At 48.5% G+C, this 241,845-nt stretch overlaps 9 protein-coding genes and 1 non-coding gene across 18 annotated transcripts; 6 read left to right on the forward strand and 4 right to left on the reverse strand.

The window, feature by feature from the left end:
• The first annotated feature begins 13,037 nt into the window (after positions 1 to 13,037).
• TMCC1 (transmembrane and coiled-coil domain family 1) lies at positions 13,038 to 85,913 on the forward strand. 3 transcript variants are annotated; one of them, XM_058031886.1, is made up of 7 exons: positions 13,038 to 13,112; positions 16,635 to 16,881; positions 26,690 to 26,746; positions 29,834 to 30,078; positions 71,974 to 72,908; positions 79,331 to 79,466; positions 81,773 to 85,913. In XM_058031886.1, the coding sequence occupies exons 4-7, from the start codon at positions 29,875 to 29,877 to the stop codon at positions 82,085 to 82,087; spliced, it is 1,590 nt and encodes a 529-aa protein (XP_057887869.1). In that variant the 5' UTR covers positions 13,038 to 13,112; positions 16,635 to 16,881; positions 26,690 to 26,746; positions 29,834 to 29,874; the 3' UTR covers positions 82,088 to 85,913. The 3 variants fall into 3 exon arrangements, with proteins under 3 accessions (XP_057887869.1, XP_057887868.1, XP_057887870.1); XM_058031885.1 differs by lacking the exons at positions 13,038 to 13,112; positions 16,635 to 16,881; positions 26,690 to 26,746 and having other exon boundaries at positions 26,758 to 30,078; XM_058031887.1 differs by lacking the exons at positions 13,038 to 13,112; positions 16,635 to 16,881; positions 26,690 to 26,746; positions 29,834 to 30,078 and adding an exon at positions 62,846 to 62,908.
• Positions 85,914 to 105,233: 19,320 nt separating this feature from the next.
• Positions 105,234 to 171,949, forward strand: PLXND1 (plexin D1). The gene is made up of 36 exons (XM_058031938.1): positions 105,234 to 106,583; positions 119,785 to 119,961; positions 122,838 to 122,969; positions 125,999 to 126,099; positions 126,754 to 126,883; positions 127,409 to 127,583; positions 129,016 to 129,124; positions 129,986 to 130,088; positions 131,978 to 132,085; positions 133,874 to 133,963; positions 134,781 to 134,874; positions 137,341 to 137,504; positions 138,265 to 138,416; positions 138,524 to 138,623; positions 141,632 to 141,771; positions 142,097 to 142,264; positions 144,142 to 144,232; positions 145,103 to 145,378; positions 146,280 to 146,429; positions 149,574 to 149,688; positions 150,685 to 150,792; positions 151,459 to 151,571; positions 152,721 to 152,828; positions 153,368 to 153,498; positions 153,782 to 153,980; positions 159,528 to 159,674; positions 160,392 to 160,548; positions 160,752 to 160,855; positions 161,828 to 161,891; positions 162,734 to 162,768; positions 163,843 to 163,947; positions 164,697 to 164,860; positions 165,444 to 165,591; positions 167,779 to 167,919; positions 168,724 to 168,798; positions 169,441 to 171,949. Exons 1-36 carry the CDS (start codon positions 105,234 to 105,236, stop codon positions 169,555 to 169,557), a joined length of 5,841 nt encoding a protein of 1,946 aa, XP_057887921.1. The 3' UTR covers positions 169,558 to 171,949.
• A 1,696-nt stretch (positions 171,950 to 173,645) lies between these two features.
• LOC131088281 (histone H1.8) lies at positions 173,646 to 174,750 on the reverse strand. Its single transcript, XM_058032203.1, has 5 exons — positions 174,449 to 174,750; positions 174,239 to 174,371; positions 174,123 to 174,160; positions 173,973 to 174,044; positions 173,646 to 173,921 (listed from the first exon to the last, which is right to left on the reverse strand). The coding sequence occupies exons 1-5, from the start codon at positions 174,728 to 174,730 to the stop codon at positions 173,646 to 173,648; spliced, it is 801 nt and encodes a 266-aa protein (XP_057888186.1). The 5' UTR covers positions 174,731 to 174,750.
• A 2,971-nt stretch (positions 174,751 to 177,721) lies between these two features.
• RHO (rhodopsin) lies at positions 177,722 to 180,421 on the reverse strand. The gene is made up of 5 exons (XM_058031904.1): positions 180,061 to 180,421; positions 178,980 to 179,148; positions 178,701 to 178,866; positions 178,241 to 178,480; positions 177,722 to 177,841 (listed from the first exon to the last, which is right to left on the reverse strand). The coding sequence occupies exons 1-5, from the start codon at positions 180,419 to 180,421 to the stop codon at positions 177,722 to 177,724; spliced, it is 1,056 nt and encodes a 351-aa protein (XP_057887887.1).
• Positions 180,422 to 184,040: 3,619 nt separating this feature from the next.
• On the reverse strand, positions 184,041 to 214,034 carry IFT122 (intraflagellar transport 122). 4 transcript variants are annotated; one of them, XM_058031830.1, is made up of 29 exons: positions 213,952 to 214,034; positions 213,648 to 213,714; positions 212,435 to 212,519; positions 211,549 to 211,627; positions 210,732 to 210,808; positions 210,237 to 210,303; positions 209,310 to 209,456; positions 208,576 to 208,651; positions 207,856 to 208,047; positions 207,024 to 207,162; positions 206,224 to 206,426; positions 205,612 to 205,749; positions 204,743 to 204,907; positions 203,701 to 203,898; positions 201,998 to 202,138; positions 200,311 to 200,364; positions 197,881 to 198,042; positions 195,049 to 195,215; positions 194,029 to 194,200; positions 193,366 to 193,468; positions 191,728 to 191,868; positions 190,671 to 190,768; positions 189,693 to 189,793; positions 188,388 to 188,553; positions 187,305 to 187,416; positions 186,775 to 186,903; positions 185,873 to 185,952; positions 185,076 to 185,237; positions 184,041 to 184,457 (listed from the first exon to the last, which is right to left on the reverse strand). In XM_058031830.1, the coding sequence occupies exons 1-29, from the start codon at positions 213,990 to 213,992 to the stop codon at positions 184,368 to 184,370; spliced, it is 3,552 nt and encodes a 1,183-aa protein (XP_057887813.1). In that variant the 5' UTR covers positions 213,993 to 214,034; the 3' UTR covers positions 184,041 to 184,367. The 4 variants fall into 4 exon arrangements, with proteins under 4 accessions (XP_057887813.1, XP_057887812.1, XP_057887816.1 ...); XM_058031829.1 differs by having other exon boundaries at positions 185,076 to 185,240; XM_058031833.1 differs by lacking the exon at positions 212,435 to 212,519 and having other exon boundaries at positions 185,076 to 185,240.
• Positions 214,035 to 214,218: 184 nt separating this feature from the next.
• On the forward strand, positions 214,219 to 217,782 carry MBD4 (methyl-CpG binding domain 4, DNA glycosylase). Its single transcript, XM_058032204.1, has 8 exons — positions 214,219 to 214,244; positions 214,354 to 214,503; positions 214,688 to 215,460; positions 215,813 to 215,887; positions 216,171 to 216,305; positions 216,539 to 216,688; positions 217,341 to 217,444; positions 217,578 to 217,782. The coding sequence occupies exons 1-8, from the start codon at positions 214,219 to 214,221 to the stop codon at positions 217,653 to 217,655; spliced, it is 1,491 nt and encodes a 496-aa protein (XP_057888187.1). The 3' UTR covers positions 217,656 to 217,782.
• A 653-nt stretch (positions 217,783 to 218,435) lies between these two features.
• Positions 218,436 to 220,285, forward strand: RPL32 (ribosomal protein L32). Its single transcript, XM_058031671.1, has 4 exons — positions 218,436 to 218,543; positions 219,095 to 219,195; positions 219,376 to 219,557; positions 220,113 to 220,285. The coding sequence occupies exons 2-4, from the start codon at positions 219,100 to 219,102 to the stop codon at positions 220,240 to 220,242; spliced, it is 408 nt and encodes a 135-aa protein (XP_057887654.1). The 5' UTR covers positions 218,436 to 218,543; positions 219,095 to 219,099; the 3' UTR covers positions 220,243 to 220,285.
• LOC131088340 (small nucleolar RNA SNORA7) lies at positions 218,895 to 219,031 on the forward strand. Its single transcript, XR_009115087.1, has one exon. It is a non-coding gene; the product is annotated as a small nucleolar RNA SNORA7 (small nucleolar RNA).
• A 116-nt stretch (positions 220,286 to 220,401) lies between the features above and the next one.
• Positions 220,402 to 234,253, reverse strand: LOC131087943 (cullin-associated NEDD8-dissociated protein 1-like). Of its 3 annotated transcripts, XM_058031660.1 has the most exons (15): positions 234,116 to 234,253; positions 231,761 to 231,904; positions 230,384 to 230,538; positions 229,852 to 229,975; positions 228,959 to 229,215; positions 228,240 to 228,345; positions 226,970 to 227,115; positions 226,518 to 226,810; positions 225,989 to 226,130; positions 223,895 to 225,400; positions 223,445 to 223,540; positions 222,597 to 222,766; positions 222,321 to 222,485; positions 221,931 to 222,038; positions 220,402 to 221,736 (listed from the first exon to the last, which is right to left on the reverse strand). In XM_058031660.1, the coding sequence occupies exons 1-15, from the start codon at positions 234,181 to 234,183 to the stop codon at positions 221,509 to 221,511; spliced, it is 3,708 nt and encodes a 1,235-aa protein (XP_057887643.1). In that variant the 5' UTR covers positions 234,184 to 234,253; the 3' UTR covers positions 220,402 to 221,508. The 3 variants fall into 3 exon arrangements, with proteins under 3 accessions (XP_057887643.1, XP_057887645.1, XP_057887646.1); XM_058031662.1 differs by lacking the exon at positions 221,931 to 222,038; XM_058031663.1 differs by lacking the exons at positions 231,761 to 231,904; positions 234,116 to 234,253 and adding an exon at positions 231,039 to 231,110.
• Positions 234,254 to 234,551: 298 nt separating this feature from the next.
• On the forward strand, positions 234,552 to 241,052 carry SEC13 (SEC13 homolog, nuclear pore and COPII coat complex component). 2 transcript variants are annotated; one of them, XM_058031669.1, is made up of 9 exons: positions 234,552 to 234,557; positions 235,007 to 235,051; positions 236,017 to 236,132; positions 236,558 to 236,709; positions 237,266 to 237,399; positions 238,181 to 238,314; positions 238,786 to 238,906; positions 239,691 to 239,837; positions 240,203 to 241,052. In XM_058031669.1, exons 1-9 carry the CDS (start codon positions 234,555 to 234,557, stop codon positions 240,311 to 240,313), a joined length of 963 nt encoding a protein of 320 aa, XP_057887652.1. In that variant the 5' UTR covers positions 234,552 to 234,554; the 3' UTR covers positions 240,314 to 241,052. The 2 variants fall into 2 exon arrangements, with proteins under 2 accessions (XP_057887652.1, XP_057887653.1); XM_058031670.1 differs by lacking the exon at positions 234,552 to 234,557 and adding an exon at positions 234,769 to 234,786.
• Positions 241,053 to 241,845: the final 793 nt, after the last annotated feature.

Raw genomic sequence — 241,845 nt, forward strand, 5'->3', positions numbered from 1 at the left:
AGTGTTCCAAGCTATACTTTTTTGTCCTGTCACAAATACATTAACAACCCAGACTTGCCCAGAGCTTCTGTCAGCACAGGGTTTGGCTCCCAGTCCACATCTAAGTCTGTGGTAGGTTCTAGAATTGCAGAGATGTTGAACTACCACATTTCACACCTAAATACAGCATTTCAGCATCACTGTGATCCTCAATCCTTTGTCCAGCTGCTGTATTTTGTCACAAGTGCATCAAGTCCCTTGATCTTTTGTGTCAGCTCAGTTGAGGAAGTTCCTGAATTTTCTTTTAAACATTCTCAAGGGCGCCCCAGCTTCTCAAGGTGCTTCTAAATGAAGAAACTGGGAGGCAGACAACTCCTCCAGAACCAGAGTCAGACCCATACACGTGCTCTGTGAGGACTGAGGTCTGTGTTGCTCCCCTCTCCAGCTTGCGTGTTGCATGTGTTGCTGACTGCAGTCACTCGCCATGTGGCACCAGGACCCTGGTGCCTCCATTTGTGCTGAGCACTTGTCCAGCTCAGTGCTGGTGTTCATAGCAGTGGGGCCTTCACATTGGGGCCGTCACTGGGCACAGAGTTGGTCCCTAAAAAGATCTCAAAGGGGAATAATGAGAAAATCTGCTGCTAACCCTAGTCTCAGCTCTATTTTAAAGAATATAGACATGTTTTGTACAGTTAGTCAGCCATGAGTTGGGCAGAAAGTTCTCCTTGGCAGATTTTTGAATTTCTACATCTTATTTTGACTGCCTTGCTCTTGTCACTGTCAGAGATAAGTAACTGAAGTACATTGCTCATTTTTAGTATAGTCATCCCTCCAGGAATCCTGAAATATAGAAGTTGTTATGGGAACTGCTTTTCTTTACCTATAGGAATAAAAAATACTCTTGTTTGGAATCTATGGCTCATTGCATTTGTTACCAGTTTCACTAGGAGATGCTGAATTTTAAGTGGTTTGCCCTTTGTCACAGATCCGGAATTTTAGAATTCGGAAGTGAGACCAGAATCTGTTCTGGTCTAAAGTTAGCCTTCCTTTATAGAAAATAGGTTTGGTTTCTGGTAGAACCTCACAAGACACACATCTTTCCCATTTAAAAGGTTACCTACATGGCATTGCTTCTGTGTGCAAGAATGAGAGAAATACCTTCACTGACTACTTAAGGCATCCCATTAATTTTTATTAACTGTACACTGTCACTAGGATTGTAATTTTGATCTTCTCATCTCTTTAAATAACTTTAACCTCTTGGATATTTCCTGAATTGTATTTCTTGCAATGACTGCAAATCTAAGCTGTTCTGTCTGAACTTCCTCTTGTTGAAAGTGCTGGGAATTAGTAATGACATGTTTGCTAACAGAAATGAGAGTCAAATCAACTATTTTGTTTTCTCTGGAAAATGTAAAAGCACAGTTTCTTTATATCACTCCTCCCAGTTTGTTCCTTGATTGAACTATTCAGGCAGAAAATTAGGGAGATGGATATCAGTAATAGGTGGACAATTCTCTCTTTCCATGTGATTTCTTAACATGATCCTTCCTGAATAAGAACAGGTAAATAGTTTGCCCTGGAGGAGGATGTATTGTATTTTTGTGAGAGGTATAATTCCAGCTTTTCTTCATTTTGATTTTAATGACATCGGAGTGCCAGAGTATGTACAGCCACAATGATCTTTAGATGGTATATTTTTAGACGCATAATATAGTTTTACAAGGGAGTCAAGCCTTCAGGAGTACAAACCTTTTTTAGGCCCAAGGAAATGCATTAATGTCTGAAAGTTTGTCTCTCCTCTTAGAATTAAAAAAGGACTTGTGATCTCCCAGAACTGTCAGCTTTTCGTGGCAGTAGATGTCACTGCAATAGAAGATATTATACCTAATCTACAAACCTTGTATTAAATATTAATAATTAATGAAGGGAGAGTTTTAAGCAACTTCTATCTGCTAGTCCCCAAAATTCATTTGCTAGGTAAATGGACCTAGACAGTTCTGAGTGGATGTAATGACACATGAAGGAGGTTTCTGAAATGCAGCCTACTGGGGTCACCACCAGTATTAGCAAAAGCGATCCCTTTGTGTAAACGTACCCAGCCAGGGGGGCTTCACTATGGGCAGCAGATCAGCTTATCATAGCCCAGCTGGTTTTGCTGCAAGGCATCACAAAACCAAAACCCTTGAGGAATAATAAGGACAGCTTTCCTATTTGTTTTCATTAGCTGTGAATATAAAATCTAGGAAGGGAAACAAAGGTAACTAGTCTATCATGTTCTCCTTCTTCCAGCACTGAGCCCCCACCACAGTACTTCTCTTGTTGCCTAGTGCAAGAATCTCTAGTGGTAAACACTTGTTTGTGATGTAAGCTCTGCGGCCTTTTAGGGGTGAGCTTTAGTTACAGCCAGATGAAGGAATTGGGCTGGAGAATCTGGTGAAATTATTAGAAGCTCTGCTGGCTGATGTTGAATGACACTTGAAGCATGACCTGAACATGGTAAGGACATGTAAAGGATTCCTTTTGAAGGCTGTGTAACCTTCAATTGACACCTCCTTATCAAAAATTCCAGAAATGGCAAAACCTTTTGCTCTGACTGTAAGGCCCAGACTTTCATAGTTTTGCAAACATTAAAGTGTTGAAGCCTAATTTTTTGACTTCATTGAAACTAATAGAAAACCCTTTGAGAAAACTTAATATATGGAGAGATTAGGCCTTCTGTTTTAAATAATGAGTAGAATGAGTATTGAAGGAGATTGAGAACATTTATTTCTTTGTGAGGAAGCCCTTAATAGAATTACTGAGTAAATTCCACATGGAACACATACACAGCTCTCCTCATCAATTTCAATCCAAAAAGGGAACTATTATATTAGAAGGAAAGGGCAGTATTCCACATATCATTAAAACTATTGCCAAAAGGTGTATAAATAACATGTTGCTTGTCTCGGCTAAATAGTTGTATTGTTCATGAGGAAGCAAACCCAAAGCATTATGACATTAATGCCACATATTGGTTAACTGATAGATCTTTCAATATTAAACAGCATATTAGGCAGCCAAAACTTGACAGGCTTAATTGTATACTTAAGAGTCAGACTAACTCACAGTTTATTCTTTCTGGGAGGGTGGCAGTTTGGAATTAAAGATCTCAATAGATTCATTGTAGTGATTCTTTATTTTGTAATTATCTCCACAATGTTTATGCAGAATCATTTCTATAGTTTTCTAGTCAAGAGAGCCCTGTGATTTGGGAAGAAAATTGCCATCATCAGAAAGAATATTTCTGTGCTCTGATTCTTATTTCAGGCACAGTCCAGAATCTTTCAAAACAAATGTCACCAAATGAAACAGACATGGCTCTATGCCTCCAAGCACCAAAAAAACCTTCCAGCTGCCCAGCCTGTTGTTTTTTCACAGCTACTGATAACAAGACTCAAGGTCTTGTTCACTTCCAACAGTCATCAGATGAAGCAAATTTACAGCTCAGTTCACCTTGCCAAAATACTATGTTTGAACTGGGGCGAGTTTCATCATATAGCAAGAATAGATTTGGGGAAATTTGATTTAGAATGGTAGAAAACATTCAGCTTACTTTTCAGAAGCAAGTCTGATTCACACTGTGAGGTAAATTGCAAAGTCATTTGGATGGTTGTAGATAGAAGATCACTACTTCCATAGAAATCAAAGAAGTGACATGGTGATGTGCTTGCTCTGTGCCTGTCCCTTACACTCGCTGCTAAGACATACTAATTATGACAGAGAAGCTATAATTTGGTGTGAAGAGATGGAAATTTGTGAGGTAGAGTTGCTAAGAGATTTAGTGTTTGGCACCAAGTGTTTGAAAGTGCTGATTTGGATTTTGAAGTCCACAATCCTCAGCTTGCAGCCAGTACTCCTGTCCAGTTCACTAGAAGCAATCAGCAGAGAGCATATTTGGATAGTCTGCCTGCCAGTCCTGGCTGCTTCAGTTGTCAGGTACAAGGCTCCAAAGCTCCTGAAGGCTTGACACAAATGGTGCATCCCCAGTGACTGGGAATCGGGGAGCACAAGTAAGAATAGGATGTAAAAGCAGAATGAAAAGTTCCAGAACTGTTCCTTGTGCCTCACTGTAGAACATCATCCTCTCAAAATTTAGATATTTCTATAGCAGCTTTTAAAATTAAAGATGTGTATATCTTATTGTTGCATTTGACTGTTGTAAAAGACAATGTTCGAAGTTCATTTAAAATTATTCTGTAAAGTGACCTCAAGCCTGGCTTTAAGGATGCAGCACAAATGTGATTTACCCTTAACTTGTATATGTTGATGTGCTAAGAAAGGGAAATGGGCCCGTGGAAGGACTACCTCAAAAAGGCAGATGTGTTTGTGCCTATCTATACACAACACTTAAGAACTGCTCTTCTACTGGAGGAGCATTCTGGAATCAGACGTAGAGAGGAATTTTGAACAGGAATCTGGTTTAACTAACAAACTTAACTTCTGGTACCAGTCATGTCAGCTGATCTGGTTGAATTAGGTAACAGTTCAGGTATTGCTCCTTCTCCTCAGGTGTTCCTGTCTGCCTGTGATGATGAATCTGTGTAATGCTGGATTTTACTTATGAACAGTTCCTGTCTATTTTGTCTAGTATCTTTGTCTTTCTTAATAGTTACTAAGTTATTTGGTCTACTCATTTTGTGAGGGCTTAAATTTGCTGACCATGTTCCTGCAGTAAGATTAGATATTTTATCTTTTCAGCTACTCATTTTAAGAGTCTTGTAGCACAGCAACAGCGAAGACATAAGTACTATGGTGAAGTAAGATCTGAAACTGGTTTCCCAAGAGAGTTAGAATGAAATCTAGGTGTATATGCATACACCTCTGTGTGCACCTACACCTATCATACATCTACACATGCACCTGAAGGTGTATGAAACGATGAAGCAAGAGGGTGGGGTAATCATGTCAGTTGTGTTGGCCATAAATATGATATTTCAAGAGTTTGGGTAGCTGTAAATCAGCATCAAGCTAATCAGGACCAGGTTACAGTTGATTTGTGATTACAGTTGATTTGTGATTTGTGATTACAGCTTTGCTACAGTGTTGAAAAAGGATGTGAAAGAAAGAAGACAGTCATTTTGTCCTGGCATGGATTTCCTCCCTTTTGTAAGAAAAGGCTTATAAGAAAGTTGGTCACTTGCCATTACCGGAAGGATAAAGACATGCAGGTTTTGCTGTCTAATTCCAGCGCAGGCCATTTATAGGAAGTTCTTAGCAAATATCAATGATATAGTTTACTGTTTCTAGTATTGTCCATTAGTCTCACTGTGTCTGCAGGGCACATGGCTACAGGAATTTTTATTCCTGTCACTTGCAACCATTACTAATGATACCAGTGAAACTGGAAGCTCGTACTTAGAATCCAAGCCTTCACTGTAGCAAATATATGGATTTATGGCACTAGAGGTGTGGCTGGAAGACAACGGGGAAGTGCTACTGCCTGTACTTGACTAACCACAGAAGCCACCAGAGATCTGATATGCTGCCATGTGTGCCTTGTGTAGAGCACAGTAGGTTGGGAGTTCTTTCCTTGGTGGATTGTGTGAACTAACTGGTTAATATGAGGGACGTTTACGGAGTACTCAGTATAGAATTGCTCCCTTGCCCACTGTGCACAGTCATTTAGATGGAGCTTGATGTGCAGCTGAGAGACTTGGAGGGGGAGGAAGGTCTCCACAACCAGTTGCTCAAGACCATTTTCATATTGTAATGTGAGCTACATAACAACAACGACCTTTATCTAATTTGCACCTTTATAACTTTCATACTCATTGTAATAACAATAGACTCTTCCATGGGTGCTTAATGGGTTTGTTTATGAGCAAACAGCATAAAGTGAGAATCAATAGGTATTCAGATGCCATTTTGGGGGCAGGAATCGCAATTATTGAACAAATACTAGGTATTGTTCTTTATGGGGCAATAAAGACACACATGAGGTGATCTGCTGAGACCAGGAGTAGTATTGATTTTTAGAAATAGCTTCTGTGATAGTCTTGTGGATTTCTCTTCTCATTAGTCCAGCTGGCAGACTCTGTGCATGTCAAGGGAAGCTCAGTGAATGAACATGTAGCACTGGAGTAAAAGTTCCTTGAGTCATTTAACACCTGGTTCTGCTGAGAAGACTGTGAGGCACAAAGTCTGTATGCCTCTCAGGTTTTGTGTCATTCTCTTCCCCTGGGTGTTTTCAGCAAAGCCTGAGCATGAACAAAGATACGTTTAAAAGTAGCTGGAGAATGGTTTGCAGATGCAAACTACAGCATGTATGTTGTATTTTTATAAGCACCAAGCTGGGAGACCACATGGTTATTTGATTAGAATGGAGCCTGAGAACTGAGCTGATTTTGTTTCTGTCTCTTACATTGAATTGCTCTGATTTTCAGTGACTCATTGAGGCAAAAATTCAACTAGAGTTAAAATCAGTCAGACTTTTCATAGATGGTAACTGGAATTAAGTAAGCTCTTAAATATCAGAGTTTTGTGTTCCCTGTCCACAAATAAGCTATGAAACAGAGTTTTGATGCTTGTGATATGCTTTAACAGTCACAAATTATGACAAGAGAATTAAAAATTGTTATTTATAGTTCGTTGGGATTTTCCCTAGGGAGCAAGTAGACTTCACCAAGCCCGGTGGGCAGGGCATGCAAATCTTAGTAAAGAAAATGGTGAATACAAAACTCGTGTTTAATCTGACTCTGGTGAAGCTTTGGTGTAGTCAATTGTGACAAAACTGCAATTTTATATCATATATATATTAAATATCAGCAATTTCACAGGATTCTTTCTACAAATTGCTGATGCCTTTAATAAACAGTTTTCTCCTCCAGATTTCTTTCTTTCCTTGTTGAAGCTGCTATCAGATTTGAAATGTTATATGTTGACACCTAAATGGTGTGATGGAATTCTAGAATGCACTCCTGGAATGGCTGGTGATAGTCTTCCTTGAATGTGGTACAAGAGAATGCAGGGTTTGGAATTACTTCCAAAGGATGAAGAAAAAGGACATTTATAAAAGCAATCCTTTTGTTAAATTTCCTCTGTGATTATCTTCAGGTATCCTAGCAAATGATTACACATCTAGAAACTGTAACAAAAGTAAAGCAACTAGAAAAACTAAAAAAACCCAAACCTCTTGGGAGTTGCTTTCACACCTGCATTTCCATGAGTGATTCAGAGATCATCATGGAAAATACAAAGTTAAAATGTTCATAACATTCTATTTTATAGCTTTTAATCAAAAATATGACCCAATATTTTGACATTTGAAATAGCTTATCAAGACATGCAGGCTGCCTGGCACTGGCATTGACTCTGTCCCAGCCAGAGTGGTTACAGAGGAGCTCTGAACTATACACAAAAAGGGCTCTGAGTTAGCTTGTTCTTTCCCTTGTCTGGATAAAGAAGCCAGTTTTACCAGTCAAGACATGTGCAATGTGCTCACTCTGTAGCAAACTTAAATTGCAAAGTTGTTAAGTCCTTTTCAGCCTCAGGTAGCTACAGATTATTTAATTACAGAGTTAGTGATCTACAGTAGTAGAGAGTTTGGGGACCTTATGATGTAAAACAGTACCTGATTACAAGTAGATCATGGTTTATTTAGACTTCTGCTTCAGAATATGGACTCCAAGGTGATATAGTCTGGACCTCCCTACTTAAAAATTTAGCAGACTACAAGTCCTGCAGACTACAAAACTTGTAGTCTGCAGAACTAACTTCTGTTAGTTCTACACTAACAGAACTAACAGAACTTCTTTTTTCTTCTGCACTAACTTCTGTTCTTAGAGTTCTCAGCTTCCTGACAAATTGACAACACAAAAAATTAAAACCAATGTAATGACAGTGAATTTACAATTAAGTGGTGACATTTTCAAAGGGTTATCTTTCCCATTTTAAACACAAAGGAAGTAGCCAGGTTTGCTCAAGTATTTGTTGTCTTGGTTGCTTTGATCCTTTGAAGATCTGACAACATATGGAACAGTGGCAGCTTCTAGGTACCAGGTACTGTCCTCTTTCTCTGGCTGTGAGAGCAGAAGCAGAGCCCTACTATAGCATGTGAATCAACTGCAACCCTTGAAATTGTATAGATGTAGAGTAAGTTTGTGATTCCAGCAGAATTTAACTGCTATCTCCTAGGAGCCCAAGTGAAAAGATTAAGTTAAATGAATGATATTGTGTCATCTGACTTGATATTGCCAGAGGTTGCTAAAAGGTCTTTGCTTATTTAATGTTTATCTACTTCAGGAAATATATTAATGTCTGAGCCATGTAAGGAAACGTGGTCTGACTGTGAGAGTGGGGGTAGAAACTGCCAAGGGGCCTCAGTCCCGGCTCAGGTGATGCAAGTGTGAATGCCAGAGCAGCTCCTGGATGGTCAGACCGAAGTTTCCCTAACTCTGCACAGGCTCTGCTGTGCTGTTCAGAGCCCAATGAACCAAAAGGGAGCTATAGCCATCCTATTATCTTTAACTGTTATAAAGTAATATTGTCCTTGTGTTATTGAATTTTCAGCATCCAAATGATGATGGAAATTTTCCAACCAGATGTGCTTTCTCCAGGATCCTTGCAGATGTTTCTAATTAATGTGACTGTGCCTGAACAAATTTTGTCTCGATAACATGGCAATACTCTTGGTACTCAGGAGTGTAAGAGTTTAGACTTGACTTGTTCAAACTTGTATTCGTCTTATTCCAGTAATATTAACACAAACCCTGTAGCTTGTCTAGCAATGGAAATAGAACACAAATAACAAACAGTTTGTGTTTTTAAAGAGACTTACATATCCAACTACGGAAAAACAATCAATGACCATTTAGGTGCTTCTGACAGAACAAGATGTCTTTAAATTAAGTCTCACATCTCATATGAGACTTGGAAACAAGAACACCCTGACTTCCTAATTGAGCCACTGAAGAGGAAAGAAAAAGTTTGAGTTGTTTGGCCAGGTGACATGTATGCTTCCACCAGGGGTCTTCAGCAGGGGAGCATTTTTCCTTTAGGCATCTGTCACAGGGAAGAACTGCCTTTAGGGGAGCAGAAAGACTAGGGAGAAAACTAAAATACTCACTTGGTGACCCTGAAATTAAGCAGCAGTTGGTGATAATTTTCTTCATTCAAAGAACTCACTAGTTTTAGAATGAATTGGTGGTGCAAGAGTTGGAGCACAGTCACCCAGCTGGAGGTACTGAGAGTAGAATTGGAGCAGCTGGTGTTAGACCAGTGTCATCTGTGTCACTGTAAACCATAATCAGATCTAATTGCACACAAGCACTGAAAAGACACTCTCATTCCTCTTTCTTCCTATCCACACTGCTCCAAATTCATGCTTGCATAAATTGTAGGGACTGCTCAGCCCCAGTTGATTTAATTCAGCATACTGATCAGATGTATCAAGAAGGGTCAAAATTTGGCACAGAGCTAGACATTCCAATGACAAAGGCTGAAATGATACTCTGCTTTCATCCTGATGTAATAAGACCTGCTTCTCAGTGCAACAATAGAATGGCAACAATTGTGTTGTTGATCTTTGCTTATTATGTCAAGGGCAGGCGTGATGTTATCTGCCTTTTATGAAAGACCTGAATAAGCTATATGTATTAGCACTAGGAATTAAAAGCCTCTTGAATCTGCTTACCTGAGCCACAAAAGGGAAGCTGCCAAGTTGCTCTCATAATTATCAAAACGTTAAATCTTGTATGGAAATAAGAGCCAAAGTGATTAAGAATTCATTTGCAAAGGAAGCAAAGATTACAAACTTGTTTGTTTTCTCACACCTGTTCTCCACTTCAGCAGTACAATAAAGCAAGGCATAGTTAATGCACTTTTCCCTAAAATTATTCATGTACTCAGGGGAATATGATCAGCTGAGGCTTTGGAGATCACACCGCCATTTGCCCAATTATACCTAATGACAACACATCGTTCCAGCAAAATGTGTCTATTCTTTGGTAGGTTACATTTCCTCTCGGCCTTTTGCTTATTGATCCAGTAGTACATCATGCAGAACAAACTTCTTTGTTGGCAAGTCGTGTTTATGAGAACAGAAAAATCTTTTATGTTACATTTTTAACATCTGACCAAGTCAGTGAGAGGAAAAGCTTCCTGTATGGAGCATGACAAATTTTTGTGATTTTTGTAAAACACAGCAATAAGTCAAATGTCTGTATGTTTTGGGCTATACAAATAATTCATGTTATGTGTTCAGCATTTCTTTCTGCTTTGATATCATAAAGCATCTTAAATTATGTCTGCATTACATGGCATTTAGAGTAAATGATCACTTTAATCTTTTACTCCAAGCAGCAAGGCATATTAACTTTTTTTTTTTTTGGGGGGGGGGGTGGGTTTTTTTTGGGTTTGTTGTTTTTGTTTGTTTGATTGGGCTTTTTGTTTGTTTGTTGTTGGTTTTTTGGGGGGTTTTTTTGGAAGTGGAAGGGCTTGAAGAAAGCTTGAAGAAATGATGTATCCCTGACTAAAACACTTAAAACATTTTTGTGTCTCCTGTGAGTGTTCATGACAAGTACAAGGTGATGAGTAAGGGCAGGGTTGGATTCTGAATGCTCTTACAAATTGTTTCTCTTGTTACTTTTTTAATAGTTGTAAACTGCAACAAAATAAATTGTTTTTTCAAATGCAGAACCATATCAAGGTAGTTCACTACCATCATTCAGCACTTTCTAGTTGGATTACTTCTGTGGTCTTCAGACCCTTTGGAGTTTAGTTTTTAAAATTTTCAGCCTCATCATTATTGCTCTCCCTCCTTCCAGCATTTTTCCTGAAGTTCTCTCTTGTATGCTGGCGTCCTTCTTGTAAGAACCTCCAGTTTTGTTCTCACAAAGGTTCCCACCAGTATTATGAGCTGGGAGAATATACATGGGCTTTATATTCCCCTTGTGAAGCCTGAAAGCACTGAGTCTGAGAAATGAAGCTGAGTGCACTGGCCACTGCTTGAATCCATTTTGTCTCCCTCACAGCCTTCATTTTCTGAATGCATCCTCAGAAAGACGGCAAACCTGGCAGTTTTTACTTAGAGGAAAATATGAAAACATGTTTCTTCTCTCCCAGTGTATAAGAACTGGGAGTTTATCATTCAGTGTCACAGAGAAACTTACTATGCCACCAAAGCATTCCTCCCAAGCTAAGTATTGATCCTTTGTTCTTAAGCAAACCCTGCAGTAAATCATAACTCTGAGACATCTCATTCCAGTGACTGGATCAATAATGTCTTTGATGGTGTCCCGCAGTGTTTTCCTGTCATTCCTGGGGACCTCTCTGTCACCTACGGTTCTTCCAGATCTCAGGGCATTAACCAGCCCGCTGCCAGCCCCGCTCCGCTGCCTGGGGCGCTGCTGCCCCCTGCCGGACGGACCCGCCATCGCGGGGCGCGGGGCTCCGCGCGGCCTGTCCCCCGCTGCCCCGCGTCCCCTTGTGTCTCCCCACGGCCCCCGCTGCCCTGTGCTCAGCCTACATGAGTGCAGCCGACACGCGTGTGACATGTCTGCCCTCACGTCTGACTGCTGGGCACCCCCTGGGGTTACACACTGCAAGGTGTGGGTGCCCATAGGCAGCGCAGCGTTCCACTCAGTGCCGCGGGTGCCCAAGGTGCACGGGCCGCTGAAGTGGGACCCAGCGAGCCCAGGTGCTGCGAGGTGCTGACAGCGCTGGGTAGGAGATTGCACACAGTCGGTTTACACTCGCACTGTGCAGTACCTGTGCCTTACCAAGGGGAAAAGCTGTCCAGGCTTTCATTCCAGTGCTCTGCACAGCACCGGGAATCTACGGCAATCCAGTCACACAACAAGGACACATGCTGGTGTATGCAGAGAAATTGTGCAGATCAGCTGTGGGGCCTTGGTGTCCCTTGCTGATGCTGAGCATTATGCTGGGCTGGACCTGTGCCCTCTGAGCATCGGGTGCCCTGTACCCGGGCAGTTGAGAAAGGTGTTTTTAATACAGCACCTCCATCTGCAGTGGGGGTTAATCACATTTATCTAGCTCAAGAGCAATGATATGAGGCTGACTTTCTTGGAAATGCCACATGAAAAAGACTAAATTTTTATTACTATTTGCATTAATTGCTTTTCTTTTACTAATTTCTTTGGCTGCATTGGAGCAGTTACAAGAGACAGAGTATCTTGCAAATGGAAGGGTACTTTTCATTATATTATTGCATTGCACCATTATCTAGAGAGTAAAGTGCATCCTTCAAAGTTATAATGAGCCATAATTTCATTGAAGGCTCTCTAGGATTTCTGGACCGTGAGAGCAAAGCTACAGTAATTTAGTCACGGGGACCAGAAAATTAGATGACAGCCCCTTTAATACTCAGCTGGGAACATGCCATTGATCTGAGATACCTCAGGCTGGAGTGTCTGCTGTGGTGGAAATGCATGGATTTTACCTTTTAAGGACATTTCAAGTCATGGTAACTATTCAGAGCCAACCCTGGCATGACTGTCCTTTCCTGCTCCTTCGACACAGAGGTCAGAGCCAAGGGTGTTTGGCAGGGAGAGGTGGGTTTTCCCTGCTCTTTGGAAGGCTGTGCTTTAGTCAGTGCTGAGGGGGCCGTGACTCACCTGTGCGGGGGTCACACCTGAGGGGGGGTGCCGGGGTCTCAAGGCGAGGAGGCACCCAAGGGAGCTCAGCCATGGCTGCGCCCGAAGGGGCCGGGCCCAGAGGGAAGGGGCTGCGGCAGACGGAAGAGGTGAGTAGAGAAAAACTGTCTGGACTGCGAGTCTGCCGCCACCGCAGCACAGAGACCGAGAGCCGCCCCGGCGCCCGCCGCGGCCGGGAGCGGGCCGAGCAGAGACCCCGCGGCCGGGCCGAGACCCCGCGGAACGGGAACGGGAACGGGCCAAGAGCAGCGGCAGCGGGACCAGGCACTGATATGACTCCGCCCAGCCCACACGTGACCGCGGCGGCGTTGCTGGGGCGGGGCCTCACCGCGCAGGCGCCGTGGGGAGGGCGTGCCCTACCGCAGGGCCCGCCCCCGCAGGTGACGCCACCGCGCGCGCCCGCCCCACCTCTCGCGCGACGTCACGCGGCCGGGCCGGGCGGTGGCGGCGCGCGGGGATGGAGCGGCCGCCGCTCGGCCGGTGAGTGACCGACGGACCGCGGGATCGGGAACGGAGAGGGAACGGGATCGGGAACGGGGCGGGAGAACACCCAGAACCGAGGGACGGGGCGAGGGGACCCCGCCCGACCGGCCCCGCGTGCGCCCATCGCGAGCGCCCATCGCCAGCGCCTCATCCACCCCCAGACCCGTCGCTCGGCCGGGCTGTCTCTCGCCGTCCCCGCTCCTGCGGCCGGTTTAGGACTCTCTGTCCAGGTCGCGGCCCCGCCGGCCCGCTCACCCCGTTCCGGGCCGTCGTCCGGGACGCAGGGCCCGGGCTTCGCGGGGAGATGTCCGGCCTGGCGGTGGCGAGCGGCGCCCTCGGCCCCTGCCGTGGCCCCCGCGATCGCCCCGATCCCCGCGGCCCCCACAGCCCCCCGGGCCTCCCGGGGGCGGCCCCACGCACGTGTGGCCTGTGCCGGAGGTTCGCGAGGCACCGCCTCGGCCCTCGCTCTGGTTTGGGGCGGGCTGAGGCGTGTGTTCGCTTCACTGATTCCTGCTCGCCTTGGCTGTCTGATGAGATGGTTAAGACACGAATTATTTCATGGCGGGCTCAGAATTTGCCGGCTTAAAAGCAGATTGTCAGTGATAGGCCTTTAAAGTAAAGAGCTTAAGGGGTAAAGCAGCAGCTTCGAAGCTTTATGAGTGCCAAAATTCACGAGACTTGGAGCTGACGCTGTGTTTGTGACTTGTGTGCAGCTGCTGTCACTGGAGACACGGAAGTACCTGGTGTGCATTAGTGACAAATGCGGTGGCCAGCAAAACTCCCATGGTGGGTGGAGGCATCGCTTTCACTAAAAAAATCTATCAATAGGGAAACTTAATGAGGCTTCTTGGTGGGTAGGAGGTGTAAAGGTCTGAACTGAAGGTACAAAGATCTGAGTTGAAGGCTAGGGGAAGGGGAGACAGAAGAGGGTAATGGAACTCCCACTGCATCAGTAAAAGTGTCCATCATCCACAAACCTTAAAATCAGGTGTTTCTGCAGATTGGAAACCTTTAGTAACAGCATACTGGTGTGGTCACTGAAGTAGTGATGCCTTGATTTGAGCCAGTGCCACTGGGTTCTCCTCAGCCCAGGGAGTAAGTGCTGCTGTCCCTGTTGTTCACCACTGACTCTGTTTTACTCAAGATTAACGTGTGGCAGGTGACTCCATTTTTGGTCATGATCCTTTTCTTAGGGTAAATTCTTGGTCCATCTGGAAGTGTCTAGAGGCAAGGAAGGCCTGGTGAGTACTCACTGGAAGGGATGTTTTTGTCTTGGTCCTGGGAGAGCTCTTCCCTCTCTTGTCCGGGGACAGTGGTGCTCCCCAGCTTGCAGGGCTTGCGCTGCTCAGCAGCTCTGCAGCCACATAGGGTTCTGGCACCGAATGAACAAGTTTGTTGTAGCTTTGTATACACTGTGTCCAGTTCTTTTGCCTGATAAACCCACCCAGCTGATCTGGAAGCCATCCAAAGTATGGAAGCAAACTGAAGATGGAGAAAGATCTACTTTGTGTGGAATTTGCTTTAGAAAGAAATTGGAACTTCAGGTTTCCATGAAGTCTGGGGTTTCCCTCCTCCATTTACCACATAAAATTTACCACATTTACCACATTGCTGAGTTTGGTTTTCCAAGCAGTACTGTGTCATAGTTTGAGCTGTCTCGCATCTTATTTAATCACAGCTGAAGTTCCTGTAATTAAAGCCTATGTCTAATTCAGATACAAAATGGAAGTCGTTGGAAGTCTACAGATTTTGTTTCCCTGTGTTTAGAGCGGTGCGTTCTGCAGGAAATGGGTTGTATGTAGTGAGTCAGCTCCTCCACTGCATGGGTGAATGGCCTGTGCCTGACTGTGAGCTAGCAACTGTGGCTGCTCTGGAGTCGGGCAAACCTTGTGTAGTGTTTTCTCTGGTCTTTCTGAGAATTGTTTTGAACCATTCAGAAAGACTTGGTGTGATAATATCTTGGGCTTGGTTTCTAGGAATTTTTGCTTAGAGCTCTGGAGGAGGAGTCTTCCCTTTCCACTGGCTTCCCCAGCACGTTTACTGGTGTGGCATGTTCTCCTCAGGTGGTTCTGTAGCTGTCTGTCTGCCAGTGAGAGCTGGGTTTTGGCACCTGAATTCACCAAGTGCAAGGTGTTTCTCAGGTGAGCTGGCTGGTTGGCTGCCTCTTGATAGACCTGGAGTCTCCTCACCCCTGAAATAGAGGGAGTGGGTTTTGCTGTCCCCTAAGGCCTGATGAAGGCTGGTTGCTGTAGCATACTGAATGCTGTTTGGCACAGAGGTTGTGCACTCTCCATGAGGGATGGAGCTCCTGTGGACTTGAGCTCTCTGGCGCCAGGAACAGGATGGTCTCTCAACAGCGAGACTTGTAAAAATGGTGTGTAGGCAATGAACCCTGGGTGGCCCAGGTGACATCAAGAAGTCCCTTCCAAGGTCAGCAAATCTGTGAACTCAGCACAATGTTTCCTAGAGGATAAACTGACATCCCTAGAAAGAGTGAAGATGGCTGAATGAAAAGGAACATGAAGGTGGCAGTCTAAACATGCATTGTCTGCACTTCTAGAAACTCAGTATTCTGCTGTGATTAAATACTGAAAATACTTAACTCCCCTAAGCAGTTGAGACCCTGGATATTGTTACAGGACGATGATAGCTGACCAAGCTGATTGTTTGGTGTTGAATTTAAGCTCCTAATTCTCAAAATTATTCTTCCAGCCAAGCTGTTAAGGAAAAAAGAAAGAAGACAACTAATTGTGTAGAGTTAAATATATTTTTGCAAAATGTAATGTCTTTGTACTTTCAGAAACATTTAATGGTAATGTAGATCTAGTTGACCCTTTTTATTTATAAACTCATGTACCAAAAATACAAAACACTTCTACCAAAATAAGATTGAGAACTTTGATTTGGAAGCTAGATCTGACACACCATGTGAAATGCAAGCACAGAACAGGAGGTCTCTGCCCCAAAAATGTTTACGTTTTATTAACTTAAATCCAGACCTGAAAAATTCAGAAGTTTGCCAACACTCCGGAACATTTATGCCATGCACGTACCCCCCGCCAAGTATGTACTTTATGTGTATGCTGTGTTGGGGCTTCCATCACACTCTGTGTTGGTCCCCATTTTGGACAGTGGCTTAATTCTTTAGTCTGACACTGGTCACACAGGCACTCTTGTGGCAAAATACTCAGTGAACATCAAGGCATTTGGTGAGCTGGGAAAGTTTGTCTGACTCAGGGCAATCTGTGATGTGATATAGTGTTGCGTGCTCTGATATGATCAAACTTTATTTGAATGCTTAGAGGATTTCCCTCCTTGAGATAATTTATTAGGTTAAAATAGTCAGAGTATGAGGTAACTTCAGAGGCTGCTTCTGATTTTAAATACATCAAAGCTAGCAGAAACCCAGTTTTTCAAATGAGTTAATTCTTTCTCTGAAGGGGACTCTGAATATGTGTGCTGTTTTATTGTTTATCAGGTATTAATGGCGTTTCTTATTATGCTTGTTAATTTTGGCAGGTCTTTCTCCTCTACAAAGAAGCTTTGTTGCCAAGACTTACTCTGAAAATGACCCAGAGTACCTACTGCAGATGCCTGCAAGTGTAGAAGCTGATAAATCATATCTTCTTCCCTCCCCTGACTTACCTGTTTCCTCTGGAATTTATACTTCTAAATTTTTTTAAAGTTAAATGTCTGTTGATGGCATTTGAATTACCACTGTGAGCATACTTATGCAAAGAGACAAGCTATCCTGAGCACTTTTGAGGTATGTATGCCTTCTGTGACTTAGAACACATGGAAGAGGAAGCCATCTGATTAGGGCAAAGAGAGTTCTAGGTGTACATATTCTAGATTTAGGCTGATGTGCACTGTTTTGCATGGTTTTAGCAGCAGAATATACATATACATAGTGAGGCTGTAGGAGCACCAGCTGGCATTGTATGGAGGGTGACCTTGGTTGAACCTACTTTGGGAGTACTCAAAAGATTGTATTTAGAAAAGCTATATCCACTGCTACCCATTCAGTTCCTAAATACCACCACGGTCTGCAGAAATTTTCTTCTTCAAAGTGCGTGTGTCGTTGAAATGTGCCTGGGAGGCCATGGTGGTTGCTCTATTTGCCAAGGTAAAGCACTCACATGAAGTTACAGAGTATTTGCCCTGAATTTGGAAGCATCTGGCATGAAGGTTAGGAAAGAAGGATATTTTGCTTGCCTACCTGTGCATAGGTGCTGGCACAGTGGTCTCTGCTCCCAGAAAGAGGCAGTCTCATTAGACAATATGCCTGTGATGTACAAGTTACAAGCAGAGCTGGGTGGGATTTGCCTTGTTGCTGTGCACATTTGTCCCACTCAGGTAACAAGAGATGGACAGCCTTGGCTGTTTCTGCAGCATAGAAAGTAACCAGTATGCGCGGTTTTATTTTCCTTTTCCTAAAGCCTCCTTAACCTGGAATGAGGAAGCTGGCTAACTGCCTCTGTGTGGGCTTAGAAGGGGCTGGTGTGCACTGATAACATCTTTTCCTTCTGTAAACTGCTTGGACTCCTTATCCCTTCTGTGATATAGATGCCAGCGTTCCAGAGCAGTGGCAGTTTTGTCAGTTAATGGTGGGTTAGAGTGAAAGGCAGCCAAACACACACCTCTCTGGCTTCCAGAAGAGACATTCATTAGTGGGTTTAGTTTAAAAAGGAAAACTAGTTGTGCTGAAAGTAGCTACCTGACTGAATCATTCATCATGCACAGTTGCCGTACAGGATATATTTAGCAGACAACATGCATGCTTTTGTTGAAGCTCCAGTGATTCAGGCTAAGATGATGCTGGAGGGACACAAATCTGACCTACCTCCCTGTCTGGCTTAAAACAGCCTGATGGTGTTCCTGTAAGAGGAAGGCAGAATGGGCTGTGTTGCAGTGCAAGTCTGAACTGTAGTGGGCAGCGAAGCACGGTGGTTGGGAAGGGGATCCCTTACATGTGCTGAAGGAACTCATTCACCTGCAAGCAGAGCGGGGCCAGGGATTGGCATCTTGATGAGATTCTTTGTTATGAGTGGACAGAAGTTGGTGTAGCACAGTTAAAATGTGTTTCTCAGTCTGCCTGGACAGTGTTATTTGGCTGTGGCAGTGTGCAAAAGCAGCATTGGGCAGAAAGGAGAGCATTGTTTCATGTAAGCTGCTTTCATAGAAGCTGTAGGAACACACTAGGAGTGGTTTGCTGAGCTGCCCATTGCCACCTTATTGGTGCTTTATGCAGTGTACCAGGGATGTGCATTCTGCAACCCAACTTGGTGCTTTTTTTTGGTGGTATATTAGTTGTGATCTCTGTGATCCTATCAATTAATGGTGCACATTTCCCAAAAAAGCTGCCATTCTGTGAAAATAGAACAAGTCCTGCAGTATCTTTGAATACCTGTAAGAATACATAGACTGCATGTCTCCATGAGTGTATATTCCTAAACAGAGTATTAGTCTTTATTTCCTTAACTGTAAGATAATGTTGACCTACCTTTGTAAAACATTAAGTTTCATGAAAAACATAAGTGCAGTTTAATTATTCAAACTCATATAACTAAAAGTGAATTACTAAAATGTTGGATGACAAGGAGATTGAGTATAAGATAAAGTTTTCTTTTGATTTAAAGAAGTAGTCTGAAAGGTGAAATTGTGTACATTAGAGAAAGTTGCATTAAAACTGTTCTACAGGTTGTCTAAAAAGTTCAAAGAACGTTAGAGGACACTGCAGTGTTGAGATGAATGGTACTGCTGTTCATTCAGCTGGTGGGATGGTTTATGACAGGAAGTTTGCAGATACCTACTTACAGTTTTTTCAGGCATAAATTTGGCGAATTTCAGTAAATTTTGGATTTGTGTTAGCTGATGGTGTCCTTAACAAATCCCATAGTGGCCTTCGATAGTGAAGCTGTTGACTATTATTTTCCTGGAAGCCAGTTGCCATGGTGATTATCCTGAAGGCAAATATATGTGCTTTTTGTGGTTCCCAGCTTCACTAGTTTTGAGCAAAAGGACTGTGGCCTTTTCTGGGATCACTGGAAGTGCTGCACCCATAGCATTCCATGTTTGTAAATTCACTGCCCGCTGAACAAGCATTTCATGCTTTAGTGGGTCGCAGTCATAAGGGGTAGTGTGACTTGTCTGTGAGAAGCAGTGAGTGTCCTTACTGTGATCCTGAGGTTGAATAGCAGTTAAAATGGGAGAAATGAGCACAGAGCAACTTTTGGTCAGAATCTGCTAAGACTGAACTTAGCTCATTCACGCCAGTAATGGCAGACTGACTAGTAAGGCAAAATCTCTATTGGTGAAAGCCAGTCCCTCCTAGGTGCATGGGGCTGTGGTCCTTCCCTGTGGTGGCTTTCAGCTGGGGTAGCCTCTAGCTCTGGTTGCTACTGATTTATATTAAATATCCTTCTTATATTAAGGAAGATATTCTGCATATGTGAGCCTTTGCATAACAGAAGAACTTGGCTATGCATTGGGTACCTGTGAGAAGTTTTACTGCCTGGGCTGCAGAGCATCCTGTGGTAAGAGAGCAGAGACGGGGGCTGAATCGGTGGCTGCTTGCTGCTCTGCAGGGCAGTTCCTGTGCTGGTCATACTTTTGCTGTGGGAGTTAGTTCTCAGCTGGTTTGTTGTGCTGAAAGTTTTGGTTCTGGTTTACTGAAGTCCTTTAAATGCTTCTGGTGTAATTCCAGTCTGTGGGAGAAGTACAGGGTCCAGTACTGTACAATCTGTTTATTAATAATATATTAATAGGGCCAGGTGAAGAATTTTGTAGGTGATGCAAGATGGGAAGTTGATAGACCTGATGATAGTACTGCCATTCAGAGGCACCTGGATAGGCTTGAGGAATAGGCAGGCATGAACCTCATGAGGTTCAATGAAGGGAAAGAAGAAGCTCTGCACCTGGGGAGGACCCACCTGGTATAGCTGGTGTTCTGTAACCACCCGTGTACTGAAATTCCTATCATGTACCTGTACTGGGAGCCTGACCAGCTGCAAAGCTGCTCTGCAGCTAGCAAACGGGTGTTCTGGCAGAAACCCAAGTTGCACAGCAGCTCTGTAAGGAGCCATTAACTTGTGTCTTGCTTTTGGCTCTGATTATAAGCCCACACCTTCTCAGTGGTAGCTGAAATTCAGCCTTATTTAAAATAAGATTGCTCTTTTATGCTGCTTTGAGTGAAGATTTGTGGATTTTTTAATGTGGACTCTACCGTGAATGTGGGAAGAAACATGATTTTGGCTGAGGTTTTAAATGCGTGACTACTTGTTTCCCATTGGCAACAAAGTAGTCAAGCCCAATTGCTTTATACCAGATTATTGCCTCTGTGCAGCTGGATGTGGAGGTGGATATTGAAGAGCAGCATATTTGTGAGTGGCTGCTTTGCTGTGCTGGATTTGTGCAGTTTGTGTGTGTGTGTCTCTAAAATGCATTATAAGATCTAAGAGAAGAAAAGAACCGTAGATATGCACCTGTATTTTTATTGCAAAAGTCCAAAAAGTGAGCAAAGCAGGGAATTCCCAAGTCTGTGTGGTAGCAGTTGATGGATGGCTGACATGGGTCCTGTTCCAAAAGGTGCTGCTCTGAGGGGATAGGGAGTTGTGGCTGTGCTGGGCTGGTTCCTTGGCCCCTGAAAAGAGGCCTGGCAGCGTGTCTGTGTGCTGCAGGGCAGGTGCCCATGGTTCTGCTCACACGGTGTCTGTGAGGTACACAGGCCAGGCTGATGCTGTTCCTACTCGTTAGGGTACATAGGAATGCAATGATATTGTTCCTTGTCGCAAGCTCTGCTTGAGCCTACCTGGGACTAGGAGAAGTGGCTGTAATGAGTCAAGTCAAAAGCACCTTATGGATGTCTCCTGTTTCTGTTGACAGCTGATAGCAGGTTTTTAACATTGAGAACAGGTAAGAAGGTGTGGGTGGTGGTAGTCTTTTACAGATAGGTCCTCCCAGCTTCATGCAAGCTGACTGAAGGACTTCAAGCAGTGTTTGGGTAACCTGAACATCTTGTTTGTAGTCCTGCAGGGAGGAATGTGCTAATGCTTGATTAGAAAAGGCCCCGCAAACAAACTGGCCCCAGATTAAGGCCACTACTGTTATACTAATACAATTTTTTTGAAGAGTCACGCTTAAGTGAAAGCTCCCTAGACTCGCAGTCTTGAAAAAGGATCAGGAAGGAGAGTTTTCTTCTGAAGAGCAGGATGAAGCTGTCAGTGGTTGAGCAGCATCAACAGTCAGAATAGCGATGACTGTTGACTTCTGGTCAGAATTTGTCTTGCCAGATTTGTGTCACATTTTAAACAATACTGGTAGAAAGAGCTGGTTTTGAGTCATCAGGGGGACTATTTTACCACTATGTGTGAGGTTAGTTCTACTTCTTTCACGAGTCATTGTAAATATGATACTTTCCAAGGGCTAAAAGCACATGTTAAAATCACACATAGTGTGGGGTGTGGGTTGATGGTAGATATCTTTCTTTACAAGCCTGCTAATTTAACTTGTTTTAACCTCCTTACAACTGCAAGCCTGGAATAAACCTTTCTTTTAGAACTAGAGTTGCTAAATCTTGCCAGCATCTCTGCTGGCATTATCACAGATAATTCTGCTAGGAATTAAAATGAGAGGCCATCTCTTCTTTTCTTTGTATCACTAGCATGGTTAGACATCTCTCTTTAATGCCAGGAATAGGTGTGGTATAACCTTTTGTCTTCCCTTGGAAATGAAATGAAAATACCTGTATTTCCATTTTATGGTTCACTTGTTCCTGACATTTGAGTCAGCTTTGACACACAGAAGGTGGCACTGTCTCTTGGCAGACAGGCAGTGAGGAGATAAGTGCAGCTTTGATCTCTTCCCTTCGCCCCTTTCTCTCCTGAAAAGATCCTGCCGAAATTCTTGCCATGGCCTAGTACTGTTGCATTTTTCCAGAGACTGAAGAATCAGATCCAGATAATGCAGATCTTAATACGAGAAGTTAAAAGTAGGAGTGCAACTGACGACTAAAATATTTGAGATGCTTCAAGGAATTAAATCCATTCTTTTCTTTGTGGAAGACACATTGTTTTGAATATTTGCTTTACACTTCTTCAGTCTTTTCCTTTGGGGAGGAAGTTTCTCTCTTTGCAAAATGCAGTATTTGAACTGTAGAAGTGAAATCACTTGTATTCTGATGAGTCCTTGCTGAAGCTCATGCGAGTTCCTGTTTCTGCAGCTGTTATAGCCATAGCCATAGCATCAGATAGGAGGTTTTTGATAACGCCATCTGGGAGTAGTTGTGTACCCTGTCTGTCTACTTCCTCTCTTTAACCTTATTCCAAAGTTGTTATAACTGGGTCTATGGTCAGATTTGTCCCTCAGTCCCGTCTTCCTTCAAATAAGAGTTATTTTCTTTTGTATTGGTTCATATCACAGCTGTGGAAATATCTGTGCCTACAAAAGCTAAAATTGAATGCCATGCTGTGGTTCTGAAAATGAGCCCCAGGGGACAAAAGAGGTTGGAAATGTCCTAAATTGCCATTTCTGTTGTACTTCTGGTGTTGTGAAAGGACAGCTTCAGATCCCTGCTTGGACAGTGGCTGGAGATGTCCCTTCAGTGTTCTTCAGTGAAGCCCTGAGTTCAGGGCATGCACTTGGCTGAATTTTAGAACATGGTAATAGGGGTGCAACATTTTTTCCTTTTGCAAAAATCAGAGGTGTTTTAGAGGAAATTCTGCTGTTTGGCTTAACTTCAGTTTGGTTTTGAGGAAGAGTGAGTGAGGATGTCAGTTTTCTGAAACAGGCCACTAAATTAAGTGAAAGTGTCAACTGTCAGCCTTCCTGTGGCAGACCACACAGTTTTGAATTGCAGGTTTCCTCTTGAGCCTAGTAAAGCCAGCTGTCTTTATAATAATTCTTCATCCACTTTGTTTTTCTTCTAAAATCCCTGCAGACTGCACTGTTAGTGTTGTCTCCCAAATTTTAATTATGTTCACAAAAATTTCAAGAAAATATACATGATATATGTAATTGTCAATGTCAACTAATCAGAAGACTCTAGTTAAGTCTTTCTTCAACATTCACTTAGCTTTCTTGAAGCACTGTTTTTATATAATGTGATGGAAAATAGCCTATATGTAGCCTTTTCCAGAAAATAATGTTTTTAAGTGGTTTGAGTAGGTTCCAGTTACACTGCTGTACACTGTTCATAAATGAATCTGAAGCTATCAACAGGAGAAATCACGGAAGTATAGCATTAACCTTATGAGAACAAATTTTAAGTTTGGTTCTCTGCTGTAAAAGTGTCACATGACCTTTAGGCAGCTTCTTGATCTTTCTGTGGTGGGGGGGTTGCCTGAAAACTAGGGAAATAATGATAATTCAACATAATCTAGGAGCATTTGAAGGGTGAATTCACAGGCTGCTCACGTTATGGTAATATAAACCTAGAAATACTTTATGTAGCTAAGGAATTCATCAAGGATGAAATTCTGCTGAGCTGTGGAACCAGCAGCATTGCCTCACAGTCAGACTCCGTGGCACATCAGCTCTAGATGCAGCAGTGCAGTTGGGAAAGGCTTCTGATAAATAGGCAGGTCACCAGCTATAGAAATACAGCTGAAACATTTTGCTTTTGTGTTCACATGAGATTTTAACATATCACAAACACGGAATGATTATGTATTGGTACCTCTGCATAGTTAGTAATTTTGGAGAATCTTGATCTTTACTTTATAGCTTTGATTCAAACAGTGTAACCACTGAGTTACTGAATGTTCAGAGAGTGGTGGAAAAGATGTCAGGAGTAGAAAAGATGTCACTGGCAATTGGTTGTACTCCAAAGCAGCAGAACCATTTCTGAAAACCAGTCACTAAACTTTAGGCCACTTTTGAGTTATTATTACTCAAATAAACATGGAAAATTGCCTCATCTTTGGTGATGTTGTGTATGGTTCTTAGATGTGAACTTCTACTTTGCAGAAGAACCAGCAGTCTTTATTCCGCATTCAGATCAATGAACAAGCAATACTTCCTATAGGGAGGGCATCAGTAGTGTAGTGGTTGCCCACAAGTGTTATTGAAGGTACTTGATTCTGATGTAGGTGTACTCAGGAAGATGTTTATTAAAAAGAAATTGAAAGGAGAAAGGGATCTCTCACTCACTAAGGTAGTGTTTGGTATATGCTCTGTGACAATAAGTGAAGTTTTCTCTTATCTACAGAATTAGTATTTGAGCTTTCAGGAACGTAAACTGTACACATTAGTTCTGATGGCCAGCAGAACTAATAATATATTTATTAAATATAAATAATATATTTATTAAATATAAAGTTATAGGAGCTGTTTCAACAGGATGTGGATCTGAGAAGAGGCTGATGTTGAAAGATCACCTTCTGGTATGTTTGATCTGAGCATGCTGCCCTTGCGCACGTGTACCATTAATGGATATAGTAATAGAAATGGTGAACTCTTTTTGGTGTGCCAAAGCATAAAATCTGCTGATGAAACCTTTGAAGTTGCTATTTGTTAATGTGTATGGAAATGCATGGGAAAAAGTGACTGTCTCCCTCCCCACCCCTGCTTCAGAGAGGAGGGCAATAGGGGATCTGCTCTCACTCCTTTTTCCTTGTAACATACTCACCTCTAACAAACAAGTGCCTGGACTGTGTAGAGCTATTTTAGGCTTGTGAGGATTTTAGGAGAAACATTTCATGTTTCACATGGGATCACACATAATGCCATTTTTGTCCCTGAAGATCTTAAAAATCATGTAATTCATACCTAAACACACTGCCAGTCTTTTCCTCTAACAGTGCTATCAGCCATACTCCCTTTCTGGTCTTGGCCTGGGGAGGGTCTTTGTGTATCTATATCTTGTGTTTCTGGTTTTCCTTTCAGACTTCAGTAGAATTCAAAAAATATTTTCTTGGGTAAATTTTGGAGGAGGAGGATGATAAAGAATTATGTATGTAAAACTGTAGGTATCTTTTCCATTAAAGATAGTATAGTATTGTTTTCTGTTTTCTTTCTGCCTATATTCTACCATTTACCTAAGGTATTTGTATTTAATTAATTCTTGTATGTCTTCTTCCATTCTGGCCCAAATTCTCCACTCAGACTTTCTCAAAATTGTTCTATTGTAATAGCTAAATATATACATTTCTCTAGATATTGGATAGTCATGTTACTATCCTGTTTTCTTGAGTCAAATTACTCTGTTACTGGTGTCTTCCTGTTTAAATATTTTCCAGATGACAGCCCTCTTGAATTTCACACCCATTCCAGTTTCTCATGAGTTCTTTTTTCTGATAGCATTAGTTGTTAACACACCCAGAGCTTTCTCTCCTTATTTGCTCTGCTGAACAATGATGCTTTTAAAATATCTTAATCCTCCTTTGGATATAAATTGCTTGCTAGGGTTCCCAGTTCCTGTAACAGGTGGCTTTCCAGTGTGTGACTGTTGCTTCTTTAGTCTTTCTTGCTAAACTGTTTGCCTGGATACAGACTCCATTTTGGGATGGGTTTCTGAAAATAATCTGGGATTTCTCAAACTAAGCTGGGCTTTTTCTTAGCAAAAATTGCTTCTATTCTGAAACAACTGAAAAGTGCTTTTCTTTTACCAAATAGGATGAGTTGGAAGCATCTCCTTCCTAAGATCCCTGCTAACTATGATGACAAGTCTATAGTGAGCTGTTAAATTGACCTGTTTATGAAATAAAAGGAATGTGAGGATTATATAGCTAATTGTATTTCAGCATCTTTATTATTGAGGGTTCATGGTGTTCTTATGTGGCATAAGAGAAAGGTATTTGAAATACTCTATAAGAAGGTAGAATTTTTCCTGTTTCCTTTGCTTGAAAATAATTTTTCTTCCCCATTTCTTTTGTGCAGAGTTCTTGGGGTGTTCATCTGAAGAATAGTGTGCTCCCTGTTTTCAAGAGCTGGTTGAGTTAATGATCATCTTTAGAAAATCTGGGTGATCTGGCTGTGTTTCAGACTAGTCCTTGTGGCTGCCTGGAGAAGTGTGGTTGGCGTGTCTGGTCTCAGCTGTCCTCTTGTCACCTCCTAGCCAGCACCTGGCCTTTGGGTCTTTTGCAGGAATTGGCAGGCAGGAGCTGCCAGGGGACAGCAGCTGCCTGTGCAGTGAGCTGTGGCAGGTGCAGGTGTGTCCGAGTGCCCACAGCTTTTACCTCCTGTGAGGTGAACACCAGAGCCAGCTGTTTGGCCTGGGCTGGGAGCATGGAGAATGACTAAATAGGAGAGGAAAATAAAATCTACATGGTGCTGGTTGGAGCCCTAGCATCTTCCTCTGCTTTCGGCCTGTGGTGGTGGCCATAAACCCCAACATAAAATGCTCCTTCACAAGAACTTCTTGATTAACTTCATAAGATTCAGTTTTAACTTCAGTCATCCCTTCAGTTATTTGAAAGAGTTTAAAACAGGACAGCTTCCAGGGGCGCTTGCATTTCAATGGAAAAAAAATTGCTAAAAAAAAAATTAAAAGTTGGAACCATGCTCTTTCTTTGCTGTTTATGTATATCTTTCCTCTGGTTTTCAGTATTGTATCTCATACCCAATTTCTTTTGCAGTTCTGTTCAGTGGAGGGACTGCTGTGGGTCAGCCATGCTAAAGGGCATATGATGGAGGCAAGTACAAGTTTATCCTTTCACTATTATCTAATGTTGATTTTGCCAGTTTTTCCTTTTGAACTGTTTTGTTTCCCAGGGCTTCTGGGAAATAATTGCACAAATGAAGGGCTGTATTAGAATGTTCTGGGATATAATAATGTAACATCTGCTCAGTTGGCTGTATATGTAATTGTGAATTTTGTTCCTGATGTAGTGTATTCTTGTACAAATAAGAAATGTATGTTTTTGAACTTTATGGTATAAAGTATTGTTTCCTCCCACTAACAGAATATAAAAGTGGTTGTAAGTAGAGAAAACAAAAGTGGCCACAAAAGTTGAATCCTTATGAAATAAGTGTGCTAATCAATTTTGAAGATTCACAATTCTTCACACTTAGAGTATTTTTTTTTCCTCAGAAGTAGATAGTGGAACAAATAAATACTGGTAAGGACCTTCATACCAGATGTGTAATTTGCAAAGCTCATTTCATCCTATGGAAATAGAAGTAGGAGATGACTACAAAGCTCCCATTAGGAACCTCTGAGATGCTGTATAATTTCAGAAATATGTTGTAGAATACACAGGATGGTCATATCTTGTTTGTAAGCTCACTGTGGGCTGGTTTGTTTCAGGTTGGTTTGTAAACTGCCATAGGGTTAATTTAAGCGGGGTAATTTTTTCTAGCAGATAATGCGTGGAATTCCAGTTAGACTCAGGTGGTGTTCTTTAAGACCACCAGTGATAATGTTCTTTAAGCATTGCCAGTGATAATGTGAATAGAGAGCATGCAGGAGATCAAAGAGATCCTGGCTGGAGAGTTTACCCATCATCTTAGATAAGAACTGCAGTTCTTCAGTGAGTCCTGACTGAAAATAAATGCTGAGTGAATTAGCTAAAATGGAAAAGGCAGTTATGGGTCAGCTCTCAGGTTTGTATTTTATGCGCCAAATAGTTTTGGGACTCTTGCTTTTTTAGATGGTGAGTTTTGTTCACTGAGCCATTTGGTCTGTTGGTTTTTGCAATTTTTTGTCCCAAAACATAAATTGAGTGCAGTCTAACTTTCTGCAAAACCTGTTGCCTGAAGGGGAAAAAAAGATTAAGAAAGAGGAAGCCCAAAAGCCAAAGCACACTACTAGACAGAAAGGCACTTTAATTCATTTAAGATAGTGTTAAGTATGTAGGTATGTTGTTTTCTTCTGCCACACAATTGCTGCATGAATGTGGTAAATATATGTTTCTTGGATGTAGTTTATTCCTTTGCGTTTAATGTGTTATTGATTAAACTGGCCGGTATATCTACACTCAATGCTTATAGCATCTTCAAAGCACAGAGGTAAAATCCTGCATGATTCCAGTGTTCTGCTTTCTGTAAGTACTGAGTTTCTTCTTGCCTCCAACTAATAGCAGTGACACTTGAAAAAAAGAAAGAGAGGCAGCTCTTCTGATATTTTTGGATGGCAATTTGAAAAGCATTTTGGAATATCTGTTTAACCCATTGTGTTAGGTTTCAGATGCCCAGAATCTAGAGCACTTCAGTTGTAAACTCCAATGCATTCTGTTTCTGCAGCTGTTCTTGCATAGAAATGAACACTCTCAAATCCCAAATATGCTGAATTTCAAATAATTCTTTTCTAAAGCACAGACTGCTTTCTGCCAAGATTGAGGTAGACCTTTGTGAGCTGATTTCTATATTTATAGAAGCCTAATCAAAGTTTTCTCTTGCAGAAAACAATGGTCAGCTTCTGAGCATGTGATCTCATGGTGCTGATGTAAAACCCTTTCAGTTACTGTATCCTTCCTTTCTTCCTCCCTTTCTTCCCCATATCTTTGCTGACCTTCTCCCATAGTTGTTGCTATGAGCAAGTGCTGAGCTGCGCTGTTGTATAATCCAGTCCTGCCTCAGCCCAGGGAATGACTCGGGCTGAGATCTCTAAGAACAGCAGTTCCTGTGACAGAGGCTGAACTGCACATACCTGGTGCTGATCCCTTGCAGATTTGGTTGCTTAATCTACTTTTCAAAATGCATTCTTGTTTCCTGTGAGAGCTGTGGAACAAGACTATGCCAACTGAAAGCATTTCACTTGCCTGTTCTTGCTTGAAGATAGATTTTCACATCAAGTTTCCAGTGCCATCAGTGGATGCTGGCTGTAATAAGCCATTTCTCACTGTGTGGAAATGAATAACTTATTTGGAAATGTTCTGGTTTTTTGCATGTATTAAATACTGTTAAGTTAGGGCCTTAGTATCAGATCTTTGTCAAAGAGCAAAATGAATTCTGCCTAAGTGACTAACATGCTTTTCAGAAATTTAACCTCATGTTAGATGTTATTATGGGCTTGTTCTTAATAAACAAAACCCCACTGGTTTCTTCTTGCTTCTCCCCTTTTTGAACAGCATTTGTACCTTTCTTGCTTTCCTACACCCTTTGTGCTGGACTTCTCCCCCCAGGCAATGAATGACTTGTCTCACACAAGCTTGGGCTTCTGCGTACAGCCTAGATGCAACTAATGCCACGTGGAGGGGTGCTCCAAGGACTGCTACATTCTATTTTGTTAATGGCATGTTTTGCACATTGGATTTTTAACCCACACTTGCTGCATGGATGTATAATAATGACTACTCTTTTGTTTAACATTAGATAAGCATGAGATCACCGTGGCACAGCTGCATGTATAGTCACTCTTGAAGCAATTACACACCTAATTGGCTGGCAATCTTGGCATTCTCAAAATAAACACAAGCCTTTTAAAGAAAGGGGACGTATTTATGTATGAATAGTCAAATAAACTTGTTGGGTGTCATCAATGGAGCCGTCTGGCACTGAACAGTTGTCTGATGACCCTGATCCTGGAGGCAAATCCCAAGATCAAGAAACCAAAAAACAACATGAATCAGAGCAAAAATTATCCAAAATAACGCATAATGCTTTGGAGAACATTAATGTCATTGGTCAAGGCTTGAAGCACCTGTTCCAGCATCAGCGCAGGAGGTCGTCTGTTTCTCCACATGATGTCCAGCAAGCTCAGGCTGAGCTGGAGCCTGACCTGGATTTGGAAAGCCAAAGCGTCTGTGCTGAAATTGATGGTGTCTCCACCCACCCCACAGCTCTGAACCGGGTGCTTCAGCAGATCAGAGTGCCACCCAAAATGAAGAGAGGGACCAGCCTGCACAGCAGGTGGGGCAAGGGAGATGCCCCGAAAGGAAGCCCGCAGATCAACCGAAGGTCTGCTCAGGATATTCAGTCGGGTCGGCCCAGATCATCATCCACTACAGATGCTCCCACAAACTTGTCTGTGATGGAGATTGCTTCTTCTATCTATGTAGGTGGAGAAGAGGCCACAGCAGCAGCAGTAAGTTACTCAGATTTACCTTTGATCTTTATCATCTCCTTGTATGTTTTCTTAAGCCCTTTGAAATCTTGTTTTGAAAAGCAGGCTTCTTTCAGCAAATTCAAATGGTGCTGTGTTCAAAAGCTTCTTCAGCGGTGAAGCAAAGAGCTTAAAAGATGCAAGCATTAGTCATTTTCTCACATGGCAGGTGGCTGATTTTATATGTATTTGATCAGTGAAATGAGAGCTACATTTGAAACATATTAGGTTGTTTGGATGGCACACCTCTGTCAAACAAGGAGTGATAGGCTGAGCAGCAGCCAGAGTGGTCCTTCTTAGCAACTTTTAGCTAGTTCCTGCAAGAAAACCTTCCATTTACCTAGATGACTTTTTAAATTCCTCTCTTATTTTCTTTTGTATTTTATAAAAGTAAAGAGTTCTAGTGTGAGTGGATGGTGTTGTTGGTCTTTTAGGCTGTGAGAGGCTCTGGGAACATGGGCTGCAGCCTGCGCTACTGTCCAGCCCCTCAGTGCTGGGTTGCTTGTCTGTGGTTTAGATCATCCTGGCTGCTCTGCTGCTGAGGGATCACTGCTGTCTCCTTCAGTTTGTCCTGCCTGTGTGGGAAAAGCAGTGATGAAATGACAGTCTCCGTTCTGTGACACGTTCTTGCAAAGTTTGCCTATCAGCCTATTGATGATATCAAGAAGCAAACAGCATGTCTTACCATTTCTCCTCTTTCCCAGATCAATTTAGTTGAAGCATTCGTGAAGTTTGATTTTTTTTTTTTTTTGTTTGTTTGCTTTTTGGAAGACTAGCTTTCTGATTAGCTAATTTTAGTCTGTTGAGGAAACTGGTTCAGAGAGTCCTCTGAAAAACAGCCCTTAATAACAAAGGGATCTATGTGTTTCCTCTTGCAAGGAGTCTGCCTGGAGCTGTATCTGAAGCTTTTGCCTCTTGCTGACTGTTACAACAACAGAGATAGTACTGAAGTAGTTGTGAAAAGCACACACTCTCCTGGGCTGGTTAACTTTGCAGTTAGTCAAGCCATTAAAAGTTGAGAGAAAGATACCTCATAACAGCTTCAGGTTTACTTGCCTATTGCCTCTCTCTTCATTGTGAGTGAACTCAGGATCTTTGTTTCAGGAGAATTTTAGGGAAATCTGTTAGTTTTTTGAGTTTGTACCCAAATCCAGCAACAGAAGTTTATAAAGCAAGGTCTGGTTTGTTGATTTCAAACTGTCATCCCTTTACTTCATGTATGAGCAGGGAGATTGAACAGGCTGAAGCATATTAGGTAAGTAATGTGGGAATATGGGGAAAGGCCTTTTCTCCCAACTGTGCAGCTTTGTCTGATGAAATGTTTGCCTGGATTGGTGGTTTCCAAAGTGGAATGTGGGTAGGACATGGACAATGTGGGTAGGACTGGAGTGTAGGAAGGAAATATTTTTTGGTTTGTTTTTATATTTATTTTCCTTTATAGTTTGTGTTTCTATGTATGTTTTAAAATAAGCATATTATAATAGTTGAGTAGTAGATATACATAGTTTATAAATAAGCATACATGTATTGGGAGTCCATGCTCAAACATTTTGTACTGATTGAATGTGCAAAGTTTGGAAACCACTGGGGTCACGTGGCAGGAGTGACAGGAAAAATGAAGACTGTTAATCTGATAGCATTTTGCTACAGCATCTTGCAGGTGTGAGAACAGGTGTAGGAGTCACTTTTTGGCATATAAGGCCTTGTGATTAGGCGAAGCAACCACTTTGACCCTGCAGCTGCCGTTCCTCTGGAGCAGCATGTCGTTCCTGGCCTGTCAGGCCGTCGCCCCCCGGAGCCATCCTTGGTGCTGCTGGCTGTGGCAAAGGGAGAGGGGCTGCACAGGCTTTTGAGAGAGGGGGACTGGAGTCTGACAGAAGAAAACTAAATGAGAGGGGAAAGGCCACCTTTGGGGACTAAACCATGGGAGACCTCTGTGATCAGGTGACCCTTGGTGTAGAGCTTGGTGAATTTCTGGCTGCTTTATAATATTTGCACCATCTTATGACAGACAATAACAATGTATTCTGTAGGTCTAAAGTGGCACGGCCAAGGAAATACTGCTATGGAGAATGAGACATAAAAGGAGAGGGCGATGCGAGTGTCAATCCCTTGTACTGAAATCACGTTGCATGTGCCTGTTTTTCTGTTACTACCTTTTGTCTTTTAGCAGATAGTCTGTAGGAGAGGGAAGAAGGATGGGCGGGAGACTTGGACTCTTTCTTTTCCTGGGAAATTTTCGCAGGTCAGGGTGGTGTACCTCATTTACTCTCTTGAGAGCAGGTAACAGCACTGTCTCACAGTGTGGCACAGAGGTTGGAAGAGTTATTCAGTAGTTTAGTGCCTCTCAAATGTGGGGATCTCTATTTTCTCATGCCTCCAAGAGCCAGAAAGGTCAAGACTGCTGCAACATTGCTATGCAATTTGTATAATGTTGAGAGCTGTAAAAATAACATGAACTATGCTTGACTTAATTTGCACAGGAAACAACAAGTAAAAATTGAAAAATAGAAATGTTGGGGTTTTTTTAGGGAGAACAACAGAATGTTGTCTGATGTTCTGTGAAAGGCACTGTGTGTCTTTGCCATATTAACATAATATCTTGCTATTATTTCAGTCTGAGGCGTACTGTCTTGGTTATGGCATGTGTCTATACATACTGGGTTTAAAGTTTGTTGATGCCAGTTGAAGTTACAGATTAATGGGAGACAGCTTGCAGGTTAAATGCAGATGATTGTACAGCTTTAAATAATATATAGCAGCCTTTACTGAATTTTCAGTATAGAGATGCAATGCATTTGTAAATTAGCTCCATGTAAATTTTAAATCACTGATATAATTATTAGCAGAGCTTCTTGGTTTGTCAAATCAGTAAAGCATAATGCAGTCATTTGGTAAATCACCCTTATAACAGATGTCAGTGCTGTTTTCATTGGAGAAGCCAGCTTAGCATTCAGGCTGCTGTGCTGCTGGAATTTATCACTATAAATTAATGAGTTGTTAAGTTGCAAAAACTAACTCTTCATTCAACAATTTGTATTGGAAAATTATTTACAACACACTTCAAATGAGAATCAGTAAAGAGCCAGGAAAAATCTGAAATCGTTGGAGCAAACTTAAAGTTTGATGTAAATTCAAACTTTAAACACTGTCTTTAAGTTATGAGGTATTGAAGTTGTTTCACACAGTATTAGTTTAACCCTAAGTTCTCCTATTTTATTTAGCCTCACTGAGACTAGATTACATAATGAAGCTTAAGAAATAGAAATCATTTTTTTGAAGTGTCTGGCAGATAATGCTCACTCATCAGGGTTGAGAGTCCTCTGGACCCCCAGGTTCTACCAAGCCTGTATGGATTATCTCTGCATCTAACTTTCACTTAACTTTTTTTGTTGGTTTGTACTCACTTTCTCAACACTTTGCCTCTTTGTCTCCTTCAGCTTTTTGTGATGTTATCTTTTAAATAAAATTTTGACCTTTTCCTTTTAATAAAGCCACAGCAATTTCACTTCCTTGGTTTTGGTGTTTGCTGTTGACAGTGATGCTACACTGACTCACCTTCCCTCAGCAGAGAGTATTTCCTTCAAAATTATTTAAGAATTTCATAAATCCATCTATAATTAGAAAAATGTCACTGAGCTACAGCATTGATCCATCTGTTATGAACATATGGGCTATACAAGCTACAAGGAACAGAGAAACAACTCATAGAATGGAAAAGTTGTGATTTAGTTATGACAAGAACTATGTAACATAGGATTTGTAGTCAAGCAATATAACTGTTTTCTGGTTCCTGTCTTCATCATTGTTTGCTTTGCTGGTACCTCCCCGTGTCGTGACACAGCTTGTTCCCATTGGTGTTGGATGTGTGCCAGTGGTTCTGGGGCTCCTCTGCCCTGTCAGGTACCAGGTGTTGGACTGCACAGGGCTGTGCCCATGCCTTGATGTCACCTGTGTCACTGTGCTGGCGCTGCTCTTGTGGCAGGAATTCCTGCTCTCCTTTCCTTTCTTTCATTATTTTTCTCCCAATATTCAGATCTATTCAGAAAGTCAGGAAGAGTAGTGAACCTTTTGTTTGCTTCACATGCTCTGTACCTGCTCACTAGGCTGTTGTAGTGAGATGTGAAGGTCTCGGGGAGCTGCAGGCACTGCACACCCTTGTGTGCCATGCGCCCTTACTGCTTCTAAGATTTGACTGTGACTGCAGAAGGTTTTGCTATGAGTACATGAAGGAAGTCATCACACTTGGATTGCTGGATTGCCTTCATTTGTATTTTATCAGACGCTTATTTTATCAGAGCATTATTCTATATGCTTTTGTGGGTGGCGGTGAAATTGTCAGTGCTTCTTACTGGAATGACAGGAGCGTTACCTGTTGCAGAACTGTTTTGCAGGCATGGATGAGCAGGAGCCCACGTGCTTCAGTCTTGCTTACTACTGAAGCTTAAAGACCTGTTAAGCACATCTGGGCTATTTCCATATCTACCATGTTTTGTGGATTCAAGCCCTGAGCATCATGCTTCTGTGCAAGGCTGCACAGTGATTAGAGTTTATGCTTAACATTGCCTACATAAATGCTGTGTTGAACTTGGCTAAAGCTTGTGATTTATTTTCTTGTTGGGTTGGTCCTGCTCAATGCTGTTACATTTGCTTTTTAGCAGTAGTGCTATGTCTGAACACAGATACTTTTCTTTTGGAAAAGGAAAGAACCCTTATCAGCTTGGCCACGTCCACGAGGTAAATTGCAAAAGTGCAAAAGGAAATTTTGTAATTAAATTCCATGGTATACTAAGAAACTCAGGCGCCCGTCATGGGGCGGCTGTGGAAGGGCAGGGCTCGGAGCAGGGAAGCTCTAGGAGCTGAGTTTTCCAGCCAGCTCCTCAGAGTCTCCTTCTTCCTGAGTCGCATGCAGAGTACCGTGTGCAAGGAGAAGATGTGTGCAAGATATGGTATTGATATTAGTTTCTCTTGGACTTTTTGAACTTATGAAAGCTCCTATCGCATTACCGTTTTTTCACCCCTTTTTTTCCTGGTGTCTTTGTTCCAGCTAAATGAACCAGATGGAAGTCATCTTTCTTCATGTGCTGGGCACCATTTTGTCATTTATGTTGCATTTTTAAAAATAGGTGTAGCCAATGTGTGTCTTTCACTCCCGATCCTCAGTTTCTGGCATGTGAGATGTCTTCTTAGGCCTCACTTCCTTTTTCAGGAGCTTTCTCTTTCCCCAGCCTGCTTATTTCACATGGCAGGGTCAGTTTCCAGCTGTCTCCTGATTAGATACACCTACACTTTCCTTTTCATGTTTATAACCCCATTACACACACACACACACAACCTCCCCCACTAAACACTGCCAGAAAGCTTAGGAGGGTGATGTCCTCAAAATGTTGTATTGTTAACTGAAGTGGGGGGTTGGGTTGGTTAGGTGTTGGTGCTTCTTTCCCCTGCCAGTGTTTTATGTGTGGATGCTGCAAAGTTTTGGAGAGAGGAGTCTTTATTTCTCGTCAATTCTGCAAAGCCCCTGGGCCAAGGTTAGACCCGGGGTGCAGTGTTACTGCATCGGCACTGGGGCTCACAGAGGCCACAGAGCTGCCTGCTCAGGCTGTTCAGAGAGTTTAGAGGTTCTCTTACCATACAACAGAAGCATGATACAATCTCTGCTTTAAGCACTGGTTTATGTGAAGAACGAGGTTAAGCCTGGAGCAACTGTCAGAGTTTAGAAAGGGCTGTGATAGTGCCTTTCAGGTAAAGGTGGAAAACTCAGGTGGTGTTGTAACTTTGCCTGTAAATAGGTTGACCTTATGTTTGTATGGTTCTTCAGAATAATAAGTTCTGGATGAGCCTAATTTTGTGGTGCTGAGGTCTTCCACTCTTATTGAAGAAATGAAGGACAATTGAGTATTTTGTAGTGTAAAGGAGAATAAATTCTTAATAATCCTCTGCACACAAAATGTTTTCAGTTCACATGATTGTTACATTCTCTGTTTTCTTAGTTTGTTGTTGAAATAGAAGGGCAAATGTTATCCCAAAACAACAGATCAGATTTTTCTGAATACCTCATTTACATATATTTGCATGTGTAATAATCCTGCCACATGTTGTTAGGCTTTGTATAGAAGCTGAGAAATGAGATTGTCATAGCATTGAAAGTGTAATAATTAAAATCTTGCTGAGATACTTCACTTGGGCTTTTATTTCAAGCAGTCTAAATATTTTTGCATAGATCTTTTCTTGTAGAGGCAACCCACTGAGTTGAGAAAATCAGGATTGTGGTTGTTTGAAAATGGCTGAGCCTGCACGGATCTCATTTGGGTCTCATGTACTTACAGAGCTTTTTGTGAGGTAATTAATTACGTGTCAAGACCAGAACAATATTGATGTTTGAGAGATATGACATTATTGGTACTTTGGTGAGCAGTTGTGTCCACATGAACTTTTATCCATGCATGTGACCCACATGCATGGGTCAGCACCTGGCCTTGTGGAACCTCACTGTGATTTTTACCATGGAGATCTCTGTATGGCTTGCTGTCACCTGGGCATGACACCAGTGCTGATGTTGGAGCATGGCTGTAGTGAGGTCAGGTTATTCAGTCTGGATTCTGGACAGGCAATTGGTTTGGAATGTTTGGTGGAAGCCCTTGGCTGACACCTTCTGGCATCACTGAGAAGACAGACCAGCTTGGATTAATTTAGTATGAAGCCATTTGGTGGATTTGCAGCTTTTTGCCTCCATAGGCCCAGACATTTTCTGGTTGCCATTTGTTTGTCTTAGGGCTGCAGGAATGATGAGAGAAAGGATTTACTGTCCTGCAGTGGGATTCTCATAGACCCGCTTTTCAAGACTCCACTCATTTCAGTCCTACTATATCCTGGCAGAACTTCACATGTCCTCATCCACTTGTCAGTTTTGACAATAAGTTTTCATAAATATTTCAAATGTCTTTGGTTTTTGTTATCAACTTAAATCTATATTCTGTTAATGTCCACATTTTAGAAAATTACTGCATATACTTTTGGCATAAGTTTACAGTCTTCAACTTGCAGCTGCATCAATAATTTTCCAGCTAAAGTAGATCCTATGGGTACCACAAACCTACCAGCAATAAGCTTGCTTTTCTTAATTACTTACAGTGACTCCTTCCAAGTTTTCACACTGGTCTGCACACTGCATGATAGCATAAAAAAGACAGCAAGGTGCCATCCGTTCAGTATATGTAGCACAGTTGTGAAAGAATGAACAGTTTCTCTCCAACTGTAAATAGTCTTAGTGGTAACTTATTTGCCAGATATTTTTTGCAAATTCTTCTGTCCTAAACACCATGCAATACACCTAGGAGAACCACCTGTGAAAAGGGAGAAGATAAGAGTTTTTTATAACATTAAAACCATGTGGAAAATCTACTGTGGCTGTGAACAGTATGTCCTGGATCTCTAAAAGATGACTTTGGCTTTAACCCATTTCCCCAAAGAACAAGCAATCTTAGCACCATACTCTAGTGTTGGCTCTCCAGTTCAGCTTGCATTGGTGGTGCGCATTTGGTAATTTTTTTTTTTTTTTTGTAACTGATGGAAGTAAAATATTTGTCGTTTTGGTCGTAAGGGACTGGAAATGCTAAAAATTATTTCACTTTCAGCATCTGCAGCTGAATCATGTCCAGCCAGCACCAACTTGCGCAGTTCCTGTGAAGGGAGAACTTGTACTCTTTTGGGAGGGTGAAGCAGGGGCTACCCTGACAGCCAGGTGTACAAGAACCTCGCTAGACAGTGCACAAAGAGCATTTCAGGACAGCAGGAGTTTATCTCTTTCTTAAAAGGGGCCCTGTACACCCCTGGAGCTGCAGATCCGGGCTCCCAGCATATCCGAACAGGGTTGTGTCATTGTGTCCAGGGCAGCTCTGGCTGCCGTGTGCCTGTGCCGCTCTGCTCCCAGTGGGAAAGTCATTCCAGCGTTTGTGCAGGGTGATAGGGTTGCACTGTTTGTGTCTTGCAGCCAGATAAGATACTGGCAGATCGCTGGGGTGGCTTAATTGCAAGTTGAGACAGGTCAGGAGTAGGCTGAGGGTTATTTCACAAGCTCAGAAATTAGTCTTCAGTTGCTTAATTGCCCCAGAAGCCCGTTCTGCAGTTGGCACTGTTTTCCCTCTCTGGGAGCAGTGACCTTTGTGCAGCAGAGAGGGGCATTAGGCTCAAAGTCTTGTGGGCAAAGGATACACACACACACACTCTCTCTCTCTCTATGGGAAGAGCCAAGAATTTTAGTATAACTGAAATCTGAAGGGTCTCATCATTATTAGTCCAGATCTAATTTTTGCAGAAGGAAAAGTATTATTGGTATTAAAATGTTATGCACACACTTGTTATTTTATAATCTCTCCCCTCAGTTTACAGTCACCCCTCCAGTGTTCCTCAGGTCCTACAGTTGGTGATGTTGTTCTGGGCAGGGTGGAGGTGTTATCACCTCGAGTTGTCAACAACTAGTGTCCTTCACTGGAAGGTTACTTGGTTGCTCATTATAAGGCTAAAAATGTAACCTTCTCTAGGCAGTGCTGTTAAAACTCAGTGCTACATCTTCTGCTGACGTGTTCAGCCATGATAGAGCCAGCTCTGGAGACAGGTGCGTGCTGCAGCAGGTAGCAGAGCCACTGCAGATGTGTCATCGATGTTTTTGACTGGTCTGCATCTTCCACGGTAGAATACCATTCAACATTATCCCCAAATCTCTCTTAGGACTGGGGTCAATTTGAGTAAAATCATGATTTTGAGCCATTGGGAAAGGAGCTGCACCATCTTTATCCCCGTGGTCTTTAACTGCAGGGATGTCACCAAAGTGACAAATGCTTTGTTTGCCTGTTATTCACTGTACCAACACTGTCTATGATAGTTATGGTGCTAGTATCAAATTTCATGGCAAGTCCAAAACATTTTAAGTAATTTCTGTTTGTGGATTTGACTGTGATATATTGTGACGATGTTCACAGGGGTTCTTGGATAAGGGAAGAGACGAGGATCTGACTCTATGTTTCAGAAGGCTTGATTTATTATTTTATGATATATATTACATTAAAACTATACTAAAAGAATAGAAGAAAAGATTTCATCAGGGCTGTGATTGGCCATTAATTATAAACATTTGACGTGGGCTAATCACAGATCCACCTGTTGCATTCCACAGCAGCAGATAATCAATATTTACACTTTGTTCCTGAGGCCTCTCACCTTCTCAGGAGGAAAAATATTAAAGAAAGGATTTTTCATAAAAGATGTCTGTGACAATATATATCTTATTTGTCATCTTTTTTGCAAACTTGTCATGAGTGCTTTCTGAAGCAGTTATGTAGAAATTCTAAGTGTAATTTAGTCGGAAATTAATGTTAAAATAATAAAACCTGGGCTTTTGCTTTGCAGTGGCCCGCCCATATAGGAAGTGGGCGGAAGAGAGGAGAGATGTTGAGTGGTACCATGACACTCTGCCAGGGTGTTAGGATTAGGCAGGGTTGTGGCACTACTGGGTGTGTTTATCTGCCTTGTGCAGTTTGCAGGTGGAAGTCCTGAATAAAAGAGCTAATCTAATCTCCCGGTTCCAAATGGTGTGCAGGAAGGAAGGATATTTTACTGGGGCATGTTCAAATATTTTACAACTATGGGAATGCTGTGACTTTCCTGGTGAGAAGTGGAAATCTGCTGTACTTGAGCAGCAAACCAGTGCTGGCCAGGAACAGAAATATGGTCCCTGAAAAAACGGAAGTAATTTTTACTCTAAGTAGCGCAACGCTATGCCCGTGTCCCACTTTCTGTGAGCGCTGAATGTGGCAGGACAGGTGAGTCTTACCCAAAGTAGGACTGCCTAACCCAAAGCAGACACGGAGGCCTGGGTTAGCAGTGTTCGGGACTGAGAGAGGCAAAGTCGTGCTGATGGTGGCTGCAGCCTGTGCTGCAGTGGGGGACATAGGCTTCTTTTTCCTCTCAATCAACCTAATTTGTGAATTTGCTGAGAATTTCCTTAGGAGTACACGGCATGTTTTAAGTTTGTGAGTTTCTGGTGATTTTTAAATGCAAAGGGTTTTGATATACCCCGAATCTGGAAGTGTTCATGGTAGATTAGATGAGGCTTGGAGCAACCTGTGCTAGTGGAAGGTACCCGTGGCCACAGCAGCAGGGTGGAAGGAGATGGTGTGTGCAGTGCCACGCCAGTCGGTGGCAGGCAGAGGTGCCGGGCCGTTGTGGCGGCGGTGCGGGTGCGGCGGCAGCGCGGTGCTGTGCGCGGCTGCGGCGGCGCCTGCCCTGCCTTGCCCGGGCGCTCGGGCCGCACAGCGCGCTCCGGCCCGCAGGGGGCGCCGCGGGGCCGCGCCGTGCAGCGGCCGCGTCTGATAACGCGGGGGGAGCTCGGCGTGACCTGCGGCGTGCGGGGACCGGCGGCTCACCGCCGTGCCGCCAGAGCGCTGAGGCGTCTTTAAGTGTTTCATTTTGAAATACATATAAAATAATGGGTTTATCGAAAGGGTTTATCCTGAGAACGTGTAGGTTTCAAAATACGAAGTTTTAATCTTCCAAACCTTCTGCAATAAGAAAATGTCTCTCCTGTTGGTTATCTCAAAAGGTCCCTCTGTAAGAGGTTATCAGGAAGATCCCTTCCTGTTCATTTACATGTGTCAAGCATTGATGTAGCATTCATACATACATATTTCTTCTAGCTTTATATGGTTCTAAAAGATAATTTTTTAAAAAACTGCTAAAAACTCTGTATTTGATATACAAGTAAAGAGCTGTAGAAGATCTCCGTGAGAGGGATATTAAAACAAGTAATTATCTTCTTTACTGAGCATTTTAGAAAAGAAAATTATTTACACGATATTTTGTACCAAAGATTAATTCCAATTGTATTTTGTGTTCTCATGAAGGGGTATCAGGCAGAGGCACTATTTCATTATGTCAAGTTCATTTTAAATTTGAAAATAAAATTTTGTGCCTTTTACTGAAATCTTGCTTTTTCTCTATCGTGTTCCTGGATAAAAACAGAAGAATTCACCAATTAAGCTATTGCACAGGAACTAATTGCTGTAGGAAGGTAATATTAGAAAAAAAAGTGACGATAGCCCAGCAACAGGGGACTAAGGCACATGTTCCGAGCAGGAGCCGTTAATTAACTGTGAAGATCATAAGCATCAGTTTGGAAATGCTGAATGTGAGGCCTTGGCTACAGAGACAAAGGAGAATGTTACTACCATCAATTCTGCTAATCTGGCAGTCCCATCTCGGTCTGATGTGGATTATTTCCCAGCCAAGCTGGCTCCATTCCTTATCTGTATCTCTGTGACCCAGACTCTGAGCCACAGGAGCCTGTTGGGGAAGGGAGAGCTGAGTGTCTGTGGAGGAAATGAGGCACTCTGTGTCCCAGGTGCAGGACAGTGGGTAGTCCTCAGCACCTTGGGCACCCAGCCCTGCGGGTGAGAGGCTGATTGATCACCCAGAGCCATTCGGGGTGTATCTGCTGTCAGGCCGCATGGAAGCAGGGAGGTTTGGGTGCAGCAGACAGGGTGCCCTGCTGGCTGTGCAGGCTCCCGTGTTTTACTCCAGTGCTATGGTGGACTCCCACACTGCATCACTGACTGACTGCGTATGTGCACACACTCACACTCTCTCTTACGCTCTCATCTCACACGCACTTGTCCTTTCGGTCTCTGCCGCAGTAGGCACGTGAGCTTTCCCGGGCACACAGCTGTTCAAGGTGTTGGTATGGATTTTCTGAAGTAGGAATTGAACAGTGTGCATGAGGCTTCTGAATATAGCCAAACTGCAGAACAAGAAGTACTGACCCAGTTCAGGGAGGAGGAGGATGCAGCTGCTAGATGCAGAATCCCCATAGCATCTGGTGTCTTCTCTGCCAGTACAAGGAAGTGCTTCTAGTGTCCCAGTCCTTTTTGTTTTCTGTACTGTCAGCTCTCCATGGTCATCACAAAACTGAGGCCTGGTAACTGGGTAATGTACTTTCAGTATATTCCAAAAAAAGGAGGGCATTATGAAAAGGAGTCCAAGTTCTGTCAGAGAATACTTTCCCTGTACAGAACATGTCAGAAGTCCAAAACTAAAATGGTGAGACAGGACTACTTCAGAAACAGAATTGTTCCCAGGTATTTTGAGCTCCTCATTGTGTTTGGGGTTTTTGGTTTACCTCCTTTGTGTGTGAACATCCTGGCAGCTGCCTGAGCCCATGGGTTGAGAGCGGGCTCCCTCTGCACAGCGCCGGCTGGCACTGTGTCTGTCCTGCCTGCTGGACTCCTGCCGCCCCTCGGAGCATTGCTGCAAAGCGAGGTTAGAGCCATGCAATCCCCTGTTCTGCAAGATTGTGCTGTGTCCCTCACTCACCAGTGCTGTGAGCAGAGGAAGAATGCTTTCAGGATCCGAAAGCCACTCTTGTCGCGCCATTTGAAGAACTGCAAGTGTACCTGTTTTATCACACATCTTTATTGCATATTTATGGCGGGAGGGAGAAATACTTTCTTGAATTATTTTCTAGTGATTGCAACGGGGTCTTCTGTGCTGATTCCCGGGGCGGAGTTGACACCCCCGTGCCACTGTGCGAATGCAGCAGGAGCTGCGCGGGGGCCGCGTCCGGTGTGGCTCGGCGGGAGCGCTGGGACGGGCTCGCCCTTCAGGGGGGCCCGGGGCGGGCGCGGCGCTCACCCGAGCCCCGCAGGGCCGGGCCGGGCCGGGGCCGGGGCGGGGCCGGGGCGGGGCCGGGTGTGTCCGTGCCCGCCCCCCGCAGCGGCAGGCGGGAGCGCCGCGCCCCGCGCTGCCCTGCCCGCTCCGGTCCCTTCGTGTGCGGCCCGGCCCGGCGCCGGGCTCCTCGGGGCAGCGCTGCGCCAGGACGCGGCGCCAGCCCCGGCGCCCGAGGATGCGCAGCCCCCGCTGAGCGCCGCCGGCTGCCGCCCCTCGCCCGCCGCGCCCCGCGCTGCCCGGCCCCGCGGCGGACCATGGTGCAGCGCTTCAGCCTGCGCAGGCAGCTCTCGAAGGTGGGTGCGAGCCGCGGGTCCCCGCAGAGCCGCGCCCGGGCGAGGAGCCCCTCCGCCTTTGTTGGCGCCGGCGCGGACACAAAGGCTCGGGCGGGCGGGGGTCCGCCGGGGCCGCTGGTGCCGCTGCGGTGCCGGCTGTGGGGCCAGCGCAGCCTCCGCGCTGCGCCGGGGGTACGCGAGAGGGGGCAGCGGAACTAACGGGCGTGCCCGAGAGGTGCCGGTGAGAGCGCTCGCACGTGTGCTTTGTCCTGGGCAGAGGGTCCTCAGCGGTGTGTCAGCGACATACCTGCAGGGACGGGGGGGCACGCCCTGCCCTGTGCAGGCTCAGTAACTCTCACTGGCAACACGGGGCTTCAGAACAAAGGAGCTGCCGTGTATAGCTTTTGCTGTTTATTAATTGAAAGTGTTCGAATTCAGGAATCTGCTTTAAGAGAGAGAATAGTTAATCCAAGTAGTCTTGCAGATTGTCACTGAATCCAATGCATGTAGTTGCAAAAGCATTTGGAAAAATCCATCTGTGAATAAAAGTGAGTCTGTGTAGAACGCTGATTGTATGAACCGTTCTAGAGCTGCCAGCACAGCCCTGTTTGTACACCCTTCCCAATGAGCAGAATTTACTCTGGACATAGGAGTTACAGTATTGGACTCTTAGAAGGCAAGCTGAACTTTCACTTTACATTTAAGCTGTTCTTCTCCATCCCTCCCACTACCTTTTGTGTATTTGTAAAGGTTTTTAAATGCAGTCATCAGAATTCTAAAATGCTGTCATCAGCATTTAAAATGGGTCAGAATTCGCATCCTGCAAACTGTCTTGGGAAATGCTACATACAGCTTTGCAATAATGTGGTATCTTTCTAATTAATTTGTAATTTTTTTTACTACCTCCTCATCTTGATGTGGCCATTTCAGGGAAAAGTGAAACTTGCATCTTCTAAGGGTTTGCCTTTTCACGTGTCAAGCTGTGTCCGCAAGCAGTAGAAGTCTCCACAGACACTTTGGAGTTTAATCTTCCCCTCAAAAGAGACTTGATCTAGTTAGTAATGAACTTTGTATCTAAGTTTTATTTATGTAGGGCAGCCAAAATAGTTTAAAATGAACTCATTTGGATAACTCCATTTTAATCCTTGTTTTTCTAGGTGAGCAGGGTGATTTGGAAAAATGTTTTCACTGATTTTTCACCAGTTTGTTTTTCTGGCTCTGTCCATTTTTGTGTTGTCTGACACAATTGTGTCTTGCACTGCATTAGCTCTTATTGTGTCAAACCTACTTTATACAATTGTCTGTCCCTGATATACTCTTGACTTCTCTGTTTTAATTGTAAAAGTTGCGCAGCTCTTACAGTATAGTGAACTGAAGGAGAAACGAGAGCTTGGTCTGCGTTTACCGAAACAAAAAGCGTAGTTGTGTGAACAATTGGAAGAGATTATGTTTATCTCAGTTTGGATGCAGGACGAGAACTGCATCTCCCTCTCTCCTTACTGTGCCTTAGATGGGACTGGGAAGTCCCTGTGTGTTGGACACCTTGGCGGAAGAGAGGCAAATGGTGCTAAAACCATCTTTTGTCTGCTGGAAGGAAAGCACAGAAAATATGTATGATTTTGCTGATACCTTTATCAGCTGAAATGCAATCACTGCCAGACTGCATAAAAATAAACTGTAACTTTATTACTATTTATTCTGTGAAAATCTCGATTCTTTTATGGATGGTGACTTACACTTCAGAATTGGCAAATCCTTTTGTGGGACCTGGAGCACCTGCTCCCAGGGTGTGTCTGCTTCTTGTGTGAAATTGGGCATTATTATGTGGTGTGCGTGTGTTATGCAGCTGCAAGGTCAAAATTGCAGTTTCTAACCACTTTTAATGGTGGACGCTTCAAACAGAATGTGCAGATTTGAGAGCTGCAAACTGAAAATGCTGCCACCGGTGCTTATAAAACTTGAGCAAAGAAAAAGCAGGACTTCATGCAGGAAGGAGAAATATGGCCTCACGATCTAGGCTTTAATCTCCAAGATCTGGTTTTCCACGGGGCTATTTGCAGTGAATGACTTCCATCAAATCATTTCAGTTTTCCCAATCTCCATCTTCCACCTATGAATGAGGTTAATGCCTTTCTCTTATTTTCATAATGGCTATCCAGTTTTAAAATATTGTTCTGGAAAGGGCTGTATAAGCACTTAACTGTATCTTAATTTATGAAATGTTTGCATTTGATAACCAGTTTCCCCTGGCCAAATTTGGTTTGTTCACTTTGTTATCTTCTGGTTCTGTGGGAGATCTCCATGCCTTTTTTCTTTTCTTTTTTCCTTTTTTTCTTCTTTTTTATGTTTTCCCTTCCTCCTTAAGTATCCAAGGTATTTTCAGAGTATTTTGGTTCAAGCTGCTCTCTATCTTGTACTGTTTGGAAGCCCTTGGAGGCCCTGCAGTTACTGTCATGCAAGTTCTCAAGAAGTGCAGTTGCTGATGTGTTGCATTTGGAGAAATCCCTTACTGTTGGGGTGGTAGTACAAAACTGTGTCTAGCTGTTACACAACTTGAATTTTTTCAGATGTTTTAGATGCGTTTATGAAAAGAGAATAATGGAGACAAATTGAACTCTATTTGAGGATGTTTTCCTAAGTTGTCATGACTCCCCTTTTTTGAAAGGTACTCCTTTCCTGGGAAAGATTCCAGTGAGACAAGTAGTTAGGTTCAATTTAAAGAAAGAAAAAGCCAAAAGAAGTAATTTTTGTGAACTGTGATTGATACTCCATTCATTTATCCAGCACACTAAAATATTAATAATTTCAGGCCAAACTCTTTTGCTGCCAAGTACAATCTGGATTTATCAGCATCTGAACTGTCTCTGTGTTGCCACTGGTGTGTGTGGAGCTTATTTATGGGAGAGGAACTTCAGTGTTTTATGTTGAAATAGCGTCGGAATAGCTGAGCTAAAAGAAGCTCGCCTGTGTGAAAGTGACAGGGGGTGGCTGTGTTTGACAGCCCAGGCTGCATTTCTCCCTGTCACTGACACAGGTAAAAAAACTTCTTCCTGCAGCGTTGCCCCACCTTCCTCAGGTCTCTTAGCTCTTGAGTTGCCTGTGGTGTCGGGCAGATACCACAGGATAGAGTGTGCCTGTGCACTACCAAGTAATAGCTCTCGCGGAGTTCTCAGTAAACCTGTCCTTGGAGAGATATCTGGTGTAGCTTGCCTACACTTAATAATGAGGAAAAGTTAGAAGTAAGAGGAAGATTTGGAAATTTTATGCATCAGCATGATTCTCATGTTTAACAGAGCAGCAGGCATGCAGTTTCCCTGTGGCTCTTCAAATTTGCCCCACTTGTGAAACTGGAATGGCATTGTTGTGCCCGTGGCTGAGCAAGGCCAGTGGGGTAGTTAGATCTAATGAGATCATCTGAGCTACAAGGACATATTTGTTACCACATTGGTAGCTCAGTGGATTACCTTTAAATTAACCTTTTTCTCTTGATAGATGTGATGCAACTTACTGCTGAGGGCGTCTGATAGAAGGTTGCTTACTCTCACTGCAGCCTTTGTAGTGTGCTGCAATTCTGTCCCAGGCACACCTCACCATAACTCAGGTGTGTGCCCTTGCTTGGGTCGTGCAGCGGATGAACTTCTCCCAGTCAGTGCAAGGACAGTTATTCAGAATTTTCCTGTTGCTTCTAAGGGAAAGGTAGCATTAGGTTGGCTTGTGTTGGCCATTTGAGTGCCCTGTTATATACAAGCCAACAAGGCATTGCAGTGTATTGTTCCTCACATTACTTGGGTTTGAATCTGTCCTTGCAGATATTTTGCATGGTCTACAGGGCAAAAGGCTTGTCTACACAAAGCTGAGAGGTGGCGATGTGCAAACAGGTCTCTAAGCATTGCTGGCTGTGCTGGTTTGGAATGAGTGACTGGAAATGCTGTGAACTTTTCTAGGTATAATGGGTTCTTAAGAAGCTTCCACTGCATCATCTTGCTCAGAGGAATATGTGGGAAGATGTTACAGAGATGCTACATTCATCTTACAAAAGGAAAATGGGCTTCTAGTGCTCTGATTGAACAAGTTGGAATATCAGCTTTCCTGAGGAGTTTGTTCTGTGTCGCTGTAACAGCTCCATGAATGCCGTGACAGTGAGGAAGTAAAATAGACTTGAAGCATCTTTCACATTGGTAATTAACAGGGTCTGTAAAACTACACCTGCAGAGATGTTAGAGGTAGGATTTGGGAACTTCTCTTTGTGAAGAAAGCATTACTAACAATAATCCAGAGCCAGCTGGAGGTCTGGCAAATTGCATGTAATGGCTCATTGCCAAATAGACTTAGAATGTATAAAGCTGTAAACACAGACTATAGGGGAATTCAGCTTACATAAAGGCATCTCTCTTTGTAATATTGAAATTCTGCAGCTTATGGCAGTTTACAGAAGATCATCATACTTTGTAATAGGTGCTTACGGGTGGCTGGATGGCAGTAACAATTGGAATTTCCTCCCATCAGGGATCAAAAGAAGCATTACAAGTGTTGGCATCTTTACTCTGAATTAGTTACCTTTAGGAGTTCTTTGTAGAGATTTTGGCTTGTGTAGAATTTTCCCCTTCCCCCTCAATTCCTTGTGACAAACCATTGGCTGTTTCCTCAGCCAGTATTTCTTCAGGGGCAGAGAAAAGTTTGCTGTCATTTTGCAAGTCTTTCTGTTGTGGATGTGACAGTCAGTGATAAAGGTGCACATGTAAACTAGGTCCTTTCCAGAAGGGACAGAAAAACCCTTATGCTAGTGGGGGGCCTTGGAAGTTCAGCGGAAATGCAATAATGGTGCCAGAGGAGTTAGTTCTTAACATTTACATGAATCCAGATTGGGTCTCCCTCTTGTGACAAAGAATGTGACAATGGCTTCCAAAAAATTCTTATCAGAGATTAAATGTGAACAGTTGTGCTTGAGCAGAGATGAGGTTGAGGTTTCATTCACAGGGTTTTGGTTGTTTAAAGATGGGGTTTGCCTGTTCTTTCAGTCATATTTGCTCAGTGTTCCCAAAGTGGAGGGAGCTGACTTGCTCACCTTACAGCAACCTATTCCTATGGACAGGAAGGGTAAAGGAGCAAAATGGTTTTTGATGTGTTTGGGTGTTTGGTTGGTTGGTTTTGTTGTTGGGTTTGTTTGTTTTGATTTTTTCCTAACTTGAGACACAGTTTGGATCTCCCTGAGATCAACTGGTATTCGAATAGGGAGGTCAGCATTCGTTTCTTGAGTTCTCAGCTTTGATACAATTTAAAATAGATAGGAAGAATTGCTAAGGAAGCAGGGTTCTTGTCCTTCAAAGATTTGCTGTGAAGGTTTTAGTATGCATGGAATAGAAAATTGTATTTGGATTTGAAATATGAGTAATAAAATATTTCAGCAGCATATTATAAGTACTGTTGTTTGAGCTTTGTGATAGGGCATTCAAATAGCACACACTTAGCAAGAACCGAATCCAAGACCACCAGAAGGCAAACTGAAGTTTTGCTACAAGAGGGGTTTTGTTGAGTTTTTTTCGTGGAGTGCCCTTGGTAAATGTTCAACTGCAGCAAAATATTTTCTCTGTGTTATCTGCATATTTTGTGGTCTTACTTAACTCTTGGAATCCTGTGAACATTGAAGTTCATGTTCAGAAAGTCTGTAACTTGTAAAAGTCTCCATTCTAGAATCACTAGCTTCTCCCAAAGAAAATGAAATGTTGCAGTGCTTCAGTTAGTACAGGATGGCCTTTGTGCAGGCGCAGTTTGTGCTTGTTCAGGCATGTCTGCCTCGGAAGTGCACTGAAACCCACTGCCTACACTGTGCTGTGAGAGGTCCCACGATCCTGTTGATAGTGGACAAAAACTTAGAGGGGAAAGAAATATTTCTATCATCAGGAAAAAATCATTTCAGCCTGCTGGCATTGGCAGCAGGAGCAGAGGAAATTAGGAATTTCAGGTTGATGGAGAGGTGGTGCTTCACTGGAGCCTGTGGAACTGATGTATTGGAGTGGGACTAAAGTTTCTTTTCTGCCCACCAAGAAGAATATAGGATTTTACTAGCTTGCATGAAAAGTAAAGAGGAAGAAGAAAATACTGTTTTTCATGCCAGAAGAGAGCAAGAAAGCTAAAGACTGCAAAGAAGTCATTGTGCTGATATAGATTTAAATAATTGTGTCACAAACTGCTGGGCAAGGAGCTTTCCTTGGCCACTGAAGTTCAGTCAGAGTGCATGTAGTGTGGCTGAATCTCCTGTCTTTACAGACCCAGATGAAGAATCGCTCGATAGGTGTAACCCTGCAATGCTGCATGGAATACTGGCAGGACTGGGGCACCGCAGAGCTCCGTGGCCTCAGTGCTACAGGTTTCTCCAAGCAAATGCCTGTGGTGTGGCTGGCTAGCGAAACCAGAAAGCTGGTTGCTGCAGGTTTTTGTTTTCAGAGCTCATCAGCTGTTGTTCAGCTGTTTTTCACACTGAATGAATTATAAACATCTGCTTTAAAGGGAGATCCTTCCCATGTAGAGTCTAGTTTGGAGGGGCACTTGTTCTTCTGTTACTAATGTTCTCAAAACAATTGAGGTATGTTGATCTTTTCTTGTTCATCCCTAACTACTTAATTTCTACATAGTCTTTGAGAGTTTTCTTTTGTAAAGTACCATGAGAATGCCTTCATTCATTGTGTGGGAAAAACTGTGGGTAACTGGGAAGGACAGCAGGTCAACTTTAGCAGTTCACTGACAGCCTGTGCCAGAACGGTGAAGATTCAAAGCAAATCCTTTTACATGAGCCTAGACTTAATTATTTTGTTAGATATTTGGAAATCAGGACTGTGCTAGGTTTCATGTTATCCTAATATTGGTAAAATTTGGGAAATATGGAACTTGCTGCTACTGCTCAGAAATGCAGAGAGTGGACCTTGCTGCAGATGTCACTGGAGAGCTGCTGGAATTTAGTCAGCCAAATGTTTATTGTTTAACCGATAAATATTGAAATTGTATCCTTTTAGAATCCAGATTAAATATACATAGTGGTGGAAACAGGGTAATGGAAGGGATAAACTTTCATGCTGTTCTGCTTTTAACTAAGGAGGTGCCTGCACTGCGTACTGTGCAATCTGTGTGTGGTGCTTTGCTGCCGTTGCCCTATGTCTCTGTGGGTTTTTGGGGTGCCCATTACCTGGCCGTGCTGCAGAAGTGTTCGGGTTCATGGGGCTGGCTTACCTGGAGCTGCATGCTGCAGCAGAGGCCAGGGAGCTTGGCTTTCCCTGCTGCTGCCAGGTGCATTGCCATGGGCCCTGGCTGCCTGGGCCTCTCCTGCTGGTGAGGCTGGTTACTGAGCCTGGGGGCAGCTGGGGAGAAGAGACCCGAGTGCCAGTTGAGCTGCTTGTATGCTGCTCTGTGCACAACCTCAGAAGCTCTGACTGATGTGGCATGGAATGAGCACTTGGTGGAGTTTGTGCAGCTTTGCAGTGCCAGGGCTTTATAGTGTTAGCCAGCACACACGTGCTGCAGTGCTCTCAGCCTGACTGCTCAGGCTGTTCAGTAGTTTCTAGAAGTCATGCCTGAATTCTTGTCACAGGAATTCTTGTCTCATGGAAAATTTTTAGTACGCTTGGACATGGCTCAATGATCATCCTCCTCTTACCTGCTCATGTCCTGGCCCAGCATGGCCAGGTTTCCATTTACAGTGTGTGTTACAAAATGTTTTTGTAAATTCATCCATCTGGAGTATGACCTTGTATTTTTTTTAAACTTACAAAATTAATAGTTTTAGCAAAGTAAAGGGAAATTTGACATTAATTAACTTCAAGTTTAGAAAGAAAAAGTGTTTAAGGTTAAGGTGTGTTGAAGGACAGCCTTCCAGTGCCTAAAGGGGCTCCAAGAGACCTGGAGAGGGGCTTTGGACAAGGGAATGAAGTGACAGGACAAGGGGGAAGGGCTACACACTGACAGAGAACAGGCTTAGGTGGGAGATGGGGAAGAAATTCTTGACTGTGAGGGTGATGAGGGCCTGGCACATGGTGCCCTGAGAAGCTGCCCCTGGCAGGGGGGTGGGACTAGATGGTCTTTAATATGCAATTTAACCCAAACCATGCTGTGATTCTATGAAATGCTAAGAAGAGTTGAAACAAAAAACTTGACCCTGTGAAGTGTAAGCAGTTTGGGCAATAATACAGGGTTTGTATTATCATGAAGACTGAATTTTACATATAGCTGTTCAAAAATTGTACGTATACTTTTTAAAAAACTTCACTGTCCATCAGCTGCCCTCTGTCCCTCTGTCTAACTCTGTCTTTCTGGTCGCTGAGGATTCCCGGTCTAGAGTTCTAACTGTTTTCCCCTAAGTAAACCCGATTTCTAGATTAAATTACTTTTCTGTTCCAGGAGGTAATTACCTGAGAGATTAAATTCTGTGTATGAAGAGAATGGTGTTGATATCTTGGCAGCATTTCAGCTAGAGGCTTGCTGCTCTGTGCTGTAAACCTTATTGTTGTCATTTCTATGCTGAAAAATTATCTAACAGTATTTCTATCCTGTTTTTCAGAAAGGGCAGTAAATTACTTTAGCTACTTTGCTATGCCATGGAGAAGGAACACTTAATTACTCAAGTGGCTCAGTGGATATTTTGGCTGAAACTCCCTCTGCCACTGCAGAAATTCGTTCTCTTTTTAACAAATTGAGACACTTTTCAGCAATTATTTGGCTGAGTTGCTTATGAGGGGGTATTTTCATTCACTGCTCTGGACTGTCTTCTGGGTGAGGTTTATGTGTTGTCCTCTGTGGCTACTCTTTATTGTCTTACAACAGCTCTTTTCAGCTAACCAATGACAGTTGTCATTAAACATGTGTGGGAATACTCCAATTAGGAAGCAGAAAACAACTAGATACTATTGGAAAAATTTTATTGCCTACTTTAAGACCAGGTTTTGGGATGGGGAGAGTTGTGGGGCAGTCAGGACAGAGAAGACAGGACAGTGACCGCTGCCTGTCAGTATGTTCCTGCTGTATTTGCGTGTGAGTCCCTCTGTGAGATCGATGCCAAGGATTGCACAGCTGGAAAAGAGGGGTGGTGCTTTTGCTGGGATTTGCTGTGTAACTCCTACTGTACTCTTTAGCTGCCAAACATTAGTTCCAGTGAGCTGGGTTAGTGAAACACACTCTACTGGAACTGTTCACCTACCTTGGGTGATGTTGCTGAAAGCTCAGGGAACAGCTCTGGCAGCAGTTGTAAGCAGGACAGTGATACAGAACTGGGGCAGCTGGAAAGGTGCTGCCTGGGGGAAGGAGCAGCCACGGGCCAAAGAAGATGCTGCCTTTGCCGTTTGTTTCTGAGATATTGATTAGAAGGAATGGAAGCTAATTGTCATAGCAACGAATTTCACTCTTGCCCCACTCTTGTGTGTTAGTTAGTTTGGGTTATGTCCATAGCACTGCCAGGCAGCCACAAAGCCTTTTGGAGCAGCCAGTGCAGAGGGTGTTTGTGTGCACAGGGAGCTGTCGTTGGTGCAGGTGGGGTGTTTGCAGCGTGCTGTCCTGGTGGGCACTTAGTGACCGGTGTCCCAGCCAGGCTGGTGGTGCTCTGGCGGCACTCTGTAGCTGTGAATGCTGTTTAATGGTGATTTGGGGAGGTGACCCAATCTGTGTGGCCCCATTGTGACCCAGGTGGGGACCTTACCATCCATCTGAGTGGTCATCAAGACCAAATATTAGGCAGGGCCTGTGTGGTGAGTTGAGATTAATAATGAATGAATATGTCTTGGGAGCAATGCATTATTACAGTAAACCTTAGAAATGTACCAACCTGAGTTTGACCAGAGCCTCCTGAAATAATTTTTACTAATTTTTTTAGAATATGCTTTGAGTTAACCTAGATTGCGACAGGTGAAAATTTTAAATTTTAGTGAAGAAAAAAAAGAAAAAGTGGTGATCACAAGAAAGGACTTGTCTTCCAAATATTCTGCAGAATAAAAGCTTAAAACAGTGTGAAGGGAAGAAATAATGTGATAATTCTGATGCATTGTAGGGTTATCAGCAAGCTGTCCATTATGGTGACTTCTGCAAAGGTTCACACTCCAAGTATGAATTTAGAGCATGTGAGTCCTGGAACTACCTGTGTTCTTGCTGAGCAAGAAGATAGGAGAAGGTTCCCTTTAAAAACTGGTAATAGTCACTGATCAGCTGATAGGGACTGCTGTCAGAACAAAAGGTATGCTCACTACCTAAACTGGAAGTGCATTTGTTTCCTCAAACTGTAAGCCCAAGCGAGGTAGCAGTTAAGTCAGAAAATCAAGCTCATGTTTTGGCTTTTCAGGAGGGCAGAAGGAGGAGTACAAGATTTGTCCTTTTTAAAACCATCTCTTGTTGTTACCAGTTTTTTGAAGTATTTCTGCAGTTCTTGCGTCTTTTTCATTGTTCTGTCTTTAAAGAAGGCCTTTGCAGATGTTGCTATTTCTCGGGTCTGCTGGGTAGATGTAGGACTCAGCAGTGGGAGTGGTTGGTAGATTGGTGTTGAGGGATGCATCCTGGTGGGCCACCCTTGGGACCGCGTGTGGCAGAGCAGACTGCCCCTGAAACAGCTCTGTGACAATCAGGGTAGATGGCTACTAAACAGATAGTTCCTACAGATCCAGAAAGTATACTCATGTAGCTTTTCCATGTTTGTGACCTACCAACCAGGAGGGAAATACAGCGGGGTGTCCCTTGGACTTGGTTTTCACCTCTGCATTTCTTGAATGACCACAGTAGAGCCAGCCAGGCTGATTAGTAATTAACAGAACACAATCTGTGTGGAAACATGCTCAATGAATAAATTCACATGTCTTTCTTTTTGAGGCTAGATCTGTTATGAATAGATGGTGAACACAGTTGTCTACCTGCAAGGCAGTGTGCTGTGAGAGGACAGTCTCTCACTTCTTCCCTAGAAGAGTACACTGTCTAGACCATCACCCAACAGTTCTCAAAACATACAGGGTCTGTGTGCTGTGCTTACTAGAGGCATGAAATATAAGCCTCATCTTACAGTGTTTTCCCTGTATCTTGCTTGGGATCGGTTCAGCACCTTGTGCTTTGTGGTTCTTCATGTGGTTTCCTCCTGGTCCCTGGGAGAGCCTCGTGTCTGTCCTGCTGGAGGGATGGAGCAGGTGCAGTGTGTTTTTTAGCTCTTTCCAGTCTGACAGCTCTTTTTCTTTTCCTCTGGTCCCTGACTGGTACAAGGCCCCTACTGCAGCAGACCAGCCAGGTGACAGGTGTTCATCTATCTCTCATGGGACTGCACAGTGCACAAGGTGTCTGTGCCCTCTTCAGCAGGGCACAGGTTAGATTTGTCTGCAGTTGACTCCTTAACCTGTAACAGGAGCCTCAACAATCTCCTCTGGCAGGTTGTGGAGGAAGAGATCTTGAGGTTGCACCTTGGCCCAGAGCTCTAGAAGAGGTGTAAAGCATATCCTTCAACTCAGCAGTATTCCTCTTGAAATAAAACATAAGGTGTTTTCTTGTTCAAGAGTATGTTGGGGTTTTGCTTGTTTTTTAAAATAAGCTTCCAAGACAGTTGCTAGCAGAGCTACTTTGCTTTTTTGGTTTTATTATTATTCAGAAAACTTTGTTATTCTTCAGACTCTCACTTGAGATGTGTTTCTGACAGGGGCAGGGAGGAAGTATTTTTAGCAGGCTCAGTGGCTCTGCTTGCAATGTGTTCATGCCTTGCTTGTTCAGGGTTGCAGTTGCTTTTTCAAACACGCATTTGGGGCTCCTGCCAAGACACCCAGGGCACTACAGCGTCGTGTTACAAGGTCCTGCTTTGTGCAGGCAGAGCTCAGCCCGGCAGGCGCAGTGCTGTGGTACAGCGTGTTTGGCCAGTGGAGGGGTGCTGGGCTTCACACTGCGTGCTGCCCTGGCCGCACACTCAGCATGGAGAACTCGCTGCCTGCCTCTGGAACCGTATGTCCTGGGCCTTTCTCCTTTCTTGGATGTCAGCTGTACTGGGGTTGTGGATGTGACTGGTTTGCTGGGCAGAGCCCTGAGTCACCTTTGAACAGCCTGGCTCTGCATGTCTGTTTGCTGTTGCTGATGCTGCTGGAGTTTGCTTTTAAAAAATCAGTCAGCAAGGTGCTGTGTGTTGTGACACCAAAGGAATGAAATCAAGTGTCTCCTGTCCATCCTCTCATCTGAGTGATTTAGTTTTTTCTGCTGCTGTTTTTCTGCTCCACAGCAAGCAATGTTTGTGGCTCATCTTGTGCTCAGCATTAAAATAAGGAAACCCACTTGCGCTGCTGAGATGCTGGTTATGTTTTATATGCTTGATCTCTTCTGGATGTGGCAGTAAAAATTGCTCATTGGGACGTTCCCCATGAATGCAAAGAATCTGTAGTTTGAATGGTTTAGTGATTAAAAAGCTTTGTAATACCAGAAGACTGTTTCAGGAGTATGGTTAATTCTACTCCAGTTACGGTGATTTCTTCCAGGGAGCTTTAAGGTCTGGCTTCCTCATGGGAATCCTTTGCAAAGTCTTCTGGAATTTGTCCCAAACAGCACAGAATGTGGGGAGTTTGTCAGAAAGTGTTATGTACAGATTCAGTGAACAAGAGGGAATATGAACGGCAGAAGAAACATGGCTGAGATATGTTTTAGTAGTGTTTTAAGACTTCTTTAACATATAAAGGCTGCATTTTATCAGGACAGTAAGACAATTCTCGGAAACTCCCTGTTTTTCAGGAGAGAAACGTGCTGGTCTTTGAAAGTCTACCTGCATATTTCAATGGAAATATTTTGGTCAACTAAAATGGGGTGTTTCACAGAGAAAACAGTGGTGAACCCCCCAGGAGCTCCTTCCCCTTGGTGCAGCGGAAATCCAGTCCCTGCTGGAATTGCTGCCGTCACCTGCGCTGGTTGAGCCCTGTGATGTGCCCCTCGTGTGCCTTGGCTCGGCTGGGCGCGGGTCCGGCAGTGCTGGGATGGCCCTGTCCCGGGCTGGGCTGCGGGGGTCCCTGCAGAGCCGGGGCCGTGCCATGCGGCCAGGCTGCTCCCTGGGCATGGCATGGGCAAAATAACGCTCTGTCTTCAGCCTGAGCATGCTCCTTCCCAGAGCACAGAGCTGCATTGTTGGGACAACGAAATGTGAAAATACTAAACGCATTCAAACTATTTTATTTTTATTTGGGAGCCTTTTGTGGAGCTCTGCAAAGCAGCCAGCCCAGTGTGTAAAGCCACTGGCAGAATTCAAAGGTGAGCTGGGAGTAGAAGGAAAATCGTAAGCTTTTTGGATTTTTTGCTGCTTTCAATTAAGGGTTCTTATATTTTTATAGGGGACGTCATCAGTGTCAGGCTAAGATGCCTGGATACATGTTGACTGATCTGTTTAAAAGGAAGAAACATTTTTAGTCAATCTGGTTTCAGGTGGTTTATGGTATGTACTCTATTTCAATGACTAATACTTTGGGTTTAAAAATTCAGCTTTCTTGTGTTGTCATCTTAGCTACAAATATCTGGGACTTCAACACCTCTCCAGCAAAGCCAGAAAGGATCAGATTTTCTGCTCTGCAGATTCCAGCAGTTGAAGGAAACATGGGTTAAAGGGAAGAAGGTTTCACTTTTATGCTGAGAATAGAGCTGTCAAATTCAATGTATCCAAGCCAACTTAGTGAGCATAAGGCCTCAGGTATATTATTAAATTAACAAACAAGCCTGTATCAGCTAAACTGCAGTAACCCATCACGTCCTGTGCTTGCTGCACACTTTGGGCTTATTGCAAAGTAGAAACAAAACCTTGGATCCTGCCTCACACATGTGGTGACCAGGAGGACTCACATTGGCAGGTACGGGGATGGACACACAGCCCGCTCCACATGTCAGCGCAGGCTTGTTAGTTATGTTAGGAACTTCAGTCACTGAATGGCAAAACTCAACCACTAAGACAGTTGCTGAAGAGTGAGATGTTTTTTGTGGGTTTGTACTTTGGTTGGTTTTTTGTGATTTTTTTTTTTTTTCAACTACTTTAATAAAGTGAAAATGTGAAAAGGTGAAGTTTGGTAGCTCAAAAAGCTTTACATGCTAACCAAAAGTAATCAATTTGATATACAGATGTGCAGCAAAACTAAAAACTGGCAAAATAAATTCTGTTTGAAGAAAATTCAAGCAATTTCAACCACAGCTGTGTACCTTCCCAAGTTGTCATTGGAGAAAACAGCATTAAGGCTAAAAGAAATGTAAGTTTTGGGGAGAGTGTGTATTACGTGTCAGTTAGACTTAAATATTAAACACTGTGGTAGAGTTCATGCCAGCAATATGGAGAAATGACTAACCAAGTCTTCTTGAAAATATTCCATGTCATCACTCGGCAGATTTTAGGTTGCTTTATTGATAAACTTAATCCTTTATGCAGACTGGGCATTTTGCCCTGATTGTGGTTTCTGCTGAACTGGAGCCATGTTGGATAGTGTGCTAAAAGTCTTTATTTTTAATCTTCTGTATCATGAAGGAGGAAGATCATGTTTTAAATGCAGATTTGTAACAGATTAACCAATTCATTGCTTATTAAAAAAACAACACTATGCTTTATGGACAAAACAAGCATGGGTTTAAAGCCCATGCTGCAGGTCTCAGGTCTGCTGAAGTTTAAATTTGTTTTCCCCTTACTTTCTCTTGTGGCTGGAAGCAGATCCCAGTGATCATGAAGCAGCAGCCATTGATGTAGGCAATTGTCTTGGACTTGTCAGTTTTTCCTGTACCTGGAGAAATGGAAAGGAGACAGGACCAGAATTTAGTGCAGTTTTGCATGTCCTTTGGACGTAATTCTTTAAAGCTCCATTCTGTATTTGAAACTGGAGCTTAACCATTACTAACAGATTAAAGTGAGGCTTTGGATCATCACATGAGTAGCCAGAATAGACAAACTGTTTAGTCTCCCCTAGAGAGAGGCTGTTATAAATACTGAGAAATCCATTTCTAACTAGACATCATTTAACCATGTATGCAGATCTGGTCTAGTAGCAATCTGGCCGGTAGCAGCTGGATTTGTTTCATTATGACTGTGGGTGAGTCAACTTGATGCAGCAGTGATCACAAGAATGCTGTTGGAAAATGTCCTTGGTGTTGATCCCTCCTGAAGGGGGACCTGCCCATCCCTGCAGCCATTCCCTCTCCAACACGGTCCCTGGGGACATGTGCTGAGTGACAGCTGCTCTGGCTGTGGGCTGCCCTTGTTGGTACCCCGCTCGTGAGCTGCATGATCTCAGCCTGTCATGGTCTTTCCTTCAGACTCACCGTGGTGGTTTTGTGCTGAACTGGTTAGGAAAAGTCCCATCAGTATGGCTGCACTTCACATCAGTGCTATGGGATGTGAGAATTATGAATTAACCTTTCTCTCTCTCATTTCCCCCCCTCCCCACTCCAAGTGCTAATGGAAACATTTCGAGTACTTCTGGAAACAGGTGTGGAGAAAGGGAAGGCTATTTTTCTTCTGGTGATTAAAACTGGGGCAAGAATCTGTGACTAGTAAAAAGAAAGCAAGTTTATGTGCAGAGCATCCTCTGAGGGAAATCTGCAAAAGACAAATATAGTCAAAACTGGCTTTATTCCAATGGGTGTGTACAGAGGAGGGGAAATCCAGCTCTCTGCAGTGACTTTGAAGTCTAGGATCTTAAATTAGAAGATAAATGTTAAATAATGTATTAGCTTAAAGTGCTTCTGGCCCAAATGGTACCTCATACGATTAGGCTATTGCAGCATTTGTAATCACAAACGGGTCCATAATTTGTATATACCAGCAAAATGTTCAGGTGGCTTCAGCCCCTGTCCTGGGCAGTAAGCATGGGAACAGTCTGGAGGGTTTCAGTTTGGGGATTAATATGGATCAAGACCAGGGATTTCTGATTATTGTCTTGCAACTGTGCAGGAATTTAGTAATCACCACAGAATTAAGCAGGAAGCCTTATGCAAGAGGCCTCACATCACTGAGGTTATTGATCCAGGAGTGCCATTGGGATATTAAGTCTTCACTGCCTCTACAACATTCTAGTCCATAAAGGCCACTTGGAACTTGAATTTTCTGCTAATTTCTCACTCTCTCACATAGAATGTTCTGCATTACTTCATATTTGGCAGCACTCAGACTCTTCTTCATAAGTGGATTTAGCCCCTGCTGTATTTTTTTCCAAAACCTTTGGTTTTAAGGGGTCCTGCAAAGAGTTCTCATCTTGTTACAGGGGGTCGTATAAGCATCTAATCTCTGTAAGTTTTTAACCTCTGTCAAAGCTCATTTGCTCCCACCCCTGCAATCAGTCGTCTTTCCAGTTTTACTGAGTAACTTCAGGAAATAAATACTCTAGAATGTAAGCAAGCTACAAGCTGCCCCTGGCTGCATCCCTGTACTGAGAACACTTGTAGCAGGGTGCTTAGTGCCCCATCCCTTCCCTGCCCTTCTCAGTGCTGGCTCAAATTAGGAGACTTGGTTCTTGGCTGAGACACTTGGAATGTCTCTCTTCCCCCACACAGCTGGCTCCAGCTGCAATGGCCTCTGTCTCCTGCTGTGTCAGGCTGTCACAGAAGGGAGGTGAGGAGTTCCTGCAGCAATGAGACCTGCACAGACTTGCTGCAGGATTGCAGCACGCCAGAGCTGTTTGAGTTTTGTTTGCATGGAAGAGTGCCTGTTGGTGCTCTTTGTATGATGTTTTTATTTCTTTGTGCATGTAGATGTCTCTTTTTTACGGCATGGGACACCAGTGCTCTGTTGCCATACAAAGTCACTGAGAAAAGCATGCATTCCTTTTGGATGACTGAGACAGAGTCCTCTTATTGGTGGTGAAATTCCGCCTGGTAGGTTTGGTTTTATTGCTCTGTAGCAATAAAACTTTTGAAGGCTCTCTGATTATATTAAGAAGACTGATTAGCATATTTTAATGGATCTGGTTTATTGCTTTATGTGGTAAAATTATCTATCTGAATAGTAGTAAAATTCATGTGAATCAGACTGGGTTGTACCTAACATCAGCTGCTTCCTAAGTAAGTCTAACGGCATTCTTTCTGCACAAGCAATTTCACCATCCTTCCCTCTCACCTCTGTTAAGTCAGATCTGCTGTTGTTAACGGAAAAAATATCTTGGGCATCTGGAGGTTTCTCAGTATAAATACTGCTTTCTGAGAGGGAAATCTGCCATATGAATTTGAAACAGCTCCTTGAAAAAGAGACTTTCTTCTTTTTTCTCTAAATGTCTTGCTGTTGTATTAGGTTGTGATTCCAAATCCAATATGTGCTCTGAACTTGTACAAGAATAGAAATTATTCCGTGTCTGCATTTAGCCTGGACAGTGGCTTTTTAGTAGGCATTTCTCACTAGACTCTTGCAATGGAGTGGATGCCCCTTGGCCTGTTCTTGCTGCCCGTTGCTCTGCGGCGCCGCGGATGGAGTCAGGTGTGGTCAGGGTGTTTGTGATGAGACCCTGCTGCAGGCCCTGGATGAGTGCGTGATCACAGAGATGGGGCAGATGTGGTCTGGGATCCTCGTTTGGTACAGGTCAGTGACTAATACCAATGTTTCTGTTTAAGAGCCTTTTTTACACCTTGAATGTGTTTGTTAGTGGACTCAATAGTCAGAGAATATTAATATTTAATGCTACCATAGGTTGATACATTTTTAGAGATCCTTTTACCATTTAACCCTGAAAATAGCCACAGAGAAATAGTAATGCAAATGTTAGTTGAATTAAATTTCCTGTAGTTTCTGGAGTTTGCAGTCATTTTCACGTCAGTATGTTGCAGTTTGCAATCCATGGTATTATGATCGGTTGCAGTCGTTTCATTTTCATTTGTGTTCTTTGCACATCTTGGCCTTGGTTACTGCAGTGCTGCTTCCTGGGCTCTTCCCAAGGCATGGAGCTGCTGACAGGTGCAGCTCTGAGGGAGCCGGTGCCGTGGCAGAGCACGACAGAGCCGGGCAGGAGCGGCGTTGCTGGCAGCAGTGCTGCTACCCTGCCGTTCCCCACTGCAGGGCCCAGGTACACCAGGCACCTGTCAGCGATGGCAGGATGGGGACTGCAGGTGACCCAGTTGCAGAATTGCACCACAGACTCTCTTCTGAGAGCCACCTTCCTCTTGCCTTTTCCCTCATCCATTGTCCTTTATGTCTTGTTCTGTGATGTCACAGAAATGACCACAGAAACACTTTTAGGGCTGTATTATTTAACATCTCCACCCCAACGTGGCTTGTCTCCTTCATGAATCAGATGTTACCACTCCTGCCCTGTGGACTGTTTTCATTCTCAGTTCCTGTTTGTTCTAAATGGCCTGTGCAATGCCCTTGCCATTTCATCATAATGCTTTTTCAGAAATGCCACCTGACATACCAATATAATTTGAGACAATGTATTTTCAGCTATTCTTCCTCTGATTTTGGTTCTTACAAAATACATTTTTGGGTTTTAATTCCTCTTCTCTTTTTTCCTAATGAAAACTGAATTTTGCACATAGGAATATTTTCTTTCACATTACCTGTGATCTGAGTCAGTTAGGAGTTTCTTCTCTGTTACATTCGTGAAATTTGTATTTTAGGAGTTAACATTTTGGTGCAGAATTTCTTCACGTTACTTGTGCATTACTGCAAGTGAAGAAAGTTATTGGAAAAAACCACAAACCTACCAAACCCTAGCACTGTGATGTCTGTCAGAGTCTCAAAGAGTCATTGTCTCAAAGGTTCAGACATAAATTAAAATGGGAAAGTTCAGCCCTTGTATTGATACTGGTGGCAGACATGCTGCAGTATACATGCAGTAGGGAGCTCCTAAAAGGCCACTCCATTCCTGTCAGGTTGGGTGGTTCCTGATATTTCAGCCTTGGGAGTACCTTGCATACTCTAAATATAATGGTTCTGAAGATCCCAAACTTAGATTATGTATGGCTTGTCTTCGGATCATCTGGGTGAGTGATAATATTTGCTATGAACAGAATATCAGTGAGACAAAGAAGAGCAAGGGGAGAAATAGCCATGCAGGTGAGGGTGGCGTTTTACAAATGTGTCTGAAGGAGTGGGGCTGGGTGGCATAAGGTGCTGTGAGTCAGAGATGTCAGACAGGGTGATGAGCCTTTGCTTTACCTCTTCAAAATATGATAGTAAAACACATTTTCTTTGACAAAGAAATTGAGGATAGGGGATAAGAGGTGCTGAGGTTTCTTCATGCCCCAAGAAACATGGTCAGCTGTGGTAACAGTGCTGTGCTGGCACTGTTGTGTACTGGAGTCCTTCTATGACAAAATCAGAGCTTCAGCCTTCCAGGAGATCACGTTAATATTCGGAAAATTTTGTTTAGTGAATATTAAATAGCGTTTCAGCACTGCTATAATTAGAGCTTATAGTTTATAGGTGGAATTATGTCCTGCTGTGCATTTTTGAATCTCCAGTGCCAATTCTGCTTGGCCTTTGCTCCCAGGTCTGTTATGTTGTGTTGCTGAGGAGCAGCTGTGTCACTTAGACTCTATTGATCTGCTCTTGATTTGGCTGTCTGTTATCCTGAGCGATTTCTCTGGCTCAAAGTATAGTTTTAAAAATAGTGTCAGGCACTGCAGAGTGGCTGGGAAGGGCTGTAGCTTTAAATGCCGTGTCCTGGCCGTGCTGGAGCGGAGCTCCGCAGCGAGGAGCCGGCTGGGCCTGGCCCGGCACGCAGCCATGCTGGCCCGGCCGCGGCGCTCGGGCGGCGCTCGCTCCGGCCCATGGCCGCGGCACTGCCCGGCCGGTGCCCGGCGCCGCGCCCGCCCATGGCTGCGCGGGGATGTTCATGTGGTGCTGCTGTACCTGCGTGTGCTGTGAAAGCGACTTCTGCCAGCCCGCGAAGGTGAGCACGTTGTACGGGAACAGTTGTAGCTGTCATGTTTGGCTGTTTTATTTAAGTCTCCGGTAGAACTTGACCTCATTTTGTGCATCAGCCTTGGAAGCCCTCCATTTTTCCTCTGGGCAATGCTGTTGAATTTCAGTGGTTGTTTTTTTTTTAATATAGTTTTTCTTTGCTTTTGAAGCTGGGAAGTGCAAAAAGGCTCCTGTCTGAGTGAGTGTTACAATCCATAAACAAGATCAAATGTGGTGCTGCTTTTTGGGATTTTCTGTTTTTGTTGTTTTGCGGTTTGGTTTGTATGATACAGTGAGTGATGAAAGAGATGGGAGATGCAGAAGATGCAGATGCAGCCCAGTGTCAGAGAGAAGTATTTGCATTGGTAGCTTTTTTAATGTGACCTCTTGTTTTGCTGATTTTAGCTGTGCAAAATGTATTTTCAGGAAGTAGTAAACAAACTGCAGAACCATATTCTTTTCCAGATAAAAAAGAGTAAATGTGCTGCCTCCCATAGACCCAGTGACCTTCAGAAATGATTAAGTATTTTTCTTCTGTTTCATTGAGCTGTGTAGCTCAGCATTGCCCTTTTTCAGTCTGCATTAACAGTAAACTGTATCTTCCCCTCCTCCCCCATTTATTAAATACCAAAGAGAGACAGTAAGGTCTTTGATGCTCTGATCTGCAACACAAAATAGAAGCTATTTCTCTTTGAATTGTTGCAGTTAGCTCTCCCATGCTCTGTGGTCCAGTGTTTGAGGAAAAAAGAAACCTGGGATTCAAACTGTTTTTTTGACATAGCTGATGGTTTACCCGGGGTCTGTTACAGTCTGCAGAAGACATGGTTGAAAGGTTGAATAGTATTCCTGTTGTGTTTGAAACACATATGTCTAATATATTTATTCCATTAACTTCGATTTTCCCAAAAGAAAATACCTTCTATATGTGTACTTTGTCTCACTGCATTCATTATTCTTCATAATAAAAGCTACACACAGGTGGCTCTCAGGAAAAATGCCTGTTGTTGAGTTGCAGAGGTGCAGACTGCGGTGGTACAGGGCAGCAGGAAAGCCCAGGGGGTTACAGATGTTCCACATCATAGGTTGATAGATATGCATGCTTTGCATCTTGTCACACCGAACTTGAGGCTACTGCATCACCTCTTGAGAGCTGAAGAGAGGAATAGTGAGCACAGGATACCATGTTCTGTGCTCTCTAGGCCAGGTCAGGGTAGTCTGAACAGCTTTCTACCGTATGTTGAGGAGATGCTGCACTGAGGGCTATCTCTAAATGGAGTTCTCAATGGGGATTTTTAGCTTTTGCAGGAATACTGAAAGCAGCGTAGTGATTTCAGTATTTACCTAATTCAATGTTCCCTGTGGATTTCTGGACAAGTGCCCTGTTGCCTGACCCTGACAGGTGCTCGTCATCCCTTGAATGCGTCTTCCTCTCTGATGTCTCGTTGCTTGCTGTTCTCTTCCAGGTTTCCAAAGGCATCTGTGCCACACGTGAGCGGCTCTGAGGAGGGCATGTTGATGGGCTGAGGGCACTGCCCTTGCTCACGGTGTCTTGTCCTTTACAAGCTGTGTTTGCCATTTGGAGCGATCTTAGAGATTTAGTTGGTGCTAATGCAGGAACGCCTGCAGCACTTGGAGTAAACAAGCTGCTTTTGAACGAAGCAGGAGGCTGAAGCAGCTGTACTGTACGTTTGTAACAAGTATGATCTTATTTGGTACTATGTGTATGTTGTACTACAAAGGCTTTAAATAAGGAAATATGTCAAGAAATGCTCTATGGCAATGGCAAAGCAGTATATTCACAGGAAGCATGAATCTTGTTGCTTTGAATTACTTAATATTGTATTGTTGATTGGATAAACTTCAGGGAGGAGTTTTGGTTATGGTCACAGTATGTGTTGTACCTGCAACAAATACTACAGTTAAAAATAAAGAAATGAAGGAAGTGTATAAGTATAGTTGCTGGAGCCCTTCAGATTAAACACTTGGAGGGGATGTGCATGTTAAAACTCAGCAGAGACACATCCCCTGAAAAAGGGAGAATCTTTGCTCTTGCACACGGCTGTTCTGTGCAGAAGGATCATGCAGAGGCATTTGTCCTTGCAGACTTCAGATCCAGTTTGCTCCAATGCTTTGCAAGTCAAAGTTAACTTGCAACCATAAAATTAATTCTTTACAAATGAATATATAATATGCAATAATAATCTCTGTTCATCAGATAGCAGCTTAAAGCATAAAAGTCTGGGAAGTATTAACAAAAATTTTGTCTCTCAGGTAATGAGATGTGACTCAAACACTGGGGAAAATAGGATGAGATTTTAAAAAAATCAGAACCAAACAAAAATACTACACATCATTTTACATAGTCACTTTCTTATAAAAGCTTGTATAAACTTGTTTCTTAATCCACCCTCTCTGCTGGTTCCTGTACTTAACTTTTGCTCAGCTTTACCTCATTTCCCATCCTTATTTTTGTAACTTCTAGCCTGATTGGCACTCCCCACTAGAAATCAGGAGCTGCTAAAATAAACATCCATGGTTGTTATTTTGGCCGTATCTTTTGCTGTGTCATCCCTTATCACCTCCTACAAGTTCTTGTGTATAATTCAGTTCTTTCCTATTTTTCCGACCAGATTGTTGTGTCCGTTCCCTTGGACGTCCCTCACCCTCAATGTTGCCTTGTTTATTCAGTCAACACTGATGATTTTCTGCTTGACTAGTCTAGCTTTAGGAAACCATTACTGAATTGAGCCATCAAGCCTTACTTTTTTTGCTCAAAAATATATTTTTCTCAGGATTTCAGAAATTTGAGGTCAAGAAGGTGATGTCTTTGGCCGCGATGTTGTTTAAAAGGAATTAAAGGGGCTGTAGACAGCCTCTTAAGGGAGAGTTTACACTGCATTGTGTCAATCCCTTCTGTCTCTGGGATGTCAGTGAGTACTTGTAGGCCAAGCTAGTGCCTGGTCCCACATGTTCCAGTCCTGCTTGAGGGAACAGCTTGTGCAGTGTTCCTTGCCTCAGCCCACCATGCCGGGCTGGTAGGCGTCAGGGATGCATGTGCCTGAGGGGCAGTGGGAAAGAGGGAGGTCAGCTTGTAGCTTCAGCTACCTCTTAACCAGTTAGTAAGTGAAAGATTTGCTTCCCGAGAGGCAGGGGGCCCTGGGCAGGGGGAGTCAAGCAGGGGGAACATGTGGAGCCCCCTGGACCCCCCTGCGCTGACAGCAAGGTGCTGTGGGGGAAGCATCTGTGACCAGCCTTCACTGACAAGGCTGCACTGGAGCTCCCCTGTGGAACAAGTGGTGTTGGTTGTGATAGAAGCTGCCTCTGGGACAGCGAGTATGATGCTATGTGGCAGCAGCATCTTTCATCATTGCTCCCAACACCAGAAAGGGCTGCAGCTGAATATGGGTCTGCTGCTGACAACTCTGAGGAACAGACAGCTGGCTGCTTTACAGCTAAACTATTTTTGGCACTTGATGTGACACATGAAGTCACATCTCCATTTCATACTGAATTAGGTACAAGGCCATGGGCAAGTCGCCCTGCAGCTGGCTTTACAAAATCCCAAGTGAGGGTTTGTTAACGTGCCTCAGGCCATTGCTTGAGGGATGCTGCTCTTGGCACCAGTGCCAAATGATGCAGTCCCAGGTCACCTTTTCCTCCAGTGGTATTTCTGCTGTCTTGGGCCTGATGGTGAACCACGTTTGGGAAAGTAGTAAGAACATCCCCAAGCGCCGTATCACTTGGTTCCCAGTGAACTCACAGATTGGCTCTAGAGGGAGCTGCTGTCCTGTCTGTGCCCAGGCTGTGCCAGTACAGGGTTAGGCAGGGAGCTGCTTGGCTTGGACCCCCCTACAGAAAGGGAATGCCCAATTGCATGCAGCATATGTGAAATGTTTCCCCTTTGTGGTTGCCCACAGCCCTTCTGTCCGGGGCAGGGACATGCCCTCTCCCCTCTTACCAAAGCAGGCCTGTGGGGCTCTGTGTTGGCAGATGTACCATTAGGGCATTCCTGTTGCAGCAATCATCACTCGTGACTGTTTAACTATTGTGAGTAAGGTGTAAAGCCATTTCCTCTTGGTGTCACAGTGTTGGTTTCCTGCTCAAGCTGTTGTCTGAGGCAGGCAAACGCATTGTACTGGAATTTTTTATTGAATATTTTTCAGAGTAATTTTTCTTTTTTTCTCGCTTTTTTTTTTTTAAACCCATAACCATGGTGATCTTCCCATCATTTTGAGGGTTAATTCCTCATAGGCAAAGGCTGTATAACTTTCAGAAATCCCCATTTTATAATCTAAACAATGAGCTGTGCTGTGAAAAACACACAGCAAGACTTCCTTGAGCTGTCCATCTGTTTGTGTGCTTTCCTTAGCCAGGTTTAATTTGGATTTGGATTTAGGAGCATGCTAGAGACACCTCAGTACAGTTGCTGTCAAGGATGACCATAGGTTTCTGTGGGTGAGTAGCTGGAGCCCGTTAAAAAGCAAAGCTGCTGCAGCTTCTGAGGATTCAATCACTCAATACAGTATTTCAGAATAACTGCAGTGTGTCACAAGGAATCACAGAAATACGCAACTAGAAGTAAATAGACCCACAGAGTCGCTGGTATCAGACGTGTGGCAATGTTGCAACAGACAGACAGATCCACAAATGCAGGATGTGGAAGTAGTATCTGGGAGATACTCAAAAGCTTTCTGGACATGGTCCTGGACAACTGCTGGCTCTTGGTGGCCCTGCCTGAGAAGGAGGTTGGACCAGGTAAACTCCAGAGGTCCCTTCCAACCCCAACTGATCTGTGATTCAATAACAACCTTTAAAAAGCAAAGCATCAGAAAAACAGACTCTTAATTCTAGATCAGGTGTAGGTCATAAAGAGCTTATTGCATCACCAAAGTGGGTGAGGCAGGGGAGTTTGTGACACTTTTTCGTTTCCTTTGAGACCTGCGGTAAGTTGTGCCATATACAATGACTGTGTTGGATCCAGAGGAACAGGACACTGGCTGCTCATGAGACAGCAGGGCTGGTGCCACGTTAACCCATGTGTTTCAAGAGTCATGTGCTGCAGGTGGCATGCAGGGAGGTGACTTGTGACCGTTGATGGCACTTAATCTAATGTGTTAAGGGTACCTCATAGTAAGTTGTGAAGTTTAAATATCTCTTTATGGTACCTACTGGGGATTCTGTGTGTGCTTATTCAAATGTGCACTTAGGTAATGCAGATCCAATGAAGTGGGGCCTGGGGGGAGCTTTTACTCTGCAGATGTGGTCGGGCACAAAGAATGGTGGGTTTTTTTCTCCCCTGTGATTTTTATTTCCTCTGAGGCATTGATTAGAGATCTTGCTTACTAACAAACCAACTCCCTTGTAACTGTCATCGGAGATTTTGAGTCTCTGCTCCTGTGCCTGCCTGAGGCTGGCGACCATCTGTCCGCCTAGTGTGGAGGGGTAGGCCAAGTCTCCATGCCCAAGCCTGCACCTGCCATGCACTAATGATGCTGTTGAGTGGTGTTTCCAAACAGGAAGTCTAAAACCTGTGACTTTCTATGAGTCTCATAGATTTTCTGTCTGTATGACTGTATTGCCTTCAGCACAGTGGGAAAAGGAAGCCAAACAAATTCTGAATGTTTTCATGGTTAGTTTTAGCTGCCAGTCAGGTGTGCAGTCACTGGGAAGGTGATTAACCCAGGCACCTCAGGTGCTGTTAGCTTCTTTCCGGGGCTGTGCAGTCTCACTCTGAGCTCCCCTGAATCACTTTGCCCTCCATGTGTTTATTTTAAGTAGCATGACAATTTTCAGTCACACTTGTGAAGCTCCAGGCTTCACAAGGGGAGGGAGGAGGAAGCAGGAGTTGCCCCCTTGCAGCAGGCTTGCTCTGAAAGCTGCTGTTTGCTTAGGCCAGATACTCTGAGTGTTTAAACGCAACAATCCATCTTCTTGATGAATGACCGGTATATGCTTTTACTGAGGAGTTTTAGGAGGGTGAAATACCTTTAAAGGAACTGCTGTATTTAATCTTCAGCAGCACCAAAAGGCAGAATCATGAGGTGCTTTCTGGGCTGTGTGATGCAGAATAGAGACATTGGAAAGCGTTGTCCAGGAGGGAAAGCCTGAGAGCATTAACAGTTGAGAATTTGGTAAGATCTTGAGAGAGAGAAAGCATAAGGCCCTCACATGATTTCATCTGCTTTGTGGCATAATTCCAAAGCAGTTCTCAGTGTACCTCCTGGTGGGAGGGCACACAGCTCCCCTTAACTGGACTGTCAAATATTATGGAAAATTGTATTGCAAGAGAGATTGACTATTGAATTCTAACCCCTATTCTTATACAAACATTGATCATTATAGTACTTAATTTACCAGCATCTTTTCAGGACAGAATGACCATCATCTCAAATTAAATAATATGTCATCAGCATTTCCCAGGGACCCAGTTTGTGCTGAGTCTTCCATTTACAAAGCCTTGTCGATATGGACAAAGTATTTAAATTATCTCAGTTCTGTTCCAGAACTGCACTTATTCAGCCTTTTCCTTTTGAATTGGAAAGAACCCTTTTTGTTATTTCTGAATAATATCCACACAGCTGGTAATTATAAAGCATTATCCCAACTTGGGTTATTCTGTTACTGCTGTTCTAGTTTATTTTCTACCGCAGATGTAAGGAGATAACCTGGGCAGATTTGCTGAAGTCAACTGACTTTAAAAGGGCGGGAAGAGAAAGTTTCTACCAAATTTTTCTCTCACAAAACTTATGTCATGAGAGGAAGAGTGTACTATATTGGTGTAATTTATGGTAATTATCCATACACACATACTAATTATACCAAACCTGGAGTAAATTAAGCTGATAGAAACTCTTTACTGCAAAGTAGTGTTGAAGCCCCTGTAGTTCTGTGGCACTGATCTGTGCAGATTTCAGCTCAGAGCCTCTGGGCTGCAGAAAAACTGGTGATGAGGTGTTGTTTGGTTCTGAGACACTGGGTCATTCCCATGCTCACTCACCCTTACTTACTGCCGAGAAAAAAAAATCAATTATGAAAAGAAAAAGAAAAAAAAAGTTATATTAAATTAAATTGTGGAAGTTTTGCATCAAAACTGTGGATCTTTCTGGTTTTCATCGTCTGTCATTAAATACTAAAATGTCCTGAGTCTGGAGGAGGTAGAGATTGTTAAGGATGGATTGAGAAGCCATTGGTTCATAGGCAGTTAACAGTAATACGATTGTCTTGGTGTGCTGCACAGATGCTCCGTGCTGCTCGTGGGGTGGCGGCTGGTTGGCAGAGCTGCTCTCCGGGTGAGGCACAGACCGGCTGTGCCGTGGGTGCTGGGTGATGCTCCCAGGCCAAGCGTGCCCTGCACAGGCCAAGTCTTTGTGTTTGTCTAGGCCATAGGGAGAAGTCTGATCACTGACAGCCCTAGAGAAATCTTAGTGAAGTTACAAATTCCAAGAAGAGGTGTCTTTACAAATGTGTATTACTTGCAAATGCATGTCCGTACATCTCAGAGACAACATGTGCAGTACTGATATCATGTATAGTGTTGGTCCCACTGATCAATATTAATTCTTAGCACCAATTTTCCATTGATCTCTCCAGAGCTCCAGGGTTTCTACAACTCAACCTTCTTAAGAAAGCAGTTGATATTTCAGGAGTCACAACAGACCAAGAAATTATATTCTATTTATACTAGAAGTTTCCAGCAGCTGAGTTCCTGTAGAAAATGAATCAATTGCTTCCCCGGGTGTCTGGTTTTCCTCTTGATGGGGCAACAGAGAACCTTAGGGTTATGGGAAGGAGCCCGGGTAACCCCCGGCGCCGGCCAGTGTTGCAGCCTGCGGGGTTTTTTGCATTAAATACGGAATGATGAACCTTGAGAGAGGTTACAGTTAAGTGTAACGGCATTTTTGTTTTGTAGAGCGCATATTCCCAATCACGGACATGGTTCTGCGACTGGGCAGTAGCTGTGGGTCGGCTGGCAGCTGTGTCAGTGGAACGAGCCGGGGAGCTGCGGGCTGGTCCCGCCGAGCCGCGGGAGCAGTCGCGGCCGCTCCCCAGCTCCTCGCCGGGACAGGGGCCGCGGGAGCCGCAGGCCGCGCTCGTTGTCGAAGCCGGGATGGAGGCTCCCTGCGGGCCGCGGGCGAGGCCTCCGTGCCGCGAGGGGGCGGGCGGGGCCGGGCGGGGCCGCGGCGCGGCGGGCGGGAGCCATGCACGGACGGGCGGCCGGCGGGAGCCATGCACGGGGAGCGGGCGCTGCTGCCCCGCCGGGACAAGGTACGGGCGGGCCCCCGGGGCGGCCGCTCCTCCGCCGAGGACCCACCGCGGCCGGGCCGGGATGGGGGGCATGCTCGGCTCCAGGGAGGCATGTCCGGGTCAGGAGCCGCCGGTGCGGCCGCACCTGCCCGGTCCTTCGCGGGTTCGCGGCGGGTACTTGGCGGGCTGGATTGCGCTGAAACAGCCTATAACCTTTTTTGGGGTTTTATTTTTTTTTTTTTCCATACGTGGGGTTTGTCTTTTGAAACACTTTTTTCCTCCCACTCGGAGACGCCTGCTCGCAGGGTTTGCCGCGGCAAGGTGTGCATTAGGGTGCCTCTCAGGCTCCATTTTTCTGACCATAGTAGATCGGTTATAGGTTTCACTGTTGCTGCTGTTCAGAGAGGTGAAGCACTAGGAATGATTCGGGTGTGCTGTACTGTACAGTTAAACCGTGTGACTTCTGCTCTCAGTTACCTTCTTGGTCTCTTTGCTCTCTCTTGAGCCCCTGCCCTTGTACTGATATCTTGGAGTGCTCGGTCTGCCAAACTGAGGTGCCCTGTTGCACGTTTGTGCTTGAGTTTTCAATTGTTTGAGGTGATTAAGTGGAGTCAAGTATGAGAGGTTTTGCTTTTTTTAAACTTTTGCTGGATCTCTGTAAAATATATGAAGCTCTCCTGATTGATACTGTCCCCTGGCCAGCTGAAAAAAGGTACAATTTTTCAGAATTGGTTGGCATAAAGAAGGAAAGCTTTTCTGTTGGTGAAGCTGCTGATTAGCACTCATGTTTCTCTCTGTCTCTGTGCTTAGATTGAGCGATTGGAAGTCAGCAGCTTGGCACAGACCTCCAGTGCCGTGGCCTCCAGCACTGATGGCAGCATCAATGCAGACTCCGTTGACGGGACCCCAGATCCGCAGCGGACAAAAGTGGCCATCACACACCTGCAGCAGAAGATACTGAAGCTGACAGAGCAGATCAAAATTGAGCAAACAGCCCGTGATGACAACGTGGCAGAGTACCTGAAATTGGCCAACAATGCAGACAAGCAGCAGAGTGCCCGCATTAAGCAAGTGTTTGAGAAGAAAAATCAAAAGTCAGCCCAGACCATCTTGCAGCTGCAGAAGAAATTGGAACATTACCATCGAAAGCTGCGAGAGATTGAACAGAATGGGATCCCTCGGCAGCCAAAGGATGTCTTCAGGGATATGCATCAAGGTTTGAAAGACGTTGGAGCAAAAGTCACTGGCTTCAGTGAGGGAGTGGTTGACAGTGTAAAAGGCGGACTTTCCAGTTTCTCCCAGGCCACACATTCAGCAGCAGGTGCTGTGGTTTCCAAACCCCGGGAGATTGCCTCCCTCATAAGGAACAAGTTTGGGAGTGCAGACAATATTGCTAATCTGAAGGACTCCTTAGAAGAAGGCCAGGAAGATGGGACAGGTGGCAAGGCTCTAGGTGTTATTCAGAACTTTCAGTCAAGCCCAAAATATGGCAGTGAAGAGGATTGTTCCAGTGCCACATCAGGCTCGGTGGGAGCCAACAGTACAACAGGAGGCCCTGTGGGAGCTTCCAGCTCCAAAACAAACACTCTGGATATGCAGAGCTCAGGGTTTGATGCAATACTGCATGAGATACAAGAAATTCGAGAGACACAGGCAAGACTGGAAGAATCATTTGAGGACCTTAAGGTTCGCTACCAGAGGGATTACACGTTGATAATGCAGACCCTGCAGGAGGAGCGGTACAGGTATGTGCTGTGGTACTTGGTTTGACATTCCAATGCTGTGATTGCAAAGCACCAGAGTTGTGGGTTGTAGTGCTCAGCAGGCTGTTCCCAGCAGCCTGATTGAAGTGGATGGTTCTGAGGTCTTCTCAGGACTATTCCCTCCCAGTTCTGCCTTTTATAAATATTTCTATCTTACTGCTCACCTCCCTCTCTGTACAAGAAAGAGATTGTAAGGAAAAAGGTTATTTCAAAATGTTTTCCAGATAAAAAGTGAAGCTGAAGAGGTCTAATAAGGTGTCCCAAAGCCAGGAGTAGTATGTTGATGCAATTACTGGTATCACACAGTGCTTTTCCCTGCAAAAAATCCTGAAAATATTTGGATCAAAGCAAATGACAGGGAACTAATGCAGACATGACTTGATCCTGCCTTCTCCAACACTCAGATCCATATCTACCAGAGAAAGAAACATTCCAGCTTTCTTCAAGTTCTCTAAAAATACATGATCTTGCCCATGTGCCAAAACTAAGATATCCCTTCCCTTCTTTGCTCAGTCCACAGTGGCAGCACCCAGGGAAATGAAGTTGAATTAAATGTCAGATACTGACAGTGCTCTTGTTGTGATTAGAGGGCACTGGAAGCAGGTGACCTATGTTTCCATGAGTCTTCCCCTCACTGGAAGAGAATGGAAAGGTGGAGCAGTTGCTGCAGTACCGCTGATCCCTGATGAAGTCGCAGGGGAGAGGTGACAGTGGCCTTGAGTAAGGCAGCCTGGCCGGCTGCCCCCACCTCCCTGCTGAGGAAAGCTGCCCATGGAGAGGTACTGAGGGAATACTTCCCTTTGCTTGCTGGGTAGGAGAGGCTCTCTGCAGACTGCCCTGTGCTGTCCTGCCCGACACCTGATGTCCCCCACGCGCATGCTGGGAGCAAGGGCTTGACTCCAGGCTCTGAAGGGAAGAGTTACTAGCTGCCCTTCTGCAGGCATCCCGGACAGGATTCTTAAGCTTTAAATAATGAACGCAAAGCGCAAGCCCTCCTTCTGATGAAGGACAGTACGCTGTTGTCATGAGGTTCTTTATGGCCTTCATTGCTTTGCCAGGATGTGAAACACAACCTGAAAGGCACAGCAGAGCTGCTGGGGGTGTGTACAGGCTTGCTGAAGTGCCCTGTGCCACTTGCTGCACTGGTTTGTGCAGTGTAACATAAGAGTTGCCCTACAGCTCTTTAGACATGCTTATGCCAAATGATTAGAAAAACTCTGGAAAAGGCTAACCTGCTAGGATCTGGTAGAGACAGAAGGCTCTCAGTGTGCTTTGCAGAGCTTGGGCAAACAAAGCCAGACCAACACTACTTTCTAATCCTGCTTTGTAATAATCAGCAGTTTGACTGAAACCGGCAACCAGCACAGCAGCTTTGGTTCCTTGTGCCGCAGTGTCATCAAGTCATCCCAAAGCGATGCAGAGCTGGATCTTCTGCTCCTCAGAGAGGAGAGAGGTGCTGTTGTCTGTTGCTGTGTAGGTTGTTGTTTCACACATACAGCAGCAGCCATTCATGGTGGAACGCTAATGCAAGCACAGCATAGCTGAAGGAGTGGCCTGAAAGTACAATAGCAGACCTTGGGGACTGATGTGTGCTGTCAGCTAAGCGGGCTGCTTACTGCCCAGCACCTCTGAGCAAGGCTCACATAGGTCCCATACTAGCTCACCATGAAGTCATATCTGTTATGTTATGTGCCATTAACCTTTGCAGAGCACTCCCCTGAGGTCAGCCCAGACCCCAAGCACTAACCAGGGCAGCCTGGAGTGAAAAGCAGGGACAATCTGCATTTGGCTTATAAAAGCTTAAGACAGTAATTTAGACCTGTCATTTGGAATGTTGATGCAAATTAATTAAAGGTGTGACCTTTAAAAAGGACCAGTCAAACCACCCTTGTCTGTGTGGGTAACTGCATGATCAGCAAGAGCTCATGGGTTAATCACAGTTAGATGACTACAGGACTCTACAAATGTAGATTCTTGTTTTTATAGCTTCTGTATTTTGAACTATCACAATGATAAAAGCCAACATCACCTTAGAAGTGGACGGTGATGTAATGTGTCCAAGGGCAGAGGGTGCTCCTGCCTTGGCAGGGAGGTGTGGTGCCTGTTCCTCCAACTGGAACCCGTCTTGCTTCTCAGCTCTCTTCAGAAAAAAGCTAAAAGAAGGGAAAAGAAGTTGTGATTTAATGCTGGCAGGCTGAGGATTCAGATTAATCATAATTGGCCTTTAAAGTTGTAAATATCTCCTAACCCTGCTCTGTTTATGGGAAGCTTTCAAAAACAAACACAGAGTTGAGTTGGAGCTTAAAAAAAAGTTTTTGGAGAAGTCTTTTTCTGAGTGCTTGCATTGTACCTGGAAGCTGGAATGAACATGCCATGACATTTTCTCACCTGGTCTTAATCCATTTCCTCTTTCTTAAATTGTCTACTGTTTTGTAGATTCTGATCTTTTTTCCCATTTTTGTTTGTGCAGTTTCTGTTTATCAGCCATGGCTTGCCTCACAGGTTTTCCATGACCTCCTTCATCTCCTCCTCCCCTCCCCTCCCCTCCCCTCTCCTTGCTTCCAAATCTTGTCTGCCATCCATGTGGCTGCCGGTTTGCTAACGCCAGTCTCAGAGGCAGGGACTCACCTGTCCAGTTGCTCCAGTTCTCCCGCCCTGGTGCAGGCCTGGCAGCACCGTGGCGAGGCCAGGGCGGGCTGTGCTGGCCCTTGAGCATGCTCTGCTCCGCTGGGGCTGGGCCACTGAGGAAGGAAGGGTCTGACGCTGCTTGGCCATCATTGTTTGCTTCTGCACCCGGAGCAGGCGCCTGAATGGCTTGTTGCTAATCTCATCAGTGGAAGGTGGCAGTTGTTTACTGGTACGAGCAGGGACTTTCTGTGCTATCAAGACTGAAATAAAGTTCCTGCTGAGTATTTTCATCTTGCTTGTCCCTTCAGGAACCTGTTTGCACATGGCAAAACCATAAGCTCACATATTTGGAGTGTGGCCAGTCGAAGGTCTTGGGTTTCTTCCCAAGCCTGACAGCCTTGGAAAGGGCATTTAGGTCTCTCATGCTCCTGTCAGAAGAAAACCTTCAGCCTAAAGGCTAGTCACTGGTGCTTCCATTTGTCTGGGTTCTAATGTAGTCTAATTGCCACAATTCACTCTGTCCTCATGATGTGTTTTAAAATAGATCAGAGGAGCTAAACCTCTGAGGTCTGGGATGGTTGGCAAGGCTGTTCTGGAGTGTGGCCAGGCAGTGGAGCAGCATGTTGGTGCTCACCCAGCCAGGACAGCACCAAAACATCCTTGCAAAGCTGTCTGTCCTCCTTCCAGGGAGGCTCGGAGCTGGAAGTACAGGGATATGTGTGGGTGTCATGAGCAGCTTGTGCTCCCTGTTGGGAGCAAGCTCTGTCCTTCATCTGTCCTGCTAGATCAAAGACTTGGAGCATACTAGAAATAACTTCTGGTTTTACCTGTTTACTCCACTATTGGAAGCACTGTGGTCAGTAGCACAAAGATGTATTTAGTGAAAAATAAAGATTACATGAAGGTTTGTATGGCATAGCTATAAAAAGGAAAGGATCCATCTTGAGAGACATCTGAAGACAGGTACTAAACTTCATTCACAGTATAATGCAGACGTCTCTGTAGCATTACTTTGATCAGAGTTTCTTTACTCACCATAGCACTGAGTGCAGATCAAATGCCTTTTTTTATCACATCCCTCCCTTCCATATGCTGTGCTAGCTGTGCCTTTTGCAACTATTACTTTAAAATGCCTTAAAGCTTTTTTTAAAAAATGATATGGTCATAATTGTGTTTCCGAGTCTTTTTCAGACCACTTTCTCAACTCCCACGCAGTGAGCCTCAGAAACATGTGGAAATACAACACGGCTATTTGAAATGAAGTGTTCCCATATCCCACACTTGAGCCAAGCACCCCAGCTATTTACTATGTCTGTAGGAACAGGTCTGATGATCTCTGTGATACTTGTGACAGGCAGCATTGGTCTGCTGCACAGAGATGTTTCTGGGCTGGACCTTATTCTTTTAAGGATAAATTTCACATTTTAAATAGTAACAAAATAGTTCTTGAGGCATTTTCCATACATGAAGTGAAGTGGGATTTGATTATTCAGGGCACTGCTATATTCACAGACAAGTTTAGTTTGTTCAGTAGACCCTGGCACTGATGAATTAGAGGCATGTATTTCATCTTAACCCTCTTGACAGGTAGCCTATCCCTTTTACTTGTGTAATACTCCCACTTAAATGCAAATCAGCTTTCAATAGGGAAACCCTGGTTCTGGGCCCCGTAAGTGCTTTGTAAATTTGAACACCAGTAGAAAGCCGCTGAAGAAAATTATTTTCTAAATTGTAGATATTGGGAAATGAAGTGAAAAGAAGCTGAGTGGAGAATGTGTCATTTAAAAAATAAGTCAGGGTAGGTTAGTGGGGGCAGGGGTGTGTTTTTTTTAAAATAACCCAGTTCTAGCAGTTGCCTGACACCTTGAGTTCTGGAAATGTAGGTGATTCGTGGATGCAAACTGCAGCAGTTCTGGTGTTGAGCAGGGAGTGAAGTGTGGATTGGGAATGAGCTGGTTGTTCTGCAGTCTTCAGGGCAGGAAGATTGGAGCCAACCCTTCTGCTAATCATGTTCTGTTTAAACTCTTAACTATACAGATTAGCAGAGTTTCCTTATGTTTCCTGTAGATTGAGGTAGTTTTGAAGTTATTAAAATACAATTGTTTCCTGTTAGAGAACAGGATTTAAGCTGCTTGGCACCAGCTGCTTTATGAAAGGTGTTATGTGAGAGGAGGTTAAAAAATACAATCATGCTATTTTCAGAAATGCTTAAGTTTCTTTTTGTGTAATAAACACACTGCTGAATTTTGTAATATAGTAACAAACTGAATATGTTTCAAGTAATTGATGCTGCCTTTTGGGCTTTGAGTGGGTTTAGTTGTGATTTTTTGGTTGTTGGCAAGTTTTGTTGTCAGTTTTAAGTCGTGTGGGAACAAAGGGCAATATTAATTATCTGGGCTCCTTCTTTGTTAGCCAGTCTTCATATGGCCATTCCCTTGTCAGTCCTGGGAAACCAGTTCTGGTGTATCCCGGCACAGTTGCAGAGCTCTTCTGGCACCTTTCTGGGCTCAGCCGTGTCAGCTGGCAGTTGTCTTGGTTTCACTGCAGGTTGACCACATGCATTTTACTGCTGCAAATTGTCATGCTGTCAGAAATGCTGTGTCTGACTCCTTAGTTTAAAGTAATATTGCATTAGGAACATAAACAAAAATTCTTTTCATACTTGTCTATTAAAAACAAAACACTAAGACTGTTTTTAAAGGCTGGCTTTTGACTACAGATTCTAAAACACAAAAAAAAGTCTTGAAAAAAACGAGAAGCAGGATTTGTGTCTTAGTTTCAGAACTTGCAATTAAATTCTTCATTCTAGATAAATATTTCTTACTCATCTTGTGGAAGTTTTTTGTAGGAATTAAATTCAGTGGAGTCAAAAGAAAACCAAAATTTAAACAAGGAATTATCTCTGTGGTTATATCCTTAGAAATGTCTTGGTTATTAGTATCAAGATTCAGATGATAAGGACTGTGTGGTAAACTTCATTCATGGACTTTTTCCATCTGCTACAATGAGTAGACAGTGGAAAAGGCCCAATGGCCACCACATCTGTGTCCATACCTTTGTTACCATCAGAGCTACCATTTCAGTTAATTTATAACTCTCTTAGGGAGAAGCAAAACTTTATCTCTCTGAGTTGTTATAACTCAATTTGTTTAAGCAACCCTCTTCCTCAGGACTGCTCCTGGTTCATTCACCAGGAGCAAACTGAAAAATAAGCCTGCGGGTTAGTGATTCATGTGTCCTTCTTACAAATAATGTGATGGTATTTGCTTGTTAAGTTGCATCATTCATGGGAGATAAAGGAAAAGCAAATCCAAGATCCATGTGACCTCATGCAGAGATCAGACAGTAACACCATGTTCTCTGAGGCATCAGTTGCATGTCATTTCCGTGTAATTTTTATGCCCATTACTGTTCCAAGTGTAGATAAAAATGCTTAGGAGTTTATGGTATTATAGAAGGGAACTGTTTGGTTTACACAGAAGTTTGGTGAATACCTCATTCTATTCTTATTCTGTCCTCGATTTCTTGCATCACTTAACAGTTACCATGCAATTGTGTGTTTTCTCCAGGTTAGGAACAATATCACAGAGTTTATCTGGTAGAAAGAAGGAATTCCCAGCAAGAGGGCATTAGTGCTAGAATGTGCTGTGTGCTGACTGAGGCAGCTATGCTGGTTTCAGGACACAAGCCATGGTGTTCATTGCTTGTTTGTCACTGGTGTCATTTTGCCATCCTCTTCTCATTAAAGCCATTGTACCATGTGTTGTCATTTCTAGATGTGAAAGACTTGAAGAGCAGTTAAATGACCTGACTGAGCTCCACCAGAACGAGATTCTCAATTTAAAACAGGAGCTGGCCAGCATGGAGGAAAAGATTGCCTATCAGTCTTACGAGCGAGCCCGGGACATCCAGGTGGGTGATAGAAGCAACGACCCAAGTCCTGCCCTTTGCCTGCTCTTTCAGGAACTCATTCACTTTTGAAGTATGCCTGCACTTCAATATTTGATTTTAATCCGTGTAGCTTTATTGCTAAACTACTGCATTCCAAAAGATCCTTTTTCCATTTCTGACCTCTGGGTATCTCTCCAGGTAACATCCTCTGTAAAGCAGGGCTGTGTCCCACACAAAGGGAACCTGCTGCTCAGCTGGAGCAGAGCAGGAGCCAGAGCCCACTTTTTCTGCAGGTTTTTGTATTAGACACTCAATGGGCCGTGACCCAAACACTTTTTTGCAGTCATGTTCCCAGTACACGGCCCTGGGGTGTGGTTGTGTCACTGATTTTACAGCGATGGTTACATACCTCTAAGGAAAAATGGCTTTGTGTGTGCACTGCATTGAGTCAGGAAACAGTTCTTTCTGTTGGCTTTGAAGAAATAAGGAGGTGTTTCTAAAAGAAAAGCTTCTTTTAGTATGTAGAAAAGGTTGTGAAACGAGATCTTGAAGTTGGAGGCCCTTCTACAAAGCAAAGCAGCTGCTGACCCTTACAGAAAAAGGCCTGTTCAGAAACAAGTCTCTTGACTATTATAAGTACTTGCTGTGATAGTTTTAACAGATATCTCAGTTCTGATTGCTCATGGGAAATATTTGTAGTGTGAGCAGAGAGTTGTCGGTTAAGAGTTCTCCCTTTTTCTTGCCGAGGTACTTCAGCCAGGTAATTTCCTCTGAAGACCAAGCAGGCTATGCTGTTCATACATCAGCTGTAACTGATTGTCAAACGTTCTTCCTGGTCACTGCTGTTCGGGACAGCTGAGCAATTCTGCCCTGTGCTTTCAGGGGTCTTAACCAAGGAGAGGCATTCATGTTTCATTGACCCCCACAAACATGATGCAGTGAGAAATGTAACAGGTGACAATGACCTTTAAGTTAAATTTAATCAGTGTCTGTGGACAGTGGTACAATGGCCCCTGGCAGTGTAAACAGGAGGCTGTCCCTTGGAGGAGTGTTACAACAGTCGGGTTTTGTTCTCCTCTCTAAATTCACATGGCAGGAAGATTTAATTGAAGTGGGATTTCTCAACAGTTTTTTTTAATCTTCATCGTACGATTCAGTACTTTTAGTGTAATCTTAAAAGTTGGGACAGCCTATTTTTCAGCACTGCTGGGGAAGAAGGAAGTGTTTTGTTGTATAAAAAACTATTTAAGAACATGGGCTACTGTTGCAGAGGAACAGTCCTGGTTCCTTTTTTGGTGATTAGTCTAGGAAGGACTGCTGCAGATGGCCTATGTGTCTGGAAATTCAGGTGACTCTTGAGGGAAGATTGGTAGAAATATTGTAACTTGGTATTTTCAAGAGCAGAAGTCTCTCTTGGTGTTAAGTGCCTGAAAACCTCTCTCCTTCTCCCTAGCCGCCTGCATTGCATGTCACTGGTATTTTCGTGCAGGTTGGGTTGGTCCAGTTGGGGTTCAGCCCAGTGAAAAGGTCTGACAAATCCCACTTGAGTCAGTGGGGCTTTAAAGAGGTGGATTTGTGCAGGGTAGTCTTCTCCTTCCACCTCCTTTCATTTTGCCTCTTCCTGTAGGCAGTTCCATAAATCTTATGCTTCTTACCCTTCTAGATGTCTTTCCCCAGCCCTCACAGTCAGCTGGAGCTATGCCAGTGCCACAGCTTGCTGCAGTCTGGAGAAGATATCCTTCCTGCAATGGTAGCTGTGCAGTCCCAGCCCTAGTGTCCCTCAGACCTTTCTCTGAGCTCACAGCTCATTAAGCAAGCAGAACACAGCTGAGCCTTTGGTAATTATTTTTGTTGATGTAGTTTCTGCAAGGTTGCCTAGTTTCTGCAAAGGGGTCAGATAAACACAAGTGACTCCAAGGAAGGTGATGGAAGTTGAGGTTCTGGGAATGCACATCCCAGAAGAAGATGAAGATTTCTGGCTAGGCACAGCACTTCTGTCCTCTGAGTGGCCTCTTGCTGAAAAAGCTGAAGTGACCAGGTGGCTGGGTAGCTCCCTTCTGGCAGAAGCTGTGGGGTTTCCTGGCCTAGCATCTCCATGTCAAGCTTTCTGGGTGTGGATGAGGCACCTGGGGTGTATTGCAGGCTGCAGTGCCCAGTCAGCAAGGGGCTTCTCAGATATGGGAAATGGCACTGTTTCCTCTGCTCCCACTGCAGGGCAGGTGCTCAGTGCATGAGCGGTGTGAGGTGAGGGGATGCTCCTGGCTTGGCCTGGTTGGTGAGGTAACAGATGTGAACGTGAGTAACCCAGTACATGCTCTTGCCCACAGGAGGCACTGGAAGCGTGCCAGACGCGCATCTCCAAGATGGAGCTGCAGCAGCAGCAGCAGCAAGTGGTGCAGTTGGAGGGGCTGGAGAATGCCACAGCCAGGAACCTGCTGGGGAAGTTCATTAACATCTTGCTGGCTGTCATGGCTGTCCTCCTCGTCTTTGTCTCCACTGTGGCCAACTGCGTTGTGCCCCTGATGAAGACTCGCAATAGGACGTTCAGCACTTTATTTATAGTGGTTTTCATTGCCTTTTTGTGGAAGCACTGGGATGCCATCACCGGCTACTTGGAACGATTCTTGTCTCCCCCCAGATGATGGTGGCAGGAATGGGCTGCGCCGCTCGCTCCTGGTGCTCTTGGTGAGCAAGTGTGGCAAAGATTAGTCAGCGACTACTCTGCTGAAGTTTTAAAGTGTCTGAGTGAATTTGTTTACATTTAGAATAACGTTTTTTCTCTGCAAGATGCATTGCAATAGTATTTTTTAGATTTTACTCAAGAACTCTTTTGGCAAGAATCCTGGATAATTTTTATGTAGCATGGTTCTCTTTGGATGCAAATCTTAAGATTCTTTAAAGTGTACAAAAGAAATGAATAAAATACAGAAATTTGGAGCATACCAATGGGCAGTTTAAATTGTGGCTTGAACTACTGTACTAAACCTGTCAGGAAGAAAACGTGGTTAGCTTAAGACGAGCAAAGCTCAATCTAGTGCACAGCCTTGAATGATGGTACCACAGCAAACCTGTAACACTAAACTTTTACTGTGAAGTCTGCTCACATTCCATGTCCGAGTGTATGCATTGAGTGGTTTCTTTCCTTAACAAGAGAAAAACAACAACGTGTGGATCCCTCTCCCAGCTCAGCATCTGGGTTCGCCGTTTGTGTTAACCTGACTTCAGTAACTTTCTGTAAGGCTGGCTAACTTGGCTGAGTATATGGAGTGGAAGCCTCATGCCATATACAGTAACTGCACAGTCGTGCTACAGTATTTTGAAGTAGTCCTTGAAATACATATACTCTTTAAGCAGAAGCCCTTGGTCGCACTTTTAAGGTTTTTTTTTAATATATGTATATTCACAGATTTAAAAAAAATCCGAACAGCATACTTGAAGAGTGTAATACTCAAACTCTCAGTGCTTCCTTATTGTTTCTAATAGGATTTTTTATTATAATAATTATTATTATTATTATTATTGGGGTTTTTTTTGAAGGGGTTGGGAGGGTCATTACTTTTTTTCTTTCAAATAAAGAAGTGATGTTTTTAAATGAAGAAATGCGTGAATAATTGTGAGCCGTCTTGTCCTGAAGCAGTTCTGAGAAGGGCAGAGAGTAGTTTCTAGTGTCAGGCTGTCAAATGCAGCACTGTCCATATGCCATTTGTCTGTCCTCCTGAGCTTAAAGATGCAGCATCATGGAAAACATCTGTTTTCTCCATACCTTTTTGTCATGCAGGGCTTTTTTTCCTTTTTCCACATGTGAAGGATGCTTTGTTTCTGTTTTTTGTTTGCATGTCATCTCTCATTCCTGGCCTCAGGATAAGAGCAAGGAATTTCTGTTCATCTCTTCCTAGGAAAAAGACAGGTTCTTTTGAGGAAAGAAGTACTGACTCAACAGTTCACTTAACAGAATGGTTATCTCAAAAATAGTTCTAATTTAAAAAAAAAAAAAACCTGAAAAGTGAAACCAAAGTTTTTGTCCTGTCAGGCTCTGGTAAGATTATTTATGTGTCTGTATCTGTAGTGTGCCATCCTCTTTTTCAGCCACAAGGGACAGCACTTGGTGCAGACACCTGTGTGTGCAAATCTCAAAAGGAAATGCCAGCTTCAAATGCAGCCCCAAGTCTTCACAATGTGCCATTACTGGTGACCTGTTGGTACAGGTAGGCAGCCCTCAAGTCCAAGGAATCTGTGTTCATTCTGTGCTGATTTTTAACTGCTGTCCTTTTCACCATAACAGTGCCAAGATTCATCTTTTGTCTTCATGAAATCTAAAAGAAAACCCTCCAGGATTCTGTCAAAACCATTTATGGTGTTTAGTTAGGTCTTACTGTTTTCCTTCATTCCAGGATCAACTTCCCTCTAGGAATCAAATGTTACCCAAGTGACCTAAACCAGTTGAAATCATACATGGGCATGTATGAGACATGTACAACATACATATACACACATACATAGGCATTGTGCTATGGTACAGATTCTGGGTTCTGAGAAATTCCCTCAAACAAGGTTAATACCTTGAGTGTTTTCTGATTTCCAGCAAAGGCAAGGCCTCCACTGTCCATCTTTCTTCCTCCAAGGGTTCTTTTTTTCTGTAGTCACAGGAAACTCAGGTGCCCTTCCCCCAGGGATCCCAGTACACCTCTCTGTCACCATGTGCACTAATCTGCTCCTGTCCTAATTAAAACAAAGATTGACATTTACAGCTGACTCAAGCCAAAACTGCTTGTGCTTTCTGCAGTGCCACAGCCAGAGCAGAGGTGTGTGGCCATTCCCTCCCTTGCTCCTGGCTCCGGTGAGGCTCTTCTCTAGTGACTCATATTTCTAGGCTAACTATCATCTTGCCATTTTCCAGGTTTTTTCAGAAACAAATGTGTGAATAACAGTAAGAACTGATTTGGCACATAACTGAAATACTTTGTTGCCTTTTTTTTTCCTGAAAACTGGCCTTTGTACCTCTTTTTCTCAGTCTTGTTCACACTACAATTGATTAAGATAGGTTTTCATGTGGTCAAATCAGGAAGGAGTTAAAAACCAGTGGCTCTGGACATTTAGTGTCTGTAGTATTTAAGGAAGTGTTGTCCCTCTTCTTTATATCCTAATTTCATTTCTTTTCTCAACTCTGTCATATTCAGTAAGTATCATTTGCTAGCTTGCCAGAAAGTGCAGGCTTAATAGAAACTGACATCTCAGAACTCTTTGGTGAAGGCCATATACATATGGGTCTGGACAAAGTGTCTGTCTCTTTCTCTCTCAACAGTTTCTTCCATTCCAGAAAGTTGTCTGCAGTAACGTCATGTGTGATGCTGCATCCACTTCTCATATCCTAACGCAACTGCCATGTGTTTTGCCTTTTGCACTAGCAGAACATTTTGGGGTTTTCCTCCCTCTTCAATTTGAAAGTCTGTGATGATTTCTGATAGCTTAATGATGATGTTGTTGGAAATGTGATTCTAGCTTTAAAGCTCCCTTTTCTTGTACACGGTTGTGTTTGCTTTCCTGATGGAGTGTTTCTGGGTGACGCGTAGAGAACAGTTTCTGCTGTGGGTGTGAGTGCGTGCGTGTGTGAGTACCTTTAATAGCCTCCTTTGTAGATAAAAACTTTTTAGTGACCATCTCTGAGTGGCAGAATGTTTCCCAAAACATTTCATATTCAGAGTTGAAGTGATTCAGAAATTGCTTAGATGTGTTTAGCACATACTGCCTTGGCACATAAAAAGGGAAAAATATGATAGACTGTTTAAGTTCCAGGAGCAGCACCTCCTCATTAACATTTGAGAGTTCAAGTGAAGTTCATCTGTTTCCCCTATTTCCTTCAATATAAAGAAGAAAGAAAATCTTGATGCAAAAAAAATATTTTTAAAACTTTTAGAAAGTTCTTTTTTCTCTCAGCCTTATTAATTTATTTCAAGGGTATTCAGCATGCTCCCAGCAGTTACTCTATTGGTTTATTCCAATCCCATGTGTGCTTAGGTGAGATCAGATGAACTGCTGACTTACGTGCGTGTTGCAGGAAAGCACTGTCTGTCAGCTTTGAAAATATGCATTTTTAAAATTAAAAAAAGAAAAGGCATTATAACAAAAGAAGCCAAGCTACAAAGGGTTCAAGATTGAGTAGTTTTGCCAGTTTTTAAATGAATTCTGGAAGTGGCTAAAGAGTTACCCTGTGTGTCTGTGTTGTGTATGCCAGGTGGTATAGTCGTAGGCAATTGACTTAGCTGTAAGTGTGTTTTAAAAGTGTAAAAAAAAACCAGAAAAACTCACTTGCACGGGTTGAAAAGTACAGAAATGACACTTGTGAACGTAACACTGTAGTTTATAGATCTTAAGCTGCTAATTGTTGAGAGAGATTTACATTTGTCTTGTCTGATTGTCGCAGATTTATCTGTGGCAGTTTTACTGTATATAAAAAACTTTAAATAAAGACCTCAGCTATTAACGCCGGTCTAGTCTGGATCTTTCTGGAGGGGCGAGGGCAGGGGAAGGGAGGTGCTGTCGTGGAGGAGTGTGTCAAAACTGCTGAGCCCTGAGAGCTCAAAATGTCGGCAAGTTCTCCATAGCTCTGATTGTCAGACTTTATCCTACACTCGGCCAGCCACACACCACTAGGGCACAACAAAAATAAGCTGGTGTCAGTGTCTGGTCTTGCAGGTGTAGGAAAGGAGCAGCACCATTGCATTCGTCCTCATTGATCCTTTCCAGCCCCCTTGTGCCTGGGACAGCCTCTGGCAGGGTCCCTGCGGCCACCCTGTGACTCAGTTTGCCGGTCAGTTCAGTCAGACTTACCCACCAAGTGTCTGTCTTGGAAGGACCAGAAGTTGGTCCTGTGTTTTTCCACCACTGGTCGGTAGCCTGCCCTGTCCCAGATGAGAACAGCCCTTGCCTCTGTGGACTTTGTCCTTAAGGGATTTCAGGGCCCACTCTGTGTGGCATGCGTATTTAGAGGCAGGTGCACTTGTAGCATCACCCGTGTGTCTCAGGGAGCTTGTGATGGAGCCGTTCCAGGCCTGGCTCAGTTTGGATGAGAAAGGCTGCAGCTGCCAGGACAGCACTCCTTAGCAGAAAGCTCCCTCTCCCTGAGCAGAGGCAAGAGACTGCACAATGTTGGTTGAGCCCCTGCTGTAAACAAGAGATATTTTGGCTACTGTGTTTCATAGAAGAATTTCTGAATCCTTTATTATTTGTAAAAACTGAAAGTGAGCAGATTCCTCACTGGTGTGGAGAAGATACTTGTTCCTCTTGGGTTTTGATCATGTGGTATCAGGAACAAAGAACCAAGAAGGGAATGGCAACAATATTTTAAGGATAAAGGTACAGAGTCCTTTTCTCTGTTTTCACAGAGATGCAAGTACTGTAAAACCAGCAAGAGATCAAAAAGCAAAAGCAGCTGTTTGCAGGATTTCCCCCCTGTAATCTCACAACCAGAATGCAAATTCCAGCAGTTTATGGATGAAGCAAGTCCCTGGTGCTGTTTTTGCTAGAGCTGTCTGACTCAGGATGGGACATGGTTGTGAGGGTAAATGGTTCTGCATTCTTTCGGGACGGTCACCTGAGAGGTGCTGGCTGTGGCTCAGGAGCAGCAGGGGACCATGATGAACAAAGGTGAAAGCACTGGCCTTCTACTCCCATGTCAACAGATTTAATCTGATAATGCAGGGGATTAGGTGGTGCTACTTTTGGTTAGTCTGTGGGAAGTGGTTTGATAGCTCCACCCAGGTCCTGGGGAACAAACAGGGATATGGCAAGGGTACAGCCAAGCTGGGTTACAGCAGTGGAGGTGAGGAATTGGCTCATGTTTCTCACTGGAGCAGTCATTCTCCCCGGCCAAATAACATCACTTTGATATGCTAATAGTGGAAATTTTTGCAAACAGCCAGCTCCCTACCACAAAATACCAGTCTTTAAGTTGTTTCTTAAACACCAAATCAACTGGTGTTAAAGTGTTGGTCAGTAGTTCATCAGCCTCAGTGGACCCTCCCTCACTGACTGGAGTTAGAAATAGGAAGAGGGTTCTTTGCTGCCTGAGTTAGCATGAAATAGAATATCCCAGGGCAAACCAGCTCTGCTGAGTGGCTTGCACTCTAGCCAGATCCCCTCTGAAATTAGGAATAAGAGTCACCTTTGAATGTGTTCTTGGCCTTTGTACCAGCCTTGTGCCAACCCTGGCCAAAGGGGAAAAAAAAAGTAATATTGCCTGAGAAGGGCCAGAGCCGGATGGGAAGATAGGCAGTGTGTGTTCAGCCCTCTTCCTCAGTGCAGCTGTTCCTGTAGTCCTGCCTGCTTTCAGCTGATAGTCTCCTTGACTTAGAACCAAGAGGTCTGAAGGCATTCAAAAGTTCCTCCACTACACATAAAACAGTGTTTTCAGATTGGGGTCACCTATCAGACCTCTGTTGCAACAGCCTGAGGACACCTCTGGCTCCAAATCATTGTTTGAAGAACGCCTAATCCTGATTGTGACCTCCAGGGAGGAGGATGCCTGAGAGCCCGTCTGGCCAGGATAGAGAAGAGTGTGACAGCACATTGCGCTATCTGGTCAGTCAGCTCCTCAATTCCACCTGCTTCTGGCACTACTGACACATCTGCACATCAGCGAGGTGCCTCCCCATTCCCTGAGGGTGAACAGGAGCTCTGGGCCAAGCCAGCCCCGTTCCTCCTCGGCTCTGCTGAGCATTCCCTGAAGGGGATGGTGCTGACACAGGTGAGCACACTGAGGGGGAGGCAGCTGCTTGGTTTGCTCTGGGAAGGAGCTGTGACAGCATGGCTCATACTTGTCTCAGACACACCCTGAGAACGAAACGAGATATTTTACAAATATCCCATCCTGCTTACCTGGGCAAAGGATCCTGAGAAGAGAACAGGGACTGAATGAGGAAGCAGGTGACATTTCACTGATGGAGCACTCCTCAGCAGAAAACATCCTCAAGGAAGCAACATCCCTCCACCCTTGTGATTGTTGTCTCACACGTCTTGAAGCAGTTGTGACCCTTGGCATGGGTAAAACAGTCCTGTCCCACACTGCTCAAGAACTTGGGTTATGTTCGTCCAAAAATGTTTCATTGAAAGATGGTTCACTTTTTTCAGATCAGCTCTCCACCTCCATTGAGCACATCGGCATTTCCCTCCACCTCTGGAAACAGACTGGCAGGTAGGTATCAGCTGGCATTCCATCTGTCCCGTCCATTGCTTTCCCAGCTGGCGAAGGCCGGTTGTTGCTGGGCGCGACCAGACTGGCCCAGGCGAGGCCAAGTCTTCGCTACCCCGAGTGCTCAGAGCCGGGCCAGGGGGTGCCTGGGGCACTGCTGCCGCGAAGTTACAGGGACGGGATCTGGAGCGGCTGATGGGAACCCTTTTGGTCTCGGAGTTAACGGAGGGGCCCTGAAGGCTTCGAAGGCTCCGGCCCGAGTGACCCGCGCGGGTCCCGCCGCGCCCTGAGGGGACTCGCGATCCCCTCGGCTCTGAGGCCGCCTGGCGGCGATGCCTGGCACTGCACGCGCGCGCGCCCGCGGTCTCAGGCGACCCCTGGCGGCCACGTCCGGCAGCGCGGGCGGAGCCCTCGGGCAGCGGCCGGGCCCGGGGGCCGCGGGGGCTGCGGCTTGGCCGCCGTGCCCCTGCACCCCGCGGGGCCGGGCTGCACCCGGCATCGGCGGGACGGTGCGCAGAGGACATGGGAACGGGCACCGGCAGCGGGGCAGCTGGCACAACCCAGCCCGCCGGCTTGCAGGCACTGCCGGAGCGCCCCGGCTCCGCCGCTGACTGCTGGGTCAGCGCTGCCGCGTCCCGGAGCAGCGCTGTGCAGCGCGGGGGTACGTGCAGCCCCGGACCTGCTCGGTCATACAAACACCTCGCCGAGGCTATCCCGGGCTCCGGGGCATCCCGGATGCACAAACGGCCTTGCCATGCAAATGTCCCGGCCGCTCCACCGCAGGGCCACGGGCAGCCGCTGCAGCAGCACACCTGTGCTGGTTCTGCTGGGCAGGACCCCTCTCCCCCATGGTTCAGCATCATTACGGCAGTAACTCAGTGGTTATTACTGCTCGGGTGCAGTCCTGTTTCGTGTTGGCTCGGATGGGGAAGAGCCTCTCTGTCCCTGCTCAGGCTTTGCAGGCCCTCTCCCGATCCCGGACAGGGCACCAGGCCTGCGCTCGGCTCCGTGTCCCACCTGGAAAGGGAATAGGCAGACACAGGCTGCAGATCTGCAATGCCTCGTGCTCCCTGCTCTGAAGGGAGCCATTCTGAGGGGTAATTGTTCATGGGACATGCTTGACAGCCCTCAAACCCGCAGTCACATAAGGCTGAATGCTCTGCTTCTGTTGTTAAGCATGGCTGGGTCTGTGATTACAGTGCAAATCAGTCATTTGTCTGATCTAGACCTTTCCTCTCTTCTCCTCAAAGTGGGGCTGGAGTCTACAAAGATCTGCTGACAAGCTCCTCCCTGCTTCATCCACTGCAGCTCTGCTGAGCACTCAGACCTGATCTCCTGCTGCTGCCTCCTCTGTTCCCATTCCTGCTCCCATTCGTGATGTCTTTGCTCACAGTTCTGGCTCTAGAGCCTTGGTGTCTCCTCTGGCTCCCAGAAAACGTGCTGTCCTATTTGCTGGCTTGTCCCAGAAACAAAGGGGAAACCATGCTGATCAAGGCTCCCCAAGCACCAGCCTCAGCTCTGCTCTATCGGAGTGGCGTCCCCACCTACAGAACTCACAAAGCAACTTTTTCTTGGATACATGGTAGCTTCCTAAGAGAAAATGAAATTGAAAAATCATGTGAAATTTTGAGGTTCTTCGAGAACAGGACAGAGAGAACCTAGCAACAGTGGCTACATTGATAAATTCCCCATTTCCTGACACGGGCTGGGAAGGAGGGACCCCTGCAGTGGCAGGACTGCAGAGTGATGGGGGCTGGAGGTGGCAGACAGGCCAGCTCAGCAGGCGCATGGTAGAGCAAACAGAACTGGCAAGCACAAGCTGCCTGTGGCCCCGGGGCAAGATAAACCTGCAGATTTTCAGCCTGAAGGTGTTCCCTCCTATTAGCAAAATGCCCGTCATCCTTCTGCCACATCCCCCTTCTAGAAGTTGCCAAGAGCTGCACCTTTTTCCAGGTGTTACCTACATCATTAATTACTGGGGGCAAGGCGTGGCCTCATCTGAAAATGGGGAGGCTGTGAAGCGAGGGCTGTGGGGCCAGGGCACAACTGTGAGTTGGGAAATGCAGGGACTGGTCTGGGAAAGGGCTTTTAATTGAGCTGCTGAAATCCTTCCCCCTCTCCCCATCAACAGAATGAAGTTGGGTGTTCTGCTGTCCAAGGTAATGTTTTTTTTTTTGCTCTGGTGTATGGACAGTTGTGGGAGCTGCTGGTGGAACCCCGTGCAAGAATTCAAGGAATGTAAAAGGTGAGGGAGACGGCGTGTCAGGTCCTTGTGCGGGGGAAGCTCAGCCCCAGGGCGGGCTGTCCGCACAGCAGAGCCGAGCCTGGGCCCGGGGCTGGGCGCTGCAGGGCCCCGGCGGGGCGGGCGGGCCGGGGGCTCCGGCACCGCGGCCCCGGCGAAGCCGCTCCTGCCGCGGGGGCTCGCAGGGAGCCCCGAGCCGGCTGCCCTGCAGGGCCGGTACACCGGGACACCGGGACAGCCCCGAGCCGGCTGCCCTGCAGGGCTGGTGCACCGGGACAGCCCCGGAGCCCCGAGCCGGCTGCCCTGCAGGGCCGGGACACCGGGACAGCCCCGAGCCGGCTGCCCTGCAGGGCCGGTACACCGGGACACCGGGACAGCCCCGAGCCGGCTGCCCTGCAGGGCTGGTGAGCCCAGGGGTGTGCAGAGCAGCAGCGAAGCTGACCCTGCCTGGAGCCCCGGTCAGACGCAGAAACACGTGCGAGGCAGGGCTGGTCAGGATTATCGCCCTTGCTAGGCTGACCTAAACGTGCTTTACACACGGCGGTACCAGTGAGCAGGTGTGATAATGGCAGTGGAGTGGATGGATTGCTACTATCTGGGTTACAAGGGGCTTGTATTTAATCATGCTCAGTTTTCTTTCCCTGATGCCGAATTTCTGCTCTGGTGCAGGGCTCACCAGTGCCCAAAGCAGCAGCAGCAAGGCAGCAGGGGCCTGCACCCCAGAGACCTGACCCGGTACTGCCCTGGGGTGATTGTTGGAGCAGAATCATTGCAGGCATCAAGCCCAAGCTCATTACAGAGGTGCTGAAGGGCTGCTCACATGACAACCAGCTTCCAGGGGACAGTGGGTGGGTGAAGCCCCTCCGAGATGGCTTGGCTCACACCTCATGCTGCTGTGGCTGTGGCACCTGGCAGAGATGGCCCACACTCTGCTGCCTTCTATTTTTAGGGTTCCCCTTGGAGCATGTCCCTGCAGATCTTCTCAGGGCAATGCTGAGCCTCAGCTGCTGGAAGACCACTGCCTCCCTCTGAGATGAAGGCACTGGGAAAGGTCACAGGCCAAGAGACAGCCAGGGCCAGCCAGAACTGTAATGATCCTCCTGGCTAAACCACTCAGACCCAGAGGCATCACACAGGGGTTTCCCCTTGCCGAGGCATCTCCCTGCACTGAGACTGGGGACAGAGTGGGACGAGGTCAGTCCAGGGTACCCCTGCACAGTCAGGGAGCCAGCAGCCCCAGTGCTGTGTCAGCCACCAGCAGCTCAGAGAGCCAGTGCAGGAGTGGGGTGGACAGTGCTGGTGCCCCAAGTGCCTCCCCGCAGTGACACCAGGCCACATCCAGGCTGCAGGCATGGACTGAGCAACAGGAAATTCTGATGGCCAGTGGGGGCCCTAAGACTCACTGCTGGCTCCGCTGGCAGCAGCACTTCAAGGCCCCACTGGACGAGCTCCTGTTTGCTCCCAGAGGTGGGAGGTCTGGTGCAGGCTTTGGGGAGGGAAAGGAGGCAGAACAGAGCAGGAACTGGCTGGGCTTTTCTTGCCGTGCTTCCTGTGGCCACTGCCTGTGGCCATCCCTCCTGTCTGAGACCAGATCATGGTTTTTAAGGGTGCTGGTTTTGCTTCTCTGTTAGCCTGCTCTAGCCCTGACTCGCTTCCTTTCCCACCGCTGTGGCATTGGGAATGCTGAAGGATGTCCTCCTGTTCCCATCCTGGAGGCTGGCAAAGCAGGGGCTGCTGTACTTTGCTCTCTTGCCTTCAGCACAAGCAGCGTCAGTAACTCGTCAGGTCACTGACACAGGCTGAGGTTCAGGCTCCCCTAATCACTGTTCCCCCCATGGCCTCCTGAGCAGCAGTGAGCCAACGCTAATCACTGATTGAGTTGGTTTTGTTTGTTGTTGGCTTTCAGATTGTGGGCTCTTGCCCAGGTTTGGTTTGGGTTTGTTTTTTCTGGAGCATCCGGAACCCCAGAGAATTTCTGACTGTGCCGGTAGTTGTCACAAGATCTAGATCATGACAATCCATCCCTGTCCTTTCAGGGGAGGTTCTGTGGAGGGCTGAAGATCTTAATCAAGTAAGCTTCTAAAACAGGCTTGGAACTCTGTCTAAGAATGTGTTAATTAATACTCAGGGTTCCTGCCAAGCAGCCTGGGAGGCCAGTCCTCCTCCAGCCAGGTGTAGGAAGGTGAAGTTACAAGATCCCTGATGGTATTGCCTAAGGTCTCTTGGCGAGGTGGGAGAGATGTTAGAGCACCTGCCCTCCTCCAGTGCATTTCCTCTGTCCTGTGAGGGGCAGATCAGTTTTTGTCATGGTCAGAAAAAAATAAAAATCACAAAGCCTTGTTGCTTGTCCACCTTGAATCACTATCAGCTTTGACAAGCTTTGTCTCCTGGCTCCCAGGATACTGCCAGCTGAATCTAATCCTGTTGATTTGATAATATATCTAATCTGACTTTCTTGAAAATGCCCAATATATGGGAGCTTCTGTTTTCCTACTTGAACCATCTTCCCTCTTTGCCTTCTTTCTCTTTCCCAGCTGGGGCCAATCTGTCTGGGAAATAGTCCAATTTATTTCCATCTGATGGGAGCGGATCCCAGCTCCATTCCTTCCGTCTACTTCTGAGTTGAAATCAGCCTAGGTCATTATTTTGAAATCCCTCATTTTCCTGCTCTGTATTTTTGCTGCAGCTTTTCTCCCTCATCAGAGGCATCAGTGGAAACACTTCCAAATTTCTCTTTCTGAGGGGTTTTCCCAGAGCAACCATCACACAGTCAGCATGACCTGGATGATTGAGGTCCAGACAAGGTGTTCCCCACAGTTTAGACCTTCCTGTGGTCTGAGCAGAAGCACCAGTATCCCATATTGGATAAAACTGAAACTAGCAGGTCTGGCCAGGCCTCAGTCTTTGCACAATCATGCCCTAAGGGTCAGGGCACCAGCACTTTCTCTCCTGTGCCTCTGGTGGCTGCTGCTCACCCTGTGGGACAGCCAGGTCTCTGTTACTCAGCAGTGTGTGGTTAATGCACCCATCTGCTTTTGCTCCTGAGGGTGGCCCCGGGCCTTGGCTCTGCCTGTGTGGGGCACCAGTGCTGCTCCACATGGGAGGGATTTGCTGCCCTGCTCCACTTGCCATGGAGCCTACCTGGGGCTGCAGCTCCACCTCTGAAATGGGCCCTGAGCTGCTTCTAACTTTATTCTGGTGACAAGAGAATCACAGCTGAATTGTCCAGCTTATGGATCCCCGAGTAAATTAACTGTGATTAATAAGCCACTGCCAGAATGAACCATGCTGCAGGCTTATCTGTGTAATCCCTGCTTCTGTGTTTAAAGACTGACAGGAGTGCCAAAAAAAAAAAATCCAGACAAAAAGATAAGGGCTGAAGATGCAGGATGGTGTCTTGAAAATTTAATTTAGCAGAGAAAATATCCCTTCTAAAACCACTTTATTAACTGCTGTCAAGAGAAAGCCATTTGGCCTTCACGTGCTGTGGATGAATTCAGCCAAGTTGTGTCAGACTGCTCTGAAGTGTGGCGAGTGCCATGACCCAGGCCCTTCGCTGGGCTCTGGGTGCATAAAATCTGCATGATTGCTCTGCAGTGGGGCTTGTCAGCAGGGACTGCAGCTGGGTTATGAATCACTTTAATTTGTCATGTGAGCTGGTTTCACACCAGCATCTCTGGAGGGAAAATGCTGGAAAGCGGGGAGGGAGGAGAGGGGGAATGTCAGATGCTACCCTCCTCTTCTATCCCCCCCTCCGGGTTCTTGATGGAAATTATTTTCCCTCTCCACCAGCTAATGACTAGTCCTAAATTAATAAGATGGAGAGAAGTGGCCAATATCAAATGTATGGGTTTTGTTTTCACTTCTGAGTCGAAGGTGGCCACAAGTCATAGTCTGTAATGATGGGGGATGTTATCAGTCACACCATCTGACATTTTGCCAAAAGGTCTCTTTTGTCTCCTCTCTGAAGTGTGAAAATAAGGGATATTGTTTCTGGTGTTCTGTAAAGAAAAATGTGAGTTGCAGAGCCTTAAGGAGCCATTAGATGAAGGAAACCAAAGAAGGAAAAAAATGTCAAGAACTCTTTCTTCAGATAATTACACAAATACTGGACCTCTGGGGACACTTAATGGAAAACATTTTAGGAAGCACCTGAAAATCTGCCATGAAAATTTCCCATCCTGGCCATGCCATTGTCTCCTGCATTCTTTATTTGGATAATTCTGAGAAAAATCAAAGACTCAGATAATAATTTGATTTTTTCCTTTATTTGGTATTTACTTATTCAGTTGCTGTTAAGGACAATAAAAATGAAATTACCCACTCCTGACTGAGTTCCCTCAACACTTAGGTAAAGTACAGAATTGTACAAAACATCTAGATTCCCACTGCATGTTATCCTGAGCAGCAAAAGCATAAACCAAACATAAGCCCTCTATGGAGACAAATTATTCACCCACCAAAATAATTACTCACTGTGGGCAAGTAGGCTTTTACAAGGTTGAATTTTAGAAATGCAGATGAATGTTACAGCTGGTAAGAATTCATTAGTCAATGAATCTGCAGCAAAGATAAGGAGACAGAGATTTGTTTTTCTTAAGTGGAAAGGGTCCCACATTATGATGCTGTAAAATGAATGCCCTGATCTCTTCCTTTCTCAAATCAGAAAAGTGTTTGGTTGTCTGTTTTAGCTTTAAACTCACAATAAGATCTCCTGAAATTAAATTACTTATTTTCTTGAATAGAGTGGTACCATTAGCCATCTTGAGAGAGGGCTGCTCCCTAGAGAGGGGCAGCAAGTGCGAAGGTGCAATCCAAATGCCTTTTCCAGTGCTCCCCTCGGCAGGTGTGCCCTGAGCCAGGGACCCGTGTGGCCGCGGTACAGCCAGGTGCGCGGCTCTGGGGGCACCTGGCAACCTCAGGCTGAGCAAGGAGCTCCATCTCGCCCTGGCCGTGCAGCCAGCCAAGCCCTGAGCTCTGGCCAGCGAGCTGTTTGTCAATGTGGCCTTGCAGCAGGCAGCTCCTCGCAGCAGCGAGCTGCATCCTGGTAAACAGCATATGTGAGAAGGAGCTGGTGGAGCTGCCATCGAGAGTTTTCCTTCTTCCAGATTCTGGCTCCCCCACCAGCCACAGACCTGCTGCTGGAGCGAGCAGAGCCCGGCTCTCGGCAGCACGGATGGGAATTGGGAAAAACCACCCCACAACAGACGGGAGCTGCGTGCGGCACCGGGGCGGCTCCTGCCGCAGCACGGCACACCTGTGCTACCCGTGCAACCCGTGCTATCTGTGCTACCCGTGCAACCTCTGCTACCTGTGCACCTGTGCTACCCGTGCTACCTGTGCTACCCGTGCTACCTGTGCTACTCGTGCTACCTGTGCTACCTGTGCACCTGTGCCCTCGTGCTACACGTGCACCTGTGCTACCTGTGCACCTGTGCTACTTGTGCTACCTGTGCTGAAGGCTGCTGTGCCCGCCCGCCTGTGTGCAGCAGGCATTCAGACGTGCCATCCACATCTACTGCTGCCCAAAGGATCAGCTTCCTCGGTTTCTTTGTATTTCCTGAATCCATTCACTCTTCTCTTGGCTCCTCTGGTGCTTCCCTCCCCCCTTCCTCCAAAGACTGTGTGGAGGATGCACTCATGAAAGGAAGGAAGAGTTGGCCTCTTAGGGAGGAAGTAGACATTAGTACTTTTTTTTTTTGGTCCAATTTTGGAACAAAAAAGCTCCAGCCAGGAACTGGTCTGATTAGGTCTTAGGATGAAACAGATGCAAAGTTTCATGTGACAAGTAAAGTGGCACATGGAAACTGATGAATTTTTACATGCTATTGTTCCCCATCTCTTGCATGGGATCTGAGCTGTTAGATCTGTATCTGATTAAGTGTGAGACCCAGCACAGTAACAAAAGTGTTGGCTACCAGTTTCTTAGTGGTCATTCTGGAGCTGGAGTGTAATATTCTTTTGAAATAACGACCACAAATAGGTCTTCTCATTTTAAAACAACCCCACTTCTTTCTATCTTAAAAAGAATGAAAGGAGAACAGCTTTGTTAATAGTGCCAGAGCTGGAGCAGAGGTGCATTTACGTTCAAAAACTTGCATTAATGCCCAGCTGCAAGAGTTTCCAAGCAGGACGAAAGCCAGCAAGTCAAAGGAGTTGGACAATTACACTCATTTGTCTGCCTTGTTGGCATTGAAATAATTCAGGCAAGGCCAACTGTGTCACTGGGATTCTCTAAGGTATAATTTAGGCATGAGATGTTTACAATCAACTCTCATTTGCATCAACTGCGAGAAAAACAGATAATTTATTGGTTATTTCAACTGGTGGGTTAACTACTAGTTTAACCACTAATATTTATTCAACCTTCTGCATCTGAACAGCCCCATGGCCAGATCCCGCACTCTAGCTGCCATGCTTGCTCTGCAAGTGAGAGAGGAGCAAGGCCAGGACCTACTACTGTGATTCAAGTTTTGCAGAGCAGAATTGGTGCTTGACTCACGTGGGTGTCTGACTGAGAGCCCCAGAACAGTCAGAGGTGTTGGGAACCATATGCACACCGTTTTTCAGTCCCAGGAACAAGCTAGAACAAAGATGCAGTTTGCTCTGGGCCGTGCTCTGTGTGCCTGCCAGTGGTGGTTACAGAACTGCTTAGCAAAGAGCTTGATAAAATCAGTGGGGTCGTTTGTGAGCTAGAAAGTGCCTCCATGTGTGCCAGATCTTGGAGAATGCTCCCCAGACTGCTTTGTGAGTGCTGCACAAGGAAGTCTAAACGCTGCTAAGCAAGGCTGCAATGAGCAAGGTGACGGATTGACAGATTTGATTGAAATTGGAGGTAAGTTTTGCTGGGTTTTTTTAAATCCTAGGCTTAAAAAACATCACTTAGAAGAGGAACATGGGTGGAGAACACCAAGAGGGAGATGAGAAGATTAGGAGGTCAGATTCCAGGATACAGAAATCTGTCCATCTTGGGCAGCTCTGCATGGGTTGCAGGGGAGAGGCTGTGATGGCTCTGGTGCTGCTCATACCCCTTCTCCAGGAACTGACCCAAGCCTTTCAGCTAATTCCTGTATGCCAGTGGCTCTCTCTTTGTGAACGAATCTTTGATATTTAGCTGCCTAGCCTGAAAGAACTATTCTTAGGGAGGAGAACGATCCCATATTTCATCCTAAAGGCACCCAGTGAAATGCATGTTTTCCCATTGTGACCCCTGACAGATTCCTGGCTGGCATTTACCAGGGAGAAGTTAAACAGCCCTGGGCTGGGGCTGAGCCCACAGAGTGAGAGGGAGACTGAGCCCAGTCCTGCCCTGGCTGGAGCTTGTGCTGGTGATTGCAGGAGGTGGGGATGCCCGGTTTGGCTCTTGGAGGAGACAAAAGCTGACAGAGCCCAAATCTGACCTGATGGTGTGTCACAGGATTTGCCTCCTGCCAGCTTTCGGTGAACAAATCCTGCCAATGCACACCTCATCTGGAGAGGCAGAGGAGCTCAGCACCCAGGCTGTCACCTGCAGTGCAGCACCTGCAGCTCGTCAGTCCTTGTTGCCTACTAGAACTCATCACTGCTCTCCAGACAAGCACCACGAAGCAAAGGGTTGCTGCTGCTGCCCAGCCTTTGCAGGGCTGATGGGTCATTTCATACACTGGAGAAATCATTCTGCACCCTGTGTGAGAAGACTCACTTGCACAGAGTTCGGTAGGATTGCAGAGTGATTTGTATGAGTCCTTCTACCCCTTGTGGAGCAGACTAGGCTGAGAAAAGGAGCACCAGGGACACCCATGACTCCTGAAATACACTGTACAGGGTAATACATAGATGTGAAATAGCACAAGCACTAAAGCACTACTGCTTAGACAGATGGGACAGCTGAGCTGGCATTCAAGTGATAAAAGTACCCCAGTCTCTAACTGTGTGGTGTTTATATTTTAAAACAGTGTTAGAAGGTCATTTTTACTACTTAGGTAGTTTGTTTGCCTTTTCCACTCTCCTCAGGCATATTAGCTGAGGTTGCTTCATCTCCCTTTGCTTTACCACTACTTCTGCTTAGTTTCAGCGTGACATTCACTGTGGGTAAAACACTTTGGGTGCCCATTGCACTGGGATATCTGTATAAAAAACTGGTTTCAAGTGTGTAAGGATTCATGTGACTGTTTCTACCAGCACACTTCTAACATAATGAATTTTACGTTCTTGAATTTGTGATGAATTCAAACACAAATACATATCTGTGTACAGAAACATGTGGATGGTGCGGGGACCACATCTTTGCAAGCTGAACTGGAACTGTCTGAGAACTCTCCTTCTGTCCTGAAAATTCAAAATGCAACCAAGTCCAGCGTGGGGCTTGCCAACGCTTTAAATGTGTATGTGGACACAGGTAGTTTTTATACACGTGTCTGTGTGTGTGACTTTTGACTTATCTGTAAGATTAATGAATGTGTTTCCTGTATCTAAGCAATGTGGAAGCCTTTAAAACTGTTGGGGTCACCAGGGAAATGTTGACAGCGAGATCACACTGTCTGCATACAACGTATCCAAAAGCATACAAGCTAGCTCAGTGCAAAACAGTATATCTTTTAAAGCGACATGAAATGTTAACCAAAATGCTTAGGGTTGTATTAAGCCATGCAAAACAAACAATAAATTTACAATTAACCACATTTAACCCTTTCCCTTCAAAGCACAAAATGAGCATCAACACTGAAGGCTCAATAAGCTCAGTGAACATGGGAGAGAATAACAGTGAAGCCACTGAGGTAAGTCAAATTGGTTGAAATTAACAAGGGTACTATGGGTTGTAATAATATATTTGCAGGCTGATGATTATGCTGTGGGGAGGAAGGGAAGGGGATTAAATTCCTGTTTAGTTTAGGCTGCATTTTAGTGCAGCCTGTTCTTCAGTAGTACACAGTTAAAAATGTAGTCTGTCAAATCCCACTGACATATTTTGGCAATAGATATATGCTCTAATTGAAAGCAATTGTTGTGTTGTAAGCTTTCCCCTTTTCCCATTTGTTTTGGTTAGTGAGTAGTGGTGGCCTGTCTACTTAAACACGTATTGAGCAACTGCTCACGGGGAAGTTAGCATATTGCAGAGCATGCAGCACGATCCTGCCTGACTTCATAAAGAAAACTTCCTGCAGGCTTTGGTGGAGAATGTTTGAACAAAGCTGGTAGGATCAGCCTTGCTGGTTGTTGTTGCTGGGCTTTGCTGTATGGGTCAGCTGGGGCCTCCATGTGTGAACCCTGGGCTAGGAGTCAGGCTCCCTCCCAGGGCAGCAGAGCTTTGTTTTGAGCAATCAGCATTGGCCTCTGCTGGGATTCCCATGAAGGGATGCTCTGCCTTATGTGGAATTTGTTTCCTCTGCGGGGAGCCAAGTCCTGCCCCCTCAGTGGCTGGCGGTGGTCAGGACACGCAGGCCCGGCGCGGTGGGGCCTGGATGGGCCACAATCCGTTGGGCCATAATCTGTGAGCAGGGCCCTGCAGCTCTGGGGGGCTCAACAAGCCCCTGCTGGGCCAGCCCAGGCAAAACAGTGTCAACACCATTGCTACTCACAGAAACCCTCTAAGGCTGGTGCCAGCTGGAGCCAGGGCCCTACTCTGCCGTGCCCACCCGCACCCCTGCCTGCCTGTGATGCCTGTGTTCACAAGAGACACGCATGGAGCAGAGACTGCCAGCGTAACTGGAGTGGAGGGGACTGTGCTTCACCTGGAGCTGCATTTGAACTCATGAGCCACATCTCCAGCCCTGACCAGTGTGAATGGGATAAGTGAGTGCTGAGTCCTGCCTAAGCCTCTAAGGAAAATAAAAGCAACAGGCCACCAAGAAGGTCTGGGGAAATCTGGGAAACCTGCTACTCTTGCATCCAATGAGGGTCCAAGTGGTGAAAGACCTTCTGTCCACCCACAGGGCTCAGGTCAAAGCCAGCACAAGCTACCAAAGGCACATCTTTATTGCCTTGTGATAAGCCTCCTGGTCCAGAAAGTCCTGGCATTATTGTGTGTGTGAACTTTCACCATCACCAAATCTGTCATTAACCCAGAAAGAAACCTTTTTGTGCTCACAATCTCTGTCTGCACAGCTTCTCTCAGGAGGCAAATCCCTCATGGTGAACACGTCAGCTGGCTGCATGCTGCAGACAAGGTTATGACTGCATTACACATTCTGAGGAGAGCAAGGCTCTATATTACACTGGGAAAGGCTCATCTTTGAAAACAAAGAGGCTCAAGGAAGAAAAGGCTGGTTTTACTCAGAAAGTGGCTGAGGTGCCCATAAATCCCTCTCAGCCTTCCTCGGCAGGGCTGGAGGCCAGCAGCACGGTGGCAGCAGAGATGCTGTGCCCCTGCAGCTGCTGTCACAGCCGTCTGCAGCGGAGCCCGGCACCGCACCGGAGCGGGTGTTGGATTAAAGGACGCTGGGAAGTGACCTTGCCTTGGTCTTTCTGCCAAACACCTAGCAGACTCCCAGCGTGCTAAATCATTGGTAAAAACAGGAATGACACTCTGGCCACATCCATGAGCAGTTCCTGCAATGCAGATTAGTAACAATAAAATGGGGTCTCCGTCCACGCTTATCCAAAAATACACTGAGGATTGCTAATAAGTCTATTTCCAAGCCCACTGTTATTTCTGAGTGCCCCGAAGTACCTGAGTGAGCACTTGCTGATGTCTGCAGCCTGGTGATTCAGGAGACTAACAACTGAGAGCATCAGGGCAGGGTAACAGGCATGGCTGGAGAGAATCTGGGAATTGTGGTGATCGGGGAACAGCTCTAATTCAGGCAACGCTTTCTCTGTGTCCAAGTGCTTCTTGGCTCCTCCTCATCTCGCCTTGTGTTTCCCTGGTGAATGGCTCTTTGTTCAGAAATGCTGCTCTGGGGACAGCCTTGTTCTGGCCATCTCTGGGCTGGGATAGTGGAGACCAAGGGGACCACTCCACTTTCTCCTACCTGTTACCTTCTTCTGTAGGATAACCACTCATGGCCTCTGGCAGGATGGGGAGAAGACAAGGACTGGACCCTTGCTCTGATGCAATTTCCATCAGTATAGGTTTTTGAGATGGAAAGCAAGTGACTGAAGAGATTCAAAAATTGTCTGTAAGTGTTTGTGAATTCACCTTGTGGTTGACTGCCAACCTGCTCTGGAATCACAGAGACCCAAATTGCACCCAGGGGCAGGGAGCAAAGGAAATGAGAAAAGGGGGACTGGCTGCGTGAGTCAGAGCACCTCCTGATGCACTGTGCTGCCGGGGCTCTCCCACAGCAGCTCTGGGGTGGCAGCTCCTGTGCCACGGTCCCTGCAGCCTTCTGCGGTGGCTGAGCCCAGGCTTCTCTCTGCATGCCATGTGGGGCAGAGCAGGGGCAGCCGCCCCGTGTGCCAGCACGTGCTGCCTCACCGGGCCTTCCCCTGCGCTCGGTGTCAGACACAAAGGCACGGAGCACCTGCTCTACTCCCAGGGCCCCGGGGTCCCTGTCACCCCAGGCACAGAGGTCCTGGTGGTCCTGCGTGCCTGCCCTGTGAGCAGCACCTCTGCCCTGCCCTGCCCTGCGCTGCTGGTGCTGGGCCAAGGGCTGCTGAGCAAACCCGGCCACCCCTGGCTGCGAGGGTGCACGTCCTTCCCAAACCCACAGGGCACTGCACAGATAACCCCTGCCAAATAAACAGGTGTTTATGCACCTGTATTAAAGGGATGAAATCCAGGGGCTTGACAGCGTTGAGTCAATCAATATACTCAATATAACCTGAGTAATTGCATGAGTAACTCATGTTTCCCCTAAAGGGAAAGTGTTGTTGTGTAAATATATTTATCAATAATTAAAGCAGTTTTGAGTTCTTGTGTGCACAGCCCCTCTCCCCCTGCCCCAGCTGAGAGGTTGGTATCCTCAAAACTGCACAGGCGTCAAAGAGGAAGGGTTTTGGTTTTTTTTTTTTTCAGGGGGTGATGCTCTATGGCAAGAGGCTTGTGGTTTAATTTTGACCTTTTTCTCTTCCTGAACAAAAAATAACGGTGAGATCTGTGTATGAGAGATTTAAAAACCTCTACTACTCCATTAGGAGCATTATCCTGAAATACTCACTGGAGCTTATAACAGCCCAGATAATAGGGGTGGGAAATCATTTCTGGAAAATATTCCCCTCAAAGCATCTTACCAGAAAATTGTTTCCTAACAACAACAATAGCAATAAAATCTTTGTCAAATAATGCTTCAATACCACAAATATTTTGTCTTTAATTGTATCAGTGTAGACAAATGCTTGGCAAAGGCAATAGGAGTCAGAGTTCCTGGGGAATTTTTTCTGACAGAGCCAATACTGGATACCTTTGGGTAAGTCACACATTTTTCAATGTTCTTTGGCCTATTTTTTTTTAATTCACTGTAATCTGGAACGTAATTTGATATGCCTTAAAAGGCTGATTTCACATGGAAGATGCTCTGCTATCAGTGTAAGCAGCCATAAGAAATCCTAAAATAGGCAGATTAAGGGTTTGGGATCATGTGGGTTTATTTCTATGCAATTAAAGACATGATCACATTTAAAAATTGCTAACTTGTAGTTTAAGAAAAAAAAGCCACTAACAACTGGGAGTCCCACATTTAAAAACAGCTAATAATTCTTAATTAAGGATATGATTAGCAGAGACAATGAGTTAGATAGGAAGAAAGCACAGCATTTAATTCAATGCAGATTTTCAGTGGACATGGCATGGCCAAGGCAGTTGTGTATTAATTAGTGCTCTGAAGAGGGTGAGGAGACAGGAAGGGGAAAGGAAAATTGGCAGGTGTAGAAATGAGATTAGACAACAACAGAGGATTTTTCTCTCCAGAACAGAATCCCCATCAGCCTCGCTAACATGTTTTGTATAACTGAAGTTCCATGCCACAAGAATGGGCAGGGGACTAAGGCACAGCCGGGGAGAGAGGGAGAGGGAGGACAGCTCTCCAGGGCTCGCCTGGGCAGCATTTCCAGGCAGCTGTGACCAAACACCAGCCTCCATTTCCCACCCTTGTTTTAAAGGCTGCTGGCTGTTTGTGGATGGTGCGATGCCTCCGTGCTCGACCCTCGCCGTTATGTGACACAGCAGCCGCAGCTGCACCGCGAGACCCAGCGCTGACTGTCCTCCAGCCAGGTCTCTGCTCCTGGTGGAAACCCGGGCTGGAGGCAAGGATGCTGTACCCACAGCCCACAGCCACTCCTCTTGCCTGTCAGCTCCGCCAATGCTTCAGCCTGAAGCATGCACATAGCGCTGAGCATGCCATGACCTTGCTGTTTGCCGTGCGCTGCAGCACACCCGCGTCCCCTCCTGCACGGGGACTGGGCTGTGTTGTCCAGGGATTCAAGACCCTGGGCGACCTATGGCTGTGCCCTATGTCACGATACTGTGGCAGGAGGCCAGCTGGGTAATGGGCTGGCTAATTGCTCAAGGCTGGTTCATGAAGCCTGCAGGGACGTGAGATACATGGGTAAGGTATCTGCTGCAGGATGCGTGGCCCCATCCCGGGACGGACCCCGGCTCTCCGTACAGCCTTGCCCAGGAGCGCTCCTCCGTCTCGGACGTGTCCCCTCGCGACGAGGGGTCACTGACACACCTGCAGACGGGGAGGAAGGCAGCAGGAGTGAACCCGCTCAGGTGGAGCGATCCCACGGGAGGGGCTGGTGCTTTAGGGGCTGTTCCCTACATCATCCCAGAGTGTAATTTGGGAAACCACGTTGGGTCTTGTTAAAGCGGCGCCCGTTGGAGGGCGGAGGAGAAGCGCGGGCCGGTCTGCGCTCCGCTTTTGACGAGGCGGGCGGGCAGAGCCGCTGCAGGGGTGGGGCCTCGCCCCCCGCCCGGTCCCCGGGGAGCGAGAGAGCGGGTGTTGGGCTGCGGGGGGATGCGTGGGTTGCGAGGGGGCTCCGGGGGAGGGCTGTTCCGGCCCGCCGTGCTGCTCCGCAGCTGGGAAAAGTCCTTCTTCCCCCGCCCCTTCCCCGCCGGCCTGTCCTGCTCGAAAACGCGGAGGAGGCAGAGGAGAGGAGGGGGACAGCCCGGAGCAGCCCTGTCCGGAGCCCCCCGGCGCCGCTCGGTGCCGCCCAGTCGGCGGCGCGGCAGACATCGCTAACTTCGCGCACGCACATGACGGCCCCGCGGCACCGGGACGCGGTGAGCGCCGGTGCGGGGGCGGGCGCGGGGGCGGGCGGAGGGCGGGGGCAGGGAGGGGGCGCGGCCGCGCGCCCCGCCGCCCCCCGCCGCCCCCCGCCGCGGCCGCCACTTCCCGCGGGCGTCGCTCGGCGGCGGGCGCTGCCTCCGCAGGAAGCGGCCCCGCGCCCGCCCCTCCCGCGCCCGGCGACGGGCACATGCACTGTGCGGCGCGGCGGCGGGATGGCTCCGGCTCCGCTCCCGGCCCCGGCCCCGGCGGCGGGCGCTGAGCCGCGGCCCCCCGCGCTGCTGCCGCTGCTGCTGCCGCTGCTGCCGCTGCTACTGCCCGGCCGAGCCGCCGGCCTGGAGGTGCAGCGCAAGTTCCTCTCGCCCACCCTCACCAACAACTTTGCGCTGGACGGCCCCGGCTCCCGCGTTTACCTGGCGGCCGTCAACCGGCTGTTCCAGCTGTCGGGGGGCGAGCTGGCACTGGAGGCGGAGGCGGCGGTGGGGCCGGTGCTGGACAGCCCGCTGTGCCACGCACCGCAGCTGCCGCAGGCCTCCTGCGAGCACCCCAGGGTGCTCACCAACAACTACAACAAGATCCTGCAGCCCGACCCGGAGCAGGGCGTCCTTGTCGTCTGCGGCTCCATCTACCAGGGCCTCTGCCAGCTGCGCAGCATGGCAAACATCTCGGCAGTGGCCGTGCGGTTCCCGCCGAGCGGCAGCGACTCGGTCGCTGTCTTCCCAAGCATGCTGAACGTCGCGGCCAACCACCCCAACGCCTCCACCGTGGGGCTGGTGCTGCGCCGCGGCGGCGGCGGCGGGGCGCGGCTGCTGGTGGCCGCCACCTACACTGGCTTCGGCAGCCCCTTCTTCCCCCGCAACAACAGCCTGGAGGACCACCGCTTCGAGAACACGCCCGAGATCGCTATCCGTGCCCTCAACGCCCGCGGCGACCTGGCCAAGCTCTTCACCTTCGACATCAACCCTTCCGACGACAACATCCTCAAGATCAAGGCGGGCGACAAGGCGCGGCACAAGCTCAGCTTCGTCCGCGCCTTCTTGCAGCACGGGGCCACGCCGCCCGCCCGCCGCCCGTACGCCTACCTGGCGCTCAACAGCGAGGCCAACGCGGGCGACAAGGAGAGCCCGGCGCACAGCCTGCTGGCCCGCATCTGCCTGGGCGAGCCGGCCGAGGCCACCCTCAACGGCAGCGGCGAGACCAAGAAGCTGACCGAGTCCTACATCCAGCTGGGGCTGCGCTGCGGCGGCGCCGCCGACGCCTTCACCCGCCTCGTCTCCGTCTTCCCGGCGCGGGCAGCTTGGCGCAGCCCCGCCGCTCCTCGCGGCCCGGCCCCGGCCCCGCCGCCCCCCGAGGAACTGCTCTTCGGCGTCTTCGAGCGGGCCGGGGCCGGCGGCGGCCGGGGGCGGCCGCAGTCCGCGCTCTGCGTCTTCCGCTTCGCCGAGATCGAGGAGACGATCCGGGCCGCCCGCAACTCCTGCCTCGTCAGCCCGGCCGCCGGCATGGTTACCGTGCTGGACAGCGTGGTGCAGGGCACCGGCCCGGCCTGCGAGAAGAGAAATATACAGGTACGGCGGGCGGCGGGCTCCTGCGGGGCGAGGGGCGCGGGACGCGGCGGCGGCGGAGGGCAGCGGCCCCATCGTGTCCCGTCCCGTGGCCGCTGCTGTCGCCACCTCTCCCGAGCTGGAGCGCATCTCCTGCTTGCCCCGGGCGGGCGGCTGAGCCTCACAGCCCGCTGCCCTCCCTGCTGTCCCCGGAGACCCTCCCGCCTGCTCGGGACCGAATCGTTCCCCTAACCTGGGTGCCCCGCATGTCCGTGGGCATCGCCAGCCCCGCGTCCCGTCCCGCGGCGCACAGCCCTGCCAGGGGCGGCACACAGCCACCCTTGGCTCCCCGCGTTCGTGGCAGAAGTTTGCCATTGTCACAATTTGTTACCGAGTGGCCGTAAATGTTAGCGCGAGACAGAGTCGCCTGTTTCCCTTTTCACTAAAAATGTACGATGCTTGGAAAAAAAGAGAGGGAAAAGGCTGGTTTAACGCTGCATTTTTCCCTTCCTCTGGGATGAGTGCACAGCTCGGCTCCATCAAAGATTGTGAAAACATCTGTTTGATTTCAGAGGCGAGATAGAGCATTTGGGCTTGGGCTTCCCTGTGCAATGCCAGTGGCAAAGAGAGAAAGGTTTCCCATGGTAACCGGAGTGTTTAGTGTGGCATCTCCACTCTGTGGTAAAATATGTAGTCTTAATGCACTTGGTTCATAGACCTACTCTAGCAAAGTTGAACGGTTTTTCCCTGGTGGCAAAGTACAAGCTGCCTGACAGCCAACAAATCTAGTAGCTGGTGCTAATTCCACAAAGACTGGGTGTGTTAAGCACTGGGAGCTCAGTCCTGACATCTTGGCATGGTCACGGCTTTCAGAGGACTCGCTGGGAGTCAGGAATCCTATTTACAGGGTGTGAAGGCACCCGTAGTGGTTGTTGGCTGTGCTGATGCTCAGCGTCCCGGCGGAGCAGCCCCGAGCCCGGGCGGGACTGAGCTGTCTGTGCCAGGGCGGGTCAGGCAGCACCATCGGGGCTGGGGCTGCTCGAGGCGCTTGGGAAGTGAACGAACGGCCTGGTCAAAAGTGAAACACAGTGGCAGCAGCACCCATCACCCTTGAGCTTCCCCTGGACTCCAGGACTGCTGTGGAGGTACAGTGTTTTCTAGCTTCTGTTCAGTAAAGAAAATAATCATGACTATCATCAGGCTGCTGATGTTGAAAGTACCAAGTGCTGTATCCAGTAAGGTATTTAGACAGCTAGTTAATGAGTGACTCAAGGGAGACTACGCACAGATGAGATTTCACTCCATCTTTGGTCCTGGCTTGTCACACCGATCCACTGTAATGTGTGTTCCTGGTAGCACCTTCCTCTTCCAAGTAGGGTACCTGGGTAGGCAGGGAGGGCGACCAGGAGCCTGTTGTCACTGGTGCCATAAAAGCTGAGAAGGGTGCTGTGTTCTTGAAGGGATGAGCAACAGGATATGAGGATCAGGGGAATGAGCTAAAATAACTGAGCACTGCCAAGCCATTGGGAGTCAGTGGGAACCTCTGTTTGCAACCGTGGCAAGAGCAGGCTGCAAGAAAACTTGTTCATGTGGAGACAGCAGTAAGACCAGTGATGATATAAGATGGATGGGGAGATTGGGTTCTTGTACCAGCTGACATTGCTGCTCTGTCACTGGCCTTGAACCAGTCATTGAACCCGAGGTACCTCAGTTTCCCACGTACTCCTGTATTTATTGTTATTCAGAAACCCAACTCATGTAGCGTCAGATTGCATTTGTAAAGCTGCTTTGAGATCCTTTGATGTCAAGTACAGCAGGATATAAATGAAGCATAACGTTAATATTCGTTCATGCTTAATATTTCTACACTTCCCATTTATTTGAAGCGTATTCCTCTAAAACCGCTGATCAAGCCTGCTGGGAAGCCATCCTGCTAGTCAGGAGAGCCTTTATTTTATTTTTTTTTTCCTTGCCTTTTCCTTAATTGTTAGAATTGCCAACAAGTTAACAACCGGCTGTTTTTATTTTCAAGTCCCAGAGCGGCAGTGTCAAGAGAAGAGTTGTAATAGGGTGTTTCTTTGTGCTGTAAAAACCTAACATCAGTTTCCACCAATGCGTTTTGTGTCCCAGACATGGAAAGGCAGCAGGAAAATGTATTAAAGCAGCAGCTGGTCTGGCAGAGCAGATCAGTATCTGTTAGTGGGTTTCCAGTTTTCCCATTGCATCCCTGTGCATCACTGATAGGGGCTCCGGTATTACTAAATGTGACTCGTTAGCGCTTCCTGAGGACCAAATGCTTGGATCTAAATCTCCTTTTGGAAGGAAAAAGCCCTGATATTGGCCTGATTCATTCCAAGCGTGTGTTCAGCTGAAGTAGTCAGTTGTTAGAAGTCTGGACCATGGGCTGTTAGGTGTAATGCAGTGTGAAAGGAAAATCATTGACCCCGTGTGTGCTCTCCAGTCTAATTGAATGCTCCTCTCCAGCAGCGCTTGCTTTGGCTCAGCCAGGGAGCTGCAGCTCGCCCAGCGTGCGGGGTTTGGGAGTGGGCACTCGCCGTGCCCGCCGGTGCCGCGGCAGTCTGCTCCTTGCGGCCTGCAGCGGGGCACGGCTGTGCTGGAGGCTCGGCGGGGCCGCCACACAACGAGGGCCTTTGTCCCTGTGCAGGTGGACGTGGCGGCAGCCGCTTGCTTGGCTCCCGTTTTGGCCACGTGGGATTGGCCACACGGAGGGCTGGCAGGGTGCGTGGGGCAGGTGGGCCTGCCAGCTGCCCTGCTGCCCTGCGTGCCCCAGGCTGGGGACGGGGAGCCGCCAGCTTGGCCTGGGAACAGCCCCTGTCTTCCGTGCAAATGCTTACTTGCAATTAAGCACATGCTTAACAGCTTTGTGTCAGACGAGGAGAAAATGTGCAGAGGAGGATGGTCTAGGTCAGGAGTGGGGGCTGTTGGTTCTTCTCAATGAGGGTTGCTGAAAAGTCACTAACTGAGGAGATGAATTCACAGTGGCAGCGCAGGAGAAGGAGGATGTGTGAGGGAAGGATTTAGGTTGGTTGGCTTCTTGCACCGACAGTGAGTGGGTGAGCTCCAGGATTGCTTCCCCTCAACAGAAATAGTTTTTATAATGAATTTTGTGTCAAATGCAGCTAAATTGGAATACTTGCATGGAATCACTGTGGTGTTTTGCCCACTCAAAGCCCGTGTGGAATTTGGACTCGAGCCCCCAGAAGGGAAGAGGAGTAGGAGCTCTGGAGCAAACTGCCTTAACAGCATTTACAGCAGTGTGCTGACAGAGCTTATCAAATTCTTGGGACACTGCGTGGGTTTATAGCTCCTGTTTGAGCTGTTCTACCCCGGGAGGATCATGGCCCAGTGGGTTTGAAGGCTATGCTGGCTGCGCAACACGGCTGGAGTGTGACACAGCTGTGGGGCGCTCAAGACATCCCACACAGACGTTTCATAAGCAAGCAAAGCAGGCAAGAGCCCATCCCCAGCTTGTGGCTGGCTCCAGAGCAGTGGGACATCCCGGGAGCATCCCCCAGGTCTGCCTGGCTGCTCCTCTGGTCACACTGCATCCCAGCCACGTCCCAGGGCAGCAGAGCCCCCACAGGGTCCTCTTGCCCCTGCTCCATCTCTCAGTGGGTATCTTGGCTGGGGATACGCTCAGGCACCTTTGTGTGCGCATTTTGCTGTGATGAACCAGCTCATTTGAGGAAAAGCTGCACTGGAAACCCCATCCCATGCTCACAGCTGCACCAAACTCAGTGTCTTCTGTGGGTTCTGCATGAGCCCCACGGTCTCCTAAAATCTCCTGGAGAGGTACAGAAAGCAGATATATTCATTAGGCCTAGATTTGCTGGCCAGGGAGCTACATCTCTCTTGGGAAATATTTTGGGGCCTGCAACTCAAAAAAGGCTGAAAATCCAGTTTATTTCCTCTGCTGAAAACCATAGGCATAGTGGCATGGGATAATGAAATGTTTCAGCATTAATTCTCAAGTTTCTGGCTCTTGTGGCTTTGTGTCAGATCCTGCATGGTCACTGAACACTGTGTTTGGGGGTGTAATGATGAGATACTCACCAGTGAGCTGTACTATAATGGGTTGTTAAACAAAATGAACTCCTTGGGTAGACTATATAAACAATCTCTGTATATATATGTGCCTGGGCATGGAAATGTGGTTTAAAACCAGTCAGAAAATGTTCCCAAAGAAAAAAATCTCATATACACGTGGGAATATGACAAAGCATCTACTTACTGTCCAAATCTACTGTGGCATCTCCATGGGATTGAGTTTTATAGGAGCTGAGTTACTTTGAAGTGCTGGTTTATACTAATTTAGAAATTCCAAACATGAAACTAAATGTGCTCTAACCCTACATCTACTCAAATAAATCCAGAGGATTAGCCACAGAAAGGAAACTGGGAATTTACACTTAATTTCTTCATTAAAAATGAGGCAGGAGTTCTTGTAGAAGCCTAATTTCTGTGTTTTGCAGTGCAGGCAGTTTAGAGTTGCTGGCAGCTCCCCAAGGTGTCACTGCCCAGGTTTGTAGAGCTGTACCATGGCTGTCACCATCACCTGTTGTGCTCTGGGACGTGGCATTGCACATGGGGAGTGGGCGTCCCTCAGTGCCCTGCCAGGGCTGAGGGCTCAGCTGGGACCCCTGGAGGGGCCGTGGGACCCGGGGTGCCCTGACAGAGGGGTGAGCCCCAGTGTGGGCTTTGCCAGGCCTTGGAGCCAGCGCGGAGCCCTGTCTGCCTGCTCTGCCCCTCGCCTGGTGCTGGTGAGCTGTGGTCAGCTGTTGTTGGCTTTCCTTGGGCATTCACGGGGAAGAGCAGCCTGCTGCTGCAGTGAGCGTGCTCTCAGGAGCTGTGCGAGCACCATCCTTGCTGCGAGGGCAGGCTCAGCCCCGTGGGCTGCCAGTGCCCGGGGCTCTCCCGTGCCAGGGCTGGCGCGGCCCCTGTGCTCCGTGCCAAGCAGGTCGGTGCCCCGAGCTGAAGGTGGGTGGTGGGAATGCTTTCCTGGGGGCCCCAGGGCTCATCCCTGCTTTGCATCTCAAGCTCAAACAGATCCCAGATTGCAAAGGGAAATTCGGTCAAAGTGGCAAAAGTTTCTGTGCCTGGAAATGGGAAGTTGTGCTGCTTTAGGGAACAGAAACTGGCTCCTGATGGTGGCACAGTGCCTGCCTGCTCTGGGGGCCCAGGGCTGCTGGCTGGGCAGGCCAAGTGTTTGCCATCCCTCGGCGGACAGGGGCTCACAGGCATGCTGCTGGTGTCTGGAGAGCTCTGCCAACAGCTGGCTGTGCAGACCCGGTAATTCCTGGTACCTGGATGCTCAGACTAGATTTGATCCATTGAGCTCATCAAATCCCCTGTAACTAAATAACAGTTTAGGAAAAGGGTGGTTTGGCTAAAGCCGAGGGTTTTCCAGGGCAGGTGATGGACTCCCTCACGTGAATGCAGACCCACGCCCCAGGAGCCACAGTGGATGCAGGCTCAGCTGCAGGGCCTCGGTGGCTGGAAATGGAGAAATTTGCCATCTCTTTTCTGATGTTTCCAAGTTTCATTTACAGTGAATGGGACTGGGGGCACCTGGAGAAGTGAATAAGGCACCATGAGATGTGTATGGATGCGCAGGGATGCTGTAGAAACACCTTACTACACCTTGTAAATCCCAGCAGGGTGTGACTGCCCCTCTGTACCAGGCATGGCCGGGTGGGGTTGGCATTCTTGGCTGGAGTGTGGGTGGCTGTTGCTTGGTGGCGTTGTGCCCAGTGCCCTGGCCCTGGGCAGTGTTTCAACAACCCCATGCACTCGAGTCCCTTTGGCTCGGTGAGCCCTGGGCACAGTGCAGCTGCTGTGTTGGGCAGCACTGTTGTCCTGGGTTTGTGGTGGGGAGGTGGGAGCCCAGGCCCCCTGATGGATGTCTCTGGTCAGAGGAGTGGCAGCGTCAGGATTTGAATTGAGGTCCCAAGTGTTTCTGTGTGACTGTCCCCAGCACACATCCCTGGGACCACAGGATGACGGGGGATCAACAGGAGGGATCTGCTTCGCTGTTTCTTTTTTTTGTTTGATTGGATGTTTTTGCTTGTGGATTTTGGTGGGGGGTTTTTTTGTTGTTTTTTTTTTTGTTTTGATTCCTGTGGGGCTGGTAAAGAAATGAGCAGTTGTTTTCAAGTTGGGCTGCAGCAGCCTGCAGCAGGTGGAGGAGGTGGCAGACTGTCTACGGCATCTCTCACTTCGAGAGGCCAGTAGAGTTTATTGATGTTTTTGAGCAGAGGGAGCAGTACTTATTGCTAACATCTGGAGAGCAGCTCTGCCGTTCTGACAGAGCGGGGCTGCAGGGGCGTGGGATGACTCGTGCCTGGGAAAGCCCAGATCAAGCTGGGTCCAGGTGAGCTCTTGTCAGATGTGGCGTGCTGGTGAGCAGGGTGGGCAGCAAAGCCCACGATGATCTTGCCTTCTTTGTTCAGGTGCTGTCTGCCGGAGGGGACAGGCTGTGAGTGTGAGGGCTGGCCACAGGCTGAAGGAGCCTGGCTCACACGTTCATCCTTTGCACTTTCTTTGCACCGATAATTCTCTTTGCTTGAATTTCTTCTGCCCCCAGAATGAGGACAGGGGTTGGAGTGGAGGAAGGCTGCCCTGGTGACCCAGGGAAGTGGTGTGTCTCCTGTAGACTACATCTGTGTGGCTTGGTTGCTTCTGCATTTGGAGTGCTCAGTTAATGAGTAAAAATGGTTTTATTAAGCTTTCTGTGACAAGCTTCTCCTGTGGGCTGGGTGCTCGACCAAGTGGTGGCAGTTTGTGTTTTGGACTCTGGTGCTGAGGCTGTGGAGCAGGTGATGCGTGGGGGTACCCAGAGGGGGACAGCACTGCAGCACAGCGTTGCTTCTCAGAGGCAGGTTTTACTAAGGATGTGAAAAACAAGGGTAGAGTTGTGCTCGTTATCTCGGGGCTTGATGGATTCAGCAGAACTAATGAGGAAAATACAGGAAAACATTTACTATAAACTGTTGCTAAATGAAGTAGATTTGAACTGACACATGCAAAAGACCAGTTGTGCTAGGTAAGAAGCTGTTACTTTAATGGATGCTTTTTTCAGCCCTGACTTGCACAGATATGCCTTCCGAGCACTTTGAGCATGTGAAGTGCTAAGTGTTAGTCTAGCAATAATAAAATAGTAACGACCAAAGATCGAGGAGCCAAACTCATGGTTCATCAGGGACTCTTCCCTGTGGAAGAGAGTTTGAGTGGTCTGAGGTTGGTTACTGAGGCCAAAGCTTAACATAAATGAGAAACACAGGTTGAGTGGTGCAGGGGTAACGGGGAGAGCACAGCTCAGAAAGTACAGCCTAAATAAACCAGGTGTCTTGCTCTGAGCAGTTTGGATGGGGAAGGTGTCTCGTGGGCTTCTGAGCAGAAGTGGGTGTCCTTGAGATGAGGCATGCTGATCTGCTCAGCCCCTTGTCCCCAGGGAGTGGGAGGAGGAGCTGAGTTTCCAAGAGGGGTGAATTTTAAGGACAAACGAGCTCTTGCTGCTCAGACACGTACTGTTCTGACTGTGACAACCCCTCTGGACCCTGTTTGTTAATCCCCCAGCTTGCTCATTCCTGGTGGATTTGATTCTGTAATCTGAAGTATTGTATTTAATGCAGGATGAAGGCTAACATAATAAGCTTGACCAGTCTTCCTGGCAGCATGAAGGATGTGCAATTTTAGTTTAGAAAGTGCTTCTTTTTCATGTTTCTCCACTTTGAGCAGCTCCCCATGCCGTTGTGCTTGCTGTTTCAGTGCCCTGCTGGGGAAGCACTGGTGGGTGCCAGCCCTGGGCTTGTGTGGGGCAAGGAAGGGGGACCATGCTGGGCTGTGCAGGTCTGCCGGTCACCTGTGCACATCGCCTGCAGCTTTCTTTTCCAGCTGGGGTCAACATGACAGGGGTGGGGCTGATGGAGTGATGATGGACATGAGCTGGGCCAGCTGTGGCTGGAGGAGGGAGCCGAGGAGATTTGGAGGGGAATCACACTGTCAGCTGCAGGCATCCAACTTTGGTGCCACTGCTGGAGCTGAGGCTGGAGCCTCTGAGGACTCGCAGAGCAGATGGTTGGATGGCAGGAGGGACGGGTGGTAGTTCAGGCTGCTGCCAGGCTTTGGCCTCTGTAGCAGAGTGGCAGTGCCTGCAGCCCAGCAGGGCCTGGTGCTGTCCCCGTCCCTGTGTCCTCCTGCTGAGGTGGCTCTGCAGGCGGCAGCTGGGCGGCGGGACGTGCTGTCTGCCCGGGGCTGCCACAGCCAGAGCAGCAGATGGAGCTTGGGTTCTGCCCTCTGAGACGATGTGGGACGCTGAGAGCCTCTTCCAGCGCTCTCAGTCTCACACCTCTGGTGGTTTGAGGTCTGTGGCTGCGGCGGAGGTGAGCGTGGCTGCTGCTGCTGCTGAGCCGCAGGGCTTTGGCCCGACCCAGCTGTGCCTTCCCCAGCCATCAGTCCTGTGCTTGCTGTCCCCTGCCTTCTAGCAGTCCTCTGTGCCCTGTCCCCTTCCTTGCCTCAGCCACAGTCCCATGGGAGGCTGCCAAGAGTGAAATTTGGGAGCTGGCAGGAAAGAAAAGTGTGGAGTCAAGAGGAGAGAGAGGGAAGAATGAGTTTTCTAAGAGTGATAGCTCCCTGCAGTCACAAGGTCTGGGTGGCTGCTGGGTCTCACTTTAAACATTTTTTTTGGTTTTTTAAGAATGTCTGCTGTGCTGAGTGGATACTGTACTCTTGGTAATTCTTGAGAAAAAAATTCTCTAGATTCATTTTGCCAGAGATTCTCAGCCTGAGTGCCTTGACTGGCCACAAGTGCACATTGATTTGCCTCCTGTTGCCTAAAAAAATATGATGGGAAGTCTGAGGAGCTCTGTGCTAATGCCTGCCCTTGAGCAGCTGGAGACTGCTTACATCTCAAGTGCCTCAACAGTGGAGTCCTCTTCTGAGGATGACATTTTCCTCCAGGCATCCCAAAAAGCCTGGTTTTGACAGGTCTGGTTGCGACACTGCAGCAGATAAACGAGTGATTGTGCGCACAAACTGCTGGGGAGCTCGGGGGGAATGCTGGGGCTGTGTGCTTGCTCTGGGCTCTGCCCGACACAGAGCAGGGCTTGTACTCTCCCTTAGCAGAGTGCAGCCAGGCTGGCTTGGCATCACTGGCCGTGTCCATGCTCCTGTGCAATATTTCCCCACTGGTTTTTAGCCTGTCCCTGCTGTTCAGTGCAAGTCTGTGTCCTGCTATTCTCTTCAGACAGTATCCTAATTATTCTGAATATTTGCTCTGCAGTCAGAAATTTCCCTGAGTCATACCTAAATGTTAATAAAAGCCTAATGGTTTATGTTAAGGAAGGCAAGAGATAAAACTAGAGCCCTTTTATCACAGCCTTTAATGGCCTGAAAATGTCAGTTGTGTGGGAGCAGCTGCCAAATTTTGAGCCTATGAAGATGATGGCTAAGTCCCACAAATCAACAAGTTTGGAGCGGATTATGCGATGCTGGCTGTGTCATTTTCCCAGGACTCCAGGCGTGCTGGAAGCCAACACTTTAATCCTCTCTGATACGGAGTCAGAGAGGGGCCGGGCTCCCTCCTTGCTCCGGAGCTCTGCACAGCCAGCACGGCCTCGTGCGGGCCAGGGGCTCTGGGCTTCCCTTGCGCCGCGGCTTCTGAGTCACAGATCAGCTCCAGCTTTGCTTGGGAACTATTTTTAAGGTCACAAACACAGGATGCAGAAATCAGCGCATTTCATGGTTTTCCTGAGAGCTGCCTCACCACTCCTCTTCCTCCTTCTGTTTCCAACAGACTTCCTTCCCGAAGGGACATCCTGCATGCCCAGGGCTGGGGAGCTGTAATGGAAATTCTGGGAAATCGCTTTTTATGCTCCTTATAGGCCTGGGATAAAGAACTGAACTCACACTGTGAAGACAGCTGAACTCTTGAGCTCTGATGTGGCTGGAAACCTTTTATCTCTGTCCCATTTTGTTCCTGCAATCGCACTCAGGGGTTAATCTGAGTAAGCATCCTCTTAGCTGTGGCCCCTTGATTTGAATTCATTTGCATCCCTTGTGAAGTTTTGCAGCAGTAGCACAAGCTGCAGTGTGCAGGGGCAGTGTGTTCCCCTGTCCTGGCAGGGCAGAGTGCTCGGCTGGTGCTGGCTGGGGCAGTCCCAGCTTTGCCCAAGAGGCTCCTCAGCAGCAACAGAGGGGCAGTCTTGTGGGCAGGAGGCCTTGATCTGGAATCAGCCCACAGTTCTGTGAGTTACTGAGTACCCAGAGCGTGTCAAAGAAAAATAGAGGCAATACAGTAAATGCCCACGGGGTGTTTTAAAATGCAGATTATAGAAAGAGATTGGTTTTGGAAGAAAACTTAGCATTCGTTCTTTTCCCACTTCAGGATAGGGCAGCTTGATTTAAGAAAGAGTGAGATTTAACCCCTTCCACTTGTGGATGGCCTTCTATTCCATTCATCCAGTGCAATTCCCCAGCTGTGGTGGCTGCCTGGTGCCTGCAGAAGGATGTGACTTGGCTGTATCCTGTTTACTGTAACGTGATGGAGTTAGCTGTCCTCTTGGTGCTGTGGGGTGCGAGTAGCAGCAGCACAGCATGTCATCCCTTCTTTGGACCCGGGAGAGGGAAATGCCTTATGTCTCCTACCCATCCGTTTGTTGGAAGATCTGATGTCATTTGAAGAAAGGTGTTTCAGAGGAAGGATGTGTGCAGCCAAAATAAAGCTCGGCCTGGGTTAGAATAGTTACATCCTGTTTACTGTGGAAAACACTTTGCACTGATATGAGCTCTGAAATACATGATTTATAAGCAGGCAGGCGCTGCAGATAAGGGACTTCCCGTGATTTTGGCCACCTGTGTGAAGGAAGGGCCAAGACTTTCAGGCTGGCAGGCAGTGATGCTGGTTCCAGATCCTGTGCAGCTGCCATAGAGAGGAGGTGCTGAGCATCCCTTGAGGTCCCAGGTGGCCGGAGATGCCTTTATGCCTCAGTTTCCCTGCAGGAAAGAGCCCTGTAAGCTTCAGGTGGTGATATTCATAAGGGATAATGAAGAAGAGATAGAGATAACCATCCCTGAGACAAGTAAATAACCCCAAGTGAGTTTCTAAATAGCTGTTTGTGAAGGGAAGGAATCATTAAATCAAAACATGAGTGGCTTGCCGTGTCCTCTGTATAGTATAAAAAAGTTGTGTGGCTTAATTACAGAGAAAACATACACATTTAAGAATTTGGGCTGTGATTTTACTTTTTACTAGAATGAGATGCAGTAAAACTGCAGAATGCATTTAGCATTGCATCCACAAACTTGATCCTTTAGTCTTGGTGCCCTAAGAACAGAGGAACAGCTTTGAATGTGCTGTCCCGTTTGGCACTCTTCTGAGCAGAGGGAGTTTTTCACATCAGGCTTTTGTCACTCCGTGTCCGGCACAGCCAGCGGTGGCCACGGGCCCTGGGGGGCACAGGGACCAAGGCCAGGGTGGTTTTTGGAGAGGACCCAGCCTGTCTCTGGTGGCACCGTGAGCCCTGGCTGTGTCTGCAGCAGCCGGACCCTGTGGTCGGGGCTGTGTGCTCTTGTGCAGAGGTTGCTGTGGGGTGACTGCTCTGCTGGGTAGCCCCAGTGTTTGCTGACCCGCTGCTGCAAACACCAAGGGCTGGCTGGCACCCCCAGCTCCTGGTGAGGTTTGCTGCTGTCCTCTGCATGCAGGGAGGAGCAGTGGGCAGTGCCATGGCCTGCAGTCCCCACGCTCACTGCTCCCTGCACCTGTGGCCACGACAGGGAGGTCACTGGAGCTGTCTGTCTGGGGCTTCGTTTCTTTTGCTGGTGCAGGGGCACCATCCCTTGCTTGTGCAGGGGCACCATCCCTTGCTTATGCACACAAAGCCCCATCACTTGGCATTCCCTTTGGGTTTTAGCAAGTTTCTTCCCCATTTCTCCCCAGGAATGTGTTGCTGTGGTGTGGCACCAACCCAAGACACAGTGGTGGCTTGGGGGCAGATGGGCATGAGGCAAGAGTTGCACCCCAAAGTGGGATGACCCTGCAGAGAGACCTTGCCTAGTCTCACCCTCCTGTTGCAAAGCCTACATATTTGCTTAATCTTCTGAACTGTCTGGAGAGAGGAGAGAGCCAAAGCTTTAACCTGGTTCTATTAATGAAGTAGTGATGATGACTAGGGAATTAGTATCCAGGCCCTGGTGTAGTCCAGGGAGGAAGGACTGTGCTGAGCAGGCTGGTGGTCACCTTCTGACTGGTGGAAACTGCATTCCCATTCCCTGACAGATACAGCCTCAAATCCCTGTGTTTATTCTGCTTAAATTCAGAATTCTGTCAGCTTCTGTGGCAGTGCTATCTGCCTTATGACTGGATTCAGAAAGGCACAAATGTGCTTTGTCCTTGGGGTGTGGGCTGTGACCTTGCAGGCATTTCTTGCTGGAATTCTGTGCAGGCACACTTCCCGCAACCGGGACTTGGATGGTGCGCAGGTGAGCTGTGGGTACCTGCTGCTGCTGGAACGCCAGCCCTGCCAAGGAGTGTGACAGTGGGGTCACAGCATCCCCTGGGCTAAACCTGGGGTCACGCTGTGGGTGACGCGGTAATGGCCCTTGAAACGTGCTCATTGTTTGAAGGGCTCCAGCTGCACCTGCTGCAGCTCAGAAAAGCTGCTGCAGGAGTGACTGCAGGTGAATTGTCAGCAGTGAGACTGTTGTGATGTTCAGGCATTGTTGAATCCATCCAAGTTGTCTGAACAGAAATTACATGAGAATCTCAGAGGATTTGGAGTGAGGGGTCATAAATCTTGGGTGCATCTTGGCAGGGTAGTAGGAATACGAGGCATCAGTTCCACTTGCAAATGATGCTGTCATGCAGCAAATGCACTAATTAATTTAGCACAGGAGAGTCAAGTCTGTTGTCTTGCTTTTGGCCAAACAAATCAAACGCCTGCTCATAGACACAGGTCAATGACAAGTCCTTAAGCAGTGCCTTTGCCTTGGCCCCTGGCAGCGAATGGATGTGGGAGCCCTGCTGTCAGCCTCGTGCCCCTGTGCCAGCACTGGGTCAGCTCGGCAGCCGGGGCCAGCTGCATTTTGCTGTTGTGTGGGCTCCAGGAGGGCAGAGCGGGCTCTGAGCAGTCCGTCCCAGCGCTGCTGAGGGGGTGGCCGGGAGCACGCCATGTTTGTGCCGCCTGTTGATGTGTGTGTCTCTCTGCAGCTGCAGCCGGAGCAGCTGGACTGCGGAGCCGCGCACCTGCAGCACCCGCTGGCCATCCTGAACCCGGTCACTGCCACCCCCATCTTCACCTACAGCGGCCTGACCGCCGTGGCAGTGGCCAGTGTCAACAACTACACGGTCGTGTTCCTGGGCACGGCCAGCGGAGGACTCCTCAAGGCAAGTGGGGCCCAGCAGAGCAGCAGCGTGGGGCAGCACAGCTGGGGACAGGGTGGGTGCCGGGGCTCCCCCTTCCACACCTCTGCTCTGCCCACAGGAGCACATCCGTTGTCTCCTGGTTTGTGCACCTGCTTCCTTCAGGCAATGAGGAACTCATTGGGTACTGCCATAGCCTGGACAGTGATGCATGCTGCCTGATGCCTGGTGGCTGTTAATCACTGCTCAGGGCTGCTGTGTGAGCAGGATGTTTTTGATAAACCCTAAGCTGAAAATGCTATTGTGCAGCATTGAATTATAAATTAATTTTATTAAACTATTTTATTAATTACATTAATATAATTTTAAAAGAATACGATTATATATGCAACATAAAATAATTTTAATTACAATGTTTTTTTATTGTTTTAATTGTTGAAGTTATTAAAATTATTTGAAGCGCTTCTAATAAATTCTCCCTCTGAGGTGCTGGATTTTGAAGACTCCATGTAGACAGGGGAATTACAAAGAGATTTTTCTTCACAGCTGAATCCAAAGCAGGTGTGAACCCATGGTGGAGTCTGCTCTAAATAACATGTAAGAGGTGATGCAGGGTGATGCAATGCCCCAGCTCTGCAGCCAGGACACAAGGCCAAGCTCTCAGTAACCTTAGTGCTTGAAGTTTGCCAGGGAAAGTTTTGATTGCAGGCAGCCACAGCAGTCTGGTAAACTGCCAGTATCAAAAGTCCATAGAGAAGAGTGGGGAAAAGGCCTGGAGCAGAGACAGCTGATACCTGCTTTATCTCTGCCTGGGGGGACTGGTGCATAATGCGGAATACTGGATCAAAATACTTGGGCAGAAGAAAACGTACCCAGATTTTCCCCTTGCATCTCAGTGCTCCTGGCAGAAATGTGGGAGCGATCAGGATCACAGAGAGGCTCCCTGCTTTGATTGTTGCTCCCAGGGGCAGGTAACTGTGCGGGTGGGAGGGGGCTGGCGCTGGGCCAGGCGCAGCAGGCCGGGGGGCACATGCCACACGCGGAGCAGCGCGTTCACACGGCATCAACAGCTCTGCTCCATTATCATCTCCGAGACACCGGCCTTATCTGCCCGGCCTCCATTAGGGAGAGGCTCCTGGCTGCCCTGCGCTCGGATAATTTGCTCAGATAGCTGTAATCTAATTCCACAACACAGCTGCATAACCAGAAGCCCTTCTACCTTTGGGGCTCCTTGCTCTTTGGCACGGGACACAAGGTACTTGGCGTGAGCAAATCATTCAGATTTGTGGCCTGAGAAAAGACAGCAGAGGGGCAGAAATAGTGCCTGCCCAGCTCCTGCCAGCAGCAATTAGGGCTACCAGGGGCATGTATGGTGAATTAATGCAATTCTGGCTGCAGACAGGCATTTGGTGAGGACCAATCTAGCCATCATGAGAGGGTCAGCAGTGCTTGGGCAGCACAGCCGTGGCAGGTGCAGTGCCCTCAAGGTGGCAAGGAGGGCTCTCTCCTGATGTGTGCGGGTGTGGAAGTGCAGTGTGCAAGCAGGCGAGTCCTGGCATTACCCAGGACGTGCTCTGCCTCCCACCAGCACCCCGGGCAGTCTGTGTCCTCCAGCCACCCCAGCAGCTCCCCTGCTGCACCAGGACCAGCAGTCACCACCCTCTGTGCTGCTGTGGGGGCTCTCCCCAGGGCCTGCAGCCCCCTGGAATCCAGGGACATTGCCTGTGTGAAGAGGATGCAGGGTGAACGTGCCCAGGAGGCAGAGGGAGCCAGACTCAGGTGTCTGTAAACAGCCACGTGGAGCACTTCTCAGCAGCGAGGGAGAGAGGATGCAGCGGGGAATGTCAGGGCTCAGTTCATGGACTTCTTGGGTGATAGCAGGGAAATAATTTAGCTTCTGGCTAGCCAGCTTTTAAAATGGACAAAGCAATAGTACCCTTTTTCTGCATAGCTCTCTGTGCTTCTTAGCAGAGAGAAGCCTGAGCCTGTGCTGTCATACTGGGCTGTGTCAGTGCTGCTCTGGTGTAAGAATTAATTAACCTATGTTAATTAATTAATCCACATTTAGAGAACAGAGGCACACTTGGTCATTACAAGTATTGCCTTCCCTTGCTAGTAAGAAGGCCAGAATTTTCCACACTCCCTTTCTGTTTTAAGCTGAAAAGTGACTGTCACAAGAAATTGTGTAGCCCCATTGTTATTTCCTCTCAGCAATGCCACATTTAATTTACTGAATTTTCAAGTCAAATGCCAAGACATTCAGAGAACTGAAAGGCAGGCTGATGCTGTGCAGCCTCCTCCATCACTGCCAGCGCTTCGGCTGGTGATTCATGAGGCAAGGTAGGATTGGCACTCTGGTGGCAGCTGCCGTGGTCTTCTGGAGTCAGCAGGGATAGAAGCTTCTTCTGCCTAGGAGTGACAACACTTATTTTTCAAATATGCAGGGAGCAGGAGATGCCATGCTGTACAGCCCTGTTGCTGATTTTCACTGTTTTTCATTAAGTTTTGGGAACTCGATGTTCTCTGTACAGAATGTGAGTGTGTATGTGACGAGGCCTGAAGGCTGGTGCCACTTGCACGAGGGTAACACAAACGCTGCTGTGCCCCTTGGATGAAGCTGTGCAGGGCAGAGCCTCCAATCTGTCACCTTCCAGAGGAACCAGGACAGTGAGGGTCCTGCCCCACTGAGCAGGGCTGGGGCTTTCTGGGCCGTGCCATGCCTGCCCAGCGACGCAGAGCTGGCTTTCCAGGAGAGCTCAGTATGTGCAGAGATTCACAGTGCTTGACAGCTTGGGGCACCACTGAATACCACTCTGGTCTTTATTTATAACCAAGGAGAAATAATCTTCTGCCCTTAGTGTTTGAAAATGTTCTCAGTGAGTGGCCTCTTCTCCCTACAGATAAACCTGGACAGCACGATGAAGGTTATTAGCAGGAGATCCATTTCGGTGGCTTATGGAGAGCCGGTCCACCCCATCATGCAATTTGACCCTTCTGATTCCACTTACCTCTACCTGATGACCTCTTACCAGGTGAGATCCTCAGTCCTCAACAAACCAGTTATTGGAGTACAGCATGCATTTGATTTAGCTCAGAGCTGGGAGCAGAAAGGGACAATAAGGTTTTCTTTAATAGTGAAAGCCAAGATGCTCAGAGCTTTGGCTGTCACTGGGCTTTCTGGGGAGGTGCCTATCTGTTCTCCTGTGCTGGCTAATAACACCATGCAGCCGAGCTTATCGGGTCTTTGTGGTGGTCAGGTAAAAAGAAGAGTGAAAGATACTGAAACGGATTGCACTTATGGGAGTGCAGAAATAAGCGCAGAAATAAGCAAAGGTTGCTCCTGTACAGAAACCCCAAAATGACAGTACATGGTCTTTAGGGAGGCTTCCAGGAGATCCTACAGACAAAAGTCTGCCTGTCAGAAGTGGTCCCTGGGGAGGTTTCTGCTCAGTGCTTGGCAGGAGGGCTCTGCAGAGACCTGGAGAGCTGCAGCAGGTACAGGCAGGCGGTCCCGTCTCCATCAAGTTAACAGAGTAGGAAGATGAGAGCGGAGCGCTCCAGGCACTGAGGCTTTGTCCTGAATTACATTTTAATCTGTCAAAACAGATGCACCACCCCAAGTGTTACATGTTGCATTTGTATTTTCCAAGCTCTAATTCCCTGTAGATTGGTCATTATCGTTTCACAGGCCCCTCTCAGGAAGCTTCTTCAGCTGATGGCTCTGACTGGCTCATCTCAGCCCCCAGCTGGGCTGTGCCCTCCACTCGGGCTGGTCAAACAGCTGGTGTGGTGCTCGTGGTGCCTCCTCTGACTGCTCCTTTTCCAATAAATGCGATGAGCTAGTTTCTCTTTGGTGGAGAGAGCATCCTGGGAGACTCCTCAGGAGCTGGACAGGGTTGGGGTGGGGTTGCTGAGCCCTGCAGGGCTGGAAGCAGTGAGGTGCTGTGAGTGAAGTGGGGCTGCAGCCTGGACTGTGCTTGCCTGGTGGGAGCTCAGGGCTCTTGGCACCTCACATTTTCAGTCCCCACTGTTCCAAACCATTCAGGTTTCCTTCCCAAATGTTTAGAGATCAAAGGAGGTGAGAGCAGAAACTAACACATGCTTTCCCTTCCAACTGCTCCTGCCAAGTGAGTCCCCAGAGGTACTTTGATTTTTTTCACAAATCAAGGTTTCTAGAGTGGTGCTGCTTTCTGATCTTTGTGTAAACAGCCAGAGAGTGCTGGGCTGTGTCTGGAGAGGAGCTTTCTGCAGGTCTGGGTGAGAGCTTTTCACAAGAGAGGGACAAGCTGTAAAGCTGTGTCCATCTGACACCTCTGAAAGGTGCAGTGTCACATTCTGTAACCTGGTCTCGCATGGCTCCTGCCATGGCACCAGATGAAAAGGAGCAGCTCAGCCCAGCCTAGCCCAGCTAAGCTGGCTGCAAACCCTGTGGATTCCTGAGCCCTAGGGCATCATTCCTGTCTTGGGCCTCGCAGCCCCTGGCTTGGACAGGCTCTGGGGGCCCCCAGTGGGCAGCAGGTGGCTTCTTGGGCTCATCCCCATTCCAGGTGGCCGTGGCACAGCTCCAGCTTCCAAGCCATGCCAGGGCTTGCTCCTGGCGTGCTGGGTGCCCGTGCTCCAGGGCAGGGGTGTCTCAGCCGAGGCGCTGGTGTCCTGTGTCCAGCTGCTCGTGGCCGTGCGGCTGCGTCCGGCCGGGCAGGGGTCCCGTGGGGCTGTGCCGCGTTTGGAGCCCTGTGCTGTTGCTGTGGGGCTGTGCCGCGTTTGGAGCCCTGTGCTGTTGTTGTGGGGCTGTGCTGTATTTGGGAGCCCTGTGCTGTTGCTGTGGGGCTGTGCTGTATTTGGGAGCCCTGTGCTGTTGTTGGGGGGCTGTGCTGTATTTGGGAGCACTGTGCTGTTGCTGTGGGGCTGTGCCGCGTTTGGAGCCCTGTGCTGTTGCTGTGGGGCTGTGCTGTATTTGGGAGCCCTGTGCTGTTGCTGTGGGGCTGTGCCGCGTTTGGAGCCCTGTGCTGTTGTTGTGGGGCTGTGCCGCGTTTGGAGCACTGTGCTGTTGCTGTGGGGCTGTGCTGTATTTGGGAGCCCTGTGCTGTTGCTGTGGGGCTGTGCTGTATTTGGGAGCCCTGTGCTGTTGCTGTGGGGCTGTGCCGCGTTTGGAGCCCTGTGCTGTTGTTGGGGGGCTGTGCCGCATTTGGAGCCCTGTGCTGTTGTTGGGGGGCTGTGCTGTATTTGGGAGCCCTGTGCTGTTGTTGTGGGGCTGTGCTGTATTTGGGAGCCCTGTGCTGTTGCTGTGGGGCTGTACTGCATTTAGGAGCCCTGTGCTGTTGCTGTGGGGCTGTGCCGCGTTTGGAGCCCTGTGCTGCTGTTGTGGGGCTGTACTGCATTTAGGAGCCCTGTGCTGTTGCTGTGGGGCTGTGCCGCGTTTGGAGCCCTGTGCTGTTGTTGGGGGGCTGTGCTGTATTTGGCAGCCCTGTGCTGTTGCTGTGGGGCTGTGCCGCGTTTGGAGCCCTGTGCTGTTGTTGTGGGGCTGTGCTGTATTTGGGAGCCCTGTGCTGTTGCTGTGGGGCTGTGCTGTATTTGGGAGCCCTGTGCTGTTGTTGGGGGGCCGTGCTGTATTTGGGAGCCCTGTGCTGTTGCTGTGGGGCTGTGCCGCGTTTGGAGCACTGTGCTGTTGCTGTGGGGCTGTGCTGTATTTGGGAGCCCTGTGCTGTTGCTGTGGGGCTGTGCCGCGTTTGGAGCACTGTGCTGTTGCTGTGGGGCTGTGCCGCGTTTGGAGCCCTGTGCTGTTGTTGGGGGGCTATGCCGCGTTTGGAGCACTGTGCTGTTGTTGGGGGGCTGTGCTGTATTTGGGAGCCCTGTGCTGTTGCTGTGGGGCTGTGCCGCGTTTGGAGCCCTGTGCTGTTGTTGGGGGGCTGTGCTGTATTTGGGAGCGCTGTGCTGTTGTTGGGGGGCTGTGCCGCATTTAGGAGCCCTGTGCTGTTGTTGGGGGGCTGTGCTGTATTTGGGAGCGCTGTGCTGTTGCTGTGGGGCTGTGCCGCGTTTGGAGCACTGTGCTGTTGTTGTGCAGATGACCCGGGTGAAGGTGGCTGCCTGCAGCCAGTACTCGACGTGCGCGGAGTGCCTGGCCGCTGCTGACGCCTACTGCGGGTGGTGCACCATGGAGACCAGGTAGGACCCGCCCCGCCGTGCCCAGGTGTGCTTGGCGTGCCCTTGCCCTCAGCCCTGCAGGAGTTTGTGGTGCCTTCTGCCTTTCCCCACAGTCACGGTACCAGCAGTCCTTACAAAATACGAGCTGTTAGAAAGTACTGCGTCTGGCCCCAAGGGTTGGGATGTTCTTCAGAGCCCAGGTTTCACCATAGCTGCATTGTCATGCCCCAGGCACCTGCCGATGCAAAGACTCTTTTGTGGGTGTCAAACTATGGGACTGGGAGAACCCACCCCCTGTGAAAGTCCATTTGCCCCTGCAGATCTCATCATCTATCAGTAGAAGATAATCACATGCAAAAGGGAATATTCAAAATTAGATTCGACATTTGCAAACTGAAGATGTCAGACAACATGTCATCCTCTCCTCCTGAGTTTGGGTTCAGCCTGGCCTTTTCCTGCCTTCCTCAATCCTGCTGCTCCACTGGTGCTGTGGGAGTACACATTGTTATCATGGCAAGCAGACGCTTAAACCATAGCAAATGTTAAGTCTTAGGCTGCATGGATGAAGGAGAAACATACAGACGCAAGATTTTCTCTTCTCTCCCAAGGAATTCAACGTTTTTATCACCTGTTTTAAAACTCGTCAACCGCGAGCTGTTCCTCTGTTCGTTGCAGGTGTTCTCTGCAGCATGAGTGCACCGACTTCACAGGGGCCAACTTCTGGGTGAGCGTGAGTGAAGGAGTGCAGCAGTGCCCTTCCATGACCATCCTGGAGCCTGAGATCAGCATTGACAAAGAGAACCCGGTGCGTTTGCAGCCAGTTCCCAGTCAATCCCCTGCAGGGCCCGTGGAGCCGCAGCCTGCTCTGCCCACCCCTGCTCGTGCCGTGGAGCAGCACGGCTCCTGCGTGTGGCCAGGGGATGCTGAGCTCTGCTGCATGCTGCTGCATCGGGGTGACCTGCTGCACCCCGAGCCTGAGCCAGCTGCATGCCGAGCCTGTAGGGAAACAGCACCCAGAGCTCAGCCTGCAGGGAAAAACCACCCAGAGCTGCTGCTCCAAACACACAGGGCAGGGTCGCGAAATTTCAAACACAGTCAGCTGCAGACAGCTGAGTCAACTAATTTCCTGGTTTTGTATTGCTGCTATTTAAAAGTATTTTAATTATATTTTAAAGGTTTTTTATAAAAATATTATTTGTTTCAGAATACAGAATACACATTTGTCTGTGGGCTTGTTTTGGAGTTGCCTACCTCTGAAAAGCTTCTAAAATGTTGACAATTTCTAAATATAATTTTCTGTGATAATAGATGACTTTTTTGTCTAATGTAGGCCCTGATAATACAAATAAATGGAACTATCCCGAACTTGAATGGAACAGATATTTCATGTGACTATGGAAACAACATCCGCACGGTAGCCAGAGTCGCTGGGGATTATGTAAACCAGTTTATTTATTGCAGTTTGCTTTCACGTGAGAAATATCCAGCATTTCCTGATGACCAAGGTATGCAAAAACAAACAAGATGGGTTCCTTCTAACAACTTTTGTGGACACAATTTTTAATAGGCTTTATTTATTTTTTTCAGGTGTATGTGCAGTTAAGACATACAGGGAAGGAAAGCCCGAAGCTGTGTCTGTTTTACAGGGCATATGACTCTGAAGTGTAGGAGTTCCACCATCTTTACATGAATTGATAGTATTTCAAATCTATTAATTTTTGTTTTAAACATCAGAATTTAAATGCCAGTTCACATACTTATTTTTATCTGGTTTGAGCTTCTGCTTTAGATTTAGTATGTACTAAGCCAAAAATGTTCTAGCCCTGGTCAAATAATATCTTTTTTTAATTGATATTTTCAATTGCTTTGTTCGATTTCCCTCCAAAACACACGCTGCCCTTCAGGAGAGTTCTGGAGGAAGAGCAAGTGGGTACCTAAAGGAGCTCAGGAGCTCTTAGCCCCATTTTTCAGTCCAAAGCCAGCCAGAGGTGTCCGGTGTCCCCTGTTTGCCAAAGGGGGATGCCTGTCGAGCTCCACGGAGCAGCCTCCAGAGGGGATGAGGCTGAAGCCAGCTGAGCTGCTGGCTGAGCTGACCAGGTCTGAACTGGCCACTTAGGGATGCTGTCAGCCCCTCTCTGTGCCTTGGAGAAGTTTGATGCTTTATTCCAGACTTGAGTGCTTGTAAAGTTCTCATCCTTCAAGCCTGGAGTGAATGTGTTGTTGAAGATGGCTGACTTGAGTGAGGGGAGAATTAGCTAGTTGAAAATTCCACTTTGTAAAGCTGCATTGCTTTCCTCCCAAACTATCCAAAGAATGGGAGATCTTTAACTGCTCTGTATTGTTGGTTTCAGCAATGTCCAAATGAATTTCTGGAATCCAGTGCGCTGATTTATTGTCTGTATTCTGAAAGAGGCATTGTTTCTTCTCTCTGGTGCTTATATGGCAAAATTGCAATGAAAAAAAAAAATAGGCAATTCTGGGGTGAGGGAAGGTAGTATGGTGTGTTGAGCAGCCAAAAAAGGGATTTCCCTTCTCTGCAGGTTTGTTGGCACAGGGAAAGTGAGCGGGATTTTAAAACATGATAACCAACATGTTTTAATTACCACATTTTAAAAATTATAGTTTAGCACCAACTGTATGTGAAGACAATAATTAAGTCTGCTAATTAACACTTGCATAACATGCTGGAATTTTGTGCTGCAAGTCACCATGTTCTTTTTTGTGCGAGTAAAGTAAAGTGCTGATTTAGGAGGGAAGAGCTGAATGTCAGAGGAGAAAGGATGGCTGGTCCAAGTTCGGACATGCAGCTCGGAGGAAGCCCTAGAGAAAACAAATCATATTTAGCCTTTGTTTTCCCAAGGGTCTCTCTTGTCTGCTGAGTGTGAGTGCGAGCAAGGGGCTGTTGCAACCCAATATTCTTTGGCTTGATTTTCTCAGACCACGTGGTCGTTGAAACTTCTCTCCGGGTCAACAACAAAAACATAATCCGGGCCAATTTCACCATCTATGATTGCAAAAGGATTGGGAACATTTACCCCACGAGAGCGTAAGTGTCCCCAGAGTGCAGGCAGGGAGGACCGTGGGCAGGTGTTGGCAGGGCGGGGGTGGCACGGGGGTGGCACTGGTGGGGCAGTTTGGGGCTGGGAGGGTGCCAGCACAGAGCTGGACGGGGGTTCCGCTGCGTGGGGCTGATGGGGGAGCTCAGCTCCTGAGAGAAGGCAGCTGGGGGCCTGGGCAGGATTTGGCAGCATCGTGGGAGATGTGCTGCCAGAGGAGGGTCCTCAAGCCATCTGGACATGTTGGGTTTCTTTTAAACATAAAGGATATTTTTATATAAAGCTTGTTCTGTTAACCCTTCAGCAGCAGAGGGGGCCTCCCCACAATCTGTGGGCACTGGGGAGGGGAGGCTCAAGCTCTCTGGCTCCTTCCAGCCCTGGGTGGGAGCAGTCACATGCCCCCATCAGCTTGAGGGGGCTCTGGTGGCACACGCCCAAACCCATCCATCTCTCAGGAGCGTAGCATCAGGACCTGACCACAGGGCTCACCAGCACTCCCATGTCTGTGTAAACAGCAGGGACAGTCTCAGGCAGGTCCAGCATGCCAGGCTCCTCAGAGAGACAGATGAGGGAAAGAGCATTTTTTTTGGGAAAAACATTTTTTGCTAAGCAGAGGAAGGTGACTCTCAGTCTGCTGTGGCCTGAGGCCGGGCAGGGATGCCTGGGGGTGATGGGCTCTGGCCACATTCCCTGCCAGCTGCCAGGGAGAGGAGAGGATAATCCAGCACTTGCCATGGGTTTCTCTAGGCACCATTAAAGGGTGAGCGGTGTGGAGATGGGTTGCAGGGCTGAGGTGTGGCCCCTCTGAGCACCCTAACTCTGCTCTCCTCACCCTGCCTTTGCCATTGCAGGTGCACCAGCTGCCTCTCAGCCAGGTGGAAGTGTCACTGGTGCCCCTCTGCCTACAGCTGCGTCTCCAACCGCTCGCAGTGTGAGGATGCTCTGCGGATGGAGGTGAGCGTTGCCCCGTGCTGCTCGGCTCCCAGCCTCCTCCAGTGGCCCTGCCCTGTGCCCTGCTGGCTCCTGTCCTGTGCCAGGGCCTGGGGAGCCCTGCAGGGGCTGGCACACGCTGGCCCTTGGGGCACTGGGTGCTCTTGCTGCGTGTGCTGCTGGGCACTGCTGTGCTGCTCCTGCCAGGGCCTTGGGGTGCCAGTCCAGCAGTGACACTGGGTGACATCAGGGCTGTGGGGCCACCTGGGGACTGCCCTGGCTTGGTCCTGGATTAGCAAAGGGCTCACTTCCTTGGATCCCCTGCTCCAGAGGTACACTTGGGCTGGAGGCTGACCTGCTTGGGCATGTTTGTTTTCTCTCTGTGCCTCCTGCTGATCTCGTGAGCAGCAGAGGTGCTCTGTAGCCCTGGAAACACGGTGCTTTCATTGTGCAGTTGGAGCTTTTGGTAAACAAACCATTGCTGGTGCAGCTGCACCTGAGCATGGCTCTGCAGGGAAAGCTGCATCCTACCAGCTCCATCTGCAGCATCTTGGACATTCTGCCTGCTTCCTCTGATCCAGATGTGAAGGATATATTCAGCCAGAAGCTCTATTTCTGGTGGCTGGTGAACAGCAGGAGAAGGGGCTGCAGGATGACAAGTTAATCAGTCCTCTAAAATGTATTTCTCTGGGAAGCTGTGCCAGCTCTGGTGACATGTGAGGACTCACCAGGCCAGGGGAGGTTTTGCTTGAAATTGTAGCTGTGCTGGTTTAATTTTAACTCTTTTTATTTCCTTGGAAGAGGCTTGGGAGTGAAATTTCTCTCCAGTTGTTTGCTTTGCTGTTTTGCGTCCCTTATCACGTTCATCTCTGTTATTTAATCTCCTTGTTTAGGCAGCACCAACTATGCTTGGTTAGATAAGTGTCCTGACGGAAGTGAAATATTTTTTCCACAGTCAAACATGCACTTCCAGGTAGTTCCCTGACCCCTGCCTAGGTCTGGGGAGGGCAGGAGAGAAGTCTCCCCCTGACTGCATATCTGGTCCCAGGGATGTGTCCAGCTGCAGGGACGTGTCTGAACGGGCATCCCAGCACTGGGAGGGCAGGCTCAGCCTCTCCTTGGAGCAGCAGCAGCACTGGCATCAGTGGAGCCACAGCAGGATAACCTTTAATGCAAGCAAGAGGAAATCTTGCTTGCTGCAAATGATTCTGCATAATGGACCAAGTATTGTGTTGTCTTTTAGCCCAATGGCTCCACTGTCACAGGCATTACTCTGGATGTACCCTGGGGCCATGCACAATCTGGCTTCATTTTTGCTGTAGTTTCGCAGTGTGATTTACATCTCATGAGAGAACAGGACGGGTTTGTCACATAGACTGGAATTCTGAGTCTGCTCCAGTGTCTGAGACATCAATTTAAAACAAGAACAAAAGTAAGGAGACAGATGACCTTTTAAAATAATTTTTCCGTTTCCTTTAATCCTTTCACTGCAGCTGCCCTACGGCTGCAGCCCCTCACTGAAGCCCTGCAGCTGCTCACCCCCCTGTCCGTGCACAGGCAGCCTTGCCCTGCAGTGCTGCCATGCAGGGCGGAGGCCCTGGGGCACAGACCCTGCAGGTGCTGCCAGGAGTGAGCAGGGCACTGGGTGCAGCATGGCCCACAGGGCTGCGAGAGGCTCACACTGGTGCATCTGCCATTGCAGGAGGCAGTGCCTCCTTTCAGAGTTATTCTGGCCCTGTCACGGCCAGAGTGGCAGCTCAGGTGCAGGTACACGGTCACTGTGCACCTGGCAGTGCCCATTTCCCAGTGAAATTAATCTTATCAAGGACTTTGATGGCTCCTCTTCTCTTGTTGCTGAGGATGCTCAGCATGCACCCACCTAATCCCTTTTTTTTCCTTATTTTTGTACCTAGCAGAAGAAAATTGACTGTCCTCAGATAGTACCTGCCCCTCTGGAGCCAATGCCCACGGGTGTATCTCAGAACATCATGATCTCACTGGCCAATGCAACTTTCGCTAAGGTAAATGAGTTCCTAAAGGCATTGGGAAGGTTTGGACAGGTGTTTGGGGGAAATAAAACTCCCTGTTCCCTTGTGGGTGTGTGCTCCACCACAGAGCATGCCAGTGTCAGCTCTCCCAACCCCACATCCAGCCCGGCCCCAGTGCCTGTGTGAGGAACAAGGACACAGCTCTGAGTGAGGGGCAGGGAGCCCTGTCTGAGCCACAGTGTTTGAGTACAGCATGGAAGCATTGTTTAACTTCAGATTTTCAGAGCTCATTTGGTGTGAAAATGTCTTTCAGGACATCACTACAGAGCTTGTTTGATGTGAAAAAGTATTTTTGTGAAATTTTCTGACATGCTAATTCTAACAGCAAAAAGCGGGAGTGGACATCAAATGTTGCCTTTGGAGATGAGCTGCATGCCAGACAGGACCAGAGGAATTTGGGGCAAAGAGGCTGAGCACTGGGAAGTGCTTGAGTAAGCCCTGGTGTTTGTAGAGAGCTGCCCTGAGTAATTTTGGCTCAGAACAGCAGGGCTCATGGGGCCAGGTTTGCCTTGCCCCTGCTGATGATTCCAGCGTCCTGGGCAGCCAAGTGGCTCCTTGTTCTTCAGCAGAGGAGAATTCTGGAGGTGCTGGTGGAGCTGTTCTGGCATGCTGGAGGGTGCCGTGGAGGCACCACTCCCACCGTGCCGCCTTGCCCTCAGCACAGGGCAGAGCAGACCCTCGTGCCTCTATGGGGTGTCCTTTTCCTGCCCAGCTCCAGCCTCCAGGAAGGAGGCTGTGACCTCTGCAATCAGCAAAACAGGGTGAGAAATCCTTCTTCCTGTCTGGATGCTGGAGGTGGCTGAGGAGGAAGCAATAGTGCATGGAACCCACAGGAAACGGAGTCAGCAGGAAAGGGGCAGCAGGAGAGGCTCTGGCAGTGTGACTTCCTTCCATCACCTTCTGCTCATTGTCCCAGGCTGCCGGGCAGGATTTCTTCTGCTTCCCTCTCTGGAGGAGCTGGCGAGTGCTGCTGAAGCTGGGAGCCCCAGAGCCGTGTGCCCAGCCCCTTTGCTGCAGCAGGGGCACTGCAGGGCATGGGGCCAGGGCTGGGGGCAGCCTGCAGAGCCAGAGCTGCTTGGGTGCAGGTGATGCGCTGGGCAAGGTTCTGCCTGGGTGTTTGCTGAGCCAGCACTGCCTGCCAGCAGCCTGCTGCTTCCCTCCATGTCTTTTATCAGATCTGCCAGTTTTCAAAGGGTAGTTAGACCTCAGTAGTGGTATAGCATTAACTGCTTGGAGATAGGATTTTTTTCCTGCAGGATACAGGCATGGCAATAATTTGGTGCAGGATATCATCCTTGTGTTATCAGGACAACAGCACAGAATTCTGTCTTTGAACCTGTTCTTAGCTGGGTCCATGTTTGAATTAGAGATTTGCTCAGTGTAGTTGTTGGGAGGAGGAAGAGGAAGGTGACTTTGAGCCCAAATCACCGACTGGTTTGGGCTGGTTTGGGGAAGGTGGCCTGGGACAATGTTGGCTCTCAGTCTGTACTGCAGCAGGAGTTGCACACACCTCAGCCCAGAGGAGCTGTTGGGGTTACAAGAGCCCAGCCAGGCACATCTGGACTGTGTGTGCTGTGGGCCAGGCACAGCACCTGCTCTGCACCTTTGGTGTCAGGTACTGATTTCCTGTTTGACTTGGGCAGAGTTCAGGTGCCAGTGACAGAATCAAGGTGGGACATGGCCCCTGCTGATGGACTGACAGACAGAGAACTGCACAAAATGGTTGTTGCAGCCGTTCTGCCCTTGTCTTCCCTCTCCTAGGAGACAGCTCTGGAGTGCCATTTTGGGGCAGACGGGACGTTTGAGGCGCGCTGGGTGAACTCCTCTGCCGTGGAGTGTGTGCACGTGCTGGTGAGTCCAGGGTGACCCTGCTTCCCCCAGGCTGGGGATCAGGTCTGAGGGCAGCAGGGTCTCACCCCCAGCCTCCCACGTGGCAGTGGACTCCACTTGCTCTCTTCCCTCCATCTCTCACTCCTGCTTTTGCCCCTCTGGGCTCTCTGCGTGCGCTGATGCTGGCGGGGCACACACATGTCACTGGTGCTGTGTCCCAGCTCTGTGCAATGGCTTTGGCCCTCCCTGGGGCTTGGGAAAGGGCTGCTTGTTTACCTTTCTAAATGGGAAGAGTTTAGTTCAGGCAAAAAATTTGGCCACCTTTCAGGATTGCTATTTCTGTAGCTTTTATTTTGAACAAGGAATTGGCCCGAGAAAATGCTGTGATGCTCACTGGAAAGCAGTGTGGTTGTTGGAGGGCAAACTGCACCTGCAAAATGCAGCAAACATTTGGGCTTCCACCAGTAGGAACATTGCAAGTGGAAGCTGGAGAAGAGCACTTTCCCATCACGTCACCTGTGTCACAGCCCCACACTGAGAATGTGCAGACAGTCCAGGCTGTTCGTTTTCCTGTCCATTTCTGCTAAAAATAGCAGCAACCCAGGGCTCTGTGCTCACCACGACATGCACTGTGTCCTGGTGCCCTTTACTAGGACTTCAGTAAAATTATTAAAACAGCTGTCCCACTTCTTCTGCTAAGGATAACACTCTTGTGTCTAGAGGAGCAGTGGTCAAAGAAGCCTCGCAAGAAAGGTCAATCCATGGGGGGTGTGTGTGTGTGTATGTAACCTCCTATTTGAATAAATTTCATAAGGTTTTGTTTGTTTTTTGTGTGCAGCTCCACACATCAGAGAAAAGCCATCGCTTCCCAGTGAACCTCCAGCTGAAGGACAAACCAGACAGATTTATCGACAGTCCAGAGATGATGACAGGTCTGAGTTGAAAATATTTTTATGTTTCTCTCATCTGGTTGGCTTGAGCGACTCTCAAACCTGGGCAGAGTTTATGGCTGCAGGAGAGAGACCGTGGCTCCAGTGGGCACAGTGCAGTTCCTTCTGTCAGGCACATGCAAAAAGCTCTGCTATTTACCCAGAGTCACCCCCATGAACGTGAGCCCAGAGCCCAGGCTGGCACCCACACATCCCTATTACAGCCAGCCAGAGTCGAGCCCTGCCCAGGAGTGCAGGCAGCTCAGGTCTCACCTGCCAGCGTGCGGGGCTCAGCTCACCTGGTGCTCCCATCGGGGTGTGAGCTAGAGAGGAATTCCTCCCGGGGAGAGAAGGGATGGGGCAGGGCTCTTCCCTCAGCTCTCACAGGAGCATGCCATCGAGGTTCCACATGCTGTGAAAACTGAGTCCTTCTTTTTGCTTCCTCTGCTGAGAAGGAATAAAATGTGTAAGCACATTTCACCCCTGGCCTGTTCTCTGTCTCTGCAAAGAGTGGCTGGATTCCCAAAAAAGCCCTTGCTACATCAGCAAACCGAGGAAGGCCGGCAGTCAGAGCCAAAGTGAGTCAGACTCAGGCAGGGTGGGCAGGCAGGACGGGCCCAAGGGTCGGGCTCGGAGCGGGGCTGGCACAGCGGCGTGCCCAGCGGGGCTGGCACAGCCACAGCAGCGTGCCCAGCGGGGCTGGCACAGCAGCGTGCCCACAGGTGCCCTTGCCAGGCTGCCTGGAGCAGCCCTGCCGAGCTCCTTTCGCCTCTCGCCAGGGTCAGAGCTGCGGCAGAAGGGGCTGATTTATCTGAGGTGCAGAGGAGGAGGAGAGCCCAAAGAGAGCTTTCCTTTGGAGGATAGCTGTGACAGGGAGAAGGACACGAGCACCAGCGACCAGTGACCAGGATAGAAAGGTTTCCCCATGGTAAACCCCTGCCAATGGAGGAGGATTATCTTGCAAAGTGAAAATACCTGGAAATACCAGCATGGACAGGCATGAGATCTGGTTTCTCTGCAGAAAGAAGAGGGCATAGTTTTGCAATACAGTGGCAACCCTGAGGAGGGGGGTGGGACATGGGGTTTTGGCTGTGTAGAAGACTCAGTTCTCTGTGTGGGTGGCGCTGGGAGCAGGAGCCACAGCAGAAAAAGCGTGGTGGAATTCCCCTCCTCCTGCATGGAGAAGGAGCTCGTTTACATAGGCCATGTTTGCATCCATCGGAATTGGCCAGAATATTTGGAGTTCCCACGGGACTGTTGTGCTGCTCTGGCTCCTCCTCGCTTTGCTCAGGCTGGTGTGAGTCACATTAGAGAGACTGCCTTGCATCAGAGATCTGCCAGACAAACATGGGCATCTTTTAAAATGTCTTTAATGAAATCACTGATGTTGTTGTTTGTTATTTCAATGTTTATTAGCTTTTATTTTACACTCTGTTTTGATAGTCCATTGAAGGAATACAAGATCTGCTATTGGTTGGAAAACCACCAGTGTAATCCCCTGGGGAGACTGCAGATGACATGGAATAAGCTTTTATTTGTGGAGAATGGGAGAGACCCCCAGTACCAGTGATGTTTTGTTAGCATGATGCAGGCAGTGGTGGTGCTGATGAAGTTTCATTAGCACAGCACAGCAGAGCGTTGAGGCTGAGGGACTCATTAGTTGCTCAGGAAGTGCCTTAAGATGCTTCTGTGAGCAGAAGCGCCAAATGTGTCTGTTTCTGTGCTTTATGTGCTGCTGCAAAGTCTCCTGTGGGGAAAAGGGTGTGAAAGCCATGTTTCCTGAGCATTTCTGACTGCTACCTCCATGGATACCCACACTTCAGTGGCAGAAGTCTTGAGGCTGGAGAGGAAATGTAACCCAGGGCACCAGCTAATGGAGATGTGAAGGCAGTATAAGAAAAACATATGGAAGTTGAGCTGAGCAGATCTGAAGGAAGAAGAAGTCAATGAAAGGGGTCTGCGGTCACAGGGGGAAGGAAAGAACTGTAAACACTGTACAAAGCATAAACTACCCCGTTTTTTGTCAGTGTGGAAGCAATGTGATTGCTTTCCTGGCAGGATGGAGCCAGCTTTGCCAAGCGGCTTCCCATGTGGATGCTGAGAGTTGGAAACATGTAGCATTAATTGACAAAAGGTTCCAAGTTTGGGTGTTGCTTGTTTTTCAAGGGGGAGAAAAAGGAAAAGAACGTGCTAAATTATATTGTAGTGTGAACAAGCGCCCAGGCCTTCTGGGAAATCTGCAGGATGGCAGCCAAGGGCTCCCTTGTCTTGCTGTGTGCTCTGCTGATCCGCTGGATTTCAGATTTTCCTGGGATTTACGTAGCGGGCAGGTGGTGGGAGCAGGGAGGGTTGGAGTGCCTCAGGCTAAGCAAAGCTGCGAGAGCCTCAGGCCTGGAGCTCACGCTGTCTTTGTCTCTGGTGCTCAGTGGAGGTGTAGGAGCTCACGCTGTCTTTGTCTCTGGTGCTCAGTGGAGGTGTACAACTGCGCGACCGGCAGTGCCGACTGCTCCCAGTGCCTGGGCAGGGAGGACCTGGGCCACCGCTGCCTCTGGAGCGAGAGCAGCTCCAGCTGCAGGCTGCAGACTGAGCCTCCACAGGTCGCTGAGGCCTGCCCGCCTCCGGAGATTCGCAAGGTAAGACCCGCAGGCAGCACGGAGGGTGCTGGCAGTGGGGCATGGCGTGAGGTGGCAGGTGGTGCCAAGGGTGGGACAGGCTGCACTGTGCTGCCTGGAGCAGGGGAGGATCTGCGCATTGTCCCTGGCATGGGATGGGCTCCAGGCCAGCGCTGAATTATTCACTGGCTTTCTATGCTGTCAAGGACATCTTGCTAGTGACAGGATCCAGTCTTCATCATGTTAGAGGGAAAAACAACAGCAGCACAGTAATGGCCAGTCCCCTGTCCCCTCACAGCCCTGGGGTGTTGCCATGACCAGTACTCTGTCCCCTCACAACAATGGGGGCAGCAGCTGTACGGTGAAACCAGTGGTGTAGGAGTGGGTTCAAAGCTGGTCTGTGGAAGAAAGCATGTTGCTTCCCAGATGTGTTTGCAGCTGAAGTGGTCCTTGACTAAACCCCACTGCCCAACACAGCAGAGAAGTGTGGTGGTTTCTCCTCCACTAAGCCGGAGCGAGGAGACCCTGGTGTTGGGTGCACTGGGCAAGCAGGAGTGTGAGGAGTGATTCTGTCTGCTTCACAGGGCTCAGGTGGTGCTTGGACACCAGGATTGGCTCAGGGATGGAGGCCAGAAGCTCCTGGTTCTCCCCGACCCGGTCTAGTGGCAGGTGTCCCTGCCAATGGCATGAATCGTAGATGATCTTTGAGATCTCTTCCAACCCAACCTATTGTGGGATGCTGTGATGCTCTGACCTTGTGCCCTGCCCCTTGGTGCTGCAGATCGAGCCACTGCGGGGGCCGCTGGAGGGGGGCACGCTGCTGACCATCCGCGGGAGGAACCTGGGCCGGCGCTTCAGCGACATCGCGGGCGCCGTGCGCGTGGGCGCCGTGCGCTGCGCCCCGCTGCCACACAGATACGTCGTGTCTGAGACGTGAGTGGGGGAGCTGGGGAGGGAGCACGGCCCCTGCGTGTCCCTGGGCCAGGCAGAGCCAGCTGCCGCTGCCCTTCACCGCTGCCATCCGCCTCCTCCATCCACAGAGTGGTGTGCCAGACCGGAGAGGCTGCGGAGGCGTTCTCGGACGTGGTCACGGTCAACGTGAGCCGGGAGGGGAGGTCCAGGGAGCGCTACTCCTACGTGGTGAGTGTTCCTATGGTGATTCCTGTGCCCCTTAAAGTGGTGTGCAGCTCCCTATGCCTCCCCCACTGGCTGAGAAGTAGGATCTACAACTACATCTTGGGGTCCTTAAGGAGCTGCTGAGGTGTCACCTCACCTGTGGTTACCTGTGTGGGGTGTGGCAGGGCCACAGCAGGATGCTGGCAGCACAGCCACGCTCCCAAACTCAGCTCCTGCAGGGCTCTGTCGCATTCCAGCTCTATTGGCAATTCTCCTGCTATGAAAAGGAGCTCAGTTTTCTTCTACCTCTTTTGCTGAAGTGTTGTTACAACCTGTGAGATTTTTTGAGACTTGTGAAGCCCCTTTGTGCTGTGTAAGTTACATTGCATGAACTCACATTGTTTAGAACGATATTTTTGCTGCAGAGATTGTGTTAGTTTTTGCATGAAATAATGTGTAGGGATTACACTGAAGCTAACCCCATGTCACTGTGCAATGAAAAGCCCTTTATAACTTTGTGCTGTGCTGTTTCACAAAGATAGCTTTCATCTCTATAAACCTGGAGAGAAATCATGCATTTTTTCTCTTCCCAACATGAACCTTCTTCTTGGACAGTATTCATGGACAGCCATGCTGGGTGGGTGCTGAGAGCACGTGCAGTGCTTGGAGCCTTTGTGCCTCCTTGGCAGCTTTAGCTGGGGCAGGACAGTCTGTGCTGCAACTTGTTGGCCTGGGAGGAGACCTGGAGCCCCAGAAAACACTGATTCCTGGTGGCCATTGTGAGGGATTTGGGGCAGATCATGGAGTGTGATTCTCCCACCGTGAAGCCAATGACAGATTGGGTGTTTGTTCAGGGAGTTGAGAGCATGCAGCCAGCACAGGCATGGCACACCCCAGCACCCAGCAGAGCCAGGCCTGACACTGCATGGGGAGAGGCTGAGGAGCAATGGCACAGGCAGGCCAGTCTCAGCAGGAGTTCCCAGATCCCATTTCCACAGTTTCCAGGTGTCCAGGTTCACAGCCCAACAGCCCCCTTGGTTTGGGGATCCTCAGGATGTGTGTGCTGAGCTGGCACATCCCTCACTGCTGGCTGAGAGGGGGGAGAGGGGCCCCAAGAGTGGAACAGGGCTGGGCAGCTCCTTCACCAGCTCCTAACATGCGAGGAAAAGCCTCTCAGGAAACACCTGTGGAAGCACCAATGCTGAACAAAGCCCAGCCTGACCTCAGCCTGGGTCCATGGCAGCCCTGCGCCGGCAGCTCCGGGGCAAGCTTAGGGAGCAGGCTTCTCCCTGGAGAGGGAGAGGATCCCTTCCTGCTTGGGTGGCACAGTAGAAAACTGCTGTCTCTCTGTCTGTCTCTGTTTGTCTGTCTTGTTTGTCTTAGCAAAGCTTGGAGCAGACATGAGGGAGTGCCCTGCCTTGTGCACGTGTTGGGGAGGGACACTGCATGATGGAGCTGTGTCACACTGAAAGTAGCTTTCATACCATGTGCAGACCAAGCAACACTCCTGTTTTCTTGGTTTTCCTCTCCCATCTGATGGCATGCAAATGGAGTAGCCTATACCATGTAAGGCTGGTCTTGGTGAGACCTGAGCTTGGGCATTGGTACAGTTGCCTGGAAAAGTTTAAAAGCCTTTCAGAATGAAGATACTTCATGAAATACCACATACTGTTTGTGTGCTACATCTTTCAAAGTCCCCATTATACATGCCTAGAAGAGACAGAATTCAGCTGTAATTGTACTGAGGAGGAGGGAGAGGCTTCCTCAGGACATTATAGCAGGCTGTGGATGAACTGGATTTGCCAAAGCTGGGATAGAGGTGATTGGTGCTGGCAGTGCACCAAGAGCAGCAGCCCCTGGCTCTGCCTAAGGGGAAGGGCTTTGGGGAACAGGAGTAATCCTCTCTGCTGATGCTGTAGCTGTACTTATGAATATGTGGGTTAAGGGCCAAGGCCAGGAGACAGCTGCCTGCAGACACCAGAGAAATAGAAATTAGCAAAACAGATCTGGTGGAAATGGGTGACGGTCAGAACTGACAGAGGAGATGTCAGTAGAGGAGCAAAACCATCTGAGTGTAGGACAAGGGCAAGGGTAGATGTTAACACAGGGGTTTGTGTGTTTGACTGCCAGGCAAGGCGTTAACAGCAGGCTCAGCCTGCACTGCACTGCCCACGTGCAAGGGCCGAGGGTCTGCTCTGCACGAGCGAGGGATGGGCTGGGGTGGGTCTGTCTGAGAGGGAGCCACCAGTGCCCTGTGGAAGGGTCTCAGGATCATGCTTTGCTCTGCCCTGGCTATCCTGCTCAAATGGAGCAGGGATGTTGCCAGCAGCCTCTCCTGGGATGCCTGTGAGCAGACAAGAGGGCTCAGCGCCACGTGAGTTATCAAAGCCTCCAGCTCATGAATCTCAGGAAGATTTCCAGGGGCTGCAAACACAGATAACATACACGCTAATTTAGGCTGCAAATGGCAAGAGGCAAAGTAACTTCCTCCTCAGTTCCTGTTGCCTCAAGAGATGCAGATTTGAAGCTTCCTTAGCAGGGGTCTGATATTCAATTATCTAAACCCAGGTGGCCATTTTACTGATCTCAAGGCCATCGTCCAGTGGGGCTTTAACATTATCCTTGCATTTAGGAGGACATGGATCTAGAAGGGCTGAGATGGTGAGGGAAGGAATGAGTGAGAAATTTCCTTTTATTGATGGACCTTGTGCTGTCACTGGCTCTGGACCTCCTGCTGGAAATCTGAAGGGAATGGTGAGATCCTGGGCTCCTGTTTGGCTCCATGTTTCATTTACAGCAAGTATTTAGGGACCACTGAGAGTCACAGAGGTTTTATTTTATCTTACTCCTTAGTGTTTGTATCGCTTCTCTTTTTCTGAAAGCTTGCCAGCAAAAGCTTTTGCTGTGCTGCTGTTTGAGCCTTACAGTGCTGGAACTCTTACTCAAACTTCTGAATCAATTCCCATGTACAGTGTGGAATATCCAGCTGCAGATTTACCAGACTAGAAAACAGATTTCCCCTTTGTTTTTAGCTTCCTGTGGTGCAGTCCATAGCTCCTCTGAATGGCCCGAAGGCAGGAGGAACAAGAGTGACCATCAGAGGCAGCAGGCTGGATGTCGGCTCAGAGCTCCGTGTCCTCATCAACTCCTCCAAGCAGTGCACGGACCTCAGGTGGGAGCAGGGCTGGGGGCTGGCACTGGGGTAATGATGAGAGGTTGGTATTGTCCCCCAAGAAGTCAGGGAGAGCGAGGGTTTTGATGGGGGGCACCACTGCATGCTGGTGTGGCATCCCCTGCCTGCCCTTCCCCTGTGTGTGCTCGGGCCCAGCACCGGGTGCTGAGCTGGGAGCTGCCCTCAGCAGGCCTGCAGGAGCAGCTGGGTGGCGTGGCACTGGAGCGAGTGACATGCCAGCCAGCGTGTCCCCCTGTCATGGGGGGCTGCCAGCTGCCTGTCAGGGTGCGAGGCCAGGCTGCAGCTCGCCCTCCTGTCCCCGCAGCCGCACGGACAGCAGCATCACCTGCACCATGCCCGCCGCGGAGCTCACCGCGGCCGTGCCAGTCTGTGTGCAGTTCGAGAACAAGTCCTGTGCCAGCCACAACATCACTTTCAAGTATGAGAAGAACCCGGTTATATCAGACATCAACCCCAAAAAGAGCCAGATCAGGTGAGAGCCTGCCCTAGCTGAGGCAGCCTGGGAAAGGGGGGTCAGTTCCAAGGGGAGAGGGTGGGGACAGGGTCCTGCCAGGAGAAAGCGGCTTCTCAGCCCTGGGCTGGACAGGTATAGAGGGCGCCTTAGCTTGCTCTTGGGGTGCTCCAGGGTAACCCCAGCACAGAAGAAGAGGTGTCATACACCAGGACTGTACATAGCTTATTTTGATGCATTTACAAGTGGAAAAATGTCAGCCTTGGTAACAATACTGTGCACACCTCATGAGTGTTTTGGGTAGGCCCAGGTGGGGGCTCTATGAGACCCTGAGGATTTTTCTTGGCAGTAAAACTGCTGGAGGATGAGATTTGTAATTTTGGATTTCAACCTTCCCCGAGGTCACAGTATTTAATTTTTAAAGTGTGTTGCTTTTAGTTTCACATCTCAGTGGAGTTCTCAGACTTCTGTTCATTTGGATACCATAGTGAAATAACCACCCTCCTCACCTGTGGAGGCTGAAAAACCCAGGGCTGACTAGGAAATCTGGGAGGGCAGCAGGACATCGCTGAAAGCACAGCCAGAGCCTTGCAGGAGCAGGCTCTGGTGGTCTGACCCTCTTGGAACAAAGCTGCCTCTCTGTTCCCAAGCACAATGCCAAGGCTGCAGGCTGTGGGAATGCTAGGGGAAAGGCAGAGCCGTGACTCAGCCAGGCTTCCAACTGCTGAGCGGCAAGAGCAGTGTCTAAAAAGAGACAAGGGAAGAATGTCCTGCCTGCAGTCACAAAGGAAACCACTGGGGTGTTCCTCAGTCACCTTAGTCTGCTTCCTTGGTACTTAGAGCCGTTCCCAAATTTCAGAGAATGAAGATGGCAACTGCAGGCTCTCTCCAGCCTCTGGCGTGGCTCTTGCAGTCTGACTGCTTCAGCACCTTGCTGGACTATTGACCATGAGGTGCCAATAACTTGTGTAAAAATTTAGCTGGTTCTGATTTCTCTTACCATATTGATAAAATAATCCATATAACCAAAATCTAAACCAATGCAAAATTGTACACTAGTCTGCAGATGTGACAGGCTAGTGAGAAACTTGGGTCATAACTTCCTAGTGATATCCCCAGGCTTCAGAGAACCCTGGGACCTCGTGCCCGAAGTCACTGTGCCTGGAGTGCTCTTCAGATAACAGGACTTGTGAGTCTTGCCTGTTCCCTGGCAAATACTCCAAGAAAGTCAAATGTGATATGGGGAAGGTTGATCTAGGGTGCAGATGAGTGGTGATGGTTCTCCAGCCCTTGCTCTGCCTTGTGCACATTGGGGCTGCTCATTAATCTTGTTAGTTGACTGCACAGTGGGAAGCTCATGTGTTGCTTTCCCCCCAAGCAGATTCAAAACACAGCAATTTTCACATTTTGATCTAAATAATAACTTCCTGGAAGATGTAGGATGAGGGATGTTTCTCTCTCCAAGTCTCACAGTTCTGTGTGGGTTGCTGCAGGGCAGGGGCAAGGGGGGCAAGGGCAGGGGATGTGTCCTGGCCGTCACTTTGCAGGTCACTTCCATGGCCAGTGGCCAGGATGCCTGCTGCATACCCTGGCATGCAGAGGCTGCTCTTCTGGACTGTGGGAAGTAAGGGGGACAGCTCACTGATGCTGGAAGAGGCTCCCCCCTTTCCACCAGAGCATCTATTCCTCCTTCCTTCCTTTCTTCCGTGACACTGTGGTAGCTGTGTAGGTAGCTTCCTACTTCTGCTATAAGTAGAAGACTTTGGCCGTTGGGTCACATTTTCTGCTCAGGCAGCTTGGAAACATCTCTGAGAAAATGATGGGAGGAAGATGCAGCCCTCGCATCCCACAGCTGCACTGTCCTCTGCAGTCAGCCTCTCTTTCTTCCCTTGTGGCAGCGGGGGCAGGATCATCACGCTGGAAGGCAGAGGCTTTGGGCTGGTGCAGAACGTGTCCATGGCTGTGCGCGGCATCGGCAGGGAGCACACGGTGGGTGTGTGGGCCGGCTGTGCCCCGTGTGGGCCGGCTGTGCCCCGTGTGGGCAGGGCTGTGCCCCGTGTGGGCTGGCTGTGCCCCGTGTGGGCAGGGCTGTGCCCCGTGTGGGCCGGCTGTGCCCCGTGTGGGTCAGCTGTGCCCCGTGTGGGTTGGCTGTGCCCCGTGTGGGTAGGGCTGTGCCCCGTGTGGGCAGGGCTGTGCCCCATGGGTTGGCTGTGCCCCGTGTGGGTTGGCTGTGCCCCGTGTGGGCAGGGCTGTGCCCCGTGTGGCCGGCTGTGCCCCATGTGGGTCGGCTGTGCCCCGTGTGGGCCGGCTGTGCCCCGTGTGGGCTGGCTGTGCCCCGTGTGGGCCGGCTGTGCCCCGTGTGGGCCGGCTGTGCCCCGTGTGGGCAGGGCTGTGCCCCGTGGGCCGGCTGTGCCCCGTGTGGGTCGGCTGTGCCCCGTGGGCCGGCTGTGCCCCGTGTGGGCAGGGCTGTGCCCCGTGTGGGCAGGGCTGTGCCCCGTGTGGGTCGGCTGTGCCCCGTGGGCCGGCTGTGCCCCGTGTGGGCCGGCTGTGCCCCGTGGGCCGGCTGTGCCCCGTGTGGGCCGGCTGTGCCCCGTGTGGGCCGGCTGTGCCCCGTGTGGGTTGGCTGTGCCCCGTGGGTTGGCTGTGCCCCGTGGGTTGGCTGTGCCCCGTGTGGGTTGGCTGTGCCCCGTGTGGGTTGGCTGTGCCCCGTGGGCCGACTGTGCCCCGTGTGGGTTGGCTGTGCCCCGTGTGGGCAGGGGTGTGCCTGCTCCAGCTGTGAAGGTGCGGGCCTGGCCGTGCCTCGGGGCGGGCTGGGAGCGCTCTGGGCTGGGTTCTGACGGGCTCGTGCTCCTCTTTCAGCGCTGCAAGGTGCACACGGACACGGCCATCACCTGCCCCTCTCCAGCTGCCTCCAACGTCACTGCGGGGACCAAGCCAGCCCCTGTGGATTTCTACCTCAACGGGCGCCTCTACACTGACGAGCGCTCGGCCCTGGATGAGGAGATGTACCCCGAGGAGGCCCTGCACGTCAGCAAATTCAGCCTGGGCTACTACGCTGACCCCCAGTTCTCCACAGCCAAGAAGGAGAAGTGGATCAAGCACCATCCTGGCGAGCCCTTGACTCTGGTCATACATGTAAGAGGGTGGTGGTTACAGCTCTGCTTCTCTCTGCGTGTTGCCATCTCCACCCTGGGCAGCTCCTCAGTCCTAAGTACCAGCACGGGGACTGTCCACAGACACAGGACAGAGAAAGGTGTGGATGGGAACTGGGGTGGCAGGAGCAGCTGATTTTGGCTCAGCCTGCAGCTTCTGCACCTCTCCACCCCAGGAAATGGTCTGGGGATGCCTTCTCAGGCATGATGCCAGAGAGCTGCCTGGGGAGGGTGCTCTAGCAAGGGGCTAAATGAAATACTGGACATGTGGAAAAGAACTACAATGCCCTGGCCTGAAACCAGGCAGGTGCTGCAGAAGGGCCTGACGATAGGTGTTTATTCCTGCAGTAACAGATCATTCATTCTTCTCTTTTGGCTACTGTATTCAGCTCAGTGCACAAGGAAGTTGGGGTGCAGAAGCTGATTGGCCTGGACAATGAGCAATAGTAATTCAAAGGCCATTGTTTGCTGCAGGATATCCTAATGGTTTGCAACGTGCTCCAGAAATGTGCTCCCCCTTTCTCAGGTTTTGCAGGCGCATCCCCTGGCTGTCCCCTCCTTTGTACATCCTTCCCCCCTCCCAGATGGGTGCTTACATCCTTATCTTCCATGCACAGCAGGCCCGATCAAAAGCAGATTTTTCCAGGTTCCATGAGGGGCATGTTCATCCTATGCCCCATGCTGAGTGAAGAATGGGAAACAGGAAAATGGGGAATGGCCTGGTTTTGGCTTTCCTGCAGAGTGCTGGAAAAATGTCCTTGGTGAGGGAGAGTCTTCCCAGGTCTGCAAAACAGCAGGGAATATGGAAAGTAAGGCAGGAAGATCGATTGCCATTCTGACTGCTATGCTGCAGCCTGACATCCTGATTTTTTTCCTGCCTTTAGAAAGAACCTGACAGCCTGGGCCTGGAGAGCAATGAATACCAGGTGAAAATCGGCCTGATCTCGTGTGAGATCCAGATTGTTTCAGACAAAGTCATCCACTGCTCCATCAACGAGTCGCTGAGCTCCTCGGAGAGGCAGCTGCCGGTGACGGTGAGTGGGCTCTGCGGGCAGGGGGGTCCCTGCCCACCCCTGCCAGCTCCAGCTCACCCTGCACACCCCTGCCAGCTCCAGCTCGCCCTGCACACCCTGCACACCCTGCACACCCCTGCCAGCTCCAGCTCACCCTGCACACCCCGCACACCCTGCACACCCTGCCCACCCCTGCCAGCTCCAGCTCATCCTGCACACCCCTGCCAGCTCCAGCTCGCCCCGCACACCCCGCACACCCTGCACACCCTGCACACCCCTGCCAGCTCCAGCTCACCCTGCACACCCTGCACACCCCGCACACCCTGCACACCCCTGCCAGCTCCAGCTCACCCTGCACACCCTGCACACCCTGCACACCCTGCACACCCCTGCCAGCTCCAGCTCACCCTGCACACCCTGCACACCCCTGCCAGCTCCAGCTCGCCCCGCAGGAGGCTGCACAGGGGAACAGGGGCCAGAGCAGGCTGTGCTGCCGCAGGGCAGCGGTCAGCAGGCTGCAGGGGCCGGGCTGAGGGCTGCTCCGAGCCAGCACTGCCCACTGAGCTCCAGCGCTGTGCCCGGGGACGCTGCTCAGCTCTGAGAGGCACACTGAGGCCTCAGGCATGTGAGATGTTGTCGCCTGCACTGATTTCCTGCTCCTCATGGGATGTGTTTGGGGATTTCCTTGCAGCTCTAAGCCATCAGCTCTGCCCCACCAGCAGCAGGGCTGTGAGTGGCCATGAGAGCCCAGCCTTCACCCAGCTGGGTCCCTGACGGGAGGGTGACAGCAGCACTCAGGGCTTCCAAAGGCCGCTGCTTTCTCGCTGCTGAGTTCAGTGTTCAGGGCTGCAGTTTCTCTTTGTGTCTGCAACTGCCCACAGTTTGTTACTGTCCTGTTTTCCAGAGGGCTGGACTGAGCTGCTGTGCTTGCCTCAGTTTCCCTCGTGTCAGACCCAGCCCGTGGCCGCGCAGGGATGTGACCATGGCTCTGTGTATCTGGAGAGAAAATGCCTCTGGCCCCATGGGAGACCCCACTGCCCTCTCCCAGTCCGTGTGCCGGCAGGGGATGGATGGGGGCCTGAGGCATGGGCAGGGAGGGCAGGGAGAGCTGGAGGCAGCTGCAGAGCTCTGGCGCTGGGCTGCCCAGGAGAGAGGCACAATGCACTGCCAATTTGCTGACAGGATTGTCCCGTTTACTGCCAGCAGTCTGAGGTGTATGAAATTCTGTTGCAAACTGGAAACATGGAAATGCAGAAGTAACAGAATTTCTTGAGTCATCTTAACAGGAATTTTAAATGGGGTAATTTAAAAATATTTTTTTGTAAGAACTGAGAAACAGGAGAATTCCTTTGTGGAAGAAAAGGAATTTTTGAGTTTGCTAGTCTTGGTGTGATATTAACCAACCACAGCAAGTCCCCAGGAAGCAGGAGAGTGATACCCAGCCCTAAATATCACAAGGGTGTTCAGAGTGCACCAGCAATGAAGGTGCAGCTAGTTAATCTGCTTATATTCATACCTGTGCACCCTTACTAAACCTACAGGTGTGGCTGGGGCCCTTGCCTGCCATTCCACGAGTGGCTGCTGCTTTGTCACACACGAGAAATGGCTTTGGTGACACAGGGCAGGATCTGCAGGGGCCTTGCCTGGCTCGCACTGAGTGTTGAGTAGAGCTCTCCAACTACACTAGAGACACTCGTCAAGACATTCAGGCTCATCTTTGTTTATGACCAAACAGTTTAAGCATTGAATTAAACAGCAGCTGAGGGATTTTTTTTCTCTGAAAAATGCAAAAGGCTGAGCTGGTGAGGGAAGAAAGACTCAAAACACCTTAAGGAGCTGCCTCATTGCAGCATTTCAGAGGGAAAAAGTGGAGATCCTGAGGCTGGGCATGTGGCTGTGAGGCTGCTGCGTAAACCTGCCCGGGTGCTCTTGCAGTGCTGTGGCTCCTGTCCCTGGCCAGCACCATGGCTCTTGGACAATGTGCCAGGGTAGAGACCAAAGCTCTCAGTGCCTGGAGCCTTCCCCTGGCAGCAGCCATGCCCTCACCCATGCTCCCAGAGCTAGGGCCGGATTTCCCTCAGGATGGAGCTGTGTGTCTGGTGGTGCAGGTGGTGGGAAGATCCTGCTTGTGGGACAGCTTTGGTCCAGTGGCTGAGAGCTGCTGGAATTTCACCCCAGTGGGCACCTTCCCCAGAGGCATTCCATGACACAGGAAATCAAGATTAATTTTGATTAATCAAGTGATTAATTAAAATAATAGGATATTGGAGCTCTTTCCTACCTAATTTCAAGGTTTTTTTCTCAAGTTTCTCTCACTTCTCGTTCCTTGGGAGAAGTGAAACTCACATTTCCAGAAGCGAAAGCCTTGTGTGGTCATGAGTTTTCCTTATCAGATGATGCTGTGGAATCCTTTCATCCCAAGGGCCCAAAGAGCTGTTTGTAAACGGCACCCAGTAACTTGCCAGCCTGTGATGTGTGCTGGCCTCTTCCCTTCTGGAGATCAGGAGACCCAAGGACTGAGCTCCAGTGGTTTGTGCTTGTTGTCACAAGAAGTACAGGCTGGGAGCAGAGCCAGCACCTTCTGACACCCCTTTCACTGCTTTAGCCACAAGATCATTACTTGTCTATGGTCTCGTTTATTTTTATTCCATTAGTTTATTTGTATTTCAAGGACTTTAAAGTTGCTTAACCCTACTTCTTCTGGGTGGCAGCTGTTCTGATTTGGGAGGAGAAAGGCGAGTGCAGCAGGGCTCCAAGGGCTGTTCAGAGCCATAAAGAAGCTGATGATCAGTGGTAGTGATTTTCTAGTACGAGCAGCACAGGCAGCCTTGTGCAGTGCCAGGGGCTCTCCAGGAAAGGGCTGTCTCTCCTGGGGCAGGTGCAGTGGGGCCATGGGACCTGCAGTTCTGCCACCAAAGCCCCGTGCTGGCGCTGGGCTGGCACCACTGCAGCATCACAGCCTGCTGGTGTGGCCTTGGCACGCCCAGAGCACAGGAGGGAGCTGGGCTCCCTGGAGAGTGCCCAGGGTCTGGCAGTGAGGGGCACAGCCTGGCTCTCACTCAGAGTGAGGGTCTGCTGAGTGCTGCCCTGTGTCCCTCCCTGCTCCCAGCCTGTGGCAACCTGCTGCTCAGCTCCTGCTTTTCCTGCCTCCTTCTCCTTCCTCAGATCCAAGTCGGAAAGTTCAACTACACAATTGCCATGCTGCACCTTGGGGGAGGAGAAACCGCCATCATTGTCTCCATCGTTATCTGCAGCATCCTGCTGGTCCTCTCTGTTGTAGGTAAGGGAAAGAACGAGGTGTTTCCAGGCTGTGGCAAGGTTTTTCTCTGTGCATGTGGAGGTGTGAACTCTGAGTGCTGCAGTTGTGCAGTACCTGAAGCTAGTCTGGGTGCAGCAGGTATGGCACACAGCTTGTGCCAGGACCACAGCTCCCTGCAGCACAGGGCTTTTCCTGGCTGAAACCACAGCTCAACTCTGTGACTTCAACTGTGATATTTATAAACTTACCCTTTCCCCCAAATACTCAGTAGTTACTATAATACAAAAGAAAGAAGGATGTGAGAAACTGATCTTGGTCACAGGCATGATTGGTCCCAGACCATTCTAAAGCTGCTCTTAGGCCAAGATCCTGTCATCAGGAGCAAGCAGTGGCAGGTGTCTGGCCGAGTAGGAAGAGCAGAGCCAGCATCCTTAGCTGCAAATCTGAAGCAGGCACATGAGTGTACGTACCTGGCTGGAAGCTGTGCTGCACACCTTTGTCCTTGGGCTAGGGTCCCTGCTCATCACATGCCCAGAATGACTGTGCAGCAAGAAACCTGCCAGTTCACAGCAGATGAGGCTTTAGAGTAAGGATTTAATTTCTTTTTAACAGAGGCTCTAATGCACCCTATTTACTAGCTGTATCACCCATCATTAGAAACATATTTCTGGAGGCATGAGAAGACTGTCAGATATGAACACTGTAATACAGGTGGCAAACGTCCTCAATTCTGTATTCATTAATCAGCTGGAACACATTAATACACAGTTAAGCTGAATACCGACAGCCCAGACCTAAATTGAAGATGACAGTTACAGCATGATCATTAAATTCCAGCTGGTTCTACTTATTTACAAATAATTGACAACTGCCTGAGCAGATACCACTCTGGTGGTAGGTGTGAAACCAACTCTGGGCTTAGCTTTCTGCACTTGTGTCAGACAGAACTGCTCTGATCCCAGTTGCAGCTGCTCCTAAGCCCAGGTCCAAAAGGCTTATTCTCTTCCTCGTTTCCAGCTCTCTTTGTGTTCTGCACAAAGAGCCGCAGAGCTGAGCGCTACTGGCAGAAAACCCTGCTCCAGATGGAGGAGATGGAGTCGCAGATCCGCGAGGAAATCCGCAAAGGTAAGTCACTGTCTGGGTGCCGAGGAACCATGGCTAGGAGCAAGATGTCAGGTTAGCAGGCTTGAAGCCATTCACCTTGTGCTCTGTAGAAGTTTATAGAACTATTTGTAGGAGAATTTCTGTGATCGCCTGTGAGTTTTTACAGGGTTTGGGAGTGAGGCTCAGTGGCTGGAAGCGTGGCCCTGCCACTGTCCTGCTGCCTGGCTTGGACAAGCCACTGATCTCCAGTGCCACCAGGTTCTCTGCCCTGGGTTGATGGCCCTTGGCTGTGTCAGAGGGTTGCTTGAAGGTCACACTAACCTTCAGTGTGCTTTCCTCTTGGGCGCAACAGAAACTGCAGCATGCTCTTTGTAGAGCAATGGCAGAAGTGTTCCAGGTGTTGGCACCCGCCACCCCACAGTCCATGATCATGCCACATCGGCTGACATCCTGTGCTGAGGGCACTGGGGCTCCTGGGGCAGAGAATGTTCTGTCAAGCTGGGGCGAGGTGTACAGGCTGATGGTTAAACCCCGATGGGAATGTGCTGCTCAGAGCAAACGGCTTCAGCCCCCGCAAGGGCACGGCATGGCAGGGGCAGAGATGGGATGTGCTCTGCTTTCCAGAGCCAGCCTCTCTCGGCTGATGAAGGACTGGGCTCTCACCATCTGTGGGTCTCTTTGTACAAGGTTTTGCAGAGCTGCAGACAGACATGACAGACTTGACCAAGGAGCTAAACCGCAGCCAGGGGATCCCCTTCCTGGAGTACAAGCACTTTGTCACCAGGACATTCTTCCCCAAAGTAAGGAGACAGCGCGTGTCACGGGCACCTCATTGCTCCCAGATATGTCCCACCCAGTTTAGGGCTCTGCTACAGGGCCTTTACAGTGTCACAAAATCATTCCACTGTTATGTATTTACTTGTCACATATTTCAACCTTAATTACCATCAAAAGTGGAGCCGCACCTCCTGGGGTGTCACACAAGATCAGGCTTGCTCGCACATGACAGAAGCTGGAGGCAGCTGTCCCAGGAGTTGCTCTGGCTTCCTGTTTGGGGCCATTGCACACCTCCTGTGAAAGAGCTCTCACACAATTACAGTGCTGGGGTCTCCTCCCGAGGGCTCCAGTGTCACCCCACTCCATTCAGCAGAGGCTGAAGGGTGGCTGAGGGGTGAATTGGCAATCAGGAGAGGGGCTTTTTGTCCCATGCAGGGTGCCCCCAAGCGTTCCCAGCAGCTCAGCCAGTCCTCGGGAGTTCTTTGGATGTCTCTGTCTCGCCCTTCCTGCCTGTCCAAGGTTGTGTGCGTGGTGCTCCAGTGAGATGTCCCAGTCTGTGTGCCCGGGTCCTGCAGCAGACGTGCTGGTGCCGCCGCTCAGTCCCCGGCTGCTCTGCCTGTGGCTGTGTGCCCTTCACTGCGGCTGTATTTCACCCCAAGGCACTTGTGTGTCAGTGCTGAGGACTGAGATGATGATTTATGACTGCAGAGTGTTTCATTAGTAGCTATTACTCAGGTTTTTCAGTTACCCAGTCTCCATATCTCTGCACACTAGAGGCTTTAAGATTCAGGCTTGTATATAAGTGCTAGATATTTAAACATTTATCCCATCTGTTTTAAAAGTTACATATGTTGAAACACCCAGAACTCCTCTATTTTGATATAGTCTTCTGTAAGGCTTTCTCTTCTGGGAGTTTTCTAGCTGTCACATTACTCTATTTGCAGTCTCCTTGCCCTCGCAGCCTTGCATCTGAGCAGACGTCTGCCTCCCCCTATCCTTGTGGTGTTTGCTCATTCAGGAGGCTCTTGCAAAGTGTTTCAAGGCTCCATAAGCCAGCCCCGTGCATGTCTTTGGAATGGGTGGCTTTAGTCCCAGTGACATGTCTCCCCATCTTATTCCCCTGAGGTGCACAGCCCACAGGTGCCCTCCCCTAACGCTGTGCTTGGTTCCAGTGTTCCTCTCTCTACGAGGAGTGCTACATCCTGCCATCCCAGCAGCTCAGCTCGCAGGTGGGCTCCCAGGTGCAGGAAACACATCCACTCCTGGTGGGGGAGTGGAAGGTGAGTAACCCACTAACAGAACCAACACTTTTGTGTATGGCTAACCATGAACACAGACCAGCACTGGATCAGCTTTGGCTGGCTGAAGAAGGCAGATCTGTGAATCTGCTCTTGCATGGAGAAGCATTGGCCTGGGATCCTTCCTGGCTCTGTAACCCTGCGGCTGCAGTAAGGTTTCCCTAGAACTTCTGAAAGCTGACCAAACCCAGCCCTCTTCACCTCTCCTTGTACAGCCACTAATTGTTTTGCTAGCCCTCAGCCACACTTGCTCCATCTGTCTCGTAGTGGGGAGCCCCAAACTGGCCCCAGTGCTCCAGGTATCCTCAGGAGTGCTGAACAGAAAGGAATGGCCACTGCCACTGACCCAGCTGGTGTTCCTTGCCAGCAAAGCTGCTGGTTGTGTCAGGTAGAGGGAAGAAGGGCTCTTCTACGTAATGTCTCTGTGCTCAGTAGGGCTGTCCCTGCCGTCAGGAGGGATAAAATGTGGAGGAAAACAACAAGCAGGGCTTTCTTAGTCTGCCATCTAAATTTTTGTTCAGGTCCCTGAGAACTGCAGACCCAACATGGAAGAAGGAATTTCTCTGTTCTCCACCTTACTCAACAACAAGCACTTTCTCATCGTATTTGTCCATGCTCTCGAGCAACAGAAGGACTTTGCTGTCAGAGACAGGTACAGGCTTCAGAACCAAAGACTTGTCTGGGACTGTGTGTTTCAGTGGATGGTTGAGTCACACTTGCCTACACATTTCTGCTAGAGATGGGTGGCTATGAACCCTGAAGTGTGCAAGCTGACCTGAGGTCCTGCAGCACTGAATGAGGGTTGGAACTTCTAATACCATTAAGAAGGTTCATGAATATTGTCTGAAAGACTGCCTTTGTGTGTTGGGTATTTTAGTGCTGGTCAGCGCTTCAGTCTCGTTGGGGCTTGAGTCCTGTATCATTCTGTGTTTCAGGTGTAACCTGGCCTCCCTGCTTACTATTGCACTGCATGGGAAACTGGAGTATTACACCAGCATCATGAAGGACCTCTTGGTGGATCTAATAGATGCTTCAGCTTCCAAAAACCCCAAGCTTATGCTGAGGAGGACAGAATCTGTGGTGGAGAAGATGCTCACCAACTGGATGTCCATCTGCATGTACAGCTATCTCAGAGTAAGAGAACCAGTCCTGCTGTGGTGGGAGGAGGGAGGAGGGATGCAGGGGGTAGCGTAGGCCCTGACACTTGCTAGCAGTGCCACTCAAATGGTCACTAACACTTGGCAAATTGAATGATTCACGTGTAGGAAAGCAACCTGAAGTTCAGTTGTTTCTCCAGTTCTGCCCAGGATTTTGGTGAGCTTAGTCTTCATGGTAGCCAGAGCATGGATCAGCATTTTCACTGTGCTTGAGAAGAGTCATAGAGGACTGAAAAATAAGCAGAGTGGCTGGAGGTTTTGGGGCCCACGTGGTTTTGTGCTGTTTCTGTGGCCAGTCAGTGTGCCTGCCTCAGGAGGCTCAGAAGGGCCGAGGGCACCACGGCAGGGGCTGCTCTGTGTCAGTGCCCACTGGTGTGTGGGGCCTCTGATGCAGAGGCATCCTCGTGGTTCTGCACAGATCTGAGCAGGAGAGCTGGGGTGTCTCTCCCAGAAGGCTGAGGTCTTCTCTCGGTAATGAGCAGGAAAATGTTTGGCATCTCAGAGCCATCAGCAGTCCATCTGCTCAGTGCTTTATCTCCAACATTTGCCAGTTCTGTTTGGAATTCCCCAGAAGAATTGAGCAATAACTTAATTGATTCCACAGCAGTTAATTGGAGGATACCCCATTATGCCCACGGGAAGAGCCTTGAAAAAGCCTTTGAAAAAAAATCTCTTTTCCCAAAGTGTTGTCTGCATCCACAGAAGCGGTTCTGTATTGTCTGCATACATATTGTGATGTCTTCTTATCCCAGATGATCACTTTTTGTCCTAAAGCCAGTGGTTTTGTAGTTCATAATCTTTCATTCTAGCCGACACAGTTAGCCAGTCTAATAAAAGAAGAGTTACAGGAGTGGATGAGGATGACTGTGCCAATGTAGCCCAGCTACCCACCCTGTAAGGATAGAAAAGAGAAAATTAGTAAATTTTTTTTTAATCTTCAGATTTTGTTCCTGTAGTTAGCCCTGGAGAAAAAAAAAGTGCTGATTTTCCCTTTTGGGGAGGGGAGACCACATGTGAGGCATCTGATCCAGCTCCAGCTTGTGCTAAAAATGGACATTGTGCAAGAAGGCTTTCTCAGGGAAAAAAGAAAAAGAGGAAAGTGGAGCCTTATCACGTGGGCCTGAAGGCTTGAGCACATTACATGGCTCACTAATGGAGAGGAGCTCCACATGCAGGCTGGGCTGGGGCCGGGGGGCTGTGGCCATGCCCGGGGGGCTGTGGCCGTCCCCAGAGCTGGGCAGTGCTGCTGTGGGCTGTGGGCTGTGGGCTGTGGGCTGTGAGCTGTGAGCTGGCTTCCCCCAGCCCGCAGAGCGAGGATGAGAACAGGGTATGGTGGGAGCAGGGCTGTGAGGTCCTGTGAGGTGACCGGGTCCTTTGCAGAGCTGCTGGGCTGCTGGCTGAATGTGCATTTTCATCCACCTGCAGCAGGTTCTTGGCAGGGGCTAAGGCTACACACTGTGTTGGCAGTCCCCTCCGGGGCTCCCATGTCCAGCCTGAAGCCATGGCACTGCAGAGCGCTGCTGCAGCCTCCTTCCTGTCTCTGAAAGCAAATGCACAATCAAGTTGATTTCCAGGAGACTCTGATATCTCACACGCTCCACAGTGAGGGTGGGATCAGAGGGGACACTGAGCTGCTCCTGAAATACGAAAAGGGAAAATAATTGATCAGACAGGAGTGTCTGGAGAGAAAGTTTATCCCAGGTGACACAAGCCCAGCTGTGCAAAGGGACAGGAGCTTGATCCAGATCAGCAGAGCTGGCATCTTCCCCACCCCACAAATGAGGATGGAGCTGCTGTGGTGGAACAGACAGCACCTCCTTCCACACGGCTGGTGTCAGCTCAGGGCTGTGATGTAAATGGCAGTGATAGCCAAAGGCCTCCCATGTGCCTTGTGTTCCTAAGGATCAAACTCTGCTGCCTTCAGAGAGGCATTTCTTGGTTAAAAAGAAGGCTTGCCTGCCTGTAGCTCTGCTCTGTCAGACATGTGATGATGGGCCTGGTTTTCATTCCTGAATTATCCCCATTAATCACAATGTCTATTTGAAACAGCTGCTGTGAAAGTCCCCGCCGTTGTGCAGTGGAAAAATTCCAAGTGCTTGTATTTTCCCTTGTAAGTCAACGCTACATGCTCAAAACATTTGTTTCGCATTAATGCTCTGCCTAACAGCCCGTCCATTTGTGTTTTGGGGGAAAATGATTTGAAGGAGCTGTCTTCAGCTGGGAAAGAGCTGCTGGCCACAGGCATTCGTGCCTGCACATGTGGAGGGCACCTGAAGGCGGTGGAGTCCACTGGCAGGGCTGGCTCAGTGTGGGAGGGGTTGGGATGGGCTGGCAGGGGCTTGCTGCGAGGCACGGGGGCTCAGAGGAGACTTGCAGCATTTGCACAATCAATGCAGAACTCTGTGGCTGCAGAACTGAGTGAGAATTGTAGATGAAATGGTCCACGTCTCTACTTTGTGCTACAGTTTTGGTGGAAAAAGCTTTAAAAGAAAGCCTTCTCCATGAGCTACCATGGTACCATTGTGCCTGGCTCCTAACAGGGTTGGGGAGTTAAAGGAAAAGTAGGAATTTGGCTTTTATGTCTGGGTCCAAGCTTACCCAAATTTTGCTTGTGGGATGGAGGTTTTTCATTTCGCAGAATGCAAACAGATAATTGTCCCAAATTTAGCAGGCACTTGTGATAAGCAGCTGTTTTCTGTGCTGTTCCTACCCTAGGCTCACCAAAACATTTTGGAAATGGCTGTAGTGTGTTCCTGGGAGGACATCTATAATAACTTGTCAGAGATGTGTTAATAGGGCAGCAGCATGTGAATCCAGTCTGTGCTCTAAACCTTTTTGTTTTCCCAAGCATATAAAACCGAAGCCCTCCCACGCTCCGTGTGCGTGGAACAGTTCAAGTCCTGCCAGCCTGAACTGTGCTTCCCATTACTGCAGTTATTTCAGTGCCCTGGGTGGCTTTAAGGGCCCATAACAGTTCAGTCAAAAATGAAAATGAAGTCTCATTAAAATACATTCACAATAGGAGGAAAAAAAGGCCCCAGACTGTGTTTTTTTAAGTATTTTTTTGTCCTGAATCAGCACTGATCTCTTCTGGTTAAACTTCCTTTCTCCTAACTAGCCAAGTCCAAAGACAGTTTTGATTCCTTTCCAGATGAGTTTTCTGAACAATGCTGGAGGTTTCACAAGTTTGCCATTTTATCTCTAGTCCCTGCCTGCCAGCCCTTCTTTTCCCGCTTTGAAATTTGCTGTCTGATTAGCACTTTTGCAGATTTCCCTAACATCCCACGGTTCCTGAGCCTGAAAGCCAAAAAGCCAAACCGAAATAGCATCTCAGCGGTGTAGCGCTGTGTGCAGTGGAGCTGTGTCCCCTGTGGGGACATTTGGCCCGGGCCAGTGCTGCCCGTGCACCCTGCAGTGGCTGCAGTGACCCCCAGCCCCACGGCTTCCAGGGCAGCCTCGTGTGAGCAGGAGGGTGCCCCAGGGCCAGCCTGACCCACGCAGCCCATGCTCATTTCAACCCATAACAGCTCCCATATCAGCAGGACTCGCCCTTTTTAAGGTTTCTGGAGACTGCAGTCTCCCTATGGCTGGAGCTGCCCATGGCAGGGATGGGAAGGCTCCAGAGCCCAGCCTTGAGTTTAGCCTCAGGTTTGTCCCTGCTCACATGGGACACAAACAGGGTTCCTGTTGGTAGCATGGCCAGTGTCAGAGACTGATGATCCCATCTGCAGGGCCAGCCAGTGGTGCCTGCAATTTGCAGTATGAGGGCAGTGGTACTGCAGCCCAAGGAGGTCTCCATGTCAGTGTTGTCCCCTTGTTATATCTTGCTTCTGCCTTTGTCTCCAAAATGAACTCTTTGTCTTCTGCACATTCTTCACTCCTTGTGATGCTCAGCTTCTCCACTTCCTGACTCCACACCTTCCTCTACATTCTGAAAGCCATGCCTTCCTGCATTCCAGCACCCACAGCCCTGCTCTGAGCCCATTTTGTGCTGCCTGCTCACAGGAGCGTTGCAGGAATCATTAAACCCCTGCAGCAGACCCAGAGAGCTTCCCAGTATTCATGAAGTTCCCCTTGACAAGGAAGTGAGTGCCCTGCTGGCACAGACGGCGTGTGCCCACTGACAGCCCTGCTGTATCACCCTATCATCAACCGCACCAAATGCAGCGCATCCAAATTGACATCGAACTAATTGCTTTAGCAATTAGCAATTTTATAGGGCAATTAGAATAAAAGAATCACCAAGTTTTAATTAAGAAGCAGATTGAACAGGATTTAGCAGTTCCTAGCTGAGAAATATCAAAACCGTGGGGTATCTGTTGTCTTGAGCAGGCTCTCAGATGGCAGGCCTGTGTGTGCAGGGGGGAGGCTCAGAATGCATAAATGTACAGAATTTGCAGTTGCCTCTTTGGAAGAAAATTGAACATGAGCGTTAGGGAGAATGGGATGTACTCTAACACTGAAGAGTTCCTTAAGAAAATAGCTTTGTTTCCCTCGCACATCAGTGCGGCAGGCAGAAGTGGCTCAGAAATTTGGCATTAAACTGCGTAGCTGAATCACATCAGAAATAGATGCTCCCTGTTATATTTTTCGTTCTTGCTGCAGGAGTGCCACAGTTCACCTCTCTCCCATGAACTTAGGTTTGATGAATGTAAAGAGTTAAATGGTGTGTTTGCCTGCTGTCACATGGGAACAGCTTGTTGACCTTGATCCTCTGTTTTGCTGTGATGAGGGCTCTGCTGTGGTATGAGAAGTATGAACGCTGGCTCCCAGAGCCACAGGCCCAGACTGTGGGCTGACTCCCATGGAGTTCAGTTCAAGCCAGGCTGTGCAATGAGGGGTTTGCCTGACATGTTCATTAGAAAGCTGGGTGCCCAAATATCTCTGTTCTTGGATTTTTGTGCACACCAACCCTGTCTTGTCCTGCTGAGTGGAGCATGTTGTACAGTCTGCACCCTGTCAGATTGCAGGAAGCATCTCTGTAGCACAGTATGCTAGATTCTCCCTGTTCCTGTGTAATTCACATGTAAATTAATGCACATTTGCATTTTGCTGAGTATTATGTGTGCATGTCCCTGCTCAGCACAGCCGTGCATATGCCCCTGCCTTCTGAGCAGCACCCCAGCTCTGCCCCTGAGACAGCACGGGCTGGCACAGCCCTCGGTGGCATTCCACAGCTCCGGTGCTTGCTGCAGAACTTGGATGGGGTGTGTTGATGCTGACAGCTACAGCATCCCCAAAAACGGCCTGCGGCTGTTGTTGGCTGTTGTGTCCTCTTCCCCATCTGCGCTGTCATGTTGCCACAAGTCTGAAAACTTCTGAGCAGCCTCAGAGAGAGGCAAGTGGGAGCTGGGGGGCAGTGGTGCCCAGCAGGTGTTTGCAGCACCTGGGGTGGACTCGTTCCTGCTCCCTGGTATGCAGAGACACCTTCACTGTCCACACAGAGCCTGTCCCTGCTGTGTTGCTGATGGACCTGTCACGACCAGGTCCAGTTTGCTGACTTGGTCTTCTTTCCTTTCCCCAGGAGACAGTTGGAGAGCCCTTCTTCCTGCTGATCTGTGCCATCAAACAACAGATTAACAAGGGTTCCATCGATGCCATTACAGGGAAGGCCAGGTACACCCTCAACGAGGAGTGGCTGCTGAGGGAGAACATAGAGGCAAAGCCGAGGGTGAGTAGCCATGTGCTGGGGCTTCCCCGGAGCTGGGGTGAGAGGGAGATGCCATGCTCCCAGCGTTTAGGTCTGCACATCTGCTGAGAGGAGGACCCACCCAGACAAAAAGAGGAGAGGGTTTCTTATAGAAAGAGTTGCTCTCCTTGCCCTGCAGCATTGGGCTGCAACTGAGGCAGTAGCTGTGCCTCCCTGGTCTCCGAGCAGGTGTCTGTGGCAGCCTGTAGGCCCTCACAGCTGCCTGTCTTGCTGTCCAGGAGCTCTCAAGGGCTCCCTGCACTGCAGCAAACCCATCCTGCAGCAGGCTTAGCACTGGTTAAGCATGGATGCCGTTGCATCAAGCAGAGGCTGAGCAATGAGCTTTGGTGGTCCTGTTAATCACCAGTTGGAGCCAAGCAACTGAGGACACGGCTGGTGTCCTGGGGGCTGGCCCTTCCTCCTGCCTGTGGTGGTCAAACCCCATTACCAAGACAACACAAGAGGGGGCTGCTCTGTTGCTCCCTGAGTTCTCCCACCTTGGTCAGCAGAGCCCTCAGTCCCTGAGGCTGTACATCAGTGCTTCTCATGCTGTAAAGCATCAATGGCCACATTAGTTCAGCCTGATTTCCATCAGCATGGTGCCCAGGGCACACCAACCAGAGCTGTGCAGACACCACAGGTTCCAAGCATTCTTGGGAGAGCCAGGCAGATTGTTCCTAACACAGCCTCTCCCTGCAGAACCTCAATGTCTCCTTCCAAGGCTGTGGGATGGACTCCCTGAGTGTCAGAGCCATGGACACGGACACACTGAGTCAAGTGAAAGAGAAAATTCTGGAGGCCTTCTGCAAGAACGTCCCCTACTCGCAGTGGCCAAGGGTGGAAGACGTTGACCTCGGTAAGGACCAGGTGCAGGGCGCCAGCCGCTCTGTAAAAACAGATGAAGCACCTGTAGTTGTGCAGCAGCTGTTGGTGCCTGTCAGAGCAGTGGGTGAAGCAGCACGGACAGGAGGACAGACACCAGGGCAGCCATGCAGTCCCAGACCCCCGTGCCCTGCCTCCTTCGGGCTGGGGTCTCACTTCTCCCCTCTCTGTGTTCAGAGTGGTTTGCCACCAGCACCGACAGCTACATCCTGCGGGACCTCGATGACACCTCGGTGGTGGAGGACGGCAGGAAGAAACTCAACACGCTGGCACATTACAAGGTAAAGCCAGACCCCTCAGGGGAGCCCTGCCTCCCCGGGGCCTGCCTGGCCTCCAGGGCGAGCTGCGGTTCCCCTCCAAAACGGGTTCATCAGGAACAAGCAGAGAGGTTGCCATAGCTCCGTGAGAGCTTCCAGGGAATAGACATCTGCCCTGGCGAGAATCTCGTTAATATTGCAACACACAGAAACTAATTAACACTCTTCATGCAAAACAAGTTATTACTGACAACAGAAAGAGGGGGGGAAAAAGCTCTTATTCCCAAGGGCCACCAGCCTGGCTGATTGGTATCACTGTGCTCTTGATCCGCACTCCTGCTGAAATTGCAGCTACAACTGTCACTGCCTGAGAGCAGGGGCTAGGGATACTATCGAGGAAGTGAGGCCAAAAATATGAGGAAACATGGTGAATCAGATTGTTTTCTTGACTGTTTTTCTGTTTAAAATTAAATGAAACCAGAAATACTTAACGATTTTCATATTCCCTGGTATGCCTGGAAGCATAATCTTCCCTGGTGTGTAGCCGTGCCTGGAAAACAGAAGTGGAGCTGAGTGCTGATGGCGTGGTTATCGGGGCAGCAGCCGTGCCGCTGGCACGCTGCCCCCAGCACAGCGGCTGCACCAGCCCCAGGCTGCCACCACCCCTTCTCCCCTCTGGGGAATGGCAAACCAGCCCCTGCACAGCCAAACTCTCCTTCCTTTCCAAATTACCTGGTGTCGACATCCAAAAATGTACCTTAGATACATGTATTTGCCCAATTCCCATCGGGTTTGAGAACCTCACTGTCTTGTAATTGTATTGAAAATTCCCTTTCCACACAATGAGGGACGGGGGCAGAGCAGGGCAGGTTCAGGGGATGTTTGTGGCAGAACTATGATTGCACCAGCATCCCCCAGCTCCTGGGATGTCCACAGGACCAGGGAGGCACTGATAAGGCCCCTATCATCAATGTGTGCTCTTCCCTTCCTGCACAGATCCCTGAAGGGGCATCCCTGGCCATGAGTTTGACAGACAAGAAGGACACCACGCTGAGCAGAGGTAACATCTCACTCCTCTTCCCTGCTGCTGATGACTGGGCAGGAATGCTTGCATTGTCAGGGTGGTCTCTGGCTGGGGATGGTGGAAGACACTGCCAGCTCCCGTTCCTGGGTGCTGGGGATGCGGTGGCTCTAAACGTGTGCTATCCAATCTCCTCCCTCTGCCTCATGGTGCTCTCCCAGCCCTCAAGGTGTTTGCACCTTTCCATCTCACACCCTCACTGGGAGCTGGCATCCAATCTGTGCTGACAGAGTGAGAAAAAGGAAGAATCCGAAATCACTTGGTTGAAAAAGTCCTCTCCCTCCCAGTTATATATATTCAGTCCTTTGCCAGTGCATTTCTAGGTTTCAGGCTGTGCTGAATGAAAACAGAACAAGTGAGACAAAAATCCACATTAAACAAGGAATTTCAAACCCTGTTTCCAGGCTGCCTCCAGAGAGCCTGGCTCTCCAGGAGTCCTTTGTCTGCTGTGGCAAGGAGCTGCCCTGGTGCTGAGGCTCGGAATAGTCCTGGGAGTGTGGGGCACAGCAGGGCACAGCAGGGCTTCACAGTGCAGGAGTGGCCCTGTGCTCACCCTGCTCTCGTGCCCTCTTGAGTCTCTCTTAAAATATCCCTCAGGTCCCCCTTAAAGTATCTCCTAGGGGACTTTGTCACAAGCCTGATAATGCCATAAACAACCGCAAAACAAGGAGAAACGGTGAGATCACTTGTGGTTGATAACACCAACTTGGTGTTGGGATTCTTGGGGTTCAGATGCCTCTTGACATGAGGGTCACCAGTGTAGGTGGATTTCAGTTTGGGCCCCCCTGACTGAGCCACTGTGTCTCTCTTCTTTTTCACAGTGAAGGATTTGGACACTGAAAAGTACTTCCACTTGGTAAGTATTCCTCTCCTGGCTGCAGGGATGATGGCTGCATGTGGGGGCTGCTGATATTAACTTAAATTATTTCTGTGGTCTGTAGTGCAAGATGTGATGAACAAGCTGCGTCAGGCCTCATTAGTTCTCTTCAGCAGGGTTCAAAGAGGCACAGAAAGGTGATCTGTAGATAAGCTTTATCTGTAGATAGACTGAGGGACGTGATAAAGAATTACTGGGATGGCAGAGAAGTTGCTGTGTCCGATGGAGCTGCTGGCAGCACAGAGAGCTCAGGGGCGAGGTCAGAGCGTGGCACAGTGTCGGTGGTGGCGTCCTGACACCTCGGCTGTCACCTGCCGGGAGCTCCTGGCATCCTGCCTGCTTCCTGGGCTCAGCAGGCCCGTGGGCTCCTGCTGCTGCACCGTGCTGGAAGTGCCAAGTGCTAAATGCTGCTAAAAGCTGTTATGAAAAAAAGGTGTCATGGACAACAACAATATTTTATAGCCTGGTTTGAGGCTTTTTTTTCTCTGCAAGCATTTCCATGCTCAAGTGGAAGCACACATGCACACACACACATGCAGAGCAAGGAGGGAGAAGGGATGGAAAGCCAACTGTTCACATGTGAAACAATGCCAAGATGGATGTCAGTTGCTTGCTTTGTCATTATAGAGAATAATTCACTGACCTAACCAGTGGAATATTCATTTTTGTTTTGAAAAAGCCAGCATTCCTACATACTGTGCTTTTTCCAAATCCAAGCAAAGCTGGTTTCTGCAGAAGCCATGTGCACTGCTGCTGGGAGCCCAAGGTGCAGTGCAGCCCAGGGGGGCAAACAGGCCAGCATGCAGAGGAAAATGGATGGGTTCATTTCCTTCATCTAGGGTGAGACAGGCAATAAAGAGCACTGGAGAAACAAATGTCATAAAAATTAGTATTATGGATCACTTTTTTTAAGCCATATAAGGGTGTGTTTAGAAAGTAGTAACTGCTTTTTAATTGAATTTTATATGCGGTTGAAATTCTATGCTGGAAGGAAAATTTAGTGGGATGCTTTCAGGGAAGAGGGCTCTGACCATGTGCTTTATCTGGAACCAGGTTCTCCCAACTGACGAGTCAGTGGAACATAAGAAGTCCCACAGACAGAGCCATAGGAAGAAGGTTCTTCCAGAGATCTACCTGACACGGCTGCTCTCCACCAAGGTAGGAGCTGGGTCACCCCCGTTCTTGGCAGGTGGGATTGTCTGTGGTCTGTAGGGAGAAGCCTGCTCCAGGGAAGGAGCCCTGCAGGGCTGGTTGCTCCCCAGAGGCAGTGGGACCCCTCTCCTGCATGGCTGGAGCATGTTTAGTGGGGCTGTCGGGCTCCTCGGTGTCCCTCCAGCTTCCCAGTGCATCCTTGCTGCTGTGTGATGCCCCACAGGACCTCCCTGCAATGGACTGGCGTCTGTGCAGACTAAAGGGATTCTGGCTGCCTCAGGGCTTGAGATGCATAGCTGAGACCTGAGGCCATCTGCCCAGAAAGAGATGCTGCTGGGACAGGAGATGGAGAGGCTCAGCTGTGGGAGCAGGAGAAATGTCTGTGTGATCTGAGGTCAGATCTGGCCCATCTTTAATCCCAGCATGGTGCCTCACTGAAGCAAAGATCACAGGGATGGCCAGCAGTCTCTAGTCTTCTCTGTCTGTGGTGTACAGACCAAGCACAGATGTGAGATCCCAGCAGTAAGAAAGAAAATCTCGATGCCAAAAGAAATTAACCCTAAATGCAAATTTATCATATCACTATCCACAAACAAACTGTTCCCTCCCTGCTTCAGCATCCCCTCTCTCTTCTGACTTATCCAACTGGCAGCAAAGGGTTTCCCCTGGTGTGCAGCAGTCCCAGCCCCTCTGCTGTTCTCCTGGGCTTGGGTGCTGCTGCTCTCCCCAGGGTCCACTGTGTCCTTGTCCTGCAGGGGACACTCCAGAAGTTCCTGGATGACTTGTTCAAAGCCATTCTCAGTATCCGAGACGATAAACCACCCGTGGCTGTGAAGTATTTCTTTGACTTCCTAGAGGAACAGGCAGAGAAGAGAGGCATCACAGACCCTGACACTCTGCACATCTGGAAGACCAACAGGTTTGGAAAAGGAAATCTTTCTTTTCTTCCTGCCATCTCTTGGGAACAGCAGCTGCAAAACCCTTGTGTCCTGCACTAATCATTAGATTTCTATAAGTAGAAGAGGGACTTGGAAAACAGGGAGGGTGGCAGAGAGGGCTGTGAAAGATGAAGCCAAACACAGGATTGGAGAGCTTTGAACAAATATGAAGCCCAGGGGAACGGTGAGCTGAAAGAGGAGGCATGGGCAGACAAAGGGCCGAAAGAACTGGCACACACAAATAATGAAGGGAGAAATAGGATGATGGCAGACAGCAATGGTGTCAGCTGCAAGCACTGGAGATCTGAGACAGAGTCCAAGACCATGTCAGGTCTTAAAAATGTCATGGAAATATTAAAACCCACATATTTGGATCCTTTTCATTTATTTTTCTGCCTTTCCAGCAGGGGTCTGTACCGGGGGTCATTAAATAGCAGAACCCATCCTCTCAGCTTTCCTCTCTACTACTCCCTTTCTATACACTGTCTTTCCTGCATTTCCACCCCTCTTCCTCTGGTACACAAAAATTCATCTCGTGTGTGTCCCCGGATCCTTCCTTTGCAGCCTACCACTGAGGTTTTGGGTCAACATCCTGAAAAACCCCCAGTTTGTGTTCGACATTGACAAGACAGACCACATTGACGCCTGTCTGTCCGTGATCGCCCAGGCCTTCATCGACGCCTGCTCACTCTCCGACCTGCAGCTGGGCAAGGTACCTGCAGCGAGGGCTCCTGCCAGGGACCCACGGGCCTGGACCAGCTGGGGGCAGGGCCTGGCAGAGGGCACCAGCCCGCAGTGGCCGTGGCCAGCGTGGGGCTGGGCTGGGCTCAGCACACCAGTGCACCAGAGCCTGCTCCAAGCAAGCACAAGGCTGCAGGAGCCGGGTCCATCTCCCACCCTCGGGCCCCACGCACAGTCCCGCAGGGCTGGCTGGCTGGAAGACATCCCATGTGCATTCTCTTTTCTCCCACTGCCTTGGCTGAGCACAGTGCTGACATTTGAAACTTCCTGACATAAAAAAGTTTTATTAAGAAATGCTGTAAATCACCCCCACTGCCCCCCACCCCAGAGGCTGGTGGTGACACTGTGTGACTTGGGGGACACCCTGCGGTGAGGGGGTGGGCGCTACACCCCCAGCCCCAGAGCTGCAGGAAGCCTTTGCTGGGAGAGGTTAATGCTGGAGGAAGATCTAATGAGTGCCTGATTTTTTGTTTGTTTGGGTTTTGGTCTTTTTTTCTGCATGTGTTACGAAACACCTACGATTTGTCCTTGTCAAGTGGCAGATGAGGGGAAGAGGGGTCAGCTGGAGTCAGACAACAGATGGAAACACTTCTCTGGAATACAATAGTATAAGTGAATGAATTGTTGAGTAATGTGGGAAGAATAAACCCTTAGCAGAAAAATCAGCTTGCATGTACACGCAGTGTATAACTGAGCATTTTCCAGACTGGACTCTTCCCTTGGTTTCAGCACGTTGCTCTTGATACTGCAAATGTGAGAGCAGACTCAGTCCATGCATCGACAGTGCACAAGCAGTTAAGAAATCAGTGCTCATCTGTTCATCATAGAGGCAAATCAGACATAAATTAAAAAATAACTTAGAAAAGAGGCAGCATAGTTTTCCTTCCTTGTTTCCAAGGGGAAAAAATAATGCTATGAGCAGGCTCTCTGTCAGTTGGCCATAGTCTCACAATGCCTTGTCACTGGGTTGGAAAATAAACTGCTGTGGGATCTGGTGCCCGTTTCCTGTTTCCCCTGCAGCATTAGCCAAGCTACAGATTGCAGCAGCAGATTGGAGTCACCCCAGGCTCCCCTATTCCTGCCTGGCAGAGCCAAGTATGCTGCCCGTGGGCAGAAGCCACCACTCCCTGCCATCAGCAGGTCTTCTCCCCTCTCCACCTGTCAGAGCACTGGGGAGCAGTCCCGCCACTGGTGTCAGGATGGCAGGACAGGACGTGGTGATCTCACTCCCTTTGGTGTCCCCAAGCCTGGGGCATTCCCCTTAGGGATGTAACACAGGCTAGTCAGCCAAGTTCGTTGCTGGGGTAATGAAATCAGGAGGGCAGGATTGCCTTGAGGTTAAAATTATTCATGCTGTGTTTGCAAGGAGGGCAGCAGGGTTGTGCCTCCACTGGTACAACCCAGTTGTATGGCTGGGAGGTTAAGGCTGCTGTCTTGAAACTGACATTAATCAAGAGAATTCAGTATTCTCTGTTAATTACTTTACATGCACTCAATTTAGGCCAGGCAGCCTGGATTAGGCAATGCTAAATAAATCAAAGCTACATGAAAAAAATCCAAAAGCAACATTTCAGCTGACAAAGTTCAACTTGTAAGATAGCTTTGTTCTTTAGCTTAAATCAATGTGGCTGCTCAAGAAACCCCCAGCAGAAGACATGCAGAAGCCCTTCCCTTGTTGCCAATTTCCACGCACACAGCAGCACAGAGCCCAAGTGTTTGATCTGGCACAGGTGTGCTACCTCACCTGCAGAGCATCCCCTGGCAGTAATCCATCCCACCTGACCCTGGGCTTTCTTTTAGCCTGCGCTTGCTGCAAATTAAACCACACACCCATCACCCCCTTCTCTGGCATTGAGCTGATGGATGTTCAGCTCATGCAAGGGCAGCAGGATGGGGCTGTGTGTCCACAGGCACATGGTGCCCATCCACAGATCCTTGATGTGTCTGAGCTGTTCTGCCATGAGCTGTTCTGTGCCTTGGTACTCTCCAGCACCACAGTCCTCTCTGGTGACAGCTGGGACCAAAGGCAAAGCTGTTCCCTGCAGCCAGCTGTAGCTGAGGTCCCTATCTGGTGTCAGTGCTTTGCTCTGAACACAGGGTAAGGTTTTCAGCTGGGAGCAACCCAGCGCCTGAGTTCTGTGTCTCGCTCTCGCTCTAGGACTCCCCGACCAACAAATTGCTGTATGCCAAGGAGATCCCCGAGTACCGGAAGATAGTGCAGAGATACTACAAGCAAATCCACGACATGCCCCCTCTGAGTGAGCAGGAGATGAACGCCCACCTCGCCGAAGAGTCGCGGGTACGTGGGCGGAGAGGATGGGGTTGAGTTTGCAGGCTCAGTGTCCTGCTGGAGCCTGGCAACAGCAGGGAATGCACATAGGCTGCGATCAGCTACTGCTTAGATGCTGGAAGGAGCACACAAAAAAGGATATTGTGCCTGAAACTTCCACACACAAACTTCATCTGACCTAATTCTAAGCATCTTCAATTACTGCCAGAACTGCAGAAAACACCCATGAGTTTGCTTGAGCCTAACTAGCTCTGGCACCACTGGGAATTGAGAGCAAAATTCAGTGCCAAAAAGCCAGGAAGTTTGGACAAGGATTTTTGCAGTCCCACAGCCACCCAGCCAGCTGGCTCTCAGGCACAACTGCCAGGGACAGCCCTGAGTCCCAGGCAGCCAGCCCTGGTACCAGCCTCAAGAGCTGGCAGCCACATTCCAGATCTGAGTCCTGCCAGCTATGCACCACAGGTTCCTCAAAATCAAACCTCGCCAGGGTGTTTTAGCTTTGGGCACCAAGCAGGATTTTTCTGTTGATATTCCACAGCACAGCTGGTGTCCCCTCCTGTGAAATGGCTTTGGGCACAGAGGGATATGCAAGTGTGCTGCCTGGCATGGGTATTTACAACTGGCTTTGAAAAGATCAAGACCCATCCTGATGCATGCAAATGCACCTTCCTTAAAAATCCAGCTGTACCAATGTGACCGACCATAAAGTCAGACACAACCTGCTTTTACCATAGTCAGTGCCTGCTGGCTGGGCTAGAACTCGCGAGCTCCATCCTGCTCATATTCTCCCCTCTGTTTTCTGTCTTTATAAAGAAATACCGAAATGAGTTCAACACCAATGTCGCCATGGCTGAGATCTACAAATACGCCAAGAGATACCGCTCCCAGGTGAGTGGGGATTACAGCACAGGGGCTCTGGCCTGCCTGGGAAGGGAGGAACCATCGCTGCAGCAACCCTGCAGGCAGACATCTGCCTCCAGTCCCACAAAGCAGGATTGCTGGGCTGTGCATAATTGCAGTACATATGCAATAGATGCATATCCAGATGCACCTACTCTCTGTCCCTTGGCTGGCAACTTCTTGGAAGAGGAGGCTGGCTATTCTCTGCTGATCTTAATGGCATTTGGCTGGACTGAAGAAGGGCTGCCAGATGTATAGACCCTTTCAAGGAGAGTAAAACATGCCGATAAGGTCCACCCCCAAATTAACTTGCACCTGCTGTCCCCGCCCCATTGAGGCAGTGACCCTGGCTGACTCCTGCCCCCGTGCCACCTTGGGCCGGTGCTGTGCCCTCGGCTCTAGTACAGCAGTGCATTTTTGTCATGTACCACTGCACTCCTAGGCCTGCCCAGGGACCCTGGGAGAGCAGGGGTGCCAGGGGTGTGAGCACAGGGGCTGTGGGACTGGGTGGGCTCTCACCTTTGGAGCTCTGGCTGGAATCTGGGCTCCATAGGTCTGGTGGGGTGAGCTGGGCTGGCAGGTGAGCACCCCGCACTGCCTCAGCACCCTGCCTGCCTGTGTCTCCCGCAGATCGTGGCCGCCCTGGACGCAAACCCCACGACAAAGCGCACCCAGCTCCAGCACAAATTTGAGCAAGTGATTGCTCTCATGGAGGACAACATCTATGAGTCCTGCAGTGAAGCCTAGGCTGGCTGCAGCCCTAGAAGTGACCTTTCTTGCAGCACAGTGCCACAAGGGACCCCGCCTTCAGCTGCAGGCACAGCTTGGTCATACTCAAACCAGCCTTGTGGAGGGAGTGGGCCTGGCCATGGCTACAAGTTTGCCTCACTTCACAAGAAACCACAAGACACCCTTCCGAGCAGCTAAAACTCTTCTGGTCTGCACTGTGGCACCCATAATTTATTTGCTCTTGCCAGCCAGAAATGGAGTCATGACGCCTGTGGCAAGTTCAGTTCACCACTTTCCCCTTGGTCAGCAGCCAAGCCGTCAGCACTCCGTGCAACCCTGTGCATGGTTCCTCGGGATGGGGCTGCAGAGCCTGGAACAACAGACACAAAGCAGAAGGGTCACCTCAGGGAGTAATGACCACAGACAGCAAAGACCATCATAGCCTGAGCTCCCACTCCATCTGTCCAACATCCTTGTTTTTCCAACATCAGGGACTCTTATCAGCTGTTCACTATCTGCTGCATTCTGTGTATATTTGTGCCTTTTAATTTTTGTACTGTATGTGTAAACATAACCACTCCTCCATCTGAGACTCGGGCAACACAGGGAGCTTGAGGCAGAGACAAAGCAGTTGCTTCCCAAGCAGCTAAGGCAAGGTGAAAGCACTTTATCCCTAGTGGAGACAGCTGTTTGGGAGCTGCAGGGAGCCCAGTGTGTGCTGGCACGGGAAGGGCTGTTCCCCTTTCCTGGCTCATGGGGGCTGGAGCTCAGCAGGGAGGTGAGCACTGCATAGCCCACTAGCCGGGGGCAGCGGCTGGGGAAGGAGCTGGCCCTCACTGCTGCCCACCACGCTGGCCCCACACGTGTCCATGGCACTGCAGCCTTGGTAACACCCTGTGTGCCCGTGCCAGGGGCCTGCTGACAGCCCTGTGACAGCGGCCTCAGGCCACACGCAGGGCAGACACCAGAGAGCATTGTCTCTGCCCCTCCCTGGGACCATCACCAAACACGAGGCCAGTCCTGCAGAGGTGTCTCCTGAAGCGGCCTATTCTGCTTGCTTTGGGCCAGCCTGTGGCTGGTACCTGAGAGCAGCCAGGGCAGTGGGGCTAGGCTGCAAGGCCGGCCTGCTTTCAGCCCTGAAGGGCAGAGGGACTGGGCCCAGCTGCTGCCGGCCCGGCCGTGACACAGGCCAGCAGAGCATCTCCAGCACCCGGAGCTGCAAACCAAGGCAGAGTGTGTCCCAGCTCAGGCTGGGGGCACTGAGAGGGGCAGACAAAGAGAGCTTGCCTGAGACTAGACACCCCAGTGCCACCCTGCCAACCCGGCTTGGTGGCCTGCGGTCCCTCCTGCAGCCTGGGGAGCTGTGACCGCTCCGGTGTCCAGTGCCACACAGGCCCCGTGCAGGCTGGACATGTTCAAACCAGCATCCCTGCATGGGCAAAGGCTCCTGCCCACAGGCTGACCACCCCAGCTACCACAGGAAACAAACACAGTTACTACCTCACTGCAGGAGGGTGTAAGGGAGCCTCTGGTAGTCATCCAGCTGGCTAGGATGCATTCTGGCATTGGATGACTTTGTCCACTAAAACACCTGGGTGATTCACTGCCATGGACAGGTGGTCTCCATTCCATCATTTCCAGTAATGCCACAATTGTCAGAAACCAGAACATCAGAGTTGTGTATGTGTACATAGATATCTATTTTAAAACAAACAGTAGACTTTATCCAGTATGTTAAAAAGTGGGGAGGGAGGGAAAGGGGAAGAACAGAGTTGTTTTTTTTTAAAGAGAATTACAAAAAAAGTACTTACACTGTGGAGGTCTCAATGTCTTTGCTGAGGATGTGGCTTCAGAATAGAAACTCTAAGAATGTAGCTGGGCTACATTTTATTTTGAAACTGATTTCACAAAAATTTCTTGATGTTTTTGTCTTTTAGAAACTGTGAATAGCTGCCAGAGATGTAGGCAGGCCCAGCACAAGAAAGGCCAGGGTGAGAAGGACCAAGGTAGCAGAGAATGTTGAGCTTGATTGGAGGCAGGGAAAGGACCATGGAGCTATAGCCCCATGTTGTTTATTACAGGGAAAGGATACAGGTAAGCCAAGAGTAAGTAGATTTTGCCTCCAGGTGCTGTGGCTGGGCCATATATTGGGGCTATTGTTTTATTATTTAATTCTTTTCCAAAGCCAAAAAAAAAGGAAAAAAAAATCAAAAATAAAAAGTAGTTGCTGCAACCATTTAATGAAACAACTTTAGCAGAGGGTTTGTAGTGTTGCCTTGAATCTCCAAGCCCTTTGTAAGATATTTTTAAACTTTGGCACGTGTTGTGGGTGTAGTGCCCTTACCTGCTGTGTAGTGGAAGTGGCAGACTCCTGGCAAAGCCTATCTTTGTAATAAAACAAGGTGCTGAACCTGTGGAGTGCAGTTCCTGCCAAGCACACAGGGAGGACACACGTGGATGACAGCTGCACAGACAAGTTTTGCACATGCAAGACACACCATGTGTTGGGGTCAGCAGCCCAGTGGGGACAGGTCTGTACCCCTCACACACACCACTCCCACAGCCATTGCCCCAGCCCCTTCCTGGAGCAGGCACAGGAGGGGACAATCAGCATGAGGACAGCAGCCCCTGGAGATCAGTAACCCCAGAGCAGCAACTGCTGCTCACCTCTGCCAGGTGCCTCCCTGCATCGGACTTGAGCCTGCAGCTTCAGCACCCCAACAACAGCTGTGGCCCAGGGCCCTTAATAACCACAGCATTGCTAAATCTTCCCCCTGCCCTAGTAAAGGCTCTGCTTTCCACACACCAGAGGGATTTTCTTCCTCCACTAGGAAGTTGACTCTTGGCAAAGCTAAATCCAGCCATTAAATTATTTGGCCTCTCAAAGCAAGAGAGCTTTGCATTTCAGACCTGGTGGCTGGTGAGAGGAAGAACACAGTCCCTGCCTGGCGCTGTTGGGGACATTGCCACACGGGTGAGTGGTGCTCTGTGAGCCACCCCCATCTGAGAATCCCGTGAACTCTGCTCAGTTACTGCTGCCACATTCCCCACCCTGTCCCTGGGGGGACACAAGTTCCAGTTCCATTAAAGATAGAGCAACACAGCCAAGGCTGAAGTTTAAGGGAAGCTAGTTTGCTCAGCTCTTGCTTAAGCCCCAAAGCAAGGCCAGGAGCCTTGGAGGGCAATGGCAAGGCCAGTTGCAGATTAATAAAATCCTCTTTAGACAGAGTTTTACTTCCACTTATTTTCTCCCACCCAGGAGGACTGTAACCCTTTACATGATCAGCATGACCTTCCGAAGGGCCCCGCTCTGGGCAGAGCAAGGGAAATTCAGGCAATTGAAGGTATTAAATAAAAGTGTGCTACACTGACCACAGGAGCTCACAAGACAAGTTTGTAGGTGGGAACTGTACCATAGACTGTAATAAGAGCATGAGCTGCACTGGAGGCTACAGTAACACCCCAAACTCGATTTTTGAGCCCTAAGACACCTTTGTCTTCCTCTTACTGTAGTTAAAGCACAGGCTGCTTCACCTCTGCTGGGAGACACCTGCCTGTGGCATGCACCCAGACCTGCCAGCCTGGTGCTCCTGTAATCCCAGCTCAGCCAGGCATTAGCACAAGGGCAGCCAGGACAACAGGGGGCTGGACACCTCACACAGCCTGTGGGCACCATGGCTCCACAACAGCACTGGCCAAGCCTGAGCTTCTCTGCTCCTGGGGATGTCACCATACTGTGTCCCATGGCTCTCAGGTCTCTGCCCGTCACCTGGCACACTGTCAGCCTGCACACAGACCCCAGGCCCAGCAGCCCTTGGCACCACAGCTGGGGACACATGGGGACAGAGAGAGAACCTCTCTGTGAAGGCAGGCAGCAAGGTAGCTGCCTGCAGCATCAGCTCACCACCGTGCTGTGCAGGTTAAGGGATTTTGGCACTGAGATATGGAACTGCAGGGACAGGGACTCACAACAGTCCTGCCATTCCATGTGGCAAGTAAAGAAGCTTTATTAGGATGATGTGAACACAGAGTTAAAACCTTGCCTGGGGACTGAAAACAGCACAGACCCCAAGGGCCTGGGACCCACTGAAGCAGGGCTAAGCTCCCTAAGGAGCCTTTCTGTCTGCTGCCACGGGGGCTGCCTTCTTCACCCTGGCCTTCCCCTGCCCAGCTCCTGCAGTTGCCCGGGGTTTCTTCACCTTGTTTTGACCTCCCTGTGCCTGGGGGCCCTCCTGCTGTGCCCCCTTAGGCACCTTCCCCTTGCCCTTTCCCCTGGGGGCCTTTGCCTCTGCCCCAGCACTAGAAGAGCTGTCGCTGTTGCTCTCCCCTGCGTTCTGAGCAGCCCGAGCTGTGCTGGGTCCTGAGCGTCCTTTTCGGGGGGCCTGGCGGTGGGCAGCAGCCTTGGGGGGCCCTGAAGGCCCTGGGCCATGAGCCTGGGGCTGGTCAGCACTTTGGGGATGCTTTGCTCTATTGCTCCTGGGCTTCTCTGCTGCTCGTGGCTGGGCCTGGAGGGAAGAGAGGGGAGCACCTCAGGGTGCTGCTATGCCACAAGCCACCCAACCCTGCTGCTGGCCCCGACTCACCTTCACGGGCTTCACCTTGGGCTGCTGCTTGGTGGCACCTGTGGAGGAAGGGCAGCAGATGAGTCCAGGCGAGGCCAGGCAGCGCCAGCTCGTTCACAGCACCCACAGCCCTTTACCTTGTGGTCGTGCTCCTGCCACGGGGGCCTGGGAATCCTTGGTGCTCCCTTTCTGTCCTGGCTTTGAGGCCTGGCCTCTGTCAGGATCTGTCTGGCCCAGCTGCTGCTTGTGCCCTGGTTTCTTGCGTGCTAGCTGGAGGTGAGAGAGAGGTGTCAACAGGGCCAGCCAGCACCTGCCCCAGCCCTGTGGCTCCAGCAGCCCTGGCTCACCTTGAAGGTGCCAGTGGCCCCCACAGCAGAGGAGTTGTGGGGCCGCACCAGGTCCCCACAGCTCAGCCCCTTGCTCAGCGCCTGCTTCAGCAGGTACTTGAGGCGGATGGGGTCCACAGTGGGGTACTTGGCCAGGATAAAACGCTTGATGGCAACGACAGAGGCACCCTTCTTCTCGTCGTGGGCCCGCAGTGCCTCCTTGACCATCTGCAGGGTTGGAGGGTGCGAGGCCTGGCAGCGCACAGAGGTGCCAGCAGTCTTGGCTGCTGGAACAGGGACCATTTGGGACTGAAGTCCTGAGACATTCACACCCCCAGCAGCCTCAAAGCCCCCAGAAGCCAAGGTGCCACAGCCCTGCTCACCCCTGCAGCCCCCCCGGGGAGCACAGCCACCCTAGCCCAGAGCATGAGCCAAGCTCCAGCTCTGAGGGACCCAGAGCACTTGCAGACCCCTTACCCAGCTGAGGCTCCATGGCAGTACACAAACCCAGGCAGTCACAAGCACCTCCACCCACAGCAGCACAAACCCCACTACAATAGCCAGCTCACCTCCCTCCAATTTATCTGATGAACAGCCTGGCTGCAGGTGCTGGTTGGCAGCTGCTAATTGCTGTGGTCGAAGCCCTGGTGGAAGCCAGGATCTGGAAGCTGAATGGCCTTTGCCAAAGCTTTGGGAGGGGCTGGAGGGAGAAGGATGAGAGATGGGGCTTTGCAGGGTGAGTGCCCTGAGCGGGCAGACAAACGGTGCCTACCTGCTGCAAGGTGAATGTTGGGGTGCTGGGACTGCAGCTTGCTGACAACACTTGCTGTGGGGTGCACAGGGAACCAGCCCGGAGCACACAGCCCCATTGCCAGTGTGGAGGTGGGATGTGCTGTCTCCCTTACCAAGTGTGGCCTCACTAGGAAATGGGACTCTGAAAATGGTGGGGAGAGAAGATTTCACAAGTGAAAGGAGGAAAATGAAAGCTGCTTGGTTAGCCAGCAGAGGCAGGAGGAGCAACTCTCACCCAGCATCGCCAGGTGTCACAATCAGGACAACAATTTGCATCCACCCACTGAATCCCATGTTCAGGGGAGAGGACTCCCAGCCCTGGACATGGGCAGCCACGTCAGTTCCATGACCCCTCCGTGCAGTGAGGAGAACCTGAGTAAAACACCAATGGCTCTTTGGTGTAGAAACAGACCCCACTGTTTCCCCACACAGTCTGGTGTAGAACAATCCCCACTGCAAATGTCCCCACGGCAGGGACTGCCCACTTCACGCAGGAGTCACAGGGGTTTTGTGTGCATTGTCTGTTTGAAACGTGAGGCAGTTGTAAAGCAGGATTACATGATGGCAGGACTGGCTCATGGCCATCTCAGCAGACCACAGCAATGGACCTGAAAAGCACTGCCAAGGTGTGCAGCCACCTCTTGAGCCCAAGGGCCAGACCCTGGCTGAGGTGCCAGTAGGAGCCAGGTCTGGAGCAAGGAGCTGTGAGATAGACCCCTTGCCTGGAGCCCCACATGCCCTCCTCCTCCCCAGACCAGCACCAGCCTGTTCATCTCTTGTTTCCAGTCCATTTCTGAATTCTCCAGGAAGGGGACAGTGAGCTGCTGGGGCTGGCACCACAGAAGGTTTGGCTGCACTTCCTCATCCTGGATCCATCCATCACCTCTCTGGTAGCTCTGTGATGCCTCTGGCACCTGGCTGAAGTGGCAGGAGGGTCCCAAACCCTTGTTGCCCCTAGCACCAGCAGCAGCCAGGTGTCACAGCGTGGGGGCAGCCTGCAGTCTTGGGGCCAGGCCTTGGGGCCAGCCTGGCTTGTGCCAGGGCTGGTCCTCCACGGGCAGGAGAACCACAGTGCCAGGCATCACCACACTCCTGTGGAGCACAGCCTCACGGGCGGCAAAGAAGCACTGAATCCTTCCTCCTCTTCCCTCCAAAACCACCTCCCAGATTTAAAGAGCATGAATCAGACATCAGCCTAAACACTGAATTATTCATAAAACTCTAATCTTTAGATTTCACTGAATATGCAGAAGTATCAATAAAAAAAAAATAATGAGAGAATTGTACTTGCAAATTGCTCTTTATTAAGGGTTTAACTCGCATGGGCTCTATACGTTCCCTATTAGTCCTTGCAAAGCTGCATAGGATTAGAAATCAGAGAGGATAATAATGTACAAAAATAGTTTCAAATGTTGATAACACTGAACAGTGAGAAAAACATCTTATTTGTATAACTGAGCTAAAAATAAAAATGAAGAACACCGCTACAATTGCAATATGCCATCTCGTAGTGCTTGGAACATATGTCGGCGTGGCTGAGCCATATGCTGCTGGGTCCTGCCTGCTGCGGCGGGAGGGAGATCAGCCCCGGCCCCACGGGCCCAGCAGCACCAGAGCCACCCAAAGCCTCCCGCTGGGCGAGGCCAGACTGACCACAGCCAAAATGGGCAGGCTTGCTGGGGGCTTGGCCCGAGGGGTCCAAAGCTGCCTAAGAAAGAGAGGTAGGACTGTGGGGAAGGGGTGCTGGGGGACAGGGAGCGGAGCTGCTGCTGCTGAGGGTGCCAACACCATCCGAGTGCTGCTGCACCAGTGCTGGAGGACCGAGCACTGAGCTGTCCCGGAGAGCTGTGGCCACACACGGCTGTGCCATGCTGGCAGGGCCCGCCGTGCCACCTCCCTGCCAGGCAGGACCCGGGCACTGCTAACTGTCCCATCCCCCTGGAGGAATCACAGTGTTCCCCAGGACTTCTGGCAGGTGGGACAGGGCCAGAGCTGGGAGCATCTGGCAGAGCCAGGGCACTTTACAGCAGCCAAATGTGCTCTGGGCAGACACAGTGTGATGGGACTGAGCGACTGGCAGCACTGGCTAGGATCCATCTCTGACAAAAGGACCAAAAGTGGCCACAGCTCTGGCCCTGGCAGCAGCAGATGCAGAATGTGCCCTGGCTGTGGTGTTAGGGTGGGTTGAGGGAGGCAAGGACAGCTCTGCCATGGCCCCAGGCATGAGCTCTCCGACCCAGCCTGCACTCAGAGAAGGAGCATGAGGTCTCAGCAAGTCAACAGAAATGCATGGATTTACGCCAGAGGAGCTAAGCCTTTGCATTTTAATTACAAAACATGTGTACACGTTTTCAGCCTTGTTCCCAGGGTTCCTAGAGCCAGAGCGAGGAGCCCACCCCACAGAGCCTTGGCCATGGTGAAGCAGGGGCAGGTGGTGGCAGCGGTGGGGTGAAGTTTGTGCTGCCAGGGCAGCACCCCAGGGCCTGGCTGCTCCCATGGGGCCTATGCAGGAGAGACCTGGCTGGTGGAGACGGAGGAGGTCTCTGTCTTGCCAGCAGATGTGTCCTCGTCACCCAGAGGGTTCTTGCCACAGCAGAGGGTTGTGATCATGCAGTTACGGAACTGGGAGAGAGAGAAGCCCAGGGTGAGCCAGCTGGACACCATACAGCCCTAGCTGCAGAGCTGTCTCTAAGCCCAGCAGTACTGTGGTGCAGGAAGAGCTGTGCCTATATGGAGTCTCCTGCCCGACTGTCTGCTGCCCACCGCATCTACTGCCAGCCCTGCCTGCTCCCATCACAGCTCCTCCATCAACCCAGCACCTGCATCACTTCAGGTGGAATGGCCTTGCACTTGTGAGATTTATGCAGCACCAAGGATGAGCTGCACAGTCAGTTTCTCATGTGCCAGGACTAGATCTCCTGGAAACAATCCCCGCCGCAGCCCACTGGCACCTTGAGATGCTGTAACTCTCTGCCTGCTCTTATGAAGAGAAACACAATGGAGGGGCACCCTGCCAGTTACCTGTTTGTTCATTACGATGTAGATCACAGGGTTGTAGATGGCCGAGCTCTTGGCAAAGAATGCCGGGATGGTCATGAAGATGGGCCCGAAGTCTGATCCCTGGTTGGTGAAGATGTAGAAGGCGACGCTGGCGTAGGGGACCCAGCAGATCAGGAAGGAGATGACCATGATGATGACCATGCGAGTCACTTCTTTCTCTGCCTTCTGGGTGGTGGCAGACTCCTGCTGCTGGGCGGCAGCCTGCGGGCAGAAGGGCACAGGAACGTGTTGGAGCCAGTGGGGGCTGCACCAGTAGGGACACAGGGTCAGGGCTCACGGCAGTCAAGCTGCACATCTGCAGTTTGCGATTTGCCTCTTCATGGATGGCCAGGCTGGCCCCTGGAGGACCTTCCTTGGCACCATTCCTGAGCCCTGGGGACAGGGGTAGCCCTACTGGGCACTGCATCTGGCAGGTACCCACCTCCTTAACCGTGCAGACCAGGTTCCCATAGCAGAAGAAAATGATCGCCAGCGGGATCATGAAGTGAACCACAAACATGTAGATGACAAAAGATTCATTGTTGACCTCTGGCTTCAGAGTGTAATAGTCGATCCCGCACGAGCACTGCATGCCCTCGGGGATGTACCTGCAAGGTGAGCCCAGCAGGTCAGCACCCAGCACAGGAGACTGCCTGGAAGCCACAGCTGAGCCACAGCCAGGCTCCCACGCCCCTGACGCTGGGTCCAATGCCCTCCCTACCTGGACCAGCCGAAAAGTGGGGGAGCTGCACATGCCAAGGCCATGATCCAGGAGAAGGCAACACCCATGATGGCATGGTTCTCTCCGAAGCGGAAGTTGCTCATGGGCTTGCAGACCACTACGTATCTTTCGATAGCCAGGACCACCAGTGACCAGAGAGCAATTTCACCTGCACCAGGGAGGGGGACAGTAAGGACACAGTGACTTTGAGCAGGAAAAGAAACCACCCTGATGGCAACATGAGGTCTCCTGAGACTGATGTTCCTGAGGACAACCCCTGGCAGAAGCTTAATCTCTGGCAAGGGTTTAGAAAGAAAAATGAAGAATGGTCAAGGGCAGATGTGGTAGGACAGTGTGAGAAGACCCCTTCTCACTGTACTGCTGACCCACAGGAACCATTTTGCTGCAGTGTTTTGAGATTCATGGCTGATCCCACCACTCATCCCAGACAGCATCTGCACCGGCAAGCCTGTGGTCACACGCCGATATGAAGCAAGTGCCCATCATCCCAGGACTTCCCCTCACTGCCCACTTGGAAACTTGTGCCACAAGGACCAAACCAGTAAAACAGTAGCTGTGGCTGAAGGCTGAGACAAATGGAAGAGGACATTTTTAGGCACACAATTTCTGTTTCACATCTGTTTGGTTCCATACCAGGCTGGCATGGGGAGGAGAGGCAGCTCTGCTTGCCTGTACCACCATGCACCACACCAGAGCCAATGGCAGATTCAGCCCTGTAAAATAGGAGGAACAAAATTGTCATCTCTCGAGTCAGAAAGCCAAGGAGATGCACAAATCCAACAACTGCAAAATCTGGTGTTGGCTGCTTTTCATTGCTGCACTGTGGTTCTCAGGATACTGAGCAGCTGGCTCCCAAAATAAAGGTTTTTTTGAAATGTGTCACTTGTCACATTCTTCAGCTCCTACCCAGAAACAGGGCAAATCGCCTCAGTCCACATCAGCAGCAGGTCAAGGACACTACAGGTACCATGTTTTGCCAAGATCATTTGTGTTTTCCCTCCCACTACTAAAATCCAGGGAAATTCCTGACAGAAGACATTTGAATATTGGGAAAACTTACCACCCAGTGTGGCAAAGAAGCCTTCGATGTAGCACCCTGTTACTCCAAAGACAAAGTACCCGTTCATGGAGGTGTACATAGTGGTTGTGAAGCCCCCGAAGACCATGAAGAGGTCGGCGACGGCCAGGTTCAGGAGGATGTAGTTCAGAGGTGTGCGGAGCTTCTTGTGCTGGATGGTGACGTACAGCGTGAGGAAGTTGATGGGGAAGCCGAGCAGAATCAGCATGAACATGTAGGCAGCCAGCGCCGAGAACTTCCAAGGCTCAGCCAGGTAATACTGGGGGTACTCAAAGGGGCTCCGCACCACCCCGGTCTTGTTGGACATGGGCACGTAGAAGTCTTGGCCTTCTGTCCCGTTCATGGTTGCAGTTTGTGAGGCGCTTTTTGCTCTTACTCCAGGAGTTCTTTTGTGCAAGGGGAAAATTGCCTCTGAAATGGAGCTCCTGCCACCTCTCAGCCTTCACTGTCACCCCAAGGAGAACCAGTTACATTCTCCTCCACGGGGCACCTCTTATAAAGTGCTCCTGGGGTAAGCTCCAGGCACTGGTGTCAGCACGATTAGGGTTTAGAGAATTATTAATCATAATCATCCCAGGGTAATTGGCTTTCCTGGGAAGGTGTTAAGGTGACACTAGTTTCTGGCCAGTGCTGTCATTGTTGGAGACCATGGCTCATGGTCACATATATATAAAGAGGTAGTTCTGCACCACACCATTTATTTGGAGGGGCTCAAACCAGGCAGCACCTCCCTTGCACAGCCTAGCTCTTCCTTTCCCTTCCCCACTAATAGGAGGGACACGTGTGGTTCAAACCCTAGACTGTGGGTTTGGGGGCTGCAAATGGTGGCCTGGCTGGGTTCCTGAATTCCACTTCCTCAGTGACAGAGGAATGTCCCAGCCCCATTCTCACAAGGGGAACGTGGGTCTGTGAGACCAGCCAGTCCCCACTGGACAGCCATCCCCACATACTGCCAGTGCCTCTGGGAGGCTGCAGAAGGCAGAGTGAGCAAACCTTCTTCCACAAGCTCCAGCCTCCTCTCTACTCAGGATCTGGCTGTGGAGGTTTGACCACCACCTTGAAACACTTGGCCCACTTGCAGGTTACCAGTTGGGCCATGCCCTCTGTATCTGATTTGGGTCATGCCAACTCCATTGGTAACAGCTAATGAATAACCTAGTCCATCTGTCCTGGACTGGAATCATTCTGCAATGGTGCTGAGAAGGCTGTTGGACCAGGGCACTGATGGGATGTTCAGAGCTGAAGCCAGCACTCAGCTTCATATACATGAGGTTGACAGACAATCTCACTCTCCTCAAACCTTACATAATTATCAAACTCCACAGGGAAGGCTATTGTTGGAGCCTTCTGTGCCCTCTATGTCTCTCTGACTCACCACTCCGTGCACTCAGTTGTGCTTGAAACATTTCTTGTGCCAACCAGAAGCTGAGTTATCTTAATTTTTCAGAGGCAGTGGGACAAAATGTACAGGAGGTGAGCACGAAGAGAGACTTTGCTCTGCCCCTTTGTAGGTGATGGAGGCTGGAAGGGAGCTGAGCACCCAGCTCCCCTTGCTGTTTTGGCTGCACTGAGGGCTGAGCTGAGTGTTCCCCACAGCCAGGAGCAGGTGAATGCGAGGGCCTCGTCCAGTACAGGAGGATGTGCCAGAGCTGCTGGAGCTCATGGGTGTGAGGTGGGCAGAAGTTCATGTCCTCTTGGCCTTAGAAAACTTCCTCCAGCCTGGCCTAGTTTTCACCAATGTTCCTTGTAAGTTAGTTCAGAAATAAGTTTAATGGAAAAAACAAAGAGCACTGTACTCTCCTTAGAGCAGAGACCAAGCCGGGAACCTGCCCTCCAAGTGGGGAAGGTGGAAGGAGCTGAAGTGCTGGCACCACAGGCTAGGGCAGACCTTGCTGGCAGCCCAGTGCCGGCCACAGTCTCTGGACAGTCCCAAAGGTCTTCCTTCACCTTAACATGAAAACACCAGGTCCTCACACACACTCTGTTCACCCTAAGTCCCTCTCAATTAATTTCTCACACTTGTTTCCAAGGCCAAAGCAGTGCCATTTTCTAACTGCAAATGCAGCTTTTTACACTTGTACCTGAGCACACAGGGATTAAAGGTTTATTTCCTAAAACACTTTAAGCTGATGCAATAAGCCACTGCTGAGGTAGCAGCTGCTATGCAGAGCTTAGGGCTGGCGTGCGTCACCGCTGGATGCAGCAGTGGGACAGGCAGGCAGCTGAGAGATAGAGGAACGGGGCAAATTGCTTGCAACTCCCAACCCAAGTGCCGTGCTGGCACCTCTTGTACCTCCAGGGACTCCTCAGCACGAAGCCAGCTGGTGGCTCCGTGGCACGGGGCAGCCTGGACTCGAACCTTTCATCATGTATGTGCGAGACATGCAGAGTGCTTCTGCCCAGAAAAGCCCAAAACACTTTTCAAAGCTAGGCTATATTCACGGAGTTGTTTAAAAACAACATTGGTCCATTTTGTCTTTGTGTCACAGCAAACCCTTTCTCTTCAGTTTCATAATTTTTCATTCCCACTGGCTCTGCACAGCCAGCTCTGTTCCAGAAGGATCTGAATTCCACCCTGGCTCCCATCTCAAACAGCATTGTTTATCCATGTCAATAGCAGAGTCTTCACTGCAAACAGTGACAGCTGAGTCAGAAAGCAGACGAGCTGTAATTAGAACAGAATGTTTTTAAAGTGGTAAATCAAGCAAACTTGGTCAGGAACCACTGAGGGACTCGGAAACTCAGCAGTGTGATTGCAGGGTCTCCTTTTCCAGAGGAACTCGAGCAGACAGACATCCCGTTTCACGTGCAAAGCGCTGCTCCCGTGGGAGCTGCCCTGCCAGCACCGACACCTCAGCCAGTTGCTCGTGTCCTTTCCCACTCAGGGTAAAGGCAGGCTGGAACAGACATGCTGCCATCACAACAGAACTGGTGGCAACACAGGCACAGCTTATACCAGATTAGAGTCAAGAGGCACCACTGCCCAGCTCCAGCCAAGCTGGTTACCCCTGTGAATCTCCTGCTGCTGGGATGACCCTGTGTCCCTCCTGGCGAGATTCCCTGCCCGGGTGCGCTGGTGCCACTGCACGGAGCTCGCTGCCCTCCCAGAGCACAGTGGGTGCTGGGTGCTGGCGTGTGAAGCAGCACGGGAACACACCGAGAGCAGCTGCATCCTGCCTGCCCCGTCCCCCTCAGCTGCACGCCGGGCAGGGCTGGCAACAGAGGCACACACCTGGCACAGCTGGCCAAAGCCCTGTGCCACTCCAGATGGTGTTGTGCTCCAAAATAAAAGCTCAGGGAAAGGGGGAGGAAGGGAGGATGTTGTGTTTGTGGTGTTTGCTGTCCCAAGTGACAGTTACTCATGCTGAGCCCTGCTCTCCAGGAAGCAGGGAATAAATTCCTTCTTGCTTTGCTTTGCTTGCAGGCAGAGCTGTGCTGCAGCTATTAAACCACTTTTATCTCAACACAGGAGTTTCTTGGCCTTTGCTCTCCTGTTTCCTGCCCAGTCCTGCAGGGACAGTGAGCCATTGCAGCCTGGGACTGACGCCCCCCGTGTCTCACGCCTCCACAAGAGGCTGCAGCAGAGAGCAGCATGTCTGCCTCCTGCCACATGCCCACAGAGCTCCTGCCGGGCTCAGCACTGACACGATGCTGGGGACACCCTGCTCAGCAGCTCTCCCATACACTGCCCTCCACGGCAGCAGCACGGAGCTCAGGTGTGCACAGCCTCACATGCTGCACTTCAGCCAGGTGAATTCCACACACATTCAGCCACCACCTGCCCCAGGGTGGCTGTGAGATGCCCCCAGTGCCAACAGTAGTGGAACTCTTCAGATTATATTTGAAGGGCTCTAAATGCTGTTCTTGCCTAAACAGAATAGAAAGGAAAAAGAAATTTCTGATCAGAAGCATGAGTATTATAGAAAATTCTGAGACAATAAATAGTGAAAAATAGTCCCATTTATTTGAAGATCTGTCAATAACTGGTGTGTGTTAAGGAGCACAATCTGGAGTAAAACCAATTACTTGAAGGCTGAACTTGATTCTAGAAATGTTCCTGTAAAATTCTGTGGCACTTCAGCTGCTTTCCTGGAAAATGCAGAGCACATTCACAAAAACAGACGTTTTAATTTAAAAAAATAGTTAAAATTCTTCAATTTGGTTCCACTCTTACATACAAAATGAGACAAGATGACATAACTAAGTTATTAGGAAAGCTCTACAGATCTAAGAAGGGTTTTGCCAAGCCAACAGGGGAGTCTGTTGTTGAGGTAAAAGACTGGTTTTCTTCATTGGTTTGACTCATCTATTCTCCGCCGACAGAACGGACAACAATTATGCTGGAGTATGAGGAGCTCATAGTCTTCTGTGTGAAACATCTGTTAATTAGGAACAGATTTAAAACAAGTTAGCCTGTACCCTGCTCAAAGAAAAAGCAAACTGAGTTCAGTGGCTACTCAATAGCACAGACACTCTGGAAGTACCACCACAGAGAACTGGGCCTCTTGGTTCCAGTCACCTGAGATGCTACAGCCTGGAACACAGCAGCGAGAACTTCACAGACCTCTGCCAGAGCTGCTAACTACTTTTGCAAAAGGATTGACAATTAGGCAGTTGTGTAAGCAAACACGACTGAATTCCAGCATTTCAAAAAGTTATTTCTGAGCAAGGGTTTGGACCCTTTTGGACTCTTTAGGAGCAGGAGTGAACCACAAGGCAACAGTCTCCTTGCTAGACCAGGCTGCAAGTCAGAGAGACAGAGCAAAAGGAAATAAATACAAATCAGCTTCTGTTGGTCAGCCAAGGTTTGCTCAAGAGGCTCTGACTTGCTGTCAGGGCAACTTCTCAAATTCAGCTCTGGCCAAGTCTTCCAAGGCAGCTGTCCCCCTGTCTATCACACAGCTCAGAGCTGTACCCCCCTCAGGACTTTGCCCAGCCCATTTCAGAGCAGCGGTTTCAGCGGCGGGCGCCGTTTGTGTCCGTGTGTGCAGCAGTACCTGGAAGCAGGAGGGGCACATGGTGATGGAGGCGTCGGGCAGCAGCGAGCGGTAGTACTGCCAGCGCAGCGGGCGCGGCCAGCGCTTGACCAGCACGTCGCGGCGGCTCATGGCGCGCAGCACGGCGCGGCTCACCACCACCGGCACGAACTCGGAGCCTCCCTGCTGCGGGGCAAAGAGCGCCGTCACCGCCTGCCAAACGCTGCCCCCCCGGGCTGTGAAGCTGTTTTTAGCTAAGTAAAATGCAGCAGAAAAAGCTAATGCACACCTGGCCCAAGCCTTGTCCCACCAAACTCCCTGTCAGTTTCATCAAAACCTCCAGCAACAGCAGCATCCAGACACATCTGTTTCCAGTCAGCTTCCCTTTCCCTTTAACACAACTCCTTGCAAATAACAGCCACGCTCACAGTCTCTATGAGACCCTGCAGTAAGGCCTGCTCTAGAGGTGTGCTGCTGCTGCACCAGTGCATGGTGAGGAAACAAAATTCCAGGAGCGTTTGGTTTAAAATCATTGTTGTTTTGCGAGGTTTGTGTTTGTTTGTTTGTTTGAGGGGGGTTTGTGTGGATTTTGCTGGTTTGTTTGTCTGTTTTGAGGGGTTTTGTTTGTGTTCTTAAGGGAGGAGTTAACTGGTTAGTCCATTTCCCTCTCAAGTGCCATCCCCCTCCCAGTCCCCTGCTCTGCAGCTCTCTTTGTACCACATACACACCAGAAAAGTGACTTCGTAAAGTAAAATTTTCTATTAAAAAAAAAATTCTATTAAAATTTTTCTGTTGGTTGACACAGGTACAGTTCTTACCTCAAAGCTCAGTTTTGCTGTAAAGGGATCATCATCCTCAATAATATCTGTACTGTCATCAAGCTTCAAACTCTGAACATCTGTATGCATGTCTTAAGGAAGGACAATAATTCCTGTAAAACTGGCTCTGCTTACCATAGCCAGCACTGACAGAATCAGTATGAGAGCACCCCAGCAGGACCCTTGCTGCTTCAGAGTATCTCAAATTGTGACAGTGCACAGACCATTACAAAAAGTACCAAGAAGGCCCTGCTGGGGTTTCCAGTGACTGGGGAAGTTTATCACTGCAGGTGCTGTAGAACTGCCAGAACAGACTGACCACAGCCAGGCATGACATCAGCTCCTACCCTTCCACAGATGACAGAGCAAAGGAAGCAATCTATTGAAGTTACATTTTTGGGCAGCTTTAGTCAGAGTTTGTGTGCTCTTGTGCATTACTCTACATCAATCTCATATTCTATAACCCCGACAGCAACTGGGAGCTCTGGATGCCAAAGCATTCCAAACCAGATCTCAGTAGGAACAATTGTGAACTGCTACTTCCCTTGGCTAGGAGAAGGCAGCCTCTAAAAGAAGCTGTTATTGGAAGCAACACACTCCAGATTCCCTTCATCCTTGTCAGAAAGCAGTTCACACAGAAAAGGTAAAGCATGGCATTCTGCTGTTAAAAACAAACATTGCCAGGATAATAAATAAACTGTCCTGATGGAAAAACGTCTTGACAATATTAGGTTTAGTTAAACTGTGGTTTGGTTGTTATACTAACACAACAAAGAAACAAGATGCAATTGTACTTACATCAGTCATATGACAGAAAGGTTTAAACCTAAGGGGAAAAAATAAACTCTAAATGGTTTAATTTTTCCCTAAGAAAAGAAAACCAAATTTAATCAAAAGGATACTGTCAGTCATCATCTCTTGCCATTTATTCTCTTTTTTACTCACTCTTGGAGCTTCGAGATCAATGAGAGCTACAGCTTCTTCATCTGTGATGCCATCTTCCAAATAGAACTCAACCAGATGCAGCACCTCTAAAAGGAGGGAAAGGCAGGAAATGTTCGACCTGCAGGAACTCAGGAAATGCCTCATTGCAGATACTGTGCTCCTTCATGTCACTGGTGTTCTGCCCACCTTCTCTCATGAAACAAGTTTAATAAAATAAAATTGCAGCAAACCAAACCCCCCACGCTTCTGAAAGGGTTGTGCCCACCTTCACAGAACACCAGATGCATTTCAGTATCTGGCAATGCAACAATGCTGTGCTGCTGCTCTGCAGTGAGAGCCAACAACCCCCACTTAGACAAATTTAGCAACAGTAAAGCAACATTTGTTTGGCCGAACAGCACTGCAGAAAGAAGGAATTGGGCACTGACCTACTCTGTTAACATTTATCTACTTGCAAAGCACGAGCAAACGCGGCGTCCCAACGCACCGTAGGAGGAGGCCGAGAAGACGAAAGGCTGCCTGCAGTTAATGCAGACGTTCCCCAGGTTGTTCAGCAAGGGGTTGTTGGTGGAGCACCTGTAACACAGGGGCACGAGCTCCTGCAAAGACAGATTGAGAGCATGGTAACCACAGACCGGCACATCCTCAGCTCTTTGTTTTCAATTAAATACGGGCCCCTTCGGCTGACAACACCGACACAGCACCAGCGCCAGTCTGGAGAAGCACTGCTGTGAAATCAGACCCTGCAGCATCTGAAAATGCTTTCCCTTTTTAACAAACAGCAAGTTTTCCCATTAAAAATAGCTGCCTTCACCACTTTAACAATTAAATTTTCACCTTGCCTTTGCAGTAACAGAAGCACAATTCTGCATCAAATACACAGGGCCAAAAGAAGTTGAAGAGAAGTTTACTGAAACAAAGTTTTTTGCTCTAAGATTTGGTCAAATTTAGGTTCTCCAATTAATTCATGTCTTTTCAAGAGTACAGTTATTTTAAGCAGCTCTTAAAGAGTGTGTTTCTCTTATTTCAGGAGGCCAGGTGTATGTTCACTGGCACAATGCAATTTATTTTTAGTGAGTACTCCCTGAGACATGGCTTTATAGAACACTGCAGAAAGCCAGACTTCAGTGAAAGAAGAAAAGGTGTTAAAATAAGATTTACAGAAGGAAGGTCACTGAAGGGATGGAGGGAGGAGGGGAAGAGTGTTAGGAGTGGGACAAATGAAAGTGACCTCCAGCTGGAGAGAGAGACAAAGACTGTGGAACAATAGCATGTGAACTGGGGAGAAAAGGGCTTGGAAGAATTAATAGGCAGTGAGGAAGGTGACTTCAAGAGAGGAGAGGGAGGATGGAAGCTGCCCACAAAGAGAGGGCTGATTTTAATTTGCTCTCAGGAGCAGAAGGAAGTCTGACTCGAAGAATAACAATAAAAGGACTGTGTTTCCAGCAGAAATACAATTATATCACAGAGCCATGCATAATATATTTCAGACTGTTTTGTGCACACAGGAACTCATATTCTAGGATTAGGCCACATATTAATGATTAACATGAAACACATTACAGCTTACTTCACTGTCATGGAATGGCTTGGATCGGATTGTCAGGCTGCCCAGCTCAACAGATTTCTGGAACCTGTCTGGGATCTGCAGTCCCTGCAGCTTGTCATAGGCATGACGAGCCAATTTATATGCACCAAGAGCTTTACTCTGCTTTGCCAGGGCCAATAATGTATTGCTATAATTTAATTAAGGAATAAAAATACATACAGCATTTATGAAAAAACGCAATACTCTGTCTAATCACAGAAGTTTGGCAATGAAGCATATCCAACACCGGGACTTCAAACAGGTTTTAACCAGAGAAATCTATTTACAGAACTTCATTTACAAACATGTGTGAAAGGACTATCAAAATATCTGTGGGCAATTATTAGCAAGGTAAGGAAATGATGCTACATAAACACAGCTATGGCTCCATTTACAATATTTCAGTAATTTTGAGGTGCATGTATTTTCCCCCAGTCAGAAAAAAGCTAAAATCCTAACATTTTTTACAGTGTAAGTAAGCCACTGACACTGAGTAAATACACCTGATGTGGTTTGAAAGAGTGTGCCCCATGTTAGCAACCAAGTGTCGTCCTTCCCTCCCACCAGAGTGAACTGCTGTTTACACCTACTGACCACAAGGCCTGTTACCAAAAACTTCATTAAAGATTCTACATTTCTAAGCAGGGAAGTTATGAAAAGGAAAGCTAATATCCCATCCAAAGCCAGAAATGAAGTGAAACAAGACAAGACCTCCCTATGGCATCCAGTGGCCTTGTGGCTATCTCTTACAGAAAGGTGAATTTCACTGGGCTCACAGAGCCCCTTTAGGAAGCACTCCCAGAGGTTCACTAGGACTAACAAGGCCATGCAGATGTTGGCCTGACAGAGCATGTGCCCACACCAGCCTCACAGGAAGCAACACCTCCTGGGTTTCCCTGCTTCTGCCTCAGCTCAGTCTCCTTGTAACAACGCTGTCAGGCTTCGGAGCCAACACCTTTTTGCACTGACTGATGTCCTAGAACTTGCTCTTCTGACACGGGTGACACACCAGAGGGGCAGGCGCTCAAGGTGGCCTAACAGAGTTTGACATTAGTTGATTTGCACAGGTTTTCAAAATTATAACAAATAACAAACTAGTGCAGCTCAGCACACAACAGTTCAAAGATGCTGATTATTCCTGAGGGACAGAAGTCAGTTCCCATTAATGATAACCAATAGGTGACACCAAAGATTCCCTGCAGGAGTGTCTGCCTTGGACCAACAGCAGTTATTCCTTTCATGTATCACATGATAACTTCTAGGTTTTGTACTATATTGGAAGGATACACTTTTGAGATCCCCAAAGGAGTCTCCTTTGTTAAGCTGTGAAGCAGAAACCTGGAAATATTGAAGAGGGTTTCAGGCAAGTGGAAGCTGAAAGGTTCCTCCTGTGGTACGAAAAACATAAGACACATTTCTAAGCTGGAAAACCATCAACTTACATCAGTAAGCAACACAGCACAAGGCATCTCTAGTACGGTGTTTCTTTCATCTGTTGGGAAAAGAGGTGTTGACAGAACATAACAAGTGGATTTTGCATATCTTTATCACCAAAGCTCATGCCTAATACACACAGAAAAGAGAGACAGAGAGATCAGTGTAGCTAAGACAGAACCTTTAACAAGTTATTTAAAAATGAGGGCAGTCTGCACAGCCACAGTGCAGAGTCTCTAGCGCTGTGAGATCTAAAGTAGCCTGGCAGCAAAGACTCCACAGCACAGTCTTCTTTTGGGCAAGGGCACAGAGCAAGGGCTCTCAAATGTTCTACAACAGGTATTTGCACCAAGGGTGATGGCAGCATGACTCTGATTGCTGGAATTAGTAGGAGCTCCTCACTCGTGACTGCACATCAGTGACACAGGCAGCACCCTGTGGAAATCCCTGGGCTAATGTGCCTTCTGTTCAACCCTGTTTTCCAGTGACTAAGGGAAAAACTGACTCTGGCCTGTGCAGGAGCAGAGGCTCACGTACCATGGGACCAAACCAAGGCAACCAGCAGAAAGTGCCGTGGGCAGGAGGGAGGTCAGGCATCAGCACAGCCCTGCCCAACCTGCAGCTGTAAAGAGAGGAGCAAGCTCTTGTACAGGACAGCTGAAGACGGTATAATAAAATAAAATAAAGTTAAATAAATAAGTAAAGTTACTATACAGTATCACTGATGTACATTCAACATTTAATTGCCTGAAAAGCCGTAGTTATTTTTGGACACCCTAAGGAAAAAAGCTCAGTAAGCATAAATACACAATTCTAAAGTGAGTATCTTACAGTGTATCTTTGGATAAAGTGATAGACATGGTAAACTTCTGCCAAATGCTGGAAGTGATGAAACTTCTGCAACATTTCAGTCTGCTGGCCTTCATTCTCTGTGGGAGGCAAAGGCACTGGTGTCAGTCTCAAAGAGAAGTCTATGAACTCAGCTCGGAGAAAACAACCTGTTATCATTTTAGCACAGCACTGCCAGAGGAGATAAGTACCAGGTCAAGTATGCCCCATCCACCCATGCAGACCATACACTCACAAAGTTGCTATTCTTCTGAGCAAACTTCTGGCCTGAAACAAGCACGGCAAAACACAGAACAGGTGAGGCAATGGTTTAACACAGCCAGAGGCTACAGATGAGCTACAGACAGAAAGCAGCAGGTGTGCATCCTTAGAAACCTCTTCCGGAATGCCAGAGCTCACAAATGCAATTAGTTTTGAAAACTTTCACAAATACAAAATACACTACTAAGCCATTTGGAAAAGACATATATCTCAAACATCTGAGGGGTGACAGATCAGCTGAACTAAAACCAAAGGCAGCAGACAAAAGGCAGTATTCCCAACCTTCTGCATTATCACTAAACTACACCTATTGACACCTCTCTCCCAGTGACATGCAGTTTGGAGACAAGATGACAGCTAGCAAACAATCAGTTTTACCTGTTGGCAGAAACAATTTTCAACCTCCCTCCCTTTCAATTGAGGTAATTTACTCTCCAACATCTTTTATTTACCAGCACTTTAACCCTCCAGGCAATGGGTGTGGTGGGAGGGTGAAGGAGGATACATGGTCCCAGGAGGCAGGATTTTCATCCCAGCCCGACTTCAGAAGGAGCCTTATGCCTGCTGATGTCGCTGGTTTGTTTATTTGTTTGAAATTAGCACATGGGAAAAACAGGGGACTACAAAAATAGCACAAGCCCAAGATGTGCACAGCATTAAAAAACCCAAATCAAACCACCCAGCGGAGAAGCAGCTGCAGCACCGCTATCACAATGCAGAGCTGTTTGTCTGCGTGCACAACCCGGTAACAAACACACACTTGCTCTGGGTGACTCACCTTGGGCAATGTCTAAGCACTGCATGGAAAGCATCCAGTAATAATAGGCTGCGTCGTTGAAGCGGCTCTCGAGCACGGCGTTGTGTGTGAGCTGCTCCAGCACCCGCACGGCCTCCCCCTGCCTGCCGGCCCTGTGAAACGCTGCCCAGCAAAACAAAGAGGGGCTCACTGCGCCATTAGATCAATTAACGGACACTAATGGTTTTGAACTGAGAGCACTCGATTCAGCCCATAGCAAACACTCTGTCCGGGGCACGATAAAAGGGATTATACACTGCTATTTTCCTCCTTGAATGCAGCGACACTAATGGAACATGAGAAGAACCTGCAGGTATTTTGAAGCTTTTGCACTGTCTCAGCAACTCTTGAGCTCAAGGAGTATGTATAATATGGGTTACTGGGGTTTTTTAAATAGAAAAGAGAAGATGCTGTGATGATTAGGATCTCTGTACAAACAACAGTGATTTCCAAATACTGCAAATCCAACTTCACTCAAAACTACAATAAATTGTTTGAATCCAGTGCTCTGGTGTGTATGAATACTTTTTAAAGTATTGTGCTGAATACTTTAAAAGAGTACAGCTACTACACCCTCCTGTCATTTACTAACAGCATCTCCTTTTCTGATGCACCAAGTAACACCCTGAATTCCCACTTGGCAAGCTGCATTTGGCCAATGCAGTCTCCATATAAAGGAACAGGGCTGAGGGGGAACCAAGCCCAAAAAACCCAGCCCCACAGAACTGCTGCCCCCTGAGTGAAGGCAGCTCAGCTTGAACCAGACCTCACATTCTGTTCTGAGACCAGAACAGTCCCATAGGACCTCCAGCTCCTCCAGCTCCGGGCACCTACACTTGCAGAGCCCCACAGCACAGAGCTTTGTGGAGCACATGGGGCTCTGACCTGCATTCAGAGAGCGCAGAAACAACCCTCCCCTCAACCAGCTGCTCAAGGCTTGGTGCCAAAACACACAAACTCGTCCTGGGCAGAGGCAGAGCAGGCCCAGCCCGGGCCCTGCCCGGCCCTTCACGCCAAGCAGTGCCAGGCTGGGATCCGGGCTGGCCCAGGAACAGCAGGGCCACCTGCCAACAGAGCTGCACCTGAGCCGAGGCACTGCACACACAGCTCACTTCAACAGCTCCTTGTCTCTCCAGCAGCTTGTGCACTGAATTTTGAAGGCTTTCCACAGGATGGAAAGTTTACAGTTCCGTTCAAATGTAATCTTATAAGCCAAACAAACCCCGCAAAAACCTTAAAGGAACGGGAAAACTTGACTTGTGCAAGTCCAATATTGTCTAAATAGAAGGAAAAAATACGTTTTTCACTCAGGTTTATAATAGAGCTGCCATATTTTGATTTTTTGTGGGGTAAAAATCTTACAACGGTTAGGATTATATGCCAAATACCTCTTATGTCCACACTCAGATATACAACAAGATAGAAAATCTGGACTTATATTTAGATGCCATAATTTCTGATAGATTCATCACATTTTCCTATAAAAAAGGGAGATTTCCAGTTACTTTAAAACCAGTATGAAAAGATGGGTTATATTTGGTTTTGAATACCACTGATAATAAATTCACCTGGGCAGAGTCTACTGTGGAGTAAATATGGATCTGTCAGTGACATTCTCACCTTTCTGGGCTTCCTCAAATCGATCACTCTCTGCCAGCCACTGAGCATAAGGGACATAGACTTCATCTTTGAATTCAGGATGCTTTTCACTCAGAGCAAATGCCTGACATAAATAAAAAGCTCATTCTTAGAATATTGCACGGTTTAAACGGTTAAAGGTTTTAAAATATTCCATGGGATCAATCCTTCAGCTCTAAGAGAATTCACAATGAAACAGAAACACAGAATAGAGAGTGTAATCTATATTTTCTCCAGCATGAAACTTATGTGTTTTAAAATAAAAAGCAATCAACAACAAAAGAAAAGAAGCTTAGCATAATAACAGATTGACTATTGAAACAGAAAGACTTGGAAGTGATTATCTGGGAAATTTAGTAGATTTCCCAGCAAGAGACAAAAAATATTTGTATTTTTACTGAATGCATTTTCTAAAGAAATTGAAGTAACACTACAAATGCAGTTTAGATTCAGTTTCAGAAGACCACACCACCACCAAACGCATGCTGCCATACACAATTAACTGAAATACTCTGAATCCTTCTGCAGAAGCCTTCCTCCCTCATGACAATGCTGGGGGAGCCAGACATTTGCTTCCCTTTTTAGTTGCAACCAGTGACAATGAGAAGCAGTGGTTTTCAAAACACAGATCAAGGGCACACTCACTTCTTCCCAGCGATGAGTCTCCACGTGGAGCTGGACCAATGCTTTCAGGTCACCAACCTTCATGTAGGTTTCTGCAGCATAGCCAGGGTTATCAAGTTGCTTAAAATAGAAGGCACATTTAGCCAAAGGCTCACGCTCAGCTTTATCCAGTTTTCGAGCAATTTCGATTAACCTAGGCTCAGAAGAAAGAAGCCAGATGTTTGCCTTGGTGCTTTGCCTTTTAATTATTGTCATAACTTCACCTTCAATCGGTTAACATTTAATAAACATCCTAATAGTACTACCATGCAACACTGTTTAAGCAGTTTCAGGAAACATTCCAAACAGCTTTTTCCTTTTGCAGACTCAAAGCCCTTCCATCCCTCTTTGCTCAGACATTCAGCTCTGTATCTCAGACTCTGCAGATGAAGGAGGGAGCACGTCCTGCATGACTCTGTGGCACACGCTGCCCAACCCTGACCTGAGCAATAGGCTCCTGAATAAACAGCGGCCCCTGTGCCACACAGCAAAACAGAGGCAAGGCCAGCCTGAAGGGCCTGGCCACGATCCCAAGGCAGCTCAGCAAATGACACAAAGTGCCACCCACTGTGATGAGAAATGACCAGAGACAGGAACAGCCACAGAATTTCTAAGGACTCTGTGCTCCAGGTGACTTCTCTACCCCCTAGATGATTATTCTAAACATCTGACAACAGCAGCACTGGACTACCTGGTACAGTTACTGCTGTGATGATCACTCTGAAGGCATTCAGACTGTTTTAGACAATCTCATATTGTAGATAAACCTACGCATACTCTTAATTGCTGTAACGCATTAGTTTTTGTAATATATTTATGGCCCTGCCCTCTAAACTTACGCAACTTTTAAAACATTTTAAATCATAGGTGTGTTTCAGATACTCAACCTGATATAAAGGCAGATATTAAATACATTTGGTCTTATTTTAAAATTACGGGGAATTCATAATATCTCATTCAAGCTTTTATTATGTGTTATCTCTGAGGAGACAAAGAACCTACATATCCACCCAGCCGTGGCTCCCGCTGATCTCGATGGCCTTCATGTGCTCTCCAGCAGAGAGGTACATCTCCACTGCTGCCTTTGGTTCATTGATATCCTTGGCCCAGTCTGCCTGCTTTTTTATCAGCATCTTTGTGTCTTTGGGATCTCCAGATCCCAGAAATTCCTGCAACAGTGCAATACAGAAGTCTGCATTTTCTTCTGGTCACAAACATCATTACAGTCTAAACTCTAAAATAGATAAAGACTTTTGTAATGAAAATCATGATGCCTCCCAAGGACAGAAATATTCCACGGAGAGCAACGTGCACTGAGCCAGCCTTCAGCAGCTCATCATCAAGGCCCCATGTCTGGGAGGAAACAATGGCAAGTCTCACATTTATAGAGTTTTCAATTAAAAAGAAAGCAGAAGATTGTGGCCAGGCCCAGAGAAGGACAGTGCAGGTGCTCAGAGGCAACCCTAATGTCCCCTCCTGCTCTCTGCCAAGCCTGGTTCAGTGGATACGAGTTACAATTTCTGCAAGCTTGTCAGGAACAAGCCTTTCCAAAACAAAATGGTACTAATCTAAAACTCTAATAGATAATTTCAAGTTTTAGATCTTCTCTTGCAAGCCAAGCAGGTAGGGATTCCTTCTCAATGACAACCCAGTCCCAGCCCACGCTCAGCCAACAGCAGCACATCCCCTCTATCACACACTGGCATCTTTGCAGGAAACAAAGTATTTTAAAAAATATATCCATTAAGTTCTTTTATAATACCAGAACCACAGCTGCTCAAAAGTGAGAGTGCTCTGAAGCACTGCTTGGACTTGTGGAAGGAATGCAAACACCAAGCCTGGACCCTGTGTTGACAACCATTTTGGAAATATGTCTAATAGTTAGTTCAGCTTCTTCTGCCAGTACTAAAGCTCTGGCACCATATGGTTCACATCTGTTGACATCATGTGCCAGGAAAAAAATATAAACCCCCCCTTCAACACCAGAAGATCGATTAAGGGCAATTTTGACTGTTAACAGAACAGGCTACTGTCCATTAAACAGCTTCTATCAAAAGAAAATCAGAACAGAGGAGAAATTACAGGTGGGAAAAGAGTGGAAAACTGTATATCCTCTATGTTTCTAGCAAATTCTGACTGAGGTTTAAAAAAAACAGAACCAAAGCAACAAATGGGCAAAAGCCTGTACACCAGGTCTGCTTCAGCACTGCAATTCAGGAGCTCCCTGCTACAGGCAGAAGTGCACCCCATCTGTGCCAGCTCCAACTGAGCCCCAGGCCTGCTCCTGCAGCACAGCCCTGCTCCAGGAGCAGCTAACAGGGATCCCAACAGCCTCTGAATATGGAGAACTGCACTCCAGAGTGAAGTCAAACAATCTTTTTGGCACGACTTTTCCAGCTTAGGTCACCAAAATAAGCCCAAAATCAAAAGCTAAGCTCAGCTTCCCACAGTATAAAAGGTTTTTTGTGAGTTGCCAGTAATTGGTGATCTGGTGCTGTGATAAAGAGCCTGTGACCACATATCAAAGGACTCCCAACCTCTGCCTCCAGTCTGGACCCTCTGTCCAGACCTCATCAAAGTCATGCACAAGAAAGCAGGTTCTGTGGGTCCCTTTGAATAATTCTGGCAGCATCAGTGAAAACAGCACCACAAAAACACACCCCTCCCCCATGTATTTTTCCTTAGATAAATAACTTGAAAACAAGGGGGGTTTACATGCTCTTCCATGTCCTGTGCATGCCCTGCACAAGAAGCTGCCTTATGAAGTACCTTAAATTTCTCAGCATGGAATCACTCCGAAGCATAGGAGACATGAGACCTCTTGCTCTCTACTGGTTAAATTTAGACATGACTGCAGCCAAGAATTAAAAGATTCTTACAGAGACTTATGGGAACATTTTCCTGTATGAATTACATTTATGTTCAAGAGGAGCCAAAACACTGAAGCTAACAAAGACTCATCAGCCAAAAATAGCGGAAGTCAGGCTTACATCAGCAAAGCCCCCAAATGTTTCTGTTGAGCTCTTGGAAGAAAAAGATCTCTGCAGCATGGCTTGGGAATCTCTGCTAAAGAGTTTCTGTGCATGTCATGGTGAATTCTTTGTCCTGGATTGGGCAGAATAGGGCTCTGATGAGTGATGAATGAGACTAAACAGTGCATGCATTCTCGGAGATTTCGATAAGAAAACACCACAGAAGACTTAAAAGCCAAGTAATGCTCCTTATCACCATATAAAAAATCACTTTTCAGAATTATATTCAATTTATTCTACATGGAACAGACTTTTAAAAAAAGCCAAGACACTGAATCTTTGGAAGAAATTCTGTAGTAAACAAAAATATTCTAGGTTAGCATATTATGCAGTTTTTAAAATGCATCGATATAGATCTGACTTACTCCTACCCATATATTTTCATGATAACGTGGGTACTACCTTGTCATCTTTGGAGGACAAACAAACAATAAGGGACTCCCAAATGAGATAATGCAAAAAGAGCCATAAAACCAAACTTTTTCATTTTGAAAGAAAGAAAATTACTATGTAATCACAAGGTCCACTAAAAGAATTCACTGAAAAGCCCTGAATTTCCACAGCCATATTTGAGACTCTACAAAACACAATCTGCTGCCTTGGTAGCAGACTCTGAAGGAAAATGCCACCGTTACACCCAGGCCAGAAACACTTTTCCCCTTATAAGCCAAAAGATCTCCAAACAAATACCTGATAAAATGAAATCAGAATTCAAAGCCCACAGTTCCTTTGTAGGATCACACACTGGAACGGTGAGAGGCACATGAGAATTCCTGCACTGAAGCCCAGGTGCCAGTCCTACCTTTGCGTGCTCGAACATGCGCAGGTCCGAGTACATCTCCAGGGCCAGGCTCTCGTGGCCGCTCCTCTTGTACAGCCTCGCTGCCTCGTGGAATTTTCCCTGGTAGGCATAAACATCTGCCAGGAACAGCTCCTGGTTGTTCTCTCCGTGCTTTTTCCGATCCTGGAAAAACAAAAAAACCGAAGAGAGATGTAGAAAATATTCTAGATGATCAGCACCTAGGCGAGAAATAGCCTTTGAGGAATTAGATTTTCAGGCTTAGATTTTAACTGCTAATAATTAAAAACCTGTAACGGGATAGCATAATTATGCCTCTCCTACATTTCTGGTGAATTTATAATTAAAGGATTAAATCCCTCATTAATTAAAATTATGAAGAGCAAAATTAAATGTCACTATACAAACCAAAGTGATGAAAAGTCACTTCTCTTGATTTCACACACGAAAATGAACACATGCTATCATTATGCCAGTCTATTTTAAAAAAGGCATCTGATGGGCTCCTCATTTTCTCCCTACAATCTCACCAGCATATAATTTGGCTACTTTAACAATATGTGCAGGTGGGATGACAAACAGGAGGATAACTGCCAGCAGTAAGTAGATTCAGGATGTATGTTAGCCTGCCTCTGAATACAAACCAGTGACACCTCCACTGTCCCCACAAGCAAGAGCTCACGGATTTGGGTCAGCACCAGTCACTTCCAGAGCACCTGTACATGCTCTCCTGGAAACCAGAACTGCTTGTTCTGTTCTGGCCTGGGAAGGGACCCTGAGGACAGCATTAGTGCAGAGCCACGCAGTAACCTCCCATGTGTGTGCAGAGCCATGGAGAAACCCTGCACATGAATCAAACTGCAGCAGGACCCTGACTCTGAGCGACCCAGACAGGTTTGCACACGTGTGTGTGTGTGTGTGTGTGTGTGTGTTTCCATGTGTGTGCCTTATCCTGTGTATTGCACACACACCACTACCCTGCCTGGGATAAAATTATTGTTGCAGTTAGCCCACATTGTAGGAAACACAGAGCTGTGAGCTGAATTTAAAGAAAACTGCATGCAAAGGGAAAAGCATTCCACCAGCATCCACATTCAATCCTCTGCTGCCAGAGGGTCTCAGCCATCACTCCCTGGCCACGCCGAGTGACTGGGCTGACACTGAGCTGGTGTTCAAAGTTTCCTTCAAAACCTTGGTTCATCAGAGGACTTGTTACACCCTTTTTTGAAGACTCCACAGAATCTTGCCAGATAGAGATGGCAACCATGTTTGTCTGTGATCAATTGGGAAAAAGTGTCATTACTGAGAGAAAACCATGGCATTAATGAAACATGTGTGTTTAATTACACCCTACAAGCCTTAAAAGGAATCCAATCCACTGCAGGCGAAAGCAAGTGGGGATGTAGAACTCACTGTAAAAGGAGCATTTTCAGGATGTGTGAAAGTAAGTTTATGCCTATTTTTAGGGGGATTCTTTCTTACTTAACAGAATATGACATGACAAATCCAGAATATCTTCAATAAATGAAGATCTGGAGAAGCATATGTGGAAAAGAAAGGTTACTCCTCGTGAGAAAACACTCTCACCTACCTATACCCTTGAAAAGAAAAAAAAAAAGAAAACCAACTGAAATAAGGGGCTCTTAATGCAGACCTTTGTCCTGTGTTAGAGAAAAGTTCACCGCAACCAGCTTGAATTTTGACAGCAGCAGGACAGCTCTGCAGACATGAAGACAAGGAGTGTATCTTTTAAGAGAAGGTGTAAATCTAATTAACACAAGGAAGAGGAATTCCCTTTATGCCATCTCCAAGCAGATCTTAAAGCATTATCTCGCCATCTCTGCAGAAGGACAAGGGCGATGAGTGTATTTTCAAGTGCTCATGACAGACAGTGATTGTTGAGTGAAATTCTATCAAGAAGTGTGAAAAGAATAGGAAGGAGTGATTAGAGCACAGTATAGAAATACGGAATCCCAAATTCTATTTCCAGTTGTCACAGACTTGTCGTGAGACCCCAAGTTTGTCATTTCATTTCTCTGGGCCTGTGTCTGTCTCTGCAAGGAGGAGATAATAGTAATTACCTACCTCCAGGGGGTAGGGAAAGGCTTAATGAACTCATGTTTATGAAGTATTCTGTACTAAGCTCCGTCAGCACAGTAGTATTCTACCAATTATTAATTGAATACTGAACATTTTTCCAGTTCTCCTGAAGACAGTTTCAGAAGTTCCCATCCCACACCCACATTTTGGTCCACAAAGTTCCAATCCTATGACTAGAACTTGAGTCACCTCTACTAACCAGGATTTTTCACTTCAAACACATCTCCAACAGTCAGAAGCAATATCCAACCAGAAGTCCTTCCAAAACAGAAAGTACTGAATTTGGTACAGCAGTAACTTTAAGAAAATACATCTTCTTGAACACTGGCTTACCTCTATGCTGCTGATCAGTTCTAAATATCGAAGGTCTCGAACTCTGGTAAATGCCTATTGAAAATAATTTTAAAAAAAGAGTAAAAGGCATTAACTTGAAATCCCAGAAAACACCAAACATTATTCTGCATGAATCAAGCTGTCCTCATGCAAAAAGGACAGGCAGAAGTGTGCTGGGTTTGTGTTTGTGTAGTCCCAAACCTGAAGGGCTCTGACTGTGGCCCCTGAGTTGTGACAGAAAGGAGACAAGGCTCAACAGGAACAGCTCGGCACAGCAGGCAGCGGAGCTGCGCCTATCAGTCCCCCAAGAAATACAAAGTGTCAATTAAAATATTACGTGCTTTTATTCTGGCTATTTTATAGCTTCTCCGTTTGGATGTGAGGTGTGACACAGACAAGGAAATTTCAGGAAACTGTTACAAGGAAGGGCACATAACAGATCGTATTGTCAAAGCCGGCTGCATATGCTCCTAGTTTTTAAACCATTCCGAAAATCCAGCATGAAAGGAGCTCAGAGAGAGGAAAGGAAGTAAGAAGACGATAAGATAAAAGTACTTTAAGACAGTGTAATATCTTTGCAAATGGAGATAAATGTGCAACCCAAAGTCTCAAGTGGCAAAGTCACGTGCAAGTTGCAGCAGCTCAGCACTTATTCCTGACATGCATCACAAAACAGAAATTTAACTCTTTGGGCTGCACATTCAAGACTTCCAACCAAACTGAAGAGGGCACAGAATATTCTGCTTACATCGGATTGAACTAGGAACTGTAAGAGCCTTTAATGTCAAGAAGCTGCTTTTGTTTGAATTAATCCGCTCTAAGAGGGCACTACTTAAAAATTCCAAGGAGGCACTGAAAACTTCTTTTCAAAAGTATCTATTTGCATAAAGCCATCCATAAGACTGGAATTATTCTGATGCCTCCACTTAAGGAAAAAAAAGCATTTCATTTCCTTTTCTTAAAAAAAAATCTGTTATTAAAAGATGTCTATCACTTCAGACCATTCTCAGTGTATTTTTAGAATGTTTTGTCTTTCATACAATATTCATGACATTGAACTCAGTTTGCTCTCCCTTACTTGAGAATAGATGGTGAAAGAAAATAGGGAAGTATTTTATGCCAGAGAAAACTCAGTTCTTCAGTCTATGCCCACTCACAGACCACTCCCCAAAGCAAGGCACACCACAGAGGAAAGGACTGAAATGATACTGTCCAGCACCACTGCCTTCACACAGCCTTAATGGGAGATCCCAAAGAGCAGGAAATCTTCACATTTGCACGGAGGTTATATTAAATGTTTGGGGGGACAAGGGAAGGTTTGCAGCACTAAGGAAGGCGGGGGCCAAAGGCAGGTGAGCATCCTCTGCTGCCACCCGGTGGGCACTGCTTCCCAGTTCTGCTCCCCTAAACCCATCAACGCATTTCCCAGATGAAACCATTTTCCTACTGTCAAACACCTGGATTTAGAACATGGCATTTATCTAGAGAGATACATTTGATTTCAGGTCAAAACCTCATCTCAAAATCATGAGTTTATAACAAGACATAAAAGACAAGCAAGACAGTAACCCAGGAACACCACATATTCCAGCCACAAAACATGCATTATAGTCATACACACACACACACACACACAGATAAATATCAAACCCAAGCTTTCTGCTAAACGAGTAAACAAATGCTTTACCTTTTTAGCAGTTTCAAACTCCAGCCCTTCCAAGGCTTCCATGGCCAGCTCCCTCCAGTCAGCATCAGTCACTCCTAAACATGCAATTTGATAGGCTTCTTTAAACATTTTTCGTTCCAGATATTGATACATGGGTGCAGACTGAGGATCGTCATAGAAAAAAACATGTATCAGAAAGCATAATACTGAGATATATTAGTGAAATTTTCTACAAATATTGGGAAAAAAATATATTCTAATTACAACCATTACAAGCTGCCCAGAGAATAAACATCTCAGTTTTGTACACAGACAGAACAACATTCTGGGGTGATCTTTATCTTATCTTTACACAAGCTGGGTTAATTACATTCCAACCTCATCCATTTTGAAATCTTCAGTTCCCTGCAATATTAGGAAGTAGTTAAGGATGCGAATTCTTCTGGGCATTGAACATGCTAAATATGACGTGCACTGAGCTTTTTTAGTACTGTGGACGCAGAGCAAAGGAGGGGCAGTGTTCTCTCAAGGGCCAAGAGCAGGAGGAGTGGCACGTCCCTGGACACAGCCGGACACACAGGCAGGGGAGCAAAGCAGCCCTCGTGCCCCAGCCTGGAGGACAAAGCTGTGCTACCCAGGCTGTGACTCGGCACAAAGCACACTGGGGCTTCCAAGGACCTGCCCCAAAGGAAACCCCCGTGGGGAGCTGCCAGCTGCTGCAGGGTGACACACAGACAGACGTGGGTCTGCAGCCACAGAGCCCTCTGGGGGGAACAGGGAGCCCTGCAGCACCACTGCCTCACCCTGGCTTTGCAACCCCAGCACGATGCGGGTCCGTTCCCACGTTACTGTTACCAGTTTATCTGAACATTGTACACCCTTTGCTACTGCCAAAAGCACAGCTCTCAGAGGAGAAGCTGCCTCTGAGATGCTGCACAATAATTCTGTGGCACCTTGGTGCCTACAGCATGCCAAAGGCAGACAGGAGTGTTCAAGGCCCGGTGATCCTGCCTGTGGCTGCCAACCACCCTGGACAAGCCAGAGCCCCACCAAGGGCCTGCCCAGGGCCTCAAGGGACAGAGGGTCTGTAACACAGGTGTCCATCAGTCAGTACAAGCACAGGACATTGTGCTTTATTCATTGATTCTCAGAGGCAAGTCCTGCACACTCTTGGATATACAGAGTCACAATCCTTCTACTTTCTTTTTTTGCTTTGTTTTTTTTTACTTCCATGATGACAGAAATCAGCATTTTATGGAAGGCAATCCCTAAATTTTGAATATAAAGACCACACAGGTACTAAACATTCAGACTAAAATATTCTGTTTAAATATTGCCTAAAGGCGTCTAGATGAAGCAACAATAAAACAGTATTTTATGTATTCAAGGAAAATGAAATTACAATGGATAAAAGTTATATAGAGAGAACACAGCAAAAATCCTGCAGGAGGTAAGGCCTGCACTATATTAGATTATGTGCATTTGCAAGTAGAAAGGGAGAATCAGAGACAATTACCAACGGCAAAAAGGAAGTTAGCTTAATTAATGCCAAAGAAACAAAAATAAAATAGATCACACAATATAACTTAAATAACAACTAAGGAAGTGTGAACTGCAATCATTTTAGTAATGAAATACAAGTAAATCTCAGAAAAGCTTCTTCACTTGTTAAACATTCATGTTTATGAGATATAAAGCAACACTTAATGAGATTAAAGGATTACCTGCGGAACTTCAACTGCTGACATAGAGAAAACATGAAGGCAGAAGATCTTGGAGCCATTGTAACCCACAACAAAGCCTTGCAGTTTCTGCTGGTGGACAGGGAAGTTGCTAGCTTTGATATTGAGGTAACCCCCTCCAGAAAAGCAAAGCATATCCTCACACTGGGTATTCCAGGCCACACTATTTGCATTGGGTTCCTAATGAGAAAAACATCTCAGGATTACAACTGATGCAATCACATCTTTGCTAAGAAACATGCCTCCTTCAGCTGAAGTGTTTGACCCATTACAGCCTGGTGTGTACACACACACATTGATTATTCACATTTGCAATACCCTAAAGTCTAGAACATTCCTAAACAGATTTATTGGGATGTATTTTACATTTTAATTCTCAGCTATAATTGTCTTGCCTTTTATGTATATTTACTAGCAATCTCTAGAATCAATCTGTAAACATAATCCCAAATTCCACAATAATACACTGCTAGTTAGTGCATTTAATTGATCATTTCTCAGTCTACTACACAAAGGAAGTTGCAGACCCTATCTTGCAGCACTCCATCCTTGCTATCCAGTATGTTCTGAAAACATTTAATCAACATTAATAAGTGACTGCTAACTGCCAATGAAGAGAGCATTATCATGATTCCTTTTATAGCCTATGAATACCCAACGAACAAAGATGTTTAGGCTTTAATTCTGTTCGTACTAATGATAAAACTAAAATGCTCATTAACTGTAATGCTTCAGAGGGAAGCAGGGCAGAGTTCTAAATTAAAGTGAAAAGGTCACATGTCTAAGAGCTCTTTATTCAGCTGTTGCTCACATAGATTTCCCGTCTTCTCATTCCTACTCCCCCATCTCTGAGAGGGTGGTTTTGATAAACAGATCACAGTTAAATTCTACAAGATGCGATTAATAGCTTGAATGAGCTACGCGAATTTCTGCACAGCAACACTTTTGGGATGCTCTGTGCACCAAACCACTTCCTGCCCTCCTGCTCCCCCATTTAGAAACCCCAGCAAGTGCTGATGCTCGCCTGGAACAGGAGCTCCTTGGTGTGGATGTCGTAGACCAGGCAGGTGTCGTTCTCGTCCACCACGGCCAGCTTGCTGCGCGAGGCGCTCATGTCCAGGCAGCGCACGGCCGTGGCCTGCTTCAGCAGCACGATCGCCAGCGCGTTGTCCACAAAGATCTTCAGGATCTGGGAAACAAACTCACTCAGACTGCTCTGTCCCCAGAACTGGAAACAGCACAGCGCGGCAAACCCTCAGTGCTGTCTGAAGTGTGAAATTGCAAGCTTTTTCAGAGACAAACTGCTATAAAACTAGGGAAATGCTTCCAGTTTGTCTCCTGAGCAGCCTGGTTGATACAACACGCTCTAGGTCGCAAGCCTATACAGATAAATCCAATGCCATGCATCCTGGGCTCTCCACTAGTCACACAATTTCATTAATACAGGAATACACTACACACAGAAGACACAAACAGGATCTCAATGTCCTTGCTATCAGTACCTCTGGGCTCCAGTTTGGCACTTCCAGCTGCCACCTGGCGTGTGAAACAGACAGCCCCCACACCTGGAGCACAGCCACACCCTCACAAGTGGTCACCAGGAAAAGTGTACATATCTCCAACCCCCACTAAAGGCAAACCTGCTCTCTTCACCAACAACTCAATTTTGTCAGCTGATACTAACTCGCAGACCTCCAGACCCAGTCAAACATATATTTATGAATTTTATTGTCAGAGAATGAGAAAGACAGAAGTAATTAATTTTTAATCCCAAGATGAGACTGTCAAATAAAATTCTAGGTTGCAGAAGAGCCTGCTGCTCTTAAGGTCTCCAAGAGCACAGAACACATTTTGTTTGTAGTGGAAAGACACATACCAGAGCTGATTTGTTACCTGACCATTCTTCAGACCAACTAAGAGGCCTTCTCTTCCTGGAGGTCCTCCAATTACTTTAATATAACGAATAAGAGATTCCATCAGCCATTCTCGTTCTTTAACACCACTAAATGAGAGGCACTGCAGTCTCTTCTCCTAAGGACACAGTAAGGTATAAAACACAGCCTGGAGGTGAAGACAAAAATCTGTGTCTGATGTGTGATGTTTATACCTATACTAGCAGGTGTGTCTACTTCTATATTTAAAAATCATAAAGTCAAATACTCAATTTAATGGGTGAATTCTTTAAGATTTTCCAATCCTATGAGCAAACAAAAACAAACACCCCCAATCTTCTTCTAGTAGCTCTCTCCCACCCAGAAGAACCCCTGGATTCTGTGCTAATTTATCAAATTCACTCTGGAGCCTGCTTTACTGAACCAGAGTCACCTGAGCCACGCCACAGTGGCTGCCCAGCAGCATGTGAGCACTGCAGGGCACAGCAGGACTGCCTTGGGAAGTGCTGCAGCAGATCCCACGGGACACTCATGTCCTGCCAGCCACTGTCTGGGACAGCTGCCTTGAACACTGAACACACCCCAGGACTACTCTAGCTTTTAAGGCACATACCTGGCATAAAATAATGTGATCTGAACACACCACCAGCAAATTACATTCAAATTTCTTAATGATCTTTTCCTTCACCCGATAGTACATATCTGCAGAGTCATCCGTGTACAACTCATAAATCAGGATTTTCTCTGGCATCTGGATGGCTAATCTGTTTTTGTAGATTGCAATTTTCTTCACAAGCTCTCTGCCTTTTATCCTAACTAGAAAGAAAAAACACCAAAATGATAAAGTATAAGCTGACACAAAAATAACATACAGAAATCAGAGAACTAATACACTAAAACTGAATCTCCCTAGAGCACTTCTAAAATTCAAAGCACATTCCTGCTCAGATACGTTTGCTGCTCTGCATCTACGTAATCTACTATCCCTGTCACAATTTACCACCCTCTATGAACAGCACATTCTGGAGCAGTACTTCAAATCCTTGCCATAAAAAGACAGCAAAAACGGAGAAACTAAATAAGCACAAATGCTTACGGTTACAAGTAAGGAAAATAAAAGCTGAATATAACACATAGTATTTTTATCTCATTTTCAGAGATTAGAACCTTATTTTAAGAGCCCCTGTCCCTCCCAGTCTCTTTGCCAATGCCCACATCTTTCATTAAACTTGTCAGTGATGAACTTGCATGCTCCAAGTTTGCCCTCTCCTCATCCCAAGTGTGTTCCACGGTTTGACTGCCAAAGTGACAACAGCCTGTCAAGTCCATGCAGCGTATATTCCAAGTGTCCTGATGGATATTAACTAAAACAAGCTGCATGAAGCTTTGGCCTGCTTGCAAGTGTGGAATTACCTTTTTGCTCTGTGATGAGGTGCTGGACAATAACATCGGTCATGTTGTCCCTGTAGGCGTAGCGGTCTTTATAGAGGCCGTGGACAGTGCTGAAAATCAGCTGGTAGAAGGAGATTGTTCCATCCTGACACCCTACTGCCTGAACACAATAAGGGAATGATTTCAGTTAATTGGTACAAACAGGTGAGACTTGGCAGAGTGTGTGGTGTTTACATAAAGACCATGTCCCTTTTTCTGCACAATGAATAGACCAACACCAGCTACAGCTGACTTGTGTTTAACCATGGCAAAAGTGCACTGAGAATGGACTGACGTCACCACAGACCATGGAGACCACCATGCTGGGGAGGGGGCTTGGGTTTATTTGGATGGGGTTTTGGATAGATTTGATTAGACAAACACACAGAGGAGGTGTGTTTGTTCACTTTTAAATTTGTTTTAATTCTCTTCCCACTTGTACAGGACTCAAGAGTGCAGCATTTTAGCCTGACAGTTGCCCTGTAGGCATCTTCTTCCCATCATGGAATTAGAATTGGTCAAGCCCAGAAGTTATTAGCTGATATTTTTAATTGTTTTCCCCTCCGCTTTTTTAACCAAAATGCAGCAAACACCTTACCACTTGAGAGCAGGTGTTGTGCTCCTTAGATCCTTCTTACAGCTCAGGTTTTACTTTTGTGGGATATATGTAATTCCAGTGGCAGTTATAGGACCTCCCTAGACACTGGTGAAGTTCTACTGCCTCAGCAGGAATGTCCAAGCAACTAAGATGGGAATGTATGATCTTTAAGTACCAAATTCCCTGTGAAAATGTTAGAAAAACGTCCCTACTCACCACATAGTTGGAATCTGGTTTAACTTTGCAGGTCCACACCCAGCTGCTCTGCTCTCCCACGGTGCCCAGACGTACCCCATCCCTTGTGAAGAGAGAAACCTGTCTGTCTGAACCTCCCAGCAAGAGATACTCTCCTTTTGTAAAGTAGCTGATGCAGCATGGGTCAAAATTGAGCACTCTGTCCTTCCCAATCTATAAGGGAAAATAAACCAAAAAACCCCAATAAAAAACGTTAACAAAAGGATCATTTCATCTTTTCTGAAAACATAAGTGCCATTGCTGACACCATTCATCTCCTCCATGCATGGACTTTCAATACCTAGAACCACTGGCTATATTAAGATTCCCAAAGATAGCTCTAAAATACATCCAAGAATCCCTCCAGTCCCAAACCATTCTGCTCAGAACACAACAAGTCACAAAACCCCTTTACCCAGCTGAAAAAACCCACAGAGATGTTCTCTACAAACCAGGGAACCATGTCACACAAGTCAGCAGAGTTGTAAGGGCTTTAATGGAAGAACTGTGAGACAGCAGCTGAGCTGCTATGTGAGAAGAGCTGAAGGAGGAATGGTTAAAAAAAAATAGATTCATAAAAGGCTGGGAAAACAGAAGACGTTTAATGAAATTAATAAAGCACCTGTATACAAGTATTTTGATTGAGGACAAAATAGAATCAAAAATACCCTGTGACTCTTGAATAAACTCTCTAAGGCATACCTGCTTGCCACTCAGGTGGTAAAAGGAAAGCTTCTGACCCCAGTCTGCCACAGCTAAAATGTCATTGCGTTCATCTCTGCCAGAAAAAAAGACAAACTAGTAATTCCACAGCAATTTAATTAACAAATCTCTTAGAGCAACAGAACCAAGTCACAGAATAGTAGAATTGTCTTCATGCTACTCTTTAAAAGTCACAAACTGAAAGGACAGCAGGTTGGCATTTAAACCTCTGGAAAACAGCTTGGGGACACAAAATCAAAACCAGTATCCTCTACAGGAATAACTCAAAGCTTGAGGGAGGGAACAGGGACACAACAAGAGCAAATGGCCTCAAGCTTTGCCAGGGAAGGTTTAGGCTGGGTATTGGGATAATTTCTTCCCTGAAAGGGCTGTCCATCAGGGGTGGAGGGATTTAAAAGCTGTGTGGATGTGGCACTTGGGGACAGGTGTTAGTGCTGGCTTTGGCACTGCTGTAGGAGTGGTTGGATTTGATGTCTCAAAGGGCTTTTTCAACCTAAACAATCCCATGTCTCCAATCTAAACTTGTTCCCAGGATCTCTATTCAGCTGAAGATTGGCAGCAAAGCCAAAACCCCAATATATAATCACTTAAAGAAGGTAACATATATGGGAATTAATCTGCTCCAGCAGGGATAGAAGTCAAGCCTTTCTGCAATCAATGAGCCAAGGATTATCTATTCAGAATGAAAAAAAAAGAAGGATGAAATTATTTACCTGGAAGGATTCCAACAAATTGACCATACTGGAGAGGAAGAGCCCCCTGGCCTCTCTATTTTCACCTTCTCATCACCATTTTTGTTCCTTATGCTGACAATGCCGTTGAACATCCCCAAAGCAAGGTACTGGCCATCATTTGTCCAGCTGAGAAAACACATACACACTGAAGAGTAAACTACTACAAACAAGCAGCAGGAAGGCAGGATGGTGAACAGCACACTCACACAGGAATGGTAGATTAAAATATATTTCTAAGAGGGAGTTCTGGGAGGTGGCTAGTAATCCTATGGTTTGTTTATGCATCTAAATCCACATTTATAGCAACAGCACTCTCTACATCAAGGACATTTTATCATATATAAAGAAGTAAAATAATCATTTAAAGCTTGCAATATTTGTAACATGCGCTAAGTCAGATACAGTTTGGGGATGGCAGTCTGGGAGCAGACCAAGATGCTTTAAAAGCCACATTTAGAACATGATCAGATGGAACTGTCTGGTGTAGGACAGGGGAGGCCTAGGGTCTATTCTGGCCTATTCTTCAGTCAGATTAATTACTTCAGTTATGAATCCTTACTTCAGATTCCCCACAAATATAATAACTTCTTCAACTGAAAACCCCAACAGTACAGGGAATGAACAACAAACAAACATTGCAATTATTTCTCCTGTAACTTCATTTTATTGTTGTGGCACAAGAGAGAAGAACAGATGGGACAGAACAGCTAAGACACCTGCTCAAGACCAGAATCTGTCTCTGATGCCTTCAAAAGGATTTGGTTATAAACAGGACCAAGCATAACCCAACACTTTGCTACTGAAAAAGAAGGAAGGAAAAGTAATTTTTTTTTAAAGCTTCTATCTTACTTGAAATGGTTTGTATTGAAACTAACTTAAATGACACAGATAACCCTTAAAACTTACCTACAGCAAGTAATCCTGCTGCTTGTTTTATGTTTAGAGACTGACTTCTGTTCTGGAGACCACAAGCCTCAATGAAAGAAAACAAAGAGCCAATGACAAGTAAGCATGTGCCAGAGTTCAGACTGGAAACTAATACTGTCAGAGAACTCAGCTGGGATTTCAGAGGCACCAAAGTCTTGTACACTGCAAGTGGACATTTAAATACATATTATTTGTTATTAAATGAGGAAAAAGAATCCATCTAAATAACAGAGGGTGTCTCTGCAAAAAACTCCAGTAACAGAGCAGCACATTTCATCCTGTGACCCCTCACTACTGTCCTTTCTCACTGAGTTTAAGTGGTTTAAATCAGTATCCAATGTCACTGAATGTTAGGTAGCTTTGTGTCCCATCTCTCCTGGAGTCACAGAGCTGTACCTATCTGTAGTTATCTAAGGTATCCAGCCGTAATGGCATTCACTGTCTTGATGGAAAAGTTCAAGGGAGAAGACATACCAAAATCCCCAGACGAGCAAGATGCCAACTGATGAGTGAGAGGATTGTAGGAAACGCACTGGATAGAGTCATTATGCCTAGAATGAAGTTACAGTCAGATTTCAATAAATCATTCTTAAATGTCCCTTTTCTGACTTTCAGCAAGTGAGCTGAAAGCTTTAGCAGATGCCAAAATAATTGGATTGGTTTATAGTACATCAAGTAAGTCTGCTATCACTGTAAAGTAATTAAGTAATAAACCTTGTAAAAACTATCTCCAAGTAGCAGGATTCACTGTATTTCATCAAGATTACAGCAACATTGAAAAATATGACTGAAGGCTGTAACCAAATCCTAAACCAAGCGCGCTTGTGCGGGCCCTGTGCAGCGACCAGCCAACTCCTGATAAATGTGCACTCAGGAGAACATGAAGCTGTTGCTTCAGAGGGCTCTCTGAAAACAGAGCCAAATTATTGAAATCTACCAGAAGTGACAAACCCATCTTCAATTTGATCTTTGAACCAGAATTATGGTTTATTATAGAAGACTGGGCATACTATGTTTAATTTTATTCTGACCTATTATGAGTTTCCCTAGTTCTCTGTCAGCCCTCTAAATGCACAGATTTCTTTGAACTCCCCACCTCCTTTTATGCCTTTAATTGCTTTCCTGTCTCACTCAGATACTTCAGCTGCTCTTTTCCTCCTCCCTCCCCTATCACCCATTTTCTCTGACCTTAGTGAACCTTCTCCCAAATCTAACAGCTCATGCTCTTTAATTGCAGCAGTGAATAATCAAAATCAGCTTCTGAGGCACAGAACTGAACAGCATCACTTACGTGTACTTCAGAATTCCTTCTAACTTTGAAGTCCAAATTATCACACTTTTATCAGCAGAGCCAGATGCGAAACGCTTGCCTAGGAATTAGAGATAAATTAAATCCCACACATACAAGAATCACTTTCACTCCAAATACTCAATCAAAGAGAGAGCAAGAAGTTCTTGAACTCGATAAGGCTCAAGTAATAAAGGGGCTGACACCGAGTCCTGGATGTGCTGGTGCTTTCCTGGGCACATGGAGTTCCAGTGGCTGTACTGCACCATTTCCATGGCCTTGCTAGTAACCAGTTCTTCCAGTGCTGTCCAGCCCCAGGCTGGAGATCGATGGGAAACAAGTTAAACTGGTGCAGTGTCACAGGAACTCCCATCACCCAAACAGCAGCAGCTGCAGGAAGGCCCCCAACCCACAGAGTGAGTCCCACTCAATGAGAGTTGTAGACCATGAGAGAACTGGAAGCAGAGTGCACTGAGCAGGTAACACATGAAGGATCAGGAAGCTCTGGGACAGAGGAAATACAGGAATAAAACTCAGAGGCAGATGAGTAGTAGAAACAGGAATCTCTGAGGTGAGCCTTCTCCTCACACTGCCCATGAATACACCCTTCACCAGTGCTAAGCCCAACACTAAAGTCAAAGAGGAGGAGCAGTGGCACCACAGTTCTTGGGCTCACAGGTGACCGTACAGGTACCTGTGCAGGTAGATCTGCACAGCAGATCACAGCCTCCACTGGACAGCAAACCCAGCACTTGTTAAAGAACAAACCCCAGCAGTCCCACGCTGTGACCAGAACAATGCCCACTTCCAACTTCCATGGGCAATCAACCACCAGTGGGAGAGATGCACTCTACAAACCAGGCTAACAGTGCCCCAGGGTGCTATTTACCATCTTTGGCATAAGCCACGCAGTACACAGTGTCTTTATGTCCCTTCAAAGGCTGAATTAGGGTTCCATCAGAAGTATCATATACCTGTTCAAATGGGGAGAAAAAACCAATCCAAATATACAAACAAAAGAACTTGCACAAAAAAACCCCTCCATTGAATCAGAGAACCACATTTGGGTGGGAAGGGACTTTAAAGCTCACTCACTTCATGCCCCCATGGGGCAGTGAAACCTTCAACTAAACCAGGTTGCTGCAAGCCCCATCCAACCTGGCGTAAACACCTCCAGTGTGAGGGCTGGGATATAAAATTACTGAAGGTCAGCAGATTATGCACTTCCTTTTGTGCCTGCTTTTTGGATTTCATATAGTTCATACAAGACAAAACATTCTCTAGCACAGACACAGCTTTCTGTAACTCGATATTCTTAGAAAGAAAGAAGTCAGTACTAGAAAATAACATGCACAAAGGACATTTTTCAACAGCTTGTTTGGCAGCTTGTTTTACATCTTATTGGCTTTTTATCTTTTATTTTTATATTTTACATCTTGCTGTTAAAACATCTCTCTACGCATTTTATGTTTAAGCATAATAAATTACTGCAAAGGAGCATCACTAAATACATGATTGCGTTAGCCCTGAAAACAACAGCTGTTGTCCTGCAATGCTGAACTCTACAACCCATCCATCCATCCCATCTGCCCCTTCCTGCAGCTCCTACACCTGCCCCACCTGGAAGCTTGGCAGGACCTGCGAGCAGCTGGTGCTGAGCTGCTCCTGCAGCAGCCCCAGGGACCCACAGACAGCTCGAGGTGAATGCTCCCACACCGGTCCTGTCACCCCAACGCCAGGACACGGGTCTGAGCCTCGGCCCTCGCCACAGAGATTTAAGGAGACTCGCACCAGCACGGCCCCTGCGCTGCGCCAGGACTAGGGGCGGGTTCACGGACCTCAAACCCCGGGCAGCGCACGGGAGCACGAGATGACACAAATAACTTAAATCCCATTACTTTTGGAAATAGAGCTTAAAACTTGGTGAGAAATATTTAAAAACTTCAAAACACTTTAGAATTGGCCTGCATTAATATGTATGTTACTGTGAGGCTGCACTAACAGAGATAAGGGGATTTCAGATAGGTTATATTCATAAGTTAATGTGAAAGAAATCATGCTCCTACAGCTGAAAAGGAGAGAGGACAAGGAGGTTTCCCTACCAGGAGCCTGTTTCCAGCAGCAATTATCAGCTGGGTCCCATCCGGCTTGAACGCGAGGTCGTAAATGCTGCGGGAAACAAACAAACAAACAAACAAACCAAGAACCGCGTGTCAGGAGACAGAAACTGACCAGAGGTGCCGCCCGGCCAGCCCTGCAGCGGCCCAGGGAGCGTGGCTGTGACTGCCCACGAACCCCGAGCGGCAGGAGCGCCCGGGCCCGACCCGCGCTGGGAGCCCCCCACGGCCCCGAGCAGCCGCCCGGAGCGGAACGGGCCGGCACGCCGGCTGTGCCCGGGCCGCTCACCACTGCTCGGCCCTGTCGCGCCAGGTGAGCGCGGCCCGCATGCCTCGGACCCCGCACGGCTCGGCACGGCTCGGCACCGCCCCGCGCCGCCCCTCCCGGCCGGGCCCGCTCCGCGCCGGGCGCCGCTTCTCCGGCCCCGCCGCTGCCACGGGCAACGCGCCTGCGCCCGCGGCCCCGGGTCCGCCACCCGCCAGGGGGCGCTGCCAGCGGCGCGGGGCCGCTCGCGCGGGGCGGGGCCGGGAGGGTCACGTGAGCGGCGCGCGGGAGATGGCGGCGCCGGGAGCGGCGGGCGGGTGAGGGCGGGGTGGGTCCGGCGCGCGGGGATCCGGCCCCAGGCCCGCCCCGCTGTCCCCGGGGCTCTGCCGGCAGCGGGACCTTACCCGGGCTCTTCTTCCCCTGCAGCCCCGGCGGCGGCAGTCGAGGCGCGGCGGCGGCGGCGGCGGCGGAACGGCCCGTCCCCAACCCCAGCCCCGTCCCCCGCGGGTGGCAGCGGGTGAGCAGCCGCAGGCGGGCGGGCAGGACGGCCGGGAGGATCGACGTGTACTTCATAAGGTGAGGCGGGGGCTGTCACTGAGATCCGTGTGGCCTTGCTTGGCAGGGCCACAGAAATCTGCCCAGGCGTCGCCCTCAAAAACTGGTCTTGTCCTTCGTTTTGGGGTTGTTTTCATATATTATTGAAGCAAAGAGCGGTAGAATGAGAAAGCCATTGCTAATTTCCTTTCCTTTCCTACTACAGCCCTGAAGGGAAGAAGCTGAGGTCAAAACGAGCACTTGTGGAGTATTTACAGAAAACTGGGGAGACAGCACTGAAAGCAGCAGATTTTGATTTTGCAGCTCCTCGAGGGAGCACATGCTCAGGATTGAAGGGATATGGCACAGGAGCTGCGAGGACTGACCTGGAAAAGGAGGATTGTCAGAGCAAAGTGCAGGAGCTCCATGCACAGAATGGTGCTGAGGTTGGAATTCAGAACATCCAGGCTAGGAGTGGACACCTGGAAGATGCTACATCTACTGTGGAAGGCACAGGTTTTGTAGTGGTAGGCACAAACCCAGAGGAGAACTTGAAAACCAGAAGAAAGAGGGCAGATGGGAGAAGCGTTCAAACTAGGAAACGTGAGGACTCAGAAAGGAGGAACCAAGGTGACGCCAAGAGCAAGAGGCAGAGAAGAGTCCCTAACACACGGGAGACCAAGTGTGCTCAGAACGAGAGGGGCCACAGGCAGACAGGCACGCATGGAGCTGACAGCCAGGGAGTGGGTGAAGCAGGTGCTGACCCTGGGGCTGCAGGGACAGTGCCTGGCTCACAGAGGGAGCTGGCTCACCTGCCAAAGGAGGGGCAGTGCTCCAGTGACACACCTGCTGCAGGGGCTGAGGAGAACCCCTCTGGGCTGGAGACAGGCCCAGTGGCCGATGCGGGGGCTCTGGGTGAGCAGAGTGTGCAGCCTGACGCCGAGGTGGATGCTGAGCCGTGGCACAGGACCAGCCCCGCAGCAGCCACAATGCCTCCAGGTGGGTGTGACAGCAGAGGGTGATGCCAGCCCTCACCTTCTGCCCAGGCCTCTCCTGGCTCATGAGGCCACGTGTTCTGCTTCAGGTCAAGCTGCTCTGACATCCAAATCTCATTTTTATCCAACAGCATTTAAATTAATGCAGACTTACTCAAAACTGAAACTTAGTGTGCCAAGCTCTTAAGCTGTACAGTGTCAGGCAATAATCTGAGGAGATTTAAGGTACATTTGTGTTCTGTACATGAGAAGAATTCCTCCTGTATCCATCACTGCATAAAGCACAGTTGGTGTGTGAAACATGACAACAAAATACTTGCTGCTTTTTCTTAATGCTGAAGTTTATTTCTTTACAGAAGAGTCTGTCCCACGAACACAAGTGGAGAGAAGGAAAACGAGTCCCTATTTTTCCAGTAAATACAGCAAAGAAGGTATTGTATTTAGGGAAATACATTTTTTTATGGGGAAGGGATCGGATAGCTCAGGATCAAGTGATGATGTGGAAAACTCCTTGCAGCTTGACACTGGCTGCAGCTGTGCCAAGTGGGACAGTCCCCTGCTGCCGTGCAAAGGCCGTGTGGGAGCTGCTGTGGCTCCCTCTATGCACAGTGCCTCCACAGTAATGCTTCAGAGGTGGTCTTCTTTTTTTTTTCATTAAATAGGTAAAGCCATCCTTTGCTGTCTAATAAACATTCCTGTGTTGGCCCTGTATAGCCCTCAGCCCACCCAGAAGGAAGGCCCTCAGAAAATGGACTCCTCCACGTTCTCCTTTCAATCTTATCCAGGAAACACTCTTCCATGATCCATGGAAGCTTCTCATTGCCACCATATTTCTCAACAAAACTTCAGGTAAGCAGAGTAGCAGGAGTAGGTGTGTAGATGTTGGGAGGTGTTACAGGGCTGAAACAGCTGCCAGTTTTAATGGTGTTAATGAAATAACTGATTTCTTTTAACTTGTGTCACTGTGCAATAGTAATCCTTAGTAGGTACCTTACCTTGGAAGCGCTCACTTGAGAAAGCATATGGATAGTGCAGAAGGAGAGCCCCATCCCAGGCTCCTGCTCACAGGATTCTTTCACCAGGGAAAATGGCCATTCCAGTGCTCTGGGAGTTCCTGAGGAGGTATCCTTCTCCTGAGGTAGCCAGGGCTGCAGACTGGAAAGAAATGTCAGAGCTGCTCAAACCTCTGGGCCTCTATGAACTCAGAGCCAAAACCATCATCAGGTTCTCAGGTGGGTTTTCCTGACAGCTGGAACCATCTTGGTTATGCTGGCGAAAGACAAACAGCTTTGATGCAGACGCTGCTCTGGGGATTGGGTGTGTTGGTGTCTGTTTTGTGCAGCATTTGGGATCATTGGTGTCACACAGGCAAAGCTGCTGATCCCGGTGTGACCTGGGAGGGAAACGCCAGGCACGGTGTGTTCTGCAGGAGACCAGAAACTGGTTGGAGTGGGAGAGACCCAAGCGCCCGCAGCACTGCTGCTGTGTTTGAGCACTGTCACAGGGTGGCTCTGCTCAGGGCTGCTCTGGTGACCTGCAGAAGGCCCTTCCAGCTGGGATTTTTCTGATTCTGTACTCAGAACCTGCCGAGGAGAATTTTGTTCAGATGAGAGAGATTATGATTAAAACTCCAGTGGTGGTTTGTTGAAAAATAGTTTAATGTGGTATTCATATTCTCTGAACAGAGAATGTAAACACCACAGTTTAAGATTAACCTGTGGGGATTCACGGTCTGCGTGCACCAGGAAACACCTGAAACTTTTGGTTTTCATTTGAAATGTGCCGAAGTGAAGTCATGTAACAGTGGCACAGGGTGCTCCCGTGTGCAGGCGGTGAGGGCAGGTGTGTGTGTGCAGGTGCTGAGTGCTGTGCCCTGCCCCGCAGGTGAGTACCTGAGCAAGGCGTGGCGCTACCCGATCGAGCTGCACGGCATCGGCAAGTACGGCAACGACTCCTACAGGATCTTCTGTGTTAACGAGTGGAAGGAGGTGGGTGGCGCCCTTCGGGTCTCACTTGTGCCCACCGACCCCCTGGCACTGGAAAACCAACATTCACAACGTTGGAGTGATGAGATATTTTAAGGTGTTTTACTAAATATTTGACATTTTCCCTGTGTCTCAGGTGCAGCCACAGGACCACAAGTTGAACGTTTACCACACGTGGCTGTGGGAGAACCGAGAGAGGCTGAGCATCGACTGAGCTGAGCTGGGGCTGAACTGCCCCACCACCTCCCCTCGGGTGCCCTCACAGCTCTGGGTGTAAATATTAGTGTGATGTCATGGCTGGGGTCATTGCTATTTTTTAATAAACGTGTCCCTGTTTTGTAGTGCCTGTCTCTTCTTGCAGTGCAGCTCTGTGCCCGCAGCTGCCTCCCCGGGTTGGGGGCTCGCTGGGCACAGCCATCCAGTGCCCACCGTTACCTGCCCCGGGCCCGGAGCAGTCGGGCTCTGATCTCGGTGCTGCTGGACACGGGCTGAGGGGGAGAGCGTATGCAGGGAGCAGCCCGGGACGAGCAGACCCCGTTCCATGCCCGCTGCCCGGGCCTGGCCCGGCCCCCGGTGCCGCCGGAGCTAGTGGCGCCTTCCCAGTCTCATGCAGGGACGGGCCCCGTCTCGCTGCGGCAGGAGAGGGCCCGAGGCGGGTTCTGGCTCCCGGAGCCGGGGCCGCTCTCGGTCGCTCGGGCCGTGCCCCCGTTCTGGGCCTGCGGAGCCCGAGCGGGCCCGGCCGGCTCCGCCGCGCCGCCGGGTGGCGCTCGCCCGCCTGCCCGCACTGGCGGAAGCAGCTGGCGGGCACCGCCTGCGCTGTGACGCAGTCAGGTCCTGGCAGGCCCGTAGCAGGCGCGCTGTCCGTGGCGGTGGGCGGGAAGCACCGATTCTGGGCGCCCCCGCCGGACTGAACCTCCGTGCCCGGTGCCACCTCGCCGCGGCGGCGGACTGATCGCCGCGCCGCCCCGCCGGTGCCCGGTGCCCCGGGTGCGCGGCCGCAGCGCCACACGCCCCTGCCAGGACCGCCCGCCTGTCCCATAAGCGCTTGCGCGGGGCCCCTCCCTCTCTCGCCCGGCCCGCGGTGGACGCGCCATTGGCACCGGTGAGTCCCGGCCGCGCCATCCGGGGCCATCCGGGCCCCGGCGCTTCTGGCACGGACCGGTTTCCTCCCTTTCCCTTCCCCTCCGCCGCATCTTTTCCCCGTGGCGCGGAAGGCGGCTCCCGCGGGCCGGCACCGGTCCTTTGCCTGCGGAGGATGGGCGGCGCTGGGGGCCCACCCGCGCCCCTTCCCGGGCGGCGGGGCCGCCGCGGCCGCGCTCGGTCACCAGCCGGGCCGGGGCCTCCGGAGCGTGGGCGGGCGGAGCCGGGGGGTCTCGGTCGCTGTTGGTCTCCGCGGCGTGCGGCGCCGGGCTCCGGGCAGGAGCATCGAAGGGCCGCGGGGATAACACCGCGGCACCTCCCAGGATCGCATCTGGAGAGCTCCCAGTGCTCTGCCAGCTTCGGAGGCGGGAGGAAGAGCCCCAGCAGATGAAGACCCATTCCCTCACCGGCCCGCCCGTGGCCCCTGGGGGAAGGCAGTCTGCGACACGCGTGGCCCGGGGAGCTGCACCGCACCTGGGGCACGCCCCGCGCTCACCCCGCTCTGTCCCGCAGCCACCATGCCTGCCCTCAGGCCTCTCGTGAAGCCCAAGATCGTCAAGAAGAGAACCAAGAAGTTCATCCGGCACCAGTCTGACCGCTATGTCAAGATCAAGGTGAGGAGTTGCTGCAGCTTCCCCAGGACAGAGCTTTTGGGGTACCTTTGGTGTAGGTGGTGAAGGAAAGCCCAGCAGGATGGTGCCAAGCTGCAGCAGCTGGGCAGGGAGTGTGGGGGCCGGTGTAGGCTGTGGTCAGGGTGGTCTCGTTTTGTAACTGCATTTTCTGCATTTGTGCAGCGCAACTGGCGCAAACCCAGAGGCATCGACAACAGAGTGCGCCGGCGCTTCAAGGGACAGATCCTGATGCCCAACATCGGCTATGGCAGCAATAAGAAGACAAAACACATGCTGCCCACAGGCTTCAGAAAGTTCCTGGTCCACAACGTAAAAGAGCTGGAAGTGCTGATGATGAGCAACAAGTGAGTGTGTGGGGGCTGTACTCCTGCCTGGGAGGGGTGGCATGGTCACGGGAAACGAGGAAAATCATTGCTTTGAGAGCATAGATGCCATCACTGTTCCCTCAGTGAATGGCTGCTGGAGGGTAGGGGCACAGAGGGGCCTTGGAGCTGGCAATCTCATCCCCTTGGCAAAAATACACAACGGTGGCAAGCAGGGCTGTGCCACATCACTGGTAACCACAGACAGAACTGGAGCTCTGGGTCAGACCTGGGCACAAGTCTGTTCCAGTGCTTGTTTTTGCTACAAAGTAGTAAGAACCGTAATTAACAATGGCCTTTGGCTGAGTCATTCACAGGAAAAGCTGAGCTTTTCTGCAGGGGAGCTCCTGCTTCAGGCCAGTGAGGGGTGGGAGTCATGGTTCAGTGCCCGTGCAGTGATGCCCCCGAGCCCAGCTGTGCCTGAGTACTGCTGGCAGGACAGCTCCAGTGCTGTCCCATGGTGGCCTGGCTCCAGAGGGCTCTGCCTCAGCTCGGGGTGCTGCTGGAGCCAAGGCCAACGCTGTGTGTCTCCAACAGGTCGTACTGTGCAGAGATTGCCCACAATGTGTCCTCGAAGAACAGGAAGGTGATCGTGGAGAGAGCCGCACAGCTCGCCATCAAGATCACCAACCCCAACGCCAGACTGCGCAGCGAGGAGAACGAGTAGCAGCCTCTGCAGCACAGGTGTATTTAATAAAGCCTCAGTCCAACTTGGGTTCTGTTTTGCATGGGCACAGGAGGGGCAGCAGCCTGTGTTTGGCTCCAGGGCTCTGCTGTCACGAGCACTCGAGGAGCAGTGTCATGGTGATGGTCAGTGAACTCAGGGTACGCAGCTTTAAAGTGTATTTTATTTTCTATAGCACCCGGACAACACATGTCCTTTCACACAGCACTATAAACACTATTCACATCAACCACTCTGTCAAAAGAGAAAAAAAAAGCACAGAGCAGTTCATGGCGAGAGCAATGTGTCATGATTGCCTCATCCTCTAGTTGGCTGTTAGAACCTTTGTCTCTTAAGGCATTTTCTCTTGCACAAAGCAGGATTTGAGCACAGCAGCCGCTATGGGCTGTGTGCTTGCACCCCTGGCTCCTGCCTGCCACCTCTGAGCCCTGTGACTGACACTGACCAGCAGATCCCTGTGGCTGGTAACACCAACACCAAGGTGCTCCAAGGGGAGAGAGAAGCCAGTGTTAGTGCAAAGCAAAGCTTTAAGCAGGGTTTGTCACTGAAATAGTCAGTAATCATCTCTCAGGGAAGATGGCTGAGGTATTTTGCAGTCAAAACCATAAATATGAAAGCCAAGCAACAAAGCTTCATTTGCCCAAATGTCAAACTGGAGCCCCAGGAGGAGGGTGGGGGTGTTGGGTAACCCCCCTGCCCTGTGCAGCCTCAGCAGCTTGGCAGGTGCAAGTCTTCTTTCCCAAAAGGCCTGTGGGATGAACTCATTACTACATGGCTTCCAGTTTTTAGCCATGTTTTTTAGTTAAACACTATAAATACATTCTTGGGCAATTTAAGGTAGAAAGTGCATGTGCAGTTATTAAAAACCTTTGTAACTGCAGTAAGGAGTATTTGAGGAAACAATTTCCATTGTTCATGGAACCACAACTGTGACTGCTTTGTGCACCCCTTAAAACTTCCTGAAAAAACGGGAATATTAATCTTCCAGCCCCTCCCCTTTGTGAGGCTGTATTCCCTGATCTCAGGTCTCATTCCAATTCTCTGAGGTGTCCGATAGGAAGGCAGCTGGATCAGGCCAGTCACATCCAGCTGTCAAATTTAACACACCGTCCCCAGTTTCTCCTGGGGCTGCCCGGGGACTTGGACTTGGCTGTGGCAGAAGAGCAGCCCAGTGGCATTTGCTGTTCCCCACCCAGCTGGTGTCTGGCTGAGGTATCCCAAGGCAGGAGGGTGGTGGGGATAAACATCTTAGCTCATGTCCATTGACTCTGAGGTGGGGAGGGAAGCAGAATCTTTCTGGATGCTCTCAAAAAGTGATGCCATTTCAGGAGTGGATCTGATCTGGGATGAAAACTCAGCCATTGCTGGGCTTTTCTCCACCTCGGGGATGGTCAGGAGAGCAGCCACTGCCCGCATGGCTGAGCGCTTCAGCTCATCCTGCTTCTCAAACTCCTGCTTCACCGAACCAGCTTTCACCTGCAAATCCAAAGCCCCGTTTTCAGCTGGCATTTAGAAAAGCCCATACAGGCACAGAACCAACACAGCAGCAAAGGCCAGCAGAGAATTTTCCAGCTGGGGAAGTGAGGGAAGCGGGTGGCTCAGCAGCACTGAGGGAAAAGGCCAGGAGCAGGGGCAGCTTTGGGCAGGACCCACACCGATCCTGCTCTTACCTTTGTGGAGCAGGTTGCCCGGAGGGGCTCGATGAGCCGCTCGAGCCGCTGCAGCACAGCGTTGGGGCAGAGCACCGAGAGCCGCGCCAGCATGATGAACGTCAGCATCTGGCCAGGAGGGGAGACAACGTGTTGGTGCTCTGGGGCACCCAGCTCTGCTGGCAGGCTCGGCTGTACCTCTGCACTTGTGCAAGGGGCTCTGCTAAGAGCTGCAAGCGCACCCTGGCAGCCAGGGGCTGGAGCTGCAGCTGGCCCAGGTGTGTGCAGTGCTGCAGGTGTCTGTAAAGGCTGACAGCCCTGGGGACGCTGCACCACGGGGCTCTGGGGATACACAGCCCGACTGCAGCCCAGACCCCACACAGAACATGACTGCCAGGGCACAGCACCTACCCGAATGTCATAGTGATCTTTCAGCCCATCCTCCACGTGGTTCAGGTAGTCATAGATGTCCAGCCGGTCCAGGCAGCTTTCCAGCAGGGTGTACATGCACTCAAAAGCAGCTTTCCTCACATCCAGGCCATCGTCCACTGTGTGCTTGAATGGCCCCATCTCTACCTGAAGCGAGACAAACAGTACAGCTGTCACCAAGGAGCAGAGAGCAGCAGCTCCATCGGGGCTTCGCAGGCTGCTGTGAGTCACCGCGTGCCCCCCGCCGAGCCCAGTTACCTCCCGGATGAGCTCCCTCCGCACTTTGGTTTCATTGTACAGGCTGGGGAGGACTGAGTTCAGTAAGTCCCGGATTAAAGAAGGCTTGTTGTGAGCAGCAGAATTAAACAGGGCTAAAGCCACACGGCGAACATTGAGGTCTGGATCTTGCAGAGTTTGTAAGAAGTCACCTGTGGGATAAGAGCACATCAGTCAGTCCTGCAGCCAACAGGCTGCAACATTTTTGCAGTAATTTAAAATATATTGGGATGTATTTCAAGGAGGCTGGTTATGAGAGCATTAATGGTAAAATAAGTAGCACAGTCTGTCAGAGCCATTTGAGATGCTTTCTCTCCCTCCATTTGGGATACAGTAAAGAAACATGACTACCCTGCATTTGGGCATAAAAACAAATGATGTGACTCTAGCTCCTCTACCCTAAAGTCAAATCAGAAGCTTTGTTATTCAAGGAAGTTGTGGGGGATTTTTGTTGCTTAGATCCCATCTGTTCAAACTTCTCTGAAACAGAAGGGCCAGTTTTATACAGCAAATGCTTTTGTGGGGTCCCTGGACATCAGACACTCCTCGTGTAGGTTATACTTCTGAAGATCCTTTTTGTGAGGTGCTGGAATTCTGAGTTTACATGCAGAAAGAACTTAAGCATTCTAAAAAACAACGGAACAAGCCCAAGAGCAATGCATCAGTGCAGTTAGCAAGGACTCATTGCTGTTTAATCCCAAAAGCTGAGAAACACTGATAAACACTAACTGGACTAGATGAGGTTCACACAGGAATGAAAAATCCCTGAGCTGCTAACAACACCCAACCTCCCATGCCCCCAGCTCACACCCCAGTCCAAACCAGCCTACCTATGCAGCCTTTCAGGAGAGCATCAATAGGCTGAGGCTGGTCTGTAATCGTGAACTTGATGGCAGTAACCACCGTGCTCCGGGCATGTGGGGAGCCTGCAACGAAGAGGGGAAAAAAACCAGTGAAAAATAAAGATAGAAAATCACTGCTGTAACTCTGTAATACATATTCTGTCCTTGATCCTGTTATACATGTGTTATGAGTAGAGGATTCTTCTTATCAACTCTGTATTTGAATCTGCTCCTGCACAATTGCCTTGTGTAGTCCCTGTTCTCTGCATCTTCCTGGTCTTGTGCGGACCAGTGCTCCTCTGACCCTCCTTGCAGAGAGATCCATCTTGTTATTTGCTCTCCTTTCAACTGGCCTTGCTCCCTGTTGTAGCCACAAGCAGCATACAAAATGAATTCCCATCAGAAGGCAGCATTTCCCTGCTCTGGTCATTGCCCTACCTGCTGACAGCTGTTTCCTCAGCCGGGGCAGCAGCTCAGCGGGGTTCACCAAAGTCAGCTTCCCCAGGCATTCCGCCACCACGTTGCGTGTCCCCTCCTCCGTGCACTCACAGTGCTTGAAGAGCAGAGCCCAGATATCCTCCACGTAAGGCGTGAGGCTGTCAGCTGGGGAGCAGCTGATGACTTCCTTCAGGGAGTGCAGCAGCAGGTACTGTCGCTTGGGCTGGCTTCCAATCTCCTTCAGCATGAAGGGCAGGTACTCCTTCAGATTGCCAACGCTGACGTTCCCCAGTGCGTAGGAGGCGGCGGATTTCACCTCCTCGCTGGGGGAAGAGAACGCTTCCAGGATGACAGTTCTGAGCTCCCTCTGAGCACTGAGGTTCGTGGTGCGGCCCACCTCTGCCAGGAAGAGGAAAGCCAGCACTTGAACAGCAGGGCCGGACTTGGGACTTTTCACATCCTGGACAAACTGGTTCACTGTCGCAGGGGCTTCCTTAGGGCAGGCTGAGGACAGGGCTGCCACACACTTTGCGATGGAGTGATACGCCTGCTTGTGCAACGTCAGCGAGGCCCCGGCCGAGCCCGAGGAGTAAACGGGTGCTGTCAGCTGCTTCACCAGCTCCGGGTAACCCATGGCAGCCGTCTTCGTCAGGACCAGTGCCTGGAAGAAGTCAATGATGGCGTTCAGGGCCCCTCCTTGAAGCAAAGGCGAGTGGACAAGCTGAAAGATTTCAGCAAGGACAGAGCCACTGATCTTGGAGATACAGGATGGATAAACCTTGGCCAAAGTCGTGAGGAACATGATGGTCACCTGGGACACGTGCATGTCATTCTCGGTTATTAAGACGGGGAGCTCTGTTAGCACAGCCTCAATCATGGCAGGCTTGAGGCTGTCACTGTAGTTCTTCACCAGGATGTCCAGAGCATTCAGAGTGCTTAGTTTCAAGGCACGTTGATTCTTTCTCAAGAAGGAAGCTAGAATGGGGAGACCTTCTCCTATGATGGGTCTCAAATCTATTTTAAGTGGAGAACTAGCAATTAAGGTTAATGCTTTGACTGTTGTCAGTCTGGTGATTTCATTTTTGAGCCTCTCCAGAAATATCTTCAGGGTTGGCTGGAGGTCAGTGCTTAAGTGGTCTCCCAAGTTGTAAATGATTTGTCCCATGCAGGAGATGGCACGCTCCTTCACCTCCTGGTCAATGTCAGCTGCCTTCAGCCGCTTCAGAATACCAGGGAAAAGGTCCTTCACATAGGGCTTGGCATCAAAGGTGTAAGCTTTGTCCAAAGGCCTGATAACTTTCACAAGCTGCTGAGTTACCAGCAGAGCTTCTGACGTGATCTTGTAAAAGGGGTCTCCAATACAGGTGACAACAGAAGGCAGCAGAGCTTTGACATGAGGGTGAAATACCTCTGGCTGGTGGTTGCAGAGAAGGACGTGGAGGAAGGACAGTGTGTCAATCCGCATGTTGGAGGAGCTGGATTTATCCGCCAAGGAGAAAACAATACCTGTGCAGAAGAAAATATGATGATGTCATATTTTTCCCAAAGAAGGAGGTTCATGGATCCAGCAAGGGACAATCACAGGAGACTTTTCTCATATTCACTATACAATCACACCAAAAACAAGGCAGGAGCCTTCCAGCACTGGGATGCTTCATAAGCCCACCAGCCAGAGAGCTCAGAGAGAAATGTGGTGGTGCAAATTAAAGAATCAGTCAATATAAAGAATTTTTTAAAATGCCACTGCATTTTGCAAAAGGAAGTGGGATTTGTATTTCTGATCTCAGTGTGGTAACAGCACAATTCCAGCTGCTTTCAGAGGAGGCTGGAATAGGCCCTCCCAAAAGCATCTTCCACAGTCAGGGGACTGTGGAAATGAACTTGACATTTTTATCCTGGCTTTCAGTGCAGAGGCCAGAATTAATCTGGGAGCTGTTCAGCACATCAGCACAGAGCAGAACTTCATGTGTTTGTCCTAATGCTGAGCAGAATAACTCACAGAAGTAAAACTGGAACACACAGGCAAGAAGGACCCGTGTTCAGAATGGATTTTACCAGCCCTGCTGCTTCACCCCAGATGACAGACAAGCTTACCAGGGATAAGTGCAGGTATGTGATCTGTCAGGCAGCCGGGAAGAACACTGGCCAATTCTGTCAGAAGGCTGAAACAACCTTGTCTTGATTTTATGCTCTTTTCTTTGAGCTGCTTGTGCAAGGCCTTGATGATGTTTGGAACCTGCAGTTTGGAGAAGCAAATGAAAAGGAGACACCTCAGTTGCCCCAGCTGCTCTCAGAGGCTCACTCTGGTACATTTCTACCACAGTTTATTGAGTTTCCTGAGCAACAGCTGTAGTAAGGTACCAGCCAGACACTTCACCCAGAAGCCACCCTGCCTCAGCTGCACACATGCCAGGGCTGGTGGAGGAGCAGCGCTGGCTGTAATCCCACGTTCCTGTGCTGTGCCAGCCCGGGAATGGCAGGAGACACACAGTAAACAGCCAGCCCTCTCTGGATCTGGGGCCCTCTAGATGCCTGACCCAGGGCTCCTTCAGCTAGCCACATTCCCAAGGTACCTACTTCTCATTGCTTTGTGATTTAGCCCAGCCACCACCTGCTCACACACCTGGTTCTGAAGCATTGTCAAGGGAACATCATCCTTGCCAGAGGCACCCGAAGAGTGCAGCCAGCTCTGGGTAGGCAGTGTTTGCTTCAGCAAGGAGATGTAAGCATTGAAGATGTCAGCTTTGACATTCTCCTCCCTCTCTTTGAACCTGCTTATCAAGGCTGGGGAGAGAGTTCTGTAGAAGTCCTGCAGGAGGTCGTGCCTGCTGCTGACAATGGCCTCCAGGCACTTGGCCGCAGCCCTGCGCACCTTCCAGCTGATGTCGTCATCGTCACTGTACTCGTCGTCGCTTTCTAGAAACAGCACAAGGGGAAACAAGTGCAATCATGAGAAAACTGGAGCTAAAGGAGCACTGGATCCTCAGAGCTGCCCTCTCCAGGAGGAGAAAGCAGGAAGGGGAGAAATGTTAACCGCGTGTTCTGCTGAGCACAGCCATCCTCACAAGCAGGCACCTTGCTCTTCATCCTCCCCATTTTCAGTTTCCATCATCTCTTCCTCTTCCTCCTCATTATCATAGTTGTAGTTTGGGTCAAAGGTAATGTACTTCAAACATAGTCCCATCACACTTGAGATGTGAGGGTCCATTTCCTTTGGGCACCTATCACAAATGAAAATTTTAAGTTAGTAGGAGACTAAGCTGTTTTAAATATCCAAATAATATTAATCTCAAAATGATCACAAAGTGCTTCACAGACCATTTTGATAATATGAGTTAAACCGAAGATGTTCCTTCCTGCTGTACATGAAGCAAGGAACATCTTTGCTTCATGCACAGCAGGGAGGAACATCTCCTATGGGGAGGATGCATTAATTTTTTAATGACAAATAAATAAATCAATTGCCTTCACCCTGTTGGGAGGACTGAGTTAAAACCAGAAAATTTGGCGAGGAGGGAATAGCTTTACTCAAAGTAACCTTGCTACCGGGAAGGCTAAAGATGTCAGTGTGGGAAAACTCAATTTATTATACCTAATGTTGTTAATCCTCTGTCTACTTTCAGAAGTACAAGTCCTGTGGAGAGATAATACACTCTCACAGACATGCAGGAAGCCTTTTGTTAGAGTGAGGCAGGCAGCAAGCCCCCCTGCCCTTCTCTTAGCTGGGATAACTAAGCCAAACACCAAACAGAGCCTGTGTCCCCATGTGTCTCTGTCACCCAGTATAATTAGCAAGATAATGAAATAAACCTACTGTTGGCATTTCAGCTGTGGTTTGATGGTGGCCCTGGGTTACCTGTATGTGTCAATGCACACACACAGATCCTGGTTGAATCCTCCCTTCCTTGGGAGAACACCTCAACAGCACTATACAATCACACCAAAGGAGCCCATACTCCTTTTCCAAGAAGTAATTTTTGACCAAACAACAGGAGAGCTGCAGCTCAGCAGTTCTCCTGCCCAACCCCCTTGCTGCCTCCAGCTCCCTCCAGGCACCATGAGCGAGGCAGTTCCCTCTGGCTAAGGAACACCTCAAGGACAAGGAAAACTCCCACTCCCACTCCTGCAAAATCAATACAGAAGGACAGCCTCACATGCTGAGGTAAAGCAGGTCATGATTCCAGTCCAAACTGCATGTGCAGAAGAGATTTCATATGTGAACTGTCTTCCCAACAGGAATACCTGCAGGAAGGCCCTCCTTCGAGGATGCTGAACGTATGGATATCTACACCAGGAGGACACAGATGCCCTGGATGGTGCAGAGGCATTCCCCAAGGGCACACACCTTCTCACAAAGGACTCAAAGGCCTGGAAACAGTACTCTCGCAGCTCGTCGTCATCCACGTTACAGTACTGAACTATCAGAGGAATTATCTTCTCCAGGTGTTCTCCTGGGAAAGACAAAGCAAACAGCAGTGAAAATCCATTCCAGCCTTCACTCACCTGGGCAGCTGAGAACTCAGCCAGCTGCCACTTCCTTCCTGTGCCTGGTAGAGCATTCCTGCCCCAGACCTCATGGGCAAGGAGCCAGCAGCCCACCAAGACCAGCTGTGCTGGTTTTCAGCAGCCAATCCCTGCTCCCTGTCTGCAGCCCCTTCTTGGCATTTTCACTTACAGGAAGGGCTGTCATTAGAGATCTCTTAGAATCTAATCTCAACTCTGGCAGGTCTTTTACACAAGTAATACAATATGTTGCCATCCCCTATGTAATTTAAAAGGGGGTGAATCCACTGACCTGGTTCACAGAGGTGTTAATTCAAACCAGGCAAGAGCTGGAAGACCTTGAGGGGAAGACCATAGTCACTAGCAAAGGGCAGCCAAAGAGATACTCTGGTGTCTCCTTTCCAAGTGACGATCAGAAAACCAGACCAGAGCCACAGAGAGGATCACAACCAGAAGCCATTAATACATTAAGAACAATGAGCACTCTTCTTTTACCACTAAGAGGAGCTGCTATAAAATGCATGTACATTTCCCAGCATCATTTCAAGGTGCCCATCCTACCTATGCGGTGCCCAGCCTGCCTGCTGATGCCAGCCACACACTGAATGTATGTCCTGGTGGTAGATGTGGACTCGTTCCTCTTCAGCTCTGCCAGCAGATGCTCTGTAAGCTCTGAGAAGATGCTTCCACTGCAGGTCAAGACCAGGTGCCCCAAGGCAATGATGGCCCGTTTACGAACTGCCAGCCTGGGGCTCGTCAGCTGGGGCAGCAGGCAGGTCAGGATGTTGGAATGGAATGAGTACAGTGTTCCTCCCAACCTGCAACGAACAGAACAGGGAACAAGGTGAAAGTCAAAGGCTCAGAAAAAATCCCTCTTGGCAGCAACAAATCTGAAAATCCTTCAGCTCTGGAGACTTCATGCATGTTGTGGGGAGGGGGAGGAGAAGGATGGGCTTGTCATTTTGGTCTGAACACTGACTTGGTCTGTAAAACACAGGGAGAGGCAATTTGTCTCCATCGTGGAGGAGTTTTTGACTGTGTCCTTCTGGATGACCCAAGGGTGTGCTAATAATTTCCTGCATGCAGATGACACATGACACTGTCACTCTGACTTATGCAACAAGAAGCAGCCAGAAAAAAAAAAGCTTATGTGATGGGCTCATAGGGCTAAAATAAACCTCCCTGCCTCCCTCATCCTTCCACATTTGTGTGAGCTAAGCTTCTGTGTGATCCATCACCAGAGGCACTGCCATTCCCAAGCACAGAAAGGCTTGGCATGTTATCTCTCATCCCTGCTGGGGACCTGCTCTACTCAGATATTCCCTAGGAGCAGCCAACCAAATCCTGTGTTTTTAAGTCCCAGTAATAGGATTAGAGAAATAAAGAAGTCAAAAGCAGACACATCCCTGCAGCCCCTTTCTATGCACAGCTGCCAGAAGGAAATCCTCTGGTACCTGCTCAGCATATCTGACAGGATGTCAAGAGCTTCCAACTGCACGGACACATCCTCCTGCTTGCCAATGGCTCCTGTCAGCTGGGCTGTGATCTTTTTGCACACATTTGCTGTCATGGTGGAACCTGCAAGAGAGATATTTTTCCCTGCTGTCAGTTAACACTTTTGGCTGCTAGGATCCATTCAATTCCTGGTACGCTGAAAAAAGAAATCACCACTGGGAGATCTAATCAGGACAGATTCATGAGATGGCTGCAGAGGAAAATCCTGTTGCTGGGAGCCTCAGGTATCCCCTGAAAAGCTGATGCATTTTTGGCATACACAGTTCCAAATACAGCTCAAGTTTTCATTTAATTCTGCCTTTCATCCCATTGATACCTCAGCTCTACTGTCCCTCCCTGATTTCACAGACTGTCCTCTGGCAGGAGAGTAAAGAATCAGTAACTTCCAGGCTCTGGACTCTACATTTTCCCCCGTTTACCAAAGGCTGGGAGTCCCCGTGGCTCAGTGACAAATGGGGACAGGCAGTGTACCTGTGGCAGCTGGTGGCAGCTCAGCAATGACTGTTTTGAGGCCGATGCTGGAGATATCTCTTAGCTGCTCCTTGTCTGACAGCATGTTGGTGCAGAGCGTGTCCACGATGGTCTCCACCTGGTACTCCTTCACTTTGCCCACCAGCGGGCCCAGGCTGCGGGACGAGAAGCCAGTCAGCATGAAGGGCCCAATCCAAGTGTCCATGTCCTTCAAACTGTCACACTGCTCCTTCTTAAAGATCCTGGCCACCTATCTGGGAATGACTATTCAGCTCTAAGCACCTCCTTAGGCACGGGAAGGAAATTTTCCTGGTTCCAGTTTGAGGCCTCCTCATTATCACACTCTGGATGGATCAGAGATTGCAATGAGATGGACTTACTGCAGATACCACCAGAGATAAAGAAGTTGAGAAGCTGGTCCTCTGCTCAGTGCCCAACTGTTTTGCTTTAAAACCCAGAATAAACCAACCCAAACCAAGCAGAGAGAGGAGCAGGGCCAAAAGAAGTCAGGACAGTGGGAATCAGAAGGAAAGGGCCAAAGATAACAGGGAAAGAACAGGGATAGAAGCAGCACATGGTTGAAAAGAAGGGAATACGAACAGGATCCACAGCAGGAAAAAAGAGAGGAACCCAAAGTTGTCTTTAAATGGCCCACCTTTCTGGAGCCCTGGGGTGAACTGAGCCATTCAATGGCATTTCTAGACTGAACACGCCCACTTAGCCATGCTGGGGAAAGAGATGGGAAAGAACATGTCAGCAGCAGGATCCCTTTATCAGAGGACTCACTAATAGAAGAACCTGCTACTTTTGCTCACGTGGATTAAAAAAAATATGGGAATGGTCAAAGGCAAAGCAACAGCACAGGCTGCACTCAGAGTCAAGTCAGGGAAAAATCCAAGTGCATTATAATGTTCAGTTAAAAGTCCCTTGAAGAGAAGGATTTGGCCTGAAATTAAAGCCCATAAGGGCTGCACATGTTTAGTACCATTGCTATGAAAGACAGTTCCATGGAGAAATTCAGCACTGGATTTCAAAGCCTGAGAGAGGTCAAGAGGTTGATGAGCAAAATTTTTAAGTGTGCTTTTCCCTGAAGAAATAAAATCCTAGGGCTCCAACTTCCACGTGGTTAGGTTTATAACAGGAACACTGAAGTACTTCCAAAATCATCTCTTGCTGCTACAAAGGTATCTGTGTGTGCTCAGCCCTTGTGAGTGTCTACGCCAGGAGAAAGTGCAGTGCCTGCAACAGAGGGCAAAGTCCCTTGCAGAGGAGGTTTGAGGGACGTGTCAAGGGCCAGGCTCTGCTCTCACATTCTCTGCAGTCTGTGATGGCTTTATTAGTGCCTGGGAACATGGCTATTACTGTCTAGGCTCTTACCATTTGACAGCAAGGTTCTGTACTTCCCCATTTTTGTCCTCCAGCAATTTCAAAAGCATTTTCACAACTTTTTTCTCACTGTCTTCATCTAGTTTTATTGAGTCTTTCTGCAGTTCCATCATCAGGTCATTGGTGGCCATAAACCTGAAAGGACACAGGGAGAAAGTGGATTGGCTGATATGCAGACACAAATGCATCACCTTTGCATCATCTGGGCAGAATCTGGCAACTGGTGCTTGTATAAAAACACACTGCCAAAGAGTAATTTACAACACTGTCCTAAGAAAAAGGAAAATTAATATATCACAAGTAGATAACTACCTAACAGGGATCAGGTAAACAAAAACTTTAAAAGCAGCTCTCAGCATGTGTATTTTTTTCTCAGTGACCAAATGAAGATGGTTAACTATGCCAGAAAAAAATCATGATGGCTTTTTTCACCAAATTTTCACCTGGCCTAGGAAAAGCAGTCTGGGGTCTAAGAATTCACCTGGCTCTGTTCTTTCTGGCTAACTTAGCACTGATAGTATGACCCCAGACATGGACAAGTCCTTTCACTTTCAAAAATGAAAAAATAATGACTCCACACAAACTACACCTCAGAAGTGTACTAGGCTATATTTAGATTGCTGTGAGTAAAACCAATTGAGTATTTATCACTCCAGATTAGAAAGAAAAACAAAGACCCAACTGACAGTCAGTTTTCTAACAGAATGGATATTGAGAAATTCTGGAAAGTATTTATTTTCCCAGGAGCAGGAAAGCAAAAGGTGCTGGTATAGGAGTCTGAGGTTCTAAGAAATCTCAGTGTGGCTGTCATGTGTTAGCTGCTTTCCAATGTTAGCCCTGCACAGAATGGATGTCTGACAGGAACCACGAAGTCCTCTCTCGTTACAAAATGACAGCTCCTTTTAAAATTAGGCTCTGATGTCACTCATTCAGCACACCAGAGCTCTCATGTACAGGTCATCATTTGAGGCTTCAATCTGCCAGCCCATTCCTGAGCAGCAATGAGGTCCATCTGGAATGGGGGAGTGCTGCGGTGTTCCCCAGCCAGCCCAAAATCCAGAGTGATCAAACAGCAGTAACGTGCCCTAAGATGTTAACATGCAATCTATTTCTGATTCCGCCAGAGCTCCTCAGCTGCACTCCGCAGTTCAGCGTCTGTGCCGAACCAGCATGACCAATTATGGCCACGGGCTGAACAGAGCCTTCCACGGCAGCGCATCCCGCTCTGGCCTGGCTGCCATCCCGCCCCACATCCCGCTCTGGCCTCGCTGCCATCCCGCCCCAGGACCCGCTCTGGCCTGGCTGCCATCCTGCCCCAGGACTTGCTCTGGCCTCGCTGCCATCCCGCCCCAGGATCTCAGGATCTCACCAGCACATCCATCTGTGAGGGGAACAAGAACAATCTGGCCCTATAACGGGTCATGCTTGGCCATGTGCTGGGAGGAAGTGGCCCTGCAGTACCTCTGGGACATGACATGCCTGGCATCGGGCACATCTCCTTTGGAGTGTTAACTGTAAATTCTTTGAACAAACTGCACAACTGCTCCATCACTGACTTCTTTATAAAGTACCTATTTTAACATCTGAGAACATCAGCACCTTCTACAAAAACCAACCTACTTTTAGGCTATTACTAACCCCTCTCTTAGACCTCAAAATGCCGAGTCTGGCCCAAACATTACCTTCCAGGATGATACTCAGAGAACAATATACTAAGGAGTGAAATCTTTCATACATGTCAGTTTTAATTACTTTTTGACAGACTGCCTTACATATCAAGCCATCCGTCTAACCCTAAAAAGATGCCAACTTTTCTGCTGACATAAAGAAATAAAAGCATCTCAGTCCTGTTAGGAAGGCACATTCTCCCATCACACAGAAAAAGTTTTCCAAGCAGCCTGAGCAGAGCCAGTATGTGCAGCATCCATCACCCAGGGACACGGGGGTCTACTCACCCCTTTTAATGCACTGACTATCTCACAAATTATCAAAACAAACTAGAAGCATGTCTGCTACGATGTTCTTTATTCATAAAAGAAATAACAACTTGGAGTCCAGCTGCCCAGACTTATTCCACCTTCCACTTTCATCAGGCACCAATCTAGGCAAGGGAGGGGAGCTCCTCTAGCTTCTCTACACGGCCCCTTAGTTAGGACACAGTCGGCTAGACACCCTGTAAATACAACTTACAGTCGGCTAGACACCCTGTAAATACAACTGATGCAAATCTCAGGTGCCCTGCGCACCCGCCCCTGGCGCGGCAGGACCCCTCTCCGGCAGCCCCCTCCTCCAGGGCCCCGTTCGCAGGTGGCTGCCGCCCGCAGGGCCCGTCCCGTGCTGCCACACCTGAAGTCCTTGTCGGTGGAGGTCATCTTCTCCAGCAGGCTGGAGATGTGGTAGGAGACGCTGGCCATGGCGGAGGGCTCTGCGGGGCCCGGGGCCGCCGCCCGCTCCGTGCCGTGCCGGGCGGCCCCAAGGCGGCGGGAGGAGCCGGGCCGGACGGCTCTGGGGGCCGATGAAGGCTGCGTCCGGGTCCCGGCGGTGCCTCTGGCCGCTCGGCGGGCCCGGCTGGCGGCGGCGGGGCAGCACGGGCCAGCGGCCGCTCCCGCCCTCGCCCTCTCCCGGCCCAGCCAAAGCAGTGGCCGCCCCCGGAACCCGGCCCGGGCGGAACGTCGTCGCAGGCGGGCGGGGCGCGGCGGGGCCGGTTGTGCGCGGACCGGCGTGCCACGTCTGAGCGCGCGGGCAGAGGCCGGGCCGGGAGCGCCGCGGGGCCGGGGCCGCCGCCATGGTGAGAGGGGCGAGCGGGGCCGAGCGGGGCCAGGGCTGCCGCCGTGGTGAGGGCGGGCGAGAGGGGCCGGGGCCGCCATGGTGAGAGGGGCCGAGCGGGGCCGGGGCCGCCGTGGTGAGAGGGGCCGAGCGGGGCCGGGGCCGCCGTGGTGAGAGGGGGCGGGCGGGACCGAGCGGGGCCAGGGCCGCCGCCGTGGTGAGGGCGGGCGAGAGGGGCCGGGGCCGCCATGGTGAGAGAGGCCGAGCGGGGCCGGGGCCGCCGCCACGGTGAGGCGGGGGCAAGCAGGCCGGGGCAGAGGGGAGCGGGGAACCGGCGGCGTCCCGGTGCGGGGCCCGAGCGGCGGCGTCCCGTCGCGGCCCGGGCAGCCCGGGGCACGGCACAGGGTACACCGGACCCGGCTGGGCGGCCGGGGATGATGGCCGAGCCCGTTCTGTTCCTTCTCCCCGCAGGTGTCGGTCATTAACACCGTGGACACGTCCCACGAGGACATGATCGTAAGTGTGCGGGGAGCTGCTCCGTCGGTCCGGCGGCTGCTGCGACAGAGCTGCTCTGGGGCTCTCTGTGAGCACTGACCGCGGCACGTATGTGCTCGTGAAAGAGCACACTTGTGAGGTGTTGGATGCAGAACGCTGTCTGAAATCCTGATCTTGCCATTTTATACTGTGTAGAGAGAAAAACTTGGCTGGGAGGAAAGGGGAAATTATTTAAAATCCTAATTTTCATGTGAGGGCTTGTTTCTGCCCTTTTTTGTGAAAAAATAGAGATATGTGTATATTTGCTGGTACGGACCTTCAGCTGATAAAAATGGTTTTCCTTTAAGTGGAGGTGTCTGGGAGTAGGTGTATGAATATGGGTAGGAAGAAAGGTTTCAAAGTAATTTGTTGGAGGAAGAAGCCCAGTTAGATAAGCCTAATTCTTCAGGAAGTATTTCTTCACAGAAAAGGCTATCAAGCATTGGAAAGGGCTGCCCAGGGAGGTGGTGTAGTCACCATCCCTGAAGGTGTTCAGGAAATGACTGGATGTGGTACGAAGTGTTCAGGTCTAGTGACAAGTGACAACTGTTGGTCAAAGGTTGTAGTCAGTGACCTTGGAGGTCTTTTCCAGCCTTAAATATTCTATGGCTTGGTAATGGTGAAGTTTCAAATATAATTAAGAGCAGTATTTGTACACCCACTTCACATTTTAAGAAACAGAAATACGTAACTTGTCACTGCTTTGTAGTCAGCATGAATTCTCTGTCATGAAGATGCTGTGGCTGTTGCTCAGAATTCCCCGGGTCCTTCAGTGTAACATTTGTTCAGTGACTGAAGGAGCGGCTGGGGAAGCAGAAGCACTCTGCTTGTGTGGCACGGCTGGATTGTTTCACAGGGTTCCTGTGTGCCCGGCCCGGGGCAGTGTGCTGCAGGGGATCAGCAGGCCGGGCACGCCCTGCTGAGCACAGCTCTCCTCTCTCCTCCAGCACGATGCACAGATGGATTACTACGGCACCCGCCTGGCCACCTGCTCCTCTGACCGCTCCGTGAAGATCTTTGATGTCCGCAGCGGGGGGCAGATCCTCATTGCCGACCTCAGGGGGTGAGACGGCACAACACCAGAGCGTAATCAGGGCAAAACCTTGGTGCCTTGTCCTTTTGCCCTTGGGCAGCACAGAGTGCAGGCTGAATTCCAGGGTGAACTCCTCCAAGACTGTGCTGAAGAACTTCTGACAGCTGGGCTGGGGATAGAGCTCCAGTGGGAAGCACAATGGGGCTTGGTCATTCATGTAGTACTTTGCATCTGTAATTTTCAAGAAGTAACATGGACTGATACAGGTGTGAATTGTTTTCTGTGGCAGTGAGAGTCCTGTGTCAGGGCACTAACATTGCCATTTTAGTGTTACTCATTCCTCGTGTCAGATCTCTAATCCCTCCCAGAGCAGCGATGCACAGCAGTGGTCTGTGAGGCAGCTGCAGTTGGAAGGGGTTTCTCTCAGCTTTTCCTAATGCTGCTGTTTCTTGCAGGCACGAAGGTCCCGTGTGGCAGGTTGCCTGGGCTCATCCTATGTATGGGAATATCTTGGCTTCCTGTTCCTATGACAGGAAGGTTATTATCTGGAAGGAAGAAAATGGCACTTGGGAAAAGACCTACGAGTACACAGGACATGATTCTTCAGGTATGGAGGGCTGGAGTGTGGAGCTGGGAAGGGAGACTGAGGAGGTGAGGGGATTTGGGCAAGACTGAATAAATCTATTAGTGTTGAGGAAGAAAGCCTCTGTCAAAAAGAAAACTATAAAAACTGAAGAGAGAGTAAATGTGTTCAGCATTAACAGGACATTTCCCTAAGATTGTATTGCTGGATAAGCCACTACTGATTCATACCGTGTGTCTGTAGGTGTTGTTATACAAATAAGTCAGCTTTGAAATAAAGATGGCAGGGAACTGAATTCTTGAAAAAAATAGTGCCTGTTTCCAGTTAGAAAGACTGCATTTTATCATGCTGTATTTTGTTTTAAAATTGAAACTGTTGTGTTCAGATGATTTACCCTCCCAATGCAGATCTGTTACTCAGTAAACAATGCTAATTGGCTGGCTTTTGCTGAAATTTGACTCATTCTCAGCTTTCAAAGCCCCTTGCTTTTGGTGACGTGCCACTGATAGCAGTCAGTGAATTGGTCAGTCAGTTTCAGGTAGGCCCTGTGCTGTAATATGGTCTGTCTCACCCTTCCCAGTGAATTCTGTCTGCTGGGCACCACACGACTATGGACTGATCCTGGCCTGTGGCAGCTCTGACGGGGCCATTTCCTTGTTGAGCTACACGGGCGATGGGCAGTGGGAAGTCAAAAAGATCAGCAACGCACACACGGTGAGTCTGGTCCTTTGGAGCAGCCCAGAGTGCCCAGAGCTGCAGATAACACCGAGGTGATACCTCAGAGACTTGAGTGGATAAATACTGAAATGCAGTGAAATTATGTGAAACATCCAGACCCAAGAATAGTTTCAATTCATCCAGAGTAGGTAGGTATACTTTTTAGTCACTAAAATGAAGTGGAAATATGATGAAGTTCACTAAACAGCATTGGCAATCCCTGTTTATTGGGCATTATTGTTAAACACAGTGCTGAAAGTTACCTGATAAGAAATGGCCTTGGTACTAAGAATAGCTGCAACAGCTGGAAAAAACTGTGGGACTCCTGTTTTTCCCAAAATTGTGGAGATTTTTGTTTCAGCAGAATGTAACAAGCTAATGGCAGTGGCCCCCAGTAGAAAGAAATTCAGCTTAGGACCAAAGGTTCCTTCTACTCCTGTATTCCTCAATCTTAGCAACTGTGTGTGCCTTTTGTCTTTGTGGTTTCTGTCTCTGTCTCCCCTATTTGCACATCCAAGATGAACTATTGTGTGCAAATACCCTTATAGCTACCTCAGGCTTTCTGAGTAAGTGCCTTAGTGAGGCTACTCTGCATCTGGATTTCTTATTCATCCAATATTCATCCAGCATGCAAGACTTCACTTTTTCTGAGATGGGTTTATTCACCATGCTCAATAGAGAGTATGCTACATGTTCTTCACCCCCTCAGCAGCCTCTATCTATTTATTTATTTAGTTAAAGTAATCAACTTTTAACAGTGATGCTTTTCCTTAACTAGATTGGATGTAATGCAGTTAGCTGGGCTCCTGCTGTTGTACCAGGAAGCCTTATAGAACAACCCTCTGGTCAAAAGCCAAACTACATCAAAAGATTTGCATCTGGTGGCTGTGACAACCTGGTCAAGATCTGGAAGTAAGTGCCCTGTCGCCAGATGAAACCTGACACTTTAGGCTTTGAGTGTCCCTGTTAGTATCTCAAGTAATATTTTTGGCTTCCCTATTGTATTATCTTCAAATTACTGTTTTAGAGAAGTGTTTTAAAAATGGAAACTTAGTAATGCACAATATCTCCCATGGTTCTTGCAGTTTGTGCCAGCCCTGTGTGATCTTGTCTCCAAGGGTAGCTTTGTAATGGTCTTTGGTTACCACTTTGGTTGTAGCAGATTTTTGACAGTAACTGGAGGTCAGAGCCTCTTTGCCTGTGCTGCTTTCTGTCCCTGGAAGGGATTTTGTCAGATTTTTGGAGAAGTAGGGAACACTTGTGCTTTGTATTGCATTGATGAACACGGAGTTTGAATGCTACAGTCCAAAGCCTTCCTGAGCAGGGCATGAGATGATGGAGGATGCTGCCGCTGCCCTGGTGACGGTACAGTTGTGTTTTCAGGGAAGAAGAGGGTCAGTGGAAAGAAGAGCAGAAGCTGGAGGCTCACAGTGACTGGGTACGAGACGTGGCCTGGGCTCCATCCATAGGGTTGCCAACCAGCACCATTGCTAGCTGCTCACAGGTGAGGTTTCTTTGGAGCAACAGGGACAAGCACTAGGGGTGCTCACTTCCACGAGCTTCCTTCCCCGTTTCTCTAGTGAAGGAATTGTAGGGATAGAGCTGCTCTAACAGGTCGTCTTGGCCATCCTTTGCTATATTTGGGTCTCTGCATACGAGCCTTTGACTCCTGTTATTCCCCATCTCAGAAGCCAAATAGAAGCATTTCTGGAGAAAGGTTTATGGGTGTAGGTGCCTCTGTAGCAAAGACTGGCTTCTGGTTGGAAAATTATGAGCAGGATGATCTCACTGGGAGGAAGACCTTCCAACTAATGTCATATTTAGTGGTTTTGGATCAAATTTACTGAACTTCCTTCTAAAAATACTGTTTTCTAATAATGGGCATTCTCAATCAGCTCTGATGTTATCAGCCTTTATATTGACTGTTGTCTTCTTGTTGCTCATCTGTGAAAGCTCTTTTTTTAACATCGAGAAGACTGCTTAGTGAGCTCCTGCCATTGAGTGGAAAACAAAATCTCATCCTGGGGAAGTATTTCAGCTGATAATATGTATTTTGGGGGCTCTTCTCTGGTATTTGCAAGTCATTGTTTGTTGGTAGTTTTTCTCATCAGAGCTGTACTCCTGCCTTGCCTTTATCCATAGCGAGGAGACAGCCCCTTGCTGTGCTGAGCACAAATCCATGCAGATACATCAAGGGTGGTGTGCGAGCTGTGATTTGGAAATGTAGCTGCAGGGGCAATTCAGAGTTGTGTTTCTTGTGCCCAGCCTTGGTCTCTGTGCTTTTGCAGGATGGCCGAGTGTTTATCTGGACATGTGATGATGCCTCTGGGAACTCCTGGTCACCAAAGCTGCTGCACAAGTTCAATGATGTTGTCTGGCACGTGAGCTGGTCCATCACTGCCAACATCCTCGCAGTGTCTGGAGGAGACAACAAAGTGAGTACTGCTGCCTTGGCTTTTGCCCTGTGCAGCCTGTTTCCAGAGGAGCTGAGGTGAGACTGTTGTCACGCGTTTAACACAAGGCTGTCATAGAGTCTCCTTTGCTGCCATGGGGACGTTTTTTCTTCTGGTTAATCAGGAGGGCAGGAAAACCATAACCTTTGGAAACCGCTTGCACTGCATTGTGAGACCTTACTTGAGGGTAGAAATGCAGGCTGAACTTGATTTTGTGTGGGACTGACAATTCACATACTCTCCTCATATAACTGCAGGCTATCACCAAACCCATGCTGTGGTAGCTACAAGAAAAGGGGAAACAGGATATGTTTAAAGCTGAAAGCTGTTCCTGCTCTGTTTTTGAGGTGACACTGTGGAAAGAGTCGGTGGACGGGCTGTGGGCGTGTATCAGCGACGTGAACAAGGGCCAAGGAGGGGTGTCTGCTGTGACAGAAGGGCAGCAGAACGAGCAGTGATGCACCATGGAGTACTCTAGCTGCAACAAGTGATCACTGTCCCTGATTTGCAGTGTGTCTTTAGCTGGATGAGAACTGATTTTATCTAAACTGGACATGAACATGGGAAACAATTATCCAATTTTATGAGCACTCTATTACTGGGAGGCTACAATATGTTGATAATCAGCCTTAATTGACATTCCCTTAAATTTAAGATAAACAGTATAGCCAAGTACTGTGCCTGATACTACTCCTTGATACTGTAGGAATTATTCCCTGCTTTTCTGGTTTAGGGGTCAAATGTGAATGGCTGTGCTGTGGTCAGAGTTCACACACTTCAACAGAACAGGGGGAAGCTGTCAAAACAACAAGGTGTGATACTCCTTGATGCAGGGGACAAGCACTCTGTGCCCTCAAAGACCAGAACTTTGTTTCAAGTGAGGAAATGGGCTGGAGTTGTCGGGTTAGCTGGTAGCGTGCTAGCTTGCCCTGCTGGTAACTGATGTTGTATTTGTGTCTTTCTGAAAATAACGTGCTTGGTGAAAGTCTCTTTGCTTTCTTGAAGATGAAAAGGAGTAGTGGAATGCATATGTCTTCTGCTATATAATAATCTCAAACTGGGTTATTTAACCAACATCAATAAATCAAACCATGGTTTGAAGATTTATTTTTTTTAGTCACACTTCTGTGCTGTATCTCAGTTCTTTGGATTTTTTTTGTTGAGAAAACCGACAGAATAAAATCTTATTGGTTAAAACCTGGTGTGCTGTATTAAATAATCTTTTCACAGGACTGCCTTTTCAAGGCTATCTGCAGTGTGTCTTCAGCCAGGCCACAGTCACATCTTCCCATCCATGTAATTAGCTTTGCAAGAGCTTGGCTTTTTTTGTGGGGTTTTTTCCCTGTAATGGTACATCACGAGACAAGGCTTTACAAAGCCGTTGCTCTTCCTTTGGTCTTGGCAATTCCCAGGGAGAATGTAAGCAGTGCCAGCTTCCCTCTTCTGCTCTTACAACTTTACTCGTCATGAGGGAAGAAAGAAGGACATGAACCTATTTGCGCATTTTGAATTTATTTTTAAAACCAGTGTTAGCCGGTGGAAAAGCAGAGCCCCGGGTGTGTGACAGTTCTGCCCGGCCCGCCCGCACCACAGGAACCTTGGTAATTAATTTTACAGTGAAATTCTTCTCTAGAGCCATCAGAAAGGAAAAAAATCAGCTTTTTGACACTTAATGAAGATTGAATAAACATGTTTGTACTAATAATTGCTACAGAGAGCAAAGTGACCTTGAGCTGCTTTTGCCCAAATAGGGTGGAATGAAATATATTTTCTGTGCCATAAATCATGAAAAAGCAGACTAGAAAGAGGAAATTTTCAGGTTTTTTATTCAAAAAGCTATTAGTAAATGGTAATGCATAAACTCTTGTGAACTGCCAAGTTACATAAGGTGTTAAGGTAAGACCACACAGTGTCTTATATGTGCCATACTAAATACTTAGGTAATCTGTAAGACTACCTAAATCACCTCAGAATGTTTTAAAACTATCAG

Source organism: Melospiza georgiana, chromosome 11, assembly GCF_028018845.1.
Source record: "Melospiza georgiana isolate bMelGeo1 chromosome 11, bMelGeo1.pri, whole genome shotgun sequence".
Classification (NCBI taxonomy): Eukaryota; Metazoa; Chordata; class Aves; order Passeriformes; family Passerellidae; genus Melospiza; species Melospiza georgiana.

What these genes read in the sequence shown, in the direction of transcription:
- TMCC1 (XM_058031885.1), top strand. Translation starts at nt 29,533, where the DNA reads ATGGAGCCGTCTGGCACTGAACAGTTGTCTGATGACCCTGATCCTGGA. An exon ending in AAGAGGCCACAGCAGCAGCA is followed by an intron (nt 30,079 to 71,973) that starts GTAAGTTACTCA and finishes CTCTGTGCTTAG; the next exon opens with ATTGAGCGATTGGAAGTCAG. An exon ending in AGCGAGCCCGGGACATCCAG is followed by an intron (nt 79,467 to 81,772) that starts GTGGGTGATAGA and finishes TCTTGCCCACAG; the next exon opens with GAGGCACTGGAAGCGTGCCA.
- PLXND1 (XM_058031938.1), top strand. Translation starts at nt 105,234, where the DNA reads ATGGCTCCGGCTCCGCTCCCGGCCCCGGCCCCGGCGGCGGGCGCTGAG. An exon ending in AGCATTTCCTGATGACCAAG is followed by an intron (nt 127,584 to 129,015) that starts GTATGCAAAAAC and finishes TGATTTTCTCAG; the next exon opens with ACCACGTGGTCGTTGAAACT. An exon ending in GGGAGCGCTACTCCTACGTG is followed by an intron (nt 138,624 to 141,631) that starts GTGAGTGTTCCT and finishes CTTTGTTTTTAG; the next exon opens with CTTCCTGTGGTGCAGTCCAT.
- LOC131088281 (XM_058032203.1), bottom strand. Translation starts at nt 174,730, where the DNA reads ATGGTCCCTGTTCCAGCAGCCAAGACTGCTGGCACCTCTGTGCGCTGC. An exon ending in GGGCCACTGGCACCTTCAAG is followed by an intron (nt 174,372 to 174,448) that starts GTGAGCCAGGGC and finishes TCTCACCTCCAG; the next exon opens with CTAGCACGCAAGAAACCAGG. An exon ending in GGCAGGAGCACGACCACAAG is followed by an intron (nt 174,161 to 174,238) that starts GTAAAGGGCTGT and finishes CTTCCTCCACAG; the next exon opens with GTGCCACCAAGCAGCAGCCC.
- RHO (XM_058031904.1), bottom strand. Translation starts at nt 180,421, where the DNA reads ATGAACGGGACAGAAGGCCAAGACTTCTACGTGCCCATGTCCAACAAG. An exon ending in CTTCTTTGCCACACTGGGTG is followed by an intron (nt 179,149 to 180,060) that starts GTAAGTTTTCCC and finishes TCCCTGGTGCAG; the next exon opens with GTGAAATTGCTCTCTGGTCA. An exon ending in ACATCGTAATGAACAAACAG is followed by an intron (nt 177,842 to 178,240) that starts GTAACTGGCAGG and finishes TCTCTCTCCCAG; the next exon opens with TTCCGTAACTGCATGATCAC.
- IFT122 (XM_058031829.1), bottom strand. Translation starts at nt 213,992, where the DNA reads ATGCGGGCCGCGCTCACCTGGCGCGACAGGGCCGAGCAGTG. An exon ending in AACCAGATTCCAACTATGTG is followed by an intron (nt 207,163 to 207,855) that starts GTGAGTAGGGAC and finishes TATTGTGTTCAG; the next exon opens with GCAGTAGGGTGTCAGGATGG. An exon ending in TGTGCCCCTCCTGCTTCCAG is followed by an intron (nt 184,458 to 185,075) that starts GTACTGCTGCAC and finishes CCTAATTAACAG; the next exon opens with ATGTTTCACACAGAAGACTA.
- MBD4 (XM_058032204.1), top strand. Translation starts at nt 214,219, where the DNA reads ATGGCGGCGCCGGGAGCGGCGGGCGG. An exon ending in AGCAGCCACAATGCCTCCAG is followed by an intron (nt 215,461 to 215,812) that starts GTGGGTGTGACA and finishes ATTTCTTTACAG; the next exon opens with AAGAGTCTGTCCCACGAACA. An exon ending in GTGTTAACGAGTGGAAGGAG is followed by an intron (nt 217,445 to 217,577) that starts GTGGGTGGCGCC and finishes CCTGTGTCTCAG; the next exon opens with GTGCAGCCACAGGACCACAA.
- RPL32 (XM_058031671.1), top strand. Translation starts at nt 219,100, where the DNA reads ATGCCTGCCCTCAGGCCTCTCGTGAAGCCCAAGATCGTCAAGAAGAGA. An exon ending in ACCGCTATGTCAAGATCAAG is followed by an intron (nt 219,196 to 219,375) that starts GTGAGGAGTTGC and finishes GCATTTGTGCAG; the next exon opens with CGCAACTGGCGCAAACCCAG. An exon ending in GTGCTGATGATGAGCAACAA is followed by an intron (nt 219,558 to 220,112) that starts GTGAGTGTGTGG and finishes TGTCTCCAACAG; the next exon opens with GTCGTACTGTGCAGAGATTG.
- LOC131087943 (XM_058031660.1), bottom strand. Translation starts at nt 234,183, where the DNA reads ATGGCCAGCGTCTCCTACCACATCTCCAGCCTGCTGGAGAAGATGACC. An exon ending in CATACCTGCACTTATCCCTG is followed by an intron (nt 225,401 to 225,988) that starts GTAAGCTTGTCT and finishes TCTTCTGCACAG; the next exon opens with GTATTGTTTTCTCCTTGGCG. An exon ending in GGGCAACCTGCTCCACAAAG is followed by an intron (nt 221,737 to 221,930) that starts GTAAGAGCAGGA and finishes TTGGATTTGCAG; the next exon opens with GTGAAAGCTGGTTCGGTGAA.
- SEC13 (XM_058031669.1), top strand. An exon ending in CGTCCCACGAGGACATGATC is followed by an intron (nt 235,052 to 236,016) that starts GTAAGTGTGCGG and finishes TCTCTCCTCCAG; the next exon opens with CACGATGCACAGATGGATTA. An exon ending in TGTCTGGAGGAGACAACAAA is followed by an intron (nt 239,838 to 240,202) that starts GTGAGTACTGCT and finishes TCTGTTTTTGAG; the next exon opens with GTGACACTGTGGAAAGAGTC.